Below are 248,890 nucleotides of genomic sequence, written 5' to 3'. Positions count from 1 at the left end.
AGCTCCAGCACAAACTACAAACCCTGTGGGGCTCCTGCCCTGCTTTCTGGGAAGATCTCCCAGCTTGGTGTGCCTCCCCCGCCAGCTGCAGGATCCTGCTGGGAAACTGGGTCTTGCCAGGTGCAGGAGGGAAGCACGTGACTCACGCAGGTGGGACAGCCTGGGGACAAGGCTACAGCACACCCATGGGCATGGCCAGAGTCCAGGTCCTGCCCACTCCCTCCACACCAGGCTGGGAACACCAGACCCCAGGCACCAACAGGAGAGCCAGGCCCTGGCATTTGCTTGTGCCAGGGCTCCTGTAACTCACCCTGCCCCCATGGGAATACCTGTTGGTGAGGTCCCGCCTCTAACCAGGATATCAGGAGATGCTCCCTCTCCCAGGCTTCCCTTCTCCAGCTCCAAGGACCAGATCAGGCCCAATCCAAGCTGCCTGTGCTTGCTGGAGTCCCTGCTCTACAGCCCAGCCAGGGTTCAGAGCAGAAGACAGGGGTGCCCAGGGCAGGAGGTGCTCCAGGTGCAGCAGGCTGGCAGGGACAGACAGCACTTTCTCATGGGCTCTTGTTTACTTCTCCTCCCGAGTGGACCCTGGTGTGGTGGGACTCAAGGGGCCCCTGTGTGCTGCTCCCTCCCACGCCCTTCACACCAACCCTCCTGGCAAACCTCACTTTTCACCCACCCTTATCAAGGGCCTGGCCTTGGCCGGATGGGAGGGGTGCAGATGGCCCGGTTGAGTCCTTCCCATTTGTTCTCCCTCAAGACACTCTCAAAGGAAAACCCTGGAAGTCATTGTTCTGTTTTGGTCCAATGAGGGCATCCAGCAGCTCTTGCCAGGAGGGGCTGTGCTGGAGGAAACAGCTCCAGGGGAAGGATTCCACCAGAGGGGCCCAGGGGGAACATCCAGGGACACAAAGTCCACACAACCACATTGTGCCCACCTTCCTGGAGCACCTGCCCAGGGCTGACAAGACACTTTAAACACTTCACATCACCCCCACAAAAAAGGTTCCCTCCAGGAGCTGGGATGGCAAGAGGGATGAACAGTGCCATGAGTCAACATGAGCCAGGCCTTCTCCTCTCTGCAGGAATACCACCAGGGCTGCTGGACACCAGTGCCTGGAGGGGACAAGAGCAGAGGAACAGAGCACTGGGAAGAGCAGCAGCTGTCACCAACAAGGCTGAGAGAGCCAGAGGTGTTCACCTGGAGAAGAAAATGTTTGGGGAGGACTTATAGCAGCCTTTTGGTTCTTACAGGGGCTTATAAAAGAGAGAAAATGATTTTTTACACAAGAAAATAGTGATACTATAAGGGGAAAGGGTTTTAAACTAAAAGAGGGGAGATTTAGATTGGATAGTGGGAAAACATTGTTCCCTGTGAGTGAGGTGAGGCCCTGGCACAGGTTGCCCAGAGAAGCTGGGGCTGCCCCTGGATCCCTGGAAGTGTCCAAGGGCAGGCTGGACAGGGCTTGGAGCAACCTGGGTTAGTGGAAGGTGTCCCTGCCCATGGTAGGGGGTGGAATGAGATGGGCTTTAAGGTCCCTTTCAAAGCAAACCATTCTGTGATTCTGCAAAAAGCCCAGGGTGAGATTTTTCACAGCTACACTGAACAGCCCACCCTACCAAGGCACCCTGCAAGTAACACCCACTGTGCCCACAGAGCCACAGTGTGACACCCAGCTCTGCCCTTCTGGCTGGGCTCTGGGTCACTGCAAGATCCTCACAGCCCAAGAGACCATTTTCCAGCACCACCTCTGCTCCTGCTCCTTTTCCTGCCCCCATGGCTTCCTGGATGGAGATCCCTCACTGTAAGGACACGGTCCAGGGCAGGACATGCTCACCCACCCTGACACAGCAGCTCAGCAAACACCTGGCTCCATCCTGGGGCGTGGTGGGGACAGGTGACAGGCAGCCACCCCACCCTGCCACTGTGTCACTCAGCTATGACATTTGCTGCTCCTCAGCTCTCCCTGAGTATCCTCAGTGCTATCTGAATTTCTCCCAGGTCCATCTCCCTGCTCACACCAGGAGGATTGGTCTGGATGACCTTTAAAGGTCCCTTACAAGCCAAACCATTCCATGATTCCCTCGTGTGCTCCCCACTGGGTTTGTGATCCTCAAAATATTCAAATGTCTTGGTCTCATCCAGATTTTCCTCCATCTTCCAGGCTGAAGCTTTCCTGCTGCCCCAGGAGATGGCCGTGGCCAGTTTATCCCACCACTACCTCCCCTGAAGCACCTGCACAGAGCCCCAAGTCTCCTCCGGGCACTCCTCCTCTTCCATGGAAGAGCTTTCCAGGAAAAAGCCTAACCGAAAATCCGCGGCAACATGGACTTCGGCCAGAACGAAAGCAACAAACAAACATAAAAATACCAACCAGGCCCATCAGCATTTCCACTAAATGCCGAGGGTGAAGGGAAGAGGAAGGACTGGGGTTTGTTTTCATTCTCATGGGGTTGCGCAAGAGCCGCAGCCCCACGTGCAGCCGAGCCCACGCCAGCCTTTATCTCCGTCAGCAAACAAACCACGGGGAGATTCTGAGGGGAGGATGTGCCACAGCCCGGCCTCATCCCGGAGCACATGGAACCACCCTGCTGACCTGAGCCCAGCCTGCAGCCAGGGATGCCAGCAGGGCACGGCCTCTCGAGGCTCTGCGGCACCAGGGAGGTCTCCAGGGATGGCCCGGCGGTGCAGGTGGCACCTGCCTGCTCTTCCCGGCCCAGGTGTGACTGTCCTTTGTGCTGCTGGGCAGGAGGATCCCTCTGCCAGAGGCAAGCTGATGGTCTCTGTGTGATGGGAGAACATCCTTACTGCCCTGCTCCCAACAGTCATGGAAGCCTCAAGGTTGGGAAAGTCCTCTGAGGTCACCAAGTCCAACCATCAACCAGCACCAGAGAGTTCACCACTAACCCAAGTGCCACATCCATACGCTTTGGGAATGCTTCCAGGGATTGTGACACCACTACCTCCCTGGGCAGCACATTCCAGTGCCTGACAACCCTTTCTGTGAAGAAATTTTTCATAATATTTAGCCTACTATCTTCTTATGGAACAGCCCTGGACACAGCAGCAGGGACAAGTGACCCAATGCTGTGCTGGGATCCTGGGAGACATTCATGGTGCCTTAGAAAACTGCCAGCCCTCTTGACCCCGTGCTGCCTCCTGCCAGTGTTGGCTCAGGTGCTGCCATGCAGGTGCTGCTTTGTTTGCCCAGGGCACGTGGAGGAGCTGTCCTGTGGCGCTGTGCTGGCTGCTCCCACCTCTCTCTGGGCCCTGCCCAGGTCTCAGCCTGCCTAACAACTTTGCTGTTTCTGGAGACCTCCCCACAAAGGGTACAGCTCCCACCCATTTGTTTCCTTCAGGCTGAGCTCGGAGCGTGGCTCCTGCTTCCCTCGCCGAGCACATCAGCCACCTGCCTTTGTTTGGACAAGTCAAGGAATGAGGCTCTCAGGGCTGGAGCGTGCCAGGCTGGAACGTGCCACCCACAGGGACAGCTTGGCACAAGCTGCAACGGGGAAGTACATTCTGAACACGTCAAGCGAGTTCATGAGCCTTTGGTGGCATCAAACCCTCTGCAGTGGAACCAGGATGCACCAAAACTACAAAAGGACTTGAGCATTCCCTCCCCAAAACGCGGCCAAAGGGCTTTGGATCTCTTTGGAGCAGGAGGGCCCCCACACAAAAACTGGGTTTACAGATCATTTGACAGCTTTGCATGACTCAGTTACAGAGGAATTTACCCTAAAGATCCTTGATGAAGGGAATCCTGGGGTGGGTAGGATGGCCACAGCCATGCTTTGCAGAGGATTCACAGGGACAGGGAGAAGAGGGGCTGCTTTGCACCACATCCCACCAGGATTCACCCATGGGGGCTGCACATTCCAGGTCCTCCTGTGCCCTGTGCTGGGACAAAGGGGGTCTCTGCCAGCCTTTTTACCCTCATTTACCTTTAGGGACCACCTGGAGCAGCCCCTGCCAGCAGGCCCAGGGCATGTGGGACTTACTCTCTAAGAACATCTCTTTCCCATGGCATGTGCTCTCCTCACTGCTGGTAGAGGTAGAACAAGCCTGAAGCATCCTAGGGATGGAATTCCCAAAAGAGGAACTCATAGTAGCCCCAAATGTCCTGACAGCAGAACTCTCCTGAAAGGAGAGGACAAGCCCCTAGGACAAACCAGCGCCTCCCAGGACACATTCCCCTTATCCTTACAGGTACCATCTGCTGCAGGCAAAGAGACTTGGGGAAGCTTCTGTGATTTCCGAGTTGCCCTTTGCAGCTCCCAGGAAGGTTGTGGAGGCCTGCAACAAGAGACACAGCAGCTAAGGAAAGTGAGTGACTTTTCTTCATGCGGTCATGGAATGGTTTGGGTTGGAAGGGACCTTGAAGCTCATCCTGTTCCACCCCTGCCATGGGCAGGGACACGTTCCATTATCCCAGGTTGCTGCAAGCCCTGTCCAACGTGGCCTTGGACACTTCGAGGGATGGGGCAGCCACAGCTTCTCTGGGCAGCCTGTGCCAGGGCCTCCCCACCCTCACAGGAAAGAATTGCTTTTTAACATTTAATCTAAACCCACTCTCTCAGCTTGAAGCCATTCCCCCTTGCCCTGTCACTTTATCCCTTGTCCAAAGTCCTTCTCTCACTTTCAGACACTGGAAGACCACAATCACCTTCTCTTCTCCAGGCTGAACAATCCCAGCTCTCCCTCCCAGCAGAGCTGCTCCGTCCCTCTGATCACCCTGGTGCCTCCTCTGGACTCTCCCCAGCAGCTCCACGTCCTCCCTGTGCTGGGCCCCAGGGCTGGGGCAGCTCTGCTGGTGGGGTCACACGCGAGTGGGGCAGAGGGGCAGAATCCCAATCCCTTTCCTGCTGCCCATGCTGGGGATCAGCCCAGCACAGGGTAGGTTTCTGGGCTGCACAGGGAAAGAATGAAAACTGGAGACTGGGAAATTAAAAACAAACTCTGAGCAATTAATCAACACTTAGAGCTGCTTCCTCCACCAAATGGCCTCCCAGATTACTGTATTTTTGCAGAATACAAACAATTTCCCTCTTTCCTGTGCTGGGGCTGTCCAAGCTCTGGGTGATGCTCAAGGAGCGACGTGTTACCGGTATCTGTGCCATGCATGAAGGAAAGCAGTTTTCCTCCAAAATGGAAAAAAAACTCAAAACGAATTAAATACTGTTTCATAAAATGACATTCATGAAGACATTTTCCCGATTAGAGCCCATTTGTTTTCCAGGTTTTGGTTCTTCAGGGCTGGGAACTTGCTGCAGCACCTCGATGAGGTGTTCACATAAGGACAGGACTCCAGACCCTGACATTTTTAAGGGAGTAAATTAAAGCAATGCTAAAAAAAGCTCCATTTGGCAGTTTTCTGCTGTTTTCTGTGGCTCTGACATCCAACCTGTGGTGGCTGCCACAGACAGCAACATCAGCTCACCAAACCTGGGCTCTGGCCCTGCAGCCACCTCACCCCTCAGGGACAGGAAATTCAGGAAACCCTCAGGTTTTGGAACCCCAAGGACCTGCCCAGCACCAATGTCAGGGGAAAGAAGCCCAAATGAACTTTGGAAGTGGTACAAGATGTTGCTCCTGGCTGAGGAATGTACATGGGGGGGCCAACAAGCTCCACATGGGGGTCCGACCACCAAGCCCCTTGGAACAACTACTTCAATGCCAGCAGCAAAGGGAAGGGAGAGTTTCTGCTCCAGGGAACTGGAGGAAAACACAAACCTGTCACCAATTACTGTCACATGAACTCTGCCAGGGCACAGGAAGGAGATAAATAGAAGTGGCAGCACTCAAGCTTCCTGCAAATCCAGAGCATCTCATCAACGACTTGCTAGGAGGAAATATATTTGTGGGAGTGGCGGCTGCTTAATGTGCTCTCCCACCCACCTCTCCTTCCTATGGCTCCCAGTTTCCCCCCAGGGATTCGGCATCTATTGAGCAGACTCGTTGAGAAATAAGATACTAATTCCCTAAACATCACAGTTTCAAACTGCTCTGGTCCAAATTAGGCAGATCTTGGGAGGGGATAATGGTAAGAGATTCCTGTGTTTCAGTGATCATGGATCCAGGCAGTCTGGTCCCACAGTCAGAAGCACAGCTTGACAATACATGTAAAAAATGCTTTAATTAACTTAATTTTTTCCTTAAAGCTCATAGATTTAAAGATTAGAGACACACACCCAGCATGGCTCGGGCTACCTAAAGGAACAAAGCAGCTTTAAGAGAATTATGTGTTTCTACAGACTCAGAGACAATATCCACAAGTCCCTTCTTGCAGCAAAACCCTGCGTGTACAACTTTGGGCATTACGCTTTTCAACATTAAAGTCTTTTTCCCTTGTTTGGGAGTCATGCTGAAGCTTTCCAGCATGGATAATTGTCCACAGTGTGGGGCACTCCTCATTACACCAGTGTTGCACAAGGGAGAATGACAAATCTAACACCTGGGTCAGGAGCTCCATTAACTTTAATTTATCCCTAAAGACTTACTGTAATTCCAATGCTCCGTGACAACGTCATCTTCTTCTCAGCAGGGAACTGAATGTGAGGTGTTGTGTGGAAAGGATCAGAGAGAGGGAAAGAAGACAAATTTCATTGCAGTGATGGGTAAATCCAGAGTTTACCCACACCGGGAATTGTTTGGGTGTTTATGGCCCCCTGGCCCTTTTTGTGAAGAAATGTCTTGCTAATATCCAACCTAAACATTCCCCAGTGCAATCTGAGGCCACTTCCACTTGTTTCCTGGGAACAGAGACCAAACTACCCCACAGCCCCACCCTCTTGTCAGGGAGTTGGACAGAGTGAAAAGGTCCCCCCTGAGCCTTCTTTTCTCCAGGCTGAGCCCCCCCAGCTGCTCCTCATCAGACTTTTGCTCCAAAAATTACTGGGACACTAATTCTTAACATCCAAAGGAAAGGGATTGTATCTGGTGAGTAAAGTCAGAACCAGGAGCAGAACAACAGCATCTCCTCTGCGGGTCCAGGAACCACACCAGGGGTTAAGGAGGAGAAGCCACCCCAGAGGTGGTCCCAGCCTGGGTGACCGCACTTCTTCAGACTTGCGGCAGCAAGGCAAGGGTGGTTGTATCTGTCCCAGGAAGTCCTGTTTCTTGGAAGCAGCATTCCTGTTGCTCCCAGGTACAGCTTTCTGGCTGAGAGTCTTTGGAGGATGCATCCCAAAAGCCAAGGCTCTGACGTTCCGTAGCGCTGGCACCACGGGGGATTGGGCAGCAGCCAACACCATCCCAGGGCACTGGCACCGAGGATCCAGCACGGATCCCCCAGGGCACAACAACTCCCTGCAGACACCCAAACCCGGCTCTGACGTGCAATCCTGTTTTCCCAAAAGCTGAGCAGAGCTGGATCTCACAGCTCTTCCCAGAATCTACGTTCTTTGTTATATCCCAACAGTGCCAAAACAAAGCTAGGAATGGTTTCTGCAGGTAGGACCAAGATATCCTGAGGTAACATGACGTCAGAGAAGGAAGGACTGACACGGCATCACCTGAAGCTTCACTTGTCTTCCAAGAGCAACAACTGGGATTTCTGCTGGACACTAGCATTGAAAACCCATTTTTTATGGAGATGGCCCTGATTCCCACCCAAACTGCTGCCATCACCCAGGCCACAATGGGCATTTGTAGACCAGCTGGGCTCACAACTCAGCTGCCAGCACCATCCTGCTGGAGAAGAGGATCAAGCCAGCAAACTTTTCAGTGGGTTTTCACCATCCCTTCATGGTTTTTGTAAGAATTTAAGGCCGATTGTCTCCTCAGTTCCCCGGTAAACCACTCCTTAGCTTCAGAAGTAAAATTTGGTAGTTAATCTACAATGGCACCCTATGGAAGGGCCCCTTGGAGATGCAGCTCAGGTTTCTCACTCCCAGAGAAGCTGCCAGCAACTCCCTCCTCCCATGTTTGATTTCCCCTGTGCTATTTCCAGTTAACTTGACAACTAACAGGATGGAAAACCCCTCCAGGATCATCAAGTCCAACTCCAACCGAGCACTGCCCAGGCTGCCTCTAACAATGTCCCCAAGTGCCACATCCACACAGCTTTTAATCCCTCCAGGGACAGGAATTCTACTACTACCCTGGGTAGCCTGTTCCAATGTCTCAACACCCTTTTGGCAAAGAAATTTTCCTTAATATCCAATGTAAACTTCCCCTGGCCTTGCTTCTCCACCATTTCTTGGTGCTCCTATAAATCCTTCAGCAAGGCAGCCTCAGCCACCATTTCTTTTGAGATTAAATACGAATTTGTTTGTGGGATTTTGTTGTGTGTTTTTGTGTTTCATTGTGGTTTTTTTCCTGTTTTTCACCCCTTTTGCTCATTTTCTTTCCCTGCCCAGCAGAACTGCAGATCTAACACCAGTCTGGTCACTGGTACAGAGCAGCTCTCCAATAATTCCATGCCTGGTCGTATATATAAACACTGTTTATATATAAAATGAGATGCTCAAAACATGACATTTACCCAACACAGAGCCCGAAGCCTCCTGCCAGGCCAACATAGCTGTTCTCCCCTGGTATTTGACCATCTCTCTGCTCGGCTCATGCTTTTGTCATAACCATGGTATCAATATCCTCTTACCACAGCAGCTTCCTGTCTCCCCACCTCCTCACACCTAAGCCTTTAAAGACAAGTTTAGTTGCACCACTTCCCTATTCCTTCAAGCCTTTTCCATCAAATCCTATTATTCACTGTCCTTCAGCATTTCCTAGAGAGCTGTTCCCAGCCTCTGTAGTCCTCTCAGATCCTGGAAGGCTGTTCTAAGATCTCCACATAACTTCCTTTTCTACAGGCTGAAACCTCAATCTCCTCAGCCCGACTCCACAGGGTAAGTTTACACAGAGGTGTATCCACCCCTGGGTTTCTCCTGGCTCAGAGACAAGGCTTGGAGGACAGCTCTATTTTACAAGTCGCACCAGCTGTGCTCCATTTGGAAAGAAAGGACTGAGAACAGCTGGTTTCTCTGTGGGTAAGGGGCTTCTAGAAACAAGATGTGTTCACAGCAGTGTTGACCCAAGGCTGCCTGGAATGAGGGGGGACAAAGAGGGCCTCAGCTGAGCAGTCTCAGGACCAGGTAAGCATGAAAACAGCTTTTATATGTTGGCTGCAGCACTTGATTTGCCTCCTGCACAGGCTATTGCATCTCAGGCACATCCAGAGGAGATTCCGACTGGCTTTCATCCCAGTCTTGCAGCAGAAATGCACTCAGCACTCACAGTTTCAGGTTCCAGCCTTCTCCAAGTCTATTCCAGAGGCTGAAGCATTACAAATATATTGAAGCCACCTCCCCTAACTTCCACCCTTAGAGCAACTGGCTTTTACAGGGCAGGCAAGCCTGGGACCTGCACAGAACTGGGATTTCTAACCCATTCCAACAGAGAAAATGCCTCGTTTGAAGGTGTTGGACAGCTCCAAGAACAAGCCTCAAGTGCCAGCCTCACCTCTGGATCTCTCCCACATATGGACAGGTCCCAGACGTCTTGTCGTCTCCAGGGTGACATGAGCAGAACCACACAGATCCTTCTCTTACCAGCTGGTTCCAGTCTGATCCCATGAGCCAAATTCCTTGGGCTGGGGGACTCCTTGCAGCCCAGCCAGTGCCAGGGTTTCTGGGTGCTTGCTCTGTTTTGGCTCCACATGGATGCAAGGCAAGAGCTCTTGGATCCCGGAGGGTTTCTCCCAAACATAACCAAATTCACCAGGTCCAAAGCTATGGGATTGTGACACAAATGAAGAGCTTGAGATAAAACTTCCCAAGCAAAGAAAGAGCTGGAATAAACGAAGTCATCCTGTTTAAGAAACCCTGTTTAAGGAAGTTGAGAGTATGGAGCTGCAGAAGGGGCTGGGGGCAGAAAGGAGGGAGAGGATGAGACAGGTTGATGATCCAGCCTCTCCCACTCTAGGAATGCACAGAAGCTGGCATATGGATCAAAAACACACTTGGGGATGTTACTTTGCTCATATAATTATTGAATTTCTTAGTGGAAGAATGTTTTCATTGGAAGCTTCTGGAAAGCCACCATGTCTGTCAGCAGGACATCAAGCTCAGCCACGTGAGAACATGCCAAGCTTTGCTGAGTCCAACACTCAGCACCAAATCAGGCCAAAAACTGACCCAAAACACCCCCTAAATCTTCCAGCTAAACCTTGCCTCCTGCTCAGAGCTGCTGCACAGCAACACAAGCCCCTTCTCAGCAACACTTGGCTGTTGCTCCAAGCAAGACCCAGCCTCAGGTCAGGACAGGCACAGCACAGCCCTGCAGGAATGGGGTGAGCCATCAGGAATAAAGCACATTCCCTCCATCCCAAAACACTGCCTCTCTGCAATGCCGCTTTCATCTGATGTTTGCAAGGCACTCCCAAAGCAAAGGTCGGTTCTCCACATCCTTACCCGTGAGGAAGCAGCAATTACCAGGAGCATCATGGTGTGGAGCCCAGGGATGGCTGCAGGAATGTCCTTATCTGGTTGGAAGAATCTGGATGTTCCAGGGCATTAAGTGCCTCACTCTCCCAGCAGCAGCTCCACAGATTGCAGCTGCCAAGCTGGCTCCTTATCAGGCATTCTGTGACCCCAGTGGAGCTACTTGGATCCCTCACACCAATCCTCAGAGCCCTTTTGTGTATTTTAAACACATTTCTTTAACTTCTTCCAATGGCTCCTCACTGAAATTCCTGTGCTGAGATCAAACAGCATCCTGTGATAATCCACTGGCACCAGCAGGAATTCACCTGACAGACAGGGATTTCTCAAGCTGAGTTACCACAGCCTCAAGCACTCAAAATCCATGGGTCATTTGCACGTGTGTTGTGCTGATGTGAGGTACGAAACACTCCAAGGGTACTGCTTCCCAATGGGATTGCATGGACACACACTTTAAGTGCCAAGTCAGGGCTTTAACACTGGCACTTGGACTGGTGACTTTTTTTCCTTATTGTTTTCAATCTTCCTTCTCTTCAAAATGATTCCCATCCATCAGCTACCACAAAAATGTTTAAACTCAATGCCCTGAGAGGAATTCCACTGTTTTGGCAGTATTTCCACTTGCCTCTGACAAACATTTCCACGCTGTAGTTTAGAGCACACAGCACATGAGTCTTTCCACACCAAAGTGCTGGAAGCCTTCTCAAATCCCAGCACAAAGGTTGTTGAACACTCTGGGTGTTGATTCCAAGTGTCAAACGCCAAGGAAGAAAATAATTAAATAAAACAAGGTCACCTCTTCATTCCCACCTTCTTCTGCCATGTCCGCCCCGTCCTTTGCTGCCAATCTGGACACAGCTACAGGAGAAACAAAGGACTTGAGGCTGAACAAGGCAAGTGTTTTGACCCTCCAAGGTGTCTTGAGTTACATGGAAAAACCAGAGAGCAGTCATTCTCTGAGTGATGTTTTCCAGGTGCACTTCATCTCCCTGAACACCTCCACAGCTTTCAACCCATCACTTAGGAAGCCCTGTCTGCTCTCAGCCTTCTCCTTTCTCCATGTTTGATCCTTTTTTTCACTCCAGAGTGATCACTCCTCTATCTGAGTCCACCCAAAAGCTCTGCCCCCTCTGTCCTCAAAGGGAATCCCATCCTACCCAGTCCTTCAGCCAGCTTCCCACCTAAGCCCCTAACTTAATGCCCAACACCTCTTGCCTTTTACTCCTTTGTGCCTCATTTTTACTTTTGGCATTACCCTCCCAAGAAAAAAACACCTGGGAGCCAAATCTTCCTCCTTTCTTCTTTCCTGTAATCACAGCTTTCTGTTCTTCATCTCTTTGCCTCACCTCCCAGCCACGCTCCATCCAGCGCTCCCCAGGGTCACATCGAGACTTTTTCATGTACATTAAGACTAGAAGATACCAACAATGTTCTCCTTCCAGGGAGTCTGTCTTTCCAATCATCTACTTAAGTGATCTGCTCCTCAAGAGTTTCCCCAAAAGCCCATGGAGCTAAGATACAGCACATACAGCAAAATCTCTGCAGGAAAGCTATTTGCAGTCTCATGTACAACAAATTCCTGCAAGTAATCTACTCAAGGTAGCTCTGCTACCAGCAAAAGGCCTATCGTGGAAGCATTGAATCATTAGGGTTGGACAAGATTTCCACAATCATTGAGTCCAACCTTTGATCACAGCCCATCATACCCAACAAACTATCAAGAAGTGCCACATCCACATTTCTGAACATTTCCAGGGATGAGGACTCTACCACTGCCCTAGGTGGAGCAGGTGGCAGCCTCATCCCTGCAGAAGAGCCCTGATTAAATGAAAGAAAATTTCCAAAATTAAGAGTTGTATCTGTGCCCTAACCTACGCTGAACCACTTCCCAGTCTCTGTGGATGAAAGCAGGGGAGAAGCAGCCTAGGAGAGGGAAAGCTGAGGCATTTCCCACAGCTCTGACTGGAACAGGTTCAGGTGCAGCACATCTCTGAGCCACGTCCGGCCCACACTGGTCAGATGTCACCTGTGACACCCCTGGGGTGTGAGCAGAACTTGCACAATGCACATCCGGTGTGCATGCGACTCTGCCTTGGGCATATAGCAACAGGTGGATCATTTTCATCCTGGGCTGTTCTCCAACCTCACTTTTAGAGCTGTGATCCCCGCAGATCCTGTTGGAACACTGACCTGGATGTCAGGAACTGCCACTGCTGACTTCAACATCCACGTCACCGTCAAGTCCTGCCACCGGTACCAGTTCCCCAGGTCAGAATGGGAGACCACACACCCAAAGCCCTGCTGCTGTCCCCAGACTCAGCCACTCCAAACGCAACCAAACAAAACCAGCTTCAATTCTGTCAGGCAAGAACAGCCCATCAAAACATGCCCAAACTTGAGCCAGCAGGAAAATTTCCTTCCAGGATAAAGCAAGGCTTGGGTCACTGGCCACAGGTAACAAACCTTGGAGTACAGAGAGGAAAGCTCTGGCGTTTTGAGGGACACAGGCCACATGTGACACTAATTACAGAGGATTAATTTTCTTCAGCAAGGTTCACCACTCTGGAAAGAACAGAAGCTGCACATCTGCATGACCCAGCCAAATCCAGCTGCTCGTACTTGCACAGCAGTCTCCTAAAATGCTCGGATGGCTCCGGAGCCTGTCAGGGCAATGTCCCACTCCCGTAGTTGCACAAACACTTGAGGCAGTGGGTGCTCAGCTGCAAATGGTGAGAGACAAAAGGCAACTTTTCATGTCCCACACCTGATGAAGCACAACATGGTGCCACCAGGCACAGGATGCAGCCTACAGCTCACCAGGAGAACTGGGAGCTATCCTGCAAGTAACTTTGTTACATATAGAAAAAGCCTGAATCTGTAACATGTTTTGCTGAAAAAACACATTAAGTCGTCTTAAGCAACGTTCAAGTAAAAACAACCTGGGGTGGAATGGATGTCTGGGTTAAGGAAGGCAGCTGGATAATACCTGAAGTCTCAGGGACCAGTTCCTCAGGGAGGCAGGTAATCCACCTTCCCTTCCTGCCAACTCCAACTTAATCACCACCCACCTGCACAATCCACACACAGGGCAACGTGAGGGACCAAGCTTTCACATTAGGTGTAATAGAAAAACATTCTTTACTCTGCAAGTGTCTTTACAAATATATATTTATATATTTAAGCCCATTTCAGGCCATAAAATCCCATAAAAAACAACCAGTACCTTTTTGAACAAGAGAAACTGCAGGGCAGAAGCCTGAGGTGACAGACTCCCACACAGGGGCTGCTCTGGCGCTTCTCTGAAGGCCTTTAGTTAGCACATAAAACCATCTCAAAAATCCTTTGATGTGAAAGGAGGGGCACCATTCTTGTCCCACTTTCACCACTCTCTGTATGAGGTAAACTGGGATCACTTTTACATCATCACTTTAGAAAGGAGATGTTGTATCCTGAAGACCAGCTTTTCCAAAGAACATTTGTGAGTGGGTTAAAAAGGTAAGACGTGTGGATCCAACCATAATGTGCTGTTGTCTCAAAATAGAAGAAGTTGATACTAAAAAGCTATTCCAGATACATACAAGTACAAACACTAGAGCTGGTCAGAAAGATTCAGTTTCAACATTTTTTTAAAAGCAGGGAAAATTTTCTGTAGTGTGGCTTTTCATTTCCCCTCTCCTCACTTTTCCACCAGTCCCATAAACCCTTCCGAAAAAATCACGTGTCTTTTGTCAGAGTGCAAAGTCCATCCAAATCTCATGTTTCAGTTCACTATCTCTACACTTTACAAATCCTGATGGCAAACCAAAAAGGTCTCAATTTAACTTAGCAAAAGTGTTATCTAGAAAATATTCAACACCAGGAGGTCTTACAAAAAAAACTTGAGACTACTAAGGCATTCTAAGGCACAGTGTTTTGGAAGAAGTGCTTTCTCCCCGTAGTGTTGCTTTATACACATCACGTGTGCGAGTCCAAGGGATGCATGGAGCTGCAGATGGATGCCATGGCTTCTCCCAAACAGGGAATTCCATCTTCTGCTGCTGGTTCAGACGTAGGCTCCCAACGCTGCGTGGAATTCAGTGAGACATTGCACCAGCTGCTGAAACTTGGGTCTCTCCTCAGGATCTAGGGCCCAACAGCAGGCCATCACAGCAAACCTGCAACACAGAGGCACATGGAGCACAGGGGAACGTCAGCCAGGCAACCACAGCCCCAGCCTGAAAGGCAAACAGCATTTGCCACTGGGTTGCTCTGGCTGAGCAACAACCAGAGAGAGACAAGGAGCCCTGGATCTTATGGTTCATAATGCTGAACAGCTCCTTCCACAGATGGACACCTGGAATGATGAGCAAAGGGGCTGTCACCAGAGGTCCTGGCTTGATTTAGCATATAACCAATGGCAATCCCGGAAGGAGCAGTACATAGCTCACTGGAAATTGCTCAACTGCTATAAAAGCATGGAATGGTTTGGCTTGGAAGGGACTTTGAAGACTACCTAGTCCCACCCCTGCCAAGGGCAGGGACACCTTCCACTAGCCCAGGCTGCTCCAAGCCTTGTCTAGCCTGCCCTGGAACTCTTCCTGTGCCAATTCCTCCCTCAAACGGAGGAATTCCGCCCCAAAATCCCAACTAACCATGCCCCCTGGCAGTGGGAAGCCATTCCCCCTTGTCCTGTCACTCTACCCCTTGTCCCAAGTCCCTTTCCAGCACTCTTGGAGCCTATTTAAGCACTGGAAGGGGCTCTAAGATCTCCCAGGAGCCTTCTCTGGTCCAGGCTGAACACTCCCAGACTGTCTCCAGAACCGAGGGGGCTCCAGCCATCAGAGTATCTTCACCTCTGGACTCACTCCACCAGCTCCACATTCTTCTGATGCTGGGGACCCCAGAGCCAGAGTTCCATGAGCCATGTTTACCCCAGGGTTTGTCTGACAGGCAGAACAAACAGGCAGGGGAAGGCAACCCTGGCTCTCCCTTTGGGCAGCCTGGCTTAACACACCAAACACAAACCAGCCCCTTTCTCCTCCCCCAGCAGAGGCACTCACAGTTCATCGGGGCAGTTGATGGGCTGAGCTATTCGATAGCCATCCTTTAAATAAGCTGCCATCTCGAAGGGGTCGATGTCCACGTATGGGGTCTGTCCCAGGGTCATCAGCTCCCACAGCGTCACCCCGAAGGCCCACTGCAAAGGAACAGTGCAGGCATTAACACAACATGCTGAACCCCCAGAGCTCCTCCAGACAGCCCACAAAATCAGCTGTAAGGAAGATTACAGAGTAAGAAAGCTTTTACATAAATGCTCTATATAACTACATTCAACATGTCTTGAACTGGGCTAATTAGGACTCACAGAGCTGGTGTTAAATTGCCCAGAGAAGCTGTGGCTGTCCCATCCCTGGAAGTGTCCATGGTCTGGTCAGGCTGGACGGGGCTTAGAGCAACCTGGGCTACTGACTCCCTGCCCATGGCAGGGAGTAGGATCCAGATGGTCTGAAAGTCCCTCTCATCTCAAACCAACCCGTGATTCCACAAAGTTGAACTAAACTTATATTCTTACTGCACTAATATTTTAGTGCTAAAAATCATGCATTTTTTAACATGACATTACAGAACACCTAAATCTAAACAATACTGAACACTGGAAGATTGTCTACTATAAAACTGTTGGTTTTCTTTTTTTTTACATTTTACTTCTTCAAAACGCCTCAAAAAAAAAAAAAAAGCCAGTGAACTTCAAAGGATCAGAAAGGCAAACTGAATGAAATTATAATTTTTTGATTCTAAATAATCTGTATATTTGGGGAGTATGCTCAGGAATCCGACTTGGGAAAAAAAAGAGATTTCATCTCAGTAAACCTGACAGCTGGATCATCATCCAACACATTCAGCTGGCAACCCTTGCCAGAAAGAGCTTAAAGTGATGAAAAATCCATCAATTAATGCACACACAAGCCAAGTACAAGGAAAATGATTTATTATCTGGTATCCAGAGACCCAGGAGACCAAACAGAGATGGGGCTGATACTGCACGCACATGACTCACTACTCAAGTTACACATCATCATTCATTAAAAAGGGGCAGAATCCTGTAAGGCTGACATGTCTCTTGTTTTAATCAAGAGAAATCCCACCACTGCCTTGACCCAAGCTTTAGGGAAGGGATATTTTCAGGTGGGAAGGGCAGAGAAGGGCAGGGGCGCAGATGAGGCCCCGCTCCAAACAGCCACCGAAGGAAATAAAGTCCCTTTTTACCTGCAGTGGAGAAGAGTGCTGAGGGACAAGGGTTGGTCATGAAGATGAGACAGAGGGATTCAAGCAAAACCACTCTGGGAATACAGCTGTTCTAATTCCATAGGTAGCTGCATAAAAATGGCATGAGGAGATGCAGAGCTTCATGCCCAACAGCAGGAAAACCTCGGAATTAAGATTCAGCAGGAATCATGGTTTGTTTTCCTACACTCTGGCTGACTGATACGGCTGTTGGCAGAGGAGCAACACATTATTGGGAAAGTTTCAAGCCAGCGAACACATTTGAAAGAAAGTCTTCCAAAAAGCAAGCCTGGAACACATCCCATGGCACCTCTGCAGACACAGACGCTGTTTGTACCACACTTCATCACCCGTTCCCTGTTACATGCAATGGATCACTGGGTTTGTTCCTACCAAACCCACAAAAACATCTGACATCAGCTTTTTGTGAAAGGAGTCCAGGTAGATGCAAAGCTGATATTTAGGGCACATGGTGTTTTCTACATGCAGAAAAACTGTTTGCTTTTGAACTCTACAAAACTCAGATGGCCACGTGTCTGCAGTTAGAACTGTGTGTTAAAAGGTGGGTGGCATTTATCCCTAAGCAATGAAAAAAGGACGTCTGGGTTAAAATGGGCTGGAAGAGATGCTAAATTGCACTGGAGTTTTCAAAAATGGTTACAATACTGAGATTTACTCATCCTAATAAAATTCCACATCTCACTGCCACTGTTACATAAGCTTTGATTTCCCAGTCCTCACAAACAGCAAATGCTTTCACGTTCCAGACTTTTTTTAAAAAAGTAAAAATATAAAAACCCACCACTTGATTGAGGTAATTTAGCTCTCTAAAAACATACTTTTACAGGCAACTTCCACTTCCTCTTCTGTCTTCAAGTTTGGTAAAACACAAACTCCCATGTGTTTTCCAATGAATACACATGTGGAGCACAAGTGGCACCTTCTCCTCCTTCCTTCTTTTTCTTGTTGTTTATATGGCTGCAGCACTAGTACAGAGACCATGGAAGTAAAAAAACCAACCAGAACTTCTCTTAAGTTTCCCAAACTGGCACCAGACCACTATCCTGGATGGGATGCATCCGAGGGCACCAAGGCAACAGGCTGAGGTCACTGCAACACTGGTCTTATCTCTGAAAGGTCACCTCAACTGGGAGAGGTTCCTGACCACTGGAATGAAGGCATCCTCTGGAGGAGCTGGGATTCAGGGGACTATGGGCCACACAGTCAAACACCAGCTCCTGTCCTGCTAATGTTGGGGAGCTCATTATCCTGGAACTCACTCCCATGTGTATGAAGCACAGGGATGCCTGGGAACAGCCAGTGTGGATTTATGAAGGGAAGCCATGCCTGACCAGATCTTTGCTGAGCAGACAGAGGGTGAGCAATGGATGTCCACCTTTACTTCCAGAGGGTGCTGGGGCACTGAACAGGATCCCCAGGGAATGGGCATGGCTCCAAGGCTGCCAGAGCTCCAGGAGCCTTTGGACAATGCTCCCAGGCACAGAGTGGGATTGCTGGGGTGTCCTGTGCAGGGCCAGAAGCTGGACTGATGATCCTTGTGGGTCCCTTCCAACTCGGGATACTTTATGAAAAGAAGACTAGTCTCAGTGCAGTGCTCTGAATTTCACTGTGTTCCCTGCCAGCAGTCCCAAGGAAACAGGGAGCAAGGAGCACTTTTGCTGTGCCCAAAGGGACTGACTTACCCCTAAACCATCTGCCACGAGCAGCTGATGCAGGAGTGGTTGTAGAACTGCTGCTCTGAACAAGCCACTGTTACATATCCAGTGCCATGATCCTCTGCCTCCAGCTCTGGGGTCCTCAACATCAAAAGGATGTTGGAGCTGCTGGAGTGAGTCCAGAGGAGGCCACAGAAATGCTCCAAGGGCTGGAGCCCGTCTGCTCTGGAGCCAGGCTGGGAGAACTGGGGGGGTTGACTTGGAGAAGAGAAGGGTCCAGGGAAATATCACAGCACCTTCCAGTGCATAAAGGGGCTCTAGGAGAGCTGGAGAGGGAATTTGGACAAGGGATGGAAGGACAGGACAAGGGGGAATGTCTTCCTACTGCCAGAGGGCAGAATTAGATGGGATATTGGGAAGAAATTCCTCCCTATGAGGGTGGTAAGGTCCTGGCACAGGGTGCCCAGCAGCAGCTGTGGCTGCCTCTGGATCCCTGGAAGCATCCAAGGCCAGGCTCGATAGGGCAACCCGAGATACTGGAAGGTGTCCCAGTCCATGACAGGGAGTGGAATTAAATGGGCTTTAAGAATCCCTCCCAACCCAAACCATTCTGGGATTCTCCAACAGCTGAAAAAAGACAAAACTGTCAGCAAAAAACAGAAAAAAACCCTCACCACATCACTAGCACTGGAGAACTCATTGTTGACCAGGCTTTCCAGAGCCATCCAGCGGACTGGCCTGTTCTCGTTGTCCCCCAGGCAGTGGTAGTCCATCGGGAACAGGTCCCGGGACAGCGCGTTGTCCGTGATCTTCACCTGCAGCGCATCGTCGATGCTGCGGCACAGAGAACAGCAGCGTTCACAACCCCACAGCAAACAGCCCTGCCCAGCCCAAAGCTCCACACCCGGCACCTCACTGTGGACTGCTGACCCATGGCTATCTCAAGCACTGGCACTCTCCTGCATCAAGACACACTTACTCTGTCATTAGCAAATATATCATGGCACCAAGTTATTCTGTGCCAACTGATAAGCATTAGAAAAATCAGCAGGCTTGATTAAATAAAACCAAACATTTACAAGTGCAAAAAAACCCGTTAAAGCAAACAAGTAACAGCCTTAAGTTACTCCTGCTCTTTTAGAGATCCCCTATCAGAGCAATTAAACACCTTGTAGCTCTAGTACCTCTGCGGCAATAATGAGGGAAAGATCTAAGCAAGGCAAGAGCCAGAAATATTTTTAAACAACCAGTACTCTTTGTGGTCCAAGAGCATATTTCTGATCAAGCCATCTGCTGAAAAACTGTTTATTCCCTCCACAAGAGATAGTGATGCTTGTCAGAAACTGGGTACTAAGGGAAACTTACTTTAATCAAGAAAAGATTACTCAAAAGAGCACAGAGAATTTGCCCCCTCTGGGATGTGATTCAAATTCTTTGAACTTGAAACTGTGTAATAAAGTTCAGTGTTCTTAAAAACAGCTGACCTCAGAATATGGCTGAGATGTCGGCTTCAACATTGTATGACAAAAAACAGAGAAGGAACATTGGGTTGGGGGTATTGCAACAAATTGGTTTTTGTTGTCTTGTCATTTTGCCAATCATTTCTTTATTTTGATGAGAAAAATGAAATGCAAATGGTCTATCCGTGTGTTACCCTCTTCACTATCTCAGATACCTTTTTATTTATTTATATGCACTTTCAGGCCAGTTCCTTGTCCTCAAAATTTACAAACCAGGAAAATTCCTATCTAGCCATTATTATGAGTTCAGAGAAATTCCTAGAAGACCCGTTTGAAAACAAATTCAATCCAAAGGGCAATTCCCCAGTGATTAGAGAGCCCTGACGTGTGTAATCCTCATGTCCACTGTAATTGGACCTGGCTGTTCCATGAGTACATGAGACCAAAAGCATTTCCTCCCTAAAACCTGCCAAGATCACTGGAATCCTGGCTCCTTTCCCAAAATTAGGACATGAGTCAGATGCACTTCCCAGCCTTTCACCACTCAGACCAAACCTGGGAAACAAAGAGGGGCAGGTGGAACCAAGTCCTTCAGGGGACCTTTGCTACTGTCACCTCTTTCCAATCCATGGCAGAGGGTGGAACTAAATGGGCTTGAAGGTCCCTCCCAACCCAAACCATTCTCTGATAAGAAAAATAAACAAAAATATATTCTCAGATATAAAGCTCCAGGTGATGCCCCTGATGTTTGTGATCTCTGTCTCCCGTGGTCCCACTTCCTACTCAATATGCTCACCAGTGAGGAAAAGCAATATAAATTAGGAACAGAATCTGTCAGGAATCCCATCACACTGAGCATCCTTTCAGGGCACAAGAGCAGAGATGGTGCTCACTGGGTTCCTAGAAGGCCAGCAAACACCTCCATCTCTACACTCTGGAGTGTATTTCCAGCCTGAAGATGGTCTCAAACCCCTCTCTGGTATTCCTGCCATTCCAGAGCACATTTGTATCTATCCATCATTTGGCAACTAAGAAATCTACCACTGAACAAAGTCTTTAACTCAGTTTTTAAGCAGAAAAAATGAAGAAAACCAACTTCAAACAAAAATCTATCAATAAACTGAGGAGATATTCCAAGTTTTTATAAAAGTTGAAAGGAAGCTCTAATTCTTTTCAAGCCTTCGAAAAAGTGATAGACAAATCCAGCTGAAGCATTTACAGAGAGCATGTTCCGCATCCTTTAGAACCACAATTCCTGGTTCCCCTTGCTTTGGAGGAAAACAACATCACTGACTCCACCAGCAACCCCAAACCTGCATTTTGAAGGAGAGCCCAGGCTGAGTGCAGGGAGCTGCAGCTGCAGAGGGGACAGTACTTACACACAGTTCCTTGCAGCCAGGTCTTTGTGGATCACCTCCCGTCTGGCCAGGTAGCTCATCCCACAGGCAATCTGGATGGCCATATGTACCAGATCCTGCTGGGAAATCGCCTGCAAGAGCCCAGAGCAGCAGCCATCAGCCCCTTCAGCCCAGAACCTGCAGGGTTAATGGGTTTCTGTGTCCCAGTGCCCCCTCCCCTCCCCTTCCAGTCCCCCAGACACAACCGCCTATGGACACTCATGATGGTGCCTTACTCTAAATTTTAACTTCTTTTTTTGACGTGCCAAGTGAAAACACTTCCATCTTGCAAGTGTCTCACTCTTTTTATCCACTTTTCCTTTGATTGGAAGTGGACACAGGCAAAAATGATCCATTTTATCCTCCTTCCCACACCTTTTTCCCTTTGTTTCCCTGGAAACCAGCTCATTTCCAGGCAGAAGCACAGTCAAAATCCTTGTTGCTCTCCAAAATTAGTATCAAAGGCTGTTGCTTCAGCTCCTTTTGCAATTTCACAGTCCCATCATAATTAAAATCTTGCATGCATTTATAGCTTGGGATTACCAAAAGTAGTATCAGTAAATCTGAAATTTCTCCATACGTGATTTTCCTTACCTTAATCCACAATTTTCTCTAATTGTTGATATAATTTTAGGATGCATTGACTGAGCTCCTACTCTAATAACAGGTGACTGAGCTTCCTGCCCTCTGAACACCCAGGATAAACAGTCAGAAATGCATTCTTGGTGGGAATCAAGGCAAACACTTGCTGGGGAGGCACCTCTGCAGTTCTCCTGCCATCACACCGAACAGGAGAGTGCCACAACCACTCCTCTGGTGGCACAAACTCAGGTGCCAGAGGTTTAATGGGCACAAAGTCCCACACGGGCAAGGGTACCTGAGGATTGTTGGCCTCCACCAATTTGCACTGTCGCAGGAAGAGTTTAAGGTTCCCCCAGTTCATGTAGGGCAGCAGCACCATTGGTTTCTCTCCCTCCTCTATACAGACATGAGTGATAGGCAGCAGATTCCTGAAAGACAGAGGATTCCTGATGTTATGGAACTGACATTTGACAAAATTCCTTTTGCTATGGAACTGACATTTGATAAAAATACTTTTGATTCCTAAACACAGTAATAAAATTAATTCAACATGGAAGAAAACCACTTAATCTTGTATTGGGAATTGCAGGGCACAACATATCCAAATAACTGAAGCCCTAGACAGTATTTCTTTTAATAAATGAAATATTTGACTACTTTCCCGTTATGAAGAACCCTCCAAATGTTTTCATTTGGTCCAAGAGGGCTGACATAAATTGTTGTGAATACAGGTTGCCATTCGTACACAGAAGTGCTATATCCTAAACTGGGAGGTGTAGCATTCCAAGTCAACTACAGATATAAAATAGAAACTTCCATTACAGCAGTTTAACAAAAAAAAAAAGTCAAAACATCATGTTTGAGCTGCTGCAAAGTGACAGAACAGAAGATTTTAGCCCTGAATTAGCCACTTTAAGGGCCTTTCCAAGCCTTTTGTGGCTCAGATAACCTCCACACTGCAGTGTCTCTGCACATCTTCCTTAGAAGAAATATAAAATATTACATATACCAATATGCAAATTCACAGAAACTCCTATTGAATACCATTAGTAAAAGTCACCAGTGACTTACAATTGTTTTTAATTTTGAATTTTCTTACTCTTTCCTGAAAATTTCTCACAGCCAGGTGTCACATCCATAAGCTCTACAGACCCAGGAAGGTCCCAGCTTTATAGGCAGTGTAGGGGAGAAAAGCTTTTTTGACTTTTTAAAGAAAGTTTGACTTTTAAAAGGGAGGATAACAGCTCACTTGGAATGATGAGAGAGGGGCCAAATTAATTTTGTTTCTATTTAGGTATGTTTCACCAAGAACCTGCTACTCTTGTATTTTAGGCAAAGCCTTTATTATTAAATAAGGCTGGGAGAGCTGGGAACATCCAGCCTGGAAAGGATCCAGGGACAGACCTCAGAGCCCTTTCCAGTGCCTAAAGGAGAGCTGGAGAGGGACTGGGGACAAGGGCCTGGAGTGACAGCACAAGGGGAAATGGCTTCCCACTGCCAGACAGGGATAGATGGGATCTTGGGAAGAAATTCTTCCCAGGGAGGGTGGGGAGCCCCTGGCACAGGGTGCCCAGAGCAGCTGTGGCTGCCCCTGGATCCCTGAAGTGTCCAAGGCCACGTTGGATGGGGCTTGGTGCAACCTGGGCTAGTGGAAGGTGTCACTGCCCAAGACATAGATGAGCTTTAAGGCCCCTTCCCACGCAAACCACCCTGGCATTCCATGATTCTACAGAAGTGTTGCTGAATTCCCAGCAAAGAGCTCCCTCTCCTCAGGGAGCTTTAGCCCAGGTACTTCCACCTCACAATGACATGGATTTGTCACCAGCCCTGCCTGCCCTACCTGTGGTGAAGCCCTCGGAGTTTACAGCTTTCCGTCAGCATCATTGTCACCTGCACCTCTGAGGCTTGATCTGAGGGGAAAAAGGAACCACAGATAAACTTTGGAAACAAACCAACATATTAATTAAACTTCAGTCCAGATTTGCAAGTCACTTGAGGTCATTTGAGCATGAACAAAACTTGCTTGCCTCCTTTCTTAAAATGGCACTTACAAGAAGCCCCAAAGTTCAAGGCCAAGCTCTGAGGCTCATTTCTGCTTAAAGGAGTGGGGTGAAGCCCAGAAAGGAAATCAAGCACATTCCAGGTGCTGACAGACTGTGGTTCTGCACTTCCTGACAGCTTCTGGGCACGCACAAGGCGGCTGCACTGGGCACAGGGCTGGTGCCCACGGAAGCAATGGGATGTGCCAAGTGCTTGCCAAGCACCAATGTACTCTGAGGACAATGCTTTGCTGCTGAGTTACCACTCCAGGTACAGTTGTCTTTACTGCCACATGGCTGGAGGCTGTTTATGTCTAGATTTACTTATTTCCTTGCTCTCTGCTTGATATACTTGACTCTTGGTAACCTTGGAACTGTTTGCTGCTCTCACTCCCACCTTTAAAAAACAATAAATAAATAAAACCACTGCTGCCAGCTAAAATTCAGGCACCTGTGATAACTCCAGTAACCTACAGCAATCACAGCATCCACTGGGCAGAAGCACAAGTGGTGCCTGGAACCCCCCTATCACCACTATTTGTGTGTTTGGGGTTTTTTTCACCCTTTGGTGGCAAGAACCTCCACGGAAGCTTAAGGAGACGCCAATGAGAGCTCTCCCAATCCCACCCTCCTCACACCTGGGAGCATTTTCTGTGTCTCCCTCTTGCTGGGACTAGTTCTGGCAGGGAGCTGGCACAGGAGAGCCTAGCACAGCCCAAGGAGCTCTCCTTGTTGCACTAGGGGGAATTTGCATGTTGTGGATGAGTCAAGCCAAGGTTTTACTGCCCTGGGAGGAAGAACAGGCAAGAAATTCTCTGCTCTTTTCCCTGCTCCAAGGTCTGATCCTGCTCCCTGTACAGCCCTGACACCTTTTCCTAACTGATCTTGAGCCCTGCAAAAGAAAACGTGACCCTGGCTGAACGAAGAGTGATGGGAGCACTTTGAAGAAGCTCAGAGGTGCCACTAAATTAGTGACAATTATGGCTGTGGTATATTATGGGATGCATCAGCCAGTGCTTTTGGGCCTATCACTTCAAGGACATTTAAGGGGCTGGAACACGTCCAGGGAAGGGAATGGAGCTTGGGATGGGGCTGCAGCACCAGGAGCAGCTGAGGGAGCTGGGAAGGGGGCTCAGCCTGGAGAAAAGGAGGCTCAGGGGGAACCTTCTGGCTCTGCACAACTCCCTGACAGGAGGGGGCAGCTCGGGGGGGTTCAGGCTCTGCTCCAGGGAACGGGGACAGGATGAGAGGAAACAGCCTCAAGTTGTACCAGGGGAGGTTTAAGCTGGATACTGGGGAATATTTATTGACAGAAAAGATGGTCAGGCAATGGAACAGACTGCGTGGGACACTGGTTGAGGATTTATATCTGGAGGGATTCAAATCTGTGTGGATGTGGCACTTCAGGACATGGGTCAGTGGTGACCTTGGCAGCACTGGGGGAATGGTTGAACTCGATGGTCTTGGAGGATTTTTCCAACACAAACAAATCTATGATTCCCTTCTATTTGATAACAAGTCTGTATGTGGGGATGGTATGAACAGGTCCTTGCAGTGCAGGAGAGACTGAAGCCACAGCCAGCTGAAGTCTCTGGTCTGCTCTCCAGCAGAAGCATGAGAAACAAAAAGTCCTACTCCCGCGGGCTGGACACTTAACGAATTTGATTATGCACGAGACGGATGCAAAAGGCTTGGAAAGAGGAAAGAAAAACCAAGATCCTACACTAAAGCAAAGTTACACAGCCCTGAATGACTGAATGAGGCAGTTCTAAAAGCCAGCGTTAAAAATGGAGATGGAAAAGCAGATTCCGAGAAGTCAGAGGAGCAGGCTACCTGCACAAACCTTCAGACAGTAATTAATTACAGGGCCCAAAGACCTCAGCCTCTTCACCCAGCACACAATGAAGGGAGGAAAGAGATTCCTGGGTGTGAGTTTAAGCTGATTAACTCCTCACATACTCTCTGGCCCTGTGCTTGCTCAACTGGTTTGCTTTTAATTGTAAGAGCCACCAAGCAATAATTTGAAGCTTTAAATCAGAGACTGTTTAAGAGTGGATTTAAAATCTAAGGAACGAGTCAGGCTGGTTTGGACAATGCACCCATTCATCTCCTCATGGTGACTCTTCTGCCCATGCCTTTCCCTTTCCAGCACTCAGGGAAGTTTCCAACAGGTCACTGTGACGTCCTGTTGTTTTCTCTCCACATTATAGTGGTTGAGTACCCAAAAGGACGATTGACTCCCAGGCAAGTATATACGGAAACTGAAATCTTATCTTATGAAACAGTCTCACCATCCATATTGTGTTTGCTTATCAATATTATTTCCTTGTTTTCTACATGGACAAAAACTTACCCAGCACCAACAAATTCAACAGACTCAGAACAAACAATAGTGTTCAAGGGTAATCCTCCCCTAGCTGAGACCAGTGCCAATATAGAACCACCACACAACTTGATTATTGTGGGTTTATACTAGATATAATTCAAAACACATTATTAATCACCACTTCTTGGAGTGATTCTTGTCAAAAGGGGGAAAAGAGCACCAAAATACTGCTACTGCAACAGTCCCCACTGCAATCAGGCTTCCTTTTAAGGCCATTTTCATCAGTTACAAAGGAAAAAGTTCATTTAAACAAACTTTGTCACATTTAGTAGACTATAACCACTCTTGAGCAACCAGCACACAAATCTTCACAGACCAGGATGAAGGTGATTTTCGCAATATTAATTTTTTTTGTTGTGAGGGCCTGGTAAATCTGACCATCCTGTACTGACAACCCTTAAAACCAAACTAGCAAAGCCACCATTTCTAGTTTTGATAAGAGTCAGAGTCCCAGAGCCAAGCCAGTGACAGCTGTGCCACAGCAATCCCAGCTTGCTGAGACATTTTTCCCAGTACATACTGAGATGAATCCTACAGATTTCATCTTCCTGCCTGGGTCAATGCATAATCCCAAATTCCCCGAAGTGTGTCAATCCCTGAGTGGTTACACACACTTTGTTTTCTTCTCAGAGCTGTTTGTGCAGCCACTCAAGCAAAACAGGGGAAGGATCCTGTCAAACCCACGGGATGCCCACAGGCTTCTGTGGCTCCTTCTGTCTGCCCCAGATCCGTGAACATGTCGGGTGCAGCACAGCCACACACACAGCTGCAGAGGGGAGAGGGGGGGAAAGCCTCCCACAGAGCCAGAAACCTCTGAAATCTTAACAGCTACTTGGAGACACAACTGAGGAGGTCACAGTCTCCTATTTATTAAATCTGGGCACCATGAACAGCCCTGAATTTAAGTTGAGTGCTCCAGGGCAAGGCAATGAGGGCTCGTTGCAAAACTTCCTCAAAGCCCTGAAAAAAGCTGAACTGAGGTATTACCATTATTTGTGATTAAGAACATGTCAGTGCTCAGCCATGAATGGAGTTGCAGTTGGATAGTCATGGGGAGCAGCCAGGTTTCCACGAGGTGATCATGCACCAACAGCTGAGAAACCAAAGAACAGCAACTTCAGGTGAGTTCAGAGGAAGATTTAACCCCCAGAAACATTCCAGATGCTCAGTTAGGACCAAAAACGTCCAACTTTCAGAAGGTGCTTAAAACCAAGACTGAGATAGATATAAGTGCATTCCAGAGAGGAAGATGTTCTCCAAGCCCAGGTTTTACCCAAAAGCCAGGCTGTGAAAGGCAGTCCTGAGGGCCAGGGCAAGAACAAGGCAGGATTCCAAGCTCTGATGAAGCCTAGGTTTATCTCCTGATATCACAGGATTTGTGTGCAGCCAGGCACAATAGGGGGCTTGGCACTGTTGATTTTACAGAAGAGGCTGATCCCTCTATGCTGGGATGGGCTGGGGCCCTGCCACGTTCTTAGGGAGAAAAGACACCTATTGCATTTTTACCAACTTCTTAAAATCCAGCTGCAAAAATGTATTTAAAAATCTTTGTTCATTATCATTCTTCAATCGCGTGACTCATCACATGAAAAGATCTTGGGGAAGTTCTGTGATGACACTAAATTGAAGGAAATTGCCTGCTCTGAGACCAGGCACTCATCACCTGCAGGGTACCAGGCTCTGCTTCACCAGGAAAAGTCACTCCACACCCCAAAGGACGTAGCAGAGATGAAAAGCAGCAATTACCTGGATATTGCAGTGGGGAGCTGATTAGCTGGATGTTTTCATTAGTCACCTTTTAAGTCAGACCTCCCAGAGTCTCAAAATAGCAAAGCACAGCTTAAATAGCATCACAGAATCCTTTAGGTTAGAAAAGCCCTCCAAGATCATCAAGTCCAGTCGTTCCTCCAGTGCTGCCAAAGCCACTCCTAATCCATGTTCCCAAGTGCCACATCCACACGTCTGTGAAATCCCCTCCAGGGATGGGGACTCTACCACTGCCTTGGGCAGATGTGCCAGGGCTGGGCAGCCCTTTCTGGGAAGAAATTTTCCCTGACATCCAACCTAAACCTCCCCTGGGGAAATGTGAGGCGATTTCTTCTTGTCCTGTCCCCCTTGTTCCCTGGGAACACAGACTGGCACACATCCCACCACAACCCCCTCCCAGGCAGCATCACAATTTTAAAGACTTCTGATTGTAGAATGGTCACTGAAATTTGTTTCTTCAGAAGACAAAGCAGAACCTGAAAATCCATGTAACCACAGGCTTCAAAATTGAACTGAGTCACATTTGAAACCCCTCACAGCCTGCTACAGGCAGTAACAGCAGATTCTCTCAGCACCCCTGCCTGAAGCAGCTCTGCAAATGCACAGCCAGGAGCTCCAAGGCTTCTGATGAATGTTTCCAACAGCAATATTTAAGAAGATGTTTTACCTGCATTTTTTTCTCATCTTTGGACCATTTGTAACGGCTTGTTCCCCTATGAACTTCCTCCTGTTTCATATTGCAAGATAATACTCCCTCACATCAGAACACTTATACAGCCCATTTCCTACACACCTGCCTGTTTTCACAGGTTTCTATTACCCTCATTATTTTTCAGCCTTGTGAGCTTGCCAAACATCCCATGACAAAGCACACAAGCTCCAGCTGTTGAAGGGTGACATGCACACAGGCAGCACAGTGGTCAGAGTGTGGCCACAGGAATTGAGAGTGCAGGACTAGAGGAGCTCCAGGTGATAAATGCTCCCAGTATCAACACATCCTTGTTAATTACTGCTGCTTCTGCATGGCAATTAATTAGGTAAAACTGCTCCCAAGGCAGAATTCCATCCCAGTTCAAAGAGAATGCATGCCTGAGTACTGCTTTAACTCCTCTACATAAGCCTTTGGAAGAAATTCAATGCCTGTGCTCACATCTGTTGCACAGGACATTTTTACTGCTCCTAGCAGATAACTTTTCCTTCCCCAGAAGGATACTAAAGGAAAGCAAGAAGTCATGATCCAACCTGCTTTTTCAAAGGCAGAAAGGAAAGTACATATAAAAAATATTTCAGCTTTAAAATGTCGAGGCCCCAGGAGTCAGACATGGCCAAGTAGAGCATCCGATGCTTCCTCCTGCTGTAGACTGAGCACAGCACCCTGTGCTCCTGTTCGCAGCTCAAAGCTGCAGAAAGTGTTCAGGTCACCACTTCCACAAATCAACATCCCCCTGCTCTCCAAGGCAGCCCTGCATCCTACAGAATTCCAGTCTACTGGAAAGGTAAGACACACACACCAAACCACAGCAGGAGGAGGTTACAGCACGGGATGCTGCACTTAGTCCTGATAAAGTTTCCAGAGAGCAGGATTTCTCTTCCAGCCCTGGTATCCAGGCATCAAGTATCAACCACAAGAGTTTATTTTGCAAAGCAAGGCAGCTCACACTGACAAATCCAAGCCTAATTTGAATAAATCCTGGGATTGAGTCAACATGACACTGCTAAAATAGGAAATGCTATTCTGGTTATCCTACATTACAAATTCACGTGCAGTTTTAAACCACAGGAAAGGGCAGGGAAAAGCGGGATTTGGGGATAGTCTTAATTCCCTGTGTAACAGTTACACCAGAATCCAAGAAGCAGCAACAAAGAGGAGGAAGTAAAAGGCCCTTTGCTCAATAATCTATTTTACTCAAAATGAACCTGAAAGTGTTAAGAAAGTACAAAGTGAAACTGAGAGAGAGAGACATGACCGATGTCATGCTCCAAAGGTCAAGGGGCAGCACATAATAAAACTGATGTACAAGTAGAAATTTTAACTGTATGTAAATTAAAAGTGTCCTGCAGGTGAATATTTTTCAGCACATGGAATAATAAATCTTTAAATGATGTAGTACAATACTTTGGAAATCATCTCCTCAGTATTTTCTGAAGCACATTGTACTGCTTTAAGTGTCTCAGGGTATTTTCTTAAAGAATTAGAATTAAATGACAAATCAAGTGCATTTCTAGGCTGATATTCAGAAATTGCTACTTAGCCCCAGTTCTTTAAATTCAAATATCTTCCTTTACAGAGACACTCAAGAATTTAGCTCAGATGAGCATTAGCTCTTGATTTTTTTTTCATAAGCTATATTCTTCAGAAACAAGATCCTGCACTCTGACTTTGGGAGGTTAAATACTACAAACAATTAGTTCAAATACTATATGTTTAAAGTAAGAACTTAAACTTAGAACTATTTTCACAAGGCTGTGCTTCTAAGAATTAATTGCCCAGAATAGCAAATTCCATCAGTTTAAACAGGACGCCTTGAGAACAACTGTGGATGCTCCAAGTTCTGGTATCTGTTTAGTGTAAACAAGAAACCTTCACCTCGGTTAACACAGAGCCGCTTGTCCACACTTAAATCCCCTAAATGTGCTCAATGCTTTCTCCTGCTTGGCACGGCCTGAATTCTCAGGATTTCTATTCCTGCACTTCTCAACTGCATGAAGTCTTAAAGGGTCACCAACCTTGCAATCATGGAATGGTTTGGGCTGGAAGGGACCTTAAAGCTCATCCTGCTCCACCTCCTGCCACTACACTCCACACCTTCCACTAGACCACGATGCTCCAAGCCCCATCCAACCTGGCCTGAACACTTCCAGGGATGGGGAATCTTCTCTTAACTAGACTAGCAATAAATTTAAAAAATCTAAATAGCAAAATGTCAGAGATAGCCAAGAATGCTGGAAGTCTTTTAGTGACCTAAGATGACAGAACTCAAAGCTTTGTTAAAAGTTGGTAGAACAATAAAGTTTAAAGAGCTGACCTTTGTCAACACTGATTTTGTTCCCAGTGCTTTCCATGGGTGGTTTGTTTCCAAGCACTCCTTCCTTGTACCTCAGAAAAATGTTAAGTGGTTAGAACATGAAATGGGAGCAGCCAGGTTATCTTGAACAGCACACTGGGTTGTTTTTACCAAAAGTGTACCTTGGCCAGAACATCCCAAATGAGTCAGGGCTCTGCACAGCTCACCCTCACTTCATATGTTCCTGGAATAACACAATTCCATTTGTTTTATTAAGAATTTTCTCCTTGACAGGAAAAGCACCATTAAACAATGTGTTCTTTAAATCAAAGGTGAAACTTGTGTGTTTTCTTCCTCCTCTGACATCAGATGATTTAAAAGAGAAAGGCTGAAGGGATTTGTTAAACCCTGAAAAGAGATGCAATGCCAGCTTGGAGAAACATGCCATCAGAGCCATTTCCAAAACTGAGAGGGACTGGAAACCTCTGATTGGAAAGCGAAGCATTCCACCCTCAGAACACGATTTTTCTGTAAAACAAAAAACACAACAAAGAAAGCAAATGCCGGCTATGTCTCTCGTCTTTCTAACAAAGAACTTATTCAGGATATGTTGATCCAAAGATTCCAAAATCCCAAACATTCTAGATAATGTATCCTTGTTCTTGCTGGCAATGACACACATCCTCAGTCTTCATCGGTGTCTGTTTGAAGACAGAACGAAGGTGAATTTTCCACTGAAATGTCTTAAGTGTGAAAGTAACTATGACTTTACGCACCTTGCCGAGCAAATGAACACAGTGGAAGTGTAAAGTGCAAAGACAACACAACAACTGTATGGCCAACATGAAGGATGTAGGACAGTCTGAACAAGACACACCTTTTCCCCAGACTTGGGATCTTTGTAGTCCAAAGTTATTAGAGTTTTCAGAAAGCCAAGAGAGATTCGTTTTCCTTTTAAGCTCTCCTTGGCACAAGACACTGCACGTATGAGAAGGCTCAGGCACCCAGACACAAATGATACAACATTAAAAAAACCATATAAACTCATCTATTTCATGAACCTGCACGTAGAAACTTTGTCACTGCCACGGGCATGTTACAACTTTCTCCCCAGAGTGAACTAAAGTTCCGTGAAAGAAAAAACTCTTTTAAGGATCTGGAGTGAAACGCAGGGATGAATCCTCCTTCCGCCGGTCTTTGTAAGAGATGTGGTGTTGAGGCTTCAAGAGAAGCGTCTCTAACTTTTACACCCTATCAATTTAAGAGCTACAGAACAAGTAATCATTGAATCACATCAACAGTGCTTCAATAACTTCATCAAGCGTTCAAATGAAAGACCCCAAATTCTGTGGCAGATGAGAAACCAGACAGATCATGCTGAACAAGCACACTCCAACCTATTCAACCCCTGCACTGATATTGCTTAATCAGGCTCAAACTTGCTGTTTGAGAGTCTGACCTAATAGTTCTACCCCAGCTTGAGACAACAGGGAACACAGAATATTCCAGGATGGGCTCTTCCACCTCTCCAGCAGGTCCAGGCTCTCTCAGTTTTCATGTATTACTGACTCCTTTAAGAGCAGATCACTACAGAAGGGGGACAAGCACAAAGCTCAGAGAAATCCAGGGATCCTGCTTTCACTGAGCACTGTCCTGGCAGTGCTCTGCATCTCACTGGAGCTCTGGAAAACATTGGGGAAGGAAAGTGGGAAGGGCTGCTGCAGTAACTGCAGTCAACTACCTCTGCTTTTGATCCTTTGGAAGCAACAATGAACCATGGGGGAAGAATACAGGGAAGAGACAAACTGACAAGGCTGCATTTACTCTCCCTCCAGAGCAGGAAATACCCACAGATGTAACTATTGCCTGATGTGCACAACAGCCACAACATTCCCCTTTCCCGAGACAGAAAATGGGAAAACTGACAGCACATTCACTCTGTCCCCATCATTGGGAATAATCCCTCTTGAAAGGGTATGGATGCTGTAATACACTGACAGCTGAAGGAGGGACACATGAAAAGAGGCCCATTGTGACAGGCACTTAGGGCATGACTTTTCTTCCTGGATTTTCATGCAGAAACCATTCCTTGAAGGGCACAACATTGACACCTGCCCGAGTGGCACAGAGCTCTTCTCCTACCAGCCAACAAACTCAAGCTCATGGCCCATCCATAATACTTGTTGGGCTGAGGGGGCTCAGCCTGGAGAAGAAAATTTTCCAAGAACATCTTTGTGGCTTGTGGATTGTAAGAAAGACTGAGACAGACTTTTCATCATGGCTTGCAGGGACAGGACAAGGGGCAACAGTTTCAAATGGAAAAAGGGTAGATTTACATTGGACATAAGGAAGACAATTGTTTAAAATATATTTATTTTTTCTTCCCTGTGAGGTCAGACATTGGCACAGGGTGCCCAGAGAAGCTGTGGCTGCCTCATCCCCAGAAGTGTCCCAGGCCAGGTTGAACAGGGCTTGGAGCAGCCTGGGATAGTGGAAGGTGTCCATGCCTATGGCAGGAGTGGGAGTGGATGGGCTTTAAGGACCCTTCCAACCCAGACCACTCTGGGATTCTAGGATTCTCTTGAAATTCCAGGTTTAAAGCCACAACAACTATCCTAATGTCAGAACAGTGTCTTCAGTTACTCAAGCTCTGATCCTGGTGAGAAAAAAGAGGTGTTTTTTCTCTCAAGGAGGTTATTCTTCCTCACAGTACCTACTAAAAGAACCTCAGTTCACATTTTCCAAAGATCTGGGATACTCCAGCCCCCTTCCCCACTGTTTCCTGACATTTGGGGCAGCACTGGACTTCATTTTATCACTTTCAGAGTGCACCTCTGGGTAAAACAAGACAGTTCTGGAGCAGCTTGTACTTTTGGGAAGGGATAATTTAACTCCACAGACAAAGCCTTTATTCCTTGTCTATTTTCCATGACCCTCAGGCTTTATTGCCTTTAGCAAAGAGGTACTTAAGTCAGCTTAATGATTCTCATACCCATCAAGCTTTTATGGTTGTGCCCTGCTCCTGTTTGTGCCAGAACTGCAGTGTGTGTGTGGCCACAGAATGACCGAGATCAAGTAAAAACTCTGGTTATAAGAGAATTTTTGCAGGTTTTTTTCTTCCAACCAGATCAAATTCCCAACTTATTACATGTCCCAGCTGCACACACAGTAATCACAGGCCAGGGTGTGAAAATGAAGATGTGTGATATCAGCGCTGCAAGTGAGCTGCTGTGAGAAAAGGGGATGTTACAGGTTTTTTTTTTCCCTGCAATCTTCTGCTGCCTAAGCCCAAGTATCAGCAAAACCTACCGCACACTTTTTACCACACAGATCCTTTTTAATGCTGGGGAGCTCTCTATAGTGATCCCATGAATGCCATCACTCCCTAAAGACCATACTCCAGTTCACTGCAGTGAATCCTTCTCTGCAAAGTGAAGAGCTTTTTTCCTGTAGGCTTGTCTCACAGACACAAGCCACGGTAAGGGAGAATTATGGATTTAGAAGTGCATTGGAAGACCCATTTTGGGAAAACAATTTATAAAAAGGTCATGAGAGGCAGCTAAATTAAGATCAGTTTTGACAAATGTTGTTATGTTGTTTAATCCAATGCTATTAAAAGTAGCTTGTGTGCCAAGGGCTAAGTTTTTGAGAACTATATTAAATAAGAGCCAAGGAAAAAAAAAAAGGCAGAACTGTTTGGCAGGGAAAGGGAAAAGAAGAAGGCAGAATTCAGAAAACATTCCCAAAATCCTGGAAAGAAGAATGTTTTTTGGTTTTTAAATATGAGCAGCTAGGCTGGGAGAGCTGAGGGTGCTCACCCAGAGAAGAGAAGGCTCCAGGGAGAACTGAGAGCCCCTTCCAGCACCTAAAGGGGCTCCAGGAGAGCTGGAGGGACTTGGGACAAGGGATGGAGGGACAGGACAAGCTTTAAGCTGCCAGAGGGCAGGGTTAGATGGTACACTGGGAAGAAATTCTTCCCTGGGAGGGAGGGGAGGCCAGGCCCTGGCACAGGCTACCCAGAGCAGCTGTGACTGCCCCTGGATCCCTGGAAGTGTCCAGGGCCAGGTAGGACAGGTCTTGGAGCAATCTGGGCTAGTGGAAGGTGTCCCTGCCCATGGCAGGGGGTGGAGCTTTGAGGTCCTCCCCAGCCCAAACCATTCCATGATTCATTCTATGATTCTACGTCATGTGAGAGAAAAGAACACCACATAATAAATTAGACAGTGTCAGAAACAGACCAAGGTGGCGTCTTCTTTTAAGCAACATATTTTTCTTAAAATTGGCAGAGAATAAAAGGGTAGAAGAAAGATCCAGGAACAAAATTCAGCACCTTGACCATTTCCCAATCAATATCTTCAAAAATTAAAAGTGAGGCAAAAAAAAAAACCAAACCAAAACCAAACCAAAACAAACAAAAAAACCCCAAAACTACCAAACAAACCACCAAAGCAGAATGAGTTGAAATTCTTATAGACGCTTATTTCTTTTGCAAGGAAGAATTAAAGATGTTAAATGAAAAACCAAAGGCAATAAGACACCCAACTGAAATGACAAAAATAAGTGGTAAAATAACCATTGTACTGGGAACTTGGCAAAACTCTTGTGAGGGACCAGAGAACTTGGGATGATTGCAGAGGAAGGGATAGATGGAGGATACGTGTAACATTTTCATCCACAACAACCTTGTTCCTTAAGTCTATCCATCCCCATTTCAATCACTCCAGCAAGGTATTTCCTGAACACAGGTGCTGTATTTGGATAAATACAGCTCTGAATGCCAATTCTCACGCTTCAATTGCAAAGCTTAAGGAGGGCAGAAACTATGCCCTTTTGTACGGCCATGCATTTTATTTGTAAACGATTTTTAAGATGCATTTCAGGTGTTTTTCAGCAATTTGCAGGGGACAAGGCTGTGACTGGGAAGACAATGACATGCAGGGAAAAAAAAACAACATAATTTTTACTTAGAAGAACAATAAACAAAGTATTCAAGGGTGATGACTGAAGGCACTGGTGGAGAACACATGCATTTTTCTTCCATATAAGATTGCTGCTCTCTGTGGCTGAAGGAAGCATCCAAATTGCTTTTTCTTTTCATCATTTGCATATTTAGCAGAGAAAGGGGCTGTTGTAAAGACAAGTTTGGCACTCTCAGCCTGCAGCACAATTCAAACACCTGCACGCAAACCCGCTCCTTTATGCAAACATACCTTTAACAGTTTTGACAAAAACTTGTTTCTCTTTACTGGGGTCTTTTTCTTCTATTAGAATTCCATGGAAAATGCGCCCAAACGTGCCTAGGAATAGAACATCCAATTAGTAATGTGTGGTTAAGGAACATTGATAACATTAGGAGTATCTTAAGCAAATAGTACCTTTCACAGCAGAAAATGTGTGGTATGCCTGCAGTTAAAGGCTCTAAACCTATACAGTCACCAAGAGAAACCGACTGTACTCCAGCACAAAGGGAATTCACAACTACAGGCATTAAATGCTGAAGTTTTACATAAGTAAAACTTCAGGAGAGAAGCAGGAGAGTGAACTAGTGATAGCAGCAGTGGCACCTCAGTCAACTCCCTGCACTAAGAACTCCAGCTCCCTTTTCTCACCCACCCAGTCTGGAATTCTAAGCTGAGGTACTTCTCACAAGGACCAAGTTCCTTTGGAAACATTCAAAAGGAAACAGCAATTCTGGCCAGCCAGCACACAGGGAACACTTTGAAATAGCCAGCATCACATTATTAACAAGTTTCACCTCAGCTGGAAGGTGCTGGGTTCATTTGGGGATCTTTCAGACTCTCCACCATTTTTCCACTCACAGCATGTTACTGATGCTACTGCAGGAAGAGGAGCTACTCTGAGGAGCTGGGCTGAAAACAACTAGTAACACACAGAATTAATTGGTTTTTACTGCTCAGCTTGGCAAGACTTTTCTGTACCATGATGTGCATCATCTCCACACAGTCTATTCCAACATTACAGCCCCTTCCCAGGGATTCCTCCTGCCTGACTAGGTTGAAAGATCTTTTATCGTATGAAAGGTCTTATTTGTTTCTAAATAGCTTAAACAGGGGCAGTGCAAAATTTCTGTCACCTACCCTGGGGCTGCAAGGAAACCCTACATGACTGGGCCTTCAAACTGCAATCTCACTAAGCAGCAGCTGAACTTGGGAGACTCTCAGGCAACTACAGCACCATGAATTATACAACAGCAACTAAAATCCTCCTGTCTTAGAGGATTTGGAGTCTTGAAGACTTCAAGAAAGTGCCGAAATAAGTATTTCCAAAATGTTAAAGCAGGTGAAGCTATGGAAGCTATGTGAAGTTTATAATGAATCTGTGGCCAAGAGCTGTAAAAAAGTCTCCCATGCATGCATATACTTTATCCCCTTCTTCCCCTCTGAAGCTCTTTTCTTCTTCAATGGCAGAGACTCAACACCACTACAATCCTGAACTAAAATTGGTCAGGTCATTTAAGTCCTCTGACATGTGGATGTGGCACTTAGGGACATGGGTGAAATTGGTAGTGCTGGGGGAGTGTTTGGACTCGATGACCTTGAAGGGCTTTTCTAACCTTAATGACTCCGTGATAAACTTTTGAAGGTTCTGACTCAAATTAACAGCTGGAGGCTAAGAAATGAGATCCAGGATTAACTGGGTCCAAACTGCAGTCAACAGCTCCTTATGCCTCATCTGGCAGAACAGGGCAGCTCTGCCACCAGATATCTGAAGCGCTGCTGGGGCACTGAGTCACCCCTAGTCATGGATGACTCCCAACATCCCAGCTCCAGGCAGCCCAGAGGAACACAAAGCACATCCCACAAAGAAGGTTTTTCGCAGAGCCCGCACTGGAAGTGAGCATGGAGCTGCCTCCTCAGAGGTTCAGAGGCATGCACTGAATGAGAATGGGAATATCCTCCACTGCTGCTCAGGCTAACACAAAGAATTCTGCCTCTAAGGATTACCTCCAATCTCCAGCTTCGGAAAGTTTGATTTCTCAGGGAACACAGACTCGAAATTGCAGTAGTAAAGGTGAATGACAAAGGAAACTAAATATTTAAGCCTATTTTTCAAATCCAGTATCAACGACATCAACTTATGTTGTGCATGAACACTTCCAAAATGCCCATTAAAAAAAGAGTAAACAGTTCTGGATGATCCTTGTGGGTCCTTCCAAACTCATGATATTCCACGAAAACAATGAGGTAACCTCTGAATCTTTTATATCAGGGCTGTAAATACTGCATGTGCTGATAGATTTCCAAATCAAAGTTATCAAATTGAGACATAAATTTGGACAAGTGAAGTTTTTCTGGGCTTTGGGTTGGTTTTGCTTTGACTTTTATGTTGTTGAGAGCAGTTCTGCCGCAGAAACTCCCCAAAGTGAGCTACCTTGGCATTGAGAACCCTGACTGATTACCTCCCTCCTCAGCCACCCTTCATTTCAGGGAGCAAGTTATTAAGAGAGACAAGCTGAATGATTTACTGAGCACACCTGGTCGCTCTCCCAGCCTAATGAATTCTGGAAGCTACTTTCCCCACACCCCAAACGCAAACATAACTCATCATTCCTCCCCTCCACCAAAGCTATGAAGATTAAAAATGTCGTCTGTGAATGATTTCAGAAAAACCTGTAAATATTTGTATTTATATATCTACACCATGTTGTAGGAATGAAGTGTCTGAGTGCTGTAAATACCTTCTTGGAGCACGTCTTTGAGGGTGATCCTCTCCCTGGAGATGGCTATGTCCTTCACTTTAGCTTTGGCCTCCATGAGAGTGACACTTTTCAGATCATTCTTCTCTATCCGTAATGTGGGATAACCTGAGGAGCCAGCAGAGCCAAACAATCCAACATAAATACCCTTGGAATGAGAACAGGCACAGGGCCTCACATCTGACCACCTACGGCTCCACACACAAGGGAGCAGCACAACCCTAAATGTATTATATATTAATTTTTAAAAGATGATAATATTTAGCAACAAAAACCACAAGAATAATCATCTGCAGGGTAAGAAATCAAACAGGAGCTCTCTGTAGTGTCATGCAAACAACTTTTATTATTAACTCCAGGTGAAGGAAGCTCCTGTACTGAAGGTAATAACACTGCACTGCCCTCAGGAGGAGGAAATGGACTGTTGGAAAACGGAGCTGGGAAGATGCCTTATCCCAGCAGGACATTAACAAACTACCAGTGCCCTCTTCTGGCACTTCCAGACATCTGGATGCACCAGTAGAGTCAGAAAGGCCGGAATATTTATGTACATGTATATGAGTTGTTAGAGAAATCTTGAGAAGTACTCTGACAATACTTTCTTCAAAATTTAAACGTTACTGAAAACAAAATGATGCAATTGTGGAATCACCAAGAATGTCAATCCTGCTTTTTACACACATCCAACTTTTTCTCTTCTTCTAATTTTTACCACTTCCAATGCTACCGGGGGTGTCCCCAAGCAGGTAAGAGACACTGTGAAGCAAGGGCTGCCCCCAGCAAACAGGCGCCACTCAGGCACAGTGGCCACCACACTGGGCAGGGTGAGGAGGGTTGAACCATCACCCCGGGCTTGGTCCCCTGCCCTTGGCCAGAGGATTCTGAGGGACAACATTCCAGCAACTGGAACTCAGCCAAATTAACCTGAGTCACTTAGAAACCCAAATAAAAAACCTGAGTTAGACTGGACATCAACAGCTCAGCCTGAGCTGGGACAAGACACTGAAGGGCTGGAACGTGTCCAGAGAAGGGAACGGAGCTGGGGATGGGGCTGGAGCACCAGGAGTGGCTGAGGGAGCTGGAAAAGGGGTTCAGCCTGGAGAAGAGGAGGCTCAGGGGGAACCTTCTGGCTCTGCACAACTCCCTGACAGGAGGGGACAGCCAGGGGGGTTCGGGCTCTGCTCCCAGGGAACAGGGACAGGATGAGGGGAAACAGCCTGAAGTTGCACCAGGAGAGGTTTAGATTGGGCATGAGGGAAAATTCCATTTCCAAAGCACTGTCCAGCCCTGGCACAGCTGCCCAGCTGGTGGAGTCTCCATCCCTGGAGGGAGTTAAAAGCTGTATGGCACTTGGGGACATGGGTGGCCTTGGCAGTACCGGGGGAACAGCTGAACTTGATGATCTGGGGGGACTTTTCCAACATAAATGATTCTGTCATTCTAAGAGACAAAAAATAAAAAGACTAGGGAGGGACTCGGGTGACAAGAGGGAAACCAGCCCTAGAATAATTTGCAGGATAAGGTCTCTTCCAGACTCTGTGAAAAGGAAATTTTTTAACATTTCATATATTAAATTCTTAAAAGCCCGTTTTTAAATTAATGCTTATATCAAATGCTTTTTGAAGGCAGCTCTTTGCAAGGGAAAGATGAACTCAGATGACAAATAAGATATTTTATTTTTTTTAGGGAAATACAATACAATTTAGAAGCGAGCCAAATCTCTCCCAGAGGTGCAGTTTAACCTCAGGTAAACACCTGCTTCCACACATGGGGAGGAAAAAGGAGAACACAGAAGGGTTGAGAGTAATGATGACCTTTCTGCTGTGCTCCCTCATGATCTGACAGTCATTATCAGCAAGTGCCTTCAGAGGACAATGGGAGAGACTTTGGGGTCTTACTAGTAGTTGCTTTAAAAAAAAAACAACCCATGTGTGTCCCTATGCTGTCCACCTTCCCTCCAGCGGGAACAGTCTCTTCCCTGGAGCAGTGCTGGATGGGATAGCCCTCTACCAGACAATAATTTGAAGAGTAAAAATTCCACAGGTAATAAGTATGTTCATTAACTGCAAAATTAACTCAGAACACAGCTGAGAGCACTTGGTCTGTTCAACCTGGAGGAGACTGAGAGACCTGATCTGAGTCTGCAGCTCCTCCCAAGGGACAGCTGTGAGCTCTTCTCTCTGTGAGCAGGGACAAGAAGACCCCAAGGAATGGCTGGAGCTGGGTCAGGAGAGTTTAGGTTGGGTATCAGGAAAAGGTTCTTTCCCCCAGAGGGTGCTCAGGCACTGGACAGGACTCCCAGGGAATGGGCATGGCCCCAGGGCTGCCAGAGCCCCAGGAGCCTTTGGACAATGCTCTCAGGCACACGCTGGGATTGTTGGGGTGTCTGTGCAGGGCCAGGGGCTGGATTGGATACGTCCTGTGGGTCCCTCCCAGCTGGGATATTCTGTGGTATCAGTTACCAGCTCAGTATCTAAACTGCTGCCACCCCTCCTTTCCACTCACTGCTCTCTTCAGCTATTGCATACCATTTCAATCAAAGTTGTAAGCAACAGATGACAAGAATAACACATCCATCAGGATTCATGCACAAGGCATCACCTGCTTTAGTAACTGATCCCAGGGCTGGTTGGATACATCCTGTTCTCTCTCCTCTGCTTGGACTGCACACAGCAGGCTCTTCCCAGTGTTAAAACACAGATGCCTCCCAGCTCCTGGTGAAGCCTGGCTGGCTGACTGCTCTGAGCGCAGGGAGAACAGCCCAAGGGACAAACCCAATCTCATGCTCATATGACCACTCACACACCCCCAAACTCACTCCTGACTATGGAGTGGCTGGATAAAACATGCATTGTGTGAATTCAAGAGGCAAAGTGACAGAGACAGAGAATTATTCATGTTCTCATCTTGCACTTGACCCCAAAGCAGCGTGGCAGGAGGGTCTGTGCTTAGATTAACACTTACTGGTTACTGGTGTGGCGTTGTTGGGCGTGTCAGCTCGCAGGTACTGTGTCGTCTGCGTGGAGGGCTGCGACAGCCCCTGCGAGCTGCTGCTGTCACTGATGCTGTGGGGAAACAGAAATGCAGATCAACATCACTGCTTGCCACTCCAACACATTCCAAATTAACTTGTTGAGGTCAAAACCAGGAGATTTTCCAGGTAAGACTTTAAAAGAGCAGAGTTTTTCAAGCCTCTCACACATGTAAATGTATTCCAGGTAACTCAAAAATCTTGCCACTAAGCATGAACAGCTTCCTCCTATTTGCTTTCCAGAATTTGCTCTATCTTCTAGTGCTTCTCCCCACTTTTGAAAAACTCCAAGTGACAAAACATTCCTTGCCAGAACCAGCCTGTCATACCAAGAACAACTATTATACTCCAGGGAAGATGTGAACTCATTTCTCTCATGGCACTGATGTCCCACTCACACGAGGGCTATTTTACAGCCCAGACTGCTCTACCCTCCTTTGTCATTCCCCTCCCTAAGGGTACGTGTTGCCCCTAAAGGGTACCAGCACCACCTAAAATGTGCTTTTTGAGATGCTTTCTTTGGGCAGAAGGACCAGGGGTCCAGAGAGTACCCACGAAACACGTAAACCACAGCCTAAAGCGCAGCAGGCTGACTTTTGTCTTATCTTCATAGTCAAAACTCTACAAAAAGGGCTGTTGCAGCTGTAATGGACCAAAAAGTAGGTCAGATGGCAGGGCCAGAAGCTTTTCTGATGTTCTCCCCCTCCAAACACACACAAACGTCCCCCCCACTTGATCCAACTTCAAAGCTTCTCCACTGCTGACTGTATTGGGAGCACAAAGAGGAAACTGGTTTGGGATACAACCTCTGCTTTGCCAAATAATCAACATTTAAGGTTTCTTGGGCTGCTGCTGAGCACTGACCAAGCAGTGCCAGCCATCCCTGTAGGACTGTCAGACATGGCTGGTGATGCCCTCCAGGCCCACTGCTACCTTTGAAGCCAGGCTTCCTTTAAAAACCAGAAATCCAAGTCCACTCTTCCCCATTATACCACTACTATGGATGCACCCACTGAATTTTTTCTTTGGAACAGAATCTACTGAATCTCACAATACAAACTTACTCATTTATAGCTGGCCTTAATCTCCCCCTGGAACCCTTTTTTTTTTTACAGTTATTCTCACATTCCCTGTCTTCCAGGTGCAGGGTTCCAGCACAGCATTTAGCATGAGCCTAAAAGCCACAGATGCTGGTCTAGCTCCTCCCGTTTAAACTTCCTTCTCAGATTTTGAATGAATATTCTTTGGTGCTGGCAACTTATTACTGCTTATTCGAAGTGTTCCCACTATTGCATCCACAAGCTGCTTCAGCATGATCCACTCTGCAGCGACCTCCCCAGGAAGGAGAGTCTTGGCATGGTCATCACATCAAACACCAAGGCATAACTTGCATTTCCTTTTCTTGCTCCGGCTGGAAATTCCTTTTGTAACCTGATCACCCACTAGCCCTGCGGATTCCTTTGGCTAGAGGCAAGTGTGAGGAAGGAATTATTCTTTTAATGCCTGTTGCAAGATTGAAAAACTCCCTTTTGGGTTGGATTCATTCTGGTTTTGAGGTTTAACTCGCTTCCTGAGCTTCCTCACTTGTATATTCTGACAGCTATTTGAACGATGCCTTCTTGCTTTAATGACTCCCATTATCCTGCTGTTAAGCCATGCCAGCTTTCCTTGGCACTCCTCCAGTGCCTTTACTCTGAGGTTTGCAGCATTTCTGTGGACTTCCAATACAATGTTCCTAAATAATCCATGTGCAGCCTGTAAACTCAGCTGCCTGCCTTGAGCTTCCAGTTAACAACCCTCCTTTATTTTATTTAGTTCTGGTGGTTGAAATTAAGAGCACCAGTGGGTTTTCCAGGCTCTGTTGCTCCTGGGAGGTCGTTAACACTAATGACATTGTGATACTCCATTCAGGAACCTTTTACAGAAACAGTCTGAGATTATTTTTCACAAGCAAATCAGAAGCTCTTCCTTCCCTCTCTGAGTTTGTGCAAAACAAACTCCACAGCTCCTGATTTGCAGGCACATTTTGCTTCTGTTACAGCTTTGCTGTGGCACTGCCTGAACAACAGCTTTTACACAGCAGCACATCCACAGCTCTGCCAGGCCAGGCACCTTCAGGCTCAAAAAACAACTCATCACATGATGCTTGAAGAGCTAAACCCAGGAGGTGCACAAACTTCATAAAACCACACAATGGTCTGGGTTGGAAGGGACCTTGAAGATTATCTTGTTCCAATCCTCTTCCATAGACAGGGAGAGTCCCCTGAATTTACCAGAATTTATCAGTAGCATATATGGTGATTTAGAGCAAATTAACACCCGCAAACCACAGAGCACTAACAGTAGATGGATTTTTAGCTTTATCCCCACAGAAAGTCAGCTGCTTTTTCAGGATTTTTACACTGTATCTCCACAGAAATCCAGTGCAGTGGAGTAGATGGAAGGGCATCTGATCACGCTGCTGGGCTGGACATCTCAAAACCTCACAGATGACACTATCCCACACTATAAATGAAATGTTTTTCCTTTCTGAATTAAAGCAAGCTGCCCATCCTTTAACACCTTCAGCTGATTAAAACCCCTCAATCAATCAGGCACAAAGAAATTGAGGGAGGCTGAAGAGTTCATTTTGTTACAATAATTGAGAAACCACATCTGCTCAATGCAGTGGCACCACTAACGCCACATGGGATGGGGACACCAGGGGAGAGAATGGCAGGGAGAAAACTGAAAGGAACAGATGAATGGATAAAGAGAAGGATGAAAAGATAAAGCTACTCCATGAGGCTGCAGGCAGCACAGAAGCAGTTCAAGACATCCTTTAGTTCAAGATATCCTTTCACAGGGGTGACCACCCACAGGCTGACTGTTCTCCAAGGGATCCAGTTTCACACTGCCTGCTCCTGAACAGTTGCATCTTATGCAGGCTGTTCACACAGCCTCAGCCCACCTGCTTTTCCAGCTTCCCTTCTCCTCAGTGCTTAATCCCCACTCCAATGCCCTTGGACTCATGTTACAAGTCCCTTTTCCATGCATGTGCTCCAGTTTTTCCGGATTGGAAATATACTTGGGAGAGGCCAACACTGCCAGTTTTATAACCAAGCAGTTGTAATGCTCAGACTGTACCCTGAGGCCAAAGTGAAGACTGGGAAATCGATCAAAGTAGAGAAAACTGAAATTCAGCCACCTGCAGATGTCAGCAAAACACAAATGTTTTCATCCAATCATGTATCATGGAATGGTTTGGGTGGGAAGGGACCTTAAAGCTTATCCTGTTCCACCCCCTGCCAAGGGACACCCTCCACTAGCCCAGGTTGCTCCAAGCCTCATCCAGCCTGACCTTGGACCCTTCCAGGGTTGGGGCAGCCACAGCTTCTGCGTCAGGGCCTCCCCACCCTCACAAGGAAGAATTTCTTCCCAATATTCCATCTAAGGTAAAATAAAGGTAAAAACTCCCTGGCAGTGGGAAGCCATTCCCCCTTGTCTTGGCATTCCAGGCCCTTGTCCAGAAGCCCCTTTAGGCACTAAAAAGGGCTCCAAGGTCTCCCTGGAGCCTTCTCTTCTCCAGTATGAACACCCCCAGCTCCCTCAGTCTGCCTTTCCAGCGTGCTCAAGTCAATTTTTCCCTCAATCCTGACAATGCCTGCAGATCTGATTCTATCTGAATCTTCCCACTCCACACAAATATTCTGGCAAAACCTGAACAACCCTTCCACCTCATAAACAGCAGAGCACTTGCAACTGCTGCCTTTCTGCAGCACAGCTCTCACCAGAACCCCACACAGACAGTATCTGCTACACTTGCCAATGGGAGCAGAAAATGCAAACTACCACAGAGTGCTCATTTTGAGACCTGAAATCCGAGTAAATATGTCCCAAAATCACACTGGTAAAGCTTGAACACATACCTGTCATCCAACTCTATCCTTTTCATGCTGTGCAGGTGCAAGACAGCCAGGATTATTGCCACCAGGAATATCACAGCACAGCACACGCCCACACTGATATAGAACACCCGGGTCGAAGTGGTGGGAGCTGCGTTTACAGGATCAACTGCAACAGATGTGGAAAGTTACTGAACCCTTCTCAAAAAGGAGAAAAACCAACAAAAAACCCCAAATAAAACCCCCAAGGAATGACACTTTGTTATTTTGCTACAGCAACACAAGCAGAGGGGCTGGAGGCAGGGAGAGGCAGCAGCCTCAGCCATCCCAAATGTTCAATAAGGCATCCTGGAGAACAACTACCCTGGAAGAAACAGTGGGAGGTAAAGAGAGCACTGAGCACTCTTTCCCACTGCTTTCCAACAGCATCTTGGCAAAAACACTCCCCTTTTGGGTATTATGGAGCGACAGTCAGCCAATGACATTTCCAGGTAGAAGAGGAGGAAAGGAAACTACCTCATTCCATTCCTTCAATAGTGATAAATTAAATCAGCAAACCAGACAGGTCCCTAAGGTCAAGAAAATAGATCAGAATCATGTATGGAAAGCAGAGCCCCTAACATGCCATACAAAACTTGTTACAAGACTTGGAATAGGGTTTTTTCCTCTTTACCAGTTAAAACAATTAATTACCAAAACCCACTGCAACACTGAGTATAGTAGACTACCTGGGGTCTGTTTTCATAGGGAAAGCTGTGGAATCAAAGCACATATAAAGTTTTTCAGTTTTCACATCCCAAGTTGAACATTCAGGATTACTTACAGATAGTCTTGCTGCTGTTTTTATCAGCTGTTGGAGATTTGACTTCTGGTTCGAGCTCTAAAGAGATGAGAGAAAGCCATTAAGGTTGGAGTACATTTATTATTGCAGCCCCTCACATTGTCTGAGCTATGGAAAAACAGATCTGCTTTTCCAAAGAGAAGAGCTGACTCAAGGACTACACTCATCTCCACATTTCCATTTAAATGTCAAACCAGGCAGAATCAAAATGACACTGAAACACACAGGTCAGGTATTTCACCACTGACACACAAGTCCAGGGAGGCAAAGCTTAAACCCACTGAACCCATATAAAGCCCTGCAGCTTGTCCGAGGTCCAAAGCAGCAGAAAGAAGAGGTGCAGAGAATGAGTTTGCTAAGGCACTAAATAAAGACCTCACAGAATCAGCTCCTACAGGAGAGAAAATCATCACTGGAATGTTCAGGCAAGACTACCCTGATCTTTTGGAGGAAATCCTGGCTCCAGTATAATGTTGCTCATCCTAGGAAGGGATGAGAGATGCAACCACAGGCATTGATTGTGCCTTCTCAGCTGATGCCAGTCAGGAGTCAAAGAGTTAAAACAGAAGGATGGAAGAGGTGATGTCCACTGAAATACTCATAAACATCCAAGTGAGGGCAGGAGGACAATACTCAGCTCATGTGTGGTAGCAGTCTTTTAGAAAGTGGGTAATTCTTCATTAAGTTTACTCTGAGTCTGGTTACCAAGAGGAGCAGTGCAAACCAGGGGAATGCAGGAGATGTCTCCAGATGAACCTCCCTGAAGATCTACAGGCAGCTGAGGGAATCCCACAGATTTCTGTGGCTGCACAGGCACAGACCCACTTGCACATCCCCTTTCCTGCTTTCAGTTGTGTCCAACACAGCACAGCCCCTTCCCACTCTTTGGTAAGCCAGTGCAGCTTAGGAAAAAGTAATCCAAGGGAGGGAAAAAACAAAGAATTTTTCTTTTTTTATCCCTTTTTTGAACTTGAGGAGGAAATATCAGGAACGCCCTCAGCAAAACCACTAGCAAGTCCCTGCATATTCCTAACTTCTGCATTAAATTCAATCAGAAACCCCCATATGCTCTACACCAATCAACACATACCAAAGAAAGCCATTTTCTTGGTTTTTATGAACCTGCAGAAACGAGATCTGTGATCTGTAAGGAGCACTTCTGATGGTTCAGGCAGTGGCTGTCTCACCCCCCAGAGAATTGTGTGGTGCTTATGGAAAACTCCATCACACATCCACAGCTCAGTAAGCTGTGAATGGATCAGCAGGGCTGACTTCCCCCATCTGGAGTATTTGAAAAAATACCCAAGAAGACATGAAATAAAGGTAACAATACCAACATAATCAGTCAGACCTCCATTTTACTAGAAGGATACACACTTTGAATTAAGAATGGTCTTCCTGAAGCCTCAATGCAAGGAACATGAGTATCTCAATGTTATGTGCTACAAGGCATGGTTGGCTCTTCCATCCACACCTTCCCTGAGCTCATCCTTAGGTATTTATACTCAAGAAAAAATATAAACCCCACTTTGGAAAGGCAAACACTGTCCTCAAAGGCTCCAGGTAAGCTGAACAGAAGCAGGAGGAGCATGGAAAGAGGGAAGTGGCCATCCCCAAATCCTGACTAGGAGTGGGACACCACAAGCATTTTTAAGGAGGGCATCTCTTGGGATTCTCTAAGATAATTTTCTTCTGATGCCTATGAAAATACTAGAAAATCCTATGAAAATTTTAGGAAGCAGCAACAGTAAACAGGAACCACCCAAGCATAAATTATGCTTGTAGATTCCCAAGTGGTAACACAGAAGAGTCAATTTAAGATTTCCAAAATCTGGATTATCTCCCAAGATCATTTCATACTTCACATCTAACAGACTCACACCTCCTACACTCACTAAATTTTATCACAATTTATAAAGTAAGTCAATTTTATTGGTAATTCTTAGAACAAACTGAATTCTCAGAATGCTGCAGTGTTGCAGTTTTGAGGGAACTGTTTTTTTCTTTCCAAACAGAGAGAAAATGCATTTTGTTATGTTTCTATAAACAGGTCAGTCAGCGCAGCAGAACTCTTGGGGAAAGTTGTTCATTCCCCAGCTTCTGCTCTAACCAAAAGACCCCATGCCTCTCTGAAAGGCAGAATTTTACCTGATTTCTTCTGATCCTCCCCAAAATTCACTCTCCATATAAACCATCCCACTTCCTTTTCCTATCACACTTAATCAGTAAAACCTTTAAAATATCTGAAACTTAATCTCTTACTTTTGTAGCACATTTTCCTTCGTTTGAAATTTAAAACTGTGATGTTTTTTGAGGAATTAATTGTTAAGTTGAGCTGCATCAGAATTGTGACGTCGGAGTCGAGTCTGCCGGTGCAGGAGAGTTCGACACGGAACACTGTGAACACAGCACAGGGGTTACAGAGGTGAACAGGGCAGTGGGACATCCTCAGACACTGGGATCAGAGAACATTCAAAGAAGGGCCTTCTGAAGTACATTACAAACATCATAAATGATCACATTATAAAGAACTCGATACTAAGAAATGCTGTTTTAGTCTTCGCGCCTCATCACTTCAGCTATTAGAGCATTCGAGGACACGGATTTTAAATTAATTTTTGTTGATTTTATTAAGCGTTCGTGGATTACTAGAACTGCATTTGTGGCTAAATGACCATTTTTCATCCATGAGTTGGATGGGGGTGGGGAGTTCACCTGAGAGGGTGCGAGGAACTTCTCCTTGTAGAGAAATGTTGGCCTGGGGCAGAGCCATAGCCATGGGATCGTGGACCTGAAATCCCAGTTTATACTCAACCTGTAGCAACAGTTGGGAGAGAGAAAACACATCAGAAATCTGCCTAGGAGTATAAAGAAATGCAACATCCCTTTTCATAACTCTTCTTGAAAATAAAAGGCCATACATTATTTTCAAGGAGTGCTGGTAATTTTAGGCATCCATACTCCAAGCTTTTATGACGTTTTAGTATCAAGACTTCTGTGACAGTTCAAATTAAGAAAGCCAAAACAGAAGCTACTCTTAAAATCATTCCTTAAAATCTGGGGCAGAATCTTGAGTGCTTATATTAAAACAATTCCCCTACAAATCTCACTCGATACTTTTAAACTTACTTGTTCAAAAGTCAGTTTGTTAAAGCTGCTAGAAAAAATTCCCCCTCCCACAGTCAGTTTTACAAAAAAATTTGTTTAGAAATAGTTTTTTCAACTACAGTCAAGATTTTGTTTCCACTTAAGAAGCTGACTCTGCAAACATTCATTCAAATAAAAGCACAGGACCTACTCTAAGCTATAAGCTCCTCTTGGAAATTCATCCTACCCCTCCACCCTCAGCTGAATTAATGTATTTGACTTTATCCCAATAGTTAGTTTTTTCTCCCTTTCTAAAACATAATATGGTTCATTTCTGTTATCAATTTACTTTTCAGTCAAGATGCCAAGGGAAGGGACACAACCCAGTTTGTGAGCTCCTCCAAGTCACACTACACCAAGTTAGAAGGGAAGATGCCAAGGGGTGGAATCACAGGAATGGGAAGCAGGGCTACACAAGCTCCAAAATTCCTCCTCAGAATTCACAGCCAGGCCCAAGGAAACACAGGGCAGGGCCAGGGATGCAGGGATCCTCAGCTGAAGCTGTGGCAAGGGAACTCCTACTCAAACGACAAGTGACTGAACTGTCACTGTGCATGTGGAATATGGGATCAGGGCAGGCTGGCACCCAACCCAACTCCACTGCAGGCCAAAAGTCACTCCTCTTAATGAGTTACAGCTCAAAGGCAAGAACAATGGCAGGAGGAATCTTTAGGACCTGCACTGGAGGAGTTGTCCAATGATACTGTTCCTATTGCAGCCTTTCCTGCTTAAGGGCAGAGGAACAACCATCATTCAAGTTTAAAAAAAAAACCAGAATGAACATCTGGCAGAGACTAAACAGATCATTTCATATATGAAAATAAACTGTTAAGTAACTGGAAATGCTTCAGAATGTAAGAGCATACACAATCTCTCTGACAGCTGCTGCTGCATGCTCCAGGCATGGTGATTAAGTGACATAAAAACCCTTCCCATTTAATCAGGGCTCAGTAATAACATACTGGATGCTGCTTTTATAGGCTCTCCTTGTCTCCAAGCATATGTTTCTAGAAATCTCTACAACAATTGCCCTACATATGATTTCCAGAAGCTTCAGTTCATGGCTGCCCTTCTGTGTGTCCAATGCACCAAGGGAAGTGATTCCAGATCCAGTGGCTTGCATGCATACAAGGACCTTGCCAGGAGCAAGAAGTATAAAATACTTTGAAATAAGTGCTTCAGCTTTCTAAGGAACAGTTTGGATGTATGCCATCTTAGTGCCTGCAGTCATACAAACAAGGATTTTGCACCTTGCATATGCTAAATTTTGTGAAGAAAAAAGCCATTAAATGAAAACAGTGGGTATTCAACAAGCAGAACAGCTTGTGTCTCAAGTAACCAGAGTAGAAATCATGCCAGCTCACCTTGGACTTGGCATGCCAGGTGAAGTGGAGATTGTTGGTCTCGCTGGGTATTAGGAGATTGAAGGACAAGGCATAGTGATTAACCACATCATTCCTCACATAAGACAACTCTGCATCCAGACCTGTAAGAAGAAAGAGAACAGTAAGGTAGGGAAGAACAGGACCAAACACATTGGAACAAACAACTTTCAGGACCACCTGCTCCACTTATATGTGCATATTTAAGCAAACACTTCCCCCAGTTCATAAATTCCAAGGCAGGTTTGGAGACCAAGGCTCACAGCTGTCAGCTCTCACAGAGTGCTCCAAAGCCTTGGAGCAATCACTTCAAAGAGGTGCCACAGCCTAAGGAACAGGTAAAAGCTGGAACATAATGGAAGGAAACACAACTTTTCATACAAATATCCAGGAGAGTCATTACAGGCTCTCCTGAACATCCCCTGTTCTGCTTCTGGGAATCACGGCTCGTTTTCTTTACAACTCAAACCAAACTGCTCTGGATTATCAGTTGGTTATCACACGTAATTCCTTCTGGAATAGCTCATTTCTTGATGTCAAGACACCCAGGCAACATGGAATTAACTTCAAGGCAATTAGATCACAGAATTCCAGAATGGTTTGGGTGGGAAGAGAGACTTTAAAGCTCATCCATTTCATCCCCCGCCATGGGCAAGGGCACCGTCCACTATCTCAGGTTGCTCCAAGCCCTGTCCAACCTGGCCTTGGACACTTCCAGGGATCCAGGGGCAGCCACAGCTTCTCTGGGCACCCTGTGCCAGGGCCTCACCACCCTCACAGGGAACACTTTCTTCCTAATATCTGATCTACATCTCTCTTTAATAGTTTAAAGCCATTCCCCCTTGTCCTATCTCTGCCTGCTCATGTAAAAAGTCACTCTCCCTCATGCAGATACCAACATTTCGTGTCTACCCTTTGCTCTCTGAACATTTAAATACCTCTAGAGATCTGAAAGCCCCACAAAACTATTCATTTCAGGGCACTAAGGTGCATTTCCCTACATAAGACACAGCCTCTGATATCATAAACTGCAGCTGCTGTTATTTTTTGTGGCACATGATCCAAGGTCACACTGAACACAGAGTAGGACCCTGCAGCTTGCCCTGGGTGTCAATAGCAATTAGTGGTAGGGTAAGCACTGCTTCCCTGCAGGGGTAAAATTAATCCCAGCTCCATATCCTCAGGACAAAACCACACTGGATTTGCAGTCAGTATCATGTGGCTTGGCCTCATACAGCTCCTCCTCCAGTGCTCCCAGTTACAGCTAACAAGGCTCTTGTTGACATGCCAGGAGAACAGTGGGGTAAATCAGACACTGAATATTCCATGTGGAGAGAATGGAATTCAAATCAGACAGTCACAGTGCAAATGGGAATGGAGATAGCAGATTCTGGGATGCCTCCTCATGGCCTTCCAGTATCTAAAGGGGGCTTTTAAAAAGCAGGAAGACGTTTTTCATAGTGAGACAGTGACAAGAGAAGGGGGAATGGTTTTAAACTAAGAGAGGAGAGATTTATATGGGATATTATGAAGAAACTCTTCTCTGTGAGGGTGGGGAGGCCCTGGCACAGGGTGACCAGAGAAGCTGCAGCTGCCCCAACCCTGGAAGTGTTCCAGGCCAGGTTGGATGGGGCTTGGAGCAACCTGGGTTAGTGGAAGGTGTCCCTGCCCATGGCAGGGGGTGCTAACTGGATGAGCTTTTTCCAGCCTAAACCATTCTGTGATTCCATGAATTATCTTTTTTTTTTATGGTTAGAAAGTCAAGAATATTGGAGAGGCTGTGACTTCAAGCATTTAAAGCATCCTGAAATCATTTCAAGAATCCAGGCAAACATGAAAGGCTGGGTTTTCTTAAGAAATCAAGGAAAAATAAACCCAAGAGCAATGAACTGTGTAGATAAGCTGCATTTGAAGAAAGGCAGCATCAGCTCAAGAGAAATAAGTCCTCCTGTTTAGTGCAAAAAAACTGGGTATAGATCAGTACAAAGTGACACTTTCTCTTACTTCAGACCTTGTTTTAATCCACCTTGTTTCCACAAGATACAAAAATGCAGTCAAGATGTTCCTCTTCATTCTTGTTGCTGTTAACCACTTTTATTCCTTGATGGCTCATCAGGGTCCCAAAACTTAACCAAACCCCCACAGCTTAATCACAGGTACTGGGGGTGGTGAGGGAGAGAACTCCAAAGACTGAATGCATGAAAGGAATCAAGATAATGGAGTAATCCCAGGGAGAAATGATCTCACACAAGATGCTGAGCAGAAAAAGATGCAGGTGCGTCTAAGTGTTAAATGCAAACAGTCTGAGACCATATCTGAAAGAGAAGTTCAGTAGTCCTTGTACACACAGTCCCTATTTCCACTTAAAAATAAATGGGAAATGCAAAAATCAGCAAAACAGGGAGGAAGGAGGGTGAAGCCCACACAGCCCCAGACACAAAATAAGATTTTGAAAACACTTAAAAGCAACAGCAAACTTCAAAAACCCCTGTCCAGATCATGTCTACATGTTTATACATGAAACCCAACGCAGAAGGAGCCTGGAGAAGAGCTCAGAACTATCAGACACTTGGCATTAGATCCAATCAAGATGGGAAGATTTAAAGGCAGAACCTTCATTCAAATGAACCTCATTAAGTACAAATCATTTTAAAAATTAGGGAAACAAAAGGATTAGCAATGTGAAACAATGCAAATGGAACAGGGAAACTGCCTCTGAAATAAAGAGAACCTCTTGTTGCTAAGTGGTCCCACCTACCAGAGGTTCACAAAAACATTTCAGAATGATAATCCTTGATTCAATAGAAACTTTGCAGAGAAACTGGTCATTTTAATCAAATAGGTAAACAGCAATAAAATAACCTATGGCAAAACCCCAGCTTCATAAAAGTAATATAAAATGCAATTGTAATTGACGCTGTCAGAAGTATCTCGATGTGCAATATCATCTAAAAGTGTACAAAAGCAAAGTACCCTACAGAAGAGCAATCAAACCCCCTAAGCTTTAATTGTGGTACAACACTGAGTAATTTCATTTTAAAGGACACTAACGTTTTGTGCCTGTACTGCCAGAAAAAGCTAACAGGAGACACTAATTATACGAATGTCACAATCAAAATAAAAGAGCTGCATGAGAATCAACGTTGTGTTGTATTGCTTCAAAATATTATGCTTCAAGACTGTCACAGAAAAATAATTTTGGAGGTTTTGTACTACAGCTCTGAATTCCTAAAAAAGGCAGAAGATTGTCTGACTCAGAGCCCTGTTCCCATCAGGGAGCTAAAGAAACTGCCTAGAGAAGGATTAAAATCCAGGGACACAGTGACACTTTACCAGCAGATCCTCTGTGCTTCCAGTGTTCGTGGATCACAAACTTCAGGAAGTTCCTCAAGAAGGCTGGAGTGGGACTTTTGGCAAAGGGCTGGAGTGCCAGGACGAGGGGGAATGGCTTCCCACTGCCAGAGGGCAGTGTTAGATGGGATACTGGGAAAAAATTCTTCCCTGTGAGGGTCGGGAGGCCCTGGCACAGGTTACCCAGAGCAGCTGTGGCTGCCCCATCACTGGAAGTCTCCAAGGCCAGGCTGGATGAGGCTTGGAGCAACCTGGGATAGTGGAAGGCATCCCTGCCACAGGCAGGAGGTGCAACTGGATGGGCTCTAAGTTCCCTTTCAACCCAAACCTTTCCATGATTCTGTGACTAAACTCACAGGCAGTATCTCCCAATTCCTTATCACTAGATCTTTTTCCTCCTAGGAATCTGGGTAAATGTCTTCTCCAAGCCTGGAAACCGATGGATACACCCTTGGGAAATGTCAGTGTTTCAACATTGTACAATAATTTCCCCTTTCTTAAACTTATCAACAATTAAGACATTTCCTCTTTTGCCCATCTTTTCCCATCAGTAAACTACAGACAAAATTCTCTTTCCCATGCACAGCTAAGAACCAGGGTCCTCCCTAGACAAGCAAGCTCCCATCTCCCCACCTCAAATCCACCACAGGACAGATCTGCTTCCAGACCATCCTTCCATTCCTAATTTTTCATCCCCTCACTACCTCCCTAACTCAATCTTGAATTCCCCAAGCACTCTGTCTGTATAATTTATCACAATCAGGCCAGCAAAACACACAGAACTTTGCAGCTGAAGCCGCCAGTGAGAAAAAGCCCCAGCCTGTGCTGCAGGCAGGCAGCCAGGCAGCCTAGTGTGCTCTGCAGCCACAGGGGAGCCCAGTGCTGATCCCGATCCCGGGAGCTGCACCACATTCCAAATGTAAGGGAAGGCACTGGGAAGGTATGGCCAGGTCAGGAATCACACAGGAGTGTGAGCCAGAGACATGGCTCACTGATGGGGTGTTGGCTCTGAGTCTCACCATGACAGCTGAAGTCTAACTCAGAATTGCTTTAATTCTGCATTTCCCCTTTTTCTTTCAGCCTTGCACACTTACACATGCCTGGCAACATTCCTTATTTAAGCCTTCAGCAAGACAAGTGCAAGGAGTCAAGCTGGCACTATGCAAGGAGAGAAAACAAGTGGGGGAACACTCCTCAGTGAGTTTAACTCCCTGGATTAGTGAGGATGCCCAGGAGCATCCCACATGGAGGGTCAGACTGCAGCAGCACTTAGATGGAGCTTACACTAAAACACTCCTGTGACTTCATCAGATACTGTAAGGTTTTTCCAAAGCATGCTTTAGAGATAGGTAGCTTGGAAAAATGGCATCAAATGAAGCAGGTCACTGCCAATACAGCCTAAAGCAGTGACAACAACTTTTCACTTTTTTAGTGTAAATCTCTTTCAAACTCAGCAGCAGCATAAGATGTAGCAGCTCAGGTAGCAGGTTGCAGTGGAAAAGAGAAACAAGCTCTAGTTTCTCAGTTGTTTCAGATTTCAAGAATGCTCAGTAAACTACTTAACCTAAACCTCCTTACTGGTGAGGGGAGGGAAAATGTCACCCTGTAAGATGCTAGGTTCCTCTGAGGGTGCTCAATTCTTCCTTTGCACTAAGTAGGGCAAATCCAAGATGGATTTAATGTTCTGTGACCTAAATGGAATAATAAAAGGAGAAAACAGGTGGCTCTAGGAGGAAAACACAGATTCAATACAAACAGCTCCAGGAAACGGGCAGCTCCTGAATAATTTTCCAGGCAAAGTGGCAAAATCTAAATAAAGGGGTGGAGAGCCTTACAAAGAAATACCGCAAAATGCAGAGGAGGAAAAGCAGCTTCTGTAGGTTTAAGCAGACTATTGGTGATCGATGCTGACCAGTTTGAAAAGCTGGGCTGCAGCTTTGCTTTGGCAAAGCTCCCTAAACAAGTTCATGTGCAGACAAGGCACAGCACAGAAGGATCTGGTTTCTCCTTACTTGGACTTGACCACCTACACCAACACACACAAAATCAGCTGGGAGCAAAGCTCTGCTGGATTTCGAGGCAAAACCACCAACCCCTTACCCAGGCAACCTCTGAATCTCATAATTAACTTCCCCATCTTTGTACCTTGGGCACAGACTAGAAAGAATAAATTAAAGTTGAAGGCAAACAAAAAGGTAAATTTAAGCAGCAGCACAGAGAAAGTCTGTCATTCATTGCACTGTTTAACATAACAAAGCATCTGAAGAAGCTCAGAAAGGAAGGGGAGAGGCCAACTTTCATTCCCAGATGCCAAGGATGCTGGGCAGCCCTTGTGTTTGTGACAAAATTGAATCATGTCAGTCTAGCAGCCTAACAAAACACTTCTTTGGAAATGTCCTTGTGCAAATGCAGTCTAGCTTCAATACTTTTTTTTTTTTTTTTTTAAAGCACAATATACAAAAGAAATCTGCCTCTGCCACCACGGGAAAATCGGATTTTATTTTTATGAAGCAAATCCATCCTGCAACATGCACCAGTACTAACATGTTCTTCTTAAAGATGACAGCAGTGTTTAGCAGTCTCTTACCTGGGGTTTCACTTCATCACTAAAATACTTCAAATCTCCGTAACATAATTCTGGCAGATTTCGCCTTAAATGAGGAGATCAAAAATGAGTGTGCAATGCAGAAGTTTCCTATTAGACCAAGGGCTAGAATATTGCAAAAAGCAGCATTTCATTAAAAACAGTCTGGTAGCAACAGCTGACAATTATCTGTCCAGTGGCTCCCCAGCAGAGAAATGACTGAAACTGAGGACTGTTTTCTTAATGCTCTAGTCTGTAATTTAGAAGAGTTTCTTCATCAGCAGCTGAGAAATCTCCACAGTGTGACATCAAACCACCACAGCCCACCCAGAGCAGAGCCACTCCTGATCCTGACTCACAGCCACTGAAACCAATTAACAGGGAAGATTTACTCAGTTCAGTGAGTTACGAACTTTATATAAATACTTTATTTGTTCTATTATGTCCTCCAGAGAATGAGGCCTCTGCCCCTGTGCAGCTCATCTGGGTTAGTCCTCTGGCCAGACCAGAAGTTTCCACGCCAGGATGAACACTCATGTGAGAGGGCACAAACCTCGAGGGTCAACATCCCTCCAACATCAGCCTCCTCCGAAGCCTGCTCATCCCACTCCATAAACACACTGCATTCTCCCACCACTGGACAATTTACCTCACTGAAGAAAGACAGCTTCTTCTTACTTCAATTTTCCTTTCATTTAAAGTGCACCCTAAGTCTGAAACACTGACTTTAAAAACTTCTAAAACCTTTGCTGGTTTTATAGCAGGTTCTGCAAATGTCCACTGGAAAATACGGCCCAAACACAAGGAAATGTGACTGCAGAATTAAAAATCAGCTCTTGACTACTGAAATTTCCTTTTTTTTTTTTTTTTTTTTTTTTTTTTTTTTTTTTTTTTTTTTTTTTTTAACAGGGTAGAAAGAACACGTTCCCAGAGCAAGCCTTATTAGTTTGAATGTACTTATGTACTTAATTAATTCAACAATCAGCTTGCCCAGGGCTGAAACTACAGCTGGGAGTTGAAAGATACAATGAAAAAAATGCAAACTGATCCACATGGATCGATTTAGTTTAGAAAATAGCAAACTATTGGGAATGCAATACTTAGCCTCTGAAAATACAGACACACAAAAAACTACTCACATCGTATTTGTACATATCCAGTGCACACAACAAAAAAGTGAGATTTGCTTTACTAAAGCAAGTAGTTTACCACAGCCTTCCACCTGCATTTTTACTTAAGTTTTCCACAAAGCTACAGTTTGCCAGTTAGAGTTGCTGGTCAGGATTTTGGGCTGAAATACGTGTTTTTAAACACCTTACACATTAGGAGTCTCTGGAAAAGATGACTGATGAAAAATAAAACAGGGCAAAACCAAGTTAAACCTTCAGCAACATGGAGATGATGAAGAAGCAGCTTTTCAGTCTCCTAAAACAGGCACCAGGGACTGTCAAAGGATGATGATTAGAGTCAAGCTGAGGGACAAAGCAGCAGCACAAACCCAGCAATACTCACAGCTCTGCAAGCTCACCCAACTCCAAGGAGCAGCAGCAGAGGGAACATGGGCTATGTTTGTTTGTTACCTGTGCAGAGTTAATTTCTCATGAGCTGCAAGGGGAATATAACATGCAAGGCATTCAATTTGAGGAAATACCCAACATAACTTCAAGGCAATTAAGGCACCCTTGAAAACTGACCAAGACTCCTCGGCAGGAAATCATAGCAGGAAGCTTCCCAACATCCAGCAAAAGGGAGAAAAACTCTTAGCTGAGAGCTCTCATTAAGTCCTTGTGAATCTTCACAGGCAGTTCACCCCCAATTCGCCTCATTGATACTGTTAAATACAATTTGCAAATTCAACACCCCAGGCAAATGGGATTTTTTCCACTGAAAGGCCTTTTGGAAAGTCAGAGGGAAGACTTCTTCACTTCCACAGGAAGAAGCTCCCCTAGGAGATGCCACCTGCTGCTGAAGTACTATCGATATTTTCCTCAATCCATACTAAATAGAAGGTATTTATTCTTCCTAAGACCCATCTGCTTACCCTTTACTTTTGTCTGAACAGCAACAACAATTACATTCCAACCACCTGCTTGTTCTTCTCTCTTTCAGCTACAGAAAAAATCTCCACTTTTCTGCTAGGTAGGATATAAAGCTCCCTGCAGAAATAGTTAAATGACACTTCTTAATGGGGAGGGGAAAATCCAAACCAAAACCACATATCTCACCTCAGAGGAAAATGCAACTGAACTCTGCTCCTGAAAACACCTTTCTAAATGAAATTCAACAAGAAAAAAAAAGAAAATCTAGAACACTCACCAAAATCAGCAGCCACGTTGCTGTTAATAGGCAGGATAGCGCACATGAATTACCTGGAGCACAGATTCCAAAGGAAAAATGCAGTAGAGATGCACAAAATGGATACTTGAAGGCAGAGGAAAATTAGTGGCAAGGACCTACACAGAGGGCAAGGGGAGATGGGACAAGTGGGAATAGGAATGGCACAGGTAGAGGGTTGGAAGCAACTCAAAGGAAACTCTGTAATACAAAAAAGTAAATCTAACTTTAAGGAAATATAGAAGGGAACTTTATTCTTAGAAAGTTCTCATAAAAGAACTTTTATTCTTGTGAAATAAAAATTGAACTTAGCAGCTATGGCAAATCTCATCATTACTGTAATATGAAGTTTGATGCTCCTTTTGAATTAGAATGAAAGCAAACACTGAGAACAGAAAACCAAAAGGTTCCCTCCTCATAAACTGCAGTTGGCAAGAGCACAGTCCTCAAAATAAAACAGCCTCTGCTCAAATGCTCAGTAGTGCCCCAAAGCTTTGGAAGGGAGCTGCTGTCATCTTCCCAGCTACAACACCACCACCTCAAAGATGTATGCCAGGTGTCATTTGGGCTCACGAGCAACGTGTTTGTGGTGTTTCAGTGTCACCTACCCAGAGAAGTTGTGCCACTTTATTTTTATGTCATTTAGTTATAGCAATGCACATACATGTTCATTTAGTTGTCCCTGTAGAGAAGACCCTGAGTCACCCCCAGAACAGCGTCTGGGCCAGCGCTGTAGCAATTCCAGTAATGAGTACCCGACAGAGTACAAACGAATTTAATGTTAATTAGGAAGAAGTGACACACCCCTTCCCTCAGTGCTTCTGATCTCTCAGCCTCGAAGCCCATACTCCTGGTTCTGTGCCTGAATTGACTGCTGAAGGGATAATGGACTGTCCACATCTTTTGAGATGCTTTGAACACTTTCACCGGAGTGACACGGATTGTTGAATACAAAACCAAGCTCTAAACAAACTAAGCAAGGTCTGTTCGCCCCTGTGGCCATCTCTAAACCCACGGAGCTTATTGGGTTTTTTTTATTAGGGTATTACTCTACAAGGGCTTTAACTTATTTCAAAAAAGGCCCAAACAGACCCGAGAGGAAAACTATCATCAGTTTATCAGCCTGCTCTAGCTTTCCAAGCCTCCCAAGCAGCAGCTCCCATGCCTGTGTTCCCAGTCTGCTCTTTCCCAAGCAGCGTGCTGAAATCAATATACTGGTTAATTTAATTACAGCTATTCAACACCCAGTAAGTGGCAGGGAAATTCTAAAGCATCACATTAGTTTCATGCTGTTGCTTCTGCTCCCAGCTCTCCGGAGCAGTCAGTGCAAATATGTGAGTTATCCGCTTGAAAGAAGGACAAAGGCAGCGATGGAAGAGGAATAATGCGTTTGAAGCCTCTGCCACCGCGCCCTTTGTGCCAGCACAAGGCGTTTGCAGGGAGCGTTAGCATTCATCCCGACATGGGAGCTGCTGGTGCTGCTGCCATTCCAGGGGAAAAGAGCTCAATTCACCAAGCACAACTCATTAAATGCACTTCAGCCTGCACTCCCTGCTCTCACGGCGGAGACCTCGAGTACGGTTCAATCCTGCACACTAAAGTACAGAGGGGTAACTCTGACTTAACACCCATCCACTGCAAGGAGAGTAGGAGCCTCCATGATGTTCCAGTCTGGATAGTTTCAGGTAGGAATTAGTCATCAAGCCATTTCACTAGAGCTCAGCACAACCGTGAATCAACGCATTTGGAATTCGTCTCATTAATTCAGCTTTGCCAGTATCCAAACACAACTCTGAGCAGCAGAAGGGGAGGAGAAAAAAACACAAGGCTTCATCCTTTAAAATACCCAGAGTGTACAGTACAGCTGCCTCCACAGCTCCCACTCTCAGGAAAACACCACCCTGGGATTTTTCATGCCTGTGAACACGATCCCTATCTCCTGTATTTCTCTCTGTGCAGGTGGTGTTTAGGAGCAGTTTCAGCCGCTGCCTTCCTACCAGTATCCTGAACCCTTCTTGATGGCTTTTCTCATGCATGCAGGGAGCTGTGCCTCCATTTCCTCTCTTTTGCTCCCATTCTGTCTGTGCACTGGAGGGAGAAAGAAGCCAAACAATCAGTAGTGATAAATAGGATGCTGCCAAACAGAATGCAGGTGTAAAGTCACAGGAGTGAGGAATGCAGCTTTGGGAATTTTTCCCCTCACTACCACCAGGACAGCCTCCAGCCTCAGAGGTCAGGTTTCTTCCAAGTCCCTGACACACAAATGTTAGGCGAGCCACAAGCATTTATCACTAGACAGACCTTGGCCTCTGGGGAGCTGAAATGGCTGTTTCCTCCCAGGCCTGAGCACAGACAGAGCTGCACCAGGCAGTCCCGCCTGAACACCAGTTTGCAGAAGGAAAGAGCCTTCTCCAGGCAGGATTCAGACAGAGCCCCCAGCAGTGTAAATCCCAACACATCCGCTGATGCGGTAAAGCAGGATTCAGAAATCAGCCACCCACCTCAGCAATGCTGAGCAGATCATCACATGCAAGGACTGAAGTTTATTTCACAGACTTCCCCTTAGTGGCATCACAGAATATGGTTTCAAAGCAATCCTAATCTAGGCCAGAGGCTGCCTCCTCCAGGAGGAAAGCCTTCCACTGGCTATTTCAAGCTTCTAGAAGCTTATTCTTCTGCAGGTTTGCAAGCATTACCAATATCACAGTGGATTATACAATTTTGCATATCGCCAAAGAAATGGCAGCCCACTGTTATTGGAACTGTGCCAGCTAAAGGGGAGGTCACAGAATGGAAAGGGACAGAGGAACCCCAACTGCAGCTCATCCTCAGAAGCCTCAATATGGATGTGAACCACAGCACAGGGTCAAACCAGATCAACAGGCACCCAGGCACAATGGGAGGCTCTAGAATGGACACAGGTAAATCAGACAGACAGACACCCAGGCACAACAGGAGGCTCCAGAATGGACACAGGTAAAACAGACAGACAGACACTCAGGGACAACAGGAGGCTCCACAACAGACACAGGCTGCTGCAGGGAACTTGTCACAACCTGCTGCTGCTGCACAGCCCTGAACACCTGCCTGTCCCCAGCCCCACTGCTCCAGAGCAGGCTGGGTAACACCCACCCAGAATCCCAAACCCACTGGCTACTGCACAGCCATCACAGACTGTCACTGGGCTAAAGGCTTAACAGAGCCAGGCAAAATAATTATTATCCTAAAAACAGCACTCGCACTTCACTGGATATATCAGAACATTTTCAGCGGTTCAGTTTTGTTTTAGTGTGTGGTGTTTGTCAGGATTCGAAGCACGCTTTCCATCCAGGTGTGCACCTATGTAAATCTTCCCTTTCTACTGGCGCCATGAAGTGGGATTTTGTACTCCTGCAAAGACAGGCATGGGGAACACTGCAAAAATACAGCCTGCAAAAAGCTTCTGTTCTTCAGAGCCAAGCACCTAAAAGCTATGAAATGAAGACAGCAGAACACGTATTCAAGAGAACCTGATCTCGAATGGTATGTCATGTACCACACACACATCTGCTTCCATTTCTTGGGATACTCAAACATCTGCCCCTTGGGGGGCATCTCCTTCATCCTCCTGCAACTTTAGAGGCTCTTTACTGCATTTTTTCCTGTACCTGTGAGTTCCCCAACTCCCAGGGAAAATGATCTTGGGTGCTGCTAACAACCCTCACTCAGAGTTGAGGTGGTGCTGCTGCAGGCTGTGATGCTATCCAAGACAGGCTGAGTGGGATTTTAACGAGGCCCTGAAGCTTTTTGAGAATCACAAAGAATACACACTCTCAGCTCCCTTTCACAGCAACCAGGCAACAAAGGAACAAGAGGATTTCCAGCCACTATAGACTCAGTGCAAGTACCATAAAGCACTTTTGATGCGAACTCCTGTGGCCTGCTCCCCAAAACAGTGACATCAACAAAGCTGTTTCACAGCATAAAATGAAGACAATTAACATCATCTGCTGCAATGAGAGGATGTTTAGACTCCATTTCTAACATACAAAATTGCATCTGGTCTGTAATTTCCCAGGACTCAGCTCAGCCCTGGTGAAGGCACACCTGGAGCACGAGGCTTCCCAAGAGAAGGGGCACAGAGCTACAGGAGAGGGTTCAGTGAAGGACCACAAAGAGGATTAAAGGAACTGCAACACCTCTACCATGAGAAGGCACTGGGAAAGCTGGACCTGTTCAGCCTGGAGAAGAGCTGGCTCAGGGGGATCTCATCAATAAATATTCAAAGATGTGTGCAGAGAGGATGGAAGCAGGTTCCCACCGGTGCCCAGTGAAACACAGGAGGGAGGGTCTGCCTGAACAGCAAGGAAAGCTCATACAGGGAGGGTGACTGAGCAGTGGCACAGGCTGCCCACAGAGGTGGTGAAGTCTCTGTGCCCTGAGATGTTCAAAAGCTCCGGGATGTGGTGCTGGACAAGCAGCTCTGGGTGGCCCAGTTGGAGCACGGGGTGGGACCAGATGACCTCCAGAGGTCCCTGCCAACCTCAAAAACCCCGTGAGTCACCACCTCAATTTAAAAACCAAACAAACAACTCTCTGCTGTAATAGATTTTGCATCGATGTTGCATCTTCCAGCCAGACAGCTCATTTCAGTAAACTGCACAATGGCTTTTAACGAAATTCTAGAACACGTAGGTAGGAGTCACATAAGTGAAATTAATTTAACTCTGTAATTGAGTGAGTGCAAATATAAAACTAACAACAGACAGCATTCAGTGATTGCCCAGAAGAAACTAGGCCAGAGAACACTAAATTTGGAAACTCAATGTAAACATTGTAGGACTTCTGACTTTAAAATTCCCCTGCAATTCTAATTTAGCCCCTGTATATATATGCATTATGATAGCTCTTAGCTACACAATAATGTGGTGGTATTTCCCCCCCATGGGACCAAAGACTCAGTTAACATCCAGACCAGACTCCTAAAAAGACCCAGAGCCATGTGACAGGAGGGCTACCCACAAGACCAATTTCACAGCTGAGATACACCAAGTCTGAAAACAAAAAACCTGCAGGGACAGAAAGGGTTGTCCTCACTGCTTAAGCACCTTGTTGCTGCCATGAAGGCTGCAAAAGAACAGCCTGCAATGCCAGGAGAACTGCTTAAGCCAAGTTTCCACAGGCAGCTATTGATTCTGGGCCTCAGAACCAGAGGGCAGGACTCGAGGTCTCCTGTGGGCCTGATTTCAGAACTGCTGGGAGCTCAAAATCAAGGTCTAAAAGATACACCAAGAATGCACAAAATGCCAAACACCACCACATACTGAAACAGCCTAGGTCCAATCCTTAGTCATGAAAGCGAGCTATCTAATAATAATGAATGTTTTCTGCCTTATCCTCTAAACCTTAGATTGCTACCAGCTAAACACGGATATACCAGCCTTCACATCCCAGGATCCTGTGAAAAGCAGAACAGTGGAGCATTTCAACACGAGGCAAACACCACATTTTGATTTCATGGGAAAAGTGGAATGAAAGTCACTGAATCAAGTAGAGACCTCCTACTGAGTAACTCATCACTAACTTACCACAACCTGCATGTCCAGCACCACAAGGTGGTCACTGGAGAAAGGGACAGGCTCAGGTGGTGTTTTCACACCTGTACAGTCACTACGTAAGACTAACAAAACTTCCTTCAGGTCTAAGCACAGGCCCAAAAAAGATTCTCCAGATGAACCAGCTCCAAAAAGACACAGATGATGGTGCCAAGAGAGTTCAAAGACACCCCTAAAACGGTTGTGGCGCTCTGGATGTCTCTCCCCAAAAAGCAGCACTCCCCCTCCTCCTCCCCAGCTCCCCCTCACCCTTTACCTCATCACTGCTCTCACGCTGACACCTCTGGCTGCTGCTGCCATCGCTGGAGTCATCTCAGCCAAGACCCCTCAGCTAACTCCTTCCTACTCCATCCCCTCTACTGCCAAATCCTGCCTGGTGCAAGAGGAATCCGACACATTCAACTATGTGAAAACCACAGATTATTTTTCCCAAAGGCTTGTAGTCTGGATGGCTGGGAATATTTTCCATGGGAATGGCAAGAGGTATTTCTGACAGAGACACCATATGCCTGCCATATAGCAAGCCCTGCTTTCAGACCCTGAGAACTCCGCAGCGTTTCGAAATAAAAATCCACCTCACACAACAAGATGAGCCAGTTTCCTCTAGTTTTCTTCTACATAAGAGTCTTGAAGACTACAAAACAATTCCTCCTAAGGCAGACACATGGTCAGAATTCCACAGCCCGACGGTGGAAATCTGGCGTGAGCACACAGGAAAGGAGAGGGCAGTTTTCACTGTAAATCACCATATTTGTCCTTCCTCCATGCCACAAAGAACAGCAGCCACAAATAATCTGCAGCAAGTTCCTATTTCACTTGCAAGAGCCACAACCTGATTAAAACACAACCCATGGTTCTGCAAAGACACCAAAGCCCGAGTTAGGGGAAAGCAGCAGCACCAGCCACTCCACTGAAGTGTGTCAGCCTGGCTGATGGAGAGACCACGTGGGAATACGGCCCCACAGAGCTTCCAGCAAACCCTGGGGATGCTCCAGCTCTGCGTCGCTGGCTGGGACTGATTCAGCAGCCACATGTGCGCTTGCATTTCTTCCTAATCAAATTTGTCACCTGAAGAGGTATAGGGATGATACTAAGTAGCATGAAAACAGCACGGGCTGTAGTAACTGCAGTAATTCCATGTAACATTTGGGTTTATAAGCAGAAAAGTCTGAGAGTTTCTGGTCAGCAACAGCAAGGCAGTAGCAGAGACAAGAGTTTGTTTAGAGACAAAAGGTGAAAGAATCCAGTTTCTACTAGCAGCTTCACTGAACTTAACACTTCACTTCACAAGCAACCTCATTTTTCTATCCCCCGTGACTGACTATCCCGGCATCAGCTGAACCACGGGTTTTCTCAGGGAAGTTCCAGAAGCTGAACCCCCTCGCTGCTCTTTGCAACTTCACACATCAGTATGAGGCCTTAAACCATGAACTTGATTGTATGTAAACCCCAGTCAGATACTACAAAATGGAACACATGAAAATAAATCTAGGTTTGTTTTCAGAAGTGTGGAGACCTGGAACAAAACTGTCTGTCCCTCTGGATTTTATTCTGCCAGAGAAACACATTAAGTTATTGGTAAATTGGCCTGTGTCTAAATGCCTCCTTAAACTACACCTCACCTACAGCAGAGAGCACACTTAGAGATACCCCTAAAATTGAATCTGCTCACGCCAACAACGCAACTTAGAACCTGGAAGTTTAGTGTGCAACAGATTTTCAGTGATCTGAACCCCACTAACTGAAGGAAGTCCCAGTTTACCTCCACATTAGATTCCAATTTATCCAAGACTCTGGGGTCACAGAGGCAGAACAGATCATTCATGTCAGATACTTAAAGTGATATAAACCAGCTACAGACAGCTGAGCAGTAAGTGCCCTTCAGCCACGCAGTAATAGACACCCATAAGGGAGGCTACAGGAAGAAATTTAGCTTAAAAAATAGTAACAGCACATCTTGCCTCCTCAGTTGCTACTTCACAATGAATAATTATGCCAGTGGGCCACAGAAGTCTGAACAAATTCCACTAACAGAGATTTCAGGCACTGGACAGGGGAGAGCTCAAACCTTGCCATTCAGTACTCCCAAGATTAACTACTTATTTATGAATCCCAGCTCACCAGCAAGCCAGACATTTCCAACCTCTATCTGTACTGGAGCATCTGGCAGCAAGCACGTGCCATGTACAAATGACAACAGCAGGACATTGATCACCAGGGCAAACCACAAGGGAAAAATGTTTACAGCGTTCTTCAGTCCCCAGAGCCCCTGACTTGGGTCAGCTGTGTGCTCACAGAGTGCAAATTAACTGGAGATATTTTTATTTTGTCCATTTGACGCAAATAAAGTCTTGCACTGCCAGTTTTCCAGCTTGCAGAGATACAGGGCACTTGGGAAAAACAAATCACTGGAGACACCGACAGATTTGTTTTGAGACTCCAGCCACCAACTCTAAACAAGAGCCTGTGCAAACCAAAGCCTACAGAAAACAAATCTTTGTTTAAGCCAGACTCTCCAAGCACAGAACTCCTATGAAAGCCTTCCACAGCGGGCCAGATGGGGGACTTCAAGAACTGCCTCCAAGTCCGTGCGCAGCAATTGTCAGCCTGCCTAGAAATTAAGATTCCTTTCACACACACACCCAATTATTGCCAGGTCTCCCCCTCTGCCCTCTGCATGTCACTTGCCTGGCTAATTAAATCAGGGGCCTGAGCCCACCTCTTCCAGGGCTTACCCTGCACCCACAGGACACCATCCCTGGCTGCTCCAATCTGGGGAGCCCCTCACCATTAGGGTGAAGCTAAAGTGTTCTTTTCTTCCCCCAGCCACACACACACAAGGCAGCACAGAGACCTCTTTGACTCATCCACGACCCCAGTGCTACAAACCCCACAGATCCCTGGGATCACCCATCCAAACCCAGTCCCATAGTTCTCCACACCCTCCTGTGCTCCAAGTCCTTCATCCCCGCTCAGGACCCTTTTCATCCTCCTCTGCACCCCCAAATCTGTGCTCCTTGCAGGAGTCCCACAGACATCCCCCGTCTCCTGGACCCCAGAGCAAACCCCTGGTCCTGCTGACACCCACCATCCCCACCCCAGAGCCTCACCCCCACCCTCCCGAGCCCCAGGCCCTCCAACCCCGTTCCCAGCCACTCCTACAGAACCCACGCAAATCTCTGCATTCACCCATTCCCATCCCAGACCCACAGACCCCCCAGCCTCTCATCCCCACTCAGCAGCCCTCTCCACCCGCCCCTGCATCCGAGGTCTGCTTCCCTCCCAACATTCCCACAGACACCCCCAATTCCCACCTGGATTCCACAGCCTCCTCCGGTCCTGCTGACGCCCACCATTCCCAGCCCAGACCCACAGTCCCCCATCCTTTTCCAGCCCCCCCAAATTTCCACCCCGGCCCACAGAACTCCCCTCAGCCCCTCCTGAGCAGCCGGACTCCCCCCACCTCAGCCCCGCACCTCCCCCGGGCCCCGTGTCGCCCCCGGGCGCACTCACCGATCAGCTGCCGCACCTCCTCCTCGCTCAGGTAGATGCTGAGGCTGGGCCCGGGGCCGCCGGGGGGCCAGTCCGGGGCGTGCGGGCTCGGGCCGGGCTGGCCCTGGACGCCGGCGGGCAGCACCAGCAGCAGCAGCAGCAGCGGCGGCGGCGGCAGGAGGCGGAGGAGATGGCGGCGCGGGCCCCGCACCCGCCGGCCCCGCCGCGGCCCCGCGCCCGCCTCCCCCGCCGCCTCCCGGGGCCGGCCCCGCCGCCCCCCGCCGGGCTCCCGGCGCCGCGGCACCATCGCTCCGCGGGGACGGAGGGACGGACGCAGGGCCGGGGGGAAGCGGGCGGAACCCCCCGCCCCGCCGGACCCTCGCACGGCGCGGCCGCCGCCAGGCCCCGCCCCGCGCACGCGCCGCTCCCGCCGCCGCGGGCGCCCCCTCAGCGCGGGCGGGAGGGGCGGGATCCCCCTCACGGCTCTTCCCGCCTCTTCCCGCATCCCGCCCGGCGCCGGGAGGAAGAGGAGGAGGGAGAAGGTCTCCGCTCTCTGCGTAGTGCCCGCACAGAATGACAAAATCACTGAGCTCGGAGAAGACTTCGAAGACCGATCCCCACCTTGTCACCCAGCCCAGAGCATGAGTGCCATGTCCAGGCCTTCCTTGGGCACCTCCAGGGATGGGGACTCCAAACCTCCCTGGGCAGCCCCTTGCAACGCCTGGCCACCCTTTCCACGATGTCCGATATGAGCCTCCCCTGGCACAGCCTGAGGCCGTTCCCTCTTTTCCTGTTCCCTGGGGGCAGAGCGCGACCCTCCCCTGGCTGTCCCCTCCTGTCAGGGAGCTGTGCAGAGCCAGAAGGTTCCCCCTGAGCCTCCTTTTCTCCAGGCTGAGCTCCCTCAGCCAGTCCTGGTGTTCCAGCCCCTTCCCTTCACTGGACACCCTCCAGCTCCTCCATGTCCTTCCTGTGAGGGCCAGAACTGGACACAGCACTCGAGGGGCCTCACAGTGCCCGGTCGCTGCCCTGCTCCTGCTGGACCCATTGGCCTCTTGCCCACATGGGCACACCTGGGCTCATGCCCAGCCACTGTTGACCAGCATCTCCAAAGCCTTGTCCAGGTCTTTTATGGCATCTGACGCCATCCTGGAGGTCACGCACTGAATCACCTCATGCTTGCCTGGAGACACTGCACATCCCCACTCCCCAGCTTAGCTGTTGTTGCCACCATCCCCAAACCCTCCCAGCCTGCCCCAGCCATCCACCCAGGATGGGCCAAGGGGTCACGGCCACGACTGGAAATGCTCTGCCAAAACATCCCTGATAAAAGATAATCCCAGGGTGACAGACTGTGGGATGCCTGGTGCCCACCAAAGCTGCTCCATCAGCTGGACAGGGGAGAGAAAATATAATGCTCCTAAGCTGAGATAAAAACAGGGAGAGACCACTCAGCAATTACTGTCATGGGCAAATCAGACTCAGTTTGAGGAAATGTACGGAATTTATTACCAATCAGATTGGTAGGATAACGAGAAGTCTGTTTTGGAGCTGGCTGGCATCAGCTCCATCAGACACGGGAAGATTCTGGCAGCTTCTCAAAGAAGCCACTCCTGTAGCTCTCCCACTACCCAAAACTCAACACACTGCTCGGAAGCTTTCCCAGCTGGAAATGCTGCTGGAACACCAGTGTTTTAGTTTAAGAGAATTTCCTTTTTTGGTAATTTTTTTAACAAAAAAATAAGGTTTTTGTAAATGCACTGTTTATAAGTATAAAAGTTATATTTAATGTTTTAATCTGCTTTTTTATCTTACGGTCCTTTCAGAGCTAAGAAGCAGCAGCATTTCATTTCACTGTAACAAAGGGCCTTTGGCCCACAGAGGATGGGGATTTCAGCTCCAGCCAAGCCATTGCTGCCTGTAACGATCCTGAAGTAAAATCCAAACTGTAAACACATCTCCTGTTCTGCTACAGTATGGAATGCCAGCAGCAGGGCTGCTTGACAGCTGATATATTTTAAAAGAATGCAATAATAATCAAGTCCAACGATGCAAACAACATTAAATTCCAGTGTGAGGCTTTGGATCTCCTATACAAATATTCCTGACCTTTTCCCAAAATCCTCTGCTGTGCAGAATTTCAAAAGTAAGGATTTCTGTGGCAGTTTGGTACAAAACTCTTTTTCAAGGTGTCCACCTTTCCCCTGAAACACAAAACCTCTGCTCCAATTGGCTTAGGAAAGGGATTTTGGTTTTCTGAGCTGGCTGCTGACCTAACCACACCTCGTTCGGGCTGAAGAGCCACCTGCATTGTCACCTTCCTACCTGCTGTCACACCTGGCTGCTCTCCAGCTCTGCTGGAATCCCCAGTGCAGTGACAGCTTTGCTATTAGCAAATCCATCACTGGGAGCTGCCTGCTTGGTTGAGATTTTCAGCAGAAGCATCACAATATTCACTTATGCCCATTAAATCCCTTAATGGCTTTGAATTCTATGCTCCCTCCTGACCTGCCATGAGGAATTTTCTCCTGTGGGACACCGTGACAGGAGGACACTGCAGGCTAATTGGCCATGGTGGGGTTTAATCACTGAGTCTTTCAGCTCATAATCATAAGAGTGGAAAGTGTGTAGGAAGTTTTGCTCTTCTAATCGCTGAGGTGAAAGAGAAATTGCTCGCACTCCTCCCCACAATATCCATCACTCACTTAAACAGTGTCAGGCGTAAAAAAAAAAAAAAAAACCAAACTGGAATGGAGCTGGAAATTACATGCAGGTCTGTAGTTTGGGGATGTGGCCCAGGCTGCACAGCTCTGGTTGCTGAGAGAGCCCTCCACACCACAGCTTCTCCACAGGCCATTTCCTCAGCCTGGAGACCTGGCGCCTGGGCATCTGTGTTTATTTGCCCTGCAGACGTAGCCTAAATCCCAGACTCTGCATGGTTTCTGATGCGCCTCACTAAGGGACTCGTGGACAGACAGACAACATGTGGTATCTGATGTGATCAAAACCAAGACTGAGGATCACCAGCCAGAGACCAAGCAAACTTTCTGGTGATATTAGCAGGCAGCTTGTGTGGGAAGACACTGCCAAAGCCATCCGAGTGTTGTCATGGATTTATCACTTGGAGAGGTCCCTGCTTCACTCACAGTGAGCATGAAGGAATAGCAGAAATTGCTGCTGCTCTCTGGACGTTGGATGAGACCAGCGAGGTCAAAAACGTGGTGTAGGCACCAGGCAGGAGACAAACAGCTCTTTTTATCCATGAGTTTGTCAAAGAGTCGGAAGAAGAGACAGAAAAACATGAACACTCCTTGGCTGTAACACCCTGTAATGGTGGCAGGACCCACAGGAACCCCAACATGGGGGTCCATTTTTCATTTTCCACTGCGCCCCATTTTCCCCAAACTTATTTCTGGGCTGTCCTGCACGAGGACAAATATTCATGCAGCCACCATGGATAACAAACATGACTTTAACCTTAGCCACCCCTGCCTTGGGCATAAGGACACGATATTCAGCACAAATGTGACGTTCAGCAGAAGGGCCCGTGCGGGGTTATTTCCCTGCATTTCTTTTCAATGAGTATGTAACTTTGCCTCCTGGAAGCCACTGGCTGATTTTAACCAAAGGTCACCAAAGCCACATAAACCAAACACAAATAAACACATTCTTGGGCTGCAGCTGCCAGCCTGTGCACAGCCGCTCACGGGGCTAAAGGCCTGGCTGGGCCCCTCTTGCCCATCAAGCCAATTGCTCGCTGGGCTCTGATGTTGTAATTAAAATGCAGGCTGCAAGGATAATTGGGGGTATTAGAAGCCAAATGAAGGTTTCATGGATGTCAAGAAACATCTCATTGGAAAAAGGTGAAAAATGCAACTCACAGGCCAGCTCAAACACTGAAGATCTTGTGTTGATTTTTTTTGGCTGCACAGACTATTTTTGGCAGGATCGAGTTCACGGTCTTTCAAAACCATTCTGGGGAAGATTATATTGCAAGAGGATACACAAAGTCTGTCTGTGGCAGGCTGCTAGCAATAGCTGTGAACTTGCAGCACTCGTATGGAAAAGTTTTGCTTGGATAGACACTGGGATGCCTCACTGCGTGTGCTCCCAGCCTGATTGTATCAGCCGTTACCACTGCCGCGTCCCGAGAGGCATGGAAGAGCTGGGATTCATTTCTGGATGCAAAACAAATCTGTAAAAGCAAATAGCTGACAATTAATGGCACTGATAGGAATTTGATACATGAGGGCCTCATGGAAGACACGTGATATAGGGATGTTTACGTGGGTGCTGGAAGATGGGAGACAGGGCTTTGGGAATGACTGCTCCGTGTCCAGGCTTGCTCGCACACGCTGCTGCAGTAGGGGGTGGCTTTTCCCACCTCCCCTTTATGATTGTAAGTGACTGTGCAGCATTCCCTGGAGAGGAGAGCTGGCCCCTTCACACAGACACAGGAATGAAGTCCTGCTGCCTCTTCCAATCAGTCTTCCAACATTTTTCCCGTCAAACAGTTTCTCTCCTTTATGTGTACCAGGTGACCTCAGTGCTTGGATGGCTTCCAACACAGCTGCACCTTGGTTCCGTGGCCCTGGAATCTTCAGCTCATAATTTGCACAAGGATCTCTGCCTGCAAGGCTTCTCTGCAGAAATGCTCCAGAGCTTTGGCTTTGCTCTTAGATGGGCATTAGAAACGGGCAAGAGGAGCTTCAGATTTATGTGTGCAAGGAAAAGATGGCACAGCTGAGCCTGTGCAAGCGGCAGGCTCCCTAAGCTATTTCGTATGGATTAACCTCTTTATCATTTAGTATTCCCCTTTATATAGTTTCTATTGACCCCTATCCATGGGCAAGGATGTGTCCATACAACTCTGAGCAGAGATAAGATCATTCATTTGCTCTGCTCCACTTCTTGCCGTTTCCTGAGGGGTTTCCCACTTCTGTCTTTCACAGAGCGCAGTGCCCCAGGATTTCCAGTTCTCCTCACTCACCAGGGTGGAACAAACTGGCAGCCTCCTGCTTGTTTTCTCCTACATCTCTGAATGTGCCATGCCTTTTCCCAAAGCATGAGGAGAACTGAGAATGAGAGAATGGACAACATATTGAGTAATATAAATAGACAGATGGCTTCACTCAAATCAGCACTGACCCGTGGAGTCTTCCAGGGGAGGGAAGAGCTGAAATTTCAAAGTTTAAAATGAACAGACCTTCCCTCAAACTCTTTTTGGCCTGTTACATCAACTGTAAACAGGCAGCACTGGGAAGGCTGTTGTTCCCTGTTTCTGGAATAGCACTGAGGCAAAGATAAAAGCCTTCAGCCTTCCAACCTGCTCCCCTTTGCATCAGACTTCTATTTTTCCCTTATTTATTTCCTAATTGTGCAAACAGGTCCATAAAGCTGCCCTGGAGAAGGAAGGGCTGGCTGCTTCATTGCTGCAGTCGGACTGCTCAGGCTGGGATATAGAGAGAGGAAAAGTCACTCACACACAGCAGCAGAGGGAAATGTGTGTGCAAGTTCCTGGAAATGTAGCATTTAATGGAAAAAACATCCTGAGAAGATGAAGCTGGCTGGAGCTGCTGTGGCATTAAGCAAGGGAGGCTGGGGGAGAGCAGAGCCTCGGAATACGGTTTCAGCATGTGGTTGGGAAGGCACATGCCATTCCTGTGTTTGCCTTATAAGGGGACTGGGCATGCCATGATATTGCTAAATATGAAATAAATTGTTTGTGTTTGGGGGCTGGCTGTCTCACCTCTTCCCTCCCCAGGACACCCGGGGGTTGCTGGCTGATGTGTGTGACATTGGGAGCATTTTCCTTGCCAGTGGATGCCAGAATTTGAGGCCATGGATGTTGCTCAACAAGGCTTATAATGCTGTTACAGTTTGTTCTGCACTCGATCAGAGCTTGATGCTCAGGTGAAAGTTGGTGTAGGGACAGAAAATTACAAATCAAACCATTTTCAATGGAAAAAATTGAGGGAAAATTGGAGAGTATCTGTCAGAGGGAGAAGAGAAGGAAAGCAGGCACCTGAACCTGCTTCTGCTTGGTCTTTTGTTGGCTTTTCAGTGCAAATGATCCTTCAAAATTTGTCTCCGTGGGTTTCATTATGTCTCTGCTCAAACAACAGACTTTTCATTGTAGTTCAGCACATGACTCCAAACATAGCACCCATCCTCAGAGAGCTCAGTCTTCTCCATGACTTCCCCTTTCCCCTTCAGAAGCCAACAGAGCAGCAGTTATAACCTGATGTGGTTGTGTTTTACAGGTCACCTATGCAAGTGTTTCCCTGTGCTCTGGCAGTTGGAGCTGGTTTATGGTTTACCATGGTTTTTCAGAGCCCACACACAATACAGGAATGGAGATAATTAATTGTAGGAGTCGCTGTATCCCATCCTTTTTTTTACAAAAGGCACAATTGGAGCATTTGCCCAGGAAGTGGAAAATATTTATGTGACTTTCTTTCTGACAAAGTATTAAAATCCCCATTTTCACTGGGATAAATGAGAAGCAGAAAGAAGTACTGAGCAAATCTCACACCCTCTACAGAAGAGGTTGTGGCCCCCCTGGATCCATCAAAACTGGAAGCAGGAAAGAACAGGACTCTCCCACTCCTCTCAGGGTTTAGATTGCTTTGGGCAGCAGCAAGCCTGAATTTCTTCAGGTTGCAGAGATCAAACCCTTGTCTCCCAATTTTCTGTGCAAGTGGCATTACAGTTCTTGGAATGTCACCAGCAGCAACCAACGAAGGGGCTGGGAAGCAGCAAACCCAGGTACCTTTCTCTCTTCCCAGCACTGGGCAATGCTGTTACATGCTGAGCTCACCTGGACCCTTTTATTGAAGACAAATATATTTTACTTCTGAAAAAAACAGATTCCTCTGGCTGATATATTCTCATATGGATAAAAATAGATGGATTTTAATCATGCTTACATTGCAGATCCCACAAGCCAACTATTTTAATAGATTCAGAGTCCTTTTCTTTGGGCTTGGAACAGGCTCAACACCAATAAACTAAAAGACTTAGCAGGATGTTTTTGCCTCATTAAAATGCTTTGTGCCTTTGGCTCTACTCTGTTCTTTCAGTGCTGCTGTGTTTTCATAGATCCTCATCTTGAAATTGTGGGAAGAGTCAGAAAAAAGGCTTTGGAAAGGCAACCTGTCCTCTTCCCATCCCACCATTCCTGGGTGATTTCAGAATCCTGGCCAGACCATTTGCTTTCTAGCAGCTCCCACCACATGAAGACCTATATACCCAAAATTCAATGAAAACTTCTTTCAAAAAATCAAAAAAATCCCAAACATTTAAAAATGTTTTAAATGTTATTTTATGGTTTTTTTATGCTTCTCATAAAACCTACAGTATTCCCACAATGACTTCTGTGCTAGGAAATCTTTTAAAGCACCAGAGACAGTGAGAAAGGATTCTGGAAGCAAGAACGGATCCTGGAAGGAGGAACCTGCACAGGCCAGGTCTTGCCCTAGTCTGGATGACGGCTGCAGGATCCTCACACATTTTCACCAGCTGATTAAAATTTTGTCTCCATTGTGGCAAAAAATCCTTGGGCATTTTCTTGCTTTGCAATCACTGTGCTCAGCTGTTTTGCTTGCATGAGTGAAATAAACTGCATTTCCTTGGGTTTTCCCTGTGAAGGAGAAGTCTGACCTTGAACCACTTCCACAGGTCTTATTTCAGCATTTTCTTGAGCTGCGGGTGACTGGGCTGGACATGGATGGGTCACAGCAATTAATTCTATCCCGTTTCCTACTGGAGGCATCTCTTTGTGGAGCAGGGTGAGGGTTAGGTCAGCTGGAAAAGGGAATTTCTGCTGCTTATTATCTCTTGAACACCATGAAAAGCAAAAGGCAGGTCTTAGAAAACCATCCATGGGCATTTTTATGGGGTGAAAGTTGTATGGACAGCTTACAGCCATGCATTTCACTTTCAAAATTGCTTTTAGATTGGTGATATTTGCACCTCACTGCCCGTGCTCATAATCCCACCTGGACAGGGCAACATTTTATACATCCTATTCCCCTATTCCCCCATGTCCTGAATATGCAATGGGGTTGTCATTGAAGATTCCTTATTGTGAGCGGAACGAAACCAGACAGGGAGAAATGTTCCTGAATGAATCATGGGGAAAAGCCCTTGGCTGGAAAACACCACTGCCACACTCCAGTGCGGGGAATGGGTGACTAAACGCAATGTAAAGATGGACTCACAGAACCATTAAAGTTAGGAAAGCCCTCTAAGACCACAGAGTCCAACTGTTCCCCCAGCACTGCCAAGGCTTCCACTGACCCACGTCCTCAAGTGCCACATTCACGTGGCTTTTAAATCCCTCCAGGAGTGGGGACTCCACCAGCTGGGCAGCTTTGCCAGGGCTGAACAGCCCTTTCCATGAAGACATTTTCCTTCATATCCAATCTAAACCTCCCCTGGCACAACTCGAGGCTGTTTCCCCTTTTGTCCTGTCCCAGTTCCCTGTGAGAAGAGCCCGATCTCTGCCGGCAGCCCTCTCTTGTCAGGGAGTTGTGCAGAGCCAGAAGGTTCCCCCTGAGCCTCCTTTTCTCCAGGCCGAGCCCCTTTCCCAGCTCCCTCAGCCGCCCTTGGGGCTCCAGCCCTTCCCCAGCTCCGTTCCCTTCTCCGGACACGCTCCAGGATTTCGGGCCCCGTGCGGGGCTGCAGGGGCTGCGCGGGCCGCCAGGTGTCGCTGTCGGCGCGGGAGAGGGACCCGGCGGGGAGGGATCCGGGAAAGGGAAGGGGATCGCCTCACTGCAGCTTCCATTGTCTGTAAGGGGCTCCAGGAGAGCTGTAGAGGGACCTGGGACAAGGGCCTGGAGGGGCAAGACAAGAGGCAGTGGCTTCCCACCACCAGAGGGCAGCGTTAGATGGGATATTGGGAAGAAATTCCTCCCTTTAGAGGTGAAGAGGCTCTGGCACAGGGTGCCCAGAGAAGCTGTGGCTGCTTCGTCCTTGGAAGTGTTCAAGGCTGGGTTGGACAGGGCTTGGAGCAGCCTGGGCTAGTGGAAGGTGTTCTTGCCCATGGCTGGGGAAGATAGATGCTCTTTAAGTTCCCTTCCCACCCAAACCTGATTGTCTGATCTCATCCCTTGGGAAATTGTTCCTGTTCACATCCAGCTCCAGATCAGCTCTTGCATGTGGTCAGACAGCCCTGGCACTCCTGGCATGGAGCAGAGGCCATGGCACCATCGTTCCAGATCATGTAATTAACACTGGGAATCCCACGAGAGAATAAACATTACTACAGATCCAGATTCTTGCAGGAGATATGAGTGCCAAAGGTGCCGGATCATTGCAGGGTTTTAAACCCAGCTGGATTCTGGCATGCCTGTGGCTCCCCTGCGAACTCCAATTGGTACCACAGGGATACATGAGCCAGACTTGCATCACCCTGGCCAGAGTGGGAACTCCAGGCTCCCATGCTGTGCACTGCCTCTGCACAAGAAAGGGATGCTTTTCCAGAGTGTCACAGATACGAAGCACAGGGGGCAATCTATGTGCCAAAACCTGCTCATAAGAAACTGCCCACAGAGTGACTTTAAATACCCAGTGCACTGATAGCAACAAATCCCTCCAGAATCAGAGGAGCCAGGATAGCTTTCTGCCTGCAGGTGTGCATCTCACCCTAACTCAGGCTTGGCTTACTGGTAACCTCAGCTGGATTCTCACACTGGAGCCAGCCCTTGCTGGTCTTTGCTCAGCCTCTCCAAAGATTCGATCCTATAACTTAGGAGTTTATATCTCCCACTGCTGTTTGCCAGCTCCACACTGGATCTCTCAGGATCCAGCCCTGCTGCCATCCTGCCAGCAGCTCATCTGGAGCAGGCTGCTTTCTGCAGCCAACAGGGATGTTTTGCTTCCAGCCTCTCTCAAGCGCTCCTGGAGCCCAGGACCAACTTTTAACAACGTTCCTGAGCAGTGCACAGTGCTGCAGAGCCCCAGCTGGTGCCAGGAGTCATGGTTTAAATAACACACAATAAATATTGGAACAGCCTGAGCTGCGGAGAACTCCTCAGACACCAGTTTCTAAGGATGATCTAATACATTTCTTGGACTCACTCTTCCTTCTCATTACTCTTCTGCATTTTTCCCCTCCTATTTTTCTTCTCTCCCATTGAAATGTTTTGGTTTCCTTCTTTTATTTTTTTCACTGCTTGAGTCTCTGAAATATGCAGCCATGGCAACAGGCTGGAGGAGCGAATTCCCCTGGTCCGCCTGCATGTCCTTGGGGTCTGGTGGGGAGCGAGGGGGTGAATTCCAGCCATTCCCTCTCGCTGGGAGCAGTGTTTAGTAAACACACGGCAGCACACATGTGCTAACTCCTGCCCGGCTCTGCCCGCTCGGAAAAGGCTTTTCTGCGGGTTGAACATGTCTCCCCTCATCCCCCCAAAGTGAGCAGCACCCTCACCCCGGCACCCTCTGGGCTGGCATTCTTTGAGAGCAGCATCGGGGAGGAATGCAAGCCCCTGGCGTCGGGACAGGAGCTGACATTCCCGGCCCTGGGCTGAAGAATGTGGACATAGTGTCCGCTCCAAACTCCAACACTGGAGTTCATTCACCCTGGAGGAGGGGGACGCTGGGATCTGAGCAAGACTAGGCCCTCGGTGACCAGGCTGCCATAACTTGGTGGTGATGAGCTCCCCTGTCACTTCCCCACGTCATGCCATGGCATCTGGGGACTCGTTCCTTGTTCATCCTTGTTTTGGTGGCTCTGTGGCCTCTGCCCCTCAATCTGCAGCTGCGTCAGCTTTTTCTTGGAAAAGCTGGGAGAACATGAGGATGCTGCTAGATGAGGAGTTGGGTTCAGGGCAGCAGGCAACTCTAACTTTGGAGAAGCCAAACCCATCCTCAGTGAACTGCTGGCAGGGAAGGAGACCAGAAGTTAGGGACCAGCACCCCGGTTTGATGGGTGTTACCTAAAGACCTGGAAAAGGCAATGCAGGCTGAAGGTATTAAGCAAAGCCAGCTCATTTTAGTGTCTGTAACGTGGTAGGAACCAGGACTGAGTGTGAATTCAAGCCCCAGGCCCATAGCTGGCTTTCAGCTCATCTTTCCAAGGCAAACAGGGCTGCTCTAATTCCCCCTGCCCCTCCGACACACCCGGCGAGGGCTATTTATACACTTTACAATGTTACACAGCACTGGGATTACTGCATGGCATCCAGTCTGTTTGGAGCAGGGTCCCACGAACCAGAGTAGTTTTGCATTAATACAGTTCTCACCAGTTCCTAGGTTTGAAACTGGATACAGCGAGGTTACTCGCCATTTACTCCGGCTGGATTGTGTGGGGCTTTGTGGATTAAAATAGCAAAACTTCAGCACTAACAGCGATACAACACGGCTCAGGCAGAAAGATCCCCACTGATTCACCACCCTGTTACATCAGCATTTCAACACCAGGAAATGCTGCTCATTCCATGGATTTTGGAGGATGGTGAAGCCCTGGATTGCAGTGAAGCTGAGAAAGTTGGGGAGTTTTGAAAGAATTTGTGGAATTTTTGCACAAAACCTGAATGCAAGAGGAGAGTTTTCCCCAGCCCATGAGTAACTGCTTGAGAACAGGATAAAATAAAAGAAGGTATCACAAAATCTGCCTTGGTTCTTCTCCTGGGGAGGGGGTGAATGCAGCAGCATTCCCAAGACACTGTGCCAGGAATGGGGTTCAGCAGCAAGCTGGCGGTGCGGGACCGCAGGCTGACCCGGCAGCATTCCCAGCGCAGTCTCCCATACCTCCCTACCTGCCGAGCCTCTGGAAAGGCTCCAGGTGTTGCACAAAAGCAAAGCAGCAGCAGTTTGTTGCAGAACCTGCAGGAAAAGGCAGTGCTTGCCTCGGCATGTTGGAGCCAGCCAGTGCTTTCTAGTCGTGCTCTGAAAGTCAGGCTTGGGAAGCACACGGGGTTACCCAGCAAATTCTTGTCTCCAGGAGGGAATCACTGAATCCCCAGCCCCCAATCCCAGGGCTGGAAAGGATCTTGAAGTGCATGTCATTCCACACCCTGCCATGGGCAGGGACACCTTCCACTATCCGAGGTTGCTCCAAGCCCCATCCAACCTGATCTGGAACACTGGGACGGGGCAGCCACAGCTTCTCTGGGCAAGCTGTGCCAGAGCCTCACTGCCCTCACAGGGAAGAATTTTTCCCCAATATCCCACCTAACCCTGGCCTCTGTCAGCAGGAAGCCATTCTTCCTTGTCTTGTCCCTCCATGCCCCTGTTCAAAGTCCCTTTTCAGCTCTCTTGGAGCCCCTTTCAGACACTGGAAGGCTGCAGTTGGGTAACCCTAAAGCTCTCTCTTCTCCAGACTGTTTTATGGTGGTAGTGATCACCCTGGAATTCTCCTGCTTTGTCATCCCAGGATTTTGTTCCCTGGCCTATGAGTGAGATGTGGCAGTTGGGCACATGCACAGCCGTGCCTCAGTTGTTCAGTACATGACTCTGTGTCTCTGTGTGTGTGTGTGTAGGCAGCCAGAGGACAGCACAACAGGAACCTGTATGCTCAGGATTCCATCCCTCAGCTTTTGTGCCGTGGTCACCCCAGGGATCCCTAGTTCTAGCCCCGAGGCTCCCTGGTGCTGTAGCCAGGAGATGTTATGGAGCTGGAAATGTTCCAGCTTTGGGGCTGTTTTCAGTGTTCTCCCACCTGGCAGGGCACCAGCCTCCAAGGAGTACTGGGAGTGGAGATGGACCACGGACTGGAGATGGTCTTTGGACCATGGGAGTCGGGATGGTGTTTGGTGGAGCATGAAGAGCATGTGGTTTGGAAGGGCTGGGACTGGTTGTCCTGCCTGGAAGCAGGCAGAGGCTGAGGGGGTGATGTGATGGGATGACTGTCTCACTTCACCACAGAATGACACTTTCTCCAAGCTCTCTGCAAAGCCTCCCAAGCCAACTCATGGTGCAGCAGTCTTAAGAGGGATGTTCATTCCCATTCACTCCTGTTCCCGTGACCACACAACGATGAGCTGCCTCCCTGAGCTCTGCTGCAGCCATGGCACACATCCCTCTTTTCCATGGGTTTTCTCCCTCACAGCTGTTTCGGACCTTGCAAATCCAGAGTGGATTTTCCTGCATTGTCTGCCCAGCTTCCCTCACACTCTCCTGGATGCAGCTCTGTGGCAGTACAGGGAATCACTGCCAGCAAATGCCTGACATAGAAGAGGACAGCAGGGATTACACCCTGCAAGCAGCTGTAAACAAGAGAGCAGAGTGCAAAAAAATTCCTGGGATTTGCAAGCCAGTCTTCCTGATTTGCCTGTGAGCCCTGTGCTGGGGTGCTGGGCAATGCTGAGCATTCCTCCCCACTGATCCATGGGCATTCCCAAACCATGATGGCTCCAGGCACTGCTCAGCCTTGGAGCCAGCTGAACATGGGGAAGGAAAGCAAGGCTGCTGATTAAGCCGACACAAAGCTGAGGGAGATGGGGAGAAAAAAGGATGGAAGAGAAAGGAGCAAAATGTTGGGGCTTTTGGGCAGGACAAGCTGTGTTTGGGCCACAGGGACGGAGCCTGCTGGGTGCTGGAGACACATTTAACTCTGCAGAGACACAACCCAAAATAGCTGCCAAGGAGTAACGTCTCCATGGGGGCTCTATTCCGGGATGGAGCCGCTCCTGGTCTGGGCATGGGGCAGCAGCTCAGGAATAGCCTCGGCTGGCAAGGGCAGCCCTGGTGTGCTTAAATACAACCACGAGCATCTTCCCTGTTTGTATGCATCCAGCATTCCTCAGGGAGGGCCAGGGAGAAGGACCAGCCTGCCAGTTTTCCATCTGATTTCATTTTCTTAGAATTTCCTCTGATGGTTCCATTTTTTTCTCTCTCTAATTCCACTTTTTTTTTTTTTTTTTTGAGGCAGCTGGAAAAAATAATGTTTTGGTTGCCTTGGAAACATGCTCCTAAACTTTTGGTAGATCCAAGACATGCCTGGAGTTCCAGGATGACCAGTCAGGGTGGTAGGGGCTTGCCCTCCCTTCCCAAAAGTGGCAGGAGCTGCTCTCCAGTGGCTCTGGACACACGTGGCCCTGACCTACCCTCTGTCCCGACCCCTGTTTACTCGGCAAATACAACATTGCTTACAAATTCCTGGGACATGCCATGGGATCTCTAGGCTGGGTAGTGTTACTTCATGCTGGACCCTATGCAAGAGGGAAAAAAATAACAGGATCGCACTTTAAGGCTGTAAAAATGCGGGTGGGAATATTTTCCAGCCTGTGTCATTTTCCATCGAGGCCAAAATTCACATTCTGCCTTTCTCTGTTTGTGTTTTTCTCCCTGAAGCCTGGATATTTTTTTTTTTTATTCTCCAGCTTTCTCGAATGAAAAATTAGGAAATTCAAGGAATGTGATTCTCTTCCCCCACCATGTTTCAAGGAAACTTTGTACATATACAATTTCAAGTGTCCAGAGTTAAAACTTTCCTTTGGCCTGAAGCCAAATGTTTTCCCGAAAATTCAGTATTTCTGTGATTTTCTGGGAAAGTGGGATATGGGCCCCTTCTCTTCCATTAACCAACACACATTCTTAAATGCTTGTTTGTTCGGAAGAGTTTCGGCTCCAAAGTGGGGAGGAGAGGAAAGGAAAATCACAATGAAATGTTTCCCCTGCAGTGGGCAGAGAGGTTAAACATCCCATTTAGGGAGAAGACAAGTTTTTTTTTAATTCAAACAAACAAACAAACAAAAAACCCAAGGCACTTCTGTGTGGGAAAACACTTGAAACTGAAGTTTCACTTGAAATGGCCTGAGCAGCATTAGTGTGTAATGACTCTGTACGGAGAGAGAGAGACCTGAGAAATGAAGTTGGGTGGGTTTTAAAGCCTTTCCCTGCCTGGAGCAATGGCTCTGGCCATCCCTGTCTCCTGCAGCTGGATGTTGTTTCCCCCTCCAGCCAAGGAAGTGCTCTTTCCAAGCCCCTTTGCTTCCAAATGAGCTTCTAATGACCACAATTTTTCTCCATCCTGTTAATTCATCCCTGCTTCCCTCCAGATATTATTCCAGAGCATGTTGCAGCACCCTGCGGTGGGATGTGGCCCATCACCCTAGGGACTTGCCCTTTGCTCTATGCTGGATCCAGCTCTGTGTGCCAGGACTTGCCACAAACCTCTCACATTTTCCTGTGGCCGCCAAAATCAGCAAGCAGTCAAAAAAACCCCAAAACCATCAGATCCAGCAGGATGCCCCATCCCATCTAATCCCATGCTCTGTCTGGCTCCTGCCACCCTCTGCCAAAGCCCCTGGTCAAGGGAAAGCTTTCCAAGGGAAGATGAGGAGGCAGGAAAAGGGAAGGAAGGAGTCTCAGCCCTATCAGAGGACCTGTGGAGGGAACTAGGGAATACCTGCTGCCTGCAAGGGCTGGATGGTCAGGCTGTTCTCATGTCCTTCTCAACTCTCAGCTGCCCACATCATTTCTGGACACACCTTCCAGCTCTTGGGGATGCAAAGTGAGGAGCACCGGCAGCATCCCATGCCCCTGGCCCAGATGTCCATGTGAGCTGCACCCACTGGAGCCCCCCCAGTGCCTTCAGCATCCCTGGCCACCTCCAGCATGCCCAGAACCACAAGGATCCCCAGCATCTCTGAGCATTCCAAGCCTCCTTGAGCATCCCCAGCACGTCCAGCATTCCCAGCACCTCCAAAATCCCCAGTGCCTTCAGCATCCCCATTCTCCTCTGGCATCCCCAGCTCCTCAAGCATCCCCAGCCTCCCCTGGCATCCCTAACACCTCCGTGAGCATCCCTAGCTCCTCATCCAGGGGAAGAGATGAGCAAGATGCCCAGCACGCCGGATCCTGCCCACCACTGCCAGGCCGGTGCTGCGCCACCACCAAGCTCAGCCCCGAATTCCATCGTTGCCGGCCACGGGGAGCAGCGGGAGTGGCAGCCGGAGCACGGCCGGGGAGCGGGTGCGAGCAGAGACAGCCCAGGGAGCTCATCCGCCTGGTTTTTCAAGGTCACGGAGGTGGTGGGAAGGAAAGAAAAGAGAGCGAGGAAAAAAAAAAAAAAAAAGTTGACTCAGAAACCGCAGGGAATTTTTTGCCTTTTTAGAATACTGGGAAGAGAAAAAATAGCCACAGTTATTCAAAGCATCCAGGATAATAACAGCCTGTTTACTGTTTGCATGCGAAGATGGCAGGCAGGCAGCACAGCGCAGGGAAGAGGAATGAGGAATTCGCCGCGCTCGCACCGCGGGTCCGACCGCTCCTGCTGAGCCCAGCAAAGCCCGGCTGGTGATCCTGGCTGTGAGAGCTGGAGCTGGGCAGCCCCACCAGGACACCTGGACAGTCCCCACCCGCCAAGGGTCCTGCAGGAAGGGTTTCAGGTGGTCCTGGGGCTGGGGGCGATGGGGAGGGAGCTCTCAAACTGGAACATGCTCCAAGGCTGAGGGGTTGGGGCATCCCGGAGGGTGTCATGGCCAACCCCTAAATAATAACTGCCATCCTGCGACCCCATCCCTGCCACAGAGGCAGCTCCAACCACACCCTCGCAGGGACATGGGAAGCCAGGGGGACAGGGATGCAAGCGCTGGGTACTCAGGGATACAGGGATCAAAGACAAGTAGGGTGCAGGGTCATGGGAATGCAAAAATCAAGACACACTGATGTTCTGAAGGGAGGGGACACCTTGGGGTGGCTCATTCTTCGATGGAATGCAAATCCCGATGAAAGGAATTCAGGAAGGGAGCGTTGACCCCCTGGCAGAAGAAAGCCCAAGGAGCACTCCCCAACAAGCTCTGGACACAGAGAGGAGCCTGGAGGCTTGGAGGACCTCCGGGAAAGTGGTGGGATGAGAGAGGGAGGGAGGGGGAAGGGAAGGGTTCAGCAGGACCAGCGGGGAGAGCTTCATTCCTGCCGGTCCGACGAGCAAGCCGGGACTTGAGGCGAGAGAAAGCTCCCGGTTTGCCTGACTGGTTTGCTGGGAAGCGCCTGCAGGGCTGGCCCGCAGCCTTGCCAGACTTCCCCCACCAGGATCGGGATTATTTGGAAGGGGGGTGAAATCCCCTTTCTCCCAAATTCCAGTGAGGATTTTTGGGGGTTTTTAAACAGTTTTCCCTATGAAGGAGAGTGTGATGAGCTTGTCTCTCTGCATTCAGCTCTAGCATTCAGCAAGTGGAAAAGGAGTGGGGATTCATGAGGAAATGAGGAGGAAGAACCAGGGCCCACAATCGACCTGCCAAAATCCAAGGATGCTCCAAGGACCGAGTTCCAGTGTTCTCCAAAGAGAAATGAGGAAAAGCAGGAACCAAAGCTGCAGAGAGGCTGCTGTGGTGTGGCACCAAGGGAATGTGATGTTTCTGGCTGGGAATGGGGCTTGGTGGACAGCCAGGGAGCCCCAAGGAGGTCCTGGGCCTTGTCCCAGCCCACTGTGACCACAGAGGGACCAGAATTCCCCAGACATCCCTGGAGCAGCAGAGCCATCTCCCTGTCACCCACAAGAGCTGCTGCCGTGGGATAGGGCATCCCACCCAAAGCCACCAAAGTGACAATGGTGGCATTTGGAGCATAGCCTGCTGGCCCTTTCCCATCTCTCCAGGGATGGGGATGTGCAGCCCACAGGAAGAGTCACATCCAGGTGCCAGCCCAGCCAGCAGCTCTGCAGGCATCTCCAACACCCCCTCCCAGGGCATAGCCTGTGTCCTAGACAGGGATGTGAGGATTGAGGATACAGGGATGCAGGGTTACAGGTGTGTGGAGATTAAGCACACAGAAACATGAGGACACAGGGATGCAGGGACACAAGGATGCCAGGATCAAGGACACAGAGATCACAGGCACAGGGATGGGAGCAGGAGGTTTGGCTCCCACGTGGTATTTCAGCCATGCCATGGTGACAGGGACATGGGATAAAGGACAGACATGGGATAAAGGACAGACATGGGATAAAGGACAGACGTGGGATAAAGGACAGTGGGTCCAGGCAACGCCAATGGTGAAATCCAGGGAGACGGTGTGGGAAGGGCAGACAGAAATGTCTGTGAGGACAGAGCAGGTGATAACACACCCTACAGCAGCTTCCGTGGCCAAGGTGTGCAGCTCCTTTGGGATGTTGCTCTGTCTAAACAGCATCCCTACCAAAACACACGGCTCCTTAAAAGTGTGCCAGGCAAAACTGGGACCTCCTGCTCTACCTGCTGGATTGAGGAATCCTCTCCCTTCAGCCCAATTCCTGTATCCACAAGTGGGCTTTGTGCTTTTTTCTGACTGCCTGAGACTGACAGCCCTGAGGGTGAGGATCAGTGGACAAAGCTCTCAACAGGAGCCCATTCCCTGAATCCCTGGTCCCAGAAGGCTCCCTGCAAACAGCCAGACCTGCAGCCAGGCCACTCTGCATCCGGATTTGGGTAAATAAAGCGTGGGGTGTGAGAGCTGCGGTATGCCAGGAATGCTGCCGGCCTTCCTGGGCTCTGGAGCGGCAGGAGCTGGGGGAGGCAGGGCAGGTACAGTCCTGGCTGGAGGCTGCCAGGATCCCCCAGACATATTCCCAATCTCGGCAGTTCCCTGTGAGCTTCCCACCCTGTTCTTCCCATCCCTGGCCCCGTTTCAGGGTCCTCTTCAGCCTTCTGCATGGGCGGAGCTGATTTCCCTGCTTGCAACACCCAGGAGAAGCCAGAGGTGCAAGGAAGATCCCAGCTCCAAGCTTCACACTGCTCCAAGTCTCCCTAACCTGCTATTCAGGGATGGGGACCTGTCCCACAGCCATAGAAAGACCCAAAATTTCATTTTTTAGCCACACTTCTTCCTGAGTAGGAAGGTTGGGGCTCAGCTGGGATTCAGCTTCACTGTCCCACTGAGACCAGTGATCCTCAATGGACTCCTAAGGCATCCTGCCCAGGAAAGGGATGGAATCACCATCCTTGGAAGTATTGAAAAACATGTAGATGTGGTACTTGGGGACATGGTTTAGTGGTGGCTTTGGCAGTGCTGGGTTAACAGTTGGACTTGATGATCTTGAAGTGCTTTTCCAACCTAAACAATTCCATGATTCCATAATTCCATGGAAGAGCTGGCAGCAAAACTGATTTCTGATGCTGCTGTTCTGCACAATCCAAGCTAAACCCCATAGCAGAGCACAAGAGCTGCTGGTCCCCAGGGACAGTGGGACAACAAAGATGAGCTCCCAGTTAATGCCGAGGGATGGCACAAAAGGAAAGCCTTGGCCTGGCTGGAGATGGCAGAGTCTGCAGGGATGTTCCCCGGGAAGCATTAATGCCACGGCTATCAGAAAATAGAAGTCCAACACCTGAAAAACTTCTGGTCTTCCAAAAGATCAAGGAGCCAGGCAGAGTGGGAAGGGCTTGGAGATGGCTGACAAAGCCAAGGAGAGCTTGGGAACCAGGTCCATCCATTCTGGAAGGCATCAGGGAGTCCCTGTGGCAGGGGCTTAGGAAGCCAGGAAGGGGTTTTGTGAGGAAGAGGAGGATCCCATGAGGATGCAGTTATGAGATGCAGGGATCAAGGACAGCAGGATGGAAGGATTGAGGACACAGGGATGCAGGGTCACAAGGATGCAGAAACCAAGGACACAGGGATGCAGGGATGCCAGAGCAGGAAGGAAACTGCATCAAGACTTTTGGGCAAGTCCATCCTTTTCCCCCATGAAGGTGAGGGGAATGGGATCCCAGTGGGATTTTGGGGAATACAGAAATGCTCTTGAGCATTTTTCCCCTCTCCCATGCAGCTGCACCCCAAATCTCTGCCCTGGGGAGCTGGGAAGGACATGTGAACCAGGGGGTCAGCACTCCCAGACTGTCTTCCCCTGGGAGCCCCTCCATCTCTCCGCATTGCGTGGAAAAAAAGGAGAATCCAGGGATCAATATTTGGGTTTTTTTTATTAAAATATTGTTATACCAAGTGGAATGCTACAGCAATCTCGGTATAGGGCGGCGTAACGAAACAGCCAGGTTTATGTTTAAATACTTAAAGATAACTTAAAATGCACAAACGAGAACTTGTCGTCTTTGGCAGGAAAAAAGTTCACAGCACGAAAAAAAATACTTAAAAAGAAATACCAATATTAATATAAAATATATTAAGTCATGGGGTTTGGGGTTTTTTTTCCTCTTTCATAATTTTTTGTTTCTTTTCCATTTTGTAAACAATGCACGAGAACCGAACGCATTTTTTACGTGTCTGGAGAGAGAAAAATAAAAAATGCAGTTGGCCAGCAAATGCACATGTTGAAAGGGGAAAGAAATAAAGAAAAATATATATATTTACACAAAGGGCAAGGATGGGAAGCTCCAAGGAGCGGGATGTTGGCGCTGGCTATGGCAGAAGCCAGCTGCCAGTAGCCGGAGGATGCAGCCAGGAGAAGGGCAGCACATCCCGCCACCTCCATTGGCATCCTCGGAGCCTTTCACCTCCACCTTTCATCCCCTCCATTGTCATTTTTGTTTCACTGTCACCCCACCACAAAGCCCGTGATGAAAACACAGGGGCAGGATGCAGGTGATGGAAGTTTGGTGCTCCCAGGGCTTGGCTTGGCCTTGTGGATCCAGGTGGTCGATGGGACCCACAGAGGATCCCTCCCAGCTCTGCCCTCGTGCAGAGACTTCAGCTTGTGGGTACAGTTTGGGCCATCAGAGAGGGATTTTCCAGTCTGAAGCCAAGCACCTGGGTGGCCAAAACCAAGAGGTGGGAGCTGGGATGGGGATGGAGCTGGGATGGAGCCAGGATAGGGATGAAGCCACCATGGGGTCTCCGGGCTCCAGCGCGCCCTGCGCAGCCGGGGACCCATGTGGGCACCGGGGGGGCAGTGACCCTCCCACACCCCAGAGTCACTGCCGAGACCGGCTGAGGGGACACTGCTGAGCTCCCGGCTCGGTCCCTCCTTCCCAGACGCTTCTCCATCCCGACATGCTGGCAGGAAGGGTGGAGGGGCCACCATGCAGCCCTGGGTGGCCTTAAATCAGGATCTCCACCATGTCAGACAGGTCCGGGACTCTAGCAGTGGCCGAGCTCTCTGCAGAGAAAGAAGGGATTGACTTACAGGGATTTCGCAGGGATTGGAACCCACCCAATTCAACTGGGACCTTAAAAATGCCTTTAAAAAATTGCTGATGCTTGTACAAAGCCTGTCCCAGGGATGCTGAGCCCTCGTGGGGGCTGGGGCGTCCCAACTCCCTGCCCCGTGCCATCCAAGGGGACTCACCCAGCGCTCCGGTGCCCTCGCCCTGCCCGCTGCTCCCGGCCGCTCCGTCTGTCTGCGTGCTGCCGTCCTTGCTGCCATGCTTTGAGTGGGATGGCAAGGGAAGGGCAGTGGACACTGCTGTCCCTTCAGCGGTGGCTTTGCCTGCTGGAGGAGACTCTGTTAGGGATTCAAGGCAAAGGATTCAAGTTTTCAAGGCCAGGTTGGACGGGGCTTGAAGCAACCTGGTCTGGTGGAATGTGTCCCTGCCCATGGGGCAAAGGGTGGAACAAGATGAGCTTAAAGGTCCCTTCCAACCCAAACCATTCTGGGATTCTTTGATTGCTGGCCGGTCCTGGAGGAAACACCCCTCCCCACGCTCTCTAACTCCAAAACCACAGGGAAAAATGCCACCGGGTGGGGCAAGCAGGTCCCCACCACCAAGTGAAGGTAGGGAGTGGGCAGGTGTCCCTATTTACCTGTGCTGCCACGGGAGCTGCCCTCGGACGACCGGTCACTCTGGCCAGCCCCTGGCCAGCTTGGGGTGGCGGAGGCAGCGAAGATGGAGGGCACGGATTTGGCCGGCCGCAGGGAGCCCTGAAGGGCTTTGCTGGGGTCCCTCCGCGAGCGCTGCTGCAGGACCTTGATGACAGCATCCTTCTCCAGGATTTGGGCATGAAGAGCTTTTAACCTGCAGAGGAGGAAAGGCAGAAGCTGGAAGAGAAGCTGGATGTGGAGAGGAGGATCCAGGCACTGCCCAATGAGACCCCAGAAAAAGTTTGATGGGCTCCAAACGCCTCTGGCAAGGTGGGACTTACCTGTTCTCCATCTCCTGGTGCTTGTGGCTGGCCAGCAGAAGGTCCTCGTTGAAGCTGCTGTTGGGAGAGTGCCGTGGGGAGTGGCTGATGAGGGTGGTGTCGCGCTGGGCGGCCGCCGTGGCCGCGGCGTCCATGGCGAACTGGCGCATGGTGCACTCCTCCAGGTACTTCTGCTCCCACTTGGTCATGTCGGCCTCCAGCGCCAGGATCTTCTCCTCCCTTTCCCTCAGCTGCTCTGACAGCGTGTGGGCGCTCAGCTCCGGCGTCCCCCCGCTCGCGGTGCCCGCCTGCCTCTGCAGCAGCCAAAACAAAGCCCCGGTGAGGATGAGGAGGTGCCAGGAGGATGCAGCACCCACCGTGCCTCGCCGGAGCCACCGTGGCTGGCCAGCACCCACCTGCTGAGCCCGCAGCATCTTCAGCTCCTGCTCCAGGCGGGTGCGGAGCCGCAGCTCCAGCTGCTCCCGCTTCTCGCAGGCGGCCTGGAGCTGCCCCAGGGCTGCCTGCAGCCGCTCCACCTTCTCCACGTAGGCTCGTTTCTTCCGGAGCTCGGCCTCTGCCTTGGCTGCCCGCGCCTGGGCGCTGCCCAGCGCCTGCTCCAGCAGCTCTGCCCGCCGCCGCTGGTCCTCGTTGGCGCTGCGCAGCAGGGCCACCTCCCGCTCCAGCTTCTCCTTCTCCTGCTGGTGCTCGTAGCCTGCAAGCGAACCCCGCAGATCTCAGACGTTTGGCTTCCCCAAGGCTGGCCCATGAAGCCCTGCGGGGGGGATTCTTTGCCTCCCGACATCTGGCCATGCCACCCCTTCGTCCAGATCTTCTATCAAATGGGGGTCAGGGGCATTCCGGCCACCTGGGCAGATGGCCAAAAGCCTCCACGTGCCACATTCCAGCCTAAATTTTTGCTCGGGAAGGGTGAAACCTGCCTGGCGTGAATCCAGCCACCTTAGGGAAGGGGATACAATTCTTCCTGACCAACAGCACGTCTCTCTGCTAAAATTTAAGTACATTTTCCCCCAAAAAAGCCCAGGCTGGCATGGCTGCGAAGTGCAGGAGGGAGGAGGGAGAGAACGGCCGGGCTGGCGTGGGGCGGGAGTGCGGGCTTGGTGCTGGAAGAGCCGGCGCTGCGGCAGGAATGTGGGGAATGCGGGTCACGCCGCCGGCCGGCCGCCGGGATTAATGGCTCGAGTCCAGCGCCAAGAGCTGCTCCATCCTCCCTGGGGAAGGGCGAGAGCTGCCGCCCGACACCCGCCTCCTCCTCCAGCAGAGCCCCGCTCGAAGATGCCACGGGGAGCTAGGCAAGGACGGGTGTCCTCCGGGACTTACTCTGTGCCAGGAGTTTGGCCACGCTGCCCTGGTTGCTCTCCTGGTTTTCCTGGGTCTTGCTGGCCAGCTGCTTGTTCGCCGATTCCAACCGCTCTGGTCCAAAACAATCAAAGCCAATTAAGATTTAAATACAAGATTTGGGCTGGAGGAAGAGGAAAAAGCCTGGTTTCCCGTGGAAACAGTTGGGGGACACTAAGCACCCACAGGGATGGGGACACAGAGGGTCCCTTACCTTTCAGGTCCCGGTTGAAGTCCTGGAGCCGTCGCATCTCACAATCTCTCTTGTTCCTCATGGCTTTCTCCAAGGCTTCCCGCTTGGAAGATGCCTTGACGAGGTTTTCGTAATCCTCCGAGATGCGCTGGATCTCACTCTCCAGCTGGGGTGGAGGAAGGGACAGGCCAGGGTTAGATATTCATGGAATGAGGAAAGGAAAGGGAGATGCTGGCCAAAGCCCAGCCGGGGTGCTCAGCCCAACCTGAGCTGCCAGAGGAGCTCAGTGCACCCCAAGTTGACCCCTAGCACACATTTGGGGGGGGGAAACCGATTTTTTCAGTCCTTTTTCTTGTGGAAGAGTCTCTCCACAGATTTTGGCTCTGCCATAGCTCGGCCACGGGGAACAGCCGCCCCTTGTACAAGGCCACACAAAGGGCTTTCTGTGGTGGCCGGGATGGGGGCCACAGGAGAATGGGCTCCTTCTCCCCAATCCCGGCTGCCGCGCTGCAGCTGCTCCGAGGGGAACGAGCCGCTGGAGGGAGGAGGAGAAAGGATTAAATCACTAAAGGGGGTGAATTTTCACGGCAGCTGGTCGAGCATCCCCCTGGGCAGGGGGGGACACGGGGCTGCCACCATTCATTCCCTCACCTTCTGGATGCGGCTGGCCTTCTCGGCACAGCTCTCCAGCTCCCGCCGCAGCTTCTCGCTCTCCCGCTGGAGCCTCTCGTTCTCCCGCAGGACGGCGTCTGCCCGGGCCAGGCGGCTGCCGGCCGACACGGCCTGGGCGCTGACCAGGGCCTCCACGCTGGCCGGACCCAGCGCGCCTGGACACAGCGGCAGGAACGCGGCCGGCACCGGGGTGGGCAGCACCCTGCAGGGAGCGAGGACAGCCTGTCAAGGTTTGGCTAGGTGGGAGAGCTGGCTGCAGCTCCAGCATCCCATCAAGCACCTGCTGCTGTCTCCAAGTCACCTCAAAGGAGTTGGAAGGGCCTATCCTGCTTTTTAGAACTGGGAAGCGCTTGCTCTCTAACCGCAAATCCCATCTCGCAGGGATGCCTTGACCTGACCCCTGAAGGACCTGGCCAGTGGGTCTGATCCAGACCTCCCAACCCCCTAGGCCCTTCTCTTCCTGGGAATGCTGCAGGCAGCCTGGCATAGGATGCACCTTGGAAGCTGGCATTTTCCTTATTTTCTGGGCAAAGCAAGGGCTCCTGACATAGATCTTCACCGCCAAACTATGAATTTGTCCTTTTTATACAGAGGAACTAGACTGGCCCAGCTGCCCCTTGTGCCACTGCTCCAGCATCCCACTCCAACATCTCTCCTGGAATACCCTGAGCAGGGTGGCTGTGCACGGCCCGGCCCCGCAGCGCTCCCCCACGGGCTGCCCGCCAAGGGCCTGCATTCCTGCGGGATGATATAGGAGCAAGGAAGAATAAATACATCTTCCTCGCAGCTCCCCTTCCCCTCTTTGTTCCCTGGAAGGAGAAGGTTTTCCTGCTGGAGATGCTATCGCTCTCTGCCTGGATAGATCAGCAGGGTTGGGAGCAGTGTGTCCTCCCATTGGGCCACCAATTCCCTTCTTTCCATCATTTTCCACACTGGAAGAGGTTGTTTCCAAATTCCTGGACCCCCAGATGTCCATCTCACAGTCAGCCTGGGGCTTTGCCAGAGGCATTGAGCTGCCAAAGGGCCACAGACCACTTGGCACCAGCCCAGGCTCTGCTCGGCAGCAATTCCAGGTTACATGGACATTCTCAGCTCAGGATCATGGGATGGGTTTCCGTGGAGAAGGGAGCATATTTGTCTTCCACCCTGCCCCATATCTATTCCACATTTAGCTGTTTCCTGGGCTGCTTCCAGCTCCTAGATTATCCCCTAAGTTACCCCCAGATTCCTCCTGGTGCATGGGGAGGGGACAGGGTCTGTGGGAATGGGATTTTCATCACTGGTTGGAAAAGCCCAGCCATGCTGGGGGAACTGGGGACAGGAACAGAGTCGGGGCTTCCCAGCAGACCCCCACGGCCTGAGCCAGTGAGGACAGGAGCAGCTGCTCTGAGCCCCCACTGCCCTTCACATCCTGCACGTTCCAAACATCAGTCCTGGACATTCCTGGGAGGCATCCAAAAGCAGAGCCCAGGGGCCACAGTTTACCTGATCTCAGGATGCTGAAATCCAGCACCTTCCCGGGAGCAGGGTCGGGGTTCAGCCAGGTAAGCGTCCTGGGAAGGGATGACGTAGGGATACTCCGGGGGCGGTCCCCGCGGCTCCGTGCCCTCGGGGTGCTGCCCGCGCAGGGGGACGAGCTGGCGGGAGAGCTGCGGGAAGCTGTGGGAAGCGCTGATGGGGCTCTGCGCCTTGGCCCCGTTCCGCTCCAGCGACATCCGCATGAGCCGCTCGCTCAGCGACCGCACGTGGCCGTGCTTCAGGTCCTTGAGCCCCTCGTCCGGGCGCCGGGCGCCGCTGTCGGCCCCGCGCGGGGCGTTCTCCGCCCGGATCCCCGCGCCGGCCGCTCCCCGCTGCGAGGCCAAGAGCTGGGAATGCGCCTTGGCCTCCTCGTAGGTGGGGAGCTCCTCGCCCTTGGGCGGGCAGAGCCGATAGACGCTGTTCTCCAAGTAGACGTGGTCGGAGTGATGCTCCTGGCCCTGCGGCTCCTGCCGCGTGGATTGCTGCACCATCTGGCTCTCCTCCGGGCTGAGGCTCTCCAGGGAGGAGCGGGGGCTCCCGGCCCCGCCGCCGCGCAGGGCCTGCTGCTGGATGGCCAGCAGAGTGCGGTTCTCCGTGAGGTTCCCATAGCGCAGCTGCTCCTGGATCAGGCGGTGCAGCACCGTCCCGTTCGAGTCCTCCGCCGTCCTCATGTCCGTCCGTGCCGGCGGCAGAGCCACGTTTCCACCCGAGAAGAGCGTCCCGGGGGACCTCAACAGCAAGTGGCCACGCCGAGACACCTGCAAGAGGGAAAAAACAGGATGGTTAGGAAGCAGTCGGGGCAGGACAGCGCGGATCCTGATGGGCACGGGATTGTTTGCCAGGAATGTGGCCGGGACGTGCCGGAGGGGTGGGAGCCCGTGGCGGAGCAGCCTCCGCAGTGGGGTGACCGAGCACCGGCACTCTCAGCGCACCCGCGGCCGGTGCTGGGACATGGGACTGGCACCGGCCCGGGAACGGGGGATGAAGCGGCCCCACGGGAGCAGGCACAGAGCTGCCGGGAGATGGATAGGACCCATCATCCCCGGACACGGACATGATGGTCCTGGACTTGCAGAAGTGTCCCAGTCCCGGTGAGGGTCCTGGGATTTTTCCGGGGGGGCTCGAGATGCCGTCGAGATGTTCCGGCCCCGGCCGGGACGGTGCTGGGAGGGTTCCCAGTCCCTGGGGGTGGACCCGGCAAGGGAGAGGGTCTTTTCCCCGGGAGGGTCCAGGTGCCGAGGGGGGCGAGTCCCGGTCCCAGGGAGAAAGGTCCCGGTTCTGGGGGCCGTCTTTTTCCGTGGAGGGATCCCAGTCCCGGCTGGGGACTTCCCTGGGCCGGGGGGGTTCGATCCCGGTCGAAGAGTCCCAGTCCCAGGAGGGTGTCCCAATCCCGGCCGGGAGGATGGCGGTCCAGGGGGGTCCCGGTCCCGGGGTTGCTGGTCCGGGTGGGTCCCGGTGCCGAGGGAAGTCCCGATCCGTGCTGGGGCTTCGGGGTGCCGGGGGGGCGTCCTTTCCCCGAGGGGCATCCCCTTGCCGGGGGGGTCTCGGTGCCAGTCTGGGAGTTCCCAGTGCCGGTCGGGGGTCCCGATCCCGGTCGGGGGCGTCCCAGTGCTAGGGGGTTCCCTGTGCCGGGGAGGGGAGGGGGGGGTGTCCAGTACCGGGGGATTCCCGGTGCTGGGGGGGTCCCGGTTCCTGTCGGGGGTGTCCCGGTGTTGGGGAGTTCCCGGTATCGGGGCTCCCGGTGCCGGTCGGGGGTCTCGGCGGCGGAACTCACCGGGGCATGGCGGAGCGGAGCGGTGCTGCGGCGGCTCTGAGCGTCCCGGGGCCGCGGGGGCCGGGCCGGGCTTTGCTATGCCCGGAATGTGGGGCCGGTCCCGCCCCGCTCCGCCCCGGGGCCGCCGCCGGCGCAGGAGCGCGGCCGGGAGCGGGAGCGGCAGCTGCGGGCGGGGGGGCGGCTCTGCCCGCCAGCTGTCCCGGGCCGTAAATCTGCCCCAGCCTTTGTCTGCGGGGCCGGGGCAACCCCGAGCCTGCCGGCCCCATCTGCTCTGCCCCCCGCGGGCCCCCCTTCTCGCATCCCCCTCCTTACATTCCCCTTCTTCGCATCCCCCTGCCTCGTATTCTCCGTCCTCGCATCCCCCCTCCTCTCATTCCCTCTCCTCACATCCCCCTCTTCACATCCCCCCCTTCACACTCCTATCCTCTCATTCCCCATCTCACATTCCTCCTCGTGTCTTCCTCCTCACGTCCCCCTCCTTATGTCCCCCTCTTGGTATTTCACATCCCACTTCTTGCATCCCCCACCTCGCATCCCCCCTCCTCACCTTCCCCCTCTTTGCATCCCCTCCTCACAGCCCTCTCCTTGCATTCCTCCCTCTTGCATCACCTCCTTGTGTCCTCCATCCTCACATCCCCTTCCTCACAGCCCCTCTTTCACATCCCCCCTCACATCCCCTGGCTGGGGATGCCAGCTCCCTGTGGATGCAGTAATTCCTGCCAGCTCGTGTCTGGCTTTGCACCTTTGGGTGTTCCCTGCTGCACTCCCAGCCTCAGTTTCCCCTTTTGGGCACTGCCACCCACCTCCCTGTGAGGGGGACACAGGGATGGAGAAAGCCATCAGGGGCCAAACTCCCCATTCAAAGCACCCCAGCTCATCTCTGGGGGGGACACTGAGCACCCCCAGCCCCAAAGCAGTGTAACACCAGCCCTGTGTCAGCCCCAGGCTGTCGGTGCAGAGTCCAGAGGCCCCGAGATGGCAGATGGCTGGAGGGGAGGCGGCGGGGAGAGGCAGGTGCAGGGGAAAATTGCTTATTAGCTCCGGGACATTAAGCTCCCATTCTTTTGAGGGAACTCAGCATCTTCTGACTGGCACAGAGCCGGGAGGCTGATCTGGGGAGGGGGACATGGAGGTCTCCAGCCTCCTCTCCTTGTTTTTCTGCTCCATCACACTCTGGTATCACCCCTGGTGCAATAGCAGGCACAAGGTTGCAGGCACAGCCCACCACCTCTGGGTTATCTCCCAAAAAATGGGGAAAAAAAAAATCTCCAACATGTTGCAGGTACCAGACTCAAAGGCAGGAGAGCGTGGAAAGAAAATGCAGAGGTGGAGTCAGTGTTTGGAGGAAGAGGAGCACCTGGAAGCTCAAGAAACAGGCTTTTCAGCCCAGTTTTTCCAGTGACAAGTCAAATCCTCGCTGATGAACGTTGAAATGTGGGAATTGGCACTGACCCTGAAGTCCCGGTGAGAGTCTAAGTTTTGTGTGGGGAGGAGATGAGAGCACAACACCTGTCCCTGTGTCCCCAGGCACATGCAGAGTCTGGAAACACTGGCCCAGGCCCAGCACCACGGGGAAGGAGGAATGGATGGATGGATGGATGGATGGATGGATGGATGGATGGATGGATGGATGGACAGGACAGGTTGGATGGAGTTTTGAGGAACCTGGTTTAGTGGAAGATATCCCTGTCCTAGGTAGAGGGTGGAACAAGATGAGCTTTAAGGTCCTTTTTAACCCAAACCAGTCTGTGATTCTATGGATAAATAGATGGATGGATGGATGCATGCATGCATGCATGGATGAATGGATGATGCACCATTCCAATAGACCAAGCCCTGCAGCAGCATCTCTGAAAGGACCCAGCTGTGGCCTTGCCCTGCTCTTTCCCGGGTGGATGGTGCTCCCACGTGAGCTCCAATGGAGCCAGCCCAGCTCCCCCAGCAGCCAGGGCTCCTCTCCTGGCTCATGCCCCCGGCCCTATCTATGCCTGTGTCATCCTGCTTTCCTCCCTATCTTAACACTGCTCTATTTCTGGCAGGAGGAAACCCCTCCTGGGCTGATAACACCCCTTTGCAAAGTGATCTGAAGAGTTTTCTCTCCTTCTTTCTACTGCTGGAGGTAAGAAAAGCCTCAACCTTTTCGTTTTCCCCAGGAGAAGGTGAACTAACAGCTGGACCTGTGGGAAGTGGTGGGGGCACCTTTGGCGGCCTGCATGGACCCTTTTCCCAGGTGGGGCATCCTGGCTGATGGAGCAGGGACTTGGGGATCTGGCCTGGGGAGCCAGGAAGGCGCAGGTGCCGTGTCCCAGGCTCGGTGGGGTGACACACGGCTCCGCAATGCCAATCCCTCCCACTGACCTCAGCCCAGCCTTATCGCCGAGGCGTTGGAGCGAGGAGAGTGAGCCAAGAAAATACCCGTGGGATGAGATCACCTCGGCTGTCTTCAGGCTCCCAAAATGCCTCAGCCGTGCTGAGCCTGGAAAACTGGGGCATTGTGGGCAGAGGAAGGTGCCTGGGATGGAGAGGGGGTTTGCCGCCTCAGCACATCTCCCTGCGTGCTGGTGACAGTGGTGACAGCATCCTGTGACCACTGAGCCGCAGTGGCAGTGCCCATGGCCATGCTGAACCCCTCAAACTTCTCCATTGCAATCTTCCTCATAAAGCTTCTCCAGGTACCTGCTCCTGTCCCAAACTCGGGATTCGAAGTGCAACCAGGTGAGGAGAGTTGGAGTTCAAGGAATCGCACAAGTGCCGTGTGGGAACGGGATTCCTCAGGCTGCCCCCAAAGGGAACTGCATCCCCATGGGCGGGGAGCCAAGGCACCACTCCAGCCCTTCCCCTGCTCCCACCATCCCAGCCAGAGGGATCCCATCCTCCTGGAGATACCCCCTCAAGCTGCCAGGCCTGAGGCCAACTTGTCTTTTCTGTCTTTTCTCTGAAATCTGCATTATTTTGAGGTGTCCCAGGTCTGATCCCTGCCCCCCCACCTTGGGAATGTGTGGCCTGGGGTGCTGCTGTGCAACAGAGTGAATTCTGTTCCCAAATCCCAACAGGGAACACGCCTCGGTGTGACTGGGGAGGGCATGGCTGGGATTGGGATGCTCCTGGTTGTGCCAAATCCCCTCACTCCCGTTCCTGCTTTGTGGGCTGATGACTGATACAGCTCTTCCTCAGTGGAAGAAGGAATGGAAAGATCCCTTTCCACCCAGGGGAAAACCCCAGTAGTCTTGGTGGGGACACTGCTGGAGCAAAGGGGAGACCAGGACTGATCCCATCTGAAAGAGGCTGATACAGGGAAATCCCCACGGGCAGCCATCCCCAAGACATGAATCCAGCACTATTCCCAGCTGTCCCATGGCTCTGGGAACAGCCAGCTCCTCCATGCCTCAGGTGTCTGTCCCAGAGCCAGACTCGTGAGATTCCCCTTTTCTCAGGGGGTTGCTGGATCTGCCCCAGGTAAGGATCACAGAAAGTTGGAGTGCTCCTACTTCCCCCTCCCACCTTCTCCTGGGTTCTCTCCTCTTCTATAGCTGATCTATAGATTCCATATCTGTCACTTGGATAATCCAGGGCACACCCCCACTCCCAGGAACTCCTGCCACAGTTCTTGATCAGTCAGACACTCAGGGAGGTGATGCCACAGGCACCTTCACAAAGCCCCTTCTTAGGAATTTTGAGAGGGGGAATAATGTGGCTGAGAAGAGGGCCAGGACCCTCCTCTTTCTCATATTCCCTGCATTTTAATCTCCTTGAGTCATTTCCATTCCTGGATGTTAAATTGTTCTTTTCCGCTTTCCTTTATTTCCCTGTTTCCTGCAAGGGGGCTTGTTCCTGACCTGCCAGCACCAGTGGGATCCAGTCCAGGGAACTGCCAAGGAGATGCCAGCTGTGACAAAGGTGGAGCCACCAGCCCCAGGGGACACAGCTCCACATTTCCATAGCAAAGCCCCTCAACTGTTGTTTTGGCACCTTTGAGGAATTTTCTCTTTTTCCTGAGAAATTCAAAGTGCTGGGTGTGATTTCCTGCCCACCTGGCAGGGAACCCCCCATGGCTCTGGGAGAGGGGAGCCTCCACCCCATGCCCCAGAGCTCGGTGGGGATGTGGGGTGACACAGGGACACCGGGCAAGTGTCACAGGCAGGTGGCCACCAGCAGCCCCTCCTCACTGACCACGTTTGCCCACTTGACTCTGGAGCACATCCAGGTGGATGGATGGGTCCATGGCCCCTCTGCAGGGCCATGTGGGGGATCTGCACCCCAGTTTGGAGCCACCACTTGCAAAAGGAGGGGGCAGAACCCAGGGGGGCAGGGGAACACCAGACACCCCTTGCTCTGTGGGCATGAAAATAAACCCACATATCTGGATCCCTAAGGAATTTCACATCTTCCTGGCTATGAGGAAAACCTGACAAGGATGCAGACAGGGCAAAATCAGCTCGGTCTCGTGTTCCCAAACACAGAATAAGTGAGAACTATCCGTGCTGGAAGAACAACCCTGGCTGAGGGCTGTTCACTCCAGTGCCTCAGTGTGATGACACTTTAAAGGCAGGTTGTCCCCAGTGCAGGGGAGAAGCTTAGTGAAACAGGAAAGGGGAAGGACAGCATTGGCCAGGAGTTGTTCCTCATCCCAGCACCCCAAAGGCAGCAGGAATTGTCACTGTCTTGCTGGTTCACCTGGCTGCTGCCTGCTCCCTTGGGCTCCTACCAGTGCTGGGGCCTTCCAGGCACTCTGTGGTAATGAATTAGAGATGGCCAGGAGGCCACACAGAGCAGGACAGAGTGGGACAGAGCAGGACAGAGCAGCTCTGTGTCCCCTCTGGGATCATTGCCAGCTGCACCCGAACACTGGAGCCGTGCTGGGAGGTCTGTGGTGGTGAGAACACAAGGGAACAACGTGCCAGACATGGAGGTGGCCTTGATGGCACTGAACATCCCCTGGCACCACAGCAGTGAGGTTGTCACCAGGATGGTCACAGCTAACAGGGCTGGATGGCTATGGGGCTCATTGCCTGGGGACACAGAAAGCCTGGAAAACACCCCTGACCCTCTTGCTAGGAGTTTTTGAGCTGCTGTTGATGATGGCTGGGAGAGAGGCTGGAGGGGCCTGGGGACAGGTGTGGAGAGGGGACAGCAAAGACCATCCTCCAGGCAGGTGCGTGGAGGGAGCACAGATGGTGTTATGGTGGAGGGTGGAGCAGCAGCTCCAAACCCAGCACTGCCTGGGAAAGATGGAGCAGGAATGAACCCGCAGATGTGGAGAGATGGGCTCCAGGGGCACCCATCACCAGCACCTGTGATGTCAGCAGGATAAACAGGCAGGGCCTCAGGAGCAGTTTGGCCAAGAGCAGGGAGAGGCTGCAGGGCTCTGCCCACGCTATCACTGTCGTGTGTGGCTGAAATGCTCTTTCACAGAAACACAGAATGGCTTGGGTTGGAAGCAGCCTTAAAGATCATCTAAGACCATCTATGGTCCAGGGAGCAGCCAGCACGTGTGCCCTGAGTGCTCCTGCATGTCCTGTGTCCTGAGTGTGTGCCCTGAGTGCTCCTCTGCTCCTTCCCACCTGTCCCTCCTCCCACGGCTCAGCTGGGACAGACACACAGACCCTCCTTGGCTTCTTGCTCACAGTGCTCTGTTCCTGCAGCTCCTCATCCTGGCCCTGGCCCTGTCCTGGCACACAGCACAGATCCTGCCTCTAGCAGTAGGCAAAAGCCAAGGAAAAAAGTGGGCAGACCAGAAGTTGAAAATCACAGAGTGGTTTGGGTTGGAAGGGACCTCTAAAGGTCCCAATCCAATTCTCTGCCATGGGCAGGGACACCTTCCAATGTCCCAGGCTGCTCCAAGCCCTGTCCAGCCTGGCCTGGAACACTTCTAGGGATGGGACAGCCACAGCCTCTCTGGACAACCCGTGCCAGTGTTTAAACACCCTCATTTTACAAAACTTCCTGCTAAATCTCACAATTCCCTCTAAACTGCCAAGTACTGACCTCTTCCATGGGCAAGTTTCCACCAGGCTCCCACACTGAAGGTCTCCTTGCTTACAGCAACAAGTTTGGGGCTGGCCCTGGGGCTGGCAGCCTGCAGTTCTGCCAGCTTTTTTCCCAAGCTGAGACCTTTCTGGGATCATGGCGACATGGGGACAGGCCCACGTGTGGCCTGTACAACCCAACATCAGTTCAGGATCCCACAGCCAGCTCCAGGCAAGCTCAGGGTGAGAACAGCAGTAGCTGTGCCAGTTGGGGCAAATTAGAGCCCTTTGGCCAAGGTGCTGGAGCTGTTTTTGCTGTTCCAGGGGTTAGAGCTAACTTGGAACCCCTGTGCCACTTCCAGGTAGAGCCTGTGACACCAGGAAGCCTCCAACAGGAACATGAAGAAACCCAGCAACACCAACAAGGTGGTTCTTCTCTGCAGTCTCCCCTATCCTGTGTCCATCTCCTGGAGAAACCTTTATCCATCCATGGAGTGAACCTCCCCCTTCCCAGCCAAGCCAAGGTGGGAAGGTTTGGTGGGGAAAAACCTCCTCCTTCCCAGCCTAGCCAAGTTGGGAAGGTTTGGTTGGAATAAATGAATAAACGTCCTCCTTCCCAGCGCAGCCAAGGTGGGAAGGTTTGACTGCCACCGAGCGAGTCCCTCCGAGCAGAGCCGCATGTTTTATCCCGATGATACAATAGAAAATGCCTGTGAAGTCCCGGCCCTCCGGAGCATTTCCTTAGCTCTCTGGAATTTCCGTTTGGTCCTTCCTCTCCCAGGCTCTTACCGAAAACCGATGTCACCACACGGCTCTGGAGAGCAGCCAGCACCCGGGGTCCCTTCCCAGGTCTCCTACCACCGTGCTGGGGATTTACAAGGAGCGAGCTCCTGGAGGGTATCAGCTCCGTCGTGCCCCTTGATTAATCGCCAAAGGCCACTCTGCCAATCAAGGAAAGGTTTACAAGGCAGGCAGGAAGCTCTTGTTTTTACAGGAGTGCCTCAAACACACGCACACAGTAGGAAAAGCAAACATTCCAGGCATACCAAGGGATCCACGGGATAAAAATTCCCCAAACAGCCCAGATTAAGATACTTGGCTGCACATGGAAACACTAAAACCTGGGCTCAAGGATTTAATTGTCTTATTTAGCAGGGAGCCCTGTGGAACAACCTGAGTGGCCTGGGAACAGCCACCCTGGGGGGCAGGGACGGGGTCAGCGGCGCTGCCCTCCCTACAATAAAGGTCAGGGCTGGCCCCCACCCCTCTCCCAGCTCCATATGGTCGCCAGAGCCTTGTGGCAGAGTTTAATGCGAGTTTTCCTTTGGAAAGGCTCAGCCCCGCTCCGGGGTGAGTCAGGCAGGGTCGCTCTGAATCAACGGAGCGCTGAATCCGAGCCCGGGGGAGCGGAGAGAGCCTCTGCTCCAGCCCCAGCCCCGAGACCCCCGGGCTCAGAGTGGTGCTCATGGTGCTGTGTCCGTACCTGTCAGCTCCCATCCCCCCCCGAAGGCTCTGGAGAGAGTGGGAACACTTCCATGCTCTCCAGCCCCATGTCCCTGCCCAGGAGAAGCCACAACTTTGCTGTCTGACAGTGACATTTTTGTTTATGGATTTTACCGGGACTGTGAGAAGGGCAGGAGGGAATTCCTATCCCTGGAAGTGTCCAAAGCCAGGCAGGATGGGGCTTTGGACAGCCTCTTCTGGGGGATGGCATCCTGTCCCTGCAGGGTGAGAAAGCAAGAGGGCACAGAAATTGCTGTGAGCTGGAAATATCCTCCCTCTGAAAGGGCTGGGGGCTGTGTAAAGGCTCCTGTCTCATCTTGCTGCAAACCACATCACAGCACAGGGAGTGGAATTGGACCTCACCCGTCACATATGGTTTGTCCACTTCTGCTCCAAATCCAGCGGCTAGTGCCTTGTCCCAGCAGGATGCTCTGGCTTGCACTCATGGATGGTTTCTGGAAGAGCAAAGGGACTGATAGGGAAATAAATCACCAGGTGAAAGGGAGAGTTAAAGGGAAGCCCATGCTTGAGATCATGGAATCATGGAATGATTTGGGTTGGAAGGGACCTTAAAGCCCAACCAGCTCCACCCCCTGCCATGGGCAGGGACACCGTCCACTAGCCCAGGGTGCTCCCAGCCCTGTCAAATTTGGTCTTGGACACTTCCAGGGATCCAGAGGCAGCCACAAGTTCCCCTGGCAACCTGTTCCCTATTGCAAAGTTGTAGCCCACACTCAGGCACGAGTGGAGCTGCCTGCCCCAAAATCTCATGCCAGCCTCCCTCCTGCAGCCCAAGATTTCCCAGAGTCCCCCTCAGCTATGGGGATGCTCCATGGGATACAGATGTGGGACCATGGCTTGCATGATTGAGGGTTTGCATCTCAGCACACTATATCATTCCTGCAAGCAGTTCCTTGTGCTCCTTCTCTCTTTGCCCTGCTCATCACCAGCAGCTGTCCGGGACCTTTCAGCAGCCAGCTCATGGCTGGGACATGGATGCAGCCTCCAGGAGCTGGTTTTGTCCCAGTAAACATTGGCTTTAATGTGGGTGGTTTCAGCGTTCTCTGAACACTGCCAGGGCTGTCTTGAGTGTGCATCCCTTTTCCAGAAGCCAGCACTTTCCCTTTTCAGGGTTTTTCCAAGCGCTCTGAGGTTTCCAGCTTGGCAGCTCCCATCTGAAGTCACTGGAGAAGCCATCCCGAGGGAGATAAGCACCGCACACTGCCCAGGGACCAGAGGGTGCAGGGATCCAGCAGCTGCTGCTGAAACAGGGTGAAGAGTGCTGGGTCTGGAAGGAAGTGGTCAAGGACAATCCCTTGCTCACACTGTAGAGGGTCAGGGATGAACTCCCTGGAGTGCGGGGTTCAGGAGATCTGGTGTCAGGAGGGCCACTGCTGTCACCCACCCCAGACACTGGGCAGGCTGGAGGACTCCGTCTTCATACCAGGAGAATTCCCAAGGGCTCCCAATTCAGAGTGGAGATGCCTTTGGGCTCCTCCAGGAGACCTCCAGCATCTGGCTGCTCCTCCTGGGCATCTTCTGCCCACCATGGGCTTATCTCCTGGCTGGGAGGGCCTGGGAGTGGGAGGTGGAGAAATATGAGGGCAGGTGGAACTTCCCATCCTGTCCTCAGAATGGGTTTGGGTGACTTGCTCAGGCTGCTTCAGCTGCCCCCTGTCCTGCCTTGCCTCTCTTTACTTTGCCTTCCCATTCCTCCCCACCAGGAACATGTAACATTTCCCTGATAAGTTGTAACCTCCTGGCTAATAAACGCGTGTAGCAACTTGAGCCAGGCGTGCAGGTTAAAGGCAGAGTTATCCCTCGAGCATCCAGCACTGGAATAAAGTAATGCCTGCTCCTTAATACTGCATTGGTGTTTAGGAGTTTTATTCCCAAATTTCAGAATTTCTGCCTTCCTTTCCCTTGTTTTCCACTCTCTTACCTTGCCTTACCTTGCCATGCCTTCCCATTCCTCCCCTTTCCCTTGTTCTTCTTTACCATGCCTTCACTTCCCATCCCTTGCTTTGCCTTCTCATCACTTCCTTTTCCTGCTCTTCTTTACCTTCCCATCCCATGCCTTCCTGTCCCTTCCTTTGCTTTTCTTTGCCTTCCCTTCTTTTCCTTACCTTCCCATCCCTTCCCTTTCCCCTTCCCTCCCCTCCATCCAGGTTAACCACCTGCCCTGCAGGCACAGCTGTTCCTCCTGGCATCTTGCACTCATGTAAAATAAAGGGATTTAAATGACAGATTAAGCCTATTTGGCTTTATCTCACTAAAATCATGTATGTGCCTAGAATCACCCATCATTTCCCGAATTAGCTACTGTCTTGGTTTGGGAGACAGGTGTCGGCTAGGCAGGGCAGGGCCTCCCTTGGAATGGAGAATTCAAACCCCTCCCTCCGAATTTTTATAATTTTGAAAATTAAGGGGGCTCTCAGACAAAGATATGGGGATAGGAGTAACAGTTCTTTACTAGTATGTGTAACAAGGCAAACAAACAACAACAACAACTACAGCATTAATAATAAATAGAATCAGGCTCCTCGAGGGGCTTTGTTTCAGTGCTACACTCACTTTTGGTCATCTCTTTGTTTTGGTCAAGCACCCACAAGTACCTCCTAGCAATTTATGGGAAAAAATTCTATAAGTGAAAAAGAAACAAATCTAACCCCCTACAACTACTCAGTGGAATTACTTGGTTATCCCAATAATTTGAAACACCAGGTACTGGAACCCCACAGCTGTGGCACAGAAGCTACACTAAAGGTAGAGATGCTTTAAGCAATGCATAAATAATGGACCATAATTAATAATTATTTATGGAAATTCCTTGCTCTCCCTCTATTGTCAGAGATGGGACAGATGTGATCCAGGTCTGTTTAGCAAGGAACAGCCAGGCACTGGATTTTGGATTGCGTGCATCAAATATCATCAGTTTGAGTCACAGCACGTCAGTGCTCTGAGCAAGATGCTCAGGGGCAGAATAAGGATGAAGTCATGGAGGGAACCAGCAGCTGCAAAAATACAGGGATTGGGAAACGCAGCCAACGTCAAACTGCTCTGGGAAGGCATGGCAGGAGTTACAACACAGACACCAGTTACGTTTTTGGGGGAAAAAAAAAAAAAGGGGAAACTTTTGCTGCATGGAAAGCGATACAAGACAGAAGTTCGGTCAGTCTGGTGGCATTATTTTAATTAACGTTCAATTTATTCATGTATTTGCTTACTGATGTTTCAGAGATCGTGATAGTCTGCATATCAACACTGTGGAAAAGAGAAGCAGCTCACGTAATTCCATGTTAGTTATCCTGTGTTTGGATTAAACTCTTCCAGCTGCACAGGTTACAGGGACTCGGATGTGCAGTGATCACTGCCACCCCACGGACACAGTCAGGCACGTCCCCAGCTCACGAAAATCCAATCACGGGCGTTGAAAATCATTTGACAGCCCTAAAATCCTTCTCTTTCCGCTGTCCCTGGAGGATGAGGGAGGGATTGACAGGCGGCTCTGCAGGTCCTGCGCGGGGCTGCCATGCCCTCTGCTGGGCTCTGCATCCAGACTCAGGCTCCGTCCCTGAGGCCTGGAGCCTGGAAATTAAATTTATAAAGTACCCAGGAAGGTCGTTTCAATTAAAGGAGACCCCACCACCGCTTAGATTCCCTGCGGGACCTACTGCAGGGAAAACTGCCCCAAAGCGCTTTAATCTACCCGTTTTCCTCCCTGCTTTCCTTTAAAAATCCTTTTTGCTCCCGAGTCAAATGCTGGAGCCAGCTTGGAGCGAGCAGCTGGGAAGCGACAGGAAAAGCATTAAAAAGCCCTTTAGTCACCGAAATTTGGGAATAAAACTCCTAAACACCAATGCAGTATTACAGAGCAGGCATTGCTTTATTCCAGCTCTGGATGGTCGAGAGATTACTCTGCCTTTACGTGCATGCCTGGCTCAAATTGCTACACGCGTTTACTAGCCAGGAGATAAAATTATTTAGGAAACTGTTGCACGTCCCAGGGCAATTTGTTGCTTTAGGCGGGCACCGGGCAGCTGAACTGAGTTGGGCTCCTCGAGCTTGTTCCCGAGCTCCCGAAAAAGTTCCTTCTCCGTGATGTGCAGTACATGTTTACCAGCGGGGCCGCGGGGCTCCGGGAGCGAGGGCCGGGCGAGCCCCGCGGCACCGCCCGCGCCTCGCGAAGGAGCCCTCGGCTCGAGCCCCGCGGTCGCTCGTTTACGGTTCGGTCGCGGTGCAGTCGCGGTGCGGCCGCGGTGCAGTCGCCGTTCAGTTGCGACCGCAGCAGGCGAGCGCGATGTCGGAAAGCAGAAAGCGCCGGCGTGAGCCCAGCGCGGCTCGGTGAGACCCGGGGAGGGGACTCCGCACCGGGGACACGGAGAGGGAGGGCAGGGGGACACAGGGGCCGGTCCCTGCTTTTCCTGGCATGCCGGTGGTTCTGCGTCCCGGAGTCCCGGGAAAGCAGCAGAGCCCCGGGTAATGCACATCAAGTCCCAGCGCCTCGCAGGGACCTGCGGAGAGCTCCCCACGCCAGGTGCCCTCCAAAGCCCGGCAACCGAGTCTTGTAGTAGGGAAAGCTGACTCTCTGCGAGGTCAAAAGCTCCTGACCCTCCAAGGGGACAAAGCTCCTGACCCTCCGAGACCGCAAAGCCTCCTGACTCTAAGAGAGGGCAAAGCTCCTGGTCCAGCCGTGGTAGCGCTGTTAGGGCCGGCTGGGGTGGGCGGGGGGACTGAACGGCACGGGACAGGAGCAGAACGGGCAGAAATAGCCCAAAATTTGGCCTGGGGATGTTGCAAAACGCACGCGCGCATCATTCCAACCCGCCAGGTGCGCTCCGGGAGCGGGCGAAGGAGGGGCGGGGCGAAGACCACGGGGGGCGGGGCCTGTAGGAATATGGGCGGGTCTTTGTGGGGCTGTGGGCGGGGGCTGTAGGCTCGGAGCGGTGGAGGGCGGGGCATTCAGTCTGTGGGCGGGGTCCTGCAGACCTGTGGGCGGGGCTTTTGGGGCCGATCGGGGCGTTGCGTGTTGTGTTGTGGGCGTTGCGTGTTGTGTTGTGGGCGTGGCGCGTGGCGCTGTGGGCGGCGCGTGGCGGGCTGTGGGCGGGGCCTGGGCGCCGTTGGCGGGGCGGGGCGGGGCCCGGGGCCGGAAGTGCGCGCGGTCCATGTACCAATGGCTGCTGGCGGTCCTCCGCGCCCTCCGCGACGCCGCCCGGCAGGCCCCGGCCCCGGCCCCGGCTCTCGCCCCGGCCCCGCTCCCGGCCCCGCCGCCCCGAAAGAAGCCGCTCCCCAGGTCAGCCCTCCCCGCCGCGCCTCCGGCCTGCGCCCTCTCCGCTGCCCCGCCGCTCGATCCGGCCGGCGTCCGCACGCCCCCGGGACTCCCCGTGCGGGGAATTCCTGATCGATCCCGGGTGTTCCCGTGGGTGTGGGTCCCCGGTATTCCCCGTACGCCGGTCCGCAGAGCCGGGTGCCCCGGTGATAGCGGGTCGCAGGTGTTGCCAGTAAACCCGTTGGCGCCTCGTTGCCCTCCCACCTGCGCGGTGCGGGCTGTAAAAGGAGCAGAGGGTGAGGCTTTGGGCCGGCTGTGCTGGAGGGGCGGGGAAGGGGACACACACCTCTGGGGGTGCGTCGGCTGGAGGGAAGTCGTGGATTAGCATGGATGTGAAGTAGATGAAGGAAGGATGCCTTGCCGGGCATTAACCGTGTTGGGTGACGATGGCCGAGCCCCCTGCGTGCCTGCCGCCTGGAATGTATGGATTGCGCATCCTGTGCCTGCCCCCTCTGGGAGAAACTTCCTCCGGGTGGCTTTGCTCCGTGTCCCCTTCCAGAGTGAAAGAGACAAGGGAATGGCTCTGGAAAGAGCCGCGTGTTGCACGAGTGTTTTTCACTGAGGAGCAGCTCAGAGGGAATTGGCTCATGGGGGGGGGGGGGGATAAAAATAGGAACGTTCTTTGAGCGCTATTCCTAAAGGAGACGTTTTTACCGGACTTAATGATGCTATCAATTGATAAAAATCCTTGCATTTAGGCTCTGAGAAAGGGTGAGGCTGGTAATTGTTTCAGGGATCTGTTCCTGAGCGCTGACTCAGCAGAAAGTTGCTGGAGTGGATGTAAGCAGGACTGGCTTTCCCACCTCTCGTTTCCTGTTCTACTTAAACTTTCCTTTGCAACTCATCTTACTGACATGAACTTGGATGGCTTAGTGACCTCTGGAGTGCTTCTTTCCTGGAGGACAGCATCACATATTAAGGCGTTTTTTTGGTGATAGGAACAAACATAAAACACGGAGAAGCATTAGCAGAAGGAGAAAAAGAGGCCTGATCCGCTTTAGTAGGATGATCAACTCTCTGGGAGATGATCCTGGGGAAGTAGGAAAGCCTCCTTTGGAAGTTTGGGCCCTGTGGAGGGAAGTCAGCCTGCTGGGAGCTGAACTGTGGTTGCAAAACATTGTTCTTTGTGTTCTTCCCTCAGTGTTGTCTCACCTGTGGAAGATCCTGAGGAGATTCCTGCAAAGAGGCTGAAAGCAGGTATTGCCCCTCACAGGGAGGTTTATTATGTCTGATTTTCCTTGGGTTTGGGGTACCTTGGGGAACTCTGGGTTTGGTACCTTGGAATTGCTGCTGAAACTGAGGATTTTGGAGCCATTCTTGTGGCTGGAGGGGTTCTCATGGGGCCTGGGCCTGGCAGTGATGTGTCCCGGTGTTCGTGGATGTGGCACTTGGGCACGTGGGTCAGTGGTGGCCTTGCCAGTGCTCTGGGAACAGTTGGGCTTGATGACCTTACAGGGTTTTTCCAGCCTCAATGACTCTGGTTTTCAAACCAAGGGGAGAATCAGAGATCCTGGTCAGATGAAGGCAGGAAGAGAAAGGGGGGAACAACTTTTTCTGTCCTGGGAGAGCCATGTATTTGCATTGAGGATAATTCCTGGCTGGGGCAGGGCGTGGGATATCCCAGGTCTCTCTGGCACTGAGCCCTGCAGGGCGGCACAAAGAGCATTTTCAATCAAGGCTGTTGCTGTTCCATGGGGGATGTGGAGCTTCCTAATTCCTACCTGGGACCAAGACCCCCAGGGATGGGGTGGGGGGTTGTTGGAATGAGTTATCTGCTCCACGTGGGATCGAGGAGCTGGGCTTTGGTGTAAGCAGAATTCCCAACCCCTGTTTCCAGTCCCATGCTTTATGGCCTGGTGGTGTGGTTTTTCTAGAATGTGTCTCTGGGGCTAACAAGGAGCCTGAAGAGGTTTCTGTGGCTGCCAAGTTGCCACCTGAGGCAACAAGTAGAAGCCAGGAGACTAAAGAGAGAGATGACTTCTCCTTCTCTGAATCTGAAGATGAGGTGAGGAGGGGTTTTGAGGGGAACTCAAGGATCAGCTCCCACAATCCCTGCATGTGTGAGAGCCTGTTTTACGAAAGTGGTGCTCTCAGTGCCCCTGCCTTCTGCTGCAGCCCAAGCAAAACCATGGGCTCTGAGTCAGAACACAGCTGACTGAATTTTGGGAAGGGGAGCTGTCTGCTTGGATTCACGTTCAGGTTATGCTCACTCTGGTATTTGTTTTTATTTCAGGTTGTGACCATTTCTTCTGATTCTTCACTTGTAGCATCTGCAGAGGATGAGGACCCAACAGAATCTGGTAGGGCTGACAGCAAGTCCTTCACTCATTCCTTTCTCCTGCTGCTCTGAGTCTGGGAAGCTCTGCCCAGGCTGGGGGGCTGGTTGCTGAAGGCGAAATATCTGGGTAGCACCCAGGAATAGTGGAGGGTGAGCTCTGTTTCTTCCCTGCATCCTGGCATTCCTTCTGGATTGGGGCCAGGGTTGGGAACAGGCTCCCCAGGGTATGGGCAGAGCCCCAGGGAGCTCCAGGAGCATTTGGACAATGCTCTCAGAGATGCACAGGGTGGGATTGTTGGCGTGTCTGTGCAGGGCCAAGGGTTGGACTGGATGATTCTTTGGGCCCCTTCCAACTCAGCATATTCTGTGGTTTATCCCAGGATGCTCACGTGGTTGTGGATCTCAGATATTACCTGCCTCAGGTGCAGTTCTAGTGTGTCCCACTGGTAGCTTGCCAGAAATTGTTAGAAATGCTGATTTTAGGTAGTAGAGCCTCAGAACCCTTTTGTATTCGGCTTCGGCTGGCAACATTCTGCAGTGGCCAATATGAAAATACCCTGAAACATAACACAAGTAATATTAGAACATGAGGAGTAAAATGAAAGTAATTTATCTTTGGTGAAGCTCTTCAAACTCATAAAACTCCTGTTTCCTTGATCAATTGCTGATGGCTTGTGCTTTTCTCTCACAGACAAAACGCCTTTTGACACCAAACAGTGCTTGACTGAGGAAATATCATCCTCTCCCAAGAGAGTTCCATATCTGAGGTAAAAATCCTTCTGTTTTCTTTCACTTCTGCTTTGAAAGGTTCCTTGCCTTTCGCTTTCGTCTGTGAAGTTCCTGTGTTGCCCCACATCTGTATTTGTGTCCACAGAGCAGCATTTTTCCAGGGTGTTCTGGGACTCCTCCTGGCTGCCATATTGAGAGAGGTCTCCAGTTGCATTCTTGCATTCTTTGACCAATTTTATACTTTCTCTTTAAACCCAGGTAGTTGATTGTCTTGGTTTAGATAGACAGGTATCTGCCAGGGAAGGTGGAGTCTCCCTTGGAATGTAAGCCCCTCCCCAGCCCCTTTCTCAATTATTATAAATTTGCAAATAAAGGCTGTCGTGCAAAGATTTTGGGAATAGGTAGAGCAGTTCATTACTAGGGATATAAAAAAATACAAATGTTGTAGTACAGAAGAATAAGCAAGCAAACAAGAAATCCTAGAAAACCCTGACCGAGTCAGAAACACAAGCTGATACCCTGTTGGTCAGGGTGTTGGAAGCAGGGTTCTGTTGGAGTAGAGATGGTCCTGTAGAAAAAGGGTCCAGTAATGGTGAGATGGGTCCAGTCTTCTTCCAGGGATCCATTAACAGAAGATATCCCATGGGGGTGGTGGAACAATGGACAGAGATAAGCAGCACTGACCCATCTGAGCAGAGAGGTGCTCTACAACACTCTGACCTCCTGTGGTAGGAGGAAGTGTTGAACTTGGAAGAGGCCAAGAGCAGGAATGCAAACAGAAAAACTCACAACCACAAAAAAAAAAAAAAAAAAATCCCAAAGAAACCTCAGAGAATTTCCACTTCCCCAGAGAATTCCGTTTTTTTCCTCTGAGAGTGTTCAGCTACTGCCACAGGTCACCTAGAGAGGTTGTGGAGTCTGTCCGTGGAGATATTGCAAAACCCTCCCAGACACGGTCCTGGGCAGCCTGCTGTGCCTCCTTGAATTAGGAGGTGCTAATTAAAACCTAATCAATAAATCAGGAGCTTTGAGTGTTCTCCTAATACTGTTTCTTCTGCATTTGTTGTTTTCAGCCGGAGTGGGAATAACTACATCCAAGCTGCTCCAGAGAGCCCTGTCACACGCAGGCCCCCCATCAAGGAGCCAGGTCTCAGCTCTCCAGGAGTCAGTGGCGCCAGGAGGCCTTTGTGTGCTGCTGAAGAGGTAAACTGGGGAGAAGGGAATTGTTTTTAGGATGAAGCAGCTGTGGAGTTCCAGGACAGTTAGGCTGAGACAAAAGGAGGGCTGGGAACGCCTGCTAAAGTCTCTTTTTTTCCTTCCCTTCTGCAAGGATGTTCAGCAAGCAGAAAATGAGAAATACAGAGAGCTCTTGAGTCTGTTCAAGGACAAATATTCTGGAAGGCTTACTTCTCCATGGCCAGCAAGACTCAACAAGTAAGCAGAATAACCCTTAACTTTCTGGTGGTGATTTTGTTGGATGTGGAAGGGGAGGAGAATTGATCTTTCCTACTCTCAGCGTTCTGGACAGAGCCAAATGTAAGGATTGAGTCTCTTTTGGAACAGTGGACACAGAAAATGTGACTCTTGTATGTTCACTATGCCTGAGTTGAAGGTGGCCAAACTAGTGGATGTAAACTCCTCAAAATGCCCTTTGCATCTGGTCATGGGACCAGTGTCAATGTACACAACCTTAACGTGGTTCTGTTAAGGATTAAACAGGCTAATTTTACTTTATGCATTTCTGTTGCTTTCATTTAGCCGGTTGTGTACAAATAGCCATGTCCTCTGCAGTGAATTGGGGTGCACTGGTAATAAATCACCTGTAAAACTCTGTTCTTTTCTTCTGCTACACCAAAGAGTTCAAATCAAGGAACCAGGGATGACTGGGAGTCCCCTGAAGGAACTAAAATCCAGAGGTGCCTCTCTACATGTGCCAGAAAGGACCAGTGAGTATCCCCAGGACCCAGCTCTGGTCCACTCTGTGGGTAGAATTGCAGCCCAAACAGGGCATTTCCTCAAACTAGTTACCGGCTAAACTGGGTTTGTGAGGGTTTTACTGAAGGGGAAGAATTGGTTTAAAATGGTATTTGAGAGCTGTGACTGTAGCAGTGCAGTTTGTAGCTGGATGTGACCCCACTGCAAAGGAGAAGGTTGTAGTACCTGTCTTACCCATTTTTTTTGGTACCAGGGGAGAGGGATAATTGACTCTGCACCCTCAGAGCTGCACTTCAGTCCCTTTTTAATTCTAGACAGAGCTATTTTCATTGTGAAAAGCAGAACTTCCAAACCAACTAAACTAATTACTTGTATGTTTAATATTGTCCCAGGTTTTTGTTGGTTTTTTGTTGGTTTTTTTTCTCCTGTTCATTACTTAAATACTTTTTCATCACTAGCTCTTTTATATCTTGGACTTTGACATGATCATATGGGGATTGAAATGATTTCTGAGCAGGTGCCAGAGTTTGAACTTCTAAGTTGAAAATGTTGATGAAATGTCTGTGATGTCACCCAGAAACTGAGAGCTCTGAGCAGCTGCTAGAATGGGAAGTCACCTCCTTGTTCTCATATTGCTGCTTTTCCCTGCAGGTGTCAAACATGGGGATGTTTTCAGCCCCAGGCTGCCTCAGAGAGGTGTCATGATCGGGTAAGAGTCTCTTTTAACCGTGGCTCTTGTTTCTTTTGGCTCTGTCAGCCTCCAGAAGACCAGTCCTGTTCAGTGTCTCGGTGTTGGGTAGAGGAGCAGCTGGTTTGAGGAATTTCTCACAGCCAGTTGTCCCTCAAATCCAGCTCCCCTGTCACAGCTGGGGGATGTGCTGGGTGTTTTTTGGGAGAAGGAAGTAGGGCTGACAGTGGTGGCCACACTGAGTTGACCCTGGATTTGCAGAATCTGTTTTTGCTCCTGAGTGTCCTAGTGCCACACCATTAATGAGCTGACATTGCATTCCCTGTGGATCCTGAGCAAAAGGAGTAGGGAGCTTGTAAAGCCTGGAGGGACTGAGGCAGTTTTTGAGGCTTGCAAGGATGCCTTGGGTTGGAATAGGGGACCAAAGAGGAAGCCTTGCTGTCCCTCTTCAGGGGCCAGTGGTGGCAGGATGGGAGTGCAGGAGGCTCCTTGTGGAGGGAGAAGGGAAAATGCAGCTCCGTGTAGAGGGAGTTGAGCCTCAGGAGGCTGTGGAGCCTGACCACGGTGAGGACACGCCCCTGGAGAAACAGCAGCCTCTAGGCTTCGGGGCTGTGGTGAGCCCCCCAGGGAAGGAACTTCAGGAGACTGCTGTCTTCCCATAGTGATAAGGTGTGTTCCTCCCCCATTAAGCTTATCAGTATCAGGTTAATTGATTGTACCCCACTGATTCTTTCCCTCCTTTGTCCTTATCACCCGAGTTAATGGGTCTGATTTGGATCCTTCCCCTGGATGGTCCATTTTCAATCCCTAACCCGATTGGCCAAGCTGTGTACCCCCAGCCCCCTGCCTCCCCTCTATAAAAATCCCTGGGTTTTGTGGCTCTTGGGTCTTCTGTCCTCGCATCCCCTTGAGGAATGGAGCTGGTGAACTCTCCCAGAAAGGCTCCGTGCCTTTCTTCCGTATCACTTGAACAGAGCTGCTTTCACAAGACAGCTGCGTGGCTGCAGGGGCTGGGACATGCCTGTGCCCCCCCCAGGACATCCTTTTCAGGACACTTCCAGAGAAGATTGTGGCACTTCTAAGCTCCAGGGGGGGATTTTGGTGTGGTAATTTGGTGCCCTCCTCTTCCTCCCCTCAGACGAGAGGAGAGAGTGCAGATGGGGGCAGAGAGAGGCTTGGTTGTGGCAGGTCTGGTTTTGGGGTGATTTTGTCACTGTTCTCTTTGCCCCTTAGACATGAGCACTGTATTGAGCTTTGCATTTGTCCTGAGTTAAATTGTCATTGTCCCCTAAGCTCAAGGGAAGAGAGGAAATAACTGGAGTGGCATTTGTCACCAGGAGATCACAAATCCCTCTATCTTCCTTGATGGAGGAAGTGCTGGTTGCTTTGCTGTTTTCCAAAGATTAAAACTGAGAAACAGAAGGAGTTTGGTGCCTGATGGTGGAAGAGAGTTTGCAAAGCTTCCAGCTCTTCATCTATCCCAGTCTGGCTGCTAGCAAAGGAATGGGGAAGGAAACTGGGATGTTGTCATGTCAGAATTAGCCTTGAAAAAGCATTTCTTATGCAAAAGGTGAATTTTGGGGCATTTCATGGGGTAGTGTGGATATCCAGCTCATTTCTCTTTCTCTTCTGACAGCTACTACACACTGCCAGAAGAATCTCATGGACGCGTGAAACCAGAGAAACGAGCTGCTTCAGTGGTAAGTTTGAGTTAGTCATTACCTCAGTTTGTTTTCTGGAAAACAGAACTCATCTCTGCTCAGGACTGAGATCCAAAATAAAATCTCAAGTGTGGAAATCAGGAATACTTACCTTAATCTCAGCTTGATACCTGTGTGAGGAGGCTTTGCTGGGTCCTGGATGTTAATCCAAGCCCAAGGAAAATCCTGCCTCTCTGAGCACAGCTGTATTGCAGTCACCAATCAAACATGGCTTTGGGGTTTGCTGCTGGGATGTGTTTATACAACCCCTCCCAGTTTCTTGCAGGATTCTTTGCCCTGTCCCCCAGCAAACCCCTTGTGCTTCTCTCTGACTTCCTCTCCTTGTTCCTGGCAGGGCCAGCGTGGAGCCATAGTCCCCCAAGGAAAGTTATTCCAGTTCCATGTGACGCCCGTCCTGTCCAAAGACCTCTTCTTTGTGGACAGCGAGCCGCTGCCATGCCGGGAGAAGCCTTCACGTGACCTGGCTCCACTGACAAAGGTACCTGTGCTCAGCCAGTGCTGTGGCTGGTTCAGTGAAGGCCTGTGAGGCTCCTTGCTCTGGCACTGGAGCTGCACTTGGAGCCTTCTGGGAGGGCTGGTGTGCTTCATGTGCTGTTCCACGAGCTCTTACCTATTTAATCCTTTGTTCCAGGCCATGGAGCGTGAGATCTCTGCTGCCTTTGACAGTGGTGAGGCTGAGGACATCCTGAGCAGGGCCTTCAAGATCAGTGTCACCCGTGAAGACATCTGCACCTTGCAGCCTCTGGCCTGGCTCAACGACAAGGTATGGGATCCTGCACGTCCTGCACAGGGAAATCCCCCCTGCCTGGGCTCAGAAGTCTTCCAGGAACTCCACTGCAGAGCCCAGAAATATCTGTTCACTCTTTATTTTAGGTACTGTGTGGGCTGGTGTTTCTGGAAGCTTTCACTTGGATGATGCAGCTTCCAGGAGTCAGTCTGGGTTATCAGTGGGTGCTGTTGGCTTTAACCAACAGCACAAGTCCCCTGATGTAAAATTCTGGGAGCAAAAGCTGCCAAGCTGGAGTTTTCTCAGCTCCAGGGTGGCCAGCAAAGACACATTGGTTTCTTTTTAATTTAGTGTCGTATTTCAGATCTCACTTTGCTTCTCTCTGTTCCAGATCATCAATTTCTACATGGGTCTTCTGGTGGAAAGAAGCAAGAAGCAAGGATATCCAGCAGTCTATGCTTTTAGTACCTTCTTTTATTCCAAGCTAAGCTCTACAAGCCACAAGGGGGTAAAGAATTGGACTAAAGGTGTGGATATCTTCAAGCATGATATCATCTTGGTGCCTATTCACCTCAGAAGTCACTGGACACTGCTGGTGAGTCATAGTGGCTTTTTATTTAGGGGGTAAGGAGAACAAAACCAGCGAGCAAAGTCCTTTAGTGTTTTGGTTGTGCTTTGTCTAAATCACCTTGTAACCCCAGGTTGTAGACCTCCGAGAGAAAACCATCAGATACTTTGACTCCTTGGGACAGAAAGGAGACCACATTTGTAAAACTATCCTGTGAGTAGCTGCTTTTTTTATCCTTTTTGGTTGTTTTTGAGGCCTTTTCCCTTCCCCCTGTGAAGTGTTTTTGCCCTGTGCCATGGTTCTCCTTACTTCATCCTCTTCTGTTCTGCTCAGTGTCTTGAATCCCCTGGAGTGTCAGAGGTGCAAGTTTTCACATGTGCTGCACATCCTGACATGTCTTTGCAGTAAAAACCCTTCATCCAGCGGCTTTGTGTAGGGTGAGAGCAGGAGAGCAGCCCCACAGTGACAAATCCCAGAATCACTGAGTCCAACCCATGACTGATGCTCACCTTGTCACCAGTCCAGAGCCCTGTGCAGAGCCTTCCTGCCCTCCCCACTCCCACCCAGCTTGGTCTCACCTGCAAAGGCACTGAGGGTCCCCAATCCCCTCACCCAGGTCATGGATGAAGATATTACACAGGGCTGGGCCCTGGGGAGCTCTGCTCACAGCCTCTCACTGTATCTCTAAGACTGGGGTTTTTCCTCCACGTTCCTTAAATCCACTGCTGTGAGGGTCCTCTGGAATTTCACTGTTATTTACCTTCCTGTCACTTTTCAAGAGCTTTTTTGTTGTTGTTGTTGCTGCCCTAAATCAGGGAGATGAAAAGTGATTTTTTTGTGTTGTTTTCAACAGCAAATACCTTGAAGAAGAAAGCAGGGCAAGAAGAAACATTGAATTGACTGCTTCTGAGTGGACCCTTCATAGCATGGGCTCACAGGTATGGGAGCAGTGCCTGGGTTTGGAATGGGAGCTAGAACTCCTCGTCACAGAGGGTTCAACACTTTCCAGGCAAGCAGAGAAGGGAGATGGTGTGCAGTTAACTGGGACTGTTCCTTGGGTTTAGGAGTGGTAAATGGATTATGGAAATAGGTTTTTTGGGAGGAGGTGTGGGTAATGTGCTACGACCAAAGTGCTGCTCTTTCAAGACAGGTAAAAATTCTCCACGTTTTTGTATTCCTCAGGAAATCCCTCAACAAAATAATGGAAGTGACTGTGGAGTTTTTGCTTGCAAATTTGCTGATTTCATCTCCAGAGACAAACCCATCATCTTCACCTCGGTGAGTGGAGCAGTAAACACCTCCAGCCTTTCCCACACACATGAGGAGAGCCAGGGAAGCTGCACAGCACCTGGGGCAGGGGCTGAGAGGTTGTTCCTCGTGTCAGGTGTCTGCTTCTTTGGAAAAATCATGGAATCCCAGGGTGGTTTGTGTTGGAATGGACCTTAAAGACCATCTCATTCCAATGCCAGGATGCTGCAGCCAGTGGTTGGGGATATCTGGCCTTTCAATCTCATGGTGAAATAAGTTTCCCTCTTGGAAAACCAGCTCAGACCCTGGTTATTTTCCAATGTGGTGGTCTTTAGTAAATGTCCCTGTAAAGAAATGTGGTTGTGTCACCCTCGTGTGATAAACACCTTATACCCAAATGGCAGATGCTCAAAAAGCAGCTTCCCATTCAAGATTCCCTGGGTGTTAATGGAGATTTCATGCCTCTTTCTCCCCTGGCTTCCTATGTGATGGATTTTTCCTGTTTCTTTTCAGGAACATATGCCTTCTTTCCGCAGGAAGATGGTGTGGGAAATAATCCATCAGCAGCTGCTGGGAGACATGCACTGTTAAGAAAACACTGTTCTGTAAAAGACTAGTATTTATTTCTTATTGTTGAATAAGACAGGATAAATATTAACTTGTGTAAGAGCCTTATTGTAAGAGAATGTTACTTGTTAATAGAGTAATTTATTTTTTAATTGAAAACTGATTTGCTATCTGTGGTTTTTAACTTGCACCCCATCTGAAGAAGAACAGGGGCTGTGTCCTCTCCTGGTGGCTGTGGGGACACCCCTGTGCTGCCGCTGACCCAAAGACCCACAAGATCCCAGCAGAGCTGCAGAGGGGCTTTGTCTGGCTTTGCTTTCACTGATTGGTTCCATCTGCCACAACCTCGGGGCAGATTCTCCAAAGGAGAAGCCATTTCCAAAGACACTCTTGTGTTACCCTTACAAATCACTAATTGGGGGTAATTAATCTTCCCTGAGGATGCAGAAGATATGAGCATGAGGATGCAGCAGCTGGGAGTGTTTCAGGTGTCCTTTCCCCCTTCCCTTTGGTTCTCCCTCTTTGGAGCTGCAGTTTTGACTGTCCCAGGTGCCACCCAGAGCCACTGTCCTGTGGCAGAATTCCCAGTGCTGGAGGGGTGGGAGGGAAAAACCCAGCTCTGGGGCTCGTGGAGGAGGTGGTGCCTCATTGTGGCTCCTGTCAGCATCCCAGGCCCTGCCCTCAAAGGCCATCCCAGCCCCATTTGGTGCCTTTCCCCACTGGATGTTCCATCCAGGGATGTGCAGGGAGGGAGAGGTGTCTTCGTGATGGTAACACTTCCCAAGTCCCTGAGTAAAACTACACTAGGCCATGCCTACGCCCCCCCATCCAGCCCTTCCCTCCCTGGCAGCGGGGAACTGGGCACCAGGGAGGAACTCCCAGCCATGACCTCCAAAAGGGACCCCAAAGAAAGCAACAGAGAGCAGGCTCAGGCTCTGGTTAGCTGGATATATTTCTCTTTTTTTGTCGGTGTCTCGGGTTGGTTTTCACAGAATACTTTGCAGCAGAGGAAAACACGGATCCGCAGCCCACGGGAGCGGTGCTGGCATTGGCACCTCCGCTCCCATCCCTGCTCTTGCCCGTCGGCTTTCACCACTTCCATCCATCACTTGGATTTGCTTCAACCCTCTTTTTTTGTGTGTGTTTGACTTTATTTTTCCCTTTTTTTTTTTTTTCTTTTCTTTTTAACCATTTCTCAAGCTTTCTCCGAAGGAACAGCCACTGGCTCTCGGCTTGCAGGAGACTACGGAAGAGCTCTGGGACACAGGGGATTGTTTCCTTCTTCTACCTCGCAGCTGACTTGGTCGAGATCATTTTTCCAACTCGTTTTTTTTTTATTACAAAAATAAAAAAATGCTCCAACTATCAGTTTTACAAGGCATACAAAAATCTCTAAAAGGGCAACACAAGCGCAAGGTGCTGAGGTACGAAAACCTGAGGTAGTTTTTCTGTGTGTGTGTGTGTGTTGGGAGGGTTGCTTGGGTTATTTTTCATTTGAAGCCAATTTTGCTGGTTGGATTTTCCAGCCCCAGGCTGACAACCTCTTGTAAATCCATTTTTTTTTTCACCCATTTCCCCCTCCTCTCCCTGCAACAGGGATCTTTCCCCAAAGATCCCAGTCCAAAGTGGGCAGGGCTGGTGCTGCCCATCATTTTTCAGGGATGTCAGTGCTGGGCAGTGATGGAGAGAGGACAGACAGACAGAAAGGGGGGACAGAACGGATGCAAACCCTGCTTTTGGAGTCCAAAGCAAAGAGGAAAAGGTGTGTGGAGAGGAATAATTCCTACATGAGGAATCTTCTTGGCTCCTACAGGCCCTGCTCTTCTCAAAGCCCTTCAGAAATTGCTTTTTAACAGTTATTTAGTATTTTTTTCCCTGCTGGCGATCCTACAGCTCTGCTCTACGGTGCATTAGAGAACCAATGAACCAGCTCCTGTCATTAAACCTCTAGAAAAGCCTGCTTTTGCTAAAAACAAACAGCCCCCTCCCCCCCAAAAAATTTTAAAAAGTGAGTTAAAAAATAAAACCTTACAAAACTTAAAAATCGACGTTAGTTTCGTTACTGATATATTAATTCTAAATTAACGAGCGCCACGGCCCCCCCAGGCCGGGCGAGCTCCTCCTCCGGGGTGGAATGGGCAGGTTTGTGGAGAATTCCAAAATAAAAACCACCTCTCTCTGCCTGTGTTAGTCCAAGTGACGAAGGCGGGGGGGAGGCAATGGAGTAAGGCGGAAGCTGCGGGATGGAGAGAGCCCCCCGTGCCCCGGGTCTGCACTGCCGGGGGGCTCGGGGGTCTTTGGTTTGTCCCCTGCCCTGCTGGGCTCCGGCAGTGGCGGGGTTACATTCGTCGGGCAGTGCTGGCGGGAGCCTCACTTGCTGCTGTGCTGCGAGGCCGCGGCTCCCTGAGCGTGTTTGTGCTCCTGCTGCTTCACCTGCTGCACGATTTCCCTGATCTTGCGCTGGGCAGTCTGGGGAGGGGAGCAAGAAATGGGGGTAGGCCCAGCAGAGCTGAGCCCCCGCCAAGCACAACAGCATCACAGCCCCACAGCTTTTAGCACCAGGCCAAGTAGGTGAGTGATTCTCTGAGAAATGAGGATGTGCTAAAGCAAGGGTTTGGCTTGTTCTTGCATCAGCCAAGAGCCTTGATTTTGGGGTGTCACCATGTCCTCGCAGTCAGGAACCCAGCCTGGTTAGATGCACCCAGCTGGGATGCAGGAGCCGATCCCCACCCCGTGTCCAAGGCACAGATTTTGACTGAATGGAGCCAGTCTTTCATTTTAACGCAGCCAAAAACTCCTTTAGTGCATCCTGGATGTGCAGAAACCACTCAGAGCAGCTCAGGGGATGCTGTGCTTGGCGCCTTTCCTTTAACTGGGAATGCTGAGTGAGCCAGGGCCAAACCTTACCTGACTGGCAAAGAAATGCCCAATGATTTTGACGATGACCTCCTCGTTCTCGTCCGGGGTTTGGTCTCGCGGCACAATGACTTCTGCGCTCGTTAAGTTCTGCAGCTCGTTCACCTGGAGCAAACAACAGAGATCCAGGCTCTGCCGGGATAGAGCCAAAATCCTCTGCTGCAGGTCCCGCCCCAGCTCTGAGCCAGGACATGGCACCAGGCTGCTGTGCCTCACACCGTCTGCTCCCCTGGGATGGCTGCCATCCAAGAGCCACCCCCAGGACACGGGGCTGGGAGTGAGACATCACTGATGCCACAGCGCACCTGGACAGAGGTGATGGGGGATAGGGCATGTCCAGCTCTATTCCCAGGGCAGGTGGGAGCCCACACACCCCCAACATACCGTCTTGCCACCTTTGCCGATGACACGGCCGGCGGCGAAGGAAGGCACCTTGATGTGGGCTTCGAGCTTCACTTCTTCTTTCGGGTTAAAGAAGTTTTCCTCTTTCAGCTTCCCAAATATTCGCCCCTGGGCCTGGAGAGGGCACAAAAGGGACACAGAGGTGGTGGGCAGCATCCTGCAGGTGGCCTGCAGGCAATGATGTGCCAATGTCCAGCAGCGCCAAAACTGTGGTCCCAAGCTGAGAAGCCCCCCTGGCACGGTGGGGACCAAAGGGACGCTCTCACCTTGCCCCTACCCATGTCCCCAAGCCAGCCCTCCACCCTGCAGCCATCGCACCTTGAACTGAGCTTCAGGTGGCCCCGTGATGATCACCATGCGCTCGCTGGCATCTGGACCTTCTGCCGGTGCGATCTGCAGAGGGACAGGGAAGGAATGTGAGTGAGTGTGACCCCTCCTCGGGCCAGACCTCCCCTGTGTGGGATGTGCCCCAGTGCAGGGACACCCCCATGCAGAGACACCCCCTACCCAAGCAGTGGTGACCATCAGGATGCTGCAGGACCGGGTTTCTACTAATCTGGGGAGCAAAACCATTCACCAAGGGCTCCCTTCTCTGCCCTCGGCAGTGGGAAGGGGAAACTGAGGCACAAAGCCCTGGCCCAGCCCTTTGTTCTTGCTCACCTTGATGGAGGCCCCAGCAAACCGTGCCAGCTGCTTGATGTGCTGCCCCTTCTTCCCAATGATGGCCCCCACTGCCTGTGTTGATGAACAAGTTCACGACCTCCTGCTCCGGCAGCTGGAAAGGGCACAGAATAGCCAGAGGGTCAGGGGAACAGCTGGATCAGGGGGTTGCTTCCCCCTGCTGGCAGTCCAGGCTTGAAGAGGTGGTGGGCTGGGTTGGGTTCTGTTGGGTCGGGCTGTGGTCCTGGCACACATTCCCTGCTTTCTGCCGGCCCTCTCGCAAGGTGCCCAAGGGAGACCTCCTGGCAGGAGGTGCCAGGGCACTTTTGGGGAAGGGAAACTTACAGGGTGCTGATGGGGGAAGGCGCCGGCTGGGGAGGCTCCGTACAGACTCGACAGATAGGCTGAGGAGCCCTGTGGGGGGAGAGAAAATGAGGGTCAGTGACATCAATGATGTCCTCAAGGTGCCAGCCCCTTCCCAGACACCCCCGACCTGACACCGGGAGTGTTTCACCACCATGGGCAACACAAGGGACACAGTGACCACCCCTCATCCCCTGAAACCCCTCCAGGAGAGTGCAGGCACATCCAAGGATGAGCTGCAGCCCGGACCCTGTGCCTATGGCACAGCATGAGGCTGGGATGTGGATGGGAGCTCCCAGTTGACCCCAGTCCCTCCCTGCTGCTGTTTTCTTGGCTTTGTCCTGCTAATGTTTGTATCAGAAAATAAGTTCCCTTCTGGCCTCACCAGGGGGGGCTTGAAAAAGGCCACAGAAAGCTTTGGGGTGAAGGACCCCACAGCAAACACTGCCCTTCAGGAGAGCTGTCCTGCTCCTCTCCATCACACCCATGACTAATTCCCACAGCTGTGTCCCAAAGGCTGTGGATACAGGCCCAGCACCCTCCCTCCACAGGCTGAGAGTGACCAACCAACCCTCTTGGAGCCCTCTAGAGCCACCACACCCCACACACATTTTCCCAGGCACTCACCGTCCTCCTCCGCCCACTCTGCTGCTGGTGTTCCAGGGAAAGAAAACAGCACAGGTAAATTAACCCACAGCTCAGAATAAATTATTTAGGGACTAACAGAGACAGCCCACAGCACCTGAGAGACCTGGGATGGACCTTCTCCACCAGCACCTTGGCCACCCTGTTCTCCCAGCACTGCACCATCCCTGCCCACTGTCACCTCAGGAGCTGTGAACATCCTTGCCCAGGTTTCGGCGCCCCAAAAACAAGGAGAGCCCTCCCCTGTGAGGTGGAGTGGAGACTGGCCCCCCACAGGCACAGCGCCTTAGGTGCCAGGACAGGGATCCAAGATGATGGTAGTGGATGCACAGGGTGGACTGCTTGTCCCCTGAGGGGACACACCAGGGGGCTCTGGTGGCCACCAAGACTAGACCCACAGGGCACAACCCAGCCCATACCATCACAATCCAATGGCGGGCTTGGGGTCAGGACTGAAGATCACCTACATGGCTTTTCCATGCTCTCTTCAGAGAGCAGCACCCTTGGGACACAGCCAGTCCTTAAACACTGGTGAAACCCAGCTCAGCACAACACAGGGATGCAGCTGATCTTCCCAGGGGATTGCTACCTTAATTCCCTGTCCTCTCCACTTTGCTGCTGCAAGGAGCATCCTCCCCAAATGGCCGAGAGTCAGAGCTCCCCACGAGGCGGCTCCCACAGCTACAGCGTCCACCCAAACCCAACAGCTCTGGCAGGACACTCCAGACACGGGGAACAGCTCACACTTACTGCAAAGGGGTGGTACGGGGTGGCAGCTGCAGCCCCTCGGGCCCCTGGCGTGGACGGGAGCATGGACAGCCCTGTGGAGAAGATGCCCAAAGCACTGAGGTTCAGTCCTGGGATCAGGTTGGCCTGTTGCTGGGAAAGGAAAGACAGGGAGGAAAGTGTGAAAACTGGAGTACTGGGCTTCCCAACACGGTGTGGATGTGATGGGCGAGGCCCAAGGCTTGTTGTGACACACTGGCCTCCACTCTGAATTTCCCCGTGGCCACCTGCAGCGGGGGCAGGAACGGCGGGAGGGCCGAGCTTACATTGACGGCCACCATGTCGTTCTCGTAGGCCTCGCGCAGCTTCCTCATGATCTCCACCTCAGCGTTGGAGCAGGCCTCCGTGCTGCCCTTCACCGTGATGGTACGCTCAGGGTTGTAGATGGTCAGGTCCTGCAGCCTGCCCCACGGGAAAATCCAGAGACACGGTTACATTCCTTCTTCAAGTCAGGAAAAACCCCAGGAAAACTCAAACCACAGCTGGGGGTTCCCCCTGAGGCAATGTGAGAGCCACACGCCCTCTCCCTGTCCAACAGCTGGGGTGGGGAACATCCACCTGGGATAGGGAATGCAATTGGGAGGGCACAGCTGCTCTGTTTTTCAGCTCCAGCACTGCTTGTACCATGTTGGATGGAATGGGGTGGCCTGGTGCTCACCAGCACTTCACTGAATCATTAAATCATGACCACGTCCTGGAAGGGATGTGAAAGCGCATCCAGTTCCATCCCGACATGGACACCTCCCACTAGACCAGATTGCTCCAAGCCCTGTCCAACCTGGCCTGCAACACTTCCAGGGGCGGCCAGACCTTCTCTGGGCAATCTACCACCCTCACAGGTGGTATTCCTTCCCAATATCTCATCTCACTGTGCCATCTGACCTTGGGAAGCCATTGCCCCCGGTCCTGTCACAGAAACTTACGGGGAAATGGTGATCTTTGTGCCCGTGTCCTGCTCAATCTTCTTGAGGTTGCGGCCCTCCTTGCCAATCAACCTCCCCACTAGGCTGTTGTGTGCCAGGATTTTCAAGGGAATCTCTTCTGCTCTAAAATAGATTAAAAAATAAAATCTAAAGGTCCAACCAGTCAGGAAACATAGAAATTTCCAGCCACAGGTACTAAGGATGTGTTGGAAAGGAGAAGGAGCACCACCACCATTTCTGTCTTGGGTTGCAAGGCAAGATGTATTCTATTCCCATCTGTTGAAACCGACTGGGGAGGTGTTTATCTCTTCTATGACCCATTCCTCATGGCTTCGGGAAGAGGGGGTGAGTATCTGCTGTTAATGGGCAGCTATTAAAACCAGCTGGGGCAGTGTTCTTATCTCTTCCAAGACTAATCCTCCCTTCAGGAGTCTGTTCATGGGCCATCAAGGTTCACTGCATGGCTGATACAATTCCATCATCCCACTGGGAGATGCTCCACCCAGGGGGAGGAGCCCAGCATTCCTACCTGGATTAAACCAGAGATTCAGAACACCAGGGACAGCCTGTTTCTTCTGGAGTCACAGAAGAAGACCAGACCCATCTCACCACCACTGGACCCTTCTACAGGATCATCTCTGCTCCAACAGAACCACACCTGTCACTCCAGGAGGACTTGATTGGGCTGCTCCCAACACCCTGACCAACAGGTCGTGTTCTGACTCTGTCAGGGTTTTTTTTTTTTTGTTTGCTTTTTTGTACTACTATATTTTTAACATTCCCAGTAAAGAACTGTTATTCCTATTCCCATATGATTCCCTGAAAAAATCCCTTAATTTCAAAATTATAATAATTCAGAGGGAGGGGGTTTACATTCTCCATTCCAATGGCTTTTTCCTGGCAGACACCTGTCTTTCCGAACTAACACAATTTCCCACCACGTTTTTGGCTGAGCCAGGAGCACTCACGATTTTGTTTCGTCAGCCTCCTTCTGCATGATATCCAGGATCATGCGGCACGCTTCCGAGCACCCCTCTGGAGTGGCGTGGATGGTGATGGGCTTCTCGGCAGCGCCAGCATTCTCCTTCCGATGGATGTCAACCCTGTGGCGAAACAACCAGCAGAGAGGAGCCCCTGAGATGGGTCTGGTGTTGCACAGAGGTTTTCTGAGAGCTCAGGAGCTGAGAAAAACTCATTTCAGCACTTGCTCAAGATTTGGGGTGAACCTGGGTCTCAGGTGCATCTACCATCGCCTGGCTCACACAAGCCCAGGCAGTGTTTGGTTTCGGGTGGTTTGGCTCAGATTTGGGCCACGTTCGCCTGTAGGACCCGAGGCCCTGGAAGCTGAGGGGTGCCACAACATCAACCAATGCATCGAGGAGGCAGAACAAATCCTCAACTGGACAAAGCCCTGAGCAACCTGGTCTATCATCCCTGACGCCAGTCCCGCTTGGAGCAGGAGACCGGATTAGAGGCCCTTCCGACCTCCGCCTCTCTCTGCACAACACCCGAGGCTGTCCAGCGACCACGTCCTTCGGGACAGAGAGCACTTACCCGTGGGCAGCATCTGTCACGGCACGGAGACACCCGGCAACAACAGCGCTGGTACTCACGCCCTTCCAGGGGAGACCAGAAGGCTCCCGTGCGCACCGGCAGGGACCGTGCTCTACTCCTCTGGTCCTCCCTCAGCTCATGGCGGGAGGAGGCACGGCCTCCAGCTCGCTCCTCACGCTCAACCGTACCTGGCAAAGCCCTGAGAGAGAGGGAGAGAGGAAAGCAGGGTAGGAGACTCCCGCACCTCAACCACGCGCCTTGGACAACAGGGGCAAGAACCTTTCCGTCTTCTCCGCGCCAGTCCGCGCGCTCTTCCCACCGGAGGGTGATGCCGTGCGCCCGTCCTGCCATCGGCCACCACCTTGGTGTCCCTGTCACTGCTGCAGCCAGGGCCAGATCTTCCGAGCAGGTGTGGTAGTGGCAGCTCAGCCATTCCAGATTGCTGCCAGCACTCAGCTCCAGTGGGTCCCCTCCGGCCATGTCTCCGAGGTCCTGTCCCGACGGGATCATCCAGGGTGCTGCTGCACATGCCAGGCCAAGGACTGTGGGGCAGAGTCCCCACGCAGAGCCATACGGGGACACTGCAGGGTCCAGGTGGGTTTGCACAGGTCAACTCTTCCAGGAGCTCAAGAGCCAGCATGTTGGAGCACAGATGGTGGAAGGGGAGCAGCTGGGTGAGCCTTTCCTGAGAGAAGGGCAGGGCCCACCCCACCCACTCCAAAGGGACTCCAGAGTGGTTCCATCCAAGGGCTGAATAGGGAGTGAAGACAGTGTGATTCCCTTCATAGGCTCCATCTCTCCACACCTCCTGTGCTTTCAGCTGGTGCTCCTAGCCATGGAGCTCTCTCAGGTTGGCCTGGAGGATCCATTCCCAGCAGGTACAGGGACACTTGCTGCCACCCCTTCAACGGGAACAGGGTGAACACATCGTGACGGCCACATGAGGTGATGAGAGACCAGGCTGATGCTCCCAAGGTAGCAGGAATTGATGAGGAACCCCAACAAACCCCATAGATGAGAACCAGGAAGCTCCTTGGACCCACAAGCAGTCGAGGCAGGTGGAGATGAGAACACAGCTGAGCCTTCATGTCAGAGAGGGACCAAGTGCCACAGAAGTGCAGAAGAATGGAGGCACTGCGGTGATGAGGACCTTGGACAAGCCTTAGCAAGGGGCACAAGCCAGGTTCCTGGCTGACCAATCCATCCCATGTCTGGATGTGCAGGCACGAGCTCACTTGCCAGAGAGAAGAAGGGATGCCAGAAAGGGGCCACTGCATTCAGGCATGTCCCACCCCAGAGAGCTGGGAACGGGAGAGCTCTGGAGCTCCCAGCACATCCCAGTGCCACCGCTGAACTGCTCATTCCAAGAGGAGGAAGGAGAAGGAGACTTTCAGTACCTTCACCCCATCACCAGGTGCCGCAGAGAGGGATGACCAGGGCTGGGGTGACAGGGTTTGCCTACAGTGCAGCAGGAAAAGCCTCCAGGACACCTTACAGGGGGCTGGGAATGCTTCAGGGAGTGGTTGCCATGAGGGAGAGCCCTCTCCAGGTGGACAATACAGTGTGCCTGTAGGGTTATGCCGGTCCCATGGCTGCTGGGTAGCCATCATCCTCTCCTCATGGAGTTCCAAGGGCTGTGGAAGGTCATCTGGTGGGGTGGGCTCTTGGTCTGCATTTCTTCATGGAAAAAGATGGCTCAGCCTGGGGACAGTTTTGCCTCCTGGGGCTCAGAAGCATCTTTGGCATCTCTGTGTGTGGAACCAGGGGTGAAATCCAATGTGACCAGAGGAATCCAGAACCCGATGTCGCTCTGGGGAGGAGCAGGGGCCAGGCAACAGGATGTCACCCTCGGATCACCACACCGGTGGATGAGGGTGGCTTGGGCAGGGACAGAGTGTGGGATGACACCCAAAGCGAAGGACAGGGGCTCCTGTGCCTGCCTGGGATGGCTTCTTGAGGTCCCCTTCGCCCAAGCCTGAGCAGAGGTAGTGCCTCACTGTGGGTAAGGCAGGAGAGGGCAGAGCACTGATCACGGCCTTCCTCCATGGCATGGGGTCTTCAGGGCAGGCACAGGGAGCCACTCCACAAGGAGGGACAGTTCAGTGGCAGAAACTGCACCAAGCAACAGCATTTGGCTTCATGGTTGGGAGAAACTGGCACTTTCCCACCTTCCTTGCTAGGCTCAGGGCTTGGAAGGGGCAAATTCCAATCGTGGGTGGTGAGGACACAGCTACACCTGCTGCTCATCCCACCAGGACTCACCTGGAGAAGGGCTTGAAGCCAACCAGGATCTGCTCATGGCTACCAGGTGGCCACACCCTCGGGTGAGCCAGGCGCCAAGAGCTCCTCTCCCTACTCCTCTGCCCCCTTTCCGTACAAACCTCTTCCTGCCAACCCAGCGCCAGGGTTTGGCTCATCTTTCTACCTCCAGCCACACTACTGCCAAAGATTTGCCTCTAAAAGCTCCTATGAGAACTAGGATGCTCTGGGACAGGAGTCCTACATCCCATGGGATCACCAGGTTCAGGATGATGAGCACAGGAGAAGACAGCTTTGGGTTAAACACAAACACACCTGGGCAGGAGCAAACCATGCAGGAAAACCATGCAGAGAATGAGCAGTGAGATCAGGAGAACAGCAACAAGAGAAACATGGAAAACTTTGGCAAGACAACCCCACTTTTTGGTTTGGTTTTCTTTTTTTTTTTTCCTCCTTTTTTAGTTCAGAAATAAACACGTTAATAGCTAAAAAAGGCTTCAAACAGTTACAAAAGCCCATCCTTCTCGTGGCAGCGCACCCACAGTGTCCCTTTCCTCTCAACAGCTCTTAGCCCATATGGGATGCTGCAGGATGAGCAAATCCCAAGAACAAACACCACTGTACTGAGGATTCACCTCAAGGATTTTATCCCCAGACTTGCCACTTCTCCCAAAAGCCTCATCCCCAGCTGTTCTCATGAGGCTTTAGGAACACATTCCAGGCCTTTTCCAGTGTGCATCCATCCCCCTCTTACCACACCCAGACCACCCTGGCCAGCAGGAATGGTTTAGGACCTGAGCTCTGCCACCACCCCCTGAAGGCTGCACCCCAAGAAATAAGCAGTGGCTGGCACTCCAAAGCCCCCAGTGCAGGGAGAACCCGAGCTGGGACCTACAGCACCCTAGGGAAGGAAACAAAACCATCGGAGGTACTTACTTGGACTGGGTTTGCTTAGTAAGGTTCTTTATGGTCAAGCCCTCCTTTCCTATGATCGCACCAACAAACTGCGTGGGCACCAGCATCCGCAGTGGGAAATCGAGCTGTTTGGGCTGCGAGGAGCCCCCCGGGGAGGAGCCCCGCTCCCTGGAAGAGTGGCCCCCACGGCGGGATCGCTGCGGGGGCGGAGGGGAGCTCACCTCTTCATCCGGGATGTAGGAAATCTTGAAGGAATAGTTCTCAAACTGGTGGTCGCTCAGCTTCTCTATTGCTCTGCAAGGCAGGGAGATGCAGGGGGTGGTGAGGGGCTCCCTGGGCATGGCTTCTCCTCCAGCAACTCCTCCACACAGAACATGGGCCCTTCCCAACTTGCATCTTCCTCCCTCCCCAGTCTGGGTAAGGTGGCCATGGGAAGCCAGAGCCCCACACTTTTCCCATAAGGAGCAAGCCCCATAACCTGATGGGACATCATCCCCTTCCATGTGGGTCATGCCACAGCTGGCACATGACTTTTTCCCCCAGCAGAGGTGGGATGGCAGCTCAGGGACCTGTCCCTTCACCTGGGCAAAGTCCTTGCCAGAAGCCACCAGGCAGCATGGGAATGGTCTCACAGGATTTTTAGGCATGGAAAAGGTGGCAGAGCAGCTCCGAGCCACCATTGCTGCTCCAGGGAGAAGGATGCAGCACGTGGCGCCCCCTCTGTTGGGAACCCCAACTGCCTTCCTGGCTGGATGAGGCTGGGAGGCAGCACCTGGACCCGAGCCCCTCCTCAGCAGTGATGTTTGGCCATGACCCTGCTTGGCTTCAGCTTTCCCTGCTCCTACCACATCCCACTTTGGCTACTGACAGATCACAAGCAGCTCCTTGCCAGGCCTGAATTCCACATCCTCTGAGGACTTCTGCAACTTCACCATCCCTTTCCTACATCCAAAAATGGCTATTATCCCAAAGAATTAAGGACTGCTGTGTTGGGGAAACTCTTTGTCTTCCTTTATTGCCACACCTCTCAAGACCGTGGTGGGATTTTTGGGGCTGTCCTGTGCAGGACCAGGATTTGGACTCAATGGTCATTGTGGGTCCCCTCCACCTCAGGGGACTCTGTGATTCTAAGACACTCAAGTCATGTTTATCTGTGGTCCACAGTACATCCAGCCGAGGCTGGAGGCACAAGAAGGATTCTCCTCTGCCCTCCTGGACTAGCAGGTCACTGTCCCCGTCTCTGTCCTCACTTATCCAATGCCGTGATGGGTCAACTCAGATGGGAAGCAGGTGGAATGTCCAACAACAAATGGACTCACTAAAGCTCTTTGTGGCCTGGGAACTACTCTTGATGATATAAAAAATACCCTGGCCACTAATTATAATAATAAGCTCACTACTTACTGGCTGATTCCAGCACAGGGCTGAAGTCTCTACAAGACTGGAACAAAACGTTTTTGTTTGGAACCATGCTTCTACTGCTTAAATAACCCCTAATTTGTATTACCCCATCTCCCATGCCAGGGGAGAAGGCAGAAGACAGCCCACTGGTGGGACAGCTTAAGAGAAGCCTGGAAGACAGCTGAGATTCCTTGGGAAAGTTGGTGTGGTATGAAGTTAGGGGAAACCAAAACAAACCCCACTCACACTTTTGCCTCTTCCTTCGTCGCGTAGGTCACGTTGACAACGGCAGTTTCTGTGTCTGTGTTCACTGCGGGGAGCAAGAGAAGCAGAGTTGGAGCAGGGATGAGAGAGGTGTCACCACTGCTCTAGGCACGCTCCAGAGGGGGATACAGCTCGGATGAGGGGAGGGAGATGCCTGTCCAATGGTGTGCCTGGCACCGCATCCCAGCACAAGGACTGGGTTGGATGCAAGGCTGGATTATCCCCAACCCACCAGTGGATCCCAAGCTACACTCAGCTTATTTTTGCTTGCAGGGATAATATTTTTTCTCAATTTTTCAGGGACCAGGAGCATTCCCAGGAATGGTGGATGGATGGCCCACAACATCCCACCACTGGGCAGGTGGCCCCACCTCCACCAGCAGGGTTTGTGTCCAAAACCCATTTCAGACCAGTGCTGCTGGTCTGGTTATCCAACCAGGTTTCATCTCAGTGGGCTTCCTGCAGCCTGGGCAGAGCTAGGGAGCAGTGCTGGAAATTTTGCAGGGATGAGGACTACACTGCACCATCTTACCTTGCTCTACATTCTCCACTGTGCCGTACTGAGCTAAGAGGCCATCCAGCACCTGGGGACAGAGCAGCAAACCAGGCAGGTGAGGCCCCAAGCAGGCAGGACAGGAGCCCTCCAGCACCACCCAACTGCTCCAATGCCCCCACCCACCTGCATCCCATCATCCCAAAACTGACCCAGCACTCAAAGCTGGCCCACAGCTCTGCTATCCAAAAGCAGGCAGGAGCTGGAGCCCAGTTCATGCTCCCTCCTGCAGTTACTGGGAAGATACGGGTGGCCCATGTGCAGACCACGTGCTGCTGGAGAAGGAGATGAACGGGATGTTTTTGGGATCAGCCACTTCTTACCTCCCACTGTAGGTGGGGGGGGATGTTTCGGATCTGGATCTTTCTGCTCCTGCAAAGACAAAGCCCAGGGTTAGGGTCTGCAGGCACCTCACAGTGGAGGGAAAAACCTCTCTGGGAATCAGGCAGCAGCTGCTGACAGCTTTCCAAAGCATCCCCCTTCCCCACACCGAGCCAGGGCAGCTCATAGGCAGGGAAAGCCATTTGTCCCAGCTTTGCCCTGGTCACCACTGGGGCTGAAGCTCTCTCTGGAATGCTCCCTCCTCATGCTGGCTGCTTGAAGAGGTTTCCAAGGAAACCTCCTGAAAGGAGCCTCTGCAGAGTCATGACCAAACAGGGATGCGTGGACAGCCCTGCCCACACTGCTCTGGGCTGGATGGCTGGGTGGGAACAGGACCCCCAGCTCCATCCTGGCCAGCCCTGCTAAAACTTGAGGAGAGCTCTCCAAAAGTACATCTAGCTGATGCCCACCACTTCCCAGCAAATTGGGGCTGCTTTCCTTGGGGAAACACTAATAAATATCCCTGGAGGCCTGAGCTCGGAGATGGTCAACACACCCAACCTCATCCAGTGGCACTTCCAAACTCACATGACAACACGGTTCACTCCTGTCTTGGGCTGCAATGCAAGATGTAACCTAAAGTGTGTATTCTATTCCCATCTGTTGAAACTGGCCTGGGAGGTGTTTTTCTTTATCTCTTCTAACTCTGGGGTGGGTGTCTTCTGTTAATGGGCAGCTGTTAAACCAGCTGGGGCAGTGTTCTTATCTTTTCCAAGACCCATCCTCCCTCCAGGGGATCTCTGCTGTTCATGGGCTATCGAGGCTCACTGCATGGCTGATACAATTCCATCATCCCACTGGGAGATGCTCCACCCAGGGGGAGGAGCCCAGCATTCCTACCTGGATCAAACCTGGGATTCAGAACACCAGCACAGCCTGATTGCACTGGATTCCCAGAGGAAGAGTGGACCCATCTCGTCACCACTGGACCCTTCTACAGGATCATCTCTGCTCCAACAGAACCACATCTGTCACTCCAGGAGGACTTGATTGGGCTGCTCCCAACACCCTGACCAACAGGTGTCAGGTCATGTTCTGACTGTCAGGGTTTTTCTTTTTTTGTTTGCTTTTTTGTACTACTACATTTTCATTTTTACTCTTCCTAGTAAGGAACTGTTATTCCTAATATCTTTGCTTGAGACCCCCTTAATTTCAAAATTATAATAATTCAGAGGGAGGGGGTTACATTCTCCATTCCAAGGGAGTCTCTGGCTTTTCCCTGGCAGACACCTGTCTTTCGAAACCAAGACAACTCCCAAACTGGGTTGCATTCCCAAGCTGGCCATGGCTTCATTCCCAACCTGCCTATGGCTGCACAGGAAGCATTGCCAAGGCTTCCCAGGGGTCACACACCCCAGTCATCTCCCCAGCCTGGCTGTGAGATGTGCCTGGGCAGTGAGAAGCTCTGACACAGCCCAATCCAGCTGAGCCATGAGCTCCTCCATGAGGCACCCGGATCAGCATTCCCAGTCCTGCCTGGAGTCAGTCAGCCCTGACCACAGCACTGTCCTATTTTTCACCTGGTCCAGCTCTCAGCAGAGCACAGCTGGACCACCCCTCCCAATGCCAGGGATGGCTTTTCTGACCAAGCCACCCCATGCCCACACACAGAGCCAGGTTTCAGGAGCTGAGCAGCAGCTGGAAGCTGATTTTGTGAAGTTTTCCTTTTCCCTGGCATGAGTTGAAGGAGGATGCTTGGAAGGACAAGTCCCAACAGCCTGAGAGTTCCATGGGAACACAGAAGCAGCCCCAGATGATGGCCACCAACACCCAGGGGCTTTGGGCCAAATCCTGCAGGACAAGGAGGCAGGAGGAGGTGGAAGAACATATCAACAACCTGATCCCACCAGGAATCTTCAACCACTGGGAAACAAGAGCTTCCAACTGTGGTTCCTGCTCTCACAACTCATTGCACAGACAAACCCTGAGCCCCTGACAACAATTTTGGCAGATGAAGAGTTCCTCGAGTAGTCTGGGGCCAGACACCAGGGCCAGCAAGGAAAAGGCAGGGGAAAGGATGTTTTTTGAGCTGTGGGCTGTCAGGGCAAGACAAACCCCACAGCTCATCCCATGAGAAGGACCATGGACAAGCAGGTGAAACCACCAGGGAGCCTGGTATCTCCTGGGGTTGCTCAGCCACGGCCAGTGGGATAACAAACCCTGTGCTGGCATCCAGCTGAGCAAGTGTGCTCAGGAAAAGGTTCCTGTCCCCACCTGCCACCAGGGATTTCACAGCGGGGAATCCCAGAATCCCTGCGAGGGAAGGAACAGGATTCGTCCTGTGCCATCCCCAGCCAGGCCCACCCACGCCAGGAAGGAGGACCCGGCCCAAGGGAGACCCTGGCAATGATGATCCTTCTCTGTACCCTTGTCTGTCTTGCCACCCCTCCATGGCCAATGCTGTTCCCACTATAAACATTCCACGGGGACCCCTCCAGGAAATGGAGGAAACATATCTGTTTCATTGTTAAAACCCAGCAGCATTTTCCAGAATCTATTTTAAGATGCCCAGGTCCTGCCCAGACACTCAGTTCCCAAGGGACACATCTCACTCCTGAGATGATGGGTGCCATGCTGTGAGGCCAGAGTGCCTGAACAAATCCCAGCGAGTCTCAAACCGTCAGAGGGAGCTGGACACACTGCCCAGTCACTCCCATCACCTCCCAGACCCAAACCAATGGGGGCACCTTCATGCCAAGGTGCCCCTGCTCAGCTCCAAGCCAAAGCATCACCACAGCCTCCCACCACCACTCTCCCGGAGTGGGAACCATCAGGATGCCTCAGGCTGGACCATGGAGGAGCCCCTCTCCATTTGGGGTTCATTTGGCTCAGCCCAGCAGTCACCAAAGCCCAGGAACCCAGGGGACACAGGGCACATCCAAGAGAAACCAGCACAGCAGCTGACCACAGTCTCTTTGCCACTCCTGGAAAAGCCCTGCCTTGAATTGAATTGCTCCAGGACCATAATTTCCCTACTCCTCTGCCAAGGGAGATGCCAGGGGAGATGCCAGAGCAGCTCTGGTCTTCCAAGTTGCTGCCTCGCCCCTCCTGGCCCACCTCCCAAAACACCCAAACAGAAGGATCACAGCAAGGTGCCACATAACCGCACTTCAGCATGTTCCCACTTCCAATGTCCATCTAAACCAGTGCAGAGCATCTAAAGACACCCAAAGGGCACTGAGGCTTCAGCTCCCGTGGGCAGGATTCCCAGCAGCTCAACGTCACCACTCAGCATTTAAGATAAGGTTATTATTCCTACTGGGTGTGCTTATGGCTCTTGCAATTCCACACCTGGTTGAAGCAGTGCTGGACCACACACAGCCACCACTGATGGAGTCATGGATGTACATCTGGAGCCAGGACAGATGGATGAGTTATTCCCAGGGCTGGGGCATGGGCCATTCTTCTCCAACACCACTCCCAGGAGAACTTTGTGGCAGAAACTCCTCCTTTATTTTGATTTCTGGTTTTATTTTAGTTTCATTTTCCCTGCTCTCCCAAACCTCAGGGACTGACTCCAGGGCAAGCACAGAACGCCGGCACAGGAGCTCACGATGGCCACGTTTCACTCACCCTGTTTTGCAGCAGACTGGTGGGGATTTAAAGAATGAAATAAATCATACCAACCAGCTGCAGGGAAAACACTCAACTGTGTGATGCAACTGGCCCTGCTGTAGTGAGTGCCCTCAGATAACCTAGAGAGCTGCATCCCTCTGGCTCCTCCCTACCTACACCCACCTCGCTGCCTCAGCAGCTTCAAGGGCTGAAGAAACCAGGTTCACCTGCTTTTTTACCTTCCTAAATTTTTTCCCTCCCAAATCCCAAACTAGTCCTGCTCACCAGCAGCTAGAGGAGGAGGCACCTCCGCCACCCCAGAGCAGGGTTTGGGTTCCGGGAGCTGCTGGCAGCACAGGGAGGATCAAGCAGTGAGTGAGTGAGGAGGTAAAGTGGGCACATGAAATAATCCAGGATGGAGCTGTGTGTCCTGTCATGCATCCACCAGAGCAGAGTCATGGGGCTGGCATCACAATCCTGCAGGGAAAGGGGATGGAAAAGCCCCAGCCATCCACACCCTGCCAGCATCACCACTGCCATGTGCCTGCTACCTGCACTTGCTGCAATCATGCAGTAATACAGAAAAGCCTTAAAACCTGGGGTTTATTCCCCAGGATCACGAGGATTGAGGGGGTTTGGGCACATCCCCTCCTTTTCCAGCAGGGCTTCCTGCCCCCTGTAGCTTCCAGGGAAACAGAGGGTAACAACCCCCTGGAAATCCAGGGACACAGAAGGAGAAGAATAAAAATGTCATGAAGTTGTGAAATGAGAATGAGCCACCAACTCCCTGCCCAACATCCACAAGACCTTCCTGGATTTTCCCTGTTGGCCCCATGGATCACCCACCCATCCTTTAGTCAAGGTGAAGTTCCAGAGGGGCTTTGTCTGCCACAAGAATTTGGGAACTAGAAACAAGCTGGCTTAAATATAAGCTCTATAATGCAATAATAAAACCTGAACAAAATAACACATTAATAAAATAATATAGTAATATAATACTAGATTACTATATTAATATAGAAAGATAATATATAATGGTATATAATTAATATAGTGGAACGCAAGGGATGGCTTCACCACTCTCTGCCCTAAAAAACACAGACTTTATTCCTACTCATGCATTGTAATATCTTACTATAATAAAGCTTAAAGGGATTTTATCGCCTTCCACCTTGGGTCAGTGCTGAGGGCAGAGAAAACATGCTCTGCTACCTCCTGTTTTCCATGAAAATCAGTTTTCAAGAGAACTGGGGGAAAAGAGCAAAGGGAAAATATGCTGAAAACCCAGTGGGGGCTCTGCTTGCTTTATGAAATGTTTGTCCCAGGCAAGAAAACATCTACCAAAAAAAAAAAAAAACAAAACAAAACGATTCCCATCATCAAACTCTGTCCCAGCTGAATTTTCCAGACCCAGCAGCTCGGAGCCTGAGCCAGCCACAGCTCCCCTGACCGGGAGGGCTGCTGGATTTGTGATTGCTCATTATTATTTATATTTTCTGGGTCTGCTGGGGCTCTCCTGGAGGAGCTTTGCTGTGGCCCAAGCCCACCCAGCAGCGGATCCTGCGGAGCAGCAGCTCGGTGAGCGCTGGATGAGCATTAAAGAGCTGGCCCAGTTTCCACCAGTTGCCAGGAGCGTGGAGGCTCCGACTGCTCCAGTTCCCCTCCCGGCCCGGGGGCTTTGCCCTGACGCTCTTAAGGAATTAAAATCCTTGGTTGGAAAAGCCCCTGTCCAGGGCCGGGCAGCAGCGGAGCGCTCCAGCCCCGTGGATGGATCAACAATAGGGATGGACAGGGAATCGCGGCCCATCTGTCACCGCCCCGGCAGATTAAGGGGGGAAAACAAAAGAGGGTGGGGAAGAGGAGGGGGGGAAAAGAAGGTACAAAAAAAGAAGGGGGGGGGGAAGAAAAGGAGAAGGGATAAAAAGGACGGGAAAACAGAAAAAATGCGGACTGAAAGAACAGGGGAAAGAAAGAAAGAAGTGGGGGGGGGGGTGTAAGGGAAAAAAGGAAAGGGGATAAAAGATAAGAGAAAAAAGAAGGAGGAAAGGAAGGTGGGGGGAAAGGGGGAAGAGAGAGAAAAAGAAGGGAGAAGAGTATAAAATAGGAGAGGGGGAAATGAAGAGAAGGGGAAAAAGGGGGAAAAGAAAAGGGAAAGAAGAGAGGGAGAAGAGGGGTTAAAGGAAAGGGGAAAAGAATAGAGAGAAAGAAAGAGGGGGAAGAAAAAAGGGTAAAAAGAGAGAAAGGGGGGGAAAGAAGGGAAAAAGGAAAGGGAGAAAGAAGGTGGGGGAAAAGGGTGAAGGGAGGGGAAAAGAAGCGGGGAAAGAAGGGGGGAAAAAGAAAGGCAGAGAAGAAGGAAAAAGGAAAGGGAAAAGAAGGGAGAAAAGAAAAGGGGAGAAAAGGAGAGGGGAAAAAGAAAGGGGAAAAGAAGGGGGAGAAAAGAAGAGGAGGGGAAGAAACAGGAAGAAAAAGAATGGGGGAAAAAGAAGGAGGAAAGAAAGAGGTGGACAAAAAGGGGGGGGGGAAGAATGGGAGGAAAAAGAAGGGGGAAAAAGAAAGCAGGGAAAGGAAATGGGGGTGGGGAATAACGGGGGAGAGAAAGGACAAAAATTCATGGAAGCAAAGACCCGCGTGGAAAGAAATCTAAAGAAAATGAAAACTCAAATATCACCAACTCTCAGTTCACCCACACCTGCAAATAAAAATAGAAATAAAAAATAAAATAAAATAAAATAAAATAAAATAAAATAAAATAAAATAAAATAAAACAAAACAAAACAAACACTAGCGTCATCCCTCTCCAGAGCCAGCGCTGGAGTCTGGGAAAGGATCAACTCTGAGGGAATTCTCCTGGCCAGCTCCATTGGGAACAGCATCCCAGACCTATGGGAAATTGGGCACACATCCAGTGGGCAGCAGGAGAGGGGTTTCCCATCCTGGATGTGACCAACACTGCCCTGGCAAGTTCATATGTATGTCTATATTAAAAATTTTTATATAGATATAGTTTCTTTTTGTACATAAATATGTCTTATAAAGTTTTATATATTATACAGGACTATTTTGTGTATTTTATGTGGTTTAATATATTTGTATCAATGTTTCATATAAACATACATAAATACAGAAACATAGAATAGTTTTGGTTGGAACTTTAGAGCTCATCTAGTCCATATATCTCATAGAACAAATATGTATTAGAAGCATATTTTTATACACATTATATATATATATATATATAAGTACCTTTTATTTGGTGTCTTTATTCATGTAACATCTTTTATTTATCTCTACATAAAAGATATCAAATAGTTTATACACACCCCCATACATTATTAATATGTATCACTATGTAACACATTAAAAGTTTTAGAAGTATCTGTTTTAGGACACAGAACCAGGACTGAGAGCAGCCCCACTTTTAGCACTCCAAATTCAATTTTCTGCCCCACGTGTGCATTTCCAGACACACGTGGGGAGGTTCCAGGGGGTTTTCCTGCCAAAGCAACGGGAATTCCTCTCTGCTAATTAAGCAGCTCACTAACGACGACCAATTATTGATAAGGAAAGCAAAGATGGGGTGTCCAGAGGAAGAACAAAGAGCCTGGATGTTTATCCCAAGCTTTAACATCACCAGAATTTCTGGGTTGCGAAACACAGAGAAATAAGAAAATAATCAATAAAGCAAAACCACGCAGAAATGAGAATTGAATTGATGCTCAAAAGAAAATGATTTAAGGGTAATTCTTATTGAAACAGGAGAAAGTGCCATAAAATCACCCCAGAAAAGGCACTCAGGCAGGCACCGGCACCACTCCCCCTCCAGCCACCCGAGTTTTAGACAAAAAAAAGTATTTCTATATAATCATTTAATATTACAGTGATTTCCAGGCTCCTCTCACTGCTCTTCACATCTCCCTTGTGCTTTCCTTTCTCATTTCTGACAATTATGGCAGAAGCAGGAACTGAAAGGCACCTTCACAACCAAAACTCCCAAAATTTGACTGATTTGGGGACAATAACTGGACCTCCACTACTTTTTAAACTCCTCATTTTAATACAATTCTTGCATAAAAGTCAGCACTGGGTTAGCTGAGTTTTACTTCCCATTCTTCACATTTTAATTTTTTTTAATGCTCTTTTTAAAAATATACCTTTGCATGTTCCCTCTTTTCTATCTTTCTTTTCCATTATAATTTTTTTAAAGATTTTAGGAATACACAATCAATCTTTAAGAGGGAAGATGTTGCTGCTTCCCCCACTGCCACGCTCCAAAAGCAAAATACTCTTGGAGTGGGATTGCTTCAAGCAAATAAAAGTACTCCTTGCTCCTGCTGCGTTTAAAATCAATTTTAAAAGAATTTAAAAATTGAAAACGTTGATTAAAATATAAAGTGATTTTTTTCTTTAATTCCCCAAGGCACAATCCAACATATACAAAGGAAAAAAAAAAAAAAAAAACAATTGCAAAGCTGTTGGATCCTTCCTACAGGAGCCCAGATCATTGGGATGGCAGCAGAAGGACTGATTTTAAACTCGTGGGAGGTGAATCGATGGACTGGGCAGGATTCAGGCTCTTTCCCACCACTGTCACATTTAATTCCTGCCTTCGGAGAAACAGAAACAACCCCTCTGCCAGCACCTCCCCTCGAGGAATTCCCTTCCCTACTTCACATGGCCACATGTCCCAGGGGTTTTCCAGCCAGTTCCTTATCCAAGTGTATTTATATGTATATAAATATATTGATAGAATAGGTCTGCATTAGATTTTAATATAAAAAGTAAGAATTTCAGGTGAAGTTGGGCACGGAGGGAAGCGCCGGGCATCGGCACCTCCTCACATCCCCGTGACGCAGGAATGTCCAGGGGTGAGAGCCAACCCAGCTCGGGTTCTCCGAGCCCAAATAACCCCAAATTCATTTCAGTAACAGAGGGATTTTTACCATTTCACTCCCTGAAATCCCAGCATTTCTCCGGGACTCAACCGCGACCATAAAAATTGGATTTTCTACAAATTTAAAGGGGCGGGGGGGGGGGATAAACACGACCACGTGAGGCTCCGTTCCCTGCCAAAAATCACATTACAAAAATAAAATCTATAACCTACCGAGACAAGGCACAGTCCCTCAAACTGGAGATATTAATATAAAGCAGGGTAGATTTTTTGAGCTGGGCATAAAAAGACACAAGCTTAAATTAGACCTCGATAATCGGAAGAAACTTGGGAATAGAAAACTTGGAGCCAGCTGAACACAGAGCGATGTAAAATAAATCAGTATTTATTTCTGGGCCAGTTAAATGGATTTTTTTTTCTAATTTTAAAATTTGGGAGGAAAAGCAGGCGCACCCCAGCCCTGATGGAGAATTTAAAGATGAATTCCGTGTTTACATCCTCTGCTACATGGTAAAGGTCGAGCCCTGGCTCCCTACTATCGCCCCAAACTCCCGATTTCTGGCTCCATCCCTCTTCCAAAGTCACCGCCAGCCCAACCTGAGGCTGCTGCAAAGGTTTAGCTTAGAACTATCACACCTGGGGATTCCTGGGGGGCTCGTTTCGATGGTTTTTCTGAAGGTAGGGAGCGTGTGATCCCTGCCGAAGACGAAATCCCACTCCGGCACACGTGATGCCGGGCACGAGCCATTCCCCCCCCGTAAGCCTCAATTACACAACAGCATTTCCAACCCCCCCGTCATTTCCAAATTAATACCCCCGCAGCAATCCCGGACCAAATCCGTATCCCACCTCCCAGCCCAGGCCAAACCTCCGCGCCGAGCGGCGCCAAATTACCCGCCCGGAGCAGGCGATGGGGGTTTTTTTTGTTCCCTTTTATCCCGACACACGACGGGGGTGGGGGGATAAACCTCGGGATGAGGCTACGCCACACGGTCCCGGGGTTTGTTTTCCCTGCGGAACGCGTGTGCCCGTCAGCCCGGCCTCGGGCACCTGATGGGAATGAGAGGGCGCGCCCGCCGCGATCCATTAAATACAAAACGCTTCGGGTTCGGGGGTTCTCCGGCTGGATAAAGGGGGGACGAGGTGCTCGGAGAGGGAAAATTGATTAATTACCGACTAAAAAATAATAACCCTTAGGGTGCGCTGCTGGCTGCGCTGCTGGGAAAACCTCCGTCCACGCCGCGGGAAGTGGGAGGAAAGGGGTTTTCTCGTGTTTTCCTGCTAAATAAGCGGCTGTTCTCCCCGGGAGCGGTGGGGAGCGTGGGGTGGGAGGGCATCGCGGGGGTGCCCACCCGTGGGAACGCGGCCGTGGGCCGGCAGCTCCTTCCCCGCCGCGCCGCGCTCGGGAGCGAAAGTAAAACCGACGGGGCTCCCCCGCCCCCCCCATCGCAGCTCCCGGAGCGCCCGGCGCGCCCCCCGTCCCGCTGGGATGGACACGGCAACCGGGGGGACTCTGGGGGTGTCGGCGCGGCGTTACCTGAGCTTTTTGGGCACGGAATAATCCACTTCCATCACTTTGCCGTGCAGCTCCACTTTCCCTGCGGAGACAGCGGGGCGCTCAGCATCCCCCCGGGATGGGGCAGGGCAGCATCCCCCCACCAAATCCCGTCCCACCCCATCCCACCCCATCGGATCCCAGCGCATCCCACCTCCCCCCCCCGGCCCCACCGGGCTGTCCCCGCGTCCCCCGGCCCCCCCCGGCCCCCGGGCCCCCCCGCTCGGCGCCCCCGGGGAGTTGGGGCTGGGCACCTCGTAATCGGGTCCCCGGGGGGCGGCGGGGGGCGGCGGGGCCGCGGGGCGGGGGGCGCCGCGCCCCGGGGGCTCCCAATAAAATCGGAGAAAAAAATCAGCGAAAAATAGAGGCGAGGTCGGGAAGAGCCGGGGCGGGAGGAGGGAGGGAAGGAGGGAAAGGAGGGAGGGAAGGGGGGACCGGGAGATGCCCGGGGAGGGGGCGGCGGGGAGGGTGATGAGGGGGTCGCGGGGGGGAGAATGCGGGGGGCGCGGGGGAGGGGGGGGGGGGGGTCGCTCACCCGAGAGGGTCTCGATGGCCCGGATGGCCCAGTTTTGGTCCGGGTAGTCCACGAAGGCGTAGCCGGACTTGAGGAGGACCTGGCCGGGCAGGGGCAGCTGCCGCTCCCCGAAGAGCTGCCGGAGGTCCTGGGCGGTGGCGGCGGGGCTGAGGTTGCCGATGTACAGCTGGTTCATCCTCCGGCGCCTCATCGGGAGCCCCCCGGGCTCCTCCCCGGGAGCCCCCCCGGCTCCTCCCCTCCCGGGAGCGGGACGGACGCGGGCTCGGGAGGGTCCCGCTCTGCGCCACCGGCCCCGGCCCGGCGGAGCCTCCGACAGCGGCGGGCGGAGCCCGGCCCGGCCCGGCCCCGGGGCCGCCCCGCGGGGGGGGGGCAGGTGGAGCCGCCAGACCCCCGCGGGGATGGGATGGGCCGGGGGGGACCGGCCCTGTGCCCCTCCGCCCTTCTGTGCGGGAACGCACCGCACCCCAGCACCGCCGAGCCACCGCACCCAGCACCCCGCTCCCTGTGTCCTGGAATCCCCCGCACCCAGCACCTCCAACCACTCTGCCCTGGAACCCATTGAACACCATTCCCCCTAACCCCCCGCACCCTGTCATCACCCCCAGCCCTCTGCCCTGCACCCCACTGTACCCCATCACTCCCAACCCCACCCTCTGACCTGAACCCAACACCCCCCACCATTCCAAGCCCTTTGCCCGGGAAACCACCACAGCCCAGCACCCCCAAACGCCACTTTGCCCTAGAACCCTCTGCATCCATCACCCTTGATCCCATTACCACGACCCCAGCACCCCCAAATTCTGCCCCAGAATCCACCACAGCCCAGCATCCCCAACCCTTTGGGAATTCCTTCAGAGAGAAGAAAACCGTTTCGCTCAGGAAGCAAAGAAAAGAAATTAATAAGAAATACATCTTCATATCTATAAATTTATATCTATTTATTATCTACATAATTACTCAATAAAGTTAAAACAAATAAACAAACATAAATAATAACTTTTTTACAATGCTTTTTTTGGAAAATAGGAATGTGTGAACCCTTCCCAACCCAGATCCGACCAGCCATCACTGCGTGTGATCCCATAGTCAGAAAGGCTCCAGGAGATGCTGAGCCAGTGCCAGATACTCCAGCCATGAGCTGTGCACGTTCTCTGCCCGCTCCTGCAGCCTCTGGGGCTCTGCTGAATGGTATCCTCAGGCCACCAGGAGCTGGTGTCACCAGGAGTTGGTGTCACCAGCTGCCTGCAGGTAAAGTGACATTTTCCTCTCCCCTTTCGAGAATAAAAGCCTAATCCTCATGGAAGCGCATCGAGGATGTGATTGGAGACAGAAATAAGGTGCGGAATAATCCTGGCTGGGTGGGTGACAAGCGGCCTTGTGCTCTTGGAACAGAGTGTTGTGTCCAGAGCCAGGCATCCCCTCCTGTGCTGCGGGGGGGTGAAGGGCAGTAATCTGGATTCCCCAGATTTTAAGGCAATTAAGGACACTTAAACCACAGTTCCTCCTGCTGCTCCATCCCACTGCCAGTCTTCCCTGGCATACGGAGATGGATGGAGTAGGAATAGCGGTGACGGGTGCTCGATGCCATGCCTACAGCAAAAATAGATGTGGTTGGGCTGCGATGATGCAAAGCCAGAAGAATCCTTCTCCGATTTCTCCGGCTTTGCTTTCAGCCCGGCTCCTGCCTGGCTGTCATTTGTCACCGGTGCTCGTGGCTGCTCTGTCCACAGCACATTTTTAGGGTGATTTTAGGCTGAAATTGGTTGATAAAGTCCTTTTCAAAGATCTTACCCTTGTTCAGGTCATTCCTGCCTCCTCAGGGATGAGCTATCTACAGGAATCGGGCAGGAAGGAAGCTGCTGGTTCATTGTGTGAGGTCACTGCCACTGGGAAGCAGTGGGAGAAACAGGAGGTTTGGGGATTAATTAGTGCCCACGGGATGCAATCCTCATTTACTGCTCCTCAAACTGCTCCTTCTGCAGGAGCTGGATGTAAACAGAGGAGTCTCCTGCAGTTACCTGCATGAGTTCATCCCTCCTGCCCCTGATTTTTGGCTTTGCGGGAAGGGCTCAACAAACTTCTGCAGATGCCTTCCCAACCCTATGGAGCTGATACTGTTTCCCAGTTTTGGTGGATCTGTCTAGGTCCAGATGTGATGCTCAAGGGAAGTCTGTGCTTTGGGGAGGAAGATTTCAGAGCACTGGTACAAAATAGCTGGAGAAGCAGCAACCAGATGGAAAATGGTCCTAAAAGTAGTGCAGGATCCAGCAGGAAAGGGAAAGCATCTTCCAAGGGTAGCCTTGTAGGCAAGATCATTCCTCCCTGGAAAGGGATGCTGGCATGGAATGAGTCTGGAATGCCGCAGCAAGACTGATAAAATGAGCAAAAGGCCATGAGAGGTTGAAGGAGGGTTTGTTTAGTCTGGAAAAGGACAGGATGACCCATTGTCTGAGGGGCTGCTTTGAAAATTCAGACAAACTAGGAAAAACCCGGGATTTTGTCAATTGGACACTGAAAGAGAAGGAGATGCTGTTCCTCAGCTGGAGGTTTTGGGAGGAGGTTGGGCAAACAGCTGGGACTACCAAATCCATGTTGGCACCAGCCCAGGGGGGTTCCTGAGTCTCCTCTAAGCTCAGGATAAACAGTCTGGCCCACAAGTCCATTTTATCTGGAGTCTTTGGTAAGCCTGTCTCGGAGCAGGCAGGTTGGGATCCACGAGGTCTGATCACCCTGCTCTGGCAGACTGGTCTTAACTGCGACTTGCACTCAGCACTGGTTGGGCTCCTGCTCAAGGAGCAGGCTGGAGCACCTGTGCTGGGATCTCTCCTTGGATCCCACATCCCCAGAGGGTGTTGGGAACAGGACAGAGAAAGGACAGCAGGGGAAGGGAGGATCCTGCCTCAAGCCAGCAGGGACGTAGTGGCTCCAGAAGTTACCCCAGAAGGCTGCAGTAATTCAGTGGGAAAAGCCCAGCGACCTGGCCCAGGAGGAACCTGCCTCACCTCTCTGACCTGCAAGTTTCCTCTGAATCCTTAAGGATAATTTTCACGATTCATCACACAGAGAATCTCAGGGGAGCTTCATCCCACCCCTGCACTGTTGGGTTTGGGAACAAGGTGGGAATGCAGCTGCTCATTGCTCCATGGGGGATGCCTCTGGCTGCAGAGGTGAGGCAGTGCCAAAACAAAGCCCCAAGTAAATCCTATCCTAAAAATGAACCCAGTTCCTCCACGGAAGGACTTGGTTTGTTGTCCTTTGTTCTCCCGAGTGGGTGGCAGAGGTGACTCTGTGCCATGAAGCAGCACAGCAGGATCAGGATGTGCTGCCAGAGCAGCTCCCACCTGCCCCTCACCACTCTGAGCGAGCCACGAGGCAGCTCCAGGCTGGGCCAATCCCAAATTTCCCTCATATGGTGATGACAAACCGTCTGAAATGTGGTTTTTGGCTTTTGGAAACCTCCCAGCCAGAGAACGGTGCAGCTGCTATGGAGGTGAGGGAAGAGCATCAAGGACTGGCACGGAAGCAGCCTGCCTTGGGAGGTGGGATTATCCTTCAGGAAGAGCAGAGCAGAGCAAATAATTCACGCTTTGGTTGGAAAATGCATCCACGCTTTTCAATTGTTTTGCTCACCCTTTGCTGGGACATGAATGAAAATCTACCCACCGGTCAATGGATTTCACAAGTTTCCAAGTCTGTAAGAGTCACGAATGCCAAGGTGGAGGCGCTGACATGGCGGGTAATTAAATTAGTGTCTGCGTTAATTACTGGGGCCAAGCATGAGGGAGACATTAACAATGGGAATGGTGGACAGGCACCAGTAGCTCCTTCCCAACAAATTTCAATGTCTGCTGACTTTCCCAAGGTGATATCAAAGGCATGGATCTGTGGGAACACGGTGTGGAGCAAAGGCCAGGTGCCAGATATGGGCACCAAGGATGGTCCTGTGGAGCTGTACACTTCCTATCCAAGCAGGAAAACCAAAGGATCAGCTTTTCCTAGCTCCAGAGCAGCTCCATTGGGAGGGGAGCACCTGCCTTGTGTGTGACTAATCTGCTGGAGCTGGAATGTGAACCGCAAAATCAAATCGCTTGAACCCCAATGGAGTTACAAAGAAAAATGGGATTTTTAGGAGCTCATGGAATTCCGCGAGGAGCAGAGAGCTACTGCACTACTTGTGGAAGGGGTGCCTGAATGCACTGAACTCACGACTGCCTCAATACTGCACAGCTCCACTCCTCGTGCCCAGGGCAAGCCAGGAGATGCCACAGGGACAGGAGCACCTCCTGCACAGGGAGAAGCTCAAACTGCCCTAGAGGAAATTCCACCTGCACGTGCAGGGAGAGGACAGCGGCACAAACAGCTCCTGGTTTCCTTTTTCCCCTTCACGTGCTTTCCAAGGTTTTTATCAGTCCTCTGCTGACAGGAAAGCAGGTCGGGAAAGGGCACAGCCTTTCACATCCAGTCAGCAGACGCTGCTCCAGCAAAGGATTCCTCCCTGTCCTGGTGGGATCCATGATAGGGGTCAGGGCAGGCTCCCCCCTCCCATGGCTAATTCCTGCCTCACTGCCGGCAGAGCATCAGGCCAACCGGCTGTAGATTCCAGCACATCACATCCCACAGCCGCCTGTCAGCCGTGCCACAGGGCAACACTACACCCTGAGAGCATCGCAGCCTGGGCCACTCCTGGACTGAGAGCCCTCGGAATGATTCAGCAGCAGGAAGTGCTGGACAACAGGCTCTCCCCACGGCAGCTACAGCAGCAGCTTCGCCAAAGCCCAGGAACAGCTTTAACATGGATTGTGGGGTGCACCTCAGCCAGCTGCCACTCACATCCACTTTGTCTGGCACCTGCTGGAATTTTCATCAGGATCTGAGCCTTACCAGGACAATGGCATTGAGGAGCTGCAGTGTGTCCAGGGAAGGGAACGGAGCTGGGGAAGCGGCTGGAGCACCAGGAGTGGCTGAGGGAGCTGGGAAAGGGGCTCAGCCTGGAGAAAAGGAGGCTCAGGGGAAACCTTCTGGCCCTGCACAGCTCCCTGACAGGAGGGGACAGCCAGGGGTGGTCAGGCTCTGCTCCCAGGGAACAGGGACAGGACAAGGGGAAACCGCCTCAAGCTGTGCCAGAGGTTCAGGTTGGACATCAGGAGGGATTTCTTCCTGGAAAAGGTGGTCAGGCACTGGAAGGAGCTGCTGATGGAGGTGGTAGAGTACCCATCCCGACAGGGATTTTAAAAGCCCTGTTGATGCGGCTCTTGGGGACATGGGTGAGTGGTGGCCTCGGCAGTGTCAGGCAATGGTTGGAGTCCATCTCAGATGGCTTTTCCAAATAAAATGATTCCATGATGCACCATGGCCTTGCAATGCTCATACCAAGCATGGACCTGGCACAGGGATTTGGGACACTCAGCACAGGCGCCATATGACACATTCCAAAAAATGCAACCAACTCAACCCTGAACAGTCTGTTAATGCTCACACAATTTAAAATAATTACTGCCATGGTCCCATTGTCCACTCTCAAGAGTAAAAACAGGGAAGTTCCAACAAATACCTGGATAATTTGTAAATCCCTAAGACACCTGGTGTGCTGCTGTTGGCCACCTCCTCTCCAGGCAGCTGAAGCAGGTAGGGCCTGTTCCCACAGCCCCTTCCTGTGCATGATGGCACCTCCAACTCTGATCCATAGAAATCATCCATTTTGAGTCTAGAAATTTCTATTATTTCCACAAAACCCCACATCCTCACCATAAACCAATGTGGAAAGCTCCTCCAACACAAGATTAAAAAATAACTGGCTCACAGATCCAAGTGCACAAATTCATTACGTGGTATGACAGATACACTGTGAAGTGTTGGCCCAAAACCATTTAAATACAAGAGGCAACAGCTGAACAACCTAAATGAGGGATTCAGTGCTGATTTTACAAGTGAGAAATGGACTTAAGAAGCACCTCAGGTGCAATTTACTTGTGGGACACCAAAAAGACTGGTTCTTCCTGGAAGGAATGGATGGCACGTGTCCTGGGATTACCTCTGCGTTTCTGTTTTGGCAAAAATAAGTAGGAGAAGAAAAAAACAAACGTCTTTTTATTTTATTTTCACTTTTGGAAAGCATTTTACACAGGTTTGGATCTTGGGAATAACTTGGAATCAGTAAAAAAAACTAACTCAACAGTTTTCGTCTTTACAATAGAAACCTTTTCAGGAGTCAAAATGGAGACTAAAAAAAACACATGCAAAACATACTCCTTTCAAAACACACCTGGAAACAAAGCACCAAACTACACAAATATGCAGAACGAAACAGCATTGAACACCACAGAAGTCGTCTTCATAAAAGGTGTAAAAGTCACCTAATTCACTAGGCACTGTCACTTGGTTAAACAGAAGAGACAATAAAAAAATATTGTCCACAAACTTGCAATTTCAACTCAAAGGCTGTAGCTAGAAATTCCTCTATGTGTCATGCTTTAATAGCGACCTGAAAGACAAAAACCCAGCAGTCAGACTTCAAGGATAGAGGCTCAATAAAATATCCACACCCGAGTCAATTTTAGTGGACAAAGAAGCTCAAAAGAAGTTCAAGGAATGGGAAATTTACTTTTGAGAGGTGAACTCTGTGATTGGGCCAGGCCCAGTTAAGGCCTGGTTGGGTGGGGCTTGGAGCAACCTGGTCTGTGGAAGGTGTCCCTGCCCATGGCAGGGGTGGAATGGGATGAGCTTTAAGGTCCCTCCCAACCCAAACCATTCCGAGTCCGTGGCTACTTACGAGGTGAGTAGGATCGGGATCTGGACCGGGATCTGTAGCCCCCCCGGCTGTAGTATGGGGACGGTGACCTCCTCCTGTGACAGGGGTGACACAAACAATCCCATGGTTAAAACCTGCACAGGGAAGTGGCAGCAGCTTTATGTGGGTAGCTCCAACCCCATCCTGGTCTCAGGAATACACTTGGAAAAGCTAACAAGAAGCATGGGAGACCTGATCAACATTCCTACTGTGTAACAAAGCAAGGATCTGAATTCTGTTTTTTGTTACCAGTATTATTTTTGACTAACACAACAAACACAAGCTCTTACACTCACAATCTGCTTTCATGAGAATTTAGTCTGAAGCCAGGAGCATCCCACACAAGCAGAGTAAGCCAAATCCACCTTCACTTCTAATCTGAATTACTTGTCCAAGATGAAGATTTCCTTGACTTGCAGTCAGTGCCACAGCCAGGCACCCCCAAACCCCTCCCATCCAGGCACTCCCAAGTTTTGTGTTTCCTTGCCTAGTTCCACTAACCCAGTACACACCTGTAAAACTGATCCCTGTCCTGAACAGCTCTCCAGCCTCCTCCGCCACCACCACCTCCTCCTCTGTGAAAACAAAAGCAGAACGACTTTTAGAATTCAGAAAATAAACAGAAACTTCACTGTACAAAACTCCCCCATCAACAGAATAAGAAAATGACGTGAAGATGTGAAGATAAGACAACATCAATTCCCACACCAGATGATGCTGACTTACTTCATTTAACACTTAACATTTTTAAACACTTATCTACTCATGGAAAATCCTTTATTATTTTCAAGTAGCAAGATTAACTCACTATCCTGAGGAAAACTATTCATTCCAAGGTGGAGACAGGGAAAGCCCTCCCATCCTGACTTTTTAACACTTTAGAGTCACGTTTAAACACAAACTGTGATGTAATTTCTGATCAGCAAAGCTTTACCAGGAGACTAAATCAAGTTTAAAGTCTTCCCCAGTTTTTTTGGGGGGATTGCTTTTTTTTTTTTTATTTACAGACTCTTTTCCAGGCAAAATTAAGCCTCCCACAGCAACAAGAAGAAACTGAAGTTTAAACAGGACAATTCCCATCTGACACTGCATTTCCCTTAAGGCTTCATTTTCAGAGGGCAGGGAATGCAAAGGAATTGTTACCAATGGAATTTTTAGGGTGGGGTATGCAATGCTCCACTGCATCTTGAACAATTCCAACTTTTCCCTCCTGAGGGAAGCACTTACAACACAGCAACACTTCTCTCTGCCTCAATCAACCCAGGAGGTTGAGGCTCCCCTCTGCAGGAGGGGAAAGTACCAGACCGTGACACTTTTTAAGTAGCCACACACAAGTAATTTCTGGCTCCATATTTATTCACAGAAGCCCAGAATGGTTTGGGTTGGAAGGGACCTTAAACACCATCCAGGGGCACCCCTGCCACAGGCAGGGACACCTCCCACTAGAGCAGGTCACTCTCACTGGCTCTCTCCTGACCCAGGCACAACTCTTGGTAACATCCACAAACCCTTGCCAGAATGAAAAGCCACCACTTAAGCACTGAAGACTTGGGCCCATCCCATAACTTTAACACAGAATTCAACAATTGCAGGAACGTTTGGTAGTGCAGACAGAAAAAAATGAACTCTTATCTCTGTGTGCCAGAAATTGTGAAGATTTTGCAGGGGACAAGGATTTTGCTGGAAAACGCAGAAAGCAAATTTCTCTATCACCAAAACCAACTGCACCCCAATCATGATTACACACACAACCAATTGGGCAAGGGATGTTAAAAAAGTCTTTTAAAGCAGATGTCCAATACACAACAGGTCATGTTCCAAACCCCAATTCCTTATTTTTGGCAACATTTGAGGTGCCATCAGCAGGAGATACTAGGGACCATCTGAAATTTCCCACTACTGTGTTCAAAATATAAGCTGACACTATCATACCAACTCAAATACTAATCTGCATCATTTCAGGGCTAACAGACGAACCAACTACAGATTCTAAAATGAAAATACAAAGAACACACTTTGTTTTTCAAAACTTAGTGCAGATTCAGAAAACATTTTGGACTAAGCCAGGCCACAGTATTTAAACACCATCAAGTATTTCTCAACCCAACCAATTTGATTTGCACTGAGCAGTCATTTTGATGAAATTTTCACAGGAAGATTCCAGAATGACAGTGAGTGCAAAATTATTCTGGAATAGTTATGTAGGATGAACTGCCTAATGCTTGCAGAGGCAGATGAGAAAGCAGCAAAATATTCCCAATATGCTCACCTGTATGATCTGCTGTAATAGTCACGGTCATCGTAGCCTCTGTCATAGCCTCTGTCGTAGTAATCCCGTCGCCGTGAGCTGCCACTGCGAGAGGAGTGAAAGAAATTGTTATTTGCTAAGATACAAAGTATTAACTTTGTCTGCAGCCTGCCAAATTCACACTAGTTAAACCAGATTTTATTATTACTGCCCATCCTCACAGTTGAAAGGCTGGAAGCACTACTGTTTTCCCACGAGTGCAGGTGGGAACAGAACTACATAAATAATTGCTTTTTAAATGTAAACTTTCAGTTGTTTTCCTCAACCTCTTGGTATCACAGGCACATGAGGAATTCCATTCTGAGACAAGTCTTCATTCACTTTTAGGTCTGAAAAAGCACCTGTTCAATTTTTCTGTTCAAATTTTCTGACTAAAAAAAATCAGAAACCTGTAGTCTCAACACAGCATCACCAGAAATCACCAGTAAGCTGAAAGTCTTGGGAAACTAAGTGGGGAATGACTTGGGAAAACAATTACTACTGAAGCTCATGTCCAGTGTTTTCAGTGTAGAGCACAGCAGCCACAAACAAGGAAACACAACTTGTGCATTAATGCAGAAGCCCAAGAAATCAGGAAAACCACTCAAACAGGTCTCTCAGAGGAGAAACAGGAGTTTTTACAAAACAATGAATCCTATCCTGTACTGGTTTGGGAGAAAAAAACCCAACCAAAACCATGGATAAAACTTACTAAGTGGGTCTTCCCATATAGATTCCAGGGGTAGGTGTGTGAGGTCTTTTTGTTATGGAGAAGTCTACACGGATCCTTCTTCCATCCAGTTCCATTCCATTGGCACGTTCCTTTGCCTAAAGTGTGACAGAAGAGCATTAGCCGTAGGTATGAACTTCAGCAACAACATCAATTTCTAGCCACTGCTTTAAGTGTTAAAATGTCCTAAAAAATGGCTCAGTTTGGAGGCAGGTCTGAGTGTCACCTTACAGTCAATGTACAGGGTAAGACACTCTAGGCCAGCTGGACTTAAGCACCAGTAACCACTGAAAATGTGACTTCTGAGGCATTAAAATCCTGAAAGGAACATCGCTGAGCAATTGTTTCAGTGCCTCTGACATGATTAAGAGCAACCTTTGAACATGCTGCTGTAAGGGAGATGTTACTACTCCATCACACAACATAAAACATTTGTAGGTTAAAAGACCACCACTAAAGTATTCAAATACATCCTTCAAACTACCATAACCTTGGACATAATATCAAAGTGACAAACAAAAAGTAAAAAACCAAAACCAATTGTGTTTTGGTGGGTTTGTTTTGTCTGCCAAGTAGCAGAACATGCAGTATGTAGGACCTACACATCAAGCTCCAACCCAACATGGAAGCCTTTATGCCAGATACGGAAAAGACTGGAGACTTTCTGGAGGGGAGTTTAAGCAGAGGATGAGCCTTGTTCCAGCCCAAAAAGGGCAGCTCTGTAAGGACTGGCATGGGTGTAGGATTCTCCAATGGGTGACTACAGAATTCCCAATTCATTCTGCAGCATCTGTACGCCCAGATTCCATTATTATGAGATTCCAAGTGTTTTGGAGGCTATGAGTTTCCTGTGGCTATACCCTGTGACAGAAGCTCAGATCCCAGCAGACATGGCTCACTCTGTGCACCCCAACCTACTTCCTTGGCATCCTCGACGTTCTCGAAGTAGACGAAGGCGAACCCTCGGGAGCGCCGCGACTGCTGGTCATACACAATGGACACGTCGGCGATGGGCCCATACTTGGAGAAAACCTCCCGCAGGTCTCGTTCTGTAGTGTACAGACTCAGCCCAAACACTCCCAGACAACAGTTTGGATCAGGATTTGCCTAAAGGAATGGACAGAGATATTAAAATGAAATCGGGTTTATTTGCAGTGCAACGTATCACTCGAGTTGTGACTGATGGGGCTGAGATTTGAGTCACTTGATAACAGACAGCAATAAATTAAACCTAGAGGAACATAAGCCGTTCACAAAAAGCCCTTTGTGTCTCTCAGGGCACTAAGACTGATTCCAGGATGCATCCAGGACCACGACCCACCCCTCAAGCACGTACCCTGTTCCCGATGTGACGTCTCCGTGTAGACATGGGGGAATGGCTGTGGCTGTGCCGCCGCCGGTAGTCCCGACTGTACGACCTGCTTCGGGATCTCCTGTGGGAGCGCGACCGCGAGCGGGACCTGGTGTAGTGTCTGCGGGAACTCCTCCTTGATCTAGACCTGAGGGAAACAAGAGAAACGTACACTGCTGGGCTTGTTGGGGTGTTTCACGTTGCAAAAATCCATCAGATGGTCACAAAAAGCTCAAGTAACTGTCTTCCAAAATCCTGCAGTACCACATACCTCAGCTACAATCCATTTGCTCACTACTCTCAAGGACTGTGCGCTCAATCTTTACTATCAGATTACTGCAGACGCTCTCAGGGCATTCCTGCTGCAGTCCTGGAACTTGCACCTGATCAGTCAGCTCTTCTTTTACCAAAGCTACCTGGGTGTGCTTAGAATGAATATTCAGTGTTTAGGTAAAAACAAGTGGGATGGCTTTCTCTTCACAGGTATCAGACAAGGGGAACTGTAAATATGCTTCAACACAAAGCATGAACCACTGAGGGAGGCACTCTCTTAGTGCTGCCTTGGGTGACACTGAGAAGCAAATGCACTCTAAAGTCTAGCAAATGCCTCTGAAACAGAGCAGAACACAACCTGAAGAAACCAAGTCTGAGCTGCTGCTATTTCAGCAGTTATTTAGCACTGCTTGTTCATGAATATTTACATGTTCACACTCTTAAATGCATTTACGCAAAGGTGCAACTCCTCACTAATTCTTTTTCCCCAAAAGTAAGTAAAAATTCTTTTTCCCTTTCTCTTACATCATGAACTCTGTGGACATGAGGGTCTGAAACTCTTCAATTCCTTCTCCCAAAGCCTCTGCCTTCCCAACTCAGCCAAGCCTAGAGGAGAAGCTGGGCACTCACATGGCGCTACTATACCTGACCTTGGTCTGCTGATGGCTGCACTGAACAACCTGCATTCCACACCACTCCAAAGAAAAACCCCTCTGCAAGGCTAAGAAGTGCAATAAACAGTGTAACAGGACCTGAGTCACAAATTGCTCATTTTCAGGCTCTTGTGTCTTAAATGTCCCCTTCCTCTAATTCCACAGCAGCACCACTCCCCTGGCATGAGGGCAGCTCTGGACCTGAACTGTTTTTACTCCTGAGCATTTAACAGCTTCTTCTAAGATTTCTCACCAAGTCTCACCAGACAGCCAAACTGTACAATCTATGTCCTCAAAAAAACACCTTCAGCCTCATCAGGAGTGAGCCAGAGAAGCTCAACTTAAAATGCATATTCATGTCCAGGAGAAATTAATTCAGCATGTCCCATTACAGCACTGCTCACTACATATTTATAAAGAAAACGTTATTTTTGGCAACTGAATAACAAAAAAATAAAAAGAAGCTGGGAAAACAGTAAAAAAAGAGGGAAATTACAACATCAATAACAAAAAAAAAAAAAAAAAGAAGCTCCACACATGCACACAGCCACATTTCAGCCACTGACATAGAAAAAAAAAATTAAGGCAAACACAGAACTGATATTTCAGGTACCAGAATGGTATCAGCCAAAGGCAGGAGCTACACACTTCAGTAAAAGTAGATTAAAAAATCAAGTATATCCACACCCCAACTGATAAAAACACCAGGACACAGGTTGGTTCCCAAATCAAAGTTTAATTTACAAAGCTGGTAACTCAAAAATACATTTGCAACAGAAACTACCAAGAAATATAGATGCTATCACAGGGTTATTTCTCTGGGGAAAGCCAGAGTTCAATGATCTGCCCACGATCACATCCCAACGTGCGACAGCACTGAACAGAGATTAAAGTATGTTGTTTCTAAATACGTGCCTCGACACAATTCTGTCCAAATCTACTCATCAACACTAACTCTGGCACGTAATTCCATTATTTCCAGCCATAGGCATCTTCAAGACAGCTGTTAAATGCTCAGGAAGCCATGGTTATGATGAACTTCTGCTTTTTGGTCATCAAAAAGTAGAAAGCCAGTTGCCATGGTATCATTTGAACACTGTTTATTGCAAAAGTGAGATTTGTCAGGTCTCTCATAATTCTACATCTTACATTTGCTTCTTCAGAATTGCATACCCTCTGTGACTGCATTTTTACTCAGTATTGTGGTTACTCTGCAAGGGGGGAATGTTTTAAGGAGTATGGAATCCCTGGAGTCTTATGGATTAAGGGGCGGGAGAATATGCTGGGAGGGTGTCCTGACTTTGTTGTTTTAATATTAAAAGGTTCCCCAAAGGTGTTTTGCAGCCTCCCTCCCCTGAGGTTTTCAAAACCCTACTGGATAAAGCCCTGATGGCAGGGTCTGAGCCCAGCCCTTCCTGAGCTGCCCCATCATCTCTCTCTCCTGGCACTCCCACAGGTCACTCCAATTCCACACTCTGTAAGGTACTGCTCTAACAAGTATTTATTCATTTTATTTGACACATTTCTTCTTACACTACAGGGACTGCCAGGTGCATGATATGACACTTCTGACTTTGCCTGAATTAAACAAAAACCCCTCATTCTTCTGCTGTCAAAGCTTCCCAACCACCTTCCCTCTCACAAAAGCCTTTCTGCTTGATCTTGCAAGATTTAACACACTATTTGATAGTGTTTTCCACCGTGGGTGACTGCTGACAGCACAGTATCTTCCTCCAGCCTGCCCCCCAGGCTTTGGCAATTCATTGCCTGTTCACATAAAAAGTGTGTTGTGAACAGCTCACCTGACAACCACACTGCTGAAACCTCCCTTTTTTTAGCCTGAATGCCTACAAGTCAGTAAAGAAATGATCAACACATTAATTTCTGTGGTCAGCAGTCAACTGTCTACTCTTTTAAGAGGAATTCTGACCCTGCACACAGCTTGTTTGGCAGGTAAGTATCAGGAGACGTAATGCAGTGCAATAGGCAAGCGGATGCTTGTGCTGTGACATAACAAATACAATAAGCAAGTTCTCCACAAGTTTTCTGGAGAGCTTGCAGAGCTAATATTCAAAGCTTCCCACCTGTTCATTTTCAAGTTAAATCAATGTATTTAAAATGTCAAACTGTGAAATTCACATTTACCTCTACTGCTTCTTTTCACTACTCCAGGAACATCACTGCTTCCAGTGAAGAAACATAATACACAAATGTGGCCTAAAATGGGAAATCTGCTGATGCACCAAACTGTTAATACACAGAACAACTAAGACCTAGAGTTCCTAGGACTCCATGCTCTGACACAACTCAGTACTCCAGGAGATAAAAGGTAGGCACTTCCAAAGTGTATCAGCAAGGATACAAATTTACACAGCTGATTTAACTGTTGGAAGACACAGCAAAAATACCTAAATTCATATAATTCGGCTTTCCCAATCCTGAAACCACCCCCCCCCCCCCTTGGTATTCCATGTCCAACTCTGGAAACAGAACTGGCTAAGCTGGGCCACCTCTGACTATGACCTATGACTTGTGAGGAGGAAGAGGTAAAAGAAGCAGAACTCACCTGGATTCAGACCTGGATCTAGATTTTGACCTGGAGCGCCTGGAATCCTCCTTAGAGCGAGATCTTGCAGGGGTGTGCCTCCCCGACTTGCCAGACCCATGAGCACTTCCGCTTCTGGAAGCAGAACGGGATTCCTGCACGCAGATATTGAAAGCCTAATTTGTACACAATTCCTTGTTCACCTAGGGGCTGTAAACAAGCTCCAGTGAAATCAATGGTAAATATTGATAGCTATGTGTCCGGGCAGTCGGCATTAGCACTGCCTAGATTTTTTTTTAAAGGAGGTTTTTTTTTTTTTTTTTTTTTTTCCCTGGTAGACACTTCTTTACCCTGCATGTACTTTTGCTATTAAACAGATAATGCATGCATGTTTAGCAAAATATACAGGGACACATAAACAGACTAGTAATTACTTAGCGTAGTGCTTTCAGATTCCAGATTACTTCTTATCTTAACTTCATTTTTATTCCTTTTCTTCATTCTTCCGTTTCAAATTCTGACTTCTTTCATCTTCCCCACTTCACACAAATTGCTCAATATTCTACAAGTGGGACTTCTGGTCTGATAATTAGCATGCATTCACTTTCTTTTTTTTCAAATTTCAGCTTCACTTATTCCTGAGCTTCAAATAATTCTCATTTATAAAACTTGTCAAATGGCGACTTCCGCATTTTCCTTCTTCAACATTAACCTTAATAGAAAAAGAACAGGATGAAGAATATTTAAGAACTCCAGGATAAAATCTAGTGCCAAAACTGAAACTAGAAAAAAAAAAGTGTTGTGGACTTTTACTATAAATGCAGTTTCAAGAATCCAATCTACCAAAGCCCTACGATTTTATCAACAGATTCAGTCAACTCAGTTTAACTTAGCCCTAAGCAGCTGAATTTGCTATTTATGCCTGTATTTAACAGCAAGTGCAACTGGATCAACTGAGTACCTACTAAGGAATTGTAGCATCAGGAATCTCAAAATAATTTGCACTGTCAGCCACACACTGAGACAAAACCACCAAGGAGTTACTCCAGTGAGGTCCTGCTGCGGCCACTGAGGGATGTGCTTTACAATGCACAAAGCACTGCGTGGTTGGTCCTTTCATGAACTCCAATTCTCTGAATTTTGGGCCCCTCCTGCAGTTTGGCAGCCCTGGTGGGAAGGTTTAGGAGCACACACCCTCAGCTGCCTGCACAAGTAGGATTACATGTGCAGGCTTGGTGTTCCCACAGAAATCTGAATTTCCCACTGACCAGAACTGCACTTGTGCCCCACACTCCAATTTATTTACTGGCAATCTCCTCTGGCAGTGACATGACCTAATTAGCAGTTTCAACTTATGTACTTTTATTTTTAAATCAGTATAATGCTTGGCTTTAGTCATATGCCTCAAACACCTCAACACACAAGTAGAAAATATCCTTCATTTCCAAATACTAGAGAAAAATTAAAATTCAGCAGAATTATACTTCTTTCTAAAAACAATCCTAAATTTAGTGCAAACTCTGATGAAGAAAGCTCACTAATGACACTGGGTACCTGATTTTTCTCACAAATCCCCTGTTTTATCTAACATTTCTTAAACCTGAACACTAACTTAATGGCAATCCTGTACTAAGCATTCAGAAATTCATTTGCTAACCCGAAATTCAATCATGTTTTAACCACTTCCACACAACTTCAACCAAATGTTCTCTGTTTATAATTCCCTAGCATACAGGGGAAAGAAACATGAGGTACAAGCTAAAGCAGGTTTGTAAATTAATCCCAAGAGCAACAGAAATAGCACAAAGTTGGCCAAGGCCCTATTCTTCATACAGATGTTTAAGCGTTTGCTCTAAACTACGGTTTCCCCATGTACTAACACTGCAAAGGGCAGGGGGAATATTATGGAGCAATTTCAGTTAGAATTAACTAATTTAATCTAAATCCGTTACTACCTTCCCAAGAAAACACAGAAGTGAGTTCTGAGTTAATATATTAATTTTGTCATAAGAAGTCCTAGCTCTTTAACAAAGTTAGAGAAAGCAAGATCGAAAAAGGACTAAAAGCCAAACAAAGGCTGCTTTTCACCTGAGCAAAAATATTTCGGCTCACAAAAGATCATCTGGGCTAAACAGAAGGAGCTGTGTCCAAACACAGGTGGTCCTGAGACCAGAAAGAAAAGGAGAAATGCAGGATCAGAGGGAAGCAGCTGGGAGGATTTTGCCCACAAATACACCCCAAACCCTTTTCCAGAGCTTTCAGATGTCAAAAAGCTTTGATGAAATGAGCAGAGAACAGGTAACTCTTCCTACATTAGGTACATTTTTCAGGCAACCTTTGCTGTATTATGTTAAGGTTGATGTGGAATCTGGACGCTGAGGAGCAGAGCTTGGGAAGAAAAACCCAAACACAACTATCTACCTAAATCAAAACAGTTAAACAGCTGGCCTATTTTCATTCAACTCCTCTGCATTTCACATTTCCCAGTCTTTCAACACCCATTTCTTTTTCCCAGATCATCCTTCAATCCACCACACCTCACAGGATTATGGCACTTCTTTATTTCAGCATTAAGGGAATTCAGTGCACCTCACCTGCTCTGGATACCACCAGGGCTGGTAATAACCCCCAAAATTACCAAGTTGCCCCTTTTCCACCCCAAGCCCCAGGAAATCCTCCCTATCCCAAGTTCCAAGAACCAGGGGCCTGCAGCACTGCAAATTTATTTCACACCCTGGAGGGTTCACATCAGTCATTCCCACAGCTCGTTTCTCCCATCTGGTTTGGTTGTTCTTTATATTTTCTTCTTCTACTCTTTGCTCTATCACTCTGTGAATTTTAAGTTACTGAAAAATGCCAAACTGTGCTCCTGGCATGACATGGGGAAGAGGGAAAAAACCTTCTTTACCCTGCCTGTCACCGCTGGTCAGCAGATACAGCCTGATATTCACTAAGACAATAACCATTTTCTCCCCCTAACCTTAACTTTGTCAAGTGAGAATTTAACCTTCCTCTCCAGACCCCTTACCAACAGTTCTTCCCCTTTACCAGACACCTCTGGAATTCACATGGAAGCCCTGAAGTCCAGGCTTGTGGATTCCAAATGGTTCTTTCCAGACCTTGAGCACATTCAAACCAAGTGGAACACTTCTGGGCTGATTTTAACAGCTCTGAGCACATTCACAGAGTGTTACAGCCATGTACTCTGAGCAGGGAACATCTCAAAGCAGGATCATTTGGGGGACAGTAGGAAGGAAAAGGTTTCCATGGACAGAAGCAGCTAGAAAGTAGGTGTTGGCCACAGTTCTCTGCACTTCTGAGATCCCTGTTTTCCTCACAGGAATGCAAGTTACAGATTTCAATCAGTAATGCAAGATACAGAGAAATAAAACTATTAAGATTTTATAATCATATATTACGATGAAGTTATGTATTGCCACTTTTTTCCTAAGGAAAGGTGCAGCCTCACATGACACTCTTTATTCAAGGTGTCCCTGTGCTGACTCCACATTCCCCAACGTCTCCCGTATGGAAGTTGCCTCTCTTCCCCTGAGGGACACGAGATCACTGCTGGGGGGAGCTGGGGATCCACTCGAGGGAAAGCAGAACCATCCCTCTAAACAGTTTCCAAACTCCACACAGAAAGAACACAGTGTGTTCTGAAGCATCAGGCCACAGCTTCCTCCCCACCACCTCTGCCACCGGCCCTGTGGGCTCCCCCAGTGCCCCAGGCTGGCAGGAAATAAATCCAGCAGCAAAGCCCCAATTATCTTCTGACAGGTTTGGGCACTGAATCAGCTCCCCACGAGGTCCCATCGAGTGCCAGCAGGTGAGGGAGGAACACAGGGAATGGTCCATCCCTTTGGTGGCACTGAGTGATCAGCTCATCTCTAACTTCTTCCTGCTTCCTCAGGCCTCCTTCTCACACAATTCAGTAACAAAAATCACTCTCTTTGGAAAATACGTGTATTAAATACCTTGTCAGTAATCTGTAAATTGAGCTTTTATACATAACAAAAAACCAAAAAAAACCTCTCCCCACTCTGACTTCCATATTGAAGAGCTTCTGACCCCATACCAAGCCATCACTCTCATAGTTAACTAATTCACAAGGTATATAATCATAATTAACTAATTCACAAATTCATTAATTTGGCCTTTAACTCGTCTTTTTCCAACCCCTCCCTGCCTGAATCTCATGTGCTTCAGTGAGAATAACTTCAGTGAAAACAAAATTAAGTTGGAAAACCATGGCATTGCAGCATAACAACAGCATCTCAGGTATATTCCAGTATCTAAGTATAGGAAACGTTTCATAATTTATAGTTTCTTCAGTCAAAAAGCTTCTAGAGTTCATTCCACTATAAAGCACAAAGTTGTAAAAGAGAATTCAAGCGGGTTTTTTTTTCTTCTTCTCTTCCCCCCCCACTTTTTAAAAACGCCATAATCCAGTGTAAAGTCTCACTCCTGGCAAAAGCAACTGGAACTTCTTCATCCCCAAAGCTGCCATGAGGACTCAGTCAAGGCAGGCCTGCAAACCAATGCAACTGGGAATGGAGTAAAGCAAGATCCAGCTGACTGAATTCCCAGATGTGACTGACTGAACCAACACCACCGAGGGAGGCAGCAGGAGCACAATTCCAGTTGGCAGACTGCACTTGGGACAGTTTAAGACAGTTGAAATCACATTTCAGATTATTTATCCCAACACTAACTCTACTCAGCAGAGACTCCAGCTTGGAAAAACACAAAAGCCATTGCCTCAGTAAGCAATAAATCCCATAAATAACACTGGCAAGAGCGGAAGGAAAACCAATCCCCGCTCCAGTCTGGAATAGCAGGTGTGCAGCTCCGTGGTTTCTCCTTTACAAACACGTCCATTTCAAAACTACTTACCAATTTAAATGTCACAGAAGTTCAGACATAACTCACTTTAGGCACTGGCAAAGACTGCCTACAAACGCTTTAATGCATTCCTAAAATTAAAAATATAAAAAAGCAGCAGACAACAATTTCTGCCGCAATACTCTTGCAGGATTATGTTTCACACCAAAGGACTTTGGTACAGAAGCTTTACTATTTCCACACTTTCCGACTGAAAATACAATGCAGGTTATCCTGGCAGACTTTATTATGACTAAACTGGCTTCTGACCTGCACAGCAATTAAAGCACCTTTAAAAAAATCTAACACACAAGTAATTCACCCTGAGCAAAGAATATCCCCTCGCCAAAAAAACTTCAGAGTGAATGAAGATACCAACGAAAGCACTGGCGCCAGCCTATTCCTTAATCCCTGTCTTTCACCATTCATTCCCATGTTTAGCCCCCTGGAGACCAATTTCTTTCTAATCTCACCTACCCTGAAGTGGAGACACTCAGATATTACAGCTTCTTACAGTGAATTAATAAGATAAAACCATATTCTAAAAAAGATACTACTCAGAATTACTAGGTTCTCTAATATTTCTTGCCCCCTCCAGTTTAAAACTTAGGAACTTATCACCTCCACAACTCCCTCCGATGCTGCTGCTGCAAAACGTCTGAGTTATGCTGAAAAAATCCCCCAAAACACAGCACTGACCCTAATTAAAGACATCAAAGGCAAACGACGTTGATCCAGTAAATAAAAATCAACTACAGATATGTAGCACAAACGCGAAGTTTAGCAAGTCATCTATTTCGACATTAATAAAAACTCATCCGGACAGCGAGATCTTTCCAAAACTATGAGCCTTGAGAGCTACCTGCTGCAGGTTTCTCTAAGCGAAAGGGTTTGCCTCCGATTATCAAGTTTAAATTAGAAGAGAGCCTGAGCCACCTGGACGCCAGGCCCGAGGAGCGGAGTTATTGTTACAGACGACAGGGAGCGAAGAGCGGTCTAAATCAGAGAGGAACTCAAGAGTGGATGGCAAGGCGGCTCTGGAGGGAGGATACCACCAGGATTGCCCTTCCGCAGGGGTGGGACGGAGGCCGCGGGGCCCCTGAGGGCTCGGCGCCGCCATTTTGTCCCTCCCGGGCGCGCGCGGCCCCGGCCCAAGATGGCGCCGGGCGCCTCACGCGGGGAGCGGCCCCTCCGCCATCGACCCCGCCGCGCCGCCTCACCCGCCTCGCCCCGACCGCGGAGGCTCCGCCATCCGCGAAAGGGGACACGGGGGGACGCGGGGGCGCCGGCGCCACCCGAAGGCGATGGAGGGGTGCGTGGGGACGGAGGGGGGGGGGGTAGGGGGGGCCCGACCGCGCAGCGCGCTCAGGCTCCATGTATTACCCGCTCGCCGTAGTTTTGCTCTCCGCTGTCGCTCATTGTCCCGTCCCGCCGCTCCTGCCGCTGCCGCCGCCGCCGCCCGAACCGGACACGACCGTCCCCGGCGACAGCGCCGTCCGCGCGGGAAGTGACGAGACCGCGGGGCCGCGCGCGAGCTGTGGGCAGGACACGCCCCCACGGGGACATTCCCCCGGGCCGGAGGCCGCGCCCACGCCTCAGAGCCACGCCCACACTGCACCGCCCCCGAAGAGAAGGCCACGCCCCCGAATTTGCGCGCCTTGAGAAAAGGCCGCGCCCCGCCCTGCGCTGAGGCCACCTGTGAGGCGAGACCACGCCCCCGTCGGGGCCGCGCCCACTCCGTCCGCTCCCCAGCCCCACGCCCCTCCCCTCCCCGCCCTTGATGCGAGAGCCACGCCCCTCGATGTGAGGACACGCCCCCTACGTCACCCGCGAGGCGAAGTCGACGAGGCCCCGCCCCCGTGAGGCCCCGCCCCCGCCCCTCAGGTGAGGCCCTGCGCCCTCCCCCCAGGTGAGGTCACGGCCCTCGCCCTACCCAGGTCGAGGAAAAAGTTTAAAAATGTGATTGCGAGGGACTTTTTTTGAGTGTTAAAGCGTTAGTTCAGAGCACGTGGGGAGGGAAGAGCGCGTTATTTCTTAGGCACCCGCTTGAGGGCAGCAGAGCGTCGCTGAAATGGCGGGTTTTCCTCCGTCCTTGGCATTTTTTCTATGCAAAACATCCACTGTATCTGTTTTATGTCACAAGCAGCACCAGTAACGAACCGGCATCCCCAAAGGGCCAGGACTGTGCAGAGATTAGCAAAGGACACCCACACAGAGAGGACCACCCGGACTTAAAACACACAGTTGTGGTTTAACCAAAATACCGACTTCTTCAGTGCTCTTCAAACCACAACACTGTACAAGGGTTGGAGTGGGGAGACAGGAGGAGACACTGCACCTGCTCAGTTCATCCCAGTGAATCCCAGAATTGTCTAGTTTTAAAGGGACTTTCAAGCTCACCCATTTCCACCCCCTGCCATGGGCAGGGACACCTTCCGCTATCCCAGGTGGCTCCAAGCCCTGTCCAACCTGGCCTTGGACACTTCCAGGGATGGGGCAACCACAGGTGGGGAACCCCAGGGCTCAGTGTTGGACCCCGCACCGTTTAATATCTTTTTCCATGATCTGGATGAGGGATTTGGCCACCCTCAGTATGTAGGTGACACCAAGTTGGATGGGAATGTGGAGGGCAGGAAGGCGCTCCAGAGGGATCTGGACAGGCTGGATCCGTGGGCTGAGGACAACGGGGTGAGGATCAACAAGGCCAAGTGCCAGGTCCTGCCCTTGGGTCACACCAACCCCGTGTAGCTCCAGGCTGGGGACAGAGTGGCTGGAAAGCTGGGAAAGGCCCTGGGGGTCCTGGTGACAGCAGCTGGACACGAGCCCAGGTGTGCCCCGGTGGGCAAGAGGCCAATGGCCCCTGGGCTGTCCCAGCCGTGGTGTGTCCAGCAGGCCCAGGGCAGTGACTGTCCCTCTGTGCTGGGATCTGTGAGGCACCTCCAGTCCTGGGGACAGCTCTGGGCCCTCACACCAACAGAGACATTGAGGAGCTGGAGCATGTCCAGGGAAGGGAACGGAGCTGGGGAAGGGTCTGGGGCACAAGTAGCAGCTGAGGGAGCTGGGAAAGGGGCTCAGGCTGGAGAAAAGGAGGCTCAGGGGGAAATCCCGGGCTCTGCACAACTCCCTGACAGGAGGGGGTAGCTGGGTGGGTCAGGCTCTGCTCCCAGGGAACAGGATGAGAAGAAACAGCCTTGTGGTTATGGCTGAAATGCTGAAATAAGGAGCAAGTTCCACTGCGCCTCTGCCCTGTAGAGACAGTTGTTATCAGTTCCTTTTGTCAATAACACGCATCCTGTGACTGCATTTACGCGAGAATTGGGATCCTGCTGATTTGCAAATCAAAGTGAAATATGAGGTTTCTTTATGCAGAGTGTGTGCTGCTGTGAGATGCACAAGAAGGAGCCTGAAGGGATCAGGATGATATGTCCCTCCCTTATAAAGAGACCAAAAACCATGAGAAAAGGGCAGAATTTTACAGTCGAGGTGGGCCAGGAGGCTCCTTCCTGCCTTCCTTCTTTCTGAGGATTTAGTGAAGGGAGCCCAAACAGAGTGGGAGGTGTAAGGAATTTAAAAAGGATCTGGAGAAGGGCACAAAGAGGCACTGGGAGCTGAACCAGCACTTTTCTCCACCCAGATCTACCAAGGACAATGCTGCTTTGCAGCCAAGTTGTTTCACCTCTTAATCCTGTTCCTTCCTCACATCCTCCCTTAGGAGGTCAGTGTCATGCAGGAACAAAGATTAAGTGACGATTAAGAACATTTAAGTGAAGATTAAAGATTAGGAACAAAGAGTGAGAGAAAAGTCATGAGTAGAAAACGTTTGTGGCTCAGAGTAGCTGTAACAGCTCCCAGAACAGCAATTTCCCACTATCCAGTTATGTGTAATCCCCAAAATTGATCCCAGGTGGAGAAGACTGGCTCATGCCTACACTGTTGAGGTCTCTGGGCTGCTCTGACTACATCCAAATCAACTCCTGGTGGAAACCTTCCAGCTGTTTCTCAGTTGAGCAAAGGCTTAAGTACATCCATAGGTCCTGCTAAACCGTGCTAATTGAGAATGAACTTTGATGTTAATTTTTTCAGGGTTTTTTTCAACAGGTAACCAACCAAAGGGGGAAAAAAAAAAAAAGAACAAACGTACAAACAAAGGTGGGAATTGCTTAAATTCCTGATTCCAAGTGCATCTTGGAAGTTTCACAAATCCACCTGCAGTTTCTTTTGAGGATGGATGGAATGTGTCATCTGCTATATTTGCCATGTTTACCATTGTCTTGGGCTATAAAAATGTGTATTCTATTTCATCTGTTGAAAGCTGTTGTAAAGAAGTTTTTTCTTTATCTCTTGTAACTCCAGGGGGAAGCGGGCAGGTGCCTTCTAATAATGAGCCAGCTGTTAAGACCAGGTGGGGCATTGTTCCTTATCTCTTTCCAGGACCTGTCCTCCCTCCAGGGCATATCTTCTGTTAATGGGCCATTGAGGCTCACCAGTGACATAACACATTACATCATCCCATTGGGAGATGCTCCACCCAGTGGGGGGAGCCAAACCATTCCTACCTAGATAAAAACTGAGACATAGGAGCACCAGATATCCAGTGTTCCCACTGGATTCCCAGATAAAACTGGACCCACCTTGCCATTACTGGACCTTTTTTTTCTACCGGACCATCTCTAATCCAACAGGACCACATCTGCCACTCCAGGAGGGCTTACTTTGGACTGCTTCCAGCACCCTGACCAACAGGGTGTCAGCTTGTATTTCTGAGTCTGTCAGGGTTTCTAGGATTTTGTTTGTTTTGTTTGCTTGTTTTTGTTTGTTTTTGTTGTTGTTGTTTTTTTACTCCTACATTTGTATTCTTAATATTTCTAGTAAAGAATCTGTCATTCCTATTCCCAAACCACTGCCTGAAAAGTCTTTAATTGCAAAATTATTATAATTTGAAAAAAAAAAAGGGGGGGGGGGGGTACATTCTCCATTCCAAGGGAAACTGTACAGCTTTCCCTGGCAGATACCTGTCTTGCCAAACCAAGACAACCATGTAAAAGGCAAACAGGGATGCTCACCTGGGAGACTGTGGCATTTGCCTACTGAATTGCAGGCTGAAAAAGCCACACTTCTGGAAGTTATGGAAAAGAGTTTGTTTATTCCAGCAGCACACGTGTGCAGCCGCAGAGCCAGCCTGGCAGCTCCAGCTCCAGGAGCCTGTCTTCCCCCACACCACCCACACAGCACATGAACACGCTTCCAGAGCAGCAGGAACCACAGGGAGTGGGCCAGCTTGGGAATCATTAGCGAACATTGGCAGCTCTGCTGCCAAGGGGGACGGACCAAGCTCTCAAACAGCTTTTCCCTGGAGTGTGGCACCTTTTCCATGTGAGCTTCCACTGCCATCCCGCTGCAGCCCTTCCTGGCTCTGTGCTGCCCAGAGCTCTGCCACGCCCAGCACCTGTGCAGCTCTTTGCTGCAAGGGGATCACAGAAACCGTCCTGCTAGGAATAACCTTTATCCCCAAGTGCCAGCTCACCTTCCTGCCGAAAGGGCAGAGGGAAGTGAGCAGAACAGATCAGAATCATACGGATTGGAAAAGTGCAAATCCAGCCATAAACCTGATACTGCTGAGTCCACAAGTTGTTCCCTGGGAACTGAGTCTGACCCTCACCTGGCTTCCCCTCCTGTCAGGGAGTTGTGCAGGGCCAGAAGGTTCCCCCTGAGCCTCCTTTTCTCCAGGCTGAGCCCCTTTCCCAGCTCCCTCAGCTGCTCCTGGTGCTCCAGCCCCTTCCCCAGCTCCGTTCCCTTCTCTGGACTCACTCCAGCCCCTCAATACTCACTCTGTGCAGTTGGCTGTGATTTCCTTTTACTGTGGATATCTGCCTTGGGAATTCATATTTGTTGGGTGAGACAGATCTTGTCTGTTGGGAAATGCCTCATCCTGGTCAGGCCACTGGCTCTGTGCAGTGTCCCCGGGTGGCGTCAGGTGTGGCTGTGGCTGTGGTGTCTGTACAGCTGCTCTCTGGTGAAACCAGCTAGTTCTGGTGTGGTCAGAGAGGACAACAGAGGGAGCAAGAGCTTTCCTGGAAATCCTCTCCAAAGCTTTTTCTCCTAAACTTCTGCAGAAGCTCCTCTGTTAACTTGGCCCTGGAGTGCTCATCTGCCTCCCTGGCTCTGGAAGTGTCTTGTAGACACAGGTGTTCCTCTTGGCTGTCTCTTCAGAAGGACTAAAGAGGGGATGTTTCCCAAACTGAAAACTGACGGAGCCTGTGTGATGTGCCTGTCTCCATCCATCACGATGACATGATTATTTTAGTGGCTCTTGCCAAACTTTGGCATTTCCTGCCAACATCTAAATAGTGATTGCACACAGTGTTCTGGACCCGGAGCAGTGACGGCTGCAGACAGGGAATATCCCGTGGGTGGAAGAGGTGCTGGAGAGCTGCCATGAGCATCCTCAGAACTACAGCATGGCCAAGCCTGCCGTGACCCCACACTGCAGCAGTTACAGGAACAACTTGTTGCTCAGAAATGAGGCATTCTCAAATACATTCTCAAATTTCCTTTTCCAAGAAAAAGGAAGGAGCAAGGAGCAGAGCCCATCTCCATGAGGGCTGACCAGCTCTCCAGGATACCAGGAAAATAAAACTCTCCCAAAGCCATGTTGCTCATTCTATCCTGTTTAACAGCTTTTCTCAACCAGGATGGTGCTTGATAGGGATCAGCTTCTGGAACACATGAAGCTGCTGTCAGCAAAGTGAGGTTGCACCAGGAGAGGTGGCTCTGGTTGCCCTCTCAGCTGACGGGACTCAAGAGGTGTCCATGCAGGCACTGCCATTTCCATCTCCAAACAAAGTGTTACTGAGATCTGAAGTGGCCAGTGGAAGACAAAACCACTCCATGCAGGACCTGAAGGAATGTCAGAAAGCTGTGCTGGGAGGAGATTTAGGTTGGATAATAGGGAAAGGTTCTTCCCCCCAGAAGTGGTGCAGCACTGCCCAGGCTCCCCAGGGAATGGGCACAGCCCCGAGGCTGCCAGAGCTCCAGCAGCATTTGGACAATGCTCTCAGAGATGCACAGGATGGGATTGTTGGGGTGTCTGTGCAAGGCCAGGAGTTGGACTTGATGATCCTTGTGGGTTCCTTCCAGCTTGGGGTATTGTGTGATTCTATGATTCCACGGTACCTGGGAGGGCAGACCACCATCGGTGACAGTGACAAGCCTGGAGAGCAGTGTGGAGGTGTGGCTGCAACTGGCAGCAAGGGCAGTCATCACTATCACTGGCAGCTCCCAGCTCCTTCAAATTCCCTGTGTGTGACTCACACTCCAACAGCAACCCCACACCACATCCAGGCACTTCAGTTCAGTAGCCAGGACACTCAGGAGGATTCAACCTTTTCCTTCTGAGGCTACTGTGGGAATCACAAGTGATCTGTGAGACCCTGCAGAAAGGAATCACAGATTACAGCAAATGTCCTGGTTGGAAATGAGAGGAAAAAACACATACAAGGATTACATGTAAGAAATGGCTTTCCTGTGCCCTCCATAAAGCCATTAAACAGGTTCTAATGGGCTTATTTTATAAAACACTGAAATGAAGCTGGAAAGGAAATGTGAGGCTGCTGCATAGTGCAGACCTGACTGAAGGTACTTCAGATATGAGCCCAAGTGTGCAAAGAGCTTTTTGCTCTCTGGCTCCCACAGACTCAAAAAGTGACCACAACTAGGAATTAGGGGGTGAGATGGGGCCTCATTAAGGCCATGGGGAGATCTGACCCCTGCTCTGGAACACTGAAAGATCTATTAATGTCACTGCAGAGCTGTGAGCAGGATGTGGACGTGCCATGGATTGTAGGTGATCCTGTGCAGCCTGGAGAGGCCACGTGGTCCCAGGCCTCAGGGGTTCTCCTGTTCTCTCCATGCACTTCACAAGCCTTAATGCATTATTTAACTGCTTTATTTTTAAAGGGCTGGGGCAGAGGTTTGCCTGAGGTGATTATTGCTACCACTTGCAGAATTAAACTGTGGATTAAAATAGATTTTATTTAATTAACCTGAATGAAATAAATGTTTGTGCCTGATTCAGTCTCAGGAGAGGTGTCAGAGCAGACAGTGCCAGTAAAACTGACGGACCTGTGCTTTTTCCAGCGGGACAAGCACAAAAATATCTCTGTGGCATCTAGAGAAAATTCCTTAATCTCCTTAGCCTGTATCAGAGACAGGCTTGGCTGCCGGCAGCGCAGCAATACAGGGCTGGGGCTGGGATTGCAGAGCTGGGTCGTTGGAATCATGCTTGGATGTTTCCATGTTCCAGTGGAAGTGAAAGCAGCCTGGGATTCAGTGAACAAAAGTACCACAAAGTCCTGGATATTGCTGTTCCTTGGGTCCTGCTGCTGCCCTCACCAACACACGGCCCAAGTGCCCAGATCCTGAGTTTCCTCATGCCAGCTGGCCTGTGGACAGCTGCATGCAGAAACCCCAAGAATTCCAGGAATTTCTTCATCTGCTTCCAAGTGCTAGCATATCCAGCCCTAAAATCCTGATGCACCATCTGTGTCCTGGCTCTCTGTGGGTGTGACAGCAGCTAAGCGCTGAGACAGAGACAGGGAAGTGCAGTGGGATGATCAGCCTAACAGCTTATCCCACATTTTTCCTGAAAAATGTATGCCCATTGATCCCAATAAATGCATCCCTCAGTCCTTCCTTTATCCAGAAATGTGGCAATCAGGAGGGGAGGGAGTTCAGTGCCACCCATCTCCTCTCCACACACAAGGCCATCACCACAAACAAGGCTTCACTTTCAGTGTGTTCCATAGAATAATGGAATCATTAAGGCTGGAAAAGCCCTCTGAGTCCAACCATTAACCTGGCACCACAATGTTCACCACTGGCTCATATCAGGAAAAGGGTGCCCAGCAGGGTCAGGGTTGTGTCTGTCCCCTGTGCTGGCACTGCTGAGGCTCCTCCAGCGCTGTGTCCAGTTCTGGGCCCCTCAGTTCAGGAATGACATTGAGGGGCTGGAGTGAGTCCAGAGAAGGGAACAGAACTGAGGATGTGTCTGGAGCACCAGGAGCAGCTGAGGAAGCTGAGGGGGCTCAGTCTGGGGAAAAGGAGGCTCAGGGGGAACCTTGTGGCTCTGCACAACTCCCTGACAGAAGGGGGATGCTGGGGATGGTCAGACTCAGCTCCCAGGAAACAGAGACAGGACAAGGGGAAACAGCCTCAAGCTGTGCCAGAGGAGGTTCAGGTTGGACATCAGGAGGAATTTCTTCACCGTAAGAGTGGGCAGGCATCAGAAAGGGCTGTGCAGGGAGGTTTGGAGTCCCCATCTCTGGAGGTGTCCAATGAATGCCTGGACATGGCACTCAGAGCTCTGGACTGGGTGACAAGGTGGGGATCGGTCACAGATTGGACTCGATGAGCTTGGAGGTGTTTTCCAACTTCAATGATTCTGCGATTTTGTAAACCATGTCCCTAAGTGTCCCATCCACACACCTGAACCCTTCCTTTTGCAGCAGCATCCAAACACCCACACAACCAAACACAAAACATCCAACCCCCATCCTGCAGTTGCTTCTCTTGCCAAATAACATGGAAACACACAGAAAAACACTGGGAAATACTGCATTAATCTGGGTTTTGGATTAATCACACTGCTTCTCCAGACCTTTTTATTCCAGCACTCCCATTCAACCACCTGCTGCTGTTACACCCCTGAAGATACAAATTGGATGTTTTTCTGCACCATGTTTTATGGTGGTGTAGAAACCCAGCAGTTCAGGAGAGGATTCCTGAAGGACTTCAGCTCTGTAAAAAATGAGTCCTGAACCACTTGAGTCCCAAAGCTGGTTCAAAGGTGAGTGTTAGTTTTCTTATTCCCCCATGGAGTAAGAGGAGTAAGAAACTGTAATGCTGCATTAGTCATTCTTGAGAAAGTCATTAACTCTTATTTGTACAAAACATATTTTTCAAGGGCTGAACTATCCCTTGTTGGAATGTTTAGGAACTGACTGAGGAGAGACGGGGCCAAGAATGCAGATGGGGAGCAGGCAGGGATAGGTGAGAGGGCATAAATTATATATTTATGATAGAAAACATAGATATATTTTATTTATGCACACTTCATAAATATATAGATACAGGAGTATATGGGGATATATGTATAAAGTCAGATATTAAATTATACACTCACATGTTATTCCAAGGGGAAATGAGTTCAAATTGAAGGAGTAGGTTTAGATTAGACATTAGGGGAAAAAAATATTCCCTGTGAGGGTGGTGAGGCCCTGGCACAGGTTGCCCAGAGAAGCAACCTGAGCACAACCCTGGACGTCTTCAAGGCCGGGTTGGACAGGGCTTGGAGCAACCTGGAGAAGTGGAAGGTGTCCCTGCCCATGGCAGGGCTTTGGAATGAGACGGGCTTTTCCCATCCAGCCCAAACCATCCCACGATTCCATGGTGATCCTTTCACATAAATACACACCCACAAAGGCGTAGCTCTGCGTACAAAACGTTCTCTAACGAGATATAATTAAACTACAACTAATAGGATTTACCCGTAAATATGAATAACCACCTGGACGCGCGGCCGCTGCGGCAGCGGCGCTCGGGCGGGCGGGCGGGCGGGCGAGCGGGCGGGGCCGGGCCGGCGGCGGGGCGGGAGCGGACAGGAGGGGAGGAGGCGAATTCGCCCCCGGAGCCGCTCCGGCCGGGCGGGGCGGGAGCGGACAGGAGGGGAGGAGGCGAATTCGCCCCCGGAGCCGCCCCGGCCGGGCGGGGCCTGAGGCCGGCGCTCCCGCCCCTGCAGCGGCGGCGCGGCCCGGCCCGGCCCGGCATGAGGCTGAGCCGGGCGGCCGTGCTGGCACAGGCCAAGGCGGCCGCGCTCGACGGCGTCCGCCGCCTCAACTGCTGGTGGGCGTGGGGACAGGCAGGGACGGGCCGGGAACAGGGACTGGGGGGGGACAGGCAGGGACTGGGGGGGACAGGCAGGGACTGGGGGGGACAGGCAGGGACTGAGGGGGGGAAAGGCAGGGACTGAGGGGGCACAGGCTCGGATGAGGCTGAGAGGACAGTGATGGAAGGGGGACGGGGATGGAGAGGGGAAAAGCAGGCCTGGGGCTGGGGACACGGGCAGGGATCAAGAGAGGGGACGGGCAGGGATGGATGAGGGGTGGCAGGCAGGGAGGGGACAGGCAGAGATGGAGGTGGGACAGGCAGGGATGGACATGGGGACACAGACAGATGAGGAGGAGAGACAAGGATGGAGGGAGGCAGGAAGGGAGGGAGCTGGGTGTCAGCCAGGTATGGGCAGGTGGAACAGGGCTGGGTAAGGTCAGACAGGCAGGAGTGGGGGTCAGGCAGGGCTGGGTGATGGGGACAGCAGGGCTGGGTGAGGAGGGTCAGGCAGGGCTGGGTGATGGGGACAGCAGGGCTGGGTGAGGAGGGTCAGGCAGGGCTGGGTGATGGGGACAGCAGGGCTGGGTGAGGAGGGTCAGGCAGGGCTGGGTGATGGGGTCAGGCAGGGCTGGGTGATGGGGTCGGGCAGGGCTGGGTGAGGGGGTCGGGCAGGGCTGGGTGATGGGGTCAGGCAGGGCTGGGTGAGGGGGACAGGCAGGGCTGGGTGATGGGGTCAGGCAGGGCTGGGTGATGGGGTCGGGCAGGGCTGGGTGATGGGGACAGCAGGGCTGGGTGAGGAGGGTCAGGCAGGGCTGGGTGATGGGGTCAGGCAGGGCTGGGTGAGGAGAGTCAGGCAGGGCTGGGTGATGGGGTCAGGCAGGGCTGGGTGATGGGGTCAGGCAGGGCTGGGTGAGGGGGTCAGGCAGGGCTGGGTGATGGGGTCAGGCAGGGCTGGGTGATGGGGACAGGCAGGGCTGGGTGATGGGGTCAGGCAGGGCTGGGTGATGGGGTCAGGCAGGGCTGGGGAAGGGGAGGCACGACAAGGCCCATGCCAGACTGTGCTGGAGCAGTGTGGTGGGGCCAGGCTGGGGGCAGGGGCTGTGACCCAGCTCTCGGGGTGCAGGGGGGGCTCAGCCCTGCTGTGCTCTCCTTGACCCCCTTCTCCTCTCACAGGGGCAGCCACCTGACGGATGTAAGTACTGGAGGAGCCTGGCCCTGCAGCCGGAGCGGGGACACCATGGAGGCAATGGGGGACACCAGGGAGGCAATGGGGTCGGCAGGGCACTGGGGAGGGCCTGGCTTTGGGCTGGCCCCGTGCCTGTGAGCTGCAGGGCTTTTCAGGGTTGATTAGCAACTCGCACCATAAAAAAAAATGTGATTGCTGATGTTTCCACATTGGAAAATTTCTATCCAAGGCCCAGCATGGAGTCTCGGAGAGCAGGACCCTCAGTCCTGCCTCTGTGGTGATTTTGGATGAGGTTCTGTCACTAGGGGAGGGCTGGCAGCGGTGGGAGGGAGCCATTCTTGCGTGTGGAGGCTGCAGAGTTGCTGGAGCAGAAGAACAATGTGACTGTGGCTGGTATCTGCACTTCCACTCCTGAGCAGAGGCTGGAGGAGCTGCTGACACTGCACTTGCCGTGTCAGAAAATCTCTGGTGCTGTTAAGCTCGAGTTAGACTGAGGCAACCCCAAATTCCTGATGGTGCTTTTTGTGATTTCAATTGGGTTTGTTGATACTTTCCCCCATGAGTGCCAACTTGTTGTTTCTGTCTCTTTCTGCCCAGATATCCATATGCCGGGATTTGCCCAACATTGAGGTGATCACGTTCAGGTGAATGCCAAATTGCCAGCTTTGGAGAGGGCAGGGAAGTCACCTTTTCCTGGGGATGGTTTCTTCCCACATTGCTGGGGTTGTGTGTCTGAGCTGCCTGGCTCTTCATGCCCCATTTCTCAAGCAGGAGAGATACAGAAATGATTATTCCTCAGCAGCTCCTCTGCACTATTCCCTGCACTTCATGAGAAAATATTCTCTGTTTTGACAAGTGTTAAAACCCCTTAGGATTGTTGCTCCTGAAATTCTATTTCACAGTTTCGACAGAGATCTTCTTGGCGTCTGTATGTGGCCTATTTCCAAAATGCTTGTTGGAATATTTCATAGACTTCTCAGAGCTTTCCCTTTCCATAATACATTCAACTTTCACCTATCCTAGGGATCCCACGGAGCCAATGCTCTGCGAATTGGAGCCTTTTAACTTGGGAATCTTACATGGGCTCTCCTTGGGTGGGTCTGAGGAGCTGCTACAGAAAAGGAGGCAGGTTTTGGGGGGAGAGGAGGCTCTTTGTCATCCTCAGCAGGGTGGAGCGACGGCTCTTTCAATTCTTCCCTCTGCTGATGAAAGATGAAATGCCACAAGCCATGGGCTGAACGTCCTTTGCTGTGCCGTGCTGGGGTGAGGCTGTTGCAGGAAAGGGGACTGGGAAGTGCTGTGCTCCCTCCTGGATGGGGCAGCAAGGGCAGGACGGGCTCTGACCGTGTCTCCACAGTGTGAACGGCATCTCGGACCTCGAGCCGCTGCACCAGTGTCAGAACCTGAGCGAGCTGTACCTGAGGAAGAACAACATCACGAGCCTGGATGAGCTGTTCTACCTGAAGACGCTGCCGCGGCTGCGGGTGCTGTGGCTGGCGGAGAACCCCTGCTGCGGGCCCGACCCCCACCGCTACCGCATGACCGTGCTGCGCAACCTGCCCAGCCTCCAGAAGCTCGACAACCAGGGTGGGCTTTGGGCACCTGCAGGCAGCCCGGGCCAGGGCCACCTGGGAAACTGGGATGTGTTGGCTTCTTTTGAAGGCATCCTTTGTGTTTTCCTAGAGTCAGGAGGTGTTACGGGTTGAGTTAGATCCAGTGCTTCTAAGCTGTTTTCTCTCTTTGCCTTCCCTTTCTGTTTCTCTTCCCCTTTCCCATCTGCCTCTTCTTCCTCCCTCCCCTTTTTTCTTCTCCATCCCTATCCCCATCCACATCTGCATCTCCTACCCCTTTCCCTTTCTCTGTCCCGTTCTCTTTCCCTTTCCCTTTCCCTTCCCTACGGTAGCAGGAATGAGTGCCTCATTATAGCTCAGACAGTACCACTAATTAGTGGTTTTTAGAGCTCTCTCTTTGCTGTGGCCAGACAAAGATTCTATAACTGGATCTGCTGCTGTAGAAAAGCTTCTCTGATTTTTTTTTTTTTCCATCCAGTAGCAGCAATTTGGTGGCTTTTGGAGCTTTCTCCAGAGCTGAGAAATAGCAGAGCATATTTGCATCCCTCCCTGATACCCTTCTTACTTTGGGAGAATGGTGTTTGCTTCCAGCATTCTCCTGAATGGGTTTCACTGCAGGAGGAGGGTGAAAGCAAATTGCCAGACAATTTTTGGATGAAACCCCTTGGGAAAAGTTCTGCAGCAGCAGAACCTGCCCCTCTAGAGATGCCATCCCCCCTGGGCTGCTGCAGTTCATAGCAACAGGTGTTTGTTGTGGCCTTTGCAGCTGTGACAGAGGAAGAGCTGTCGCAGGCGCTGGTGGATGGCGTGGAGATCACGGCGCCGCCAGCCCGGAGGAGTGTGGAGAACGGCTGGTCCGAGTCCACCGCTTCCAGCGCCGCCGGATCCACCACGGAGCCCGACAGCGAGCTGCTCACCTGCAGCCTGGAGGAGACAAAGTGAGGGCTGGGGAGCTGCCAGTTTCTGGGCTGAACTCGTGTGTAGCAGGAAAGGACCCTGACATTCCAGGGGCCAGGCCCGCAGCCGGATCAGGTTCCTATTGTTCTGGTCGCTGCAGTGGAACTGTGCTGGTTCAGTGACACTGCTGGGGCTGGTTCTGTGTCTGCCAAATAGACTCTGCTGTGGGGGGTGACTTTAGCTCATCAGCTGCATGTGCAGGCAGGGATGGATCCTCTCTGGTGTGGAAGCTCCAGTCCATTCCCTGGAGCTCTCCAGCTGGATGCTCCTTGCATGGTTGCCCATGATGAGGAAGGACTGGCCTGGTAGAGGAAGGATCTCCCACCTGGTCATAATAACATTTGCTTTTTCTTCCCTTTTTTTAGCAAAACTCAGGAGGATCTTGATATGAAGCCTGTTCCCAGGGTTAAATATTCCTCCTTTTCCCCTCAAGAGACAGATTGCAGCTGCAAGAAGAGAGTGAGTATCTTTTCAAGACTAAATTGCTTTTCCTTGTATGTGGGGCTGAGCCCCAGCATTGAAGGATGTGAAGAACCTTGGATGTCCCCAGAGGAGGGGAGCAGAGCTGTTGCCAGGGCTGGAAGAAATGTCCAGGAGCAGCTGAGGGCTCTGGGTTTGTTTGATTTGGACAGCAGGAAGCTGAGGAGTGACCTCATGCCCCTCTGCAGCTTCCTGAGGAGGGGATGTGGGAAGGGTGTGCTGAGCTCTTCTACCTGGGATCCAGCAATAGAGGCATGGGAATGGTTCAAAGCTGTTCCAGGGCAGGTTCAGACTGGACATTAGGAAGTGTTTCTTTAGCAACAGGAGGGTGAAACCTTGGGAAGGGGCTGCTGAACAGGAAGCTTAGGTGGTTCCTCAGCCCTCTTCATCAGGTAGCCTTAGATGAACTTGATTTGGTGGTTGAGCTGGGAATTGCAGAGTGCTGGACTCAGTGCCATTGCATCAATCAGCAGAGCAAGATCTAACCCACACTGCCTTACTCTGCCTAAAGCAGCATCACAGGCTCTGACCATTAGAAAGGGGGGACGTGGCTCCCCATTGCAGCTGGAGAGGCTCAGGTTGGATGTTGGACAAAAGACTCTCCCTAGAAGGACAGTTATTCAGGCTGTGGAATCTCTCCCTGGAGTTCTTCAGAATGTGATTTGACAGAGCCACAGCTTGGTGTTGGCAGTGGTCCTGTAGTGGTGGCAGGGCTGGGGGCCTTCAAGGGTCCTTTGCAGAGAGCACCAGCTCTCCCCATTCCTCAGAGCAGGAGGCTCCTGTCCTTTCCCATCCTACACATGCTGGAGAGTGAGGGCAACTGCTCCTGAATGTGCTTTTCCTCACAGAAGCCAGGCTGGAGCGTGGCGGGGAGCCAGAGGCATGTGGGCAGCCCACACAGGACTGGGCGGATGGGTTTGTCCTGCATTCCAGCCTCATCACGTGCCTCATGCAGCCTCTGCTGTGTTTGCCCCCAGGGCTTGGTTGTTAGTCCAGATCTCCTGGCTGCAGGTGGCTGTTCCAAACTGCTGCCAGTGGTGGTGGTGGTGGAGGAGTTCTTAGAAAGAGCAGGGAGAATCGAGTGTCCTTGTCCTGGCTGGCTGGTACAAAGCGGTGTCTGCCTTATCCCGACAGAACAATGTCCTGAATGCCATCCTGCTTCTTATGAAGGAACTGGACACAGAGGGGCTGGAGATCATCCAGCAGACGGTGGCAAGGAGGCTCCAGGCCTTCCAGAAGAAGGAGCTGCAGGAGGAGTGACAACGCCCATCCCCATTCCAGCCTCCCTGGAGCCCCCGCCCCACGGTGCTGTCCTGCCCACACCCCTGGCTGCAGCCAAAGCCTCGGTGCTCCCCACTCTGCTTCCCCTGCGAGGGCATGGGATGGGATGGGGTGCTTCTTCTCCAGAGATTTCCTGCTTCTGCAGCAGGCTCTGACACTGGATCCTGTGTGGCTGGGGCTCTTGGATGGGAGCTGCAGGCAAATCAGCAAAGCAGAAGGGAACAGGGCTGCAGCCAGAGGTGCTGTGTGATCCGAGGGGGAGCAGAGCCTGCTGGTGGCTGGGAAGGTCTCTGCCCCTCAGCCAGCCTGGGGGTGCACAGCACCTCTGAGGGCAGTTTCTACCACAGAGATTTGGTTTGGTGAAGGCTGACAGGGAGACATTGCCTGAGATGGTCACTGAGAACTGTCTGATGCAGGTGCTGAAGGTCAATGTCCAGTTATTAATTTATTTTCCAGCTCCTGGCTGACTTCCTCAGGTCCTTGCTGGCGCACACAGCGCCTGCTGTGGTAGTCAGGCAGCCCAAAGGAAAGCTCAGAGCAGCCTAGGTGAACCAGAAATGACTCTCACATCCTGAATGCTCAGCTGTCCTCTCACCCCAACATTCCCTGCAGGCAATAGAGCAACTTAAGGAAACACGCCAGTTAAAAGGCCCTGAGCATTCTGCCTGCTTTGCACAGGCATCAGGGGTGGGGTTGCTCTTTAACTGATAAAACTGCATTTATCAACTTTTGTAGAGCTGTTAAGTACAAACTAAACCGTTGTGACATACCAAATAAACCCAATTATCCCTCAAGGCCGTGTGGCTGGAGTTCAGCAAAGGCCTGGCTGGGGGCACTGCTCCATTACCTCTGGTTCAGGGAATGCATTGTGAGCCCTGCGGAGCAGGAGGAGGGCTGGGAGCCTTCCCGCTTCACTGCGCCTCTGAAACGGTGAGCCTGCTCCCAGCGCTGCTTTGCTGGGCCACTGGGATGTCTTGCAACCTTTTTGCAACCACAGCAAAGACAGGGAGCAAAGGAGGTGGTGAGGAAAGCTCAGTGCAGAGCCACCGGGGCAGGATAATGGGACATGAACCCTCCGTGCCTCCCAGCACTGCACTGGTGACATGGCCTTTCCATGGCCCCCTGTCCCTGTTTGTGCAGGGTCCAGGCTGTGCTACCAGGAAGGAATGCTCCTCAGGGATGGTGATAGCCCTGTGTGCACAAGCCTGTTTGCCTGACCTTGGTGGGAAGGGACACAATTTGACCCTCGTCACTCAGGGGGAGATTTGCTGGTGCCTTTTACTCCTCGAAAGACCTTTGTTCTTGCCTTCTGCGTTAAACCCAGCTGCAGTGGTGTGATTTATGATGTCCCAGACTTCCTTTGACAGCCAGGGCCTGGGAGACTCACCCTGCTGAGCACAAGTCTTCTCCCAGGCCCCTGGCCTGTCCATGTCAAGGGGCAGGGGAGTTGTTGGGGTGAGCTGGACCCCCGGCTTTTCTGGGATGTGAGTGATCAAAGGAAGTGTCCATCAGGACTCAGTCATGGGGCTGGTGGAGCAATCACTGTGCCCTTGAGGCCGCACTGACACAATTCCTGGAGAAGTTGCGCTGCTCACTGCCTACGTGCTGTGCTCGTCATCCTTGGCTGCTGCTGGTGCTGCCCTCGGATCTCCCAACTGCTCCTTGCAGCATCCCAGCAAACCCCAGTGGGAGCTCAGCCCCTCCAGGGCCCTGGCAGCCTGCCTTCCACTGCAGGATGCTCCTGGAGACTGGCTCTGCCCTCTTCTCAGGGTGGGCTGGATGTGCCAGGAAGTCTGGGAGAACAGTCATGTCCCCTCCTGCTCATCCTCGGAATGCAGTGGCTGTGCCTGTTTTCTCCCAGGAATTTGGCCCTCCAGGTATTTTTTTGGTGGAAATGAGGTGTGAGGGCTGCAGTGACTCCTGTCCCTCAATGTGCAGCTGGTCTGAGCCTGGGGACACCTCTGTCCCCATTCACGCCCTAAACCTGTCTGCTGCAGGGCTCTGCTGCCGACAGATTTTCCACATGACCTGCTGTCACCCTGCCCTGCCTCAGCCAGGAATATCGAGCGGTGAATGCAGATTCCTAGCTGTGGAAAATGCCAGCAGCTGTACTGAGCCACTTCCCTTCAAACCATCCTCAGAGACTCTGAGAGGCTGGTGGTGAGGCAGGTGTGAGGTCCATGGCTGAGGAAGGGAAGGGGTGGGCTGGGGCTCCCCCCAAGGTGGAGTGGCATATGGGAGAGTGGAAGTGCCCATTTCCCACCCCGGAAATGGAGCTCCAGGAGAAGCCAGGTCTCTGCCGGGGTCCCCAGAGCAGATACTCATTCAAGAGCAACAGTGTTGCCCCCATCAGCAAGGTCTTGGGTCCAGGGAGGAGACAAAAGTTACCGTCTTCCTCCAGAGCCTAAAATGTGTTCAGTTAGGGGAAAAGCACTGAAATCATGGAATCTTGGAATGGTTTTGGGTGGGAAGGGACCTGGAAGCCCATCTCATTCCACTCCCTGCCATGGGCAGGGACACCTCCTACTATCCCAGGTTGCTCCAAGCCTCATGCAGCCTGGCCTTGGACACTTCTAGGGATCCAGGGGCAGCCACAGCTGCTCTGGGCACCTGTGCCAGGGCCTCACCTCCCTCACAGCTGATAATTTCTTCCCAATATCCCATCTAACCCTGCGGCAGTGGGAAGCCATTCCTCCTTGGTGTGTCACTCCAGGCCCTTGTCCAAAGTCCTTCTCCAGCTTCCTTGTTGGCTCTTTCAGGTACTGGAAGGCCGCAGTGAGCTCACCCCAAAGCTTCTTTAGGCTGAACAATACCAGCTCACTCAGCCCTTCCTCATAGCAGAGCTGCTCCGTCCCTCTGATCACCCTGGTGCCTCCTCTGGACTCTCCCCAGCAGCTCCACGTCCTCCCTGTGCTGGGCCCCAGGGCTGGGGCAGCTCTGCAGGTGGGGTTCCACCTGAGTGGGGCAGAGGGGCAGAATCCCAATCCCTTTCCTGCTGCCCACTCTGGGGATCAGCCCAGCACAGGGGCGTTTCTGGGATGGGGCATGTCCAGCCCTCACCACCTGCACCCCAAGTTCTTCTCCCAAGGCTGCTCCGTCTGCTCATCCCTGCCTGGATTGATCCCAGGGGTTGCCCTGACCAAGGGGCAGCACCAGCCCTTGGTGGTGTTCAACCTCATGAGATTGCCATGGGTCACTTCTGGAGCTTGTCCAGAGCCCTCTGGATGGCCCCACTGTCCTTCAGGAGTGTCACAGCACCCTCAGCCTGGTGTCACCTGCAACCTGCTGAGGGTGCCTCGAGCCCTCTGTCTGTGTCAGTGATGCAGATGTGAAATATCACTGGTCCCAGTACAGACCCCTGGGACACCACTGCTCACTGATGGCCATTCTGAGCCACTGACCCTCTGCCTGTGACCGTGCAGCCAATTCCTTATCCATCTAACAGTCCATCCATGGAATCCAGGCCTCTCCAACGCAGAGAGAAGGACGTTGGGTGGGATTGTGTCCAGGCTTTACAGAAATCCAGATAATGTCATCCCTAACCTTTCCCTTGCCCACTGAGCAAGTGACTGCATCAGAGAAGGCCAGGGGGCAAGCCAGGGGGAGCTTTCACTCGGGGACAGCTCCATGGGGAGGACAAAATAACAGCATGTTTGACCCCAAAGCCTGTGATGTGTGCTGGAGCCGTCAGCCAACAGCCCCAGGAGGGAAGTGGCCTGGGAAAGGGGCTCCCTGTGACCGTCTGGCGCAGCCCGAGCGCGCGGAGCTTGGCCAGGCCGGCACACTTGGCCGGCGCTGTGAGAAACTGCCTCACAAACGAGCACAGCACCACCCTAAAGCACTTGGGTGCTTCCCTTGAAGGTGGGGAACGAGGGTCTTTTCTCTGGAACTGTGAAGCAATTGTGAAAGCATGCTGACCTTGCATCCACCATGACCTGGACAGGGAGGAGGAGCCGCCTGTGATGCCACTCTCCCAGGCTCTGAGGATGCACAAAACCAGGAAACCTCTTGGCCTGGCATTACCTGTCCTGGGAAAACCATCAGGCTTTGCTTTTCCCCCCACCCTGCCCCTGTCCCTCCCCACAATGACCACTCCAGGAGGCAGGTTTGGCTCCAGCAGGTTTTATCTCTAGAGGAGAGGAGCAGCGCCGCGGGCGGTGCAGGATCTGGGGGTCACAGAGCAGCGGTGAGGTGACAGACACGGCGCCACAGCCACGCGGTGACGGTCGCAGCCAAGCGTCATGCAAGGGGACAGGGCCTCGCCAGGACCCCCGTGCTCAGCCCTCGAGACCCCCACAAGGGATGGAGCTTCACCAGGGCTAAGGGGCACCCAGAAGCCCCAGGGACCAGCTCTGACCCACTCCGGGATGGCTCCACATCCTCCTCACTCCCCTCCTGCACGTGGGGCAGGCGACTACAAGCAGCAGCAGTTGGCTCAGGCGGTCAAGCCGCTAAATAAGGACTCGAAATACCCCATCATTAAATAATAATAAACTATTAAGGGAAAATTAAGGGTCTGGGCTGCACGGCTGGGCTCAAGCAACACGTTGCATCCGCACAGGGACCAGAACCCGCAGCAGTGATTCGGGGCAGGATTGTGCCGTTCTGGGAGACAGCACCAGGCTCTGCCTGCTGTAAGGGGTCGATGGCAAAGCTACAAGGCTACTGAGAACAGAGGGGACACAGTGCTCCCCCAGCAGCACGTGGGCACAGAGAGGACACGGCGGGGGCTATGGGTCAGGCTGGTGGGACTAGAAGCCCTTCTCGATGCTGAGGGTGCGACGGGTGACGTGCTCCATCTGCCCCGAGATGTACTCGGTGAGGCTGATCTGGTAGTTGGCAAGCATCTTCAGCATCAGCCGTAGGTTCAGCCACCACTGCTCTTGGGGCAGCCTGTGCCTGTGCATGGGGACACAGCTCTAGAGCAGACACCCCAAGAAGGTTCCCCCACGAGCCAGTGAACCGCTGGGGCATGGGGACTTACTCAAAATCTGTGACTTTCTTGAGCTCTGTCACGGGGCTGAAGGCCACCACCTTTTTCCGCAGCCCGATCACACAGGCAGTGTCTCCAGAGTTGGCAAACACACGCCCTGGGAGGGGAACACTGCTGACCTTGGCCACCTCACTGGGGCCCAAGCCTGGAAGCCTGGAGCAGCAGCCATCAGCCTCCCCCACCCCCCGTGGGAACACCACCCCTCGACTCACCCTTGCTGTAGACTTGCTGCAGCTTCTCTGACATCCACAGCACCGCCTTCACTCCCAGCTTGGTCCCGTAGTTCCGGTCAAAGGGGGTCGGGGCTCCCCCCTGGGGACAAAGAAATGGGGACGTCAGGCATTGCCCAGCTCTCAGGGCCAGCAGGGTCCATGTCACCCTGTCCCCTGTACCTCTGTACCTGCTGAAGGTGGCCCAGGACATTGATCCTGCAGTCGAAGATGCCTTTGCCCTCGGAGGAGTAAAGGTTGTAGAGGAACTCGGTGGTGTAGTGCTCGTGGCACTTCTCATTGCTGGGGAGCAGAGGGAAGGGCTTGGGGGGCTGCTCCTTCTGCTGGCATGCCCAGGGCGTCCCCCTTTGTTTCCCATAACACCTTTTCTGTGCTGTTTTGTTCTCCCTGAGGTCCAGAGCCCTGGCCTGTGTCCCCAGGAGGACCTTGGGGCTGGGGTGGGGACAGCAGTGGAGGCACCCAGTGTCCCCACGGCCAAGCATGTGCCCACTGTGCCAAACCTCACCATGCCCAGGACCCTTCTCTAGCCATGGGAAGGCCTCAGCTCCAGCCTCGCTCCCTGCCACGGGGCTGGGGTTTGCAGTGCCTTTCCCAAGGGCCCTCAACTCACCGCAGCACCAGCCCTCTCTGGATATCCGTCTTCATTTTGTCTGTCAAGTGCTCCACGTTGGCCTGCAAGATGAACACCGAGATGCCAGCAGCCATCCCACAGCTGTCCAGTCCTGATAGCAACCCAGCGACTGCACGGCATGGCCATGTCCTCCAGTTCCTGCCCTGCTCTGGAGCCCTCCCTTCCCCAGTTTTCTTTCTCATTTTAGCCAGAGAGCCGCTCCTGCCCGCTCACCTTTAAGTCGTGGATAGTGAAGGGGTCTTCATAGACGTAGGCAGCGTCGGCACCCACGGCGATGCCGGTGACTGTGGACAGGTACCCGCAGTAGCCCCCCATGGTCTCCACGATGAACACGCGGCGCTTGGTGCCCGAGGCCGACTGCTTGATGCGGTCACAGCTCTGTGCCCAAAGAAGGAGAGGTCACACCAGGGAAAGCCACCTTTGCTTCCCCAGCAGGGGGCATTGGCCACTCCAGGCCACGATGGAAGGTGGTGGCCTCGTGAGCTGTCCCCGTCCGTGTCCCTCACCTCCATGGCAGCGTTGACGGCCGTGTCGGAGCCCAGGCTGAAGTCGGTGCCGGGCACGTTGTTGCTGATGGTGGCGGGGATGACGCACATGACGATGCAGAGCTCCTCGTACTGCCCACGTGCCTCCACCAGCTGCAGCACCCCCTCGTATGCCTGCAAGCAGCCGAGGGATTGGGAAGTGCTGGCCCTGCAGGCAGATCCCCATCCCAGAAGGATTTTTTTGGGATGCCCACAGCCATCTCAGCCCCCATGGAACCAAGGATTCTGCCGCACCTCAAAGCCCCCAATGACCAGCAGCCCCTGGATGTTGAATTTGCGCACATTCTCCACGATCTTCTCCATGCAGGTCTTGGGCAGCGTCCTGTGGTGGGGAAGGGGGGCAGACGGTGGGGTGTGGATGGTGGGGACACCCCTCCCCTGTGCCCCCGTCCCCAGGGCTGCACTCACCGCTTGGTGCCCAGCATGGAGCCGCCGCGGCCCAGCCACCCTGCCACGTCGTGCCAGCCCACCTCACGGACCTGCGAGCACCAGCGACAGGTCAGGGGTGGGAAGAGCCCACCTCTCCCAAGCCCAACCCCCTCCTCCAGGACATCCCAGACTCACTGCCCCCTTACCTGCCCCTTGGCCAGGCCCTCGAAGCCGTCGCTCACCACGTAGATGGTGTGTCCCTGGCAGATGCCGATGCGCACGGCCGAGCGCACGGCAGCGTTCATGCCGGCGGCCGGCGCTCCCACGTTCAGAATGGCCATGCTGAAGGGGCTCTGCGGGGACAGGGATGGGAACAGCACATCCCTGCATGTCCCCAAGACGGAGATGGTGTACCCTGCTGCTCCCCATCACCCCTCACCTTCTCCTGAGCTGGCTTCTGGTGCGCCAGCAGCTTGTAGATGTTCCAGTTGTTCTCAAAGCTCCTGCAAGGACACGGTGATGTGTCCCCAAGGCATGTCTGGGAGAAGGGGGAGTCTCCCCAGTGCCCCTGGGGTGTGAGTGAGGATGCTCTTCTGGCTGCAGGAGCCAATGGTTTCCTTCTCACAAGGAGAAGCCCCTGTCCAAGACAGATGTCTCCCCCAGTCCTGGTCCCTGCTTCTCACCTTCCACGGAGCTGGATGGCCTCCTCAAACCTCTTCTCATCCATGGCCTTCTGTACATCCTTTGTCTTTGGCAGGGAGAAAGATGCAGCACCGTGACACCCACATTCACAGGGAGGGAAGTGGGATCCCCACCCAGATTCCCTGGTACTCACCACCTGGACACACTCCATGAGTGGCAGCCGCACCGACTGGTTCCCGGAGAGGCTGACCACGCAGGCTGGGGTGTCCGGCGTGGCCTCCAGCAGCGCCATCACTGCCTCCATCCCCATCTTGCTGCTCTGCAAAGGGACACGGGTACCAGTGACACTGGGGCCACTAGTGCCAGCTGTGTGGGATGCTCAGGGACGCTCCCACAGGCTTGGAAACCATGTGGCTGCTGATTCACTGCTGGAAAGCTGATGGTTTTATTTCAAAATCCATGAAATTTGGAGTAAATGAGGAGAAATGAGTGCACAGCTCTGCCCAGCACAGTGGGGCTGAACCCATCCGAGCCTCACCCCAGCTGGCAAACCCTTTCCACTGGGCAGAGGGATGGCAGGAGCGGGGTTCCCCCTCTCTGTGTCCTCCCCTGGACCTACCAGCACACGGTCAAAGGCGGACGGGGTCCCTCCACGCTGCACGTGGCCGAGGACAGTGACCCGCGTGTCGAAGCCCAGGCGTTGCACCACCAGCTGCGGGGAAGAGGGGACATCAGGCTGAGGACCCACCTGTGTCCGTGGGTGCCAGGGTGGTGCCAGGGAAGTCCCTTACGTCCTTCACGTAGTTGGAGGTGATGGGTTTGCCGCTGCGGTCAATGGCGCCCTCGGCGATGATGATGATGTTGAGCCGTGAGCCCCGGCTGCGTGTCTGGCACGAGGGGAAGACAAACGGCCACCACGGCTCAGCCAAAACTCACCGTGAGCCGTGTGCGAGCGCCCTCCCCTTCCCCCCCTCTGTGCTGCCCCGGGGGTGGCTCAGGTCACAGGCAGCTGAGCCCCCAAGCCAGCGCTGCCCCTGGCACGCGAGGGCTGGATTTGCGCTCGGCTGAGTGCCCCGGTTCACAGGGACAATGGCGGCAGCTCCCGAAGCTTCGCAGGGGCCGGGCACCGGCTGCAGGGCTCAGCCCGGGCCCCCGCAGGGACTCCCGGGGGGAACAGGGAATGGTAGGAACCCCCCCTCACCTCCCCGAGCCTCTCACACATGAGGTCCTCCCAGCCATCCTCTGGAGGGGATTCAGGGATGAAGAGCCAGTCGGCGCCCGAGGCCAAGCCGGACACCAGCGCCAGGTACCTGGAGGGACATGGCGGTGGCAGCACTGGCCCCAACACGTGGCAGGCATCCTGTCCCACCCAGAGGCTTCCCCACCCACAGGGGCTTACCCGCAGTGGCGACCCATCACCTCCAGCACGAACGTCCGCTGGTGGCTGCAAGGACACGGGTGGGAAGAGAAGGAGGTGGGTGGGTGTGATGGCCGGGGCGTGCAGCCCCCAGCCCCCAGCCCCGTCCTGCTCACCTCTGTGCCGTGGTGGTGATGGCGTCCACCACCTCCATGATGCGGTGCAGCGCCGAGTCGGTGCCGATGGTCATGTCGGTGCCGCAGAAGTCGTTGTCGATGGAGCCCACCAGCCCCACGATGTTCAGGCGGCAGTTCTTCCTCGCCACCTCCTCGCTGATCTGCCCTGGGAGGGTCAAGGCCACCACATCGGTTATTTCAGGGCACCCATGTCCTTTGGGGGCACCCAGCCCTCCTTGGGGCCACAGCAGCAGGGTGACCCTCTGGACCTCACCACCCTTGAACACCTTTGTCCACCCACCCGGGGGCTGGGAGGGGCTCACCCACCGTCTCGGACCAGCTCCTCCAGCAGCCCAGCCCACTCGGAGCGGAAGATGTCGGCACCGGTGAGGCTGCCATCGCCGCCGATGACGCACAGGTTGGTGATGCCGTGCTCCACCAGGTTACGGGCGGCCCGCAGCCGGCCCGCCCGCGTGGTGAAGGCCTTGCAGCGGGCACTGCCGATCACCGTCCCGCCCTGGGGACAGAACGGGGCACCTGGCTTGTCACACACGTTTGGGGGGCTGGGATCTGGCGTCCCATGGCCCCGTGGTGACCCTCACCAGCTGGATGATGTTGGAGACGCTGAGCCAGTTGGCTTGTTTGATGTTGTCACCCCCCTCCACCAGCCCCTCGTAGCCCTGTGGAGAAGCAGAGGGTGGAGGTGAAAGGCACCCAGACCGGGGGGGGGGCGGATCCCCCCAACCATGATGGGGGGCAGGGGGGAACCCCAACCTCATAGATGAGGAAGACCTTGGCTCCCACGTATATCCCCATGCGGGTGACAGCGCGGACAGCGGCATTCATGCCTGGAAAAGTTATACGTGAGCTGGAGTATTACCCATGCACCCCACAGGAGATGGGATCCTGTAGATGACCCGGAGATGTCCCTTCGAGAGGCGGGAACCCGACGGGACCCTGCACCCCACAGGGAATGGGATCCCATAGGTGACCCTGAGGTGTCCCCTTGAGTGGGCGGGGAGCCACGTGGGCTGAGACCGGGCAAACTCAGCGCACAGCTGGGCCCGTGGACGACAAACTGGCCGGGGAACAAGTTGCTTATCTCGGGGGAGGGACGGGGACGGGGACAGGGACGGGCACGCTCCGTCCGTGGGGCTCCCCCCGTGGGGCCCCTGCCCTCCCACGGTGCCGGCCCGAGGGTGACGGGGTCGGGGAAGCGGCGCGGGCGGGGGGCGCACGGGAGGGGGGTCCCCGGGGAGGAGCGCGGGCCGCCGGCTCCGGCCCCGGGCGGTCGCGGCCGCGGGCACGGACACGCGGGGAGGCCGCGGGCCCGGCCCGAGCCCCCCCGCCCCGCCGGGCGCACCTTGCGCGTCGCCGCCGCTGGTGAGGACGGCGATGGCCATCCCGGCCCCCGCCATCCGCAGCCGCTCCAGCTCCGCCGCCGCCATCGCTGCGCTCCCGGCACCGGCGCCGCCGCCGCCGACACGCCCCGGGACACGCACGGACCGGGGACACGCCCCGGGACACGCCCCGGGACACGCACGGACCGGGGACACGCCCCGGGACACGCCCCGCCCGCCACCGCGGAGCGACAGACGGGGGTGACACGTCGCGCCGTGTCGCGACGTGGTGCGCCATATCGTGCCGGACAGCGGGCACATGCCCCGCCATCCCGGATCGCGCCATCCGGCGAGAGGCCCGTCCTAGAGTCCTGCAGGAATTGGCTGATGGAGCTGCCCAGCCTCTCTCCAGGGTGTTTGAAAGGCCCTGGCTGTCCGGTCAAGTCCCAGGGGACTGGAAAAAAACGGAGTCCTTGTCCCCGTCTTTAAGAAGGGTGGAAAGGAGGAGCCCGCGAAGCGGACCTACCGACCCACCGGCCTCCCCTCTGTGCCTGGGAAGATCCTGGGACAGACCCTGCTGGGAGCTCCGCTGGGGCAGGGGGAGGACAGGGGGTGGATGGGGACAGCCAGCACGGCTGCCCCAAGGGCATGTCCTGCCACACCAGCCCCCTGGCCTTCTCTGATGCAGTCACTTGCTCAGTGGGCAAGGGAAAGGTTAGGGATGACATTATCTGGATTTCTGTAAAGCCTGGACACAATCCCACCCAACGTCCTTCTCTCTGCGTTGGAGAGGGCTGGATTCCATGGATGGACTGTTAGATGGATAAGGAATTGGCTGCACGGTCACAGGCAGAGGGTCAGTGGCTCAGAATGGCCATCAGTGAGCAGTGGTGTCCCAGGGGTCTGTACTGGGACCAGTGATACTTCACATCTGCATCACTGACACAGACAGAGGGCTCGAGGCACCCTCAGCAGGTTGCAGGTGACACCAGGCTGAGGGTGCTGTGACACTCCTGAAGGACAGTGGGGCCATCCAGAGGGCTCTGGACAAGCTCCAGAAGTGACCCATGGCAATCTCATGAGGTTGAACACCACCAAGGGCTGGTGCTGCCCCTTGGTCAGGGCAACCCCTGGGATCAATCCAGGCAGGGATGAGCAGATGGAGCAGCCTTGGGAGAAGGACTTGGGGTGCAGGTGGTGAGGGCTGGACATGCCCCATCCCAGAAACGCCCCTGTGCAGGGCTGATCCCCAGAGTGGGCAGCAGGAAAGGGATTGGGATTCTGCCCCTCTGCCCCACTCAGGTGGAACCCCACCTGCAGAGCTGCCCCAGCCCTGGGGCCCAGCACAGGGAGGACGTGGAGCTGCTGGGGAGAGTCCAGAGGAGGCACCAGGGTGATCAGAGGGACAGAGCAGCTCTGCTATGAGGAAGGGCTGAGTGAGCTGGTATTGTTCAGCCTAAAGAAGCTTTGGGGTGAGCTCACTGCGGCCTTCCAGTACCTGAAAGAGCCAACAAGGAAGATGGAGACAGAATATTCCCAAGGACCCTGACAGAGGGGAATGGCTTCAAACTGCCAGAGGACAGGGTTAGATGGGATACTAGGAAGAAATTCTTGGCTGTAAGGGTGATGAGGCCCTGACACAGGCATCCCAGAGAAGCTGTGGCTGTCCCGTATCTGGAAGTGTCCAAGACCAGGTTGGATGGGGCTTGGAGCAACCTAGGTGTCCCTGCCCATGGCAAAGGGTGGAATGAGATGGGCTTCCAGGTCCCTTTTCACCCAGAGCATTCCATGACTACATTCCATGCCATAGCAGGCTGTGTGATGCCATTATGTGCCACCCCAGGCTCTGCCATGCTCTGCCAATGAGACGAGCTGGAGCTTTTGCTAGAAATCTCACAATTTAATTTTTTTTTTTATTTACAATTATCTTAAGTGTAATTAAAAAACAAACCTATGGAGGAAGCCCTGCCATGGATTTCTCATCCCCGCTGTCCAGCTCAGCTACCCAGAGTGTCACCCCTTTCCAGGGAGTGGGGTCCTGTTGCTGGATGCCCACCCCACAGCAGGGGCGTGCAGTGCGGTGCTGGGAGGCTGCTCCCTCCAATACTCCCCATTCCCTGGGAATGGTCCCCATCACCCTGTCCTGCTGCTGTCCCACATCCCCCAGGGGAGTGGGACAGGGCCCTGCCCAGCCAAGGGATGGGGAAACTGAGTCAGGTGCTGGCAGCTCGCCCAATTCCAGCTGTGCCGGGGGGAGTTTGGAGCCTCATCCTGCATCCTCAGTCGCCGCGGAGCCCGGCATATCCGGCAGGGAAGGGGTGCGGGTGCCTCGGGTTAAGGAAATGGGAGAGACCTGGCCGGAGTCCCGCTCTCCTCCTCCCACAGCCCCACCTCCCCGGGCCGCTTAACATCCCCTGGGCCAGCCGTGGGGCCACCAGCGCGTCCCCAGCGCGGTAGTCACGCTGAACTCCGTGCCGGGCCAGCCGTGGGGCCAGCGGCGTGTCCCCAGCGCCGTGCCCGTCCCCACGATGCTGCGCCTGCTGCTGCTCGGCGGGGCCCTGGGCGTCGCGGCGGAGCCGGCGGGTAAGGCAGGGACACGGCGGTGACTGGGGACACTGGGGCTGGCGTGGGGGCACACGGGGCTCAGGGCGGGTGACAGGGCGGTGGGTGATGTCCCACGTTTCCCGCAGCCCCGCTCGCCTTCACCATGATCCAGCTGACCCGCGTCTACATGGGCCATTCCATGTTCCGGGGAAACGCCAGCCTGAATGGACAGCTCAGCCATGTCCTGGAAGAGAGTAATGTCACCCAGGTGCTCCCGCTGGAGCCTCCGGACGCCTGGGCCCGGCGGCAGGAGGTGGTGATGAGCTACCTGAAGACCTTCAGGCAGCTGGTGCAGCTCTTCAACAAGGAGAGACCCACCAAATGTGAGTGGTACCCGGGGGACAGGAGTGGGTGCCCCGGGGAAGGGGATTCTGCGCTGCCAGGGCACGGGGGTGGCTCTCCAGGGACAGACGGGCGAAGGGATGGGGACACGGCCATGTGCAAAACCTCTCTGTGGGCAAAGGGAGCCCTTCTGTGGAGCCGGGAATTTCTTACCCGGAGCACACCCTGGGAACGGGATGATGCTCAACCTGTTGCTGCTCCTCAGGAAAAGGGCTGGGGGCTGCAGCCTGTGGGGTGGTAAGGTTTAGGAACGCTGTCTGCTCCCTGCCTGTGCTCTGCCTGCATCCCATCTGTATCCCACTTGCACCCTGCCTGCATCCTGCCTGCTCCCTGCCTGCATCCCGCAGCTTGTGGGAGCTGTTGGATGCTGGTGGTGATGGTTTCGTGCTCCTGCCCGCTCTGCCCCGCAAGTCCTGTCACCTCTGCTTCTCCTGCCCGGGGTGTGCTTTCCTTTGCTTTCCTTGGCTACCCCCAAACTGGTTCTGCCCCAGCCCCACACTCCTGTACCCTTGGGGAGCCCGGTGTCACTGTGGGGTCTCTGGCATGACTCGCCCCACCCCTCCCAGTGTCCCTGTCCTGGTGTCCTGCTTCATCCCCGAGAGCCACGAGCAGCTCTGTGCCCAAAACCTCCCTCTCTGTAAAACAGGAGCTGTGCTGTGTGGAGATAAGGGAGGGAAAATAATCCTGGCCTCTGGAAAAGTCACTGCCATGGTCATCCCGAGGGGAAGCAAAGCTGTGGGTGGGTTGGGAGGCGCAAGGCTGAGGCTGTGTGAACTCAGAGCCCAGTTTGCTGCTGGTGAGGGTCACGGTGGTGAGGGCGGGAGCGTGGTGACCCTGTCCCCTCCCTCTGTCTCCGCAGTCACCCAGCACCTGTTCTGCCACCTCGGCTGCCACCTCTACCCCAACGGCACAGCCCAGAGCTTCTATGAGGTGACCCTCAACAGGACGGCGTTCCTCAGCTTCCATGTCCCCAACGCCACCTGGGAGCGGCGCTGGCCCGGCGACCTCCCGGTGGCCACCTTCGCCCAGGAGCAGCTGATGAAATACCCCATAACCACCCAGGACCTGCAGTATTTCCTCAACACCACCTGTGTCAGCATCCTGCAGACTCAGAGCGCCAGGACAGGTCTGTGGTGGGGCTGGGGACAGGGACAGGGACACAGTGGTGTGGCCCAGTTGTCACCTCCATCCCTCTCGCTTCTTGCAGGGAAAGTCAGCGGTCGATCGCGCACCCCGCTGGTCCTGGGGCTGGTCCTGGGAAGCCTGGTCCTGCTGGGCATGGCCCTGGGCATCTTCCTGTGCACGGGAGGGAGCTGCTAGCCTGGGCAGCTGTCCCATGTCACCCCATGGACACAGGGGATGGACCTGTCATCTTCCTGTGCATCCATCACCACCCTTTGGAGGCAGGGGACTGACCCATCATCTCTCTGTGGAGTCAGGGGATGGATCCACCATCTTCCCAAGGATCCTGCAACTCTCCATGGATCCATCATCACCCTGGGGAGGCAGGGGCTGGATCCATCATCCCACCATGGAGGCGGGAAACAAGCCTGTCCCTCACAAGGGATGCATGTCCCCAGTGACACAGGCTTTGCTCCCCAAGGACACTGGTCACCTCCCAGCCCTGTCTCAGCTGGACTGACCCCTCCCAGGAGCCCCCAGCCCTGTGGACAATCCTCACGCCGGGCAATGCACTGAGACTCCACACAGAAACACCGGGCATGGATGGAAAAATGGGGAGAGAGGGGCGTGGGGGCAAAGCAGCAGGAGAAACAGCCATGGAATGCTTAAAAGGATGGTGTTAAACCTTCGTTCATCCCTGTTGCAGTGGGGATGGAGGGAGGATGTCACACCTTGTGTAATAAAACCACCCATCAGCTCCCACCAGACCTTTGGCTGCTCTTGTTCCCCTTGGCAGCACCGATGTGGGGCTGTGGATCCATCCTGGACCACGGCTGCAGGTGCTGGGTGGGCTCGTTGGTGTTGCCAGCCCCTGTGCCAGACCTTGGGTTGTGCGCTATATTTTTCAGGTCTCTTGAAAGATGCTGGTGGTGTTTGCAGGAGGGTGGTGCACCTCCTGAGCTCATTTCAACCTTCTCCCAGCTTTGGTTTGACTCACTTAAGTAATTTTCTCAATATTTTTAATTATCTTGCTTGGAGATGCTGAGGTCAAGCGCACACAGCTGTGAGGGGACACAATCCAAATCCAAAGTTTTCCACAGTGCAAATCTGAGCTAAAAACTCCACTTTGACTGGTTAAACTTTGATTGTGTCAATAAGAAACTCTTGGCCATGTTTCCCTTTCACCCAAAAGGGGATTTTGAGCTCTCCTGTGCATCTCCACTGCTCCGGCGGCAGGAAGGGCTGGGAATGAGCCAGAGGACAGCACAGGAGAGAGGCTTTTTTGGATCAGCTTCCAGCTCTTTCTTTTCTAAACACCCTGTGAGCAAGACAGGGTGGGATGAGGGAAGATGGCAAAAGAGACGAGGGACAGAAGGGATGCGAAGATGACCTTAGGGGTCGTCCTTGCGGAGAGATGGAGGAGGCGGTCTCCAAAGCCCACATCTCATCACCCTGGCCCCCAGCCACCCTAGAGCAGCCCCCGCCTCCCCTGGACTCCTGGGGCAGGGGCCGGGGCGCTCCCCACCCTTGGCGGGCTCCGAGAGGTTGGAGAATCCAAAACAACACGGATGAGGCCCGGGAACGTCATCGCTCGGCCCTTGGAGCAGCGCCCTTGGCAGGAGCTGTGCTGTGGGCTGAGCGCTCTGTGTCCCTGCAGCCAGGGACACCAGGGCACTGCCAAAGGTCACACGTGCTGCTTTTGCTGCCCACAAAGGGATGCAATCCCTTCCAGCTGGGAGAAACTGCTGCATTCTCAGCTCTGAGTTTCGGACTCGGAGCATCTCTGCTACCTGCAGAGGTTGCACTGTGGTCCCCAAGACTCAAAGTGATTCCCATTCCCAGTCTCCCTGGGCTGCAGCTCCTTGCCCTGGCTGGAATGGCTGAGTGTGGATGCTGTGGGACCCCACGGCTGTCATGGAGCGGGGATGGCACTCAGGACAGACCCAGGTGGCAAACACTGGGCGGGGGGGAGGCCTGGAACAGCAGAGCTTGCTTTGCTTTTACTCCAGAAATGTCATCTTTGGATGAGCAGGTTTGAGCTTCTCCACTTCACGCAGATCTGGAAAAGTCTTTTTCCTGCCCCTGAGTGTGTCTGGAGAATGCTCCAGAATGGAGCTGACTCTGCTGCTACTCTTGAGTTTCCACAAGGGACTGGGCAGTGGGGACCCCCCAAAAGTGCAGAACTCTAAGGAACAGCCTCATCTCCATTGGTGCCCACGGGTCATGCACCCAAACCTGGCACCTCCATCCCAAGGCTGCTCCCTGATGGTGACCAGCATCAGTGTCCGACCTGGACACAGTGCCCAGCAGCACAGGGGTTATGCTGGCAGCATCCACCTCCAACACATCGTAGCCCCAAAATTTCTCCTCCTCACCCCAAACATCACAATTTGTTGCCCCAACATTTCTCTTCCTCACCCCAAAACCTTCAAGTGCCTCATGGCAGGGCCACTGAGGCCTGGCTGGGTGTGGCAGCTGGGGACAGTGGCCTCAGAACCAGGAGCTGGGCTCCTGTTCTGCCACCACTCCAACACAGACCAGCTTCCTGGCAGCCAGCAGCCACACACATGGCTCATCCTTTCCCAAATTTGGCCGCTCTTCTGCCCCGGCTCACAGCTTGGGACAGGCGCCAGTGCGTAGTCCATCAGCGAGGGGTGGTTTCAGTTTTCTCCTTGGAGGACTTCTGGGTTCTGCAGGAGGGTGAATGAACCCACATGGAAACCTCTGGCAGCTTTAGCCAGCTCCCAGAGTGACCCATCCCTGTTATCTGCAGGGATTGCTGGGCAAGGCTTTGTTTTCCACGCATGGTTTCCATCAGCCCACTCCGCTGTCGCTGTCTTGGATAAGGGCTCAGATAAGACACCCAGGCCTTGATCCTTGTTCCAGTGAGGCAATGCCCATGTGCCAGGAACCAGCTCTTTCCTTCCATGGGGAACTTGGATGGGATGGGCAGGTCACCCCGTTTCCTTTTGGACATCAGCTCCCTCTGCAAGGTCGGTATGTCCATCCGTGTCCTTTGGGAGCTGCCGTGCCTCAGGACAAAGGGCTGGATGGCTCCAGGAGCTGCCCAAAAGAAGTGATGGGCTCTGGTGCCTGCTGGGGTGGGAGATGGAAAAAAAGTGGGGCTGATGGGATCCACCTGGAAGGAAGTGGGATTATCCCTGTAAACACCTCTTACGCACTTGGAGCCTGCCCTGGTGTCATTGTGGTTTTTCAGGACTAAACAAACCCCATCCTTCCAAATTCTCAGAAGTCACAGTGTCACAGCCACAGATGGTTTTAATTCCTGACTTTGGGACACCCTCGTTAGCCCCAGGGGTTGCACTGGGGTGAGGGGATCTGCATCCTAGCAGCCTCCTGCTCCCACAGGGAAAAAGCTCCCTGGAAAAGCCTCGCAGCACAGGGAAGGGCCGTGCTGGCCACTCCCTCCTCGCAGGGCGGACGGTGCCCAGCGCTGCCCTCCTCCCTTCCTGCTCACCTCCCAGGTCAGCCGGAGGAAACAGCAGGAGAGAGCTAGCTGCTGGGATACGTGGCGGGCGGGATGAAGGCAGGGGGTACCACCCATCCCACACCTCTGCCCTGCCCCAGAGGGCTGCCCTCTCCCTTGCTCCAGAGCAAGCCAGGCTGCTCCACCAGCTCCTCCGATGCAGGCGAGTAGGGACGGGGGCCCCCCGCTGGGAATTACAGTAAGGATTCCAGCGAGGAATTCCAGCTTCACCTTCCCTTCCCAGGTGGAGGCTCCCACTCCAACCCCACGTGTCCTCAGAGCACCAGCCCCTTCTCCCTTGTTCCTCCACTGCCCAGCCCTGGAGCAGAAAGGTTCAGAGAGAGATAAAGATGTGAAAACCCAAGATTTTTCTTTGGAAAAAAGAAAGTACTTGCTTGCACTGCGCTTTCAGATAAGTCTCCCTGGGAAAATGGCTGTTTGGGAACACTTTCACCCACTTCCCAGAGTTGGGAGCAGCCTTCAGTGTGATTGAAGCCATTGGGAGCAAAGCCCTCCTCCCAAGACTCCCACACCAAGGGCTGGAACTCCTTGGACCAGCCCCAAGACTTCACCATCCAGTCTGGGATGGGGAATGTGGCTCTCGGTGCAGCCACCCCAGGCTGTGGAGGGACACAGGACACAGACAAGGCTGCAGGGCATGATGGAAACAGGGATCCGAGTCCTGTATTCCCTCCCATCATCAACCTGCTATCGAATCCTCATCCCCTCTGCTCCTTCCCCTCCCCTGGGATGAGAGGGATCCAGCCAAAGGGTGGGAACACAGCACTGATGGAGGTGATGACATCTAAAAGCCAGCCTGTGGTGAGGCTCTGAAGGAACACACAGAGCCTCTGCAGGTGCTGAAAACCATTCCCTTCAGGAATAAACCAGGACCCCATTTCAGCCAGGCCTTCCCAAAGCAGCATGGACTTCTGGGAGTGCCTTCCAAGGACAAGTGTTTTCCTAGAAGAACTGAACAACATGCCTTCATCTGAACCCTCACAATCCTCACTGTTCCAAGGATTTAGGTTAAAAGAAGCCCAGGAAATTTGTGTTTATTTGTTCCAGTTTGAGGATGGCGCTGCTTTGAAAGGACTGAAAATTCAAGCTGTGCACTACAGAATTCCCAGCCTGGAGGTTCAGTCAGGATCCTTGTTTGGTGCCAGACCAAGATGTGAACACCTAAACCTCATGGGAAGCATTTCTATGGATAAAGGAGCCTGTGTGTGCCATGACTTGCTCCCACCAGCTCCATGTCACCAGAGAAGGGGACAGCAGATGTCACAGACACCGAGCACCCTCCTCACCCCCAGTCCTTGCAGGACAAATATTCCATGATCCTAATCCCCACTGCGAGTGGGCCAGAACCAAAACCACAGGGAACTTTTGAGCAAGCACTGCTGTTGCTGCTGGGCGAAAGTGTGGAAGCCCTGGAAGCTTTGTCTGGAGGTGGGAAAGGCGTTGGACGCTGGCTCTGAACACACCCCACAGGAGGGGGAAAGGGTGGAAGGAAGCAGGGATTCTTGGTTGGAATTTGGGGCTTTTTTTCCTGTTTTTCTCCTTGCTACTGTGCAGGCTGGGGCTCTGCAGCCATTGTTGTGTTCTCCAGAGTCTGGCCCCACAATGCAATAAAAACAAACCACAGGAAGGGAAGGAATTAGCAGGGAAAGGAAAATCAGCAGTGGGAACAAGGACTCGGGCCCAAAATAAACCTGCTGGCTGCTGCTGGGGGTGCAAGTAGGAGAGGTTACACCTTCCCCTGGAGGAGAACTTGGAGCTTAGTGGTGAAATCCTGGCTTTTTAGGTTTATTGCTACAGGTGAGCAGGGTTGCAAGGGGCTGGAGTTACAGGAAACAGCCCCATGCACAGGGATATGGGAAGGAATTTTTTTGAAATCTGAGGTTTCCTAGAAACTTGAACTAAGAGGAAGCAGAGGCAGCACCTGGAAAAGACTGGGCATCATGGGCAGAGGAAGCAGCCTCAGCTGGGGTTACCACTTTATCCTTATGGATTCTGAGGAGAAGCAGAGACCAAGGGTTCGGCATTGCAGGTTTGTCTCAGCTGCTCCCTGAGCCCCCGCTGCGCTCTGCCAAGGCAAATGTACACAGGATCCAACAGGAAATCTTCCCGGGGCTGCTGCTTCCCCTGCGTCACTCACTGGAGCTGCAGGGGTGGGTGGGACTTGCTGGACCAAAGGCAGCATGGACACAGGGGCTGTGCCCACCCTGAGCTGCCTCCTGCTCCCAAGGAAGGAAAACAGGGAATAAACCAAAAACAAAACCACCTCGAGGCTGCATCTGCTGCTCCCCAGCGAACACTTCCCTGTAGGCAAACCACAGCCCACCCACTTCCCAAATAGGGAATGGGGTAGGGAGAAGCTGGAAGGATCCCACTTTACAGCCCCCAAGATCCCTGAAGGAACTGGAAGGAGCGTGGAGTCAGGTGGCATTGGGCTCTTTTCCCAGGGAACCAGTGACAGGACAAGAGGAAATGGCCTCAAGTTGCTCCAGGGGAGGTGTAGATTGGATATGACAGAAAATTCCTTCCCTAAAAGGGTGGTGAAGCACTGGCACAGCTGCCCAGGTCACTGGTGGAGTCCCCATCCCTGGAGGGGATTTCACAGACGCGTGGATGTGGCACTCGGGGACTTGGGGCAGTGGTGGCCTTGGCAGTGCTTGACATGGGGAATGGTCGGACTTGACCTCAGAGGACTTTTCCAGCTTTACTGATCCCATGATTGCTGCTGCTGCTGGCACAGGGAAGCCCAGGTCTGTTCCAGAAACACATCACCAGGGAGGTTTTGCCATTCCAACTCCAACAAACACTTTATTCCCATCAGCCTCACCCGTCCTCACGGAGGACAGAGCGCAGGAGGGGAGAGAGCTTTTCCAGACTGGTTCCATGTGGAGGCAACGAGGGACAATCAAGGCCATGAAGAGCCATTCCCAAATTCCACCATGACCAAGGAGTCTTTGCTAAGCTGGTGCAACTTCAAATTTCTAACCAAGCCTTGACTTTTGGGACTTGGTAGTTAAGAGAGCCCACACAAAGGTCTCGAGAGACTCTTTTCCCAATCACTTGTGGGGCCTAACAGAGCCCAGTGCACTCCCAACAGCACCAGTGTTCCTGCCCCAAAACCAAACTCTGAACCAATACCACACTCTGGACTCAGAGGGGAAGGGGAGGAAGGGCTGGGATTAAAAATATCACCCCAAAACAACAGGAATTTGGACGAAATTTACACAAAGGACGTAAAAAGCAGGAGCAGCTATGAAAATATGTTGAGATGGCCAAGAAAAGTCACATCAAAATATATTTAAAAACCAGAAATTCCAATCCGTGTGGAATTTAAAACTCCTTTTCCCACCTATGTTTTCCTGCTTAAGGAATCTCTGTTGTTCCAGGACGTGGAACATGATAGGCAGCACCAGTTAAGTCCTGAAAAAGTGTTTCCCCAAACTCTGAGCACTTTCATAATTCACAAACCAAAGATGAGCTAAACCTCAACCATCGCCCCCCTCCCTCTTCCCCTTTCTACAGTGGGCAGGAGAAATCAAATCTGACTTTGCATTTCCAGGGAAGTCCAATTTTTCCACACATCAATATCCCTGCAATCCATTGTAGACCTTCTGCACTGATCCTTGCTTCAACAGCTGCTTGAGACCTGCAAGGGAAGGGAGAGTGTCACACACAAAGCACAGCAAAGATGTCAGGGTGACTTTCCCAACACTTCTTCCCCATTCCTGAAATCCCGTGCACAAAGCATTCCAAGGAACTGGCAGTTCAAGGATCTGCCAGTATCAAATTCTTACCAAACAGGCTAAAAGAGTGAGTCAGCCCTTAAATCCATAATAGCTCATCTCCTGGGGTCGGCAGGACAGGGAAGGGCTGGCAGGTCTCCACTGCTGCTTAAAGGGCAAGTCCACACGGAGCAGAGGAAGCAGAGTGGCAAGGGTGGATGATGTGTCACTGTTTTTCCAGAGATTAGAGAGGGAGTCCCCTCTGATTAACTCAGCCTGGTCACTCACTGCCCTGGAGCCCCTCAGACACAGCTCAGAGCAGCCTCAAAAACCACAGAGCCCAAAACAGGACCCAAAAAAGAGAGGGAAACTCCCAACACTGTGGGTGACCTTCAAATAACTAAAAGAAGGATATTGAGGGCTGGAGCGTGTCCTGAGAATGGAACAGAGCTGGGGAAGGGGCTGCAGCACCAGGAGCAGCTGAGGGAGCTGGGAAAGGAGCTCAGCCTGGAGAAAAGGAGGCTCAGGGGGAACCTTCTGGCTCTGCACAGCTCCCTGACAGAAGGGGACAGCCAGGGGGGGGGTCAGACTCTGCTCAGGGGAACAAGAGACAGGATGAGAGGAAATGGCCTCAAGTTGCTGCAGGGGAGGTTTAGATTGACTATCAGTAATGAAACCAACCAATTTACTGGTACAGAAGAAAATTCAAAACTTTTAGGCATGCAAGTCCTTCAGGAAATCCTGCTAAAAATGTTTGTCTCCCTGCAACCCTTGTCCTGTTTGTCTATCCTCATACCTTTTTGGTTACACATCCCCCTGTCCTTGAAAATCAGTGATGGGATGCATAAGGGTCACAGTAGCTATGTTAAAATACGGGAAAACTGTCCTGGAAGTAGTAACTGGAAGCAGGATGTCACTCTGCCAGGCAAGAACTTCTCATGCTGCTTGTCTGATGGCCAGAGATTCCTGAACTCTTTTCAGGAACACCAGGACAAAGGGAACCCCTGTCCAGAAGCTGCTCATTATTAGGAACAGGTAATTCTCCAAGGCAAATTAACTTCCTCTCCCGCATCCAGAGGAGGCTCCAAGTCACTTCCTGGCTGGTGGGTGAGAGGATGTGCCCCCTGGACGTGTGGTTCTTAAAAAGGAAGGCCGTAGCTGGAGAAAGGTGTGCTCCAGGAACCCTGAAAAAACTGGGATTAGCATAATCCCACACCTCATTTCCCAGCAGCTCCCACACCTCTGGCAGTGGCCTGCTGGCCTGAAGAACACCCTCAGTAGTGCACAGGATATTTCAACACATACCCGAGGTTTAATCAGGAATTCCAACCAGGAATCCTAACAATTGGTGCTACTGCATGTCAGCCACTTTTTACTGGAGCCTGAATTCAATCTTTCCTTTGAAATGTTGCTGATACCAACAAGAAGTGACAGGTTGCAGCACAGAGGGAGAGGCAGCTCTGATCAGCAGTGATCAAGTCCCAGTGCAGGAAAGAAGGGATATTATTTCTGTGACTCCAAAGCTCGTGGTGGTGCTCTTGGAGCCAGAGTATCTTCTGACAGCCCCAGGAGGCAGACATGTGGTCAGGAGATAAGAAATGAGGACCACTGCCAACAATAAGGAAAAAAGGGATGTTTTGAATTCTGAAGCCTACGGTTTTCCACTGAATGTACACTGAACTGCTGCCACACACAGGGATAGACCTATCACCTCATAAAACTCCTGAAATCATGGATGTTTGGAGATACCCAGCACACAGAAAGGCATCTGACTGCCTACCCAGTCATCTTCCCCTGGGAAATGTGGAATTGTTTTAGGAAGTAGAGAAACACCCAAGGGTCTGTGCCTGAACACACCCATGCCAGTGCCATCATCTCTCTGTTCCTGGATATCCGTAGAGGTGTGTGAGCAATTCTGTCAAAAACGTGGAGACTTCTGTCCCTGCTCCTTGCCCAGTGTCCTCTAAACTGCCAAGAGCAACAGCTGGAATAACCTCACATCTGTTTCAGAGCTGCTGTTGCCTGATGAAGCTTCTGGAAGGGCAGCAGAGCCTGGACTGAGACTCCACAGTGACGTGGAGTCACTGTGCCCTGTACAACACTCTTGGAACATGAGGAAAGGCAGAGGGATAAAACCAAAAACCAGGATCACTCTAAGCCCAGCCCAGAGGTACAGACCTCCCAGCCCAAACAGCTGCAGGAGGAGCTTTGGGACATCTGGAGCTGCAGCCACCAACTGGACTGCATAGGGCAGCTGGCACAGTGTGGCCAAGGCAGTAGCAAGTGCCAAGGGTAAAACAAAACCCACCCATGGCTTGGCTTCCCACTACAAACATCAGGAGTCCAGGGAATCATTAAAAGAAATTAATCCACTTCAGAAAAAGCCCTGGAAGAAGTTCTGGGGATGGGGATTTCCTGAAGAACTGCACTAGTACATGCCACGAAAATCTCTGTCCCGTGGCAGAGGATGAGGCCCTTGATTCCTACTCTGACAGGGAGCAGCAGAACCACAGAGGCTGCTGGAGCAAAGAATTCCCTGCTAGGAGTAAAGGATTTAAGGATTTACCCTCCTGGCAATTTTAGGATTCCTGCATGGTTCATCAGGTTTCCATATGAGCACTGAAGCTGAGCAGATCTGTCCTAGAGGGAGCAGGGTGGAAGAAGCTGTGGGGAGGAACAACCCTTCTCCTGATGCACTGTGACATTCCTGACCCTTGCAGCAGAGGGATTTCCACAAGTCTTCCCTCCAAGAAAGTAGCAGCAGGGCCTGGAAAACCCTTTGTGATCCCATTCCAGCCGAGGCAAAGCAGGCAGAGGCTGAGCCCAGCAAGGCTGTGGAGTCAGACAGACGGGCAGCACCAAAACAAAGCACCTGCAAACTTGCCAAGAGCTGCATTCCAGCAGCAGCACATCCCAACCTCAGCCACAACCGCAGCAGCCACGCTTCCTCACTTCCAAGGGAAGTGGGAGTTAATCCCAGGCCGTGAGCCAAGGGTGTTATGTTGGACAAGGGGCACAGGGACAGGACAGTCCCTCTGGATGAGCTGTGCCAGGTTCAGGCTGAGGGCTCTGGACACGCACCTTCCCGCTGCTCGGGCGTCAGCTGCTCCTTGGGGAACTCCACATCGAAGGTGATTATTAGGGAGCCTTTGATGTTGTTGTTATCAAAGTTTGGAAGACCTTCTCCCTTCTTCCACAGCTTGGCGCCAGGTTTTGTGGTTTTATCCCGCCCAATGTGCACCTGGCGAGGAAAGGAATTTTAGGACATTATTAGTGTTACAGGCTCAAGATCCCAAAATCACTGAGGTTGGGAAAGACTTCTGAGATCATTGACTGATCCCCACCTTGTCTATCAGAACAGAGCACTGAGGGCCACATCCAGATGTTCCTTGGATCCCTCAGCATGGCAACTCCACCACCTCCCTGGGCAGCCCTTGTTTCGTGTGTGCACCCCAATACTCCAACGCTCTTTCCAACCCACTGGAAAGCTCCAACTGGCATTGATTCCTTGCCAAAACCAGTGATATTTGATGGGTCCAGGCAGTTTTAATGGACACACGCCAGAACTACCACCACCCACTGCTGGGACAGCCTGGAAGTGAGGCACACACTGTGCACCCCTCATAGAAAGCCAATTTTGGCACCATGGGAATTGGCCTGGAATGCTCCAACAGAGGGAATACTGTAGATAACCAGACCCAGAGCAAGCCAACCCTCAGCATGGAGCTGCAGGTGAATTCGGGATGCACAAAACACCCTGGGCCTCACCTTGTGCCCATCCAAGTGGGCAATATCCATCTCAAAGCCTGTCAGTGCCTCGACCAGCGAGATTGTCACGTTTGTGTACAAGTCATCTCCTCTCCTTTCAAACACTGGGTGCCTGTGGAAATAAGAGCCATTGAGCTTTTCTCCTTCCCCAGTGGGGAAACAGGTCCTTGAGCTTCTTTCCTTCTATTTAGGAGTTTAGAGAAATCATAAATAGGAGGGGAAGTGAGGAATGAATCAAATTTAGCCTCATTTTCCTGTGTAAGATATGCACTGGTAAGTGCCTTTTCTATTTCTAGGGCACTGAGTGGTGAGGTGTGGCAAGAAGTCCTGACTCACACAACAATTTTCTTAGTAGTGCATTTCCTTACAATAGTGAGATTGTGTGCTAGGAAAAACGAGATATTTATTCTGAATCACACACAGTGAATTCAAGCCAAAAAAATTAAGATGCTTTGATAATTCCATTCCACTTTATCAGCATCAAGTCCAGCTGCTCCAGCACCATGAGGGCTGAGCATCCTACACAGCTCTGAGTGCCAGGCCTGCACCTGCCCTGCTGAAGGGCAAGCTCCATCTGGCCAAGCAAGAGCCTAACCAGGCCAGAGACTTACTTAAGAACTTTTATTCGGAAGCGCAAATCTCCTGGCTCCCCATCCACGTGGGGCTCACCTGTGGGGGAGAAAGAAAAGCGTTGTTTAAAGGAAATAGTTAGGAACAACTGGAGAGACGAGCAGGATATTACAGACTTGCAGCTCACAAGTCAAAGGAAAAAAAAAAAAAGCAACTAATTGATCTTTAGATAACTAAAATTCTGCTTAAACATATCCTAAAGAGCTTAGGGCTTTCTAACTGTTGCCTCAGCAAGGTCACACCTCTGCTGTTCTGGGAGACCTGTCTGCATGTGAACGATGTCCTTTAGTCACTGAAGGGCAGAGGAGATCCCTTCACAGGCTCAGGCCTGGAACAGATGCTCCTGCTCAAGTGTTATGCCAAACACCAGACTTAGAGCTGGCTTTGTTCATGTCCCCACTCCCAGCTAAGGGAATGGAACTGTGTTATCCAGACTTAGGAACATGCTCCTGGATTCCAGCAGATGCAGATGACACAGCACTTCCAACCCCATAGGGGGCTTGGGCACTGCCAGTGCCAGAGAACCATGGAAGAGAAGCAGCTCAGAGCTGAGCACACACTCACCTTCCCCAATGAAGGGATACTCCATGCCATCCCTCACCCCGGGCTCTATCTCCACCTCCAGCGTCCGCTCCTCATTCACCAGCCTGAAAACAGGAAGAGCAGCCCAGCACTCAGATTCTGATTTTATTTGTTTATTCCAACTTCATCTCAACTTTTAATTTGTGTCGCTGGGGTAAGGAGAACACCCCCACGAGCTCACACATGCTCTCCTTGCTCACATCTAAACCTAGAGGGTCAGAGCTGCCTTTCTGGTGAGCTGAGACTCAGGGAGTAGAGAAGGTGATGTTAAAAGCTCCCAAAGACACAGTCAGCATCAGGGTGTGTGGCTACACCAATGCATTCCACATCCAGTTGCTCCCATTCAGATTTAGCTGTGGAACTTCCACTGCAGTGTGACTGGGCAAGGATTAAAAGGCTGAAAGAGGAAACTGGGGAGCTCTACATCCAACAGATAAGGATAAAGAGTGGCTCCCTGGAAATGAGAACCCGGTGTTAAGCCTTCCCAAAGTCCCCAGTTCTTCCTGGGAATACAGGTCCGTTCCCCCACCTAGCGGTGGGTTTTGGAATAAACATCCCTACCTCACTACACAGAATCACGGAATTTACGATTTTGTGGAGCAGGAAAGAGCGCCAAACTCACTTGACGTTGGGACATTCATCACAAACAACTTCCTGAGTCATCTGGAAGCGCCCAGGGCCCAGCTGGGTGGTTCTCATCTCCTGCCTGCAGTTGCATTTCCGTTTGCCAGGTGCCTGTCTTGCCACTGGCTTGTTCCTGACAACCTGCAGGGAAGAGGGAGAGGTGGATGTCAGTTTTCCTGGGTCTCCACAAGGGTCTGGATTTCTCTGAACAGAGAATGGGAAGGGACCTTAAAGATCACCTAATTCCAGCCCCATGCCATGGGCAGGGACACTTTGTTGTGTGGTGCTGCCACATGTGGCCTCAGCAAAACACTGTCAAGTTTTCACCTTGTGATCACACACTGAACACCAGCAAAGCTCTCTCTGACATCACTATTGCCATTCTCTTTCCTTTCCCACACTTTTCCACACAGGAAAGGTAACACTAGGATGGAACACCCCACACTTTGGTCATGACACTTCCTTGTCCCACACAACAGGGAAATTATCTGGAGCGCCCGCAACAGCCACAACACAAAATCAACCAATGGAAAGCCAACGTGCAGACAGGAGGGACTGTCAGCACCAGAGACAGAGCTTGCTTAAAAGAAGATAATAATTTTCCACATATCCTTCTCAGTTATATAATCTGGAAGCATGCAGTGACATGTTTGGCCATAGAAGGAGACTGAAAAATCCTCAATGTGGTTTTGCAACAATTGCAGAATGAATTAGAAGCTTATGAAACAGCCCCTCAAATATCCCTAAATTCTACAGAGGGACAATTTACACCTCTTCCAACTGGGCTGCTGCACTATTTAAGCTGAGCCAATAAATCAGTATTATCACACTTCATGGAGACACTGCCAGATGCAAAAGGTGAATAAATATGTGGTTTCTTTAGTAAACTACAGAAAATAGCATCACAACATCCTCCACTACCAGACACAGAAAAGGAGCATCTATTTCAGCTCCAATTTTTGGGAGAAGACATTCTGAGCTCTGGTCAGGCACCCCAAACCTGGGAACACCTGGAAACACTGAGACAAGTAAACTTACTTCTACAAAGTTTCCTGAATACACCTCCTCCAGTGTGACCTCCAGGTCCACGATGATGTCACTTCCTCGGGGAATATTCCTGTCTTGCTGCCGAGGGTTTCCTCCAAACATGAATCCAAAGTCCCCAAAGAAGCTGGAGTCAAGCACATTGATCAGGAAGGAATTCTACGCAAATGCTTCTACTCCACTTAAAAACATCCTCCCCAGAGTCCTAAAGCTGCAGAGTAAACCCAGGAACCTCTTTTAGCTCCTGCAGAACACAACTAAAGCCTTCAAACAAAGCAGCCACTTTGGAAGAGCTTTCTGCACTAAAGAAAGCAAAATTTGGAGTAGAACACTCAAAATCTGACTTCTCCACACTGCACTGCTGCTCAGCAGTTTACACCAAAAGGTGTAAACTCTGAGGAGCACTGCAAGTCAGTGCTAGCAGGTTGGTTTTCAGTAGTTTGAGACAAGAGGGATGAGAAAAACTCCCTAGATGTCGCCCTGATTCTTTAACCATCTGAAGACTGTTTACCTATTTCTAGTGGAGTCTCTCACGAATGTAACATAAACAAGTAGATTGTTTTCATACTAGTCTGTGATGGACTGGTGAACTGACCACTAGGGTCAGAAAGGTGTTCCTCTCATCTACCAATCCTTGACCAAACTCCAAATCCTATTTAAATTACAAATGATAATAAACTTCCTCTTTCTCTGCTCACCTCTGAACCTGAGTGAGTGTGGTTCTTTCGTGTCCCTACCAGCGTCACCTAGGAATCCTGCATATTGTCCCTCAGAACAGAGCAGAGCAGCAGGGCAAGTCCTCACCCAGGATTACAGGAGCTGAGCAACTTCTGGAATTATTTTATGAAATTTATCTAAAGGGGGCAGAAGATCAGGGTCTGTCCAAGCAATGTGCAAATGCCTTTGGTTTTAAATGCTCCAAATTCTACAGGTGCTGTGCAAGTAACCACAGCATTGCTTTGCAGAAGGAAAAGTGTCCCCAAAGTGATGTGTGACAACAGGTTAAACCACAATCACACACAGATAACCTGAGAAAGTTTCCACATGTTTGAAGCAGGTGCTGCACCTGAAAAATCACCCACAGTGCCCAGAGGTGCCCATGTGGGAAGTCTCTACTGGTTCCTGCTTGCAGCAAAGAGTGCGGCACACCAAACCTGGAAATTCCATGTGGGATACCTGCTGTAAATGTGTTTCTTCAAATTCACAACTCATCAACATCAGTGACCCTGGGCCAGGTAAAAAGCCCATCAAAAGGGTGCTTGAGCATGACAGACTCAGAGCAGCAGCTGTAGGAAAGCCCAGAGGGGTTAAACCTTCTCCTTACTGGGAGAAGATGTCTCCGTGGGAGCTCTGGTGCCCATCCTTCAGGCCCTCCTCTCCATAGGCATCGTACTGCTTCCTCTTCTCCTCGTCTGACAGCACCTGGAAAAGGCAGGGATGCAGGAGAGGCTCATCTGGAGCTGAGGGGAGGTGTTGGACAAGGCTCTGAGGGCCCCCAGCACTTTTCACTGGGGACACTACAGGAGCCCTGCCTGCTGTGCTGTCTAGAAAAGTTAAGCCCATAACAAGCACATTTCATTCATTAAAAAAGCAGAAGAACCCAGAATACGTAAACATTGAGTTTATCTTAAATATTAAAAAAGAATCAGAATGAATAAATCAGATCCTACAAAGGAGGGCATGCTGAGACAAATAATCACATACCACCATCCCTGTGTCTCAGCCATGACTTTTAAACTCTGATTTTATTTCCTAAGTTTTGATTTTTGCTTTCTCCTGCCTTGGAGGTCCAGAAGTCTCTGGTCACATTTAGTCTCCCTTGCCCTTCCTCCCCCACTGATCATATTTGGAAAAGCCAGAGCTTGCAGGATGGCTTCCAGAAGGCTGCACAGGAGTGGGAACAGATGGAGAAGCAACTCAACAGGTGGAGAAGCAGCTAAAAGATGAAAACCAGCTGAATTTGGGGTGTCTGGAGAAGCTGCAGCTGCCCCTACCCTGGAAGTGTCCAAAGCGAGGTTGGACGGGGCTTGGAGCAATCTGGGATAGTGGGAGGTGTCCCTGCCCATGGCAGGGGGTGAGAGTGGATGAGCTTTAAGGTCCCTCCCATCTCAAACCATCCTGAGATTCTGTGGAATTATGAGCACTAATAAATGGTAGCAACAGGGAAAAAATCAGTGGTGACTTCACTACTTCCACCCAGCAGGTAAGGAGGGTTCAGTTGTCCCTTTGCACTTGGGATTCCCATGGAAACTCCTCCCAAATCCATCCTGAGGCTCCTGACTCTTTGCAGAAGAGCCCCAGCTCCCTCTCCTGGGATCAGTCTCCTTCCTAGTTGAAACACCTGAACACAGACCATGCAGCTTTGGGCTGGAACCACTGAGCCTGTGAAAATGAAGAGACTGAGCAGGTTCACTAACCTACTTTCCCCTCAGGTTTTTTTTGGAAAGCTTTGCCCTATTCAGCTACCCAGACCCTGAGAAGCAGTGCTGTTAACAGAGGCTCCGTGATGAGGAAAATTCTGGTTTATAAGGGACACCCAATTCTGGTTCCATTTTGCCCAAAACAACGAGATCAACTTGGTGTATCCCACAGCTAATTCAGCAGAAGGATTTCTGAGCTGTCCTGGCAAAACACAGATAAAGACCTTGCAGGGAGGGCATCAAAAGCTTCCTCCAAACCTCACACACATCAGTAGTGGATTTCTGTTTTGATTTCACAAGCATTTTTTCACTCAGCTTTTAAATAGAAAGAATAATCTCAACTGCTGGCAAACAGCTGGAACTGGAGGAAGAGGCAGAGAAGTCCTTTGCCAGCAGGAAGTGCCAACAAGATTCCAGATTACAGAGGCAGCACCAAGCTCACAGCTCCACATCCACCAATCCTGAGGTGCTGCAAATGACAGGGGATCACTTTTTTCCACAAAAAAAAAAAAGTCTTTATACTCCTTTTCCCTGTGATAATTAAGCCAGTTTATTCAAGTCTGAACTAAAAAGGGGTCCCAGCTCTGAGACAAAACTAAAGTGAGCAGTTTTCTTTCTCAACACAGAGAAATAAATGCCAGCTGGTTCTCTCACTTCCTCATCTGGGGAATATTTGCATATCTGAGGAACACCAGGGATGGAAGCAGGAGCCAGGCTACAAACCCTTTCCCCTGCAGCTGGATTTTCCCCAAAGAGCCCCAACCTCCCACCCGAAGAGCAAGTCATTGCTAACAATTTTTGCTAACAGAATTTTTCAGCACTCTCTTCCTCTGGGTCTCTCTGCTGCACAGGGGGGAGCAAGAGCAGATGGAGTCCCACAGTGACAGAAGGAGGACAAAAAGGACAGAAAACATGGAGGAAACAGCCTGCATTCCATCCCATGGCATGTACAGCCAAGGAAAGCAGGCTTTGACTTCAAACCCTTGGGCAACACAATAATCCATATTTGATTTATTCAATGCACTGTGCTATTAGTGTGAGGGATCATTTGCATGCCACAACATCATCATGGAATAACAGGAATCCTCCTGTGAGCCACAATTACTTTTTTCACTTAATATCCTCTAAACCCAAGGGCAGCACCTTTCACTTCCCACCAGCTCAGACTAACCCCAGCCAGGCCCTACAACACTTGGAGCTGCTGCACCTCCACTTCTCCCTTGAGGAACTGGGAATAAATCCCAAACAACTTTAAGCTGGTGTCTTGGCTTCCTCCTGGCTGAGAGAGCTGAGGTGTTGGCTTGTCCTCTGGCAGGAGCAGCTCTCCAAGCAAGCTGATACGCTCTGGATCTTTGTTTTTCATTTGGGACAGAATCTGGAATTGGGTGTATTAACAGGGGCAGGATGGGATTTGGTGTAGTCACAGGGGGAGCATGGAAATAGAGGAGAAGGAGAAGAAAGGTGATTTGATGGGGAAGGTGTCCCTGCCCACGGCAAAGGGATGGAATGGGATCATCTTTAAGTCCCTTCCAACCAAACCATCCCGGGATTCTGTCATAATCAAAGGTGTAGGATGGGATTCAACATATTAACATGGGGAAAATGGAATTTCACAGAGGAAGGATGGATTCCAGCTGCACCTTACAGAAGAGCCTCTACATTCCCTACAAACCTCCCTTCCCATCCCCTGAACGCTACAGGATGAATCCTCGTGAGTCTCAATGGCCGAGCTCCAGCCTATTTTCCTACGAGCCCCATCCACCCTTCCCGGCCCGGGGAGGACATTCCCGGCCTCACCTCGTAGGCGGCGCCCAGGTCCTGGAACTTCTCCTGCGCCCGGGGGTCGTCGGGGTTCCTGTCGGGATGGAGCTGCAGCGCCAGTTTGCGATAGGCCTTCTTGATGTCCTTGATGGAGGCGCCGCGGGACACCCCCAGGATCTTGTAGAAGTCTCTCCTGCCGTGAGGGGAGGGAGAACGGGAGGGGAAGGGGAAGGGAACAGGGAGAGGGTGAAGGAGAACGGGGATGGGAGAGGGAGGGAGGGGGCGGGGATGGGAGGGAGACGGGAGGGCAAACGGGCCACGGGAGAGGGGTGAGGGGAAACAGCAGAGAGGAGAGCGATGAGGGGAAGGCAGCGGGGTCCCGTCAGCGCCGCGGCCGCCGACCCTGAGCAGGGGGCAGGCCCGGTGCTGAGGCGGAACCCCCCCGGGCTGTGGGCGCGGCCCGGCGCACTCACCCCGCGGCGGCCTCCCCGCAGAGGCACAGCAGGAGCAGGCAGAGGCGGCCGATCCAGGCGGGGGCCATGGCGGGCCCGGCCCTGCCGGCTGAGGGAGAGCGGCGGGAGCGGCGCGTCCGGGCGGCTCCGCAGCGCCCCGGCCCCGGCGGCCGCCGCCAGCCAATGGCAGCGCGGGGTGTTTCCCGCCAGCCAATCCGAGCGCGCCGCCGCGCGCCGCCAGCCAATGGGCTGCTCACACTTCACCACCGCCGGCCAATCGCCTGCCGGAGCGTCGCCGCCGAGCGCGCCGGCCACGCCCCACCAGCCCTCCGGGGTGACTTCCTTCCGAACAGCCAATCAGCGAGCGCTTTGCTTTTTCCCGCCTCCGCGCCGGCAGCAGCAGCCAATGGGCAGCGGCTCCCGGCGGGAGGGCAGGGCCGTCTCTATGGTGCCCGCGGCGGAAGCCGGAAGCGGCGGCGGCGGCGATGGCGGCGGCGGGGCCGGTGCGGCTGTGGGTGCGCACGGAGCCGTTCCTGGTGGGAGCGCTCCCGGCCCCGCCGCCCGCCCGCCTCACCCCGCACTACCTCCGCAAGGCGGCCGCCTACGCCCGCGCGCGGGCGGACCAGGGCTGCTTCCCGCGGCTGCGCTGGCCCTCCTGGCGGCACATCGCCTGCGGGAAGCTGCAGCTCAGCCGCGAGATCGCCTGGCTCTACTTCGAGCTCTTCCGCGGCCTCCCGGGGCCCGCCCCGCCGCTCCGCCTGCGCTGGGCCGACGCTGAGGCGGCCTGCGCCAGCGCCGAGGAGCTGGAGCGGGAGCGGAGCAAGGCAAGAGCCCGGGCCCGGCCTAAGGCGAGGGGAACCCGACCCCGCCTGAAGGGGAGCCCAGCCCGGCCTGACCCCTCTCTGTCTCTCCCGTGCTCTCCAGCTCTCCGTGGACACTCTGCAGTTCCTGCTCTTCCTGTACGTGCAGCAGCTCCACAAGGTTTCCCTGCGGCGATCTCTGCTCGGGGACGAGTGGCCCAGCCCCAGGACCAAGTCTCCCGGCCTGGGGGCCGGGAAATCGGCCGGCGGGAACAAGGTACCCGTGCCTGTGGGCTTCTCCCCCTGCAGGAGCCGCTCCTCTGTGGGGAGCTGCTTTGGGAGGGGTTGGAAAGGCGCTGGTTGGTCCCTGGGAGGGTTTCGCCTGTAGCCAAGTGTGAGCGCGGGTCCAGCTGCGGGATTCCTGTTCCGTAGTAAACGAAGTGAAGTTGTGATTGCTACAGTTTATAAAAAGGTTTATTTTAAGTTTTCCGTGAGGCTTTCCCCGACTGAATATTCCTTAAGGGTATTGGCAGGTGTCCTTTCAAAGAAGCTACAGCCTTATTGCTTTATTAGTTAAGCAGGAAGCTCTCCTCATGCTCATAGCGCCTTTCCCACGATCCAGTGTGGAGTTTGGGATCCCAGGGCGTTCCCTGGCATCACATCCTGCTTCTGGAATGGGATTTGGTTGTTCAGCTGTAGGTCACTCGCGTAGAAACACTGTTTCCTTTTAAAATCCTGCCGGGTATTTAGGGAGGAGGGAGTTGCCCGTGTCCATTGGCAGCTCTCGGTGGGAGAATGAGTTACAATTTGCAACTCTGTGTAAGGCCGTGCAAAGCTCTGGAATTCTGGTGCAGTCCTGCTGCTGTGAGCAGGATGAGCTGGTGAAATGTAGCTTGGGGCAAGCTGGAATCGTTAAAAATAGGGGCTGGGTGACTTTATCCTGAAATGTTGAACAGAAGTGGTGAGGACAGGGTGTAATCACAGCTGTGTGTTCCTTCAGCAAAACTCAGCTTTATGAAGCTCTGCCAGAATTCCAGCTTTTTTTGGGCTGGAGCCCTTTAAAATATGAAATGAGGATTCTTTCAGAGGATTTGATTTATTGGTGCATTCATAGGGGAGAAATGACCTTCTGCTTTTTATCTTGGAAAGTGGCACTGAATCCTGGCTGCAGGTCTGGCCCAGCTGCAGGGATTTTCCAGTGGAGCAGCTCCAAGACCTTGAATGACAGTTATTGGTTTGTTTCCTCCCTTCAAATGCCAGCAGCAGTGGCCTGGATTTGTGTAGGACTCGAGAAGAGCCCGGTGCTGCTCTCTAGAAGGAAATACTTGGTACTTGAGTTAGAATGTTTTATTTTGAGTTTTTGGGGGGAGGTGTCTTCGAAGCTTTGGGAGAGCAGAGCAGCAGGAGGGAGCAGGAATGAGCAGTGTGTCTGGCTGGGTTTCCTCCCTCTAGAAGGATTCTAAGCAAGGGTTTGTATATATGATGTCCACGGAGCTTCTCAGCTTGGAGAACTCACCCCCTTTTGTGTTTTCCTCCAGAACTGGAATGACCAGGAGCACCTTGCCTTCGTGCAGAGCCACCTGTTGGACATGCTGGAGCTGCTGCTGGAGCCAGAGCAGCTCTCAGCCTCCTCCCATTCCAGCTGCAGCAGCCTGGTGTCCTTTGAAGCCGTGTGTGCCCTCAGCTTCCTGCTGGAGGGCACCGTCAGCAACTCCAGCGCCGTCCGGCCCCTCCACGAGCTGGCCCTCAGGCAGTCCTGCCATGGCCACAATGGCTATTCCAAGGTGTCCAGAACCTTCTCCCTGCCCAAGCTGGAGAGCTGGCTGCGCTCCTCCCTCACAGCTAATCCCCTGGGAATGTCTGTCTGCCTCAAGGCTGGGAAAAAGCTGGCATGGGCACAGCAAGGTGGGGAAAAAAAAAAAACGAAACCAAAACTGCTGGGAAGCTGTTGTTAGAAAGACAGAAAAATAAGACAGAATTTCTGTCTTGGAAAGATAGAAATATTGGGGGGGGGGGGGGGAATGGGAATGTGGGGGGAAATAGGAATATGTGGGCAAAATAGAGGTGTATAGAAACATACAGAAATATGGCAAATAGAAATATGGAAAAATAGAAGCAGAAGTATATGGAAATATACTTGGAAATATATATATGTTTATATATCAATATATACATATATTTATATAAATAGACATATTTATAATAACATATACATATTTTTATATACAGAAATATATAGAAATATACAAAAATAGAAGTACGAAAGTGTAGAGAAATAAAAAAATAGAAATGTAGTAAATTAGGAATACAGAAATAATTTTAGAGATACAGAAAAATAAATATAGATAAATAGTACAAATAAAATTTAGGGGAAAAATAAGCCCAGAATTGGGAACTTGGTTCCTGTTGCTTGCCAGGGATCTGGCAATGGAGTGGGACCTGGTCTAGGTTTCCTTGTCTCCAGTCCAGCCCCTCTCCTTCAGGGACATGGCAGTGGAGTCAAGGCACTTTCCCCCTTAGGATAAGGAATTCAGCTCAATGCTTTGTTGCCCTGACTGCAGGATCCCAAGAGGGGCAGTGGGTTAGTGAGGATGGGGAAGGGCTTAAGGATTGTGTCCTAGAGGGAGCATTTCCCTTTCTAAAACACACAAATTTCCTTCTTAAAACCTGCCCTCAGGATCTTCCTGTTAAGGTGAGTCTTGTGTTCAGGAGCAGGCTTGTGGAACTGGAGATTCTTTGCTCAGGGCTGGTTGGAGCTTGTGGGAAGCTTTGGCTGCTCCTAAGTAATCTTGAAGTGGTTTTGATCCTTCAGGGTCTCTCAGTTTTGGAGATTTCTGGTGCCTCGAGCTGCTGACCTGCCCAGGAGGCATCAGGGATGGTGTGACTGGTGTGGGAAGTACCATCATTGAACCGGGGGCTGATTATTTTCCTGAGGGATTGCTGGACCCAGAACTGTTGTGGACTTTGTTTTGCAGTGGAAGGAACAACCAGGAGAGCCAAGATTGCCTGCAGTGCCCGTGTGGTGCCAGAGGTGTCCCCCATGGTGATCATGAGCCAGGTGTACAGGCAGACCCTCGCCAAGAGCTCGGACACTCTGGTGGGGGCTCACGTCAGGATCCATCGCTGCAACGAGTCCTTCATCTACCTCCTGTCCCCTCTGCGGTGAGTTTGGTTTCTCCTGGGACACTGCTGAACTCCTGGCTGACCAGGAGTGTGTTCTGAGGGCCAGGAGGCCAATGGGATCCTGGGGGGCATTAGGGAGAGCATTCCCAGTAGGTCAGGGAGTGATCCTGCCCCTCTGCTCAGCCCTGTGAGGCACAGCTGGGGTGCTGTGTTCAGGTCTGGGTTCCTCAGGAGGGACAAGGAGCTCCTGAGAGGGTCCAGTGGATGGTATGGAGATGACAAAAGGGATGGGAGCATCTCCCTGACAGGGAAAGGCTGAGGGAGCTGGGCCTGGATAGTCTGGAGAAGACCAGACTGAGAGAGGATCCCATCAATCCATATAGAGATCTCCAGGGGGTGCCAGAGGGTGGTGTCAGGCTGTGCTCAGAGGTGCCAAGGACAGGAGCAGTGGCCATAAACTAAAACACAACAAATTTCACCTCAACATGAGGAAGAACTTCCTTCCATGGAGGGTGGCAGAGCACTGCTGCAGCTGCCCAGGGAGGACGTGGAGTCTCCCTCTCTGGGGACATTCCAAACCCACCTGGACGCCTTCCTGTGTCACCTGCTGCAGGTGACCCTGCCTTGGATTAGATGGAGCTTCCTTCCAACCCTGATGATTCTGTATTTCTTTGGCAGATCCGTGACCATCGAGAAGTGCAGGAACAGCACCTTTGTCCTGGGCCCCGTGGAGACGTCGGTCCACGTCCAGAGCTGTGACAACGTCAAGGTCATCGTGGTTTGCCATCGCTTGTCCATTTCATCCACCACCGGCTGTACTTTCCACACCCTCACACCCACGCAGCCCCTCATCCTGTCGGGGAACCAGGCAGTCAGCTTTGCCCCTTTCCACACCCATTATCCCATGCTGGAAGACCACATGGCTCGGGTGGGCCTGGCCACTCTGCCCAACTACTGGGACAGCCCCATGCTGGTGTGCAGGGACAGCGGTGACACCGGCGTCTTCCGCCTCCTGCCGCCCTCAGACTTCTACACCTTTGTGATTCCCTTTGAGATGGAAGGAGACACCACAGAGACCCCAGGGGGGCTTCCCCAGGAGTACCAGGAGGCTCTGAGGCAGCGGGAGCAGGAGGTCCAGGTGTGGCAGCGCATGGTGAAGGAGGCAGGGCTGACCAGGTGAGCACTCCCAGAAAGGGCAGACAGAGCTCGGCCATGTGGACAGAGGGTTGTTTGATGGGGCTCCACAGAAATCCCTGTAGGATGGGTTGGGTTCTGTGAGCCGTGTCTTGCAGGCCAGTCCTAGAGCATTAGTAATTAGCAATCTTGGGATTCGGCTTGGTAAGGTGGGAAGAGTAATGCTCACAGGCATAGCTCAGAGTTGTAGGATCCCAAAATGCTTTGGGTTGGAAGGGACCTTAAAGCTCACCCAGTTCCACCCCCTGCTGTGGAACACTTTCCACTAGCCCAAGTTGCTCCAAGCCATGTCCAACCTCACCTTGAACAGTTCAGGGATGGGGCAGCCACAGCTTCTCTGAGCAACCTGTGCCAGGGCCTCACCACCCTCACAGTGAGGAATTCCTCCCCCAAATCCCATCTAATGCTGCCCTCTGACAGTGGGAAGCCATTCCCCTATGTTCTGTCATTCCAGTACCTTCTACAAAGTCTCTCTCCAGCTCTCTTGGAGCCTCTGTAGGCACTGAAAGGGGCTCTGAGGTCTCCCTGGAGCCTTTTCTTCTCCAGGTGAACACCCCCAGCTCTCCCAGCCTGGCTCCAGAGCAGAGGGGCTCCAGCCCCTGGCACACCTCCATGGCCTCCTCTGGATTCCAGCAGCAGCACATCCTTGCTATGCTGGGTATCCCAGAGCTGAGGGCAGCTCTGCAGGTGGGGCCCCACCAAGTGGAGTGAAGGGGGAACAATCCCCTCCCTTGCCCACGCTGCTCCTAAGGAGGTGCTTTCTCATGGCTGCGTTTTCCCAGCCTGTGAGTCTCCAGGAAAAGCATTCCCAGGTACTGCTGAGATGAGGGATCCACCCTGGCACTGGATTGGGCCAGGGCTGGGTGTGCAGCTGCCTGGGGTCCCTCTTAGCCCAACCTTCACCTTGGGATTGAAGCTGGTAATGACTGTCCCAGCCCTTGGTGAGGTGAGCTGGGAATGCGCATGTGGATCATTGCAGCAGATCACCTTGTGGCCAGTAGCTTTTAAATTCCTCCGGAGCAGATCAATCCTCTGCTCAGCTTCCTGGGCAAGCACAGAATGGGGATAAAACCCCATTTCAAACATCTGTTGTTCTCCCAGGGCTGCTGCTTCCCACCACAGTTTTGGGAAGGTGTTTGGCCTGTCAAAACCTTCCTGTGAAAGGAGTGTGAGGAAATAGGGATGATGTGCTTAGAATTGCCGTCGTCTGCCGCAGTCACAGGAGGCAAGAGCTCGCTGCTTATTCCATAAAAGGGGGGAAACTCTGGTAAGTTTAGAAGCTTATTGCAAAGAAACTGGGCAGCTGACAGTGGAAAATGTCTGTTGTCTCCTGCAGGCACGCAAACAAGAAGGGAGACAAGTAGGAAGCTTAGAGCAAACAGGATATCAGGCTTGTAGAAAGAAAAAAGCTGCTGTGCTCAAGCGGGGAGGTGAAAGAGAGTGTTAGAAATAAGAAGACATCTTTCAAGAAGTTGAAGTTGTCTGATTGAGGAAAGTGGGGCAAAAAAAGAATGTAAATCCTGCCAGGCTGAAAGTAAAACCTCCCTAAGACAGGACCAAGAAGACAGCTTGAGGAACAACTTGCAAAAGCATAAAATCCTGTTTATTCATTTTCCGAGCGTATCAGACAGAAAGTCTTTTAGGGTCAGTAGCAGATCAAGGTAGAGAAAAAAGCTCTTGGAGAAGATAAATCCACAAGGAAAAAAAGAAGAGGCTGCCTTTGTGTTCAGTGGGGAGGAATTTGGGTTAGTTTGTGTCCCAGAACCCTGCTTTTGGGCAATGGCTCAAATGGAAGAGAATGTACAGACAGCAGCCTTAACTTGAAAAAAGGATGTGGATACATGAAGCCTGTCTGAGGCTGAGTGGGACAAAACTGAATAGAATGGCCTGAATTGGAAGGGACCTTAAAAACTCAACCAGATTCTACCCCCTGCCATGGGCAGGGACACTTTCTGCTATTCCAGGTTGCTCCAAGCCTTTTCCAGCCTGGCCTTGGACACTTCCAGGGATCCATGGGCAGCCACAGCTTCTCTTGGCACCCTGTGCCAGGGCTTCTCCACCCTCACAGGGAAGAATTTCCTTCCCAATATCCCATCTGACCCTGCTCTCTGGCAGTGGGAAGCCATTTCCCCTTGTGCTGTCACTTCAGGCTCTTAGAAAGAGTCTCTCTCCATGTTTCTTGTAGCTCCTTTAGGCACTTGAAGGCCACAATGATATCACCCTGAAGCTTCTCTTCTCCCAATCTCCCAGCCTTTCCTTAGAAGAGGGGTGCTCCGTCCCTCTGATCACCTTTGTGGTCTCCTCTGGAGGCGGTTTCCTGCTTTTCCCAGTACAGAAGGGGGTCAGCACATCAAATTAGGAATGGGTTTAATGCAAAATAACATAAAATCTCCAGGATATTGAAAAATGTTTTTGGTCTTTGGTGTTCAGAAATTGCGTAAACTGCTTGAAAAAATCCATCAGGAGCTACTCAACACCTGTGCCACCTTTGTCTTAAGAAATTCCAGATGTGAGCTAATGCCAGAGGACTGGGATGCCATTCTGGAGGTGTTTTTGGACATCTGACCAGTGCCAGTTAACCTGAGCTGAGTGGCCCACCCTCTTACTGCTGAGCTTGACAAAAACACCCCAGAAGTTCATGATGAGCAACAGGAATGATGTGAGCTGTGTTTATAGGTGCATTTTTTCCCTGATCTCCATCCTCTCCAGCACTGTCAGAACAGGATTTTGTGTCCTTAGTGCTTAAGCACTGGTTGCTAACTTAGTTTTCTCCCTTTCCAGACAGTTTTCCCCTAAGGGGAAAGTGGAGGCAGCCCTGGAGCAGGGTGGTTGTGGTGATGGGATGGGGAATTCTGTATGACTTCTCCAGCTCCACCTGGTTCTGCCTTTGGGGTTCATCATTATCACATTTGCTTGCTAAAAACCTTTTCTGGTTGTCTCTGCAAGGTTCAGGAACCAAGCCTGGCTCTTCCTGATGCATCCGGAGGTTTGTTTGGATAGTGGAGACGTGGTAGAAGTGTAATACTGTAAATAAATGTGATTTTTTCATACTTCCCCGCTGATGTTTCTGTTTCAGGGATCAGAGGAAACAGTTCCAGACGTTGGTAGAGAACAAATTCTATGAGTGGCTGGTTGAGACGGGAAACCGGCAGCAGCTGGACAGCCTGGTTCCTCCTGCTGTGGGCTCCAAGCAGGCAGCAGGATAACATCCCTGGGCAGGATAACATGCCTGGGCAGCAGAAGGAAAGGGAGGTGAGTAAAAGGCCTCCTTCTCTTGCTTCTTCTCTCCCCCCAAGAACTGTCCCATGTTTCTGTGCACAGCCAAGGCAGAGGTAGGAAAAGCAGGAGCATGTTGGGTGAATTTTCTCACAAGAGCCTGGCATTTGGGTTTAGTTCTTACTTTCCTGTCAAAACCCATTTTCAGCTGAAGTCTGTGTCCTCGGCACTGCCTTGTTGTCAAGTTTGATTTGTTGGAGGCATCTGCAAGGCAGATGTACGTAATGTGATATAAAACTGATTGGAATAGCTGCTCTTTCAAAGAAACTCTGTGTATTGATGTCTGCCCATCTCACTTTTTGCTCAAAAGAGTTGAGTGATACTTTTGGTCGTTCTTTCAGTGAGACTTTTGGGTAATTCTTACAATGAGACTTTGGATAATTCTCACTTACTGTTCCCAAGCAGAAGTGGTTTAGGAGCTGGAGACCTGCCCTTATTGTGCTCTTCTGCCATTGCATGTTTCAAACCATTAGAAAATGCTTTTATTTTTGATTTAGCCTTTTGAATTCCTTTTCCTTTGCTGGTGTTAGAAATAAAATTGTCTCCTTTTATTTTGTTCCAGAGTTCTGGGAACAGGCAGCGGTCCTCTCAGCCAAGCTCTCATTAAGACTTTGTGGCCATCCCACCTGCAACCACTGGATGTGACACACAGCCCTGGTGTGGATGGGACTGCACTGCTGCCTTCCCAGGAATGTGCTGCAGCCATGCTGTTGGTGATTGGGGGAAGATGAAGTGTGCCTTGCTGCAGAGCTGTCACCACAGTTTGTGTCCATGATGGGCAGGTGTCCAGCACACCAGGTTTCCTGGGACAAAGCTGGATGCAGGCCCTGGGCATCACGTGCATCCTCATGGTACAAACCAGCTGTGCTGTTTTTATAAATGTGAAAAAGAAATGTTGAAATGTTTTTTTTATGGATGAAATCCAACAGGTTATTTTTTTAAAATGAAGATGGCACTTTTGTGAAGATGAATTTTTGTATGTGGTTGCGTTGTTTTCACAAACGTCAATAAACCAGAGTTGCTGGATAAACCTGGCATGTGTCCTGGGGAAGGGGTTTTACCTGTACAGTTGGTCTTAGAGGGGCACAGCATCTTTTATCTTGATGAAATGTGAACCTGTCAGAGAGAGAAACTGCTAATTTATTAGGAAAGTGGGGCAAAAAAAGAATGTAAGTCCTGCCAGGCTGAAAGTAAAACTCCTGTAAAGTTCAGCCATGGAGCTAAATGCTGCCCTGGCACAAGGTTTTGGTACAAGCCCTATTCCTCTCTCTCTAATTTTCATAAAGATTATCAGCTTGAATAAGCACCATTCTCTTGTGCTGGTGGGATGTGTTTTGGGGAGATGTGCTCATAGCTGAGCACTTAAATAAGCTTGGAAAATAGGCAAAGGCATTGCATGGATGAGTGGAGGCAGCAGCTGGTGGTGCCTTGGGAAGAGTTATCCAAGCTCAGAGTGAGGGGAAGGCACAGTGCTCTGCACTGCACAGCCTCAGAATTCCTCTGAAGGTCTCCCTTGGCTCCTGGGCAGGCAGGTGAGGTGAGTTTATTATATTTATTTATGTAAGATGAGTTTGTTCTATTTAACCAACCTCTAAAGGAGGGATGTGCAAAGTGACCACAGCTTTGAGCTGTGAACCTGCTGGCAGAACCCAGCTTGTGCTTGAACTCTGATCTTCAGGAATTAAAAACTAAATCAATCCAAGTGGCCTCAGTGAGGGCAGCAGCTGTGGGTGATTCAAGGCTCCTAAAATGGGAAGAGGGGCAGCTGCTGATTGTGTGTGCCCCAGGCTCTCCCATCTGCTTGCTTTTACAGAGCTGCTGTTGCGAGAGTGCTTGTCCTGACAGATTTGAAAGAGGGACTGCGTGTTTCGGGCGCTGCTGTGCCAAATTCATGTCCCTTTGTCTCACTAAGCCTTTGGGCTGGGGCTCTGAATAGCTGCAGAGGTGGTTTTTCATAATGCACTGGCGGGGGGGCGGGGGGGTGGCTGTGGAAGCCACTGATCCTCAGCCTCCCCCCGCTGAGGGCTGGAGTGTGGCCGGAGGGAAAACTCCTCTGCTCCGACCCCAGGTGCTGGGCTGAGAGTTGGGAGTTGAATTTGTGACACTCGCAGGGACAACCAGAAATCTGGGCATCGTTTGATGTGTGAAATCACTCACTTTGTGGGGAGTGGGGGGGGATGGCCACACATCCTTCTTTCCTTTTATGTCAGGAGGTGTTTGGAGCACTATGGCTCCAACTGAGGGTGTCCCAGGAAAATCTGCAGCCTCTTTGCTGCACAGATGTTTCCACTGAGATGTTTTCAGTGCAGAGCTGGTCTTTGTAGGCCTCTGCTGTCTGCTCTGAGCACTTTTTTATCGTTCCTTAACTTCATCCTTCACTGCACAGGCACGTGCCCTGATGAATATCATGTGCCCTCCTTACAAATGGGGTGGGTCTCTAAGAGCCAACGACGATTCCTTCTTGTTTAACAAGCTTGAAAAGGAGGGAGCAGCCAAATTACCACCCGTCCTCCCGGACTTGGCAGGGGGCTGCGTGTTTTGAGTGCATTTGGCAGAGTTTTGGTGTTCTGACTCAGCAAATGGTAACAAAGGGAGGATGGCGAAGCCTTCCTTTATTCCATAATCCTGTTTGCTTTTCTGGAAATCGGCTATAGCCTCAGAATCACTGACTCAATTTTTGGATCCTATTCTCATGACAAAGCGGCTGTCTGGTTTAAAACAAGCCCGTTATAAAAAGGGCACCTCGGATCCTGGCTGTTTGTAACAGCTTCTGACGTTCCTCCGGCACAGGGGAGCTTGGCTGGAACGGAAAATGTCCAGAGCTGGAACCAAGGTAAGTTTATTTGCAGTGTATTCATGATTTTGGCTAAAAGTGCGGAATTTCACAGGGATGAATAGTGGAGAAACTTTGTTTTCTTTGTTCTGTTGACAGCTTCCCCCTCTGTCAGCATGTGGGTAGGGGGAGATGCTTGAAATCCCTCCTCACATGGAGGGAAGCTGGAGCTGAGCCCTCCCAAGTATTTTCCCAGATTTTGGCTGGTTCCTCTAGGTGTGGCTCTGCCAGAAGATGGAGTCAAGCGCAGTGACTGGTGAGGAGGTATTTCGAAATGGTTCTAAATCAGCAGGATCTGATGCCTTGTAAATTGGGGGTGGAGGGAGCCGTGCCAGCCAGGAATCACTGCCCTTGCACAGCAGGGTCTCATGGAAGGCTCCCTTGGAGCCTTGGGAGAGCCTGACTCCCAGCACCAGTGGAGCTGCCACGTCCCTTTTCCATGGTGGAGCAGAGGGTATGCTGTGGCAGAAGGACTCGTGGATGATGGCCGTGGCACTGAAGGGAATAATGTTCCCTAAGGGATGCACAGTGGCCTTGGGATTCCGGTGCAATCGGCAGGGGTGAACTGGAATTGGAGGAGGAGGTAAGTTGGGAAGCTCAGCTGCAGCTGGAGTGATATCTCTGTTGGGGATCCACCTCCTCGGGCTTGGGTTTAGCAGAGCTGAGCTGGCTGATCCCACAGAACTTGTACTGGGTCTGGGACTGGGCAGGGAGAAACAGCTGGGAAAGGAAAGGAGGGCGAGGACTTGGGCCAGTATCCCCTATGGAAGGTCAAACACTGTTAGGAGGCTGAGGGAAGAGCTTCATCTGAGTTTAGCTCTTGGGCTGGATTCCTTTTAGCCTGTGGAGGCAGTGAGACCCGAGGGGCTTTGGAAGCACAGTGGGTTTGGATACTCTGGGCAATGCCATGGAAGATCCCGTCTTGGCTTTTCCGTGTCCTTCAGCTGTGTGGCTCTCAGGGGTTGGGCTGTTGGTATGGGAAGCTGAGGAGGGTGTGCTGGTGGCTCCCGGATCCTGGGGTGCAAACCTTCTGTACCTGAGCCTAAAAAAGGTGCTGGGGAATTGCAACTGCTCCATTCTCGAGTCTCCTGTCACCCTGGAAAGCCTTGAGCACGTTCTGCCTTTCCCCTGCCGAAAGCCGTGTCCCCTCGGAGGGTACCACAGGAAATTAATGGAATACGTGCTGCTGAGGGGCAGCAAGATGGCCAGGAGGAGTTATCTCCAATTTCTCTATGCTCTGCTCTCATTTAGCACATTCCTGGGACAAGAAAAGGGCAAAGTAGGGAATTAAACATAATTTCTCACAACCCTGGTGAGTGATCTGCCCTGGAAAGGGAACACGGCTGACAGGAGTGATCTTCTAGTTAAGCTACTGTTGAAAAGAAATACGTGGTAACTCAGGTGATGTGACCAAAGCAGGAGTTTTACATTCCTGAAAGGAATATCTGCTCTGGCAAACGTGGTATGTGCCTGGTAACCCCCGAAAGACAAGGTTTGGGCAGGGAGGGGTTTACAGGGGAGTGCTGGGAGCAGAGCTTCTGGAGCATTTGGCTGAAGGAAGGTGATTTCTCTGTGAGTGGGAGGGCCCAGAAACAAAGCTGCAAATCTGGAACTGGAATCTGTAATTCGCCTGTAATTATTCTATGGGTGAAAACATCAACCTGCTCTGTTGTTGCCTGAATCCATGCAGGAAAGCTGGGAAGCAAAGGTCTGAAACGAACTGAGGGTGTGTCTCAAGGGCCGTGCCAGAGAACGGGTGGACAGGATCCCTTAAGCTCTGAGATTAAACCAAGGAGCAGGTTTAACCCAAGGCTGGACAGTTCTGTAGGTACAGCCATATCCTTAATGTGCCTTTGGATTTCTTTGGCTTTGTGGTTTTACAGGGAAAATGCCCCCCTGGAAACATCAGGAAGCTTTGCCAGGCTCCAGTTTAGCTGTGTTAGGCTGGGTGGGGAAGGAACATCACTGAGTCCCGGAATGGTTTGCGTTGCAAAGGACCTTAAAGCCCATCCAGTTCCACCTCCTTCCATGAGCAGGGACACCTTCCACTATCTCAGGTTGCTCCAATCCCCGTCCAGCCTGACCCTGGACACTTAAATTGGGCAGAGTTCATCATTAACCGTGTTGGATACTCACCACATGGACAGGAGTGGGATAGGATCAGAGCTTGGGGACAGATGTTGGAGAGAGGGATCAGCCATCCCAGCAGAGGATAATGCTGAATGGAAATAAATGAATCCCTGCAGAGGGTTTTCCAGGGATGCTGTGGCTTCCTTGACCACTGGCTTCAAGAAGAGGGTGGCTGGTGATGCACGACGGCCAAACCCAGTGAGCAGAGCTTTCGGTGTTGCTTTTGGCAGATTTTTTCGGTGATACCTTTATGAATGATCCAGAAGCAGGATCTGAAAAAGGCAGGGGGCTGTGGCCAGGAAGACCTGGCCAAGCATGGTAACTGCCCAAGAGTGGGAAAACAGGAACTGGGCATTTCAGTGCTTTCTTTTCACAGCCCTTATTCACTGCTGGAAAGATCAGAGTGATTCCCAGCTCTGCATTGAATGTGGGAAGAACTTGCTCAGGATGTTAGGAGACAGGTTGTTTTGTGTGCACCAACTGCTTCGTGATGGCAGATCAGTCCTTGAAATGAAGAGGAAAATAGCATTATCCTAATAGATGTCCAGTAAAAGGCCACAAAATTAAGACCACGAATCCTCTGGCATGATCACTCTGACTCCCCAGATCCCTTGGTCAGGCTGGTGGGACACGCTGACCAACCAGCTCCAGGAAAACTCCGACTAATTTAATTTTTAGCACAAAACAAATGATTTAAAAATAAAAAGTGAGTTGTCCTGGATTTGGGTTGCAACACTGACAAGGAATGATTTTTAAGGACAGGGAGGTTACATCGCTACCAGTAGCCAAAGCACTGTAGGTGAGGTACAGCAGGTGGGGGTGCATCTTACTCAAACTACGGAAAAAACCATGGGAAAAATGGATTGTGGAACACTGCATGTTGGATGTGGCCAGAAAGATTCTCTCTAGACCATCCGGTGTCGTGAACAAGCAAGGAATGTAGTCAAGACAGACGTGATGGTTTGGGAATCCTCTCAGAGAATAGCAACGTTTGATGAGTAATTGTCACCTGGGAGGATCTAAAAATGGGTCTGAAGAAACGACTGGTCTGGTCTAGAGCTTGACAATATTTCCATGAAGAGATTTTTGAGGAAAACTGGGACTCCTCTCCAGGGCTGGCTGGGAGGGTGATGCCTTGGGTGGGAGGAATGGGATTCGCTCATCAGCTCCCAAGATCATTTGAAGCCAGGTTGTGACGAAAGATAAAGTGCTTTGGGGTGAGCAGCCTGGCTATAGAGCAGCTCCTGGGAAAGAAATACGAGGATGATATTGTGAATTTGTCAAAGGTTTTGTGGACTTGCAGCAACCAAAGCAGAACAAGCCAACTGCAAAGACAATCCTTGGATATCTATAAAACCGCTACCCACCATGCACATGGAATGCTCCCTTAGTTTCTCCTGGCATGGGCAAGACCTGTGTGATGTCCAGTTTTGGGCCGTGAGCTTTGAAAAAGGAAGTTTTGGGTTGTTCAAGTGGGAACAAGGATGGGCTGGAAGACATAACCTGGGAGGAAAGAGACTTTTCCACTCCCTCATCAGCAAAGATCTCACTGCAAACACTTGGTAAACCAATATAAAAGAAATCATTGAGGCTGGAAAAGCCCTCTAAAAGCATCAAGTCCAACTGCTAGCACAGTGCTGCCTCGCCCACCCATGTCCCCACAAACCTGCTTTGTACATTCCACTGACTTCTCCTAGCTCTCCGGCCCTAAGTCAGTAACTTCTGAACTAGAGAAGGTGGGAGGGAATTGTTTTGGTAGTATTTTGCTGGAAAAAGGACGGGGACTTCTCTGTGGGAGTGTTGGGTGGGGCTGGGACAGAACAAAGGCCTGAAAAGGGCAGAACACTAGTGGCAGGTGGAGGTGTTTGGGCCAGACAGCTGAATTAGTTTGACTGACTGCAGCTGGTCCCATTCCATGGCTGGGCCTGGTGGTTTCTGATATCCCGAGGGCTCTGCTTTCAGATATTTCCTGCCATGATGTGGCTGGAACATGGAGACGTGCTGGGTGAGGAACCTCTCCACTCCCCCCTCTGCTTGTTTCAGGTCACCTTCTATGAAGACAAGAACTTCCTCGGCCGTTACTACGAGTGTGACAGCGACTGCCCCGACTTCCACACCTACCTGAGCCGCTGCAACTCCATCCGTGTGGATGGAGGCACCTGGGTGGCCTACGAGAGGCCCAACTATGCTGGGAACATGTACGTGCTGACCCACGGGGAGTATCCCGACTACCACCACTGGATGGGCCTCAACGACCGCCTGGGCTCCTGCAAGTACATCCAGATCGTAGGTGTCACCCCTCCCCAGGGGACGCTGTCATTTATGCCCATTGTGGAAGGGTTTCACATGGGGAACTGTGGTGCCCATCTTCCTGGGGAACAACAGAGGGGGTGGCTGCAGGGGATTTTCTCCCATGGTCCCGCTTTGGGAGTAGCAAGCTGGTTTGGTGGGGGGTGAAGGGGAATCTCTCCCACTCTGGATTGCAGTGGGGAAAGGCAGATCCCTTTAAATGTGGGTGAGTTTCCATAGGAACAGCAGTGTAGTTTTATCAGTGTTTTCCTTTAGGGATTTCAGTGTCCAGGTAGGTTGCCTCTCACCTGAGTTTTCCTCTCTCCTTTTCCCTGGTGTGTAACCAACTGATCCAACAGGCTCAAGGCCTGTAACAATGGAATGTAGATTTTGCAGGAACATTTGGAGTGTGAGGCAGTTTCGTCTCTAGCAAGCCAGACTCCCTTCTGATACAGGGAACTGAATCCATGTCACCAAACCCCTCTGGGCATGGAGAGACCAAGCCCAGCAGCAGCCCTGAAGTGCCCAGAAATGGCAGGGATGCCTGGAGCCCTCCTTGGCCATACTTGGAGCAGCCTGGTGCCTCCTGGTATTAGGAGAGCACAGGAGGTGTGCTCATCCCCTCCTAACTGATGATGAGCAGAAAAGGATCATTCCCTCTGTTCCTTCGGGAAGCCTATAGGGAGGAGCATCCTTTAAAACTGGGATTGTGGATGAAGTGCGGATTGGTGCTGCTGCTGCTGAAGTTTTGCCAGTAGTGGAGCAGCCACTGGTGATCCATGGGTATTCTGACTTGGAGCATGGCTGTGAATTCCCACTGCATGGATAGGGTCTCACAACTGAGAACAGGTTTTGCTTTTCTGCCTGGGAGTCTAACTCCCCTCTGAGCCCATTCTGGCTTTGAGCTGGGTCTAAATCCCTTTTCGTGGGGCAGGGAGGGTTTCCATCCTGTTCAGAGCACTGATCTGGCTTAAGACATGGAGCCATAACACGTGCGAGATGTAAGAGCAGCACAGCTTCCTCCACCAGGATGAAATGTGGGAGCCTTATCCTGCCTATCCACCTGGTACCTGGCTTTCCCTCCTGCTCTGGGGAGACCCCGAGACCTCGCAGAGCTCGGCTGGGGCTGGCAAGGAGGGAGCGGGCTGGGGAGACGGGGGAAGAGGTGTCCGGGCAGCTGCCGATCAGACGCTGCCGCCGTGCCTTAGGGCGAGGAGCGCTTCCATTCCCGGTGGGAACCAGCGCTGCCTCCGCAGCAAGGCGGCCCCACTGGGGTCAGCAGCTCATTAAACTCCTCTCCGCCCGGGGGAGAGGGGACTGGAGGGGGTCTGGCTCTCTGATGCTAACGTGGAGCACTGAGGGGTTCGGGGCTGCCTGGGATAGCGGGATCAGCACTGCTGACTCAGCCTTATCCCTGGAGTTGCTCTGCCCGCGATGCTCTGTTAAAATTTACCCCGGCTGCTTCTCCCTGTGATTTTGGAGGCTGGCGTGACATTTCAGCCCCGTCCCGGTGTGCTGGGGGTGCTTGGTACCTGATTTGAGCCTGGCTGTGTCCAAACTCTGCCCCCGTGACAGAGCTGGGACATGTCAGTGCCTCCATCCGATGCTCTGGCTGCCGATGAAGTCACCCAGAGAAGCCGTGGCTGCCCCGTCTCTGGAAGTGTCCAAGGCTAGGTTGGATGGGGCTTGGAGGAATCTGGGAGTGGGAGATAGAACTGGATGATCTTTAAATCCCTCCCAACCCAAACCATTCCACGGCTCTATGATTTTCTCTCCTTTTTTTTTTTCTTTTTTTTTTTTTTTTCTCCCTAGCCAAGTGGAGGCCGAGGCCACATCCAGGTGTTTGAGAAGGGAGATTTTGGCGGGCAGATGTTCGAAGCCACCGAAGACTGCCCCTCCATCATGGAGGAGTGGCACATGCGGGAGGTGCACGCCTGCAGGGTGCTGGAGGGCGTCTGGGTGTTCTACGAGCATCCCAACTACCGGGGCCGGCAGTACGTGCTGCCCAAGGGGGAGTACCGCAAGCCCGTGGAGTGGGGCGCGGCCAGCCCCGCCGTCCAGTCCTTCCGCAGCATCACCGAGTGAGCCAGCCCCGTGACCGGGCTGCCACACCCCCCCAATAAACCAACTGTGTCGCTCAGCTCCGCCTTGTCCTGGTTTTTCTCGGGGTTTGCGGGCGAGGTGTCCTGCCTCGGGGGAGCTGGGGTGGAGCGGAGCCTTCTCTGAGCAAAACACCCCGCGCCAGCCCCGGCTGCCTCATTGTCACCCCCTTCCCCACCCCCTGCCCTCCGTCCCACTGCTCCTTTAGGAAAAAGCCAGACCCCAGTGTGTCAGATACAGGATGTCCCCTGTAGGTGTGAGCCAAGGGATTCAGCTGCTTATACTGGGATGGGCACCGCATGGAGCCGGGGAGCTGGGAGCAGGAGAGCAGGCTGGATGTGGGATAGAGGCAGTGAGTGCCTCTGGGAGCTGCCTTGGCGTGGGAGGTGGCTACTGGGTGATCCTGAAGGGCAGCAAGAGCTCCCTGGACACCTGAGATGTGCAGGGAGCAGAGGGGGCTCCCAGTTAGCCCAGTTTGCCCCCAGGAAAGTCCCATTTTGCCCGGTGCTGCCGGAGGAGAGGCAGGTCCCAGGCGCAGTTTCCCAGGCAGAAATAACTGATGGCTGGGCACTGTTCCCCTGGGAGCCCCGGCAACCTGCAGACTGTTAGCCCACGGAGCCGAGGGGCTGTGGGACAGTGCACGGAGGTGGGAGCAGAGCCCTCCCAGCCGTGTTCCACAGCCTCTTCCCGCTGATGTATGAGGTTATTACAGAGCAGGGAGCCAGGATATGCTTGTCAAGTTATGGGGCTGCCACCTCTCGTGAAAGCTGCTGCCGGTGGGGAATGGGAAGGAGCTGCCAAGAGGGGCAGCTCCAGCCCCCTGGACTTCCCCCAGCACAAAGACGAGCTGAAGAGTTCACTTCCCCTCCTTCCTCTTCTCTCCCTGCTGTCACCCCTCTGCCTTAGGCCCCTGCCCCATTCCAGCCTTTCCCTGCAAATGGTGATGCATCTTCACCCACTTCCATCCCTCCTCCTCTCCTTTCCATCATGGATCAGCAGGCTGCAGATCATCCAGTTGGGTTTCACTGATTTTTTTTCCCATAATATTTCTCCAAGACCAACCAGCCCTCAGCTCCAGCTCCTCTTTTTCCCCTGGCTCCTGGCAAAACTCTTCTAGGGCAGTAGTTTGAGCACAGCCTGGCTCCCGTTTTTTTTTTTTTTGACAGTGAGCCTGTTGCTGTCCTGTTGTGGATGGAAAATCTCCTGTTGGTAGGTGAGCTCCACCCAGTGCATTTCCAGCCATCTCCCACTCTGATTTTGGGGAATGTCCCCCTGTCCCCATCCCACATGCCCTGCACTGGGTGGATTTGGGATGCTCCAGCTCTGTGGTGTGCATTCGCACTGGAGCACTGGAGGAGCCAGACCTGGATCTGGTTTGCCCTTAAAGTAATGTTTTCCCATATCCTTCTCTTTCACCACTGATCTCCCCACTTTCAAAACCTAATTATCCCAAGTCTTCCCCCCTTCTCCTTGTCCTCCAGGCTCTTGCCCTGGGGTGAACGTTGTGTCCTCAACATTTGCAACCGACACAAATAAAAATAAACTTCTACTTTGGTGTTTTTTTTTATTGTTAGTTTTTATTTTATTGTTATTCCAGATGACTTTTCCCGTTTTTCCCTTGCCACGGAGCAGGGCGCCTGTGGAGATGAGCGGGGAGCGCAGCAGCCCAAGCCCAGCCGTGCTGATGCCGGTTTTTCCTTGACAGCTAATTTCCATTTCCCAGTATCAGGGGGTCTGCTCCAGTAATTGGCATGCAGATTGTGTCCGGTGGGCCTGTTAGACACGAGCAAAGGCTCTGCTGCTTGGAATGAGCCAACCCCCGGCTGATGGATGGGGTGTAAGGAGGTCACGGGGAGAGAGAATATCCAGATGCCCGTGTGCACACACCTACGAAATTTCCCATTCCATGCCCTCCCCCATCCCTACTTTCTTTATCCGGCAAACTCTAATCTATCATATTTCATTGAGACAAATCCTGCTCCATTTCTCTCTCTTTCCCTTTTTCCCTCTAAGGGAAATGTGATGGAACCTGCTCCTGGATTTAATGAGAGGATGGTGCGGCGTAGCAGGAATTAAAGTGGTGCCATGCTTCATTACCAGTTGGGGATCACATGGAGAAGGCCCAGATGTTAATTACACTTCGGGAATTAATTGGTATAAGGCATTCTTCTCCTCCATCATCTGTAATCCGGTGGGTGTGTGAGGACTTCTGGAAGCAGAGAGCTCCAGGCAGGTGTCTGTCTGTCTGTCTGTCTGTCTGTCCCTTCTCCTCAGCCTGCCCAGCATCGGCCGTGACCGAGGGGCACCGTCTGGTTTGGAAAATTTGAAGTCACCTTTATTTCCCCCCTTGGTGACCAAGGACCTGCTGTAATTTTGCCCTCTTTTCCTTCTTGTGCCACTCTCCTCCGAAATTTTTCTCCAGCTGCTGGAGAAAGCAGGTCTGGATGGGATGGGGCAGTGGTGGGAGATAGCACTGTGTTGAAGGAGGAAAAAACATCCACCTCAGAGCTGGTCATCCCCAGTGGATACCAGGACATCCTGCTCTTTTCTCCTGCTCCTTGACTTGTCCTTGCTGGCCCATCCCATTCATCCAGCTCTGGAGGCAGACAGGGGAGCCCCAGTCTGCCCCCACAGCACCTCTGCTGCTGAAATCTCCCCAGTTCTCCAAGGCCAGTGGTCTCCAGTTTCTTCCCTTTTCCACCTTCCTTGATTTTAGGTCTTAATTTTCAGTTCAGGGGTGGGCTTGGCAGTGCTGGGGGGACAACTGGTGAATTTAGGGGACTTTTCCAACCTAAACAATTCTATAATTCTGTGATTTCACAATTCCATGATTCTATGATTCCACGATTTGATGGTCTGTGGTTCTATCCTTCCATGCTTCCATGATGCTGTGACTCAGAGCAGCACTTTGCCATCTGGTTCCCTTGGAGCCCTGCCACTTCAGCTCCTGCATTTCCCACCATCTCCTCACTGAACCCCAAGTCCCTAAATCAGGGATTCAGTCTCCACCTCAGCCCCTGCCTGGGCAGTCTGAAGGTTCTCTCCAGTGACTGCAGCCCCCACGCTGGTTTTGGCAAAACCACTTTCCAGGTGTTGTTTTCTCCTCTGTTTTATGTGTGGCCCACCCTGTGCGTTCCCTGTTGGCCCTGTCTGAGCTGTGGTTTCAGGGTGCTCCTCTCATCCTGTTCTGAGCATATGTGGAAAGTCTGGCCCAAATCTGAGCGGGGAGAGATGGAGCTGGTTTGTCTCTCTCACACACAGGTGTCCTGAAGACTCCATCAGTGTCTGGCCACTGTCACACGTGTCCTGTCACCCAGAGGTGCCGGGCTGGCCATGTCCGGAGCCGTGGGAAGGAGCTGCCTCACCAGGATGTGTGTACGGGCCTGAGGGATGCTGGCACCCCAGAAGAGGCTCTGAGGTCCCCTAGAACTGCAGAGGGAAAGGAGAGGAGAGGGCAGAAGTGGAGAGAAAGAGGCAGAGGGCACTTCCCAGAGCGCCATCCTTCCCTTTCCCAGAGCCCAGCAGAGGGCAATAGAAGCAAATGGAAGAGACGGGACCTTGCGTGGGATGTGCGACACGAGCAGATTCCGAGGCAGAGGGACCTGGAAGCGGAGGGATGTGCAGGAGGATGTACAGGCAGAGGGATGTGCAGGAACGGGGAACGGTGCGCCCGAAGCGCTGTGCAAGGAGCAGAGCTGCGGGGCGTGCTGGAGGAGGTGGGAGCAAAACAGAGAAATTCAAGGTTATTTTGGTAGGAGTGAAAGCAAACCGATGTTTTCTTAATTCCTAAATTCATTGCTTTGGGAATGATGGAAAAGAAAAGGGAAATATTTAACCCTTTTGTTTAAATCTTCTGGATTTTAGGTCAGTTTTTATGAAAAGCGCTGCATGACTGATCGCATCCAGTGGATGATGCTGGGAGGAAAGGCTCTGAGAATTCCCAGCCCCGATTATATTCCAGCTGGGTAATTGTGTGACTGAGCCCAGCTCAGTGTCTGGATCTCCTGGAAATAAAATTCCACACGTACCTGTAGCCTTCTTTTGGTTCTGCCCGAGCCGTGGCAGGAGGGATGTGCTGGGCTTGGGGCCGGCACTTCCCATGGGCTTCCTTCCTCCCTGCAGAGGGAAAAGCACGGCAGGCTGTGGGGGGAAGCAGCAGGGAGGAGTTGGGAACAGCATCCCCTTTCCACCTTCCTGCTGCTGGACCAGCTGGGACTGAGCTTGGGCAGGAGCCTCCTCTCCTGCTCTCTGTTACTGCTCCCTGCACGCTCCTGCCTGGCTAGGCAGGTATTCCCAGCTGGATTTCCTACATATCCGGGCCACTTCCCTATGGTTTTTAAGCTTTTAAATTTTAATTTTATATTTTATTTTAAATTTTTTTTCTCCCCAGACTCTTTGGAGTCGCACAGGGACGTTTAACAAGAAAAATGTTCCGTGGCAGGAGCGTGATCCTATAGCTGCCCTCACAGCCGGGACAGGGCATCTGCAGAGACACAGCGGGGAAGTCTCTCCTGGCAGATTCCCGCCTTAAACCTTGTCTTTTTTTGGGGGAAAACAACAATTATTTCAAATGGACGGGTCAAATCCCTGTGTCTGGGAGCTGCAGGTGGCCGGGAGCAGGCAGGATCCCGCCTGGAAGGACACCCCAGGGAGCAGCTGGCGGGGATGTTATTTGAGCAGAGCCCCACCACGGCGCTGCTGCTGCTGCGGGGTGAGACCTTGTGAAAAAAAGGCTGATTTTTTTGGAGTCTGGCGTAGGCTTTTTGTTGAGCTGCTGCTGCTTGGAGAGAGCACCACTGGGCTCTGGTCTTAGAGGAGAAGGAAGGGTCGTCCCCACCTTCCTCTGCGGAGTCCCCCAGCCGTCTCATTAAACCCGTCCTTGCCGAGACGAGCGCGGCGCGATCTGCCCATCTCAGCGTTATCTCCCGATCTGCCTCCTCTCCTGCCACGCTTCCAGATGCTCCTTATCTCCCCTCACCTTCCCGGAGAGCCAGCGTGCTGGGGGCAGGGCCGGCTGCCCAGACTCCCCACCTGTGATCTCCCCGGCTCTTATCAGGCTCCCTGAGTCCCCATCGAGCCCCTGTCTCAAAGTCAAACGGATTTTCTGGCGGGGCGAGCGCGCCCAAGGTCGGGCGGTGGCGGGGAGGCTGCGGGGACCCCGCTCTCCTCCCCCCGCGCCCCGCTCCAGCCCATTCCCCAGGTAGCGCCTCTCCCCATTTATTCTCCAACATTATCAATTACATTTGGATTATTATTCCTCATTGAAGCCCAAGTCAGCCGCAGACAGCTATTTCCTAATGGGGAAACGTTACAGGCAACTTATTAACGAACAATGCGTCATTAAGGGGGGAGAGCTTCAAAGGCTCCTAAACGCATTTCAAAGGACACAATGCGGAGCGGATCCTGCCGCCGCATATCTGGGGGACATGGGCAAAATTTGTGACAAGGAATAGACCGGGCCCAATGTAATTAACTAATTCTCGATCAAAGGGGTTTTAGAGCTGAATGGTCAGGGAATTCAATTATGGGTTTCCTAATGAACCACTCTGTGCCATGGCAGGGGGATGTTTTCCTCTGGAAAAGCAGGGCTGAAGATCAGGACTAGGATTTCTAGGGAGGTTTGGGAGAGAAGCACCAGAGAGCTCCTCCCAGGTGGATTTGGTGCAGGGGGACAGAGCTCATCGATTAATGGAATCCCAGAATGGTTTGGGTTGGAAGGGACCTCAAAGCTCATCTCATTCCAATGTGCCATGGGCAGGGGCACCTTCCACTAGGCCTGGTTGCTGTGAGCTCCATCTGCCACCATCCAGGCTCTCTCTGATGGCTGTCTGTCCTGGACATGTCCCTGTGGTGGGACATGTTCCCCCTCCCTCTGAGTCTGGGCAGATCCACAGCTCTTTGGAGCCAGAGCTGCTGCTGGGGGCTGTGGGATGTAGCAGGATGGCTGTGCCAGGGCTGGCATCTCCTGATCCCCTTCTTGAAAAACCTGGGCAAGGGAGATTTCCTCCTCTGCAGCCTGAATCTAGCCTCTGGCAAAAATAGCATGGTTTTCTGCTCATGAAAGGAGCATCTTCTAGTCCTTCACTAGTTTTCTCTTATTATAGAAAGTTGATTTGCTCACTTTACAAAGGGAAATGTATTATGAATTTTTCCTTCATTCTCCTCCTTTTTTTTGCCCCATTTAACAACCGATTTGTGTGTTGCATGAAAGTTACACAGTTCTTTAGATGCGTTTGCTATTTTATTTTCTTTCATTCAAAAATATGTCAGTAATCTTTTTGTTAACATGAAAGATAAAGGATTAGTAATGCAAGATGCAGTTTTCTTGTAACCTTCTTGAAAGCAGACTATAGTTTCTTATCTGGCTCTAACATTCATTTTCCTGAAATGAAAAAAAAAAAAAGAAAAAGGACTTCTTAAAATGAAATAAACTATATTCGATTCAGACAAGCGGCACCAGCAAAGGAATTTATTGCAGCTGGCAGAATGGAGCAGCTGCACTGATGTTCTTCTGCCGCAGCACTGGGGACCTTCCCCGAGAACAGCACACACGGATCATCGGGAGCCTGGGAAATGCTGCAGCAAAGAGAAACCACTGGAGAATCATGGATTGATGGAGAGGTTTAGCTTGGAAAAGGCCAGTAAGATCACTGAGTCCAGTTGCTCCCCCAGCACTGCCCAGGCTGCCTTTAACCCATGTCCCCAAGTGCCACATCCACACGGCTTTTAAGCCCCTCCAGGGTTGGAGACTCCACCACTGCCCTGGGCAGCTGTGCCAGGGCTGGGCAGCCCTTACCATGAAGAACCTTTCCCAATATCCTGAACCTTCCCTGATTCAACCTGAAACTATTTCTTCTCTTCCTATCAAGAGCAAACCTTGTGTTGACATCAGGATGTCTCCCAGGATGTGCCTGTCCAGTTGACATTGGCAGCCACCCTGTTTTCCTTGGGAATATCCAGGATGTCCCAAGCTGGAGATGGGCCACCATTTCCTGGGCTTGGTGCTCACTGCAGATGCACAGAGAATCTGCCAGGGAAGCTGTGGCTGCCCCATCCCTGGAAGTGTCCCAGGCCATCTTGGATGGGGCTTGGAGGAACCTGGGATAGCGGGCAGGGAGGTAGAACTGGATGATCTTTAAATCCCCCCCAACCCAAACCATTCTGTGACTGTGATTCCACGACCTTCCACTCATGGCTCATGAGCAAACAGGGATTTGCAGGACTTCCAGCTCCTGGGAATTTATTTGAGCAGTGTTGGGTCTCCAGGAGGTCCCACCTTGCATCAGCCTACCACCAGCCTGACAGCTCCTCAGGGGTTAAATCCTTTTATAAACTGCTGGATGTCGGTGGCAATCAGCTAATGGGTGCTCAACATCTAAACAAGGTATTTTCCCCCCATCAGGCGGATTTGGTTATTATTGAGTTGGCCTGACAAGGAGCCAGCGTTTACAACTTTGTTTATAACCTGGTTTGCAGGGAATATTTTGTTTTGCTCCAGAGAAACTTGATATTTTCTCTTGTGGAGGGGAATGCTGATTTCTGTCCCACACGATGTGGATTGCAGGGCTTAATAATTAAATAAAACAAAGAAAAGCATCATCCTGTGGGCTCAAATCTTTGCCTTCAGTGTTAATGGGGCTCTTGTCCTGTGCTAACAGATCCGTGGTTTCATTTGAGGGAAAAGTGTGTTTTCATATCAAAGGAGCCCCCCTGCACTGACCCAGCCTTCCCCTCCCCCTCTCTGCCCTGGCACACATGCTATTTTAATATTTCATATATTTCATAAGCTTTTATGCTTCTAAAAGAGAAGTGAATTTGTGGAGAGTTGAGCTCTCCAGAGCTGTACTTCAGAGCTGGGAAGTAATTCAGGGTGAAGCCTGTATTAATCTCAGGTGAGAGAGATATTTAAATTCAGGCTACCAGTGTGAATATAAAATGGGGATCTCTTTACAAAAATTTCAAATTGTAATATGCAAAGCTTAAAGAAAAGAAACCCCAAGGGAACAGCTTTCTTCTAGAACATTTTGTTCCAACCATCATCTCTTTATTTTTTTATTTAAAAAACCCTCCCTTTGCCATTTTGTATTTTTAAATTAAATCTTTCAGTTTTTAAAATGAAATTCTTTATTGCTGGGAGATGGTGATGGGGAAGGGGGAGCAGGATGTAAGTGCCTGGCTGTGAAAAATGGTGCATGGACCCAAATTTTAGCTGGCACAGAAAGAATAGTGACCAGTGGGAAAATAAATCCCTGTTTGGTTAGTCCAAGGGGTGTGGGGCCACCTCCCCACTTGGGGGATGCTGCCTGAGTCCTGTTTTTGGAGAGAAATGTGTGTTTGGAAGGAGGAGAGAGGCAGCACAACCATGTCCTTGCATCCTCCTCTGCCAGTGCTGGGGAGCACTGGGATGATTTGGTCCATCCCATCAGCCTTCTTCTTCTCCACAGATAAACTTCAGAATAGATCTATGATCCTGGCCAGTGGCCACATTCTGTGAGTGCATTTTGGTAGGATGGGGATCCCCTACAGGTGTCTGTGCTGGGTGTAATGAGTCAGAATATCCCAAATCCCACGGTACCATTCCTGGGAGAGCCCTGTATTTGCATCCGTGCCAAACACCTCTGGCTGCAAACTCCCAGGTCAGGAGAACTGGTGACAGATGACATGCTATTATCAGCTCTGTCAATTAATTAAATTATGCATTATGCTTATGAGGGTGATATACTGAGCCACTCTAGATTAAGTGTTGCAATTAAGTCTTTAATTTCTATTTAATAAGTAAGTTATTATATGTTAATAAAAGATCAATTAGTTGCTAAAAGAGCATTGATCCAGGTACAATGAGTGTGTCAGGGAAACATCAGGGCTGACACAAAAGGGGCTGGGGGACTTTGTGCACGACATATGTACAATTAGGATTTTAATAAAGACAAGCTGGAGTGGGCAGGGGGCATCCAGGTGTGCTTGAGATATTGCTCCATACATGAAACCTGCTCTTCCCAGGCTGGCAGGGCTGGGACAGCCAGGACAGACCCAGTCATAGAATCCCAGAACGGTTTGGGTTGGGACCTTAAAACTTCCCATTCCATGTTCTGCCATGGGCAGGGACACCTCCCACTCTCCCAGGTTGCTCCAAACCCCATCCAACCTGGTCTTGGACACTTCCAGGGGTGAGGCATCCACAGCTTCTCTGGACAACCTTTTCCAGGGTCTTCCCACCCTAACAGCTAGGAATTCCTTCCCAACATCCCATCTAATCCTAGCGTCTGGCAATGGGAAGCCATTCCACTTTGTCTTGTCACTCCAGGCCCTTGACCAATATCCCTCTCCAGCTCCCCTGGAGCCTTTAGGCACTGGAATGGGCTCTGAGATCTCCTTGGAATCTTCTCCAGGCGAACGCCCCCAGCTCTCTCTCTTGCGATGTCACTGACAGCAGGTGGTTCTCCTGTGTGGGATGACCCCAAGGAAGGACCTTCCACCAGAATGGTCTCCAAACCAGGTGTTTTTGCTGCTTCCTGCTCTATTAGCTGTACACCACGGCATCTTTCCATCTGCCTGATGTGCCTCCCGCAAGGACCCCCTTCCTCCCCCATTCCCATCCCCATCCCAGCCTGCTCACTCCCACTGGGAAATTTCAGGTGAGCGCGGAGCAGTGGGGAGCCTGCGGCTGAGCTTCCAGCGGGAGAGGAGGGAAGCGCTGGAGCTCCAGCGGCGCCAAGATTCCAGCTGAATATGGATGACATCATTATACGGGTGATCCTTTCAGCAACAGCGAGCTGGGTTTTAAAGTAGCGACCTACAGCATACAAATGATGGGTTTAAAGGAAATAAAAAAAGAGATGATTTGAATAGCAGACATTTAGAGAAGAAAAGCTTCCCCCCCGCCTTTCCCTCTTTCTAATATCTTCCGACGGGGCAGGCGCTGCGCATTCGAAAAGAAATTAAAACACTCCTCCTAAATACACTCCTGGCAGTAACAATGGCAAAGTTAAGAAGGTTACGAGACTTAGTTGTCCCAGCAACATGTCATCAAGTTGGAATGAGCAGGAAACACAGATAACGGGGAGAAGGAGGAGGGGGGGAGGAGAGGAATAAAATCACAGGAGGAAAAATGCCAAGAGATTGAGGAAGAAAAGGGAAACCCCTTTTTATTTGCTGTTTCGTTAGGATGAATCTGATTTTATAGTCCCTAAAAGAGGCTAAAATATAATCTCCTTTTGTGTAATGCAAGTGTTAGGAAAATGTGTCATCAGCAATTCTTCTGTACACTCCAGCAAAAGTCAGAAAATTAGCAGAGATATTCAGGGCGGGCTACAAAGAAAAACAAACAGAAGACTCATATTTACAGTCTGAGCTGTCATTTAAAAGGGTTTCCAACTTTTTATTCACCTTTTTGATTGTCCCTTATGGTTTGTCTCTGCTGCAGCAGCAGAGCTTGGGGTTTCCAAAGGAAGATAAAGCAGAAGCGGAGGTTTGGGATGTGGCTGTAGCTGCCTGGAGAGCCCAGGGCTCTCCCAGTACTGAGGGCTTTTGTGCTCAGTGCTGTACATGGGTGTAGGAAGAAAGCACACGTGGTGCAACACCTGGCAGAGGACAGAGAAATGGAGGAGTAAAAGAAATAGGAGGCTCATCTGAGCCATAACCCAAATCTGGTCACACATGGGGCAGTTATCCTTATTCCAGGTGCCAACCTGGTGCTGAGGCTGTGTGGCACATCCACCCCAGCTGGCTTCCATACAGGTGCAATCCCAAGTGTCATGGGAGCCCACAGCTTTTGGTGGATGTGTCTCCAAAGCCTCGTGGTGCCCATCAGTGCCCACCACTGCCAGGTGGGTTGGTTTTGGGCTCCCCAGACGGACATATGTTCAGGTCAGCATCTCCCCTTGGAAATGTTCCAGGACAGGTTGGATGGGGCTTGGAGCAACCTGGGATAGTGGAAGTTGTCCTGGCCCATGACAGGGGCTGGAATGAGATGGGCTTCAATGCTCCTTCCAAACCATTCCATGATTCTCTGATTCCATGATATTGATGTTTGATTCCTGTCTAGGGTTACAAGGCAAAACTTTAATTAAAACAGTGATTAATCACTCAGCCTGTGGTTGCAGCAGGAGGTTTGGGTGCTGCTTCCTCTACTCCCAGACAGAGAGCACTGGAGTGGTTGGCAGCTCATTTGGTTCCAAGAGGATGAAGATACTGGGAGAAATGGGGCTGAACTGGGAGGAACTTCAGCTGGCTGCAGCAATCAGTTCCTGGTGGCAGAGCAGGGAGCCTGGGGAGGAGCCCTCCCCAGAGAGGAGTGAGGTTTGTGCTGACATGGGAAGTGAGGAGAGGATGAAACAACAGGATGACAGAGGATGGGCTTGATGATCTCAGAGAATTATTTCAGCTCTGTGTCCCTAAACTGGACTGAGAACCCCAATTTTATGCACTACTTTTTTGTGTGTGTTGCCCCAAAACTCATGACACCCCCAAGTCCCTCAGTTACATCTGAAACCTCACACTGTGCCTTGGCTTGCTCCACGCTGAGATGTTTTTGGTGCTTGCATGTGACATACAACCACCCAAAATGATACTGATCCCTGACAAAAATCCCTCCTCTCTCCTTCCCATCAGTTTCTTCCACAAATATTTATTTGTTGTGCCTTTAAAAAAATTAATTCTCTCTTGCTGTGGCTTCTTGTAGTGGATTATATTTTACAGCAAGCCTTGGTTTAGTTAATTGATGGGGAGCTTTGCCTGTGAGGATTCTGTAATCCTTGGCATTTTATCTTTGCAATAATTGCTGTGTTTGTGATTATTTCAAAGGACTCAGGGAAAGCAGACAACAAGAAAACAGCTCATCCACTCCTCTCTTGCAGCTTGTCCAGGCACCTGGGTGGGCTCCTCCCCTGCAAGTTGTTCCCTGTGCAGCAGAGAGGGAAAACCAGGGTGAAGACCTGGGGACCTGGAGCATGCACAGCAATGTCATGAGTTGCTGAGGTGACACAGTGGCACTGGGGACTGGCAGTCATTTCATCATAAAAAGTTGCCTTTTCGGTAAAAATGGTTTCATCGGGGTGTTGATCTCTTCTCCCAGAAAAAAAGTGACAGGAAAAGAGGAAAAGGTCTCAGGTTTCACCAGGGGAGACTTGAATTGGTTAGCTGGGAAAAATTCATCACCAGAAGCGTTGTCCAGCCCTGGCACATTAGTGCAGGGCAGTGGTGGAATTCCCATCCCTGGAGGGATTTAAAAGCTGTGTGGATGTGGCACTTAGGGACATGGGTCAGTGGTGGCTTTGGCAGTGCTGAAGGAACAGTTGGACACGATAATCTCAAAGGACTTTTCCCACCTTAGTGATTCCATGATTCAATGATGGACGCCTTTCTGGCTTTGGGCCAGCTGTGAGCCCCTGTGGGCTTGGATCTGACAGGAGGGATGGAGGGGACGTGCCATGGAGGACACAGGGTGCACAGCCATGCCTGTGTTTGCAGTGGGACTTGGGGTGCGAGGCTGTGTTGGTGTTTGCTGTGGGATGCCGGGAACGGGGCCGCACTGGTGTTCACCAGGGAATGTTGGACACAAGGCCACACTGATGCCTTGGGGCATTGGATGCAAGGCCTAACTGGAGTACACCATGGGGCACTGGGGATGAAACCACGCTGGTGTTTGGTGTGTGATGCCACGTGTGAGGCCACACTGATGCTGGCTGTGGGTGACCAGACACAAGGTCACACTGGCATTTTCATGGGATGCTGGACATGAGACCATGGTGACGATGGCTGTGGGACATTGGACATGAGGCCACAGTGGCATTGGCCATGGGACATTGGACACGAGGCCACATTGGTGCTGGCGGTGGGACACTGGACATGAGGCCACACTGGTGATGCCCGTGGGACATTGGACATGAGGCCACACTGGTGCTGGCCATGAGACCCTGGGGATGAAACCACGCTGGTGCTGGGAGATTGGCCATGAGGCCTCGCTGGCATTTGTGCGGAGCACGGGCCAGGTTGCCACGCTGGTGTTGTTTGCCAGGTGGCCACTGGAGGCTGCTGCTGTCTTTGTAGTCACCGGCAGCTGCCTGCCGTCCGGAGCGCCCACGGAGCTCTGCCCGGCCAGCACCGCTGGACAGGAGGCTGAGGCTCCTGGTTCTCCCCCAGCAGCCCGAGGCTGAGCTGGGAAACATTCTCCTGCCTTGTCTTTGTATTCTTCATAGGAAGGAAGGCAAGAAGCTGGATAGGGATCCTGGGCTCCTGGGGAGGAAGAGGCATTTCTGTGGCACACTTTGAAGCAGGATCATCTTACACCCTCTCAGTGCCCAGGTGTGTTTTCTTATAAGAAACAGAGAGTTATCAATGCTCTCTGTGCATTTTCGTAGATTTAGAAGCTGTTTAAAAGGGAATCAGCCCTGGTATTTTGGACAGCCCTGGCATAAAGCCAGAGCCCTGAGTGTGCTGATGCCTCTTGACTGCCCTGAGCAGGTTCACCTGGGGCCCTGCCCCACACACCTGGCTGCCCATGGGCTCAGAAACTCCATTTAAACCCAGACTTGGGTGTTTGCCCCTGGCATGGCCCTGCTGCAAGTGTGCTTGTCTTGCTTGTCTCCAGTCTTGCCTTTCTCCTGGATAGGGCTGGAATGTATGTTGGGTTTAGCTTGTCTTTGCCCCATCTTTTGAGGGGTCTCTTGGGATGGGCCTTAGGCCTGCTGGTGGAGTTCATTGTCAGCACTGGGTGGGCTCTGTGGTGCTGAGGGGCTGTGTCATGGATGGTGAGGGCACTGCTTCTGCTGGGATCGTCCTTGGCTCTCAGCTCATCCCACCTTGGACAGTAGTGGAGCTTCCTGCTGTGTGTGACTTGCTGATTGTCAAACTAAGGGCTTTCTGCTACTTTGAAATTTATGGATGAAAAACATAATCCAGATGGGACATGCTCTGAATACAACGAAATTTAAAGCTTGGGTGTGAAGCAAATTCTGAGTTGGACATCCAGCCATAAAAATCATGGAATGGTTTGGGTTGGAAGGGACCTTAAAAATCATCCCGGTCTGTTCCACTCCCTGCCATGGGCAGGGACACCTTCCACTCTCCCAGGTTGCTCCAAACCCCTCCAATCTGGCCTGGGACACTTCCAGGGATCCAGGGGCAGCCGCAGCTTCTCTGGGCAACCTGTGCCAGGGAATTTCTTCCTAATATCCAATCCAAATATCTCTTATTTAGTTTAAAACATGGGGAGACCTGACTTCTCCCATGGACATGGCATCACTCGTGCTTTCATGATCCAGCTGCTTTTTGTGAATGCATCATGCAAAATGTGATACTTCTGGTGACATCCCCTGGGGAACAGAGGCCATTTGAGTTCTGTGGTGCTGTCTGGAGAAGGATGAAGGGAATGATGTGCTGTTTTTCAAGAGCTTCCAAGGATTTGGTAAGTACAGAGGAGGCAAAAAATAAAATTCACAGGATATGTTTCAGCCATGGAGGAAAAATGGTCCTGAAAAGATTCTGTAGTTTCTCAGGCTTCTGGGAATGTGCATTTACCTGCTTGGCTCTTGGGATAGTGGGAGGCACAGTTTCCCTGAAAGATGGCAGTACACACACTACATTTAAGAAAAATGCTTCCATACTTCTCTCTGCTGTCACTGGAGTTTTGGTGACTTCATTTGAATCAGTTCTCTGGGCTTTTTTTTTTTTTTTTTTTTTTTTTTGCCTGTTATAATTTGCTCAAGCCCTTGGGATGCACAGGAAAGCTCCTGAAGTTACACAGGTCTCACTACTCACAATAAAATGCTTTCAGTGTATGGGGTCTCCCATATTCCAGCAATCACAGGTGACGTTTCTCACCTTCTCTTGGTGTCCTGACTGTCCTCTCAAGCTCAGCCTCTGCATCATCTTGGTGTGATGTGCTTCAGCTCTTTCATGCCCTCACCTGGGTGTAGGGCTGGCTGTGCTGGGAGCAGGAGGGGCGATGGGATATGGAGTCTCTTCCAGGCCCTCTGTGAGGCAGAACCATGCAGGATTGAGAGCTCAGGGCACAGGAGGGGGCCTTCATCAGCCTGAGGAGACTGGATTAGCTCCTGGAGGTGCCTAGGGGGTCATTGCTCTCCTGCTGCTGCTTCATAAACATGTTCCTGATGCTAAATCCAGGGAAGTGTCATGATTGCAGGAGTGAAGCTCAGCTTGATCACTTCCCAAGCCTGGTTGCTGAATTCCTGTGTTTTTCTAAACCCTTACGGGATGGAATTGCTCATGACACTCCTGACTTTAACACCTGCCCAACACCTGGGCAGCCGTGCATTAAAATCAGCTTGTGTCCCTGGAAGAAATGAATATCAGGGTTATCTTTGGGACCTAATCCTCAGGATCACCTCCCTGTAATGTTGGCACCAGGGAAAGAGGCTGAGACAACTGCTGGGCACAGATCCTACAGCTCCATATGGGACCAACAGACACAGACCCACAGAGACTGGAAACCCCCTCTGAGATGATTGAATCCAACCACTGGCCCTGGGAAACAAAACTAGCCTTGCTTTAGGTTCCAGGATGCCTCAGTCCAGAGTCTTGTCAACATACTCTAGGAATCAACCTCCAAAGCCCAGGCATTTGGGTACTGAAGGGTAGAAATGGGTGCTGAAATACAGAGGCTGGATTTGGGAGAAAAGGAGATGTTTTCCTCATGAAGAAGGCTGATTTGAAGGGTGAGGAGCACCTTGGAAAGTAAATCCACAGGGCAATTGGGAGAACATCTGATGAGGAACTGCAGGGTCAGAGGCCATGCTCTTGGCACACAGAAATGGCTGCACATTCCCTCTCCAGCTCCTCAAATCATAGGTCCCATGTGATGAGCAGAGGTCTCCAAGGTCATTGATTCCAGTTCCTCCTGCTCAACTGCAGGTGAATCCCAGAGGCCACCGTGGCCTCTCTCATGTCCTCAGACTTGTTTCCAATACCTGTAGCAAATCTGTGATGCCCTGAGGTCTCTGTGCACTGATGGTGACTTCCCGAGATTCTGGCTTTGCTCCCAGAGCTGATCCTGACTTGGATGTGACCAGGGAGGGATTTTATGAGTAAAAATAAAATAGGCTGGTGCAATCAGTTCTGAGAAAGACTAGTTGTGACCCAGAGGTGGGTGTAGGCTCATGTGGCAGCTCTAGCAAGGTCATGGGACTCGCCCCATTCCCTGCCAATAACACCATAACAGAACCACTCCCAGTAAGGAAAACCTGGCATTTGAGGCAGCTTCTTTTCTAGCAGAGCAGAGGTGTTTTTATTTCACAGGGGGAGAAATTTATATGCAAAATGGTGGATACAATTGACTCCCTGCCTTAAGGCATGTAGGGGAAGAGCTAAAAGAGGTTGAGAATGCAGAGGGAGGAAGGTGTGGAGAGCTGTGGCCAAAGTGAGACAGCACTGCAGGAGCAGGTTTACAACATCTTTGTATCCCAGAGGTAGGGGAATTTGGGATCCCTGCCAATGCAAGGAGACTCTAAAAAGGGAAAAGACTGACAGTGGAGAGCAGGATGTGTTGCTTTGTGTGTGTTTGAGCTGCTGGCTCTAATGGCCCTGGATGGTCATCTCAGGTCTGTGCTGGGTCTTCTGGGTAGATTCCTGGGCTACCTTTGTGAGCTACAGTTCTGCTAAGCCAGGTGTGAGGGGATGGCCTCTACTAAATCCTGACAGTATTCTGACCATCCCTCAAATCCCTTTTGTCTTGGACCATAAAGGGGAAAATGCAATGCATTCCCTGGAAAAGCCTTGCTCTGCCAGCCCTGTCCCTGACCCCGCTCTTTGTATGCAGAACTTGCTGCTGGGAGTCCTTAATGTTTGTGCTGCTTCATCTTCCCGGGGTTTGGATCTGGCACGAGGGGCGTGAGCCATTGCCTGAGAGCCTCAAGCATTTGGGCAGCGTTTCCATCCTCTGGCTGCCAAGGTTTTCCTCCTGCCTAGGGAAGTCGCAGGAGCGCTCTAGAAATGATGGAGACGGGAACGCTGCAGTTTGGAAGCAGCAGCACTGAGGGGAGAAACTGTCCTTCCCTTCATCCACAGAGTCAATCCTAGATCACCTCCTGTTTTTCATATGCTGGCGAAGGCAGGGAGCAGGGAGGGAAATCTCATTAAAGACCTTGCTGTTGGGAATGGCTGGATAGCTCATTAGAGTGGGCAAAACGACTCGTTTCCTCTCTGCAGGTTTTTTTTTTTTTCTTTTCCCAAGAACTCCGTGGAGGGAAGGAGTTCATTTAAAAACAAATATTCGCAGCAGCGTGCCTGCAGGACACACTGCTCCAGCACGGAATTCAATCCCAGCACCCAGGGAAGAGCTCAGCGCTCATTTCCAAGAGGAAAACCTCATTAGGCGCGTTTGGCTTTTTTTGGGTGCTGCTGGATTTGCCACGTCTCGGATTGTGGGGATGGGTCTCCAAATGTGCTGGAAATCATGGAAAACAAGAGGAGGGAGAAGTGGAGTGGGGGGTGACCGTCCTTCCCCAGCACCCCACCCCACGCCTGGCGCACACTTGCACACGCGGCCGCCGCCGTAGCGCTGTGCTCCTGCCAAGAGAAACTTGGGAAGGGGGGAGAGCCAGGCAGAGACAGCAAGCACACTTATCAAGTGGCTTGGACCGTAGCCGATTTGAAATATTACTAACCTTGCATTTTCAAATTTGATGCACAACAACCAAGATGCTAATACTTTCCTTAGTTTAGAAAAAAAAATCCTTTCACCCATCTCTTCTAGCCGAAGATTAGGAGAGAAGCTTTAAGAAGATTTAAAAAAAAAAAAAATCAACTTCTGAGCAGCGGAAAAAATGGTTTGTGATTCAGGGGCTCCGGGCAATTCATCATGGAAATTGGGTTTCTTAGCCGACATCATGTGAATCCTTTCGGCCCTGTCAACTTTTTAATACATTACATTGAGAATGTAAATCGTGTTGGTGAGGGGGAAAGAAGAGGGGAAAAAAAAAAAAAAGAAGAGAAAAAAGAGAGCTGCTTCATTTTGGGTTTAGAGGGGAGGCAGCTTGAGGCCTGTAATTCATATTAACTAAATAATAATACTAAAAAAAAAAAACCCTCTCTAAATCTACAGATATGGATATACACCTAGGGAGGGAGGGGGGAGGGAAGTGAACGAGACAGCCCAAAATTGAAACCATTTTATCCTTTTGAAGGGTGAGTATTTGAGAGGGGTTTGTTATGGATTTATTTTTATTTTCTTTATTTTTTTTTATTTGGGTTTATTTTATCCCTTTCTCAGCTTGAGCTCATTCTTCCATCAAAGAGAAGAGCAAAATGAACGTTTTGGAGGTGGAGGAAGATGGAGGAAACAGAAAAGGGAAAAGCTGCAGCAATATCTGGGTTCTTTTTGGAGTTTGGTGGATTTTTTTGCTCACATCCAGGTGATTTGGATTAACTCTTTCATGGGCGGTGGAAGCTCATGCTAAATTTTTGACTTTTTAGAGGGTGTGAAAATAAAGCTCTGGATGGGGAGTAGCAGGTAGTGCTGTGAGATCCTTGAGACTGAGCTTCATGGAATTGCAAACACGAACCTCTCGGTGCATTTACTCCCTGAAAATGTCCTTTGGAGGTTCACTGTGAGCTAAATGGAGCACAAAGGCTCCACATAAACCCCTGGATAGAGCTTAGCTGCTGCATGGGCTCCCAGCTGGGAGGTGGGGAAGCTTCACCAGGCATGTTCTCGTTATAGCTGGTGGCTTCTCCTGTGCCTTGAAATGCTCCTGGCATTAGAAAAGGGGATTGATCATTGAGGAGAGGCAGGGAAAACACAGAGTCTCTGACCTTGCAG

At 51.0% G+C, this 248,890-nt stretch overlaps 11 protein-coding genes across 17 annotated transcripts; 5 read left to right on the top strand and 6 right to left on the bottom strand.

Annotated features, from left to right (window-relative positions):
- Positions 1-13,562: 13,562 nt before the first annotated feature.
- Positions 13,563-68,756, bottom strand: RYK (receptor like tyrosine kinase). Its single transcript, XM_066194187.1, has 15 exons — positions 68,398-68,756; positions 51,004-51,125; positions 49,208-49,307; positions 48,755-48,889; positions 46,475-46,531; positions 45,676-45,820; positions 41,701-41,801; positions 38,719-38,853; positions 36,230-36,316; positions 23,663-23,732; positions 22,118-22,250; positions 21,223-21,332; positions 19,058-19,217; positions 15,483-15,619; positions 13,563-14,597 (listed from the first exon to the last, which is right to left on the bottom strand). Exons 1-15 carry the CDS (start codon positions 68,681-68,683, stop codon positions 14,486-14,488), a joined length of 1,890 nt encoding a protein of 629 aa, XP_066050284.1. The 5' UTR covers positions 68,684-68,756; the 3' UTR covers positions 13,563-14,485.
- Positions 68,757-88,198: 19,442 nt separating this feature from the next.
- On the bottom strand, positions 88,199-95,875 carry AMOTL2 (angiomotin like 2). Of its 4 annotated transcripts, none has more exons than XM_066194182.1 (10): positions 95,826-95,875; positions 94,019-94,809; positions 92,513-92,735; positions 91,883-92,027; positions 91,651-91,743; positions 90,729-91,024; positions 90,334-90,626; positions 89,995-90,206; positions 89,540-89,695; positions 88,199-89,350 (listed from the first exon to the last, which is right to left on the bottom strand). In XM_066194182.1, the coding sequence occupies exons 2-10, from the start codon at positions 94,720-94,722 to the stop codon at positions 89,292-89,294; spliced, it is 2,181 nt and encodes a 726-aa protein (XP_066050279.1). In that variant the 5' UTR covers positions 94,723-94,809; positions 95,826-95,875; the 3' UTR covers positions 88,199-89,291. The 4 variants fall into 4 exon arrangements, with proteins under 4 accessions (XP_066050279.1, XP_066050281.1, XP_066050282.1 ...); XM_066194184.1 differs by having other exon boundaries at positions 89,540-89,683; XM_066194185.1 differs by having other exon boundaries at positions 89,540-89,680.
- Positions 95,876-108,459: 12,584 nt separating this feature from the next.
- SENP2 (SUMO specific peptidase 2) lies at positions 108,460-119,247 on the top strand. 2 transcript variants are annotated; one of them, XM_066194179.1, is made up of 17 exons: positions 108,460-108,587; positions 109,765-109,820; positions 110,498-110,628; positions 110,857-110,923; positions 111,593-111,668; positions 112,704-112,833; positions 112,961-113,064; positions 113,488-113,576; positions 114,217-114,274; positions 115,890-115,953; positions 116,309-116,452; positions 116,606-116,737; positions 117,093-117,296; positions 117,403-117,482; positions 118,123-118,207; positions 118,452-118,547; positions 119,031-119,247. In XM_066194179.1, the coding sequence occupies exons 1-17, from the start codon at positions 108,460-108,462 to the stop codon at positions 119,106-119,108; spliced, it is 1,722 nt and encodes a 573-aa protein (XP_066050276.1). In that variant the 3' UTR covers positions 119,109-119,247. The 2 variants fall into 2 exon arrangements, with proteins under 2 accessions (XP_066050276.1, XP_066050277.1); XM_066194180.1 differs by lacking the exon at positions 108,460-108,587 and adding an exon at positions 108,890-109,044.
- Positions 119,248-120,018: 771 nt separating this feature from the next.
- IGF2BP2 (insulin like growth factor 2 mRNA binding protein 2) lies at positions 120,019-143,921 on the bottom strand. The gene is given in 19 exon segments (XM_066194181.1): positions 120,019-121,553; positions 121,992-122,105; positions 122,385-122,516; positions 122,721-122,795; positions 123,063-123,144; positions 123,146-123,177; positions 123,408-123,476; positions 124,053-124,076; positions 124,821-124,949; positions 125,123-125,258; positions 125,780-125,902; positions 126,748-126,882; positions 130,529-130,596; positions 130,729-130,801; positions 132,155-132,218; positions 132,705-132,756; positions 133,049-133,097; positions 143,090-143,150; positions 143,643-143,921. Coding segments are annotated over 19 exon segments (1,707 nt in total). The 5' UTR covers positions 143,833-143,921; the 3' UTR covers positions 120,019-121,454.
- A 5,790-nt stretch (positions 143,922-149,711) lies between these two features.
- On the bottom strand, positions 149,712-164,686 carry TRA2B (transformer 2 beta homolog). Of its 2 annotated transcripts, XM_066194178.1 has the most exons (9): positions 164,536-164,683; positions 158,290-158,423; positions 154,783-154,945; positions 154,365-154,553; positions 153,429-153,544; positions 152,699-152,782; positions 150,942-151,004; positions 150,412-150,485; positions 149,712-150,123 (listed from the first exon to the last, which is right to left on the bottom strand). In XM_066194178.1, exons 1-9 carry the CDS (start codon positions 164,569-164,571, stop codon positions 150,113-150,115), a joined length of 870 nt encoding a protein of 289 aa, XP_066050275.1. In that variant the 5' UTR covers positions 164,572-164,683; the 3' UTR covers positions 149,712-150,112. The 2 variants fall into 2 exon arrangements, with proteins under 2 accessions (XP_066050275.1, XP_066050274.1); XM_066194177.1 differs by lacking the exon at positions 149,712-150,123 and having other exon boundaries at positions 150,404-150,485; positions 164,536-164,686.
- A 9,110-nt stretch (positions 164,687-173,796) lies between these two features.
- CFAP410 (cilia and flagella associated protein 410) lies at positions 173,797-180,305 on the top strand. Its single transcript, XM_066194176.1, has 7 exons — positions 173,797-174,051; positions 175,210-175,228; positions 175,820-175,866; positions 176,580-176,809; positions 177,560-177,731; positions 178,116-178,209; positions 179,365-180,305. Exons 1-7 carry the CDS (start codon positions 173,975-173,977, stop codon positions 179,488-179,490), a joined length of 765 nt encoding a protein of 254 aa, XP_066050273.1. The 5' UTR covers positions 173,797-173,974; the 3' UTR covers positions 179,491-180,305.
- Positions 180,306-183,617: 3,312 nt separating this feature from the next.
- On the bottom strand, positions 183,618-189,942 carry PFKL (phosphofructokinase, liver type). The gene is made up of 22 exons (XM_066194175.1): positions 189,818-189,942; positions 189,229-189,302; positions 189,057-189,134; positions 188,782-188,971; positions 188,455-188,620; positions 188,321-188,365; positions 188,123-188,231; positions 187,713-187,808; positions 187,541-187,633; positions 187,115-187,240; positions 186,963-187,027; positions 186,719-186,782; positions 186,486-186,632; positions 186,319-186,389; positions 186,145-186,232; positions 185,872-186,024; positions 185,579-185,743; positions 185,345-185,406; positions 184,905-185,016; positions 184,717-184,816; positions 184,496-184,601; positions 183,618-184,410 (listed from the first exon to the last, which is right to left on the bottom strand). The coding sequence occupies exons 1-22, from the start codon at positions 189,900-189,902 to the stop codon at positions 184,263-184,265; spliced, it is 2,343 nt and encodes a 780-aa protein (XP_066050272.1). The 5' UTR covers positions 189,903-189,942; the 3' UTR covers positions 183,618-184,262.
- A 2,272-nt stretch (positions 189,943-192,214) lies between these two features.
- PROCR (protein C receptor) lies at positions 192,215-194,624 on the top strand. Its single transcript, XM_066193807.1, has 4 exons — positions 192,215-192,377; positions 192,485-192,721; positions 193,600-193,866; positions 193,948-194,624. The coding sequence occupies exons 1-4, from the start codon at positions 192,323-192,325 to the stop codon at positions 194,058-194,060; spliced, it is 672 nt and encodes a 223-aa protein (XP_066049904.1). The 5' UTR covers positions 192,215-192,322; the 3' UTR covers positions 194,061-194,624.
- Positions 194,625-200,147: 5,523 nt separating this feature from the next.
- On the bottom strand, positions 200,148-212,508 carry DNAJB11 (DnaJ heat shock protein family (Hsp40) member B11). Its single transcript, XM_066194173.1, has 10 exons — positions 212,392-212,508; positions 211,955-212,111; positions 209,062-209,159; positions 207,732-207,864; positions 206,692-206,834; positions 206,052-206,134; positions 205,469-205,526; positions 204,858-204,969; positions 204,171-204,330; positions 200,148-201,013 (listed from the first exon to the last, which is right to left on the bottom strand). The coding sequence occupies exons 1-10, from the start codon at positions 212,457-212,459 to the stop codon at positions 200,949-200,951; spliced, it is 1,077 nt and encodes a 358-aa protein (XP_066050270.1). The 5' UTR covers positions 212,460-212,508; the 3' UTR covers positions 200,148-200,948.
- Positions 212,509-212,855: 347 nt separating this feature from the next.
- On the top strand, positions 212,856-221,798 carry TBCCD1 (TBCC domain containing 1). The gene is made up of 7 exons (XM_066194172.1): positions 212,856-213,194; positions 213,295-213,447; positions 214,709-215,075; positions 216,146-216,332; positions 216,972-217,469; positions 220,564-220,739; positions 221,326-221,798. Exons 1-6 carry the CDS (start codon positions 212,856-212,858, stop codon positions 220,691-220,693), a joined length of 1,674 nt encoding a protein of 557 aa, XP_066050269.1. The 3' UTR covers positions 220,694-220,739; positions 221,326-221,798.
- A 1,378-nt stretch (positions 221,799-223,176) lies between these two features.
- On the top strand, positions 223,177-230,155 carry CRYGS (crystallin gamma S). 2 transcript variants are annotated; one of them, XM_066193806.1, is made up of 3 exons: positions 223,177-223,596; positions 227,770-228,012; positions 229,828-230,155. In XM_066193806.1, the coding sequence occupies exons 1-3, from the start codon at positions 223,576-223,578 to the stop codon at positions 230,098-230,100; spliced, it is 537 nt and encodes a 178-aa protein (XP_066049903.1). In that variant the 5' UTR covers positions 223,177-223,575; the 3' UTR covers positions 230,101-230,155. The 2 variants fall into 2 exon arrangements, with proteins under 2 accessions (XP_066049903.1, XP_066049902.1); XM_066193805.1 differs by lacking the exon at positions 223,177-223,596 and having other exon boundaries at positions 227,632-228,012.
- Positions 230,156-248,890: the final 18,735 nt, after the last annotated feature.

Source organism: Chamaea fasciata, unplaced genomic scaffold (assembly GCF_029207755.1).
Source record: "Chamaea fasciata isolate MVZ Bird 193981 ecotype frontalis unplaced genomic scaffold, bChaFas1.0.hap1 SCAF_11, whole genome shotgun sequence".
Classification (NCBI taxonomy): domain Eukaryota; kingdom Metazoa; phylum Chordata; class Aves; order Passeriformes; family Sylviidae; genus Chamaea; species Chamaea fasciata.
This window is presented reverse-complemented; position numbering and strand designations above follow the sequence as displayed.

Bases quoted from the DNA above. Each gene is read 5' to 3' on its own strand.
- CRYGS (XM_066193805.1), top strand. From the start codon at position 227,701: ATGATGTGGCTGGAACATGGAGACGTGCTGGGTGAGGAACCTCTCCAC. The intron at 228,013-229,827 runs GTAGGTGTCACC...TTTTCTCCCTAG, and splicing joins CCTGCAAGTACATCCAGATC to CCAAGTGGAGGCCGAGGCCA.
- SENP2 (XM_066194179.1), top strand. From the start codon at position 108,460: ATGTACCAATGGCTGCTGGCGGTCCTCCGCGCCCTCCGCGACGCCGCC. The intron at 113,577-114,216 runs GTGAGTATCCCC...TTTTCCCTGCAG, and splicing joins ACATGTGCCAGAAAGGACCA to GTGTCAAACATGGGGATGTT. The intron at 117,483-118,122 runs GTGAGTAGCTGC...TGTTTTCAACAG, and splicing joins CACATTTGTAAAACTATCCT to CAAATACCTTGAAGAAGAAA.
- AMOTL2 (XM_066194182.1), bottom strand. From the start codon at position 94,722: ATGAGGACGGCGGAGGACTCGAACGGGACGGTGCTGCACCGCCTGATC. The intron at 92,028-92,512 runs GTGAGGGAATGA...CCTCCACCCCAG, and splicing joins AGGCCAGCCGCATCCAGAAG to CTGGAGAGTGAGATCCAGCG. The intron at 91,744-91,882 runs GTAAGGGACCCT...GTTTTGGACCAG, and splicing joins CTTCAACCGGGACCTGAAAG to AGCGGTTGGAATCGGCGAAC.
- PFKL (XM_066194175.1), bottom strand. From the start codon at position 189,902: ATGGCGGCGGCGGAGCTGGAGCGGCTGCGGATGGCGGGGGCCGGGATG. The intron at 187,634-187,712 runs GTAAGGGACTTC...TCTTCCCCGCAG, and splicing joins CCTCCAACTACGTGAAGGAC to CTGGTGGTGCAACGCCTGGG. The intron at 187,241-187,540 runs GTAGGTCCAGGG...GTCCCTTTGCAG, and splicing joins CCGCCTTTGACCGTGTGCTG to AGCAGCAAGATGGGGATGGA.
- RYK (XM_066194187.1), bottom strand. From the start codon at position 68,683: ATGGTGCCGCGGCGCCGGGAGCCCGGCGGGGGGCGGCGGGGCCGGCCC. The intron at 22,251-23,662 runs GTAGGGCAGGCA...TCTGTCTTTCAG, and splicing joins CTCCGAGGGCTTCACCACAG to GAATCTGCTGCCTATCACTC. The intron at 15,620-19,057 runs GTGAGGGTTTTT...GTTCCTTTGCAG, and splicing joins TCTCCAGTGCTAGTGATGTG to TGGGCCTTCGGGGTGACGCT.
- TBCCD1 (XM_066194172.1), top strand. From the start codon at position 212,856: ATGGCGGCGGCGGGGCCGGTGCGGCTGTGGGTGCGCACGGAGCCGTTC. The intron at 213,195-213,294 runs GCAAGAGCCCGG...CGTGCTCTCCAG, and splicing joins TGGAGCGGGAGCGGAGCAAG to CTCTCCGTGGACACTCTGCA. The intron at 216,333-216,971 runs GTGAGTTTGGTT...TTTCTTTGGCAG, and splicing joins TACCTCCTGTCCCCTCTGCG to ATCCGTGACCATCGAGAAGT.
- TRA2B (XM_066194178.1), bottom strand. From the start codon at position 164,571: ATGAGCGACAGCGGAGAGCAAAACTACGGCGAGCGG. The intron at 152,783-153,428 runs GTAAGTTTTATC...CTCCTCTCGCAG, and splicing joins TATATGGGAAGACCCACTTA to TGGCAGCTCACGGCGACGGG. The intron at 150,486-150,941 runs GTGTGTACTGGG...CCCCTGTCACAG, and splicing joins GACAGGGATCAGTTTTACAG to GAGGAGGTCACCGTCCCCAT.
- CFAP410 (XM_066194176.1), top strand. From the start codon at position 173,975: ATGAGGCTGAGCCGGGCGGCCGTGCTGGCACAGGCCAAGGCGGCCGCG. The intron at 175,867-176,579 runs GTGAATGCCAAA...GTGTCTCCACAG, and splicing joins ATTGAGGTGATCACGTTCAG to TGTGAACGGCATCTCGGACC. The intron at 176,810-177,559 runs GTGGGCTTTGGG...TGGCCTTTGCAG, and splicing joins CCAGAAGCTCGACAACCAGG to CTGTGACAGAGGAAGAGCTG.
- PROCR (XM_066193807.1), top strand. From the start codon at position 192,323: ATGCTGCGCCTGCTGCTGCTCGGCGGGGCCCTGGGCGTCGCGGCGGAG. The intron at 192,378-192,484 runs GTAAGGCAGGGA...CGTTTCCCGCAG, and splicing joins CGTCGCGGCGGAGCCGGCGG to CCCCGCTCGCCTTCACCATG. The intron at 192,722-193,599 runs GTGAGTGGTACC...CTGTCTCCGCAG, and splicing joins CAAGGAGAGACCCACCAAAT to TCACCCAGCACCTGTTCTGC.
- DNAJB11 (XM_066194173.1), bottom strand. From the start codon at position 212,459: ATGGCCCCCGCCTGGATCGGCCGCCTCTGCCTGCTCCTGCTGTGCCTC. The intron at 212,112-212,391 runs GTGAGTGCGCCG...CCCTCACGGCAG, and splicing joins TGCGGGGAGGCCGCCGCGGG to GAGAGACTTCTACAAGATCC. The intron at 207,865-209,061 runs GTAAGGAGAAGG...GCTTGACTCCAG, and splicing joins CACGGAGACATCTTCTCCCA to CTTCTTTGGGGACTTTGGAT.